The 288,358-nt window shown below is 39.2% G+C and overlaps 3 protein-coding genes, 3 non-coding genes and 1 pseudogene across 14 annotated transcripts; 5 read left to right on the plus strand and 2 right to left on the minus strand.

The window, feature by feature from the left end:
* Positions 1-659: 659 nt before the first annotated feature.
* On the minus strand, positions 660-154,348 carry PAN3 (poly(A) specific ribonuclease subunit PAN3). 8 transcript variants are annotated; one of them, XM_036251006.1, is made up of 21 exons: positions 136,515-136,577; positions 131,787-131,850; positions 127,945-128,066; positions 126,454-126,520; positions 124,048-124,118; positions 107,986-108,147; positions 81,441-81,588; positions 45,642-45,889; positions 44,222-44,278; positions 42,922-43,026; positions 42,030-42,087; positions 34,610-34,768; positions 34,265-34,381; positions 34,076-34,177; positions 23,500-23,665; positions 22,294-22,384; positions 17,272-17,411; positions 14,710-14,839; positions 14,189-14,253; positions 6,900-7,038; positions 660-3,551 (listed from the first exon to the last, which is right to left on the minus strand). In XM_036251006.1, the coding sequence occupies exons 1-21, from the start codon at positions 136,560-136,562 to the stop codon at positions 3,411-3,413; spliced, it is 2,400 nt and encodes a 799-aa protein (XP_036106899.1). In that variant the 5' UTR covers positions 136,563-136,577; the 3' UTR covers positions 660-3,410. The 8 variants fall into 8 exon arrangements, 6 of the variants coding, with proteins under 6 accessions (XP_036106899.1, XP_036106898.1, XP_036106895.1 ...); XM_036251005.1 differs by having other exon boundaries at positions 34,610-34,771; XM_036251002.1 differs by lacking the exons at positions 131,787-131,850; positions 136,515-136,577 and adding an exon at positions 153,771-154,218 and having other exon boundaries at positions 34,610-34,771.
* LOC118624839 lies at positions 25,632-25,741 on the plus strand. The gene has a single exon (XR_004958503.1). It is a non-coding gene; the product is annotated as a U6 spliceosomal RNA (small nuclear RNA).
* Positions 154,349-173,781: 19,433 nt separating the features above from the next.
* LOC118623823 lies at positions 173,782-198,018 on the minus strand (annotated as a pseudogene).
* Positions 198,014-265,451, plus strand: FLT3 (fms related receptor tyrosine kinase 3). Of its 2 annotated transcripts, XM_036253097.1 has the most exons (24): positions 198,014-198,059; positions 212,203-212,324; positions 220,891-221,093; positions 223,536-223,651; positions 227,369-227,498; positions 230,258-230,385; positions 230,687-230,826; positions 230,920-231,073; positions 232,310-232,481; positions 239,274-239,377; positions 240,579-240,687; positions 240,933-241,111; positions 243,163-243,269; positions 243,369-243,501; positions 243,591-243,695; positions 247,578-247,688; positions 248,380-248,533; positions 250,875-250,957; positions 251,787-251,914; positions 257,912-258,034; positions 259,863-259,974; positions 260,269-260,368; positions 260,830-260,935; positions 265,000-265,451. In XM_036253097.1, exons 1-24 carry the CDS (start codon positions 198,017-198,019, stop codon positions 265,120-265,122), a joined length of 2,985 nt encoding a protein of 994 aa, XP_036108990.1. In that variant the 5' UTR covers positions 198,014-198,016; the 3' UTR covers positions 265,123-265,451. The 2 variants fall into 2 exon arrangements, with proteins under 2 accessions (XP_036108990.1, XP_036108991.1); XM_036253098.1 differs by lacking the exons at positions 198,014-198,059; positions 220,891-221,093 and having other exon boundaries at positions 212,252-212,324.
* LOC118624859 lies at positions 217,304-217,408 on the plus strand. Its single transcript, XR_004958523.1, has one exon. It is a non-coding gene; the product is annotated as a small nucleolar RNA SNORA24 (small nucleolar RNA).
* LOC118624858 lies at positions 217,565-217,699 on the plus strand. The gene has a single exon (XR_004958522.1). It is a non-coding gene; the product is annotated as a small nucleolar RNA SNORA24 (small nucleolar RNA).
* Positions 265,452-275,529: 10,078 nt separating the features above from the next.
* On the plus strand, positions 275,530-284,066 carry URAD (ureidoimidazoline (2-oxo-4-hydroxy-4-carboxy-5-) decarboxylase). Its single transcript, XM_036250763.1, has 2 exons — positions 275,530-275,704; positions 283,720-284,066. The coding sequence occupies exons 1-2, from the start codon at positions 275,530-275,532 to the stop codon at positions 284,064-284,066; spliced, it is 522 nt and encodes a 173-aa protein (XP_036106656.1).
* The last annotated feature ends 4,292 nt before the right edge of the window (positions 284,067-288,358 follow it).

Raw genomic sequence — 288,358 nt, forward strand, 5'->3', positions numbered from 1 at the left:
TTAATAAATAAATAAATCTTCTGCACGTATTCTCTCCCTTTTCTGAATTCCTAAAACCAACTCACCAGTTCCTTCAGGTGAAAATAATCCTTCCTTCTTTACTCTAGTTCCCCTTCACCTATGCCTAACGTCCCTTGTCACTTTTTCTGTACGGTTTTTTTTTTCAACTTTTCATTTCAAACGTACCAAACAAACAAAACCCACAATAAACACTCAGATTCAACAAATGTTAACATTTTGCCATGTTTTCTTTATCCACCCTTTTCTTCTGAACAGTGCCTCAGAGGGACCTGGGGAAGGGCACCGTCACCTAAGTAGGTCAGCGAAGCACTGAGAAGTCCAGCTACGTGTCCCTCCATCCATCCACCTAAGCGGGCGTTCTCTCCTGAACTTCGCTGCAAGCCATGTAGTATATAAGCATGTCTGGGTATAACTGTACATTTTGTAAGTAACAAGTACACTTATCTGCATTTTTAGTGCCTAGAACAGATCCAAGTAGACATTTAATGGATACTTGATAAATCAACACATCTGCCACAATTCCATCCAGAGACCAAAAATTCCTCCAAAATAGGCAGGAAATAGGCTTTTAAACTCCTATCATTCAACAAATTATCTTTTTAAATAAACTGGTAAAAACAACAAAAAAGACAAATTTCTCTCTGTAATTCTTTATTAAAAATACTGCTGTACACATAGAGACTGAAAACAGGATTAAAGATGAATAACCCATATTGGGATTGTGACATTAGAACTTAACATACTGGTGCTTTTTAGGGAAGTTGCTGACATCCAAATCACAGAACCAAGGTCAAAAGCAAAATACAAAGGTACCCTCAAAAATATTTACAATGAAGTAAATACACAACAGAATTTAAAACAGGTACAGGAAGTTGGAATGACCAACGTGACATGATTCCAGGGCTGTCCTTTCTGTGCTTCATCTACTGTAACAGGAAGGTGTGGGACGTTTACACCCTTAATTTGACTATTTTCAGATATTAAGATCTTCCTATTAATTTAAAAGACTAACTTTTAGACAACCTCTTAAATGGAATTATACTATGGAAAAGAGGGCTTCCCCAAAAAAACACCTAAGCAGAACTAAGAGTTCTATTGAAAACCATTCCCAGTAAAAACTAAATGAAAAATAAATATAAAACAAAGCTTAAAAAAATATGTATTACCTGACACCAGCTGTTTCCAGGCTGACAATACTTACTCATGAAAACTTATCAGCTGTATACCTTTTATAATTCACACCGAGTCCTGAGGTTGCTCCGGGCTGAAGCAAACTAGCATATAGATGACACAAACACTCTGGGTTTGTGATCTGAACCTGCCTTGCAGAGGGAAGTTTGCTGGTCTATACAGAATGAGAAATTCAAGCCCTATTTTTACCCCTGCCCTTCCTTAGCTTTCGTAAAATATTGGTCCACAAATTAAATTTTCAAAAGTTCCCAGACCCCAAAACTAAAATAGATGATCCCCTTTCATTTTCAAAGAAAACAATATTGGAAAAAATCTCCAGCCCGCTTATAAATTAAGCATTTCATATTTCTTCTAGAATACAAGTAGTTCTTTTTTATACAAAAGAATTACAATATGATTTGTCAAAAAACATATAAAAAGACAGCTGCTCGTCCTCAAATACATGAGCTAATGATAAAAGACTTTTGCATGTTAATGTCTCCAAGTTCTTGTTCCTTTTACATAAAAAGAACATCACGGTGGCAAACGTTAATTATCCTTTGAATATTGAACATTATGTTCTTTTAAAATCCGTCCAGATCAAATGCAATCATTGATTTTCTTTTGAACTGATGCTGCCACATGTGGCCTCAAACACACTCGTCACAACAGGGGACGTGTCTCTCGTCTTCAAAGCTTTCAGGTGAGAGAGGTGCTTGTTCTCGATGCAAATCTCAAGGCAGAGAAAATCATTTTAAAGCTTATAAAAAGTGGACAGAGAAATATTAAAAACTTCTCTGAAAACTACAAATATGTATAATTATTAAAATTGAAGACCACGACATCAGTTGCAAGTGCTGGAGTCTTCCTTGGCCTCGGGTTCCCACCCTTCTCCCGAGCTGCACGGAGCACCCAGTGCCAGGAGGACAGTCAGTGCAGGAAGGAGACAGTCCTTGCGACTGTGAGAGAGAAATTCCTATGTATTTGGCAGTCTTCAGTATCAAAGTGTAATATTTCATTAACAAGAAATTCCATGAATAACCAAGTTTGGCGACAGCTGCACGTCCAAATATTCAGAAAGGTAAGAGGAGGAAAATTCCGCACTGAGACTGACTTGCTCAGGAACACCCCACAGTGAGTAGGAAAAGGACTACAACTTTGGGCTAAGCAGTGACTGCAAAGGCACAGCAGATTGTTTCCCTCCATCTTGGGCTGTAAGACTCTGGAAGCTCTCGATGCCAGACCACTGCTGTGTTTAGTTCATCTTCTGAACAGTGTCTCTGTGTCTGTATCCAGTGTAAAGTACCATAATAAAGCTGTGGTTCAAAGAACAAAACTTTATACAAAAAAAGAAAACTGGAAAGAAGCTAAAGCAAATATACTTCTGAATTTCAGGCCTTCAACACAATTTCTTATTTTTTTTTCTATTTAAAAAAGATTGCATAAATGTAAAAAGTATCTGACTAGCAGGGAAACACCTTTTTTACAAAAGAATCTGGTTGAATTTGGAGCAAAGAGCTCTATGTACTCCTTTAGTTACTGTTTATTCAATCCTTACAGAAAGGATTTCAGTCAAGTAACAGGAGAATTCATATCTAACAATTAACTGATATTTCTCTTTGTGTGTTCTTAAAAACAAAACAAAAAAACCCCAAGTCTCCACTTGAACTAACAGTGTGTGGCATAGAGATGGCCTACAATGCTCTTACAGGAAGGATACACTAGACTGAACTTCTGTGAAATTATTTACCTGGTCCATTACACTATCCAGGGCAACCCATCCCCAAAAGAGCAAATTCTGCAACCCTCAGTGACAAAAATGCTGCCCAGCATTGTTTCCCAAAAATGTCCTTTAAACAGATTCCCTTAATAAGTATACAATGTGGCAGAAGTTCAAAGATCAGAAAAAAGTCTTTAAAAAATTAAAATTAGTGCATATACAAGTGATAAAAACCAAAGCTGGAACATCATTTGCCTAATGGTGCTCCTTAATCTAAAATAAATTCTTCACAGATAATGGCCCCAGTGGCAGCCACAGCTCTAGGATGATTGAAACATTCTTCCTTTCAAGTAACAGTGTACCTGACTGAAAGGCAAGCAGCTTTGCTCATCTTCTGTTAGTTTCCCGGATGTGAAATGAGATGATGAAAACAGTTCAGCTGTAGTGCAATTCTCTACCGGTTCAGTTCCTTAGTCATGTCCTGCTGCTGTTACAAATACTACAACTGACCATTGGCAGCTGCGATCAGTTCCTGGAAAGTGTTTTCAAAGCAGCGCTTTAAGTCACTGTAAGTCACCACAAGTACACTCTTCTCATCTCTGGAAATGAGGCTTATTTTTTCTGGCACACCAGCATCTAACTGAAACAGATACATAAAATACAAAATTTATACCATGCAGAAGATTATCTACTTTATCGATTTTAAGACAACACTTGTAATGATGATATAAAGAATTTAAAGGTTTTGTCACATTCGCTTCTGGACACATAAATATTTCATACATCATTCATCAGCAGGTACACGCTTTCAGCGTAGATGCTATTCACACAAACGCCGCCTATGTTTCTCCCTATCTTTCATGCTTTTCCTAATCACTTGCATTATATACCATAATTTAATTATTCCCCCAATATCTCCCATATTTTTTTATCAAATTACAGTGCAATGAACGTATTCATCTACTTTTTTTTCCTGTAGAATTACTTCCTTAGACTTAAAAAGTACACTGAATCAGAAAGTATAAGAACTTTTACAGCTTATTACATACAGCCAAATTGCTTTCCAAGGATATCAGATACCATTGATTTATAAGTTGTACTAATTTAGCAGCAATGAGAGTCTTGCTGTTTTAATTTACAATGTTATTAACATTACCAAACGCTTTCACACATTCACTTTTGTTATTTCCACCTGTGTGAATGCCCGTTTACTGCCTTTACAAGAATTCAGCAGTAGTATTTCAATGAGCTCTCTATAAAGTATAAATACTAATCCTCAGTCCATCAAATAAGTTATTTTGTTATGGTCTTCCCTTCTTTTTTGTTAGTTTTCAATGTCTACTTTTATTCTCTTTTCATTAATTTTTTAAAATTAATTCTGAAGACTTAAACTTTCAAAATCATTTTACCAGTTAATTTCAGTCATTATTTCCACCCAAAGCTATGTTAAATTTTATTTTTATATCATCAATATGGCCATCCCTCTTTTTAAATGTATTGCTCTCTTTTCCAAATTTAGAAAACTGTCACTTTTAGGTTTGGAATAGATTTTATTTGTGCTAGTTATTTTATGACATGAAATAGAACGCTCTTCAAATTTTCAATTATCCTAATACTCATTTAAAAATCTCTAAATGACACTGTCCCCACCTTATTCCATCAGATCTACGTGTCAGTGTTTATACCAGTTCTACACAGTTCTAGTTACTGGTACTTTGATACTATGGGTACCATTATCTAAAATCTGATAGAATTATTCTCCTCTCATTGCTCAAGAAAAAAGTTTCCCCTTAAGAGAAAAGGGCAAATGATTATATAAATCATATGGGTACATCCAGTTTTGTTTTATCCTAATGTAGGTTATTGACAATACTCTAAAGAATTTTAAGGAAATTCAAACATGACAAAGTAGTGCGTAAAAAAACAAAACATCATGTATTTTCCCTGGAGGGTTAGCAATATACAGTAACAGTTCTCAGTCATGTGACACAGCCAGTATTTTCTCCCCTAGTGCTGTCATTTAGGGACAGTTGAGACCAGGGGACAAGTATTTTCTATAAAGAGCCATTAATAAATGCTTTAAATTTCAGGGCTACATATAGCCTCTGCTACATAACCCTTATTAGTTTTTTGTTTTCTAAAACAATCTTTTAAAAATAGAAAAACTATTCTTAGCTTACAGGCTGTACAAAAGAACAGGCCACTCAATGAATTTGGCCCATGGCCACAGTCTGTTAACCTAGTATAGATAAAAACCTATACAAAGCCCTGGCCGGTTTGGCTCAGCGGTTAGAGCGTCGGCCTGCGGTCCGGAGAGACCCGGGTTCGGTTCCCGCTAAGGGCATGTACCTCGGTTGCAGTTTGTTCCCGGCCCTGGTTGGTCGTGTGGGTGGCAGCCACTCGATGTGTCTCTTCACGTCGATGTTTCTCTCTCTCTCTCCCTTCCTCTCTCTCCCTCCCACTCTATCTGTACAAAAAGTGGAAAAATATCCTCGGGTGAGGATAAAAAAAAACCTATACAAAGCCTAGGATTTACTTCTGGAGACCCATCCTAGGCTCTGTAATTCTAAGTACAGTTGTCCCTCCTTTATCGCGTTAATCCGGTTCAGACTCTAGCGGTTGCACCTGGCGTTGAAGGATTCCTGGGGTGCTTGAATACATAGGCCTACAGTCCGTACGTACAGGAATTTTAATTTTAATACAGGGGTGTATAATTGACTCAGACAACCGAGCGTGTGCTGTATTATTTTCCCTGTCTCAATCAGCATTTTAATTAATATATTTGAAAAAACAGCGATAGAGTGAAGCCGCAAAAGTCGAAGCGCGAAGTGGCGAGGGACGACTGTCATCCATAAGGAAAACGCATTCCTTCATTACTCTGTAAATTGTATCTCTCTCAGCCCTTTCAAAAAACGCAAAGTTCACCTCTCAAGTGAATTTATGACATATCTTTCCCCTAATTTCCCATTTACAACGCTGAGCCTACTGACATTACTAGTACTGTGCTTTTACGAATGTAATACTTGATTAGCATACCTGTAGTTAACAGTAAATTAACTTATAACATGCAGAACCTTCAACATGACTCAGAATGACTTGGAAGAAATTCAACTTTAAAAAAAATACTTAAGCACAGAACTGTTTTTGCTGTTTTCCCACTCATTGTTTTATTTGGTATAACAAAATAACATGTAAATAAAACACAATATAAAGGGGTTGGGGAGGCATTCATTTTGCAACATTTACAATAAAAAGATCCAGAACAATTTAGGTGTTTAAAAAGTCCTATTCTAAAATTTAAGTAGAGCCCTGTCCAGTGTGGCTTAGTTGGTTGGAATGTCATCCCATATACTGAAAGGATGTGGCTTTGATTCCCAGTCAGGGCACGTACCTAGGTTGTGGGTTCAATCCCCAGGGTGGGTACAGGAGGCAACCTACTGATAAATGCTTCTCTCTCACATCGATGTTTTTCTCTCTCGCCCCCACCTCTAAAATCAATAAAAACACATCCTTGAATGAGGATTTTAAAAACATTAAGTAGAGCCCTGGCCGGTTTGGCTCAGCGGTTAGAGCATCGGCCTGCGGTCTGGAGAGACCCGGGTTCGGTTCCCGCTAAGGGCGCGTACCTCGGTTGCAGTTTGTCCCCGGCCCTGGTTGGTTGTGCAGGTGGCGGCCACTCGATGTGTCTCTTTCACGTTGATGTTTCTCTCTCTCTCTCTCTCTCTCTCTCTCTCTCTCTCTCTCTCTCTCTCTCCTTCCCACTCTATCTGTACAAAAAAATGGGAAAATGTCCTCGGGTGAGGAAAAAAAAATAAAAAATAAAAAAAAATTTAAAAACATTAAGTAGAGACATCTAATAATTATTAATAAAATCTCTTGTAGACTACAGTAGAGTATACCTTAATTTCTTGTCTCTTAGTATTTGTAGAAAATGCAACTCTACAAACTGTAGATAACATTATGTCTTAAAAATCCAGACACAAATTACCTTGTTAAGACAAGAAATGATATGACTGAGGTCAATCCAAGGAGCACCTGCTTCTGTCACCTGATGAAAAAGATGATCCCTAAAGAGTTTCAGCAGGTAGCGGTCTCCAGTCTCTGACCAGGTAGGATCCTTCTGAAACCTGGAGAAGGTAATATTTTACCTCAATAACTCATGCTACATGCCACATGGCCACTGTTTATTCTTCAGACTCAAAACTAGTTTAATTTTATTTTCTCCAATAAATAAAGGGGTTTTTGTGTAGATATTTTTGCCTCCAAAAGTTATAGGGAGGCTAAAATTTTTTTTTTTTTTACATTTTATGCTCATATTGCCCAGGTTTATTTAAAAAATAATAATTTCATTTAACATGCAAGTATATGAATACCAGTGTCCAATTTCAAGGCCAATCACGTGACCCTTACACATCCCTATTTTAGAATCACTTCTTTATTTAGGCCCCTGCCATCAGATAAAATGGGGAAGAAAAAAATGGCTTTGGGTATCTTTGGAAATAGGTTAAAGAGATTTTCCTTTCCCCCTCCCACCTTCAGGTAACAGAGCAGAGACATGGTCAGGCATGTATTTACTGGTGAGGACAAAAAGGGGGTAGATTTGGCTTTCCTACTCTTTCATGATGACATAAAAAAGTGCTGTGAAGAACTGAAGATATGACCAGATTACCAGTTCATTTTCAGGAAACTTTGGAACTTATGCTCTAGTAGGGAAAACAGACATTCAAATAACCAAAGAAAGTTCTAATTGCATATTTAAATAATGCTATTAAGAAAGAGATACAGTACAGAACAGAAACATGAATTAATCTGGAAGTTAAGGACAGCTTTCCACAGGAAGTAGTGGATGCCCTTTCTAGAAGAAGGATGCTCGTTGTCAGAGGCATCAGCGTTTGCAAATGACAGAGCACGGATCAGTCAAGAAACATAAGATAGGTCAGTGTGGTTGGCTGTGGCTGGACGAGAAAAGACTAGAGGAAAAGGAGTGCAAAGGGAGGCTGAGAGTGTGAGGGCAAGCAGGAGAGAGAAAAGATAAGGACAGTGAATGACAGAAAGGAGAGAGAGGAGAAAATTAAAGGGAAAAAAGGCAGATCTCAAGCAAGAATAAGAAGAGAGAGGCCAGATTATGCAACCTTAGGTCATTTTAAAACATTAGTCTGCATTCTAAGAACAAGCGGGGAGCCCACATGGTTAAACACAAATACAAATGTGGTTTGCAAAGATCACTCCAGGGAGTTCCAATTAAAATTGATTAAACACATCCATTTATCTGTTCCCTTTCAAACCCCCCATTAAATCAACATTAAACATCTTTAAAAGGGTATAAACACACAAAGACTAAGGAATAAGAAGGAACAGTAACAGACCAAAAAAAAAAAAAAATCACAAAAATTTGGAAGGTAGAAAGCAGACAGGTTAAGTGGTATAACTTAGCAGAACTGAACAAAAATGAATTCTAATGCTACAGGGGACACAAAAAAGGGAGATCACAAGAAGCCAGCCATAACAGTGAGGTTCGGGAGCTGACGTCATTAGGTACCACTAAAGGTGCCAGTGTGAACTGAGGCTGGAAACAGCAGAGTAATAAAAGTTTCCATAAACAGCAAACAGATAACCCATCTCTCAACCAGAAATCTTTCTAGACAGAGTGAACAGGGAACCTCCAGCCTCTAGTATGCAGGGCAAAGCAGGAGCTCAGGAGCTGAGGAGTGGTGGGTGAGACTATTCAACCAACATATTCACCCTCCTTGGCTTCCCAAAGCTTGGCTACGGGGTTTCTACTACACAGAAAAGGTTGGAAGATTCTTTTCTGGAGATGCTGACCTGCCCAACAGAAATACTGACATTTGGAAGTCTACCAAAAACTCACACCTAACAGTATCACACTGCTTTATCACACGTTCTGCTTTCTCACAATTTCTGCCCCCACAAGGAGCTTCCCATTATCTTTTTAGGACCTTATTAAAACATAAGTGTGTGTGTGTGTGTGTGTGTGTGTGTGTGTGTGTACGTGTGTGTTATAATTTGGGGGAGGGGGGAGGAAGGGAGGGAGAGAGAGAGAGAGAGAAAAAAATCAATGGGCTGCCTCCTGTACACTCCCTACCAGGGACTGAGCCCGAAATCTGGGCCTGTGCCCTGACCGGGAATCCAACTGGCATGGGACGAATCCAACTGAGCCACACTGGCCAGGGCAAGGACTTCATTTTTAATAAAAATGGACGCCCAAAAATCACAAATACTTTGGAGAATAAAACAAAACAAAGCAAATTCTTGTTTCTTATGAGATATTACTGAAAACAGAACAAAACTAAAACTAAAAAATCTCTGACAGCCTCAGAGAAACAAAAATTAGATGCTGTATGAGGAAAGCAGAGTACAGAAAGTACTTGAAATTTAAAAATTAAAAATATGATAGCAGAAAATTTTAAATTCAAAGAAAAAGTAGAAAAACCTTTAATTTTAGACAAAGTAAGTTGAGATAATTGCCTAGAAAGTAGAACAAAAATATATTATACAATAAATAGAATTATTGGAAAACCAGCTGCAAAGTCTAACATCTGAACAATAGGAATTCCGGAAAGAAAGAAGAAGTTAGGAAAGAAACAATGACCACAATTTCCCAGGTTTCCAGGCCTCACGTGTTGATTCCACAGAATGAACTGAAACCCATACATACCAGTATGAACTTCTGAACATTAGTAATAAAGAAAAGACCCTAAAAGCATGCGGGGAAAGGAAGGATTTGGAAAGAAAATGGCTTTAAATCTGTCTGGAAGATAAAAAGACAATGGAGCAATGCCTCAAATTTTGAATGAAACAATCATTACTATTACTTGGCTATGTACTACTAGAGATACTAGCCAATACAATCACTCAAGAGGAATTACAAGTATAGAAATTGAAAAGGAGAAAATACAACCAACAATATTTGAATATGTGACTATATACCAGAAAACCCAAGAGAATCTACTGAAAGTTAACGGTACAAAATTTACATAAACCTATAATTTCCATATACATTGGTAACAAGCAGTTCAAAAGACAAAATGGGGAGAAAACTCCCATTTATAATAGCAGTAAGAAAAAATAGCTAAGAATAAACTTGGTGTGCTAGAACTATATAAAGAACAACTTAAACACTGAAGAATACTAAAAGCAGAAGTCAACAAAATACAATGACATGTCATTATCTTGGTTAAGAGAATTCGACATCTAAAAACACAAATGCTCCTTAAATTTATTAATAAACCTAACATGTTATCTTCTCAATAAAGACTATCCAGTTTACTAATTTGTTGTGTTTTTATTTTTTTAACTAAAACAAGATTATAAGATTTATAAGAATATTAAATGGTTTTAGAAAAAAAAAAAAACACAAAATAAATGGACATAAGAACTAAGAATACTAAATTTTAAAATGTCAATTATTAAAACTGAGTGAAAGCCTTGGCAGGTTTGGCTCAGTGGTTAGAGCGCTGGACAGAGGACCAATGTTCGATTCTGGCCAAGGGCAGGTACCTCGGTTGCAGTTCATCCCCAGCCGTGGCTGGGGTCGTGCGGGAGGCAACCAGTCGATGGATCTCTCTCATATAGATGTTTCTCTCTTCCCCTCCCTCCCTCCTACTCTAGCTGAAGGTAAATGGAAAAATATCCTCAGGTGAGGATTAAAAAAATTAAAATAGCCCTGGCTGGTTTGGCTCAGCGGTTAGTGTCGGCCTGTGGTCCAGAGAGACCCGGGTTCGGTTTCCACTAAGGGCACGTACCTCGGTTGCAGTTTGTCCCCAGCCCTGGTTGGGTCGTGCAGGTGGCAACCACTTGATGTGTCCCTTTCACATAGATATTTCATTTTCCCTCCCTCCCACTCTATCTGAACAAAAAATAGAAAAAAATGTCCTCAGGTGAGGATAAAAAAGAATAAAAATTAAACAGTGTGAAAGATGCTGTCTTAAACTAGTAGTTTTTGGACCAGTGAGTAGTCTTCTGGGATTCATACCTTACACATCCTATAGAAATTCCAAATACATAAAAATATTTAATATAAAAAAAGAAATCATAAATATTCTAGAAGAAATCATGAAATGATTTCTTCATAATCTTGCAATAAAAAAAGGCCTTTCTAACTTCCTAATTATGAATCAAAATCTAAAGACATAAAGGAAGTTTCATCAATTACACTACATATATAAAGGTCTGCATGGAAAAGAATTAAACAGAGTTAAAAGAAAAATGGGAAAAAAAAGACAAAGAAGAAAGAAGATCACAAAGGGTAAATCTCTCTAGCTCCTACATATCAAAAAGAAAAACAACCCAACCAAAACTATAAATGAGCAAAGGAAATAAATTGACAGAAAAGGACACAAAAGGATAAAAAACAAACAAACAAAAACAGGCAACATATTCATTAAGAATAAATACAGCTCTGGCCAGTTTAGCTCAATGATTGGGAGTGTGTGCCCCAAACACCGAAGGTTTGCAGGTTAGATTCCCAGTCAAGAGCATGTGCCTGGGTGGCAGGTTCAATCCCTGGCCCCACTCGGGGTGCGTGCAGGAGTCAACCAGTCAATGGGTCTCTCTCACATTGACGTTTTCTCCCCCCTCCTCCCTTTTACTCTCTAAAAATCAATGGAAAAAAATATCCTCGGGTGAGGATTAACCACACATGCACACACAAAAACCAGAATTCATACAAAATAAAACTGCATCTACCAGGCTGACAAAAATCCAAAAATTTGAAAAAAGTACTGTTGGTGAAAGATCCTCATGCATTGTAAACCCTTCTGTAAAACTATCAAATTACAGTGACATTTCCACTGACCTATCAATCACAATTGAGCCTATATTTATGCACACACAAAATTAAGTATTTAAGTCAGTCCCTGCACCATTGTTAATACTAGCAAAAGACTGAAAACAACTCAAATGCTGTCAATAAGAAACTGGAGGGACAGTGCATCCATAGGTGGACTATTAAATGATCATAAACAATGAGGAAGCAGAGCATGTTTGGTTAAGAGCACGGACTCTGGAACCATGCTGCCTGGATTCAAACCTAGCTCAAATACTTACTAATTACGTGATCTTGAACAAGGTGTTTACTATGCATGCCTCAGTTCTCTGTTAAATGGGAATACTAACAAAACCTGCATCATAGGGTTGTTATGAGTATTATTTTAGGTCATATTTGTAAACCACTAACAGTAGTGTTTGAAATACACTAAACATATCTGAACAAAATGATTCCCAAATATATTGTCAGAAGAAAATAAGCAATATACAAAAAAAGCAATTACATGGTTCACAATTTGTATATATTTAAAATCAATGGGGAGTACGGATGGGGGGGTAAGTGTGAATATATAGTCATAGACTGGGAAGTATGTATAACAAACTATAAAGGTTGGTGGGAGAAATTAGGGAGATTGGGTACGTCAGGTATAAGATATTTGATTATTTTATTGCAAAGCCTTTATTACTTTTTAAAAAAATGTGTTCATGTATAATCTATTCAAAAGATTTAATTAACTTTCTGAGGAAAATCTAGAATTTTATACCCAATTATACTATTAATAAAGTATAAAAGTAGAATGAAGATATTTTAAGACTGGCAGAAACTCAAAAAACTGAACCTTTCTCAGGTAGCTACTGGAGGAGGATGTGCTCCATTAAATCAAAAAAGAATAAACCAAGGAAAAAAGCAAAAAATGTGATAACCAACACAAAGGGAGATAAAGGGATAAAAGTATAGGGGAACTCCAGTTCTGAAGTGTATCAGCAGGCTTTAATCTTAACCAGTCCAGAGAGGAACAGGAGGACAGAGGGTCCAAGGGCAATTTCCCTAAGGTGGAGAAAAAAAGAGCTACTAATAATAAGCTACCTATTTTTGACCACATGAAAAGGTGTTTTATAACTCTGGCAGAAGAATTTGGAATAAACTGGTGGTAAATAGTTTTCATTTGTTCAGTGGTTTTTAATATAAGATAATTATTAACCCCATGAAAACAAAAATTAAAAAACAAACTACAAAAGAAAAGAACTAGTCATGATTTACTATGTGGTGCAACTATGAACACTATTTACCTTGCTATAATAATGTCAACACTGAATAAAGACTTAACTCAAAATTTATGTATTAACTGGTTGTGTGTGTGTGTGTGTCTGTGCTTGTGTGTGTGTTTCCAGTTAAGGGAAGGGGTGTAAAATATAAAGCATCTTTCACAGTAAAAAATCATTAATGCAGTTAAATAGTGAACAAAATCAAGAAAAAATACTATAAGCATACATTTAAAAATAAAGAGATAAATGCCAGAAGAAACATAAAAGTTTCTAAAATCTGGTTCAACATATAGTCATGTTCTCTTTGAGAAATTATTAGGAAAAATACTGAGTCTTTTAAGTGGAACTGAATTCTGTGGTCAAAAAAATCCCTCAAGCAATGACATTTATCTATCTCTATGAACAGAGATGACATTCCTGAACTGTAACTTAGACGATAGTCACAGTAGCTGCAATACTGCTCTACCTGTCTTTGACAGTTATGCAGTTCAAACATCAATTCTGCTTCTTTCTTGAACATATGATTAACTTTAACTTACAAATGAGGCAGAACAAAAAGACAAGTAATGTAAGATGGTGATGCCTTTCCAATGTCACTGATATGAAATAGAAGATAAAAGACATGCAACAGCCCAACTGATGTGGCTCAGTGGATTGAGCATCATCCCATGGACTGAGAGGCCCTGGTTCGATTCCCAGTCAGGGCACATGCACAGGTTGTGGGCTTGATCCCCAGTAGGAGGTGTGCAGGAGGCAGCAGAGATATTTCTCTCTCTCAATGTTTGTCTCCCTCTTCCTTCCTCTCTCTCTAAAAAAAAAAATCAATATATTTTTTTAAAAAAAGAAAAAGGCATGCAACAATTAAAGTTCTTAAATCTCTAATCTGACCAGATAAACTAAATTGACAGGCTTCAAAAAAGGACACAGGATAAAGGTAGTATTGATCATCATAAAATGTTTACTCATGTGCAAATCACAATGGAGCTCTATTTTCTGTATATACATTTTCTGTATGTACATATGTGTGTCAGATCCTGAAGGACAACCATGCCTAGGCTGTAGCTAAAAAACAGCACCCTAATCAATGACTAACAACAGGTCACTTCACATGAGAATTTTTCTCTTTTTCCAAATAAAACCAGTAAGGATAAGGTATACTCATTCTTGTTATGCAAAATCATGCCCTTGATTGAAAACATGTTGTAAAATACTGTAAATCCTTACTCCGGCCTCTCATTGATTGTTCCCAATTTTGCTAGAAGCCTAAACAGTCTTCCATTTTGAACCTCCTATAAAACATTTTAAAAAGAGACAGAATATTAATGTTCCACCTAACTCAATATAAAAGCAAAAGTTTACAAAAACTGGTATCCTGCACCAACATTACATTTAAGCAATAAATCCTAATATTCCAACCTTTTGGTTATACTTTTAAATACAATGTGTTCATGTCATTCAATAGTAATACTTAAGATTATATACAGCTGGCCATTTTTAAGAATTGTTAAAGTAATTCACGTGGAAAAAAAAAAAATCCAGATTTTTGTCACATGACTGTAGCAAGGCCATGAACAATAAAACAAACACCACAAAGGAAATTAAAATCCTAAACATTAAGCCTGCACAAAAATATCTGCAATCTTAGCCAACTATGCACTATATTCCCCACAATAATTACTCTGCTTTGTATCTATTTATACACACAGATGCAAGCTTATATACAGGCTCTTAAATGCACTCTTTACCTTTGCAAGGTCCTCCTCTATGACATCATTTCTCATTTGAGCAGCATCCAACTGAGTATAAAATCGAGCACCGATCATGGGCATGATGTCATTGACACTTCGCATCCTGTTTTGATCAGTCAACAGATATCTACCCAACATACAGAAGAATCACTTGAATGCCAAACATGCAATTTGAAAAACAACATAACCCACAAGCACGTAGCTATCATTGCTGCTACCATACAAGTGTGCACAATTTTGAAAACATTTTTTCATGCAAGTCAACTTTTAAAGCTTAATGATTGTACTTCTTTTCTCTGGAAAATCTTAAGAGCCAATGGAGAAAACTGTAAATGTGTCTTTCTCTACATTTTTACGATTATGAAAATGAGAAAGGAAAATTGAATAGAGTTACACTTAACCATTTCCATTCTCAAACCTCCTTTAAAATAGTGGGAGATGAAAAGATTGCTACACACTTTGTTTGGAGAGGTAAAATAGGGGGGTGATTGTAGGTGGAAAATGTTCCAATGCTCCTCAAAAATAATTTCTGAAACTAAAACTGGCTCTTCAATTCTGATAAATCAAATGAACCTCAGCTTTTTAGGAAGCTGTCCTCTGCTCTGTGACTTCATTTACCAGCTGTCATGGCATATTTATTTCTGAGACATCCTCATGCACTAATACACCTCAGAAGAGACCAATGAAACTTTTTTTTATCATTACAGTTATGGCAGAAAAAGGTTACATGTTTCAAAGGGCTACCTTCTAGAACACAATAATTATTAATCACCTATCATTGATCATTCTGACAGATAAGCCATTTCCTAACCATTCTCATTAAAGCAGCCTCCCACTCTTTCACTCTCTGCTTATAATTATCTTATTTTCTTCATAGGACTTATCGTTATCTGCAAACATCTTACTTGTTCACATGTCTATTAACTCCTCCCCATTAGGGTGGAAGCTCCAGAAGATGGGAATTTTGTGCATCAGTTCAAAGCATCTTCAGCATCTGGCATATAGCAGGCATTCTTTCGTTGAACAAACGAATGGTTATGTTCATGTGGATAATTGAGATCTTAGCCATTCATCTGTAATTACTGACACATTTACATCTAACTACTCATACTCACAGTTTTACAAGCTACGTGACTTTGGCAAGTTACTTTACCTCTCTATGCCTCAGTTTTGCCACCTTTAAAATGGAGCTAATTATGGTACCTAATTTCTAGGGTTTGGGGGAGAGTTAAGAGAATTTATATCAATCAGTTCGAAAGTACCTGATACATGGTTTACTGCTCTGTAAATTTTAGTTACTGGTCAGTATTAAAGAATGACGTTTTTGCTGACTCACTTTTATTAAAGAAAATTTCCAACATTTATATGAGAAAATTATATACTGCACCTCCATGTACCCATCACCCAGTTTCAATAATTATTAATGTATAGCCACCTTTGTTACATTTATATCCCTTACTCTCTCTTTTTTAAAAGGTAACTTTGGAGACTGTAACTTGAGATTAGAGATATCCTATGTGTTGTAAACGAAGGCTAGGAATCCCTGTTGTGATAATATATGAAACAAATATTTTCACTTAAAAGAAAAATCATCTTATTTGATTATTAATAGAAACTAGGTATCACTGGCTTCAAGTGCTCTGTCCCAAAAAGGGCACTTATACCAATGTAACAAAGCACAGGCAGGCAGTCCCATCCTCCATCCCTAAATTCCATACCCCAAGCTAGTCCAAAAAGAAATGGGATCATCCAGCGCTACAAGAAAAATCAGAAGAAAAAGCTGGAAGCTAAAGAGAGAATGAAAAGGATCAATAAGCTGTAATTGCTTCTAGAACATTAATAGGATAAATTACAAAAGGATCTTCTTAGCATCTGTTCTGGAGTTTCCTAGTGTTAGAGTATCATGGACAGGGATTATTCCTTCTGTGGTGACAGTAGTCCACAGTGGGTTTTTCTTAAGCCAAATTCATTTCAAACCTGCATACAAGGATGTCTTGGAGTCTGAAGGTACTAGAGTAGAAGCATAGAAACCTATGCTTTCCGGAACGGATGTTCTGGCCATGGAGTATGTAACCTGAGGTTTATTTATGGCAGCTTTCACAAAGATACTGACCACTCTCTAGAGCAGCACTAACAGAACTTTCTGAGATGATGGACAGTCTACACTGTCCAATATTAGCCAGGAGCTAATGTGGCTTTTGAGCTCTTAAGAAATGGCTAGTGAAACTGAAGAACTAAATTTTAAATTTTATTTCATTTCAACTAGTTTAAACTTAAAAGGTCATATGTAGCTAGTAGATACCAATGCAGCCTTAGAGGGTACCCTTTGGCACAATGTTTAAAAAACATCAGTAACTGATTTAAACACACTGGTTTATAAATTTATTCCAAGAAATATATACTTAGCAATAAAAATAAATTACAAGTTGCTTAATTGTGTTTTGCCTGATTTTAAATAGCAGAAACTAAAATAAACATCACTGTTAAAAGGCCCTTAGGAAACCAGCCGTCTTATTTCATATGATCACTATGCATGTTTAATCATATATTAAAACTTACAAAATCAGATTCTTCAGGTCAGAGGAGTAGTTGATTGTCACCAGTTCCATGGCTTTCTGTAAATTCTCTCGCTGAATTCCTGCCAAAGAGTTGCAAGCCAAAGCCAACACAACTTTTCCTAATGATATCAGATCTGCTTGCTGACATGAAAGAATAAATACAACTTTTAATTTTTATTTTATCAGTACAAATTTAATACACTGACACTATTGCCTGCGTGGAAAAAACATTTATACACAGAGCTACAGAGCTCAAATATTGGTGATTATCAGAATCAGATGGCAGTTTATTAAAAACAGTATCTGAGCCTCTCCACCAGAGAGTCTCAATTCAGTAGGTCTAAAAACAGGCCCAACATTTTTAAAGTGCCCTGGTAATTCTGATGAAGGTAGTTCTAGGGCTATACTTTAAGAAACGTTACTCTAGAAAATTCACGTGCCAACTTCACAACTGCTGCCTTAAACTAAAAAAAAAAAAAATTTATTTAAATAGAGTTGATACTCTTACTATTACAAGAAATTTAAGGCTGATTACTATACACTTGCTTTACTATGATCATTACGATTTATGATATGCACGTTCTCATTTTCCATGATGCCTAAAATACAGCAGGCATTTGAAAATTTATCTGAAGAAAACTTATTCCATTATTCCAAATACAACATTAGCCATTATCTGATTTCAAGTATGTTTTCTAGAACACTGAAAAATGCTGCCAACCTAGCCCAACCAGTGTGGCTCAATGGACTGAGTACCATCCCATGGATTAAGAGGTCCCAGGTCAGGGCATGTGCCCGGGTTGCAGGCTGGATCCCCAGTAGGGGGCGTGTCGGAGGCAGCTGATTGATGCTTCTCTCTGACATGGATGTTTTTATCTCTCTCTCCCTTCCTCTCTCTCTAAAAAAAAAAAAAAAAAAAATCAATAAAAATATGTTAAAAAAATGTTGCCAACCCAATGATATTCTATCTGTTGACATTCTAAACAGACCATTGGATTCCCACTGTAAACGATCTTTGAGCTATGTATCCATCTGGTTTCCTACCCTTTTTCTTTTTTTTAAAGATTTACCTTTAAAAAAGATTTACCTGAGGCCTTCCTTCTAAAAAAATTTTCAGCCCAGCCGGTGTAGCTTAGTGATTGAGCACTGACCCATGCACCAAAAGGTCGCTAGTTCGATTCCCAGTCACAGCATATGCCCAGGTTGTGGGCCCAATCCCCAGTGGGGGGCATGCAGGGAGCAGCCAATCAATGTTCTCTCTCATTGATGTTTCTATCTCTCCCTCTCCCTTTCTCTCTCTCTCAAATCAATAAAGAAAAAAATAAAAGAATTTTCAAAGAAAGCTAGGCGAATGGAGGTGAGCTCTCCATTACCTATTTATGTATTTATTTATTTATTTGGTACGTGCCCCTAGCGGGAACCAAACCCAGGACTCTCTGGTCCACAGACCAACGCTCCAACCAATGAGCCAAACTGGCCAGGGCTTCATTACAAATTTATAACTCTAGGAAACGAAATGGTCACCCCAAGTGGCCCTGTTTGGCAGGTAACTATTAATAAGTACATGCCTGGAAGAATGGAACAGCTCAGAGTTAAGTAAAATCATCTAAAGTAATTTCTACAGAAGTTTTTTGTAACTCTCAGAATCTGAGATCTCATCTGAATTACTGGATACATGTTCAGTTACTGAATACTGGTTTCATATGAGGAGTTTCAAACCTACCTATACAATAAAATCATATGAGGAGCTTAAAAAACAAACAAACAAACAAACAAAAAATCACCTAATGCCATCCTCTCATCTCAGTTCTGGTGTTATCAGTCTGGGGTAAGATCTAGGCACTGGTATTTTTCAAAGCTTCCACAAGAGATTTTGATATGCAACCAGGGTTGAAACCTACTGGTTTTATGGAATGTTTATAATGGTATATTTGCGACATCAGGGGCAACCACTAACAACTTTAGCACTATGTAGTTATCCTTGACAACATTCTACCCAATCAATAAAGTATAAGAGGAAGTCAAACTCCATTATGAAACCACATGAAAAAGTTCAAATTAAAAAATTTATCCCAGACTAGCATTTATGAATCCGACACTGAACAAAAGAGCTCGTAATTAGTGGGACAACTGATTAGAAAAACAAGCTACTTTGAATATCAGGACAAGAGATAACCAAGAATTCATGTGAGAGAAACTGTTTAAAACTTCATTAGAGGTACACTTAGGCGCCAGAGACAGACGGGAAGGGGGCATGAGAAAAGTCACTGCTGCCATCCTTTCTTTCTCTGGAGGGCACTTCCATGAACAAACTGAAGAAAGATCCCCCTCAGTCGTTCTCAAGATTAAATAAACATTCCAAGTTACAACATTAAATGAAACAGTAAGTCAGTACATGTAAATGCTAACTGGAAATTTCTCTAAGTGTTGCAATCCATTGTCGTCAGCAAAGCAAACTGAAGGTTATTATTTATCAAGTATATGAGCAGCATGTACCAACACACAGCCTCCCAGCAGAATTTTCAGGTTGGCTCCACCCTGAATTGATGCTGTAACTAAACCTCCCGCTTAGAATAGCCCATTTAGTCCCTGTCACAAGATAGGAAAACAAAAGTCCAGGAGAACTGAAGGATTGATGGATTTAAAGAAAAGCATCTGACTCAAGTACTTCCTACCACCTTTCTAAAGCGGATTCAAGATGCGAGTGTTCACTTTAGAAATAAAATATACATGTCACATAATCCAGATTAAATTATAACTAATTTTTTAAATAAAAGAGGTTAATCAAGTCCTGCTTAATTAAGAGAGTTTAACATCATGAAAACTCAGTTGCTCTCCTTTCCTTATTTCCCAGCTAAATAATTTTCCAGTTGTTATTTTGCTTCTTACCTCCATCTGGTTTTTCCCCCCATTTGTTGAATTCTGGAGGTTTTCCCCCCAACTCATTTTCAGTTTCTTCCTGATTCTTGATTTCTTGATTTTTCTGATTCTATCTATGGCTCTACTTATGTCCATTTTACTGAAAGTCAGTCTCTATTCACGTGTCTGAAACAGACTATGAAAAATAGACTACAAGAAACAATGTACTCCTTTCTCATGTGCCCTCTTCTCTATAAAATCACAAACCCCTGTTTGAAACTATCTTTAATTCTCTCTATTACCTTACTATAAGCTATATGGAAATTATTCCACACATATATACTCACCGCCCAAAAAATAAAGAAAACAAAACCCAAAAACCGATATATCCTTTAGGGTTGAAAAATAAAGGAATGGTGACAACAGGCTGAAAGTTCTGAGTTTGTGAATTAAGGCAGCTGCTAATTTACCAATCAGTTGCTCCAAATGCTTACTTAAAAGCTATTTGTTTAGAACTCTGAGATTACTTTTTCTTATGAAAAATTGTTTTTCAATGTAAACGTCACAACTCATAACTGAAATAATGTACATTTGCAAAGACAAAAATGTCACTGCTGTGACACTCATGGGGGAAAAAAAATCAACCTAGTCTAATTTAAACTAATAAATAAATAAAAAGGAATTCTATTTAGAATAGAGAAAAATAAGGAGATATTGTAATGTAGAAATGTTTTTTAATGTAGAAATAAGGTTTCCAGATATTTGCAATAGAGGCTGGCACTAGTTCTAAATTTCTTTTTACAAGTTTAATATTACTTTCCTGGATATATGAAAATCACTAGTATTTTTTAACAGTCAATAATCAGTCACTTTTAGGAGCACGAAGACTATGAAAAAAAAATTTCAGGGCCAGTTAGTCAATACATATAAGACAGAAGATAAAAAGAAAAGTAGATAAGAAACAACCATCCTAGATATGAAAGAGGGAGCAAATGTCCTTAAGGCAGAAAGCAAGCTGCTGCCACTAGGGGGAAGTAGCCAGATTCTTCCATGTAGTGGCCACTAGATGGTGCGACCAATCAGGACAGCTTAGCTCTACTGAGGTTAGGTGGGCACATGCAGAACAGGACAAGAAAAGTCTGCATACAACTAACTGAATGTGATGAGTGGCTCCACCTCTTTGGGACTCTACTGCCTGTGGTAAAAGAAGTTTATACATGAATTGGAATACTACACACTATTTAGACTCTACTTCTCAGTCCGTTCTTTCTTTTTTGTTCTGAAATTTTGTCTTATGATAAAGTAAACTAAAATCTTCTTTCAAGATTTAAACCAAAAATGTTGAAATGACAAGGTCAATGGGACGGTGAGGTGTTCTTGTTTTTCCATGTAGCACGGAGAAGATATTCTGCCTTACATCAACTTCTGTAAATTAATAAATGTTCAGAAACACAAAAAGTTTGTTACACATGAGAACACTGCCTTAAAATGACAGCTGCATGGCCTCCAAAAAGTGTATTGTAATATAAATGGAATGATCTGAAACCTACTTTAAATAGCTACATCACTTGCACAGAGTAATCAGCTGTACTTAACACTCTTTGCAGAGATAGAGATTCTTATTCTACACCTTAGGATTACTCAAGAAATAAGAAATAAATAGCTTAAGTAATAGTGGGTCCTAAATCCACACTTTTATTATGAAATCAGACTGTAAGCAAATTCTGACAATGTACAAGACATGATGGGCTTTAAGCAAAAGAAGAAAATTACTTAAAAAATGCCAATACAACATTATTGCTTTGAAAATATTTCTAAACTCTTAGTTGTGGGACAACTGTTCTAAAAGTAAAAAAGTGAGCAAGTAAAATTTCATTCAATATATTTCATTCAGCTGACCAATTAATCTGTTTTAATCTCTACTGAGGACAAATTTCCTAATCACATAAACACATTTTCATTTAAATAGCCTGAATCATTCATTCTGTATATTCCAATGTATAAGGGCTCTACACTAAATACATCACAGTGATTAAGAAATATGTGTTCCAAGTTTGCATAAAGACCACCCAGAATAAACTAAAATCTATACTTAAAACCCTGAAGTACTTTAAAATAAACAAAGTTATTAAGTTATTAAGTATTCATGTTAATTCTTACTCACCTGGTATTGAGCCATTAATGCCAATGGGTTATTATTCTGGCTGTTATCAAATGTTAAAACATCAAATACGCCAACACAATTTACTCGCAACCTTTAAAGATCAGAGAATTTAAAGAAAATAATTAAAATGAGATTTTAAAAATTATATAGTAGTGGAAACTTATTACTTCCTATAATATTTGGAAGGATCTCAGGATATCATCTACTCTTAACTTTCTGTCCTACCCCCATATACCTTCCACCAATCACCATTTTAGAGATGAGAAAATTAAGGCTCAAAGATATCAAGTGATAGACCTGAAGTTATAAAAGTCAGTAACTAATAAAGCCAGGACTACAACTCACATCTCTGACTACCAGCCCAGTGGTCTTTCCACTGTATCAAGCTGCTTCATTCATGTAAAGAGAACTAGTTAGCTTCATAACACTTAAAGATGTACTAGGTAACAATGGAAGCATTTTACATGTATTAACTCATACAATCCTCTCAATAATCTTATGAGACAGGAACCTTATAAATGTAGAAAATTCAGAGAACAGTACCTGTCTCATAAGGTTATTGAACACTGAAGTTAAGGAACTTCATCAGGGTCATAAAGACAGTAACTGAGCCAGGACACGAAGCCAGATCACCTGGTACGACATCTTGAGGTCTTCATGATACACTACCCAATACAATTCTCAAAATGACAACAATTCAAATGTAATTCTGCTCAAATCAGGTCTGTGTACTTAACTCTGTCTCAAAGCATGGGACCCAATCAGCAGCAACAGCATCACCGAGGAACTTGGGAATGCAAACTCTCAGGACCCACTCCAGATTTACTGAATGAGAACTCTAGGGTTGGAGTCCAGCAATCTGTGCTCAATAAGCCCCCCAGGCAATTCTGATTCATGCTAAAATTTGAGAACCACATGGTTGTACACAGACAAATTGTACTGATATTACTTATATATCCCCCCAACCCTAACCATACATACCTCCAAACCCTTACAAGATTCTTGGTTAATAACCAGGGTTTTTTGTTTGTTTGTTTTAAGAATTCAACTTTTTTTTTTTTAACTTACAAATGAACTCAAAGTCACAGCAGTTCTTCTGGATGGAATATATGAAAAGGTAAAATTAAAACAAATCATCATGCTTTGTCTAAAAGCTGTCATAGGCTAAATGCTCAATAAAGAAGCCAAAACTCAAAATGCTAGTACCTCGTTTTGCCAGTTATCAGAATCTTTGTTGGGTCCATAACTCGACATGCCAAACCTGCTGTATGAATAGTACGCAATGCAGAACTCAACTGGACAATATATGCCCAAATAAGAGATTCTGGCAATAATCCAGCATGCTGTCTGGGCAATGGTCCATCGTGTTGACCTATAAAGCAAATAACAAAAAGTTATTTAAGTAATGAACTAAAAGACAAAAACATTCAAACCAAAATTAACAGAAAATTCATTTATATTCATAGCATAATTTGTCAATTCATACATGTTTATATGTAAAATTTAAGTTTAGTCTGTAAGAATTTAAAGGACAAACCCCAAATTTCCCATTTTGAGATTATACCTTATATTATTAGCAGCAGCATAGTTCTCACTAAACTGTTCTTTTCTGTGACCATTGCAATCATTGAACAATAAACAAAAATTATTTTAAAAATCTATATTAAGCCCAGCAGGTGTGGCTCCATGGTTGAGCATCAACCTATGCACTAAGAAGTCGCCAGTTCCACTCCCAATGCATATGCCCGGATTGCAGGCTCCATCCCCAGTGTGGGGCAGTGAGAAGGCAGCCGATTGGTGTTTCTCTCTCACTGATGTTTCTATCTCTCCCTCTCCCTTCCTCTCGCTCTAAAAATTAGTAAAAACATTTTAAAAGAAGAATCTATATTTAATTGTGAACCAATACATATAAATTCTGATTAAAAACAGAAATTGTATTTTACTTAAAATGTGGATAACCCTAGCCTATATTATTGTTCTGGCAATGTGAGACCTGTTCATTCTGTGGCTTGGAGGAAATAAAAATCTCTACCATCATTTATGTTGAATGTTTTCTTATTCTCCTTGTACTGCTCAGTCTCTTCTATTACAGCCATGTCAGTTAGATATGATGACATCCAATTCACAAAAACACGATGGTAAAACACTAAATGTCATTTACATGTAAAGATGAAATCCAAAAAATGTGGTCTACCATGAAAAGTCATCGTTTTGATTCTATTAATTCTTTTAAGTACCTCCTGATACTATTTTCTCAGTCACTGTTAAATCCTTAAATCAGTAGAAAAGGAGCCATATAAATTTAATCCAGAATTTGTAATTACAGTAGATCCCCCTTAACTGCAGTTTCATTTTCTGTGATTTCAGTTACCTGAAGTCGACCAGTCAGAAAATATTAAATTGCCCCAACCATCAACATCATCTGCTCCTGACATCCAGCCATCAACATCATCATGGCTCAATAATCCAGGATCTCTCGAAGCAGAGGCTTCTCCTTCTGATGTATCATCAAGGTCAGTAGTTGCCTAATACTACGTCACAAGGCCTATGTCATTCACCTCACTTCATCTCATCACATAGGCATTTTATCATCTCACATCATTACAAGAAGGGGTAAGAACAATAATATATTTTGAGAGAGAAGAGACCACATTCACATAACTTGTATGACAGTATATTGTTATATAATTGTTCTATTTTATTATTGGTTATTGTTGTTAATCTCTTACTGTGCCTAAATTTAAAAATTAAACTATCATATGTATGTATAGGAGAAAACATCATATAACATCACACACACACACAATTTGGTACTACTCCCAGTTTCAGGTATTCAGTGGGGGTCTTAGAATGTATCTATCCCCTGCAGATAAAGGAGGATTACTGTATTTCTTTCTTTTTTAAGAAGGAAAAAATCTTTCTTCTTATTATTGATTTTTAGAGAAAGGCAGAGAGGAACTGAGAGAAAGAGAGAGAGGCAGAGAAACAGCAATGTGAGAGGAAAACAATGATTGGTTACCTCGTTCACGAGCCCCAACCAGGGATCAAACACAAAACTTGGGTGCCCTGACCAGGAATCGAACCAGCTACCTTTGGTGTACGAGACGACACTCCAACCAAACGACACACCGGCCAGGGCAGGGCTAATGTATTTCAGAGAATATAACCTTATAAGTGCAAGTGTTCACATGGTTGTAAACAAACCTTCTGTGAATCAAATCTGAAAACAACAGTTAAATCGTTAATTGTGGAGATGATAAATAGCAAATAGGTACTTATGACTTGTAATAAAATTTCAAGGAAAAAGCAAATATAAAATTCAAAAAATGCTATCCCTCCTGCTCGCTTCTGCAGCACATATACTAAAATTAGAACGATACAGGAAAGATTAGCATGGCCCCTGTATCATAAACTGCTATCCCTCAATTTAGACAGAACTAAAAGTAATAAAATCTAGCCCTGGCTGGTATAGCCCAGTGGTTAGAGTATCGGCCCGAGGACTACAGGGTTGCAGTTTCAATTCCCAGCCAAGGGCAAATACCTGGGTTGCAGGTTTGATCCCCAGCCCCGGTGGGGTTATGTGCAGGAGGCTACCAGCCCCCTCCACTTTCTCTAAAAATCAATGGAAAAAATATCCTCAGATGAGTATTAACGAGAAGAGAAGAGAAGAGAAGAGAAGAGAAGAGAAGAGAAGAGAAGAGAAGAGAAGAGAAGAGAAGAGAAGAGAAGAGAAGAGAAGAGAAGAGAAGAGAAGAGAAGAGAAAGGAGGGGAGGGAGGGAAGGGGAGGAGAGGGGGAAGAAAAAGAAAGAAAGAAAATCTGGAAAACAGTATTAGATGATTCAAAATGTGACTCTAGTGATAAATGCCAAGAAAATGTCCAAGGCAACAATAAAGAATTGAAATAAAACTATTTAATAAATGTGGTAATAAGGAAAAGAAATATTTATAACAAACAAGTGCTTACAGTAGGCCCGATTTTGTCCGGTTACTATACCCACACATTTTCTCATTTTAAACCTCTATCACAACTCCTATATGGTATGGCATTATTATTATTCCCATTTTCTAAATTAGCATATTTCTTATATGATTTTTTGTGCTAAGTTCATAAATTAAATAGTATAAGAAAACAGACTTCCATCTATGTCTCTACGAGTTCATATAAATGATGGCCTTTATTTTCTTTTTTTAATATTTACATTGGGAAAACAAGGTTTCCTTGTAATAGAAGTTACTGTAAATTAAAGTATACATAGTGCGTTTAGGGATGTACCATTTAAATGATATTTTCAAATATTAGAAAAAGGACTGATTCCTGTGAAAATATAAACATAGCAAATAATCAGTCAATACCGAAAACAGAATAATTAAGATTTTTTTTAAAAAGCTGGAAAGAAGTTCAGTGAATCAATGGTTCTCAATGGATCAATTTTGCCCACCCGAGAGAACATTTGGCAACGTCTGGAGATATTTTTGGTGCCACAACTGGAGTAGGGGTTTCTACTAGAATCTAGTGGGTAGAGGCCAGGGCTGCTGCTGACATCCTGCAATGCACAGACGGCTCCTACGAAAATAACTGTCCAGCCCCAAATGTCAACATGGCTCATGTTGAGAAACCCAACTATAAATTATAGCCAACAGTCATTTCACAGGTGGTATTACGAAAATAAACTTGAACGACTATAGCTATGTTCATCTATAGGGAAAGTCATACCACATCCCCTTCAACAAAATTATGTGTCTACAGATGACACGGCAAAAGGAAAAAAAAAAGACCACACCATATGACCAGATTTTTAATGTTAGGCAGCCATGTAACCACAGATTTCTTCTTGTAACTGTCAGAAAGCAAAGTTAAAAGTAAACAGAAGTGACATACTTTTACTCCTATTTAGAGTCTTTAAGGGAGTCACAATGCAGAAGATCCTGTCATGTGACTCAAAATCTTTCTCCCTCCTTACTCTCAGCATGTATTTAAGAAAATCTTTAAAATATTAAAAATCACGGTAAAAAATACAATGTTTTTGTCCTACCCCCAAACCAGAAAATGAATATTTTTCCCTTCCCAAATATATAAATTAACAGACAGCTCAAAATAAATTCACTTTTACTCTGAAACGATTTATCCTTTAATAAACATTTATCAGAATATAATGAAAATATTTTGGTTCTTTGCAATATTATCAGAAAGGGGCAACAAAAGAAAATATTACCAGTCTAAGGAAAAGTTATCTGCAAATTTACATTGAAGACTAGTTCATTAAGTAACATGAAATCCCTAACTTTAAACAAAAGCATTTGTTTACGAAAATAATTTCATAAATGATATATAGTCACATTGGATTCTGAGGGAGTCATTAAATTACACTAAAAAAATATATAAATTAAGGGGAAATAGCCGCCCCCCTTTCAGTTTTTGAACGGGAGAGACGCAGCGACGGGCCCGGTGCGGCCCCCTTGCAGAAAAATGGCAGCAGAGTGAACGGAGCTACACAGACCGTCTCCCAGAACCAAACTGGAATTACAACTATAACACAGACAAATCAACGGGAAAAACCAACAGAAAAGCAGCTTCCGATGACCATACAACGAGGGACACTGACTCCATCCCGGTAGGCTTGCGAAGGCGAGACGGGGGCTGGGAGCCCACAGTCGGCAGCTCAGCAGCGGCCTCAGCTGGGAGCGGCGCCCGCGGGTTACACTCCCAGGCGGCCCCACAGCGCAGAGACGGGACAGAGGCTGAAACAGCCACAGCCACTCACCTTGGGCTCCAGCAAAATGAGGGCAGACTGGACTGGAGCTGTGTCGGGACACTCGGGGTTTGGAGGGCGCTCAGAGCTTTTGCTGAGTGCAGCCACGCAGGATGGTGGGTGGCCATATTGCTCCTTCCCAAGGCCCTGGGGAGAGGCAGCAGCCCCTCCCTCGGAGATCCAGCCCCACCCTGTGGGCCACTGAAGTGCTAATTGAGGCTCATTAACAACCAGCATCTGCCCCACCCTTGTGAAAGCCCCTTGTGCTGAGCACCTGAGGGAGTTTTTCAATCAACTGACAACCCAAAACTCACCAAGTAACCTCAAATGCTAGCCTCCAGGCAAAGAGCTAGAGGATAACAGTACCTTTCCTGGGTTAGCAACTTTAACCAGGAAAGTAAGACTTGACAGTGGTGTTCAACGTGGGTCCTCCCTCGCTCATCTAAACACAGGAGAGGGCGCCACAAACAGCAGAACACCAACACCCACAGGGAGAACTTGACAGGCTCCAAAGCCCACAGTGATAGCCAAAATGGTGAAACACAGAAACAGAAGCCAAATGAAAGAGCAAGAGACCTCCACCGAAGATGAGATCAATGTGGAGCAATTAGGCATGTTAACAGAGCTAGAATTCAGAGCCATGATCTTGAGGAAGCTGAACAGCATGAGTAAGGACATAGAGACACTGAAAATAAGTCAATTGGAAATTAAAAACCATCAAGAAGAGATAAAAAAATGAAATCTCAGAAATGAAAAACACATTGGAAGGTTTAAAAAGCAGAGTAGAGGAAGCTGAGGACCGGATCAGTGAATTAGAAGACAGGGTAGAAAAAATCAACCAATCAGAAAAACAAAAGGAAAAAGCTATTAAAAAACAGGAAGACAGCTTAAGAGAACTGTGGGACAACTGGAAACGGAATAATATTCGCATCATAGGAGTCCCCGAAGAAGAAGAAAATGAGCAAGGGATAGAGAATATATTCAAAAAAATAGTGACAGAAAACTTCCCTAATTTGGTGAAGGAAGAAGGCATTCAAGATCAAGAAGCACAGAGAGTCCCAAGTAAGAAGAACCCAAACAGGCCCACACCAAGACACATAGTAATGAAAATGCCACAAATTAAAGACAAAGAGAGAATCCTAAAAGCAGCAAGAGATAAGCAACAGGTTACCTACAAAGGAAACCCCATAAGGCTCGCAGCTGACTTCTCAACAGAAACACTACAGGCCAGAAGGGAACGGCATAAAGTAATCAAAGTCATGAAAAACAAGAATCTGAATCCAAGACTACTCTACCCAGCAAGGCTATCATTCAAAATAGGTCAAATACAGAGTTTCCCAGACAAAAAAAGGCTAAGGGAATACATTACCACCAAACCAGCACTGCAAGAAATGTTAAAAGGACTGCTGTAATTAGCAGGAGAAATGGGAGGAAAAGTAGAACCACACTAAACAAAAATGTCAATAAATAAGTACATATCAATAATCACCTTAAATGTAAATGGAGTGAATGCGCCAATAAAAAGACAGAGTAGCTGATTGGATAAGAAAGCATGACTCATCTATATGTTTTTTACAAAAGACCCACCTCACAACAAAAGACTCACATAGGTTGAAAGTGAAGGGTAGGAAAAAAATTTTCCAAGCAAATGGAAAGCAAAAAAAAAGCTGGGGTAGCAATTCTCATATCTGATAAAATAGATTTCAAAATGAAGACCGTAACTAGAGACAAAGAAGGCCACTACATAATATTGAAAGGATCTATCCAACAGGAAGATATAACCTTGATAAACATAAATGCACCCAATATAGGAGCACCAAAATATATTAAAAATCTTCTGGAGGACTTCCAAGGAGAAATCAACAACAATACAATCATAGCAGGGGACTTCGACACCCCGTTGACAGCACTGGATAGATCCTCTAGGCAAAAAATTAGTAAGGAAACAGAGACTCTAAATGAAGCACTAGACCAAATGGATTTAATAGATATCTACAGAGAATTACACCCCAAAACTACAGAATACACATTCTTCTCAAGTGCACATGGGACATTCTCAAAGATAGACCACATGATAGGACACAAACTAAATCTCTACAAGTTCAAGAAGATTGAAATCATATTGAGTATCTTCTCAGATCACAATGGCATGAAACTAGAAATCAATTGCAACAAGAACATGCAAAGACATTTCAACACATGGAGGCTAAATAGCATGTTATTAAACAATGAATGGGTCACCGAGGAGATCAAGGAAGAAATTAAAAACTTCCTGGAAACCAATGAAAAGGAACACACTACAACACAAAATCTATTGGATGCAGCGAAAGCAGTTCTGAGAGGGAAGTCCATAGCACTACTGGCCTACCTCCAAAAACAAGAAAAATTTCTAATTGACTGTCTAACCTCACATCTTAAAGAATTAGAAAGCAAACAAAAAGAAAACCCCAGAGCAAGTAGAAGGAAGGAAATAGTAAAGATTAGAGCAGAAATAAATGACATAGAGACCAAAAAATCAATTCAAAGGATCAATGAAACAAAGAGCTGGTTTTTCGAAAAGATAAACAAGATTGATGGACCCTTAGCTAGACTCACCAAGAAACAAAGAGAGAGGACCCAAATACACAAAATCAGAAATGAAAAAGGAGAAGTAACAACCAACACCATGGAAATACAAAAAATTGTTAACAACTACTATGGCAACAAATTCGACAATCTAAGCGAAATGGAGAAATTTCTAGAAACACACAGTCTCCCAAAACTGGACCGGGAAGAGATAGAAAACTTGAACAGACCAATAACAACTAAGGAAATTGAAGAGGTAATCAAGACTCTCCCAGCAAACAAAAGCCCAGATGGCTTCACGGGGTAGATTTACCAAACATTCAAAAAAGAACTAACACCCATTCTCCTCAAACTATTTCAAAAAATTCAAGAAGAAGGAAGGCTTCCAAACATTCTATGAGGCCAGCATAATTCTAATTCCAAAACCAGAAAAAGATACTACGAAGAAAGAAAACTACAGGCCAATATCCCTGATGAACATAGATGCCAAAATCCTGAACAAAATATTAGCAAATCGGATCCAGAAATACATCAAAAAAATTATTCACCATGACCAAGTGGGATTCATTCCAGGGATGCAAGGCTGGTACAATATTCGCAAATCAATAAATGTGATACATCACATAAATAAGATGAAGAATAAAAACCACATGATCATATTAATAGATGCTGAAAAAGCATTCGACAAAATCCAACATCCATTTCTGATAAAAACACTCAGCAATGTGGGAATAGAGGGATCATATTTCGACATAATAAAGGCCATATATGAAAGACCTACAGCCAACATCATACTCAATGGACAAAAACTAAAAACATTTCCATTAAGAACAGGAACAAGACAGGGATGTCCACATTCGCCACTCTTATTTAACATTGTACTGGAAGTCTTAGCCACAGCAATCAGATAGGAAGAAAATATAAAAGGGTCCAAATTGGAAAGGAGGAAGTGAAACTGTCATTATTTGCAGATGACATGATATTATACATAGAAAACCCTAAACACTCCATCAAAAATCTACTAAACTTAATAAATGAATTTGGCAAAGTAGCAGGATACAAAATTAACGTCAAGAAATCGACAGCATTCTTGTACACAATGATGAACTCACAGAAAGAGAAACTGAAAAAATAATCCCATTTACCATCGCACCAAAAAAATTAAGATACTTAGGAATAAACTTAACCAAAGAAGTAAAAGACCTATTTGCAGAAAACTACAGGTCATTGAAAAAAGAAATAGAGGAAGATATAAAAAAGTGGAAGCACATACCCTGTTCATGGATTGGAAAATTAACATTATTAAAATGTCCATACTACCCAAAGCAATCTATAGATTCAATGCAATCCCCATCAAAATACCAATGACATATTTCATAGAACTAGAACAAATACTTCAAAAGTTCATATGGAACCAAAAAAGACCCCGAATAGCCACAGCAATCTTGAAAAAGAAGGACAAAGTAGGTGGGATCACAATACCAGATATCAGGTTATACTACAAAGCGACTGTAACCAAAACAGCCTGGTACTGGCACAAGAACAGGCATACAGACCAGTGGAACAGAACTGAAAACCCAGAAACGGACCCAAGGCAATACGCTCAATTACTATTTGACAAAGGTGGCAAGAGCATACAATGGAGTAAGGACAGCCTCTTTAATAAATGGTGTTGGAAAAATTGAACAGCTACATGCAAAAAAAATGCAACTAGACCATCAACTTACACCATACACAAAAAAAACTCAAAATGGATAAAAGACTTAAATGTGACCCATGAATCCATAAAAATTCTGGAAGAAAATGTAGGCAACAAAATTTCGGACATCATACGGAGCAGAATTTTCACTGATATATCACCTAAGGCAACAGAAACAAAGGAAAAAATGAACACATGGGACTACATCAAACTCAAAAACTTCTGCACAGCAAAAGAAACAATCATCAAAATGGAAAGGCAACCCACTGTATGGGAGAACATCATTGCCAATGATGTATCAGATAAGGGGTGAATTTCCAATATATAGAGAGTGCTAATACAACTCCACAAAAGGAAGACAAAGAACCCAATTAAAAAATGGGCAGAGGAGCTGAATAGACACCTCTCCAAACAGGACACACAAATGGCCAAGAGACATATGAAGAAATGCTCAACATCACTAATCATCAGAGAGATGCAAATTAAAACAACAATGAGGTATCACCTCACACCTGTCAGAATGGCTGCCATCAACAAATCATCAAACAACAAGTGTTGGTGAGGAGTGGAGAAAAGTGGACTCTAGTACACTGCTGGTGGGAATGCAGACTGGTGCAGCCACTATGAAAAACAATATGGTGTTACCTCAAAAAATTAAAAATTGAACTTCCATTTGACCCAGTGATCCCGCTTCTAGGAGTATACCCTAAGAAGCCTGAAACACCAATCAGGAAGAATATATGTACCCCAATGTTCATAGCAGCACTATTTACAATAGCTAAGACCTGGAAACAGCCCAAGTGTCCATCGGTAGATGAATGGATAAAAAAGCTGTGGTACATATACATAATGGAGTACTATGCAGCAGTAAGAAAGAAAGATCTCTTATCCTTTGAGACGACATGGCGGGCCCTGGAAAGTATTATCCTAAGTAAAATAAGCCAAGCAAAAAAAGACAAATACCACATGATCTCACTTATATACGTAATATAATGAACATAACAGTCTGAGGAATACAGTAGACCCAGAAACATGGAAGTAGGGCACAGACTGACATCCCTCAGAAGAGGGGTTGGGGGGAGGGGGGATAAACCACAGAACTTATATGCATGTATGCATGACCAATGGACATGGACAACTAAGTCGGGGACGGGGCGGGAGTGGGGTGGGGAGGGGGGTGCCAATGGGGTAAAAAAGGTGAAATATCTGTAACAAAAAAATAAATAAATAATTTAAAAAAATAAAAAATTCTTGACAAGTAAAAAAAAAAAAAAAACGGGGGGAAATACTTATAATAAATAGAAAATATAATTTGATACAAAATAAAATAAAAACAATGCAAAAGGAAACCAAATAAACCAAAACAAAACACAAAGGCTAGAAAGAAATACATCAAGAGACTGATAATGGTGAAGCTACAGGGATTTTCAATTTACTAAATTTTCCAAATCATCTCTACTCAGAAAGCATTGTATTTTTAAAAGTAAAAAACTGTTAAGAGGATAAAACTTCTATCAATATATTCTCAGTTATTTAAATTTCAGATATTTACGTGACTCTTTCACAACCCATCTTCATCTCAGCCTATACACATAATACATTATTTCCTAACTTGTTACAGATTGACCCCATTTCTTTTAAAAATGTGATAGGGTCCTTAAGTGGAATGACTACAGCGATCAATTTGCATGTATTTTAAAATACAAACTACTCTCCCACAGAGCAAAAGCATTTTCAACATACAGCTTGCTTGCATCTTTCCCTTACCCCATTTTCTCTTTGTGAAATAGGCATCAGCATTGGGGTCATTAAAGTGTCTGCTCATCATAGTTCCTCCTCCAGCATGGAAATCATATGCAAACACAAGAGCTTAAAATAAAACACAAACATTCATTACTCCAATCTGGCTTCGACCAGTGAAGCCCACAAGCAGAAAGACAATTACAAGTTACTCACAAGGCTCTGCAAATGCTTTAGTGGTAAATACCTCACGCAAGGTTACAATATTAGAGTGCTGAATTTTTTTCCACATATCGACCAACACCATGCACTTTGTGTTAACAAGACGAAAACCTGAAACAGAAAAAATTTTCTACTAAACTGTCAATGACATCTCCCCTTATTCCATCAGAAATGTGAGAAAAAAACATTATACATACTAAGAGTTACTAATTATCAAATGAAATCAAACTTATTTATTATTCTTTAAATTCATATATTAAATAAATATATTGAGGAATATTTGAATAATCTTAGCCTCAATAAATACGCTTCTAAAAGAGGATAATTTATCTTTCTTACCATGTATCCTCCGAAGGCAATATGGCAGATCATCTTTGCTATTTACAGCTTTATAACAAGATGTAATGTAGCCAAAATTACTTGATTTCTGTATCCGGTTGGGTGGTGGCAGTGGTTCTAGAGGGAAGAGGCTATGGTAGCTGTCGACTTCTGCAGGGACTGCTAGAGTAAGTCATAGGAAGACAGATGACTTAACTTGCAGACATTCATAAATCTCTCAGAGCAATAAAGAAGAAATAAAACCTACTATAGATAACTGGTATCAAAACATACTTTGTATTCAAGAACAGTGTCAACATTTATAATAATTCTATAAAACAACTGGTTTCATTATCAATACAAACAGACATTATAAAATAACCATAGAACTAAATTTCATACACCCAAAATATTTCTTAACTTTTATAGCACAATACAACAAACATCACTTAGAAATATTAAACATTTCTGATTCTGATGCTGAATAAAAATCAAAATAGATTTTGTTTCTCTAATTTTATTTTGTACTAAATATATTTAGACAATGGTGTTAAGCTATGAGTTCTTGTTTTTAAAGCATAAAGAAATTCAAAACAACATTAAATTGGAGTGTTTATGTAGTATGTCCATGTATGTATATGTATATATAAGAAATTCAAAACAACTAACATTAAATTGGAGAGTGTGTTTATGTACCATGTCTATGTATGTATAAATATGGCAATCTTTTTCAAAATGGAACAGCATAGTTTTAATCTCTCATAAACATAAAAGAAAGAAAACTAAGAACTTTACCACCATGCCTGCCATGTTCCTCAAAGAAAGAAAAAGTACGTTTAAGGATGATATATAATGCATTGGGATTTGCTTGTGATATTGTTAGACATTAAAAACTATTTATCTTAGTCTTGGCTGGTTTGGCTCAGCAGTTAGAGCGTCGGCCTGCGGTCCAGCGACCCGGGTTCGGTTCCCGCTAAGAAGGAACATACCTTGGTTGCAGTTTGTCCCCGGCCCTGGTTGGTTGTGCGGGTGGCAGCCACTCAATGTGTCCCTTTCACGGTGATGTTTCTCTCTCTCTCTCTTCCTCTCTCTCCCTCCCACTCTATCTGAACAAAAAATGAAAAAATGTCCTCGGGTAAGAATTAAAAAAAACAAAACACCATTTATCTCGAATCCCAATTTATTGTTTCTTATAAAGACTAGAAAGTTGAACATGAAAATATACTCAGTGGTTCCTTTCTCTATAGAGTATAAGCCATTTATTTGCCCTCCTTACTACTCCCTATTATCTAGAAGAAATATGTCAGTTTTATAGTCCAAAAAGACAAATACTTTTTAATGCTTCAAATATAATCAATTTATATTTTCTAACTGGACAGCTTCCATTGGTGAAATGTCTTCAATGACTTAGGAATGCACACTGTATCTCAATTGAAAAGCGTATGAGTGAACATGCAAAATATCATAGACAAATATCTAGTAAGGAACACAGCAAAACTTTAATGGTTAACCACTGAGTGAAAGGATTTTCTCCTCCTTTTCAATACTATTCTGTATTTGCAATAAACACATTTAACACTATTTTGAAACATGGCAGTAAATCTCATTTAAAAACCCTCACAAACAAAAACAAAAAAATGTTTCACCTCTGACTGTTAAGAAATCCTATTAAGAAAACTCTAACTCCAGAAAATAGGCTCAAAAGGACCCCTCTGCCTTTGCCAAATACTTGCACTCATTAACTCTTAGTTCTTGAAACAAGTCTATGAGATAGAATTTCCTACTTGGGATTACCCCTCTAGGGAGGGAGGAGGGAGGCAAACCCAGGCCTCTTACCCAGCATTTTGGCAACAGTGCAAAATATGGATTCAATGTAACTTTCAAATCAAGGTCAAGTGGCAAGTTCTACTGAAATAAAGGCAGTATAAAAAAATATATACACACAAGTGAATGTAGCTTTAAGTTTTTGCCCAGTTATTATTTATTTGAATGATCAATGTAATTTCCACAAACAATTGATATTATTTTCTAGCTATTTCATAAGGAAATTAATTTCAAACTAGTAAACATATATTGAGTACCTACTATATATTAGTGAACCCACATTAATGAAATGAGTTCTTATCAAGAGGCTTAAAAATTTATATGAAATATAATACAAGGCAAAATAGGTATTAAAAAGTACAATTCACCATGGCACTGGTTCTTAAACTTTAGCACCCTTCAGAATCTTGTAAAAACAGTTTGCTGGGTCCCATGCCCAGAGTTTTTTACTCAGAAGGTCAAAAATAGGGCCCAAGAAGTTACAATTCTAATGAGTTTCCAGGTGATAATGAAAGGACACTGAGGGTGGTCAAGGGACCACACTTTGAGAACCATTACACATGGAAACACAGAGAGAGAGCCATTCCCAAGAATATTAGTAAATGCCGTACAGCTGATTTGGCATGTTTACTACAAATCAATGAGCTAAAATGAATGGAAGGAGTGCTTTAGGCTGAGGGAGTAAACAGAACAGCAACAACAAGGCATGAATGTGCACAGGTGCCCAGGATGGTGAAATCTCATGTGGTGGGAGAAAGGGGTGCGGTACCACAGAGGAGTTTGCAGAGTGGACATAAACCTGAGCGAGGTATATATGTTGGGATTCGACCCAAGGAAAATTTACATGCTATACTAAGGACCTGAAATTTACCACACCAAGCAGTGGTACTTGCATGAGGGGCACAATGAACTAAAAATCTTATGCTCTTAACTCCTTCATCCCTATGTCTCCTTTCAAGGAAGTCATGCTGAATTCCAAACAGTGAAGAGGAAGAAAATGGTGCTTCAGTGGAAAACTATTCATTATTTAAAGGTTACCTCTCCCTCCAGTGTCTGATTCAGATTCTATGGAAGATATTTTACACCTCTGCAAGCTGTAGATAACTGACAGCACTGTAAAATAATTCTTGTCTACAGACATGTGTATTCTTTTCTGCCTGGTGAAGGTTCAAATGTCTTCCCTCCTCTCCCTTGAAAAAGCCAGTTTGCACACTTGTTTCATTATTCTTGATCTATAATATATCTTATAACATGTGACTGGCTCCCTCATGACTTAAAAAAAATTTTAATACGTGCTCATTTTTAGATCTGTACATCATGACTACATTTTTTCCAGGAAGTCATCTTTTCACACTACATTTCCCAGCCTATCCTGAAATCATCATATGTGGCCTATTATTAATCTTAAAAATGGAATGTTTCCCTAATAGACAGGAATACTCCTTGTAGTTCTCTTTTTCATTTGCAGCTCAATTTAACAAATGCATAAAATTAAGTATGAATAAAGGAAATAGGGATTCTTCCGGTTCTGGTCGAATAGCTCAATTGGTTGGAGCATCCTCCTGTGCACCAATCGGTGCATAAACAAGGTTGCAGGGCGTGTATGGGAGGCAGCCAATTGATGTTACTCTCTCATATCACTGTTTCTTTTTCTCTCTCTCGCTCTCCCAAAATCAATTAAAGCATATTCTTGAGTGAAGATTTAAAAACAAAGATTTATCTTGCCCTGGCCACTTTGGCTTAGTGGTTACAGTGTCAGCCTGCGAACCAAAGAGTTGCGGGTTCGATCACGGTCAAGGGCATGTACCTTTGTTATGGTTCGCCCCTGTCCCTGGTCAGGGTCATGTGAAGAACCAGTTGGTGTGTCCCTCTTAACGTCAATGTTTCCCTTTCTCCCTCTCTCCCTCCCTCCCACTGTACCTGAAGATAAAATAGAAAAATATCCTCAGGTGAAGATTTAAAAAAAAAATTCTTCTGCATTGCTGCATGTCAGCATACTATTTTCATTGTAACTGCTGTATAAAAGTCCATTGTCTGACACTATCACAGTTAATTCATCCCCTGTCCTTCAGATGGATATTTGAATTAATAAAGGTTTCTGCTATTGTGAGCAGCAATGTTGTGGATACTTTATACATTTTCTGGATGAAATTGTGTAGGAGTGTACCTAAGTCTAGGAGGAGAACAGCTGGATCACAGGTAACATAGATATTCAACTTTAATTTCCCAAAGTGGTAATAAGTGTACCAACAACAATGTACTAACGAACCTATAGATCTAAATCCTCACACTTTATATAAGACTTCAAAACGGTATTTTATTTGTATTTACCTATTCATCAGTGATGTTAAATATCTTTTCTTATATGTATTAGTCATGAATTTCCACTGTCTTGAATTGACTATTCCTATCCTTTGGTCATTTTTTTTTTTTTTTTTTTATTGGATTGTTTAGGTTCTTACTGATATGTGTTTTTTACTATTCTTGTTCAGTTTTGTAAATACCTTTTCCCAAGGTTTTACTTTACTACAGGTACGTTTGGATTGTTTTAAATTTTAATTTAGTAAAATTTATCAGTATTTTCTTTTAGTCAACAATATTTGTCTCCTGTATAGAAACTCTTTCCCTACTGAAATGTTAAAATTATTCATTTACATTTTATAGTACGAGTTTAGAGTTTTGTTTTAGACACTTAAGTTCTCAATCTATTTTGAGTTGCCCTTTTGGATGTGGTTTACGGTAATCCAATTTTATATTTTACCATAAAGACAACCATTTTTGTGATGCCTTCTTTTCCCCAATAATATCCCACCTCTATCACAGAATGGGCCTGGGCTCTCCCCAATCTGTTCCATTAATCAATTTGTCTAATCCAGTGCCATTTACCACATCGTTAATTCCTATGGATGCAAACCAAGCCTCCCCTCCCACAATATATCCAGGTTCTTAATCATAATCTTCAAAATGTCTTGGCCCTTTTTTCTCTGATGAATTTTATCATACAGTATAAAAAATTGTTATGCTGTAATATCATTTGAAAAAAAAAAGACCAACTCTGATTAGAAACTTAGAACTCTCAGACCTCTGCTCCCCTCAAAGTCCAAGAAGAAGAGAGGGGGCTGGAGACTGAGTAATCACCAGTAGCCAAAGACTTAATCAACCATTCCCACAAAATGACATTTACATAAAAACGTCTAATCAGCAAGATTCAGAGAGCTTACAAGTTGGTGAACACACTGAGGTGCTGAGAGGGTGGCACACTCAGAGAGGATAAGAAGTTCCCCACTCCAGCCCTGGCCGGTTTGGCTCAGCGGTTAGAGCATTGGCCTGCGGTCCAGAGAGACCCGGGTTCAGGTCCCACTAAGGGTGCGTACCTCGAGTTGCAGTTTGTCCCCGGCCCTGGTTGGTTGTGCAGGTGGCAGCCACTCGATATGTCCCTTTCATGTCGATGTTTCTCTCTCTCTCTCTCTCTCTCTCTCCCTCCCTCCCTCCCACTCTATCTGAACAAAAAAATGGAAAAATGTCCTCGGGTGAAGATTAAAAAATAAAAAGAAGTTCCCCACTCCATCCTCCACCAATACCTTGCCCTATACATTCCTTCTACTTGGCTGTTTCAGAGTTGTATCCTTTATAATAAACCAATACTACTACTTAAAGTGCTTTCCAGAGTTCTTTGAGTCATTTTAAATTACGGAAGTTGAGGGCGGTCGTGAAAACAACTCACATTTGTAGTTGGCCAGACAGAAGTGTGGGTAACCTAGCTGGCATCTGAAGTGGGAATAATCTTGTGGGACTAAGTCCTTAACAATTAAATTGCTAGGATAAAAATTAGACGTCAGAAGTATTTGAGTTTAAAAAGCTCATATGCTTTGATTGGCATTCTATTCAATCTATGGATCACTTTAGAAATATTGACATCTAATGCATTATGTATTCCTAGTCATGAATAAAGTATTTCACTCTATTTATTTATTTACTACATCTTAATAAATCTCTTCCAATGAGAACTTACACATCTTCAGTTGTATTTACACCTAGGTACTGATGTTCTGAAACCACTGCAAATAGCATCTTCTCTTTTAGTTATATTTTAAAGTTATTGGCTACAGGTCTATAGAAATGCAACGGACATGTAGTAATCTTATATGCAGCTATTTCTTAAACTCCATTATAATTTCAAATTATATCTAATGTATCATCATAATATATATGACTTATACAGGACTGGAGCCATAAAGACTGGAATGATAGCCCGGCTAATGTGGCCCACTGGTTGAGCATCAACCCATGCACCAAGAGATCGCTGGTTCGATTCCTGGTCAGGGCTCGTGCCCAGGTTGGGGGCCTGATCCCCAGTGAGGGGTGTGCAGGGGGTGGCCAATCAATGTTCTCTCTCACTGATGTTTCTATCTCTCTCTCCCTTCCTTTCTCTCTAAAATCAATAAAGAAAAAAAAATTTTTTTAAAGACTGGAATGGTAAATAAACCTATTTTTCTTTTTTCCTTCTACCCTCACTAGGGCCTCAAAGGCACTGTCAAAAAATTAAGGAAAATCCCAACCTGAACACTTTAAAGATTATTACAGATAAGTTCTCTGCCCATCTAAAGTGGAAAGATCAGTCTTAAGACATTAACAGCCAGACACACTCTTTTTAATTCTTTAGCAGTCAAGACGACGCATAATAGACAAGTCTGAATCCTTGATAACAACCAGGTATTTTAAGATGATCTCTGTGGCAAATGTATTCCTACTGTACTATTTATAATTTTGTTAAATTATACCATATTTATCTTGCTATAAACAGAATTAGCTAGGGAAAGAGATGTTAATGCTCTCTTAGAAACACTGTGATTCAGTCAAAAATAGATTTAAATCCTGACTCAGCCAGCCAATTACTAGCCACTGGTCTTAAAGGCAAGTTACTAAACATGTCTGTCAACTTCAGTTTTCCTCATATGCAAAATGGAGATGATAGCCCTGGCAGGTGTGATTCAGTTGGTTGGGCGTCATCCCATGCACCAAAAGGTTGCTAGTTCAATTCCTGGTTAGAGCACATGCCCACGTTGCAGGCTGGAACCCCGGTAGGAAACATGCATGAGGCAGCCAATCATTGTTATGCTTTCACATCGATGTTTCTCTCTGTCTCCCTCTCCCTTCTTCTCTCTCTAAAATTCAATAAACAATTTTTTTTAAAAAAATTTTAATGGAGTTGATAATGTAAGTATCTGTTACAGGATTTTTGTAAGAAAGTCATAAAGCATTGAACATCACACTGCCTAGCACAACTGAAGTCTCAAAAATAATAATAATCACCTTTTCCCTCTATTTGAGAACCTATAGTTCATCAAATTTCTTAAGACAATAACATTCTAATGAATAGTGAGGTAAATCACCATGAATTTTAAATCTAATTTTTTAATGAATTAGAATATGGTCACATGTAGAATTAATTTAAATAAACTAGCTGATCTGTGGCATCCTGGACTACTTCTGAAGTAGATTTCAAATAAATATATTCATAAAATAGTAATTAGCTAGTTTAAGACATAAACACATGTAAGACTACATAAAATTATAATATCCTTTAAAAGAAAGAATAAATCAACTCAAATTTTACCTGGCATATCTCCTTGATCAATTTGAGCCATTGTTATTAAATGTCTGTTAATGAGCTCCTAAGAAAAGAAAACAAGTATACTTACATCTAAACATAGCTTCTGAAATCTGGATTTTCTACTGTAACTAAATAGCATAAGTATTAACATTTTGGGCATGTGTACTTTTCAATGTTGATATGCTGAAATAACATTTCTAATAATGGTGTAATGACAAAATTCCACTCCCAGATATACCTGTCCCAAATTACGGTTGGGTAGGTTGGGTTCTAGTAACTATGCTATAACCCAAAGCATATAAGTAACTCTGTGGCTGCAAACTCAAGATCTATGCAAAGTTTGTCAATAACTCCCTCTATGAACATTATACAGGTACAACATACTTCTGTGAAACAAAAATATTTCTGAGAATACAAGTATAAAATGAAAGTCAACATATCAAATAATACCTAAGTATCTAACAAAAAATTATTTTATAAAATCTACTTTATAGAAAGTACTGAACTCTCTTAATGTGAGGTTTATTTCTGCATCAACCTACCTAGTCTGAACCTGTAGATATTAGCAAAACGTTGTATGAAGGTTAGAAACCATTTAAATTATATATACACACTTCAGAGAGACTTTTCAATGCACAGGATATGATGTGCAGAAAGGTGGCCCATTTAAATAGCTATTCTATGTTTTACATCTCAACACATAATTACCTGCAATTTTCTTGAAAAATAGCTTTCCTTAAATGTCACTTCAAACTCATAAATTCCAAATTCTATCTATCTGTTTTAGTATATTTGATTAAATAATGTAATTTGTTTCTGTTGTTGTTTCTTTTAGTTCTTTGCTGAAAGCACTGTAGACACATTAAGCACTCTACTAGGAATTCTGAACACGTACCTGTCGGAGCTCATCGGCCATGAAGAAGGAAGGTGCATTTGCTTTTGGTTGCATATAAGCAACATGAGGTGCGGTTGGAGGATATATATGATAGTTTGGAAATACCTAAAAAGGGAGGGAGGAAGAAAATGTAAAAATCAATTTTTCTCAACTGATAAGCTTTGTTTTGACAAAGTTTTCACCTTTAAATGACAGTGATAAATTGATATTTTTAAATCTTTAAATGATAGTGAATTAAACACCTCAGAGAGTAACTGTTATCAGTATAGTTCTGAATTCATTTTAAAAGTAACCTTATATTTAATAATCAATTAGAAAAATCTAATTGAAAGGAAAGGAAACATTTTTTCATATACAATTAAATCTAAGTTCCAATAAGAGACAAAAGTAGTTCTTTGGATGAAACATTACACAAAATGCAACCGGAAGAAAGGAAGAAAGCAGATATTAAAGGTGTCGGGGCACAGTCAGATAATGAAGTAACAACACTCACTGCCCTGGCCACCAAAGAACTGCCCTCTTGTGGGCTTTTTGTGACCAACCTAAACAAAGTGTTACCTACATACTTGTTGAACAATTCAAACTGCAACAGTAAAGAGGGCCGATTTACTGTGGGTTAATAGCTTAAGTGAACAGAAGGATGCAGCAATGTATTTATGTTCCAAGCAAACTACAACAGAGTTACTAAATCTGCTTTCAGCTTCCAGTCTTTCAATCTTCCAACTGGACTCTCCCCACCACCCTGCTTTCTTCTTCTTCCTCTCTCTCTACTTCCCTTCAATGGCCCATGAATCAAAATCAGAGTACATTCTAAAATATCTTTTCTTTTGCTTTATTCTTTCATTTTAAAAGCTGAAACAAACATTTTTTTCCCTCCTTTAAAAATTAATTCAACCAATCCTCTTAGATAATTATTCTGTTCTGGATCTCAACCAGGAACCAACTTTACAATACTTAAAAGGTTTCCTTTAATATATATCTACAGAGAGAATGATGCCTTTTTTCGTGCCTTGGTTTCCTTACATCAGATAGCATAGTTTGGCTTACCTCAGGTTTACCATGACCATATTTTTAAGCGTATTTGAAAGGTAAAAACATTAAAATGTGCCTTATATAATTTCTACAAAAACAGCTTAGACAGTTTTGTGACAAAAGAACCTCTTTATAAATTAAATTTCTTCTTTCTTCAAATACAAATAAAATATAATAAAAATGTAAATTATAAAATATAATAAACCCCCAAAAGGTAAAACATTGGAATTCTTACTTGAAAGAACCATGGAAAAAGTCTCTACTCTACCTCAATTATTTGACCTTCTGTTCGGCAAGCTGTTCTGTGATAATTTTTGAAAGATCTCTGATCAGAAACAAAACAAAATAAAAAACTATTAGCTACTTCATTATTTCTTAAAAAGCATTTTGCATGATTTACAAGTACGTCTAGAAATGTTTTCACATTTATTTCTCATAAGATGGTTAGGTATTACCCAACATACAACTGGGGAAACAATCTCAGAGGTACTAAGATTCAAGAGTCACAAAACAATGGCAGAACTACGACTCTTAAAAATAAATAACAAAAAAAATCTGTCATTTTTCTACTCAAATTGCCTTTTAGTAAAATATTAAATTTAATCAGAATAAATCATTAACTTAATTTGTGGGATCAAAGTCTTCCTGCTGAGTAAAATCTAACTATACTTTTCATCTAAGCATCTCATCTATGAACATGTCCAATGTTTACAGCTTAGATTAGCTTTCATATTTAATGGCATGTGGCTTTTTTACTCATGAAGCCCTTCCTCTGCTACTTATTTTTCCGTAGTTAAAAAACAATTTTTGAACAGGGACAAAATAATGAAGCTTAAAAGGTACAATTTGCCCTGGCTGGTGTGGCTCAGTTGGTTGAGTGTTGTCCCATGCACCAAGAGGTCCTGGTTCAATTCCAGGTCAAGGCACATGCCCGGGTTGCAGGCCCCATCCCCAGTGGAGGGGTGTGTGTGTGTGTGTAGGCGGCAGCCTATCAATGTTCTCCCCCGCAACTCTCCTCCTCTCAAAAAAGAATCAATAAAAACATATTTTTAAAAATGTATTTGGTCTCATAGTGGAAAAGTGATCCTATTTCCCTTTAAAAATAAACAAAAGATACAATTTATGGAACATGACATTGCTTCCCTTTTCCCCTTTCTCCACCTCCTTCTCCTGACAGTCCCTAAGCCTCCTCTCTCCTTAACAATGAATAATATCAGAGGCTTCCGTTCTCTGTGTCCTCCATTATCCAGAGGTCTAGCTATTAAATTGCTGCCTAACCTAAGGCAAAAGTTCATCATCAGTTTGCTTTCAGTAAGTAATGATTTAAAAAAATCTCCTTTCTCTGACTTCTTACTAGAGGTAAAACTACTTATAAACAAATAAATGTCAGCAAATATCAACTCCAGCTAGTACAAGTACTAGTTAACCCCATAAGCAAAACATGCCATAAAGTACTAAACTAGAGCTTGAATATAATCTAATTTCTAATTAAAACCAGATTTGTCCAAAACTAAAGTTCTTATTAATGCAAAAACAGATTACTTTGAAAAGATTAGAAGTACCATCTAAATTAGAAAATTAAATACTTCTTTAATTTTAATCAAAATTAAAAGACACAAGAGGGGAAAACCTCCTCATGAGTGTCATCAGTTAGAAGGAACTATCACTTCCCTTTAATGCAAACATACCATTCCAGTCAAAGGGGCTGGAGCTGGGTCTGTATAGAAGTACGTCGTCCCACCAACAGTTTCCTTTTGAATCACCTGACCAGAGGACGGAGTCTGAGAAACAGGATTATTAACAGGTGTAGAGGCACTAGAAGGCACCATGTAATTTGCTGGATTTGGAGTGTGACTTCTTCTTCTGGGAGCAGGAGAAGTATGTGGAGTGATCTTGGGGGAATGAAGAGGGGAAGACCCAGCAGACAGTGACATTCCTAAAGAAGACATAAAAACATTTCTTAGGGAACAAAATTGGTTTTAGAAGGGGAAAAAAAAGAAAAAGAAAATGCAAACATTCATTTGGAAGAAACATCATCTTCAGCAAATTCTTTAAGTGCAAAGATAAAAGATGTAATTTAATCTTTTGATTAGAAAAAGCTCTGATTAAAACAAATGTAAAGAAGTTTGTTTTCAAATATAGCCATTTCCAAATAAATTAGCAAATTTATTGCAACAAGTCTCCTCCACATCAAGGTTTACATGAGAAACTTCAACAGTAAGGCTCACCAATAATTTAATAAATTAATTTAATGAAAAATGAGGAATAACTTAAATGCTTCATAAAATTACGCCTTCTATAAAAGCCTTTCTTTTATAGATGGTATAATTCCATTTTTGTTAAAAATAATTTAAAACTATGGAGAGTAACAATAGAAATACCACATCCCCCAAATATATTACAATATTTTTCCTAAAAATCAAGCTATTTAATAAAATTTACTGGATATGTTTTGGCCAAATACAATTAACACAATGATTTGAAAAAACAAAAAATTTAAGTCTTGGTTACAATATTTTTGGGGGCATAACATTTTTTAAATCAAGCAGTATACTGTTTTTATGACTTTTGTCTTTACCTCTAAATAAGCATACACTAGGACAATGGACATTTTCCGCAGATGCATACTTTTTAAAAATCAGACCAACTGATTCAGTATGTTCTAGGGAACACTTTAGCTAAACTCATCTCGTAAGAAAACATTATATGCAGAGCATCTCTATTGCGAATGAATCTGTAGTGAAGACAGGGAAAGGACAATTGTCTTTACCCTTCAGGAGATTCCAAGCTAGCTGAGAAAACAAGACCGGGTCACACGTAAAAGACATAAAATGACTTACAAAAACACTCAAATCTAATATACTGCAAACCACATGCATAAATGCAGATGGATGCAAATTAATTTAAACCAGGTACAGTTCATTAATAAAGGCTTAATGGAAGTGATTAGTTCTGAGCAGAGATTAAAAAGAGTTTCTAGAGCTACATATAGTTACACTTCCTGTAAAAAATTAACTTATCCAGGAACTGTTTTCTGGCTACTTGAGAAATGGACTAAAATCGTTTACCCTTAAAGTAATGTGCATCTCACAATTCAAAAAACAAAAACAGAAAAGTTACCAAAATGCCTCTGGCCACAGAAATAGGATTAAAAGGAATATAAATTTCGATTTCTAAGAATTCCTAAGACACCAACACTGTTTTCTGAAAAGATATAGGTGAACAAAAATAAGGTGAGAACTAAGATAACACTTATCTTTACATAACTGTTTCGTCTGATTTTCTAAGCAACTAAGTGGATAAGTAGGTAAGCTAGATCAGGTTATAAGCACCACAGTACAGATCAGAACAGAGATAAAGGGGGAATATGTGCAAAGTCAACAGCAAAGCGAGGCTTTAAACCCAAGTCTCCACACATCCAATTTAATACTCCTACTACTATAACACAATGTCTCCTGCACTGACATTAAAATAGGCCAGGAATTCTCAAGTGGGTATTAAATATATCTAACAGAAATTGTAACAATCTAAAACCCCCTTAAAAAAACATTTATAAGAAAGCCAAACTACTATATTAAGATATAAGCCTAATTAAAAAAAAAAAAAAAAAAGAATTGTTCCAGAATTCTCGTGTTTTTCTTTTTTTTTTTTTTGTACAGATAGAGTGGGAGGGAGGGAGAGGAAGAGAGAGAGAGAGAGAGACATCGACATGAAAGGGACACATCGAGTGGCTGCCACCCGCACGACCAACCAGGGCCGGGGACAAACTGCAACCGAGGTACGTGCCCTTAGTGGGAACCGAACCCGGGTCTCTCCGGACCGCAGGCCGACGCTCTAACCGCTGAGCCAAACCGGCCAGGGCCTCGTGTTTTTCTAACTCTATATTATACATTTAATTTCAGGTTAATCCATACATCAAAATTTGGGAGGATTATTAAAATATTTTCAAAGAATAAATACCCCCACTTAATACAAAATGCATTTAGATAATTTTCCTAAAACTAGTCTCTAAGCCTTTGTAAGACAAAAGGCCAAGTCACCAAAGATGAATAAATTTATTACATTTAAATTAAATAACAGCAACAAATATAGTTACCAATTCTTTTTTTGATTTTTTTTTCCCTTTATTGATTTTAGAGCGAGAGGAAGGGAGAAGGAAAGAGAGACAGAAACATCAATAAGAGAGAACATCAATTGGCCGCCTCCTGCATGCCCCACACTGGGGATTTGGCCCACAACCTGGGCATGCGTTCTGACCAGTAATCGAACCGGTGACCTCTTGGTGTGTGGGTTGACGCTGAACCACTGAGCCACACCGGCCGGGCTAGTTACCAATTCTTAAGTACATTCCATGTGATTAGTCTACTTAGTCCTCACAACAAACCTGTGAGGTAGGTATATCACGTTCACCTCACAGAGGAAGAAACTAACTTAAAAATATTTTTAAACGTATTGTAAGGAAAAATATAGGTTATTAAACAAAACAATCAAGATTCAAACTCGGGTCTATTTGATTCTAAAACTGCGCTCTTAGCTAATATGCTCTCCAGTTGCCCAATTCCCAGATCTTATACTCAGTGAATGGGACTACCTGAGCTATGTGGGGAGGGCAAAGTGTAAAATGAGGTAAAGAAGAGGTTCTGACATCAAAGTAGGTGTGTGAGATAACAGGAGAACCTCTCTTTACGACTGAATGCATGGAAAAAGTTACCAAAAAAAATCTGAGGTCAGTTAAGAAGGAAATTCATGTATAGTAGAAGGTACAAGTTGTAGGTAACAAGCTTTCACTCAAAATTTTTAAATTTTGAAAAGCAAGGACCTACAAACAAGATTATTCTACCCAGCGAAGCTATTATTTATAATTGAAGGACAGATAAGGAGCTTTCCAGACAAGAAAAAACTAAAGGAGTTCATCACCACCAAACAAGTATTACATAAAATGTTCAAGAGTTTTCTTTAAGAAAAAGAAGACAAAAGATAAAAATGTTAACAATAAAATGCCAATACATACATATCTATCAACAACTGAATCTAAAAATCAACTTATAAGCAGAACAGAACCAGACCCATAGATACAGAGAACATTTTGACAGTTGCCATATGGGGGGGGAGAAATGGGTGAAAAAGGTGAGGAGATTTAGAAGTACAAATTAGTAGTTACAGACTAGGCATGGGAGTGTAAATTACAGCATAAGAAATATAGTCAATATTATTTTAATAACTATGTATGGTGTCATATAGGCATAGATTTCTTGGGACAATGACTTAGTAAGTTTTATCATATCTAATCACTGGGGTGTACATCTGAAATGAATATAATATTGTATGTCAACTATAATTGAAAAATGATTTTAAAAAAATTTAAATTTTGGTCCAGCCAGTGTGGCTTAGTGGTTGAGCGTCGACCCATGAACCAAGAGGTCACCAGTTTGATTTCCAGTCAGGGCAGATGCCCAGGTTGTGGGCCAAACGCCCAGTGGGGAACATGCAGGAGGTGGCCAATTGATGTCCTCTCTTGAAGTTTCTATCTCTCTCCCCTTCTCCCTTCCTCTCTCTCTAAAATCAATAATGAAAAAAATTTTTAATTTTGTGGCTATTCTAATACAAAATTTCAACACTGAAATTTGAGTTCATGTACCTGAGCTGAAGCTGGTTGGAGTTAAATACATTCAAAACAAAATATATAAAATAGTATCACCACCCAAAACAGTAACAGGAAATTTAAACTGTATAGAGAGCTATAAATGAAATTATAACCCTTAAATTAACAGAAAAATAAAATTGTCACAAAAGGCACAGCTTTGTCTCTACAACTTGAGGCTTTAATGCCCATGTGGGCACATGAAGCATGGTCTTCAGCCCATTAAATGTGATGAATGGAACTCAAGTCCCAGTGTAAAGCCAGGCATCGTGAAAAGCTGCACATCAGTGAATGTAGGACAAAAAATTTTCAACCTATCAGCCCACAGAGGCAAAAGATAACCTTATTTGTGAAAGCAGTGGAAGAAAGGAAGAAAGCTGGGGTGTTGTTAAGAGAAATGGAAACCCCATGCCGGTACCATGCAGCGACATTAGAAAATTCCCAGTAGATTCCATGTTGTAGGAATCCCAGTAAGAGATTAACATAAAACTTGAACTGCACTGGCACTGGACACCTAGATGAAGCAAATACCAACTATTTTGATGAAGACTTCTACAACCAGCACATACAGGGTATCACTCCAGAAAATAATCCCACTTAAAAGAATTCCCAAAAAGAGAATCAAGATGCACAATACACTTCAGAATTAGCACCCTGAGAGCCATGAGTTCCAGATAACGGAACCCTGTAAATGATATAAAGTAAGTACAAAATAATTAAGGAAATGAAAGAAGTGACAAATATCACAAAAAAGAAAACATTTGTTCCACTTGAACAGAATAAACTAGGCTCTATAAGATTGAAAAATATAATCATTAAAATTAAAGAGAAAAAACTCAATGGATGAGCTAAAAAGCAGAGTAGACACAAACAGAAAAAAACGAAAAAGAGAAGGATCTGAGCCCTGGCCGGTTTGGCTCAGTGGTTAGAGCGTCGGCCTGCGGTCCTGAGAGACCTGGGTTCGGTTCCCTCTGGGGGCGGTGCCTCGGTTGCAGTTTGTCCCCGGCCCTGGTCGGTTGTGCGAGTGGCAGCCGCTCGATGTGTCCCTTTCACGTCGATGTTTCTCTCTCTCTCTCTCTCTGTTCCTCTCTCTCCCTCCCACTCTACCTGAACAAAAAATGGAAAAATTTCCTCGGGTGAGGATGGAAAAAAAAAAAAGAAAGAAAGAAGGATCTGAGAAAATTAACTAGAATAAAACTTGGAAAATATGAAAGAATGAATAAGACACATAAAAGGTAGAATGAGAAGGAAATTTCCAGGAGAAAAAAAAGAAATAATATTAGAGAAGCTATATTCTAAGGAGAGATTTGTGATTTTCAAGAACTAATTTACCATGTAAATCCTCATTCAAGAAGTCCTGAGCAAGAGTTCTGAACAAATATAAATAAATACCTTTCAATCAATCAGGCGAAAAACTAAGATGCCAAAGATAAAGAGAAAAAAATCTAAAAAGCTACCAGAAAAGAGACAAATTATCTAAAATAAAGAAACAATTACATTAACAGGTGATTGCATCAGCAACCCTAGACAATGAAATAATATATTCAAAGTAAAGCAGAAAATATCATTTAAAGTTTATACAATTTTCAAATAAAGAGAAAAATAAGCCATTTTCAGGGTTTGTCACAAATATCTCCTTCAAACAATTAACAGATCAAATTCTGTAGAGAGAAAACTCCTTCCTCAAAAGGCACAGAATATAAGAATGTTTGGGTAAAACTGAATAAGCATTAACAGTAAAAGAACAACAATTAATCTGAGATAAGTTAAAGTCAAACTATAATTAAAACTCAAGAAAAAACAATACTGAAAAAGGGCAGGAAGGAACAAAGTCATTAAAAACCCTTATTATTAATATCTTCCTTCCTCTTCAACAATTTTATACTTAGTAAGGCATGAATGGTAAAATTCTAGGGGTGTCTACTACATAAAACAGAAACATGAATATATAATATCCCAACTCTACCTCACACCACATACAAAAATTATCTCAAAACAGATCAAAATCTCAATGTAGGAGCTAAACTATAGTACTCTAAGAAGAAAACAAGTATAAACCTTCATAACCTTTAGCCAAGCAGTATTTTCTTAAAATATGACACCTAAAGTGTACATAACAAAAGGAAAAATAAAATAAACATAAAAATGTAAAATTTTTTTGTACTTCACATGGAAACTATCAAGTATGTGAAAAGGCAGCCTACAGAATGGATGTAAATATTTACAAATCATATATTCAATAATGGTCTACTATGCAGAACATATAAAAAACCCCTATGACTCAACAATAAAAATAACCAAATTTAAAAATAGGCAAAAGAATTTGAATAGACATTTTTCCAAAGAAGATATACAAATGGCAGATAAACATATAAAAGAAGTTCAACCTTGTTAGTGATTAGAGACATGCACATCAAAACCACAATACCACTTCATATCCATTATGATGGGTACAATCAAAAGTAAGGGCAAGACCTGGCCAGTTTGTCCCAGTGGTTAGAGAGTCTGTCTGCAGAGCAAAAGGTCTTGGGTTCAATTCCCAGTCAAAAGCACATACTGGGTTGCCAGGTTGATCCCCAGCCACGGTCCGGGTCATGCAGGGCGCAACCAATGGATGTTTCTCTCTCTCCCCCTCCCCCATACCCCCTTCCACTCTGTCTAAAAATGAATGGAAAAATATCCTTGGGTGAGGATTAACAACAACAAAAAAAGCAAGGGCAATTAACACATGTCAGCAAGGAAATAAAGAAATTTAAATCCTCATATACAGCTAGTGGGAATGTAAAATGATGCCCTTTGGAAAACAGTTTGGCAATTCCTCACATTATTAAACATAGAGTTACCATGTGACTTACCAATTCCACTCCTAAGTATGTTACCCTCCAAAATTGAAAATATATGTTCACACAATAACTTATACATGAATGTTCAGCATTATGAATAACAGTCAAAAAGTAGAAACAACCTAAATGTCTATCAACTGATAAACAGGTGAACAAAATGTGATCTATACATAAAATAAAAATATATCCATCAGTAAAAATAAAAATACTGATATATGCTACATAGATGAACCTAGAAAAAAAGTGAAAGAAGCCAAAGGCCAAAAAGCCACATATTATATAATTCTATTTATATGAAATGTCCAAAATAGGCAAATCTACAAGACAGATTAGTGGTTTCCAGGGACTGGGGAGAAGGAACAGTTCAGAGTAACTACTAATACGTATAAAGTTTCTTTTTGGTGTGATAAGTACGTTGTGGAATTAGTGATGATGGTTACACAATCTTGTGAATATACTGAAAACCACTGAATTGCATACTTTAAAAGAATAAATTTTCTGATATGTGAATTATATCTTAACAAAAAAAGAGTTGTTATCTAAATCATTGCTGGGATGAAGGAGAAAGATCAAGAAAACTCCATTAAACCAACAGAAAGGGGAATAGGCAATGAATAAACTGCAAAAATAATCCACTTACATTCTTAGCAATAAAAAGATAAAATACTTAGGCATAAACTTAACTAGAAATGTGCAGGTCTTATATGAAGAAAAGGTTAAACTCTACTGACAGAAACAAAAGATAACTTGAACAAAAGAAAATAAATACTGATATTTATTTGCTATAAAGATGTCAACTGTATCCGTAACTAATATAAAAACATAATGATGTTAGTTCAACAAAAATAACAGAATTTTTTAAATTAGCCAAACGAATTATAATAGCCATGTGGAAAAATAAACATTAAGAAGAGACAAAAAAGGCCCTTGCCGGTTTTGCTCAGTGGTTAGAGCATCGGCCCACAGACCAGGTTTGGTTCCCACTAAGGGCATGTACCTTGGTTGCAGTTTGTCCCCGACCCCAGTTAGGGTCGTGTGGGTGGGGACCAGCCGATGTCTCTCTCACATAGATGTTTCTCTCTCTCTCCCTCCCTTTTTCCCTCCCACTCTATCTAAAGATAAATGCAAAAAAAAACCCACAAAAGTCTTCCAGTGAGGATAAAAAAAAAGAAGAGCCAGAAAAGCCCTGGCCAGTATGGCTCAGCAGCTGGAGTGTCGGCCCACGGACCAGAGAGGCCCGGGTTCGGTTCCCGCCACTAAGGGCACGTACCTCGGTTGCAGTTTGTCCCCGGCCCTGGTTGTCAACCACTCGATGTGTCTCTCTCATATCAATGTCTGTCTGTCTGTCTGTCTCTCTCTCTTCCTCCCACTCTCCCTTCCACTCTGTCTCAAGATAAATGCAAAAAAAAAAAAAGTGTCCTCGGGTGAGGATAAAAAAAAAAGGAGAGCCAGAAAAATTATTAAAGAAAAGCCAGTACACTGAGGAAGAACAAAAGAAGAATTAAAATATAAAAAGGAAGAAAATAGTATCATGTAAGACAACTAGACAATAAAAAGGACTAAAAGCTACAGTAATAGCTATCACTAAATAATGGAACAAATAAAGAAATAAACAGATTTATTTTAGACAAACTAAATAAAAGCCACTCATCCTTTCATTCATTATACTCACATAAATTTCTAATAGATTAAATATTTAAAAGTTAAAACAAAAAGTATCTCAAAAACATTTATAAAAAAATATAGTATTATAAAGACAAAAAATGTAAAGGTCAAAAAGAAAAAAGTCAGTTTGATTTCTTAAAAAACAGATTACAAAATAGGAAGAGTTTTAAAACTGTCATTATGTGCAGGTAACTGTCCAAATATAAGAATCCAGAAAATGTCAGAAATTATAGAATTTATCAAAGTTACCAACTTTTGTAAAGATATGTGATTAACTTAAGATATCTACACACTAGAAACAATTAGAAAAATGTTACTTTTTCAAGACACCAATTGTAATGCCAACAAATACTCAAAATAGATCTCAAAATAGCTAACAAAAGATGTATAAAACATGAGCACAGAAAATTATAAAACTTTATGAAAAGACAGTTAAGAAAAGACAAATGACGAGAAACCCCATGTTCATGGATAGGAAGGCAGTAACTAAAATGATCATTTTCCTCAATTTACGTAAAGATGCCATACAGCTTCCCCGAAGACACCATGCTGCTTCATGTGTCCACAAGTCTCCAATTGTGGCCCACAGGCTTTACTGAATAAACCCCTCTAGTGTGTTCATCAACAACCCTCATTGCCAAATTCTCTAAACCCCCTTCTCACAGAAAATTCCAATTCATCCTTCCGAAAAATCTTCTTACTCTATAAAACTTTTGATGGCCATATTTTAAAATTCTTATCATTCTTTATTTGATCTTTTGCTGCAAATACCACACAACTAAAATTATCTTTTTGTAGGGAAGAACTGTGCCTTAATACTTTCTATGTTCCCAACCTTCCTCAACTACATATGTAATGGCACAGTATCAGTACACAATAACTCTGTTGAAACAAAGAGATAAGAGATGAAGGTCCCTGGTTTGGTACCAACAATCAAGATGCTACGTATACTAATTGCTATGATCAGAAAATGGAGGATGCCATCACCAGAGTTACCTGAGTAACACAAAAAGTTAGGAGAAGAAAAGTAAATGGTCATACTATCGAATGGCATAGATGTCACTTATTACAGTCAAACGCAGGTTTTCAAACATCTACCATCTCTAACAATTCGCTTCTCAACCCAACAACCCTTTCATGCTGACGATACCTATGTGATCAGTCACGTGTCTCTCAGGGGACAAAGGAGAGAGAATACATGAGTATGAGTCAGTTTACAGCTGATAACAGCTCAAGAAATTGTGCTGCGAATATTTTCTTTTCTTCTTTTTGCTTTTGTTGCTGCCTATTATTATTTTTTAATTTTCATTTTTTATTGTACATTTCATTTCCTTTTTGTTTTTAAAATGTTTATTTATAGATTAAAGAGTACATTAGACATGTACTGTGCATAACAAAGGTTAAAATGGAACCATCTGGGTGTGCGGAATGGATTAATCCAATCAACATAGTTTCTAATGGGAAAAAATACTTCCATTTCTAACAGCTGTCAGAACGAATTAAGTTCAAGAACGGAGGTTCTACTGTTTATTTTAAAAGCAATTATGAAATAAGCCATGAGCCACTGTGAAAGAAAGAGGAATTTAAAAGCATTTGGGGTAAATGACACTCTTCTAACAAAGCAATCTGATTATTCTTGTATTACTCTTTCCAGGTCAATGTAGCCCAGGTATATTTAGATTGCACTAATGATTTTAGTAATGTTCCAATAACCAAACTAAATCTCCAATAATAAAATGTCATGTATGACTACATTAAAGAGACTAGTTTAGATTAGAAATTACCAAACTATATCTCACATTGAACAGACGAACCTGAATTGAAGACAAATAGAGGAAGCATAATCTTAACAAAAGGGTCAATAAAAAGTTGGGGCTTCATCCAAGAGAAAAATCGTACTAAGTAATTTATATATGCATATTCAGAAATACAAAAACCCAATTACTACTAAGAATACATTTCTTACCTTTCCATTTTTAACCAAATTCCCCTATCATACTCACCTCCTCCCAAATAAAACAATGCTCTGTTATAGCCCAAAAAACAGACACTAAGTTTATACTGTACTCCTAATTTCTAACAGAGTCTTAAACATATTAAGAATTAATCATGTAATGGTATGAGCATTAATGATGTAAAGGGTGAGTATAAAAGGTCCACCCCAAAGTTCAGTTCAAAACATTTTTCTCTCCCCATTTGCTCTTTCAGTGCTTCAGAAATAGTATTTATTTTTTAGTCCATTTCTATCACTAGCTGTTCTTCAAAGCAGTGAGTTTTTAAAAAGTATTTAATTACAATCATCTTAACAATTAAAGTTTGTATGTCGTGGAGTTATTAGCAATTTGATGCAACCTGTCAAACAAATCTCTAAGATACTCTAGGTAACTGTATGCATACAGATTTCTATTGACTAGAACTTTCTAAAATAAAATGGTAAAACCTATAGAATAACATCAGAAATGCCCTAAACTCGCCACATGATGTTGATGGTTACTGTACAAATAAAACTTTAATATACAACTTAGAGTTTCTCAAATTTAGTAACAAAGATACTTGATGGTGGTCCCCAACCCCACCCCTATGTTCAGAAATTCATGGAACCCAAAGGACTCAGCATAGAGTGGCACTCATGACTAAGATTTATCACAGCAATGTGGTAAGCATTACAGCAGATCTCAAGGCAGAAAAGACACAGGAGTCTAAAGAAATTCATGTGTAAGATTCCTTACACTCTCTTCCTCTCATGGGAAATCACACAGCTCACTTGTCTTCCAGTAACGTACGCTCGGAGCTCATTAGAGACTCACTGCCCAAGATTTTTACAGGGAACGGATCAGATAGGCACCCTATGCCTAGCACAGTTCAGGAGTAGGTGTGCAGCATAAACCACACTGCTGGCACAAAGAGTCTAGGGACAGTAAACCTCCCTATCCAGTTAGTGAACAATGGCAACACCTCCAACTCCAAGTTCCCAGACATTAGCCGAGGGCCAACCTTGCAAGCAGGCTTTTTGGAGAACGGCAGTCTTCAGCCTGCTCTATTAACTTAATTTCTGCATAAATATCTCAAATTGCCTCCACTACAGCTACCACTGTTTCATAATTCTGCTCTATAGCATAGTGAATTTTGTTATAAAGAAATACAAGGGCCCTGGACAATTTTGCTCAGTGGATGAAGTGTCAGCCCGCAGACCAATGAGTCACAGGCTCTATTCTGGTCAAGGGCACGTACCTCAGCTGAGGTTCGTCCCTGGCCCTGGTATTGTGACACAAAAGCAACCAGTCGAGGTGGCTCTATCACATAGATGTTTCTCTCTGTCTGTCTCTCTCTCCCTCCCTCTCTTCCACTCTCCCTCCCTTCCACTCTATCTGATGATACATAGAAAAATATCCTCGGGTGAGGAATTAAAAAAACAAAAAACAAAAAAGACAAGGGCAAATGGTTTATTTTTCTTATATAAACATATATGTGCCTCACACAAGGGGGTGGAGGAAAAAAGTAAGCCTTAAATTAAGGCAGTAGATTTATGTTGATTCCACTACTTTTTGTCCCTACACATTGAGAAAAATGACATATATTAGTAATATACATTCTACGGCTAGGAAATATAACAAAGAAAAATTAAATATAGTCCATATAAAAAGGAGGTGAAACTAGATTTCACCAGTTCGTATCCCTAGTATCTGAACTACCTAAATATATACACTAACTAAATATATATGTTATGGCTTATAATAAGATAGCAGCTACTAACATTAAACAGAAAAGGCTTTGTAAGATCATTAGCTAAGTCATAGTTCAGCTACTACCATACTATAATTATAGAAGCCATTCAAAAGGTTTACTTAAGTATTAGAAATAATATTAAACAAACCTTTCTTCTTAGTAGCAAACTTTTAGATCAATCCCAAAGAGGATCATCTAGGCTATGATTTGGCATATACATCATAAAAATAACTGCTTTCTATTTTGACAGTTTAAAAACTATTCATAGCTTTTGAAAATCTAGTTCTGGAAAGAATTCTAAAGAAATAGTTCTAAATTCTGAAAGATATTTATAGTTAAGGTAACTGTGTATATAGAGAGTGTGAGTGTGAGTGTGTGTGTGTGTGTGTGTGTCTGCTTTTTAAAAGGTAACACAGAGATTCAATTTTTAATAAAGAAATTAAGTTTTAAAAAGCAAAGGAAATATGAAGGTTAAAGAACACACTGTCAATCAACTGAAGTTTATAAAAGTGGTAAGAATGGTTTTAGGGGAAAACAGCTGATTATAAGTGAAGTTCTATGATGTACATTAAATTTCTTCTCATGATACCGTTATTTGATTCAGATAGGAAATACAGAAAAGCTGTATGAATACTAACTTTACCTAAATAAAATCAATTTCCTTTAAGTATACATTTAAATAATCTGAAGCATGAGAAATATTGAAAATATCTTTACTGCCTTATAATAAAAGAATACAGCAGGTCCTTGAAACATAGTTTTGTTCATTATCGTTTCATTACTATTGATGAGATGCTGTAAGAACTTAACCCTGTTTATATCAATTAGCCTATGGTAAAACTAGTTTCATTATATGCATTTTAGATTAAAGTTACAGAACACATCAATGACATTAAGAGAGGACTCACTGTATATAAATTTTAAAACCCTACATTTAGAAATCCTTGGTCAATATTTTTGCTTGATGATTATTATCCCATTGAGTCACCTTTAAATTCTTTTTTTTTTTTTTTTTATCCTCACCTGAGGACATTTTTCCATTTTTTGTTCAGATAGAGCGGGAGGGAGAGAGAGGAAGAGAGAGAGAGACAAACATCAACGTGAAGGGACACATCGAGTGGCTGCCACCCGCACGACCAACCAGGGCCGGGGACAAACTGCAACCAAGTTACGTGCCCTTAGCGGGAACCGAACCCAGGTCTCTCCGGACCGCAGGCCGACGCTCTAACCGCTCTAACCAAACTGGCCAGGACGCCTTTAAACTCTTTTTAAAGATATGTAAGAATCAGCTTATCTATTTAAATTTAGAGATAAATAAGAATCTATTTCAGAAACAATAGTTTTAAAAAATGTATTACAATTTCAAATTTTTAAGCCAGAAGTAAACAACACTTCTCCTCTTTTTATACATTAGACAACTGGGGCTTAACATAGCTCAGTGATTTGTTCAGTCAAATAAACTCAGTGATGAGAGAAAACAAATTAGAATCTAGGTCCCTTGAGTGCTAATACAGTCCACTGTAGCACTGTCATGTTACTGAATTTAACCTAAATTTAAATCTCCAACAGTCATAAAAAATAATGCCTCCAGAAGAAAAAGAGTATAAAAAGAAATGTGATTAAAAGCAGAATTATCAAATTTCAGACATATAAAATGTCAAAAGAGGATTATACAACCAGTTCAAAATATTTATCTGTTCAAGTTTAAGAAATTCTACAATTAGCCTAAAAATTATACTGTCAGTCCTAAAGATTCAGGTACTATGAAAAGAAAGCAGTCCTATGAAGCTATGTACAACTACTATAGATTAGTGTGATTCAGAAGAGCCTTGAATTTAAAGACTGAATTAAAATTTTGTGTTTCTGAAAAATCTCAGCAATATGGATATTTGGACTATTTTTTTATTAAAGTTTGTTTTTAAATTTGTGATTCTAGCAATAATTTTTCTCCCCCAACAAAAGGCTATTATTAAATTGATGGGATGCATTTTATAATAGATGGCGTGATAGAGTCCAAGAGTATGATAAATCTTATGATTTGATCACTTTTTCACTAATAAGAGATCTAATGAAAACTGTTCTTCAAGATCTTGACATCAAGGGGGAAAAGTCAGTATTTTATTAAACTTAACTTGGGAACATTTTACCATCCCTTTTAAGCCACAAACACGTAAGAAGAAACTTTAAAAAGTAGACTCAAAGAAAAACATCACTGAGACAATCATCACATCGACGTGTGTATTTTAAATGTGGACCTAATCCTCAGACTACAAAACAAAACAAACCATCATCCAAAATGCAACAAAATTAGAAAGTAGAAGCTAAGATAAATACTAGCCTTTACTTCTTTGCCCATAATAATTTGATCATTCAATCAAATTCAGCTTTGCAGATAATTATCAAAACCGGCTAAAAATTTTCTTAATCAAAACTAGCACACCTAACACCACAATAATCATGCAATCATGAACCTAAAGTTGAACTATATAAAAGCTGCCTTGTCTAAAGCCCAAATTTTTGAAACTCTGATGTGATCACTAGCCCTTTTAGCCTAAACAAAAGTTATTTAATAGTAAAGGTAAATATTGGCTAGATAAAATTCCCATTATTCCTATGTATTTTAAATAAAACTACCTTTCAGACAATTAAAATAAAATTAATATGTTTAAAAAACACTTTTATACCACAAAGATATATGTGTTACCATATGGATGTACCTACGTCACGCCACACAGTTTTTAAAAGCCTGCAAAAAAGACAACCACAGTATTCCTACACAATTTATTACAGCCTAGACTATTAAGATAAAAGATTTCTTCTTTCTGTTGCTTAAATTCTTCATGTTTCAGATTTTAAAATCCATTTAATCAAACATTATTCTCAAAGATAATTACTAAAAAATACTGTAATTTTTTAAGGTAAAAATTACTAATGATCAAAAGCATGTTATAGTATTAGCCATAAGCCAAAATATAAAGTAAAATATACACTAGTAAAATATACACTAATCAAACTAAGTTCAATTTAACCCTGAAGTTTCAGGCCACAAATCCAAACCCCCTTTGCAAAGATGAAACAACCCAAAAGCCAAAAGGTTCACTTGAGAGAAATGTTTATAACCCCATGTGACAAAGGGGCAACTCAGATTCATTAAGTAGATTGCAAAATTTCTAGGTTGACTTCTCAGGGGCAGACTCCTTCTTGCCGATCACAAACAGTAGCAAAATGTCTATACTTTAAATAACTGTTCCATGAAATGTGGTGAGAAAAGGAAAACGGAGTCAGTAAGAATACTGATGTTAATTGCCAGAACTCATTCCTTCACAAATCCTGTTTTTACAACAGCTACCGCTTATGATTGGAGAGTGAAAAGTTGCTGAACTAAACAATCCCTTCAGTTGAACAAACAGACCCCTCACAGAGCTGTCCAACGCTGCCCAAACTATTCATCCTTTAGTCGAATCAGTCAGTTTTCATGAATTGTAGGATTTATCTTCAAGTCCAGTGCTGACTCAGAGGGTAGCTTGTTCCCTAGAGAAAACAACCAACAAAAATCAGAACAGCTACTGCTCATATGCTCTTTCAACACCCAAGTGGAAAGGACAACTTATTGGGTCCAAAAAAAATAGTTCAACTTCCTTTCAACTACAAAAGTAGCCAATAAATTGAAGGCATCTATATGCCATCACCAGTTTCAAGCTTTCACTGAATTAAAAACAAATGTTAAACAGCTTTAAAAAGCCTACAAGAAAAGCTACCACACAAATCATAGGATATCTCATTCAAGAAATTGCAGAGAATATAATTGGAAAGTATTCCAGGGCTCAAAGCTGTTGTTTTGTATTAATCTCTGAAAAGCAGCTTTCCCAATGTGCATGTGTGTGGGGGATGATTAAATGTTTCCGTCCATAAGAAGTCTATACGTCAACGTGCACAGCCTTTGAGCTTTAAGATATATCACAACAAAACAAGGGCCTTTCCATTTCATGAGTTAAGGCTTTTGTCTACAATAGGTTATTATGGAAATGGAAGGAAAAACTCAACGAGAGGCAACCGAAAAGCTCAAACTAATTTCAGAACAATAAAATACCATTTTGTCCCTTCACATGAATTAAGTTAAAGGGTTTTCATAAAACAAACACGTTACTAAAAATTGCCTCCAGATAGAATCATGAAGGTCACTGATATAACTTTTCATTTTAAAGAATTTATTAATTCTATTATTTATTAAAGTATGGGGAAAAATTCTAATAAAAAATATTTCCAGCCCTGGCCGGGCAGCGGTTGGCTAGAATGTCATCCCAATACAACAAGGTTGTGGGTTCAATTCCCAGTCAGAGCACATACAAGATTCAACTAATTAATGAGTAAATAAGTGGAACAACAAATCAATCCATATCTCTTTTCTCTCTCTCTATCTCTTTCCCTTCCTCTCTCTCTCTAAAATCAATCAACAATTTTTTTTAAAGACCCGAAATCAGTATTTTTAAAAAATAATTTTCCTTGTCATTTCCACGTTGTAATATGGAACATTCTTGATTCTCAACCAAGAATCTCAATGCCTGAGAGCTCAGATTTGTGGAAGACAAAACTAGTAATGACCACATATTGTCTTGAAAATTACACTCATTTGATATAGGTATGTGACACTTTGGTAATTTGTGGGTTTTTTGAATTGGTTGATTTTAAAGCCTTACTGATTTTTCACTTTCCCAACCTTTCTCAGAGAAAGGAGAGTTCAGTCTTAAAAGAGCTAAAACAAAGCAGCCTATTGTATATAATGAATAGTCCCTGTAATATACCATCCTCGGAAAAATTCACAAAATAGTCACTCAAATCATTTTCTGTCTTTTATGGTTCAGATGAGGAATCTCAGCTGAGAAAAGCTGCAACCCTCCCAGCTTCCTTAAGGTGTACCAGAAGTTCCCTCCCTAGGACTTCTGTGCCAGTGGTTTTCACACTGTATTAAGCAGAACTGTAGGCTCCCAAACATGCTTCAATGTTCTGCAAATTCTTGATTTGAATTTCTTTTATCTATTTTTCAGTATTTACTCAACCAATAATAAAATCTAAACCACATTTCCAGTCTTATCTCCTACTAAGTGTTGTCCCCCTACATTCTAACAACCCTTAAAACACAATGTGCCAGTCTCTGAGGTGCTGATGGCAAATAAAACTGGAACAGATTTTGAGAGAGTTACCAGGTACTTTAAATATACCAAAACTTTATCTGTCTCAGTGCCATTTCCCTAAATTCCTGCCCAATTTAACCTTTTCTACTTTCCTAGCAAATTTTAATTTTTGAAATCCTACTCTTCTGATATTTCAGAGGTGGTAGCTCTCCACATATAGAAATAGCAGTCTTCAAAAATATTTCTTTGAAAAGATTAGTGAAAAAGAAACTCCAAGTAACAAAAAGCAGTGACTAAGAGCCTAAGGTAGAAAAACAGAACTATCCATATGAGGTAACTAATGATAGCAATTTAAACTGTCTTGTGGAATCACTGCACGCTGGTACCACACACAGTTTTAAGAAAACAAAAGTACCAGTTGGCTTAAAAACAACAATAAACCTGCCCTGGTCTAGCCCCTCCAAGGGAACTCCATGGACTTCCCCACAATCAGCATTTAAGGTATTGCCTATTTTGTTTTTTAATTCTGACATTTTGATTTTTTTTTTTTCCCTCTAGATGTCAGAATCACCTGAGAAATTTGTAAAAAGACAAAAGTCAACGTTCTGAATGTGGAGTTTCTGATTTATTAGGTCTCAGAGGAGAACTGGAATTTCAAAGCACCACAGGTGATTCTTACCTGTAATTACATAGGAAAACCTACTGGGGCCACAGCAGAGATCAGACACTGAGCACGGTTCCAGGAAGTCAAAAAATAAGATCTAGTCCTCATCTCACAAAGTTCACACACTATCATAAAGCCCACTAAAGTGCTTAAATTTTTTCAATTTTAATATTTACTCTAGGTCTCCATGTGTGATCATAATAATGGATAAAATGATTAAAATGCCTCCAGAAGCATTAACTTTAATGAAAGAAATAAATATGTATAGAACATACAGATGAGCCCTGGCCAGTCTGGCTTAGGGGTTAGAGCAACGGCCTGCAGACCAAAGAGTCATGGGTTCAGTTCCGGTCAAGGGCACATACCTCTGTTGTTGTTCGTCCCCAGCCCTGGTCAGGGTCGTGAGGGAGGCAATCAATCGATGTGTCTCTCTCACATCAATGTTTCTCTCTCTCTCTCTTTCCCTCTCACTCTATCTGAAAATAAAATGAAAAAAATATCCTCGGGTGAGAATTTAAAAAAAAAAACATACAGATGAAAATTTTAAAAACATTATGATACTCAAAACACTACAGAAGCACAGAGATAGGAAATATTAATTCTCAAAAAGGATATGTATTTTATAACAGAGTAGTTCCTCTCTGAGATAAAATAAAAGGGACTAGGCTTATTTAATCAGAAAAGAAAGCTGGTAGTCAAAATAATCTTCAATTATTTTCATTCTAAAAATATTTACTGAGCAACTAGACATGGTTCCTGACATAAGGGAGGTTATATTCCAGTGGCACTGAGGAGGGCCATTCATCCTAATTTAAACAAAACCAAACACACTTCAAATTGTAATACATTCCCAAAGGAAATAAACAGGATAATGTGATGGAAACTAATGGTAGAAAATTTTTTCCTTTACTCAAAGGCCTTTCTTCATAAGTGACATTTCAGCTGACACATAAGAGATGGGAAGGAACCAGCCAAGGAAAGAACGGGTAGAACACCATAGGCAAAGAGCATGAGCCAGAAAGGAGCCTGACATATCTGGGGAAGACCAGTATGGCTATAACAGAATACACAATGGAAAGAGTGAACGGGTGAGAGTGGAAAGGTGTACCAGAGACACAGAGGCTTGGGTTGTGTTCCAATGACAATTAGACAGCCATGATCTTATTTATATTTGATTTCTTTTGCTTTTATATGAAACATGAACTGCAGGCGTAGACCAATTAGACCGTTTAAACAGGACACATAAGAGGCAATGGTGACTTGGTCTAGGATGGAGGCTGCATATCCTAGAGATATAATATGAAGGTTGAATTGACAAGATTACTCAGAGATTGGCTGTGGAGAATGAAGGAAAAGAAGTAGTCTTGTTTCTTGCTCAAACGTCTTTCAGAGGGTGCTGATAGGTTTACTCAACTGCATAAAGTTTAAAGACAAGATGAGAAAAAGCCTTAATTCAGCAAATGGAATGCAGAATTAGAAGAATAATTACTGAATTCTAAAATGAAGTGAAATATCAAGGGAAGTCAGGACATATTCTTCTAAGATAATTAGGATTTTCATATGGCTTAGCTCGCTTAAGAGGGAACTGAAGCTGGAAAAGGAATTCAGCAGTTTAGAATCCTCAATACCTATACCTGTTTAAAAATACATAGAAAGTATATATCCACATGCACACAGACAATAGCTCCATAATAATAAAATACTCCAAAATAGTAAAAATTTTGAGACAATATGTTAACATTTTCTTTTAATTATAAACATATGAAATTGGAAGTATCTGAGACAAGAAAAAATCTTTTTCTAACTCACAAGACTAGTGTTTTTCCACTGCCCCAAACCTCCTAAAGTTCTGGTTCTTAACCAGAAATGGACATCAGTATTACCAGAAAGACTCTCAAAAAATAGACATCTGCAGAAGTGGAGGAAAAAGGAAGAATCTGGGTGAGAAAATAGAATGGCAGGTTTGGGATGGATCCTGGTCAGGAATTTTAAAAGCACCCTAGGAAATGTTGATGCACATCCTTGGCTAATCTTTAGAAGATTAACATTGGCCCTGGCCAGTGTTGTACCATGGTTAGAGCATCGGCCCCAGCATTGAAGGATTGTGGGTTTGTTTCCCGGTGAAGGGCACATACCCCGGCCCTGGGTGGGGAGCACGCAAGAGGCAATCAATCAATATGTCTCTCTCACTTCAACGTTTCTCTCTCTCTGTTTCTCTCTCCCCCATCCCTCCCTCCCATCCTTCCACTCTCTAAAAATCAATGGAAAAAATATCCTAAGGTGAGGCTTAACAAAAATAAATAAATAATAAAAAATAAAAAAAACCATATGGAGATGCATTAATCTTTATTTCACCAAGTCATTTTATTTAATGCAACAAAACTAAAAATTTCTCTAAAAATTATTTTTCATCAGATACAAAATTTTAATTACAAATATATTCTTTTTATACAAATAAAGATGAAAAACTCAGTTCTCTCATCAGGACAATTAGGTAGATGAGAAAGACTATAACCCTGATTTTCGCCAGTGAGATGATGAAAACCAACTACACCTCTACCCTGATGTTATGACATCTTCATATAAACCACTAAATCTTCCTCAAAAAATAAAATATTCACAAACAAAATTAGTTCACAATAAAAAATGCACACAAACCACACAATATACTTTTCCTCCAAAAGAAAAAGGTCACAATTCCAGCCCTGACCAGTTTTGCTCCATGGTTAGAGAATCAGACCACAAACAGAAGAGTCTTGAGTTTGATTCTCAGTCAAGGGCACATACCTTGGTTGCAGGTTCAATCCCTGGCCCCAGTCAGAGTTGTGTGGGAGACAACCAACCAAAGTGTCTCTCTCACATCAATGTTTCTCTTTCTCTCTGTCTTTCTCTGTCTCTGTCTCTTTTCCTCCCTCCCACTCTATCTGAAAAAAAAAATTAATGGTAAAAGTATCCTCGGATGAGGATTTAAAATAAAGAAAGAAAGTCACAACTCCAAAAATTTAATTGTCATAATTTCCAAAATTTTAAGAAACAATGCAATTGAGCAAATCATAAAATCCTTGCTTCTCTATAAAAGAGAATAAAATGCATAAATAGCCCTGGCCAGTTTGGCTCAGCGGTCAGAGCATCGGCCTGCGAACCAGAGTCGACATTTAGATTCCAGTCAAGGGCACGTGCCTCAGTTAGGGCACATGGTTCATCCCTGGCCCTAGTCTGGGTTGTGTGGGGAGGCAACCAATCAATGTGTCTCTCTCACATCAATGATTCTTTCTCGCTCTCTCTCCCTCCCTCCCACTCTGACTGAAATAGATGGAAAAATATCCTCAGGTGAGAATTTTAAAAAAATACAATAAAATGCATAATAATTTTAAAAGACTATGTGAAGATGAATAATAAACTATAATATAAGTAATTAACATGCATGACTCTAGAGAACTGTTAAACAAGAAAAAAACCTCTATTTATAGTGTTTTTTTGTTTGTTTGTTTGTTTTTATTTTTTTGTTACAGATATTTTACCTTTTTTACCCCATTGGCACCCCCCTCCCCACCCTACCCCTGCCCCGTCCCGTCCCCGGCTTAGTTGTCCATGTCCATTGGTCATGCATACATGCATATAAGTTCTGTGGTTTATCTCTTCCCATCCCCCCACCCCCTCTTCTGAGGGATGTCAGTCTGTGCCCTACTTCCATGTTTCTGGGTCTACCCTATTCCTCAGACTGTTATGTTCATTATATTCCGTATATAAGTGAGATCATGTGGTATTTGTCTTTTTCTGCTTGGCGTATTTCACTTAGGATAATACTTTCCAGGTCCCTCCATGTCGTCTCAAAGGATAACATCAGTATTTTTTTTTTTTTACATGCCCTTAGCGGGAACCAAACCCGGGACTCTCTTGTCTGCAGGTCAATGCTCCAACCGCTGAGCCAAACCGGCCAGGGCTATTTATAGTGTTTTTTATTCATAATGTTTTAAGATTTATTTTCATCATTAATAATTTAAGAAAAGGTATATGAAGTTATTAATAGAATTTCTCCCACTGTTTTTATTTTAAAATGACTAAAAGCAATCATCCAATGCTACTATGATTCTTTCAATAATACTAATACACTTGCCTTTATTTGAAATTACTGATATAAAATTCTTTTTCTACTTTAACAATATGCATGCTAGACATCTGTTAATCTACTCAAGAAAAAACAAAGTAAGAAAATAGTATACTAATATGAAAATTCAGGTAAAAAATTTGAACTGGCCTAAACCAAGAATTTATTCTGTAAAAAGAACAGGGAACATGTCCACTCAAGATCATCATTTAACAGAAGCACGATTTCACCACAGATCTTAAATATAAGTTATTTTCCTGTTAACAGATTAAAGCTTTACTGAACATGATAAAAGGTGATTTTTTTAAATTTTGTGGATAAGTTAGTCATACCGGAACTCAAATTAATACAAATATCTTACCTAAATACTTACTTTGAATCTTAATACATATATATCTGAATTTGTGGATATTATTTGTTCTTATGCCTATGAATATTAAATTCTCAATGAAGTATACATTTCATAACTTTTTTGTAGTGGATATTCAGACATGCAGATATTTCCCGTGTACAGAATCCAGTCATCAGCTACCACTGAAACAATGTTTTTTCTAAGATGCTATAGAATAATTTTCTATTCTTGAAGTCTTCAAAATCTAGATTCATGGTAAACTGAACCTTGAATTCAAAATCCCCCCAGTATTTGTGGAATATGCCATTCTACTCTTATTTTGCCATTCAATTTCTACCTTAAAGCTTCTAATGTAGTGGTGAGTAGAAGATATCTGAATCCTGTTTTCAAAGCCTCCATCAAGAAAAAAACTGAACTAAAAATTATACAAATAGGACAATGAAGATATCATAAAGTATTCTTTCTCATTTTTTAAAGAAATATAAAAACCAGTAGTATTGTTTCTTTTATGAAAACATAAAGAAAAAGTATAAAATGCTTAACTACTGAATTAAAGTAACATTTCAGTTATAAATATTGTATTTTATTACACACATTACACAATAAAAATGACAAGTTTCAACATGATCAAAAAAGCTTTATGTATTAACTTTTTTTTTTTTTAAAGATGTAAACAACCTTTAATAGAAGCATGTGGATCTGTCCAGAATAAATGAACTCGGTTTCCATCTATGGTTTTCCCTTCAATATCTAGAGAATTAGAGCAACTGATTTATATAATCATACTTCATTTTGGCTGAATATCTATCTGTAATAAAAGGTATTTGGACTTCCTAGATATTAGAAACACTGTTAGGCATTAATAAAACCATTAAGAATCCTAAAGCTTCTACACAAAATTTAATAGATCTCGTTGACCAAATTTAGGCAAATACTGTGAATTCATATTATGAATGTAACCTGAATTTTATCAACCACATACTCTTACCTAATATTTGATGGGGACCATAGCCTGCACAATCTGCCTTCCATATCTACACACAGTAATCTTCCCTTTGACCTAACTTTAGACATACTCTATCAACAGCTTCATTTCCATATGAGTTTTCATTAAATAATTCAACAAATAATTATTAGAATACTGACCCCTAAAAATGTAAGCAGTCCATATTAAAAACAAAACACAACACTTTTAGGGTTTGAACTACATTTTGTTTTTTAAATCCTCACCTGAGCACATTTTTCCATTTTTTGCTCAGATAGAGTTGGAGGGAGGGAGAAAGGAAGGGGGGTGGGACATCGATGCGAAAGGGACACAAGTGGCTGCCACCCACACAACCCAACCAGGGCCGGGACAAACTGTTGTTCACCGAGGTGAACGACATTTTAAGGGCCCTCTGGCCTGTATAGTAGGTAATTTACTTGGATCACTATAATATTTGAAGAAACAGAACACTGATCTGTTTGCCCTCAAACTTGGCCAAATGATTTGAAATGATAGGATCTTCCCTAACATCTGTAATGCTGGCAATCTTTTAAATCATAACACATAGGTTATTTAAAATTAAAGGTCAAAACAAAATGGGAAGAGGGTAGATGTTAGCTATCCAACTCTTTGGATCAAAAGAACCATTTTTTTCTTCTCAAGTGACAGTGAATATCTATGAGTTAATGATATCCTTCATTCATAGTGATAAATTATGTTGTAATGCTCATAAACCAGAAACTCACTCCAAGACAAGTGTACCTGATAATAAAAAATTATAGATGTTCACCCAGCCAGTGTGAATAGGTTGAGTGTTTGAATAGGTTGAGTGTTTACCTATGCATCAATAGGTCACCCATTGGATTCCCAGTCAGGGCACATGCCCAGGTTGTGGGCTCCAGCCCCAGTAGGGGATGTGGAGGAGGCAGTTGACAGATATTGATATTTCTCTTCATCAATGTTTCTCTCTCTCCCTATCCCTTCCTCTCTCTCTAAAAAAAAAATCAATAAAAACATTAAAAAAGATGGTAGAGCCCTGGCTGGTTTGGCTCAGCGGTTAGAGTATCGGCACTCAGACACAGGGGTCTCGGGTTCAATTCTCGGTCAAGGGCATATACCTTGGTTGCAGGTTCAATCCCTGGCTTAGTAGGGGTCATGCGGGAGGCAACCAATCAATGTGTCTCTCTCACACTGATGTTTTTCCTTCTCTCTCTCTCCTCCTCCCTCCACTCTATCTAAAAATCAATGGAAAAATATCCTCAAGTGAGGATTAACCAAAAAAATAAATAAAAATAAAAAAATAGTAGAGCTAAGGATCTACACCACTTTTAAAAAAGTACAGATATTCACAAAAAAAATAATGTAAGATGAATATAAGTTAACATTAATTTTAACTTTGGGTTTCTACATAAAAATTTTAAAACAAACATACTGAAATGGAATGTGCAAATAAAATATTCATTTTAACTTTGGGTTTCCATATAAAAATTTTAAAACAAACATATTGAAATGGAATGTGAAAATAAAATATTTGATTAGTAGTTCTAGACCCATGGCGTTTTACATTTTAAACACCCAAGGTACTTATGCTATTCATTTTTTATTTATTATTGAAAATTTTATTAGATGTATTTCAATAATTAAATCACATTATTTTTGTCCCATTAATATTACTAAGGTAGAAAAAAATCCATTGCCCAGTTCTATTAAAATTGTATTTGTGATCTTGACCTGAATTTCAATAACTCCTATAACAAACAATTCAGTGGTTACTTGTCTGATATCATCACTTACCCAGAACATAGACAGGAACCAAAAAAAATGAAAAAATCTCAGCCAAAGGATATTTTAAAGCCCATGTACCTTATTTACAGGCAACAATTCAAGAGCTTGACTCAAAGTCTTTTTCTTATATCTATCTTTAAAGGTATTAAAGATGTATTTGTATTCTTGGCCCTAAGCAGCAGATTGGGAGGAGAAGAGTTACAAAAAAATAAAGAGGGGAGAAGACAGCATAAAGCACCTAAATAGAGTAGTGGTTCTCAAAACGGTATCCCAGGAAAAATTATCTCATCAGTATCATTGAACAGATTCAGAGTGCAAGAGAGAAAGGCCTTATCTTCAAGGAATTATAATCTAATATACTGGAGCAGGAGGACAATGGAAAGGGTAAAGAATCTAAGTAATTACAAATTGCTCTATAAACTCTGATATCTAAAGGGTATCAATTGTATTCTGGTTCAAAACTGAGGTACATTAAGTTGAACACAAGTCATTAAAAATAGTTATATTTTGTTTGAAGCAACAGAGTACTGCAAATTTTAGAAATCTTTCTTTGAAAAATAGCTGAAATGTCAGGTTTGGATAAAGCTATAAAGTTTTTGATATCCAAAAGAGTCAGGTATGCTTGAAAGCTTCATTTCGTATAATGCTGGATAAATCAATTACTGCAGCTGCAGATACAAAAAATGCAAGTAAGATAATGCCCAAAAATGTATATACATAATTCAACTGTTAAACTTTTGCATCCAGAAACACCTGGGAAATGCAGCTAAGCTGCTTAAAAAAAGGAAGTTCAGATTTTGGTAGACCATAACTGGAAAAGCTTCCAATTTTCAGACATGTCCATAACAACTTCCCACTCATGTTCCTCCATGCTTTCCCCCTTCCAGATGATGAGAGAGATACTTAGAAGCCACTTGACTGAGGTCCCTAACTATGTAGAGGAGTGCATCCCTGACAATTGAACACCTGTCTGGCCTGATACAAAGCAAGAAATACATTTCTGTCCTGTGAAGCCATTACATATTGGATCTACTTCTTAACATCATAAACAGTGGGCAATAAGATTATGGTCCAGCCCTGGCCGGTAAGGCTCAGTTGGTTGAGTGTTATCCCATTCATCCCATGAACCAAAAGGTTGCCAGTTCCATTCCTGGTCAGGGCACATGCCTGGGTTGCGGGTTCAATCCCCAGTGGCGGAGGGGCTTCAGGAGACAGCCAATCGATGTTTCACTCTCACTTCCCTCTCTTTTTCCCTCTCCCTCTCCCTTCCTCTTTCTTTAAAATCAATTAAAAAAAAGTATTAAAAAAAAGATTACGGTCCATAGAAATTAAGGCTTAGCAGTTTGATTACTATAATTAATATTAATATCCTATTGATCTTACTCTTTCTAAAAAGTACAACCCTACCCCCAACCCAAAGGGACTTTTAGTTACTAGTCATAGTTTATAGGAATATCAATCTAGCCCAGCCATTGTGGCTCAGTGGATTGAGCGTCATCCCATGGACTTAGAAGTCCCGGTTTCCATTCCCAGTCAGGGCACAAGCCCAGGTTTCGGGCTCAATCCCCAGTAGAAGACGTGCAGGAGTCAGCTGATAGATGCTTTTCTCTCACATGGATGCTTCTCCCTCTCTCTCTCTCTCCCCCTCTTTCTTTAAAAAAAAATCAATAAAAACATATTAAAAAACAATTTTTAAAAATTTACAGAAATATCAATCTAAAATCGGGATAAACACATCTAAAATATGGGAAGTGTATAAAATCATAAGAAAACATCTCACTTAAGATATATCAATAGGAATCATCAAAAAGAAAGTGCTGGCGAGGGTGTGGAGAAAAGGGGACTCTAGCACACAGCAGGTGGAAATGCAGACGGGTGCAGCCACTATGGAAAACAATATGGTGTTTCCTCAAAAATTTAAAAATGGAACTGCCATTTGCCCCAGTGATCCCACTTCTAGGAATATATCCTAAGAAGCCTGAAACATCAATCAGAAAGCATATATGTACCCCTATGTTGATAGCAGCACTATTTACAATTGCTAAGAACTGGAAATAGTCCAGTTATCCATCAATAGATGAGTGGATAAAAAAGTTGTGGTACATGTACACAGTGGAACTCTATGCAACTGTAAGAAAGAGAGATCTCTTATTTTTTGAGACAGCATGGAGGGACCTGGAGAGTATTATGCTAAGTGAAATAAGCCAATCAGAAAAAGACAAATACATGATCTCACTTATTTGTGGAATATAATGAATAAAATAAGCTGATAAACAAAATAGACCCAGAGATATAGAAAGGAGTACAGTTCAGACTGACAAACCTCAGAGGAGGGGGGGGGAGGGATAAGATAAATCAAAGAACGTATATGTATGTATGCGTAACCAACAGATATAGACAACAATGCTGGGGGGGAGGAGCAGAATTGGGAGAAGGGTGTCTGGGGGGGAGTAGAAATATCTGTAACAAAAATAAATTAATAAAAATAAAAAATAATAAATAAAAAGATATTTCACAGGTAAGAGATTTGTAACTAAAAAAACCCAGAACTAAACATTATTGCCATATAAACATGTGGTCCACAATTAAATATTCAGGGTAGGTTTTACATGCCGGTGTACACTGGGGTTTTAAAAGGGATACATCTCTTAATTCCTCTCCTTTTACTAAGACCTTTCCCACATTCCCTACTCAGGGTAACTGCACATCTGAAGGTAAAAAGAATAATAAAAAAGATGACTTTCATATATGAATATGACTAGTCAAGCTGAGAAGAATCAGAAAAAAAATCAAGAAACAGAAGAGGCTGCCACCATTGAATTTATTCCTACAGAATTAGAAGACCCCTCCTAACCAGACATGTTATACACAGCACAGTACTTTTATTCACACAAACACGGTCAGTCTCTCCACTGAGTACCTACAAAGCACCAGGTACCTCTGAGCCAAACAGTTAAAGAAAAAATGATACCCAGAGCTCTCAACCTATCCAATTAAAAGGAAAGAAAAAGAGTGACTTCTAACTCTCCATATCAGCTAAGAATCAGTAATGTATTCTCTCTGTCTGTGAGTTCATACAAACCACTACAATACTCTCAGTACCCCAGACTCTAATCTTATACTGTGGAAACAAAACTCCCCTCATCTCCACCTAGGATACAAAGACAGCCTTGGTGGGATTTCCTATTTACACAGGAAGCCCATATGCCTTTGAAAGTCCTTTTAAAATCTAGTACAAAAATCAAACTCTTCTCTCCTTTTTGCTATCTCTCATCACTGCTTCATTTCTGTCTCCTTTCGGTGTATCTATCTCCTATAGATCAACAAGTCACAAAACAACAGAATTTTAGATTAGAAAGACTTTTAAATTCATCTCATATTATATTATAAAAATAAACATGCTAAACATAGGGATCAAAGGGTGTCCCAAATGCCACAGCTACTTTAGTAGAAAAACTGGTACCGTATTTTAAAGTCAATGGAGTCCAATGAAAGTGTCTCAAGATCAGCAAGAGATGTTGCTAAAGGTGTAGACCACTGAACCTATAGTCAAAGAGAGTCCTACCCACCCATCTAGCCCCTACCCTTCAATTAAGGGACAAGTTAGCCAATATATGAGATTTAAACAGGAAGTCCACAACAGGAACTCTCAAACCTAACAGGACACATTAACCAGGGATTCCCCAACCAGTAGAACAATATCTACTGGAAGCTATTTAAGCCTTACCTGACAGGTCTCCAAGCCAGCTGCAGCAGCCACATCCCTCTCTGTGGCATTAACGTCTTGCCTGTTTCTTGAAATTCCCAACTGGGAAAGAAATATAGCGAGCAGGCACTCCCAACCCAGTTATGGCTCTACAGTTCAACTGTTAGTAACCTCCCCTGGGACAATAACATCCGTATCCATATACATGCATACACAGAGCAGCCCCTATCTAGGATAAGCTCAACATTACAGGGTAGTAAAAAGGTCCTCTTCACAAAACCTCAGAGATCCCTGATCTTAACTATATATTTTTATTTTGTTTTTTCCTTTTTTAATGTAGAAAGCAATCCCCAATTAGAAAACCTGGAAAGGTTTGAGTGATTCTGCTGAATATACCTGAAAAACAAAGTAGTTATAAAAAATGGAAAAATGCAATTTAAACATAATATTTACAAATATTTTAACTGGTTTTAAGAATGTTTTAGCACCTCAAAATACAGTGACTCTAGTTCTGATGCAGTTAAACTTTCAAAAGGAATATTTCTGTTCCTCATATGACTATTCATCTATATTCCCTTGAACATTTGCATTTCCAGTTCATCAGAGATGTTTACTGAATAATTAATATTCACTGTACTTAAGAGAAACCCACCAATTAAAAATTACTTCCCAAGACAGAAATGAAGCTTAGTTAAATGAATAAACATCCACTAGGTACCATCGATATGCCTAAATTTGTACAAGAAATGAAAAGATCCCTTCTTCTTAAAGAATTTGTAATATTCTCAGGAAATCTAGACTGATATTTAAAACAATTAGAAGAACATTTTAATGCTAAACTACCTCTATTGCTATTAAGCGTAAAAATAATTCAGAGATATCAGTTGAAACTGAAATATCAAAATAAACTCATGACAGAATTACTTGACAGTCTCACAAAATCCAGTAAACTTTTGAAAAATAATTATAAGGAAAAAACGTTTAAAGTTACATCCTATGAAACATAATAATTAAGAATTACGTAACTATTTTTATAATTTTATTTTCAGTAATTACACCATTTAGTGAAACATAAAACAATCTAAAATAAAGCTGATGAACTGTTTATGCCTTTAGTGATTTTAATGTAGAACCTAAGATACACAGTAAAATTTTAAATATAAACTTAGATATTCACCATCTGCAAGACTGTTAGCCTAGTTTCCTAATGATATGTACACTCCCTAGCTGGATGTCAGAGTTACTTAGTAATACAGAGAGAGAGGCAGATCTATGGATTTAATTTTGTCCACACTAGTGTTCCAGTCATTATAACTTACAACAGTTCATGATTTTGGACCTATACAGTTTGTTAATTTTAGCAATATTTTTCCAGTTTGCCCTCTCTCGTTTTACAAATAGTTCAGTTACATGGACACACACATATACAAGCAACTAACCTAAAAAAACAACAACAAAAAACAAAAAACAAAACTGAAAGGACTATCATGCAGAAAAGATTTTAATTTATTCCATTCAATACAAAGGGAAAGAACTAGGACTAGTGGAAAAGACAAGAGAGTCTAGTTCAGATAAGATACAATTTTCTTTTTTATTCAAACTACATTGGGCTGCCTTGGTTAGCCAATGAATGCCTTATTGCTTCTGTAAGAGACAAAGCTGAAGTTAGATAATCTGTCAGGAATGCCACCTCTAAACTGGCACAAGGTTGAACTATGTAAACCCCAAAAGTTACACCTTGATCAAAGACCAATACCAAATTATCACATAAGTCAACTTACTATGCAACTGAATTGAATTAGGCCTCCATTTTATTCATCTATGATATGAAATGCCATACAGCTAATGAATCACAAAACATTATTTTTTAGCATCGAACTATAAAAGTAAAAGAAATTTCCTAACCCAAACCTTTCAACAGTTTCTCAACAAATAACTTTATTTTAGTGTATCATATATATATAAAAAGTTTAATACTTTAATATTTTTTCTATTTTAATATTATTAATATTTAATATTAATACTTTAATTATAATGAATCAATATAAATTTCCCCTTTTCCCCACACCTTGACTAAGCCAAAAAATACATTAAAGAATACTAGCCAATTATACCCATCAATTTGGTACCCTCAGGAATATATAAGAAATGACTAAATGTTCAAAATCTGGATCTAAAAGCATAATAAATAAACACAATTATTTAATAACAGTAAGTTAGTATAAATGATTTTCCCTATATCAATCTGAGATTTGCCATAATAATTTACAATAAAGTATATCAAATGGTCCAAATATTTGCACCATCCTTATCTTGAAAGAATGAATGTTTGAAAATACTGAAAGTCACTTACAGCTCTCTCATTTATTAATGATGGCATTTTCAAGTCCAAGAACTCCCTTCTAGCCCTCCCAAGTGTCCACACACAATTAAGTGGAACAAGAAGTACTCAATTCCTGAGTCAGAACTGCACATTAATCCACCAGCTGAGCCCTGGCCAATTTGGCTCAGTGGTCAAAGCATCAGCCCTGGATCAAAGGGTCTTGGATTCTATTCCTGTTCAAAGGCATGTATCTTGGTTTCTGATTCTGTACAGGGCCCCCAGTTGGGGTCATGCACGAGGCAACCAATAGATGTGTCTCTTTCACATTGATGTTTCTCTCTGTCTCTCTGTCTCCCTCTGTATCTTTCACATCAATGTTTCTTTCCGTCTTTATCTCTGTCTCTAACTCTCGCTCTCCCTTCCTTCCCAACTCTATCTAAATATCAATGGAAAAATATCCTTGGGTGGGGAATGAATGAATGAATGAATGAATGAATGAAAGAAAGAAAGAAACAAACAAACTACCAGATGATATATCATAACACCATCCAGAACTGTATGCTCCTATTACTACCTCTCTTACACTTTCAAACAGACTGTGGCTAATATTGAGATAATAATTAGACCACATCAAGATTTAGTTTATTAAGTCTACTACCAAATCAAAACACTCTTAAGAAAAATTCTCATTAAGAAATATGTTCAGGCCCTGGCCGGTTTGGCTCAGGGGTTAGAGTGTCAGCCCTCGGACTAAAGGGTCACATGTTCGAGTTCCAGTCAAAGGCATGCACCTAGGTTGTAGGTTCGATCCCTGGCCCTGGTAGAGGTCATGTGGAAAGCAACCAATTGATGTGTCTCTCTCATGTCGATGTTTCTCGCCTCCCCCCCACCCCCCTTCCCTTCCACTCTATCTAAAATTCAATGGAAAAAATATCCTCGGGTAAGGATTAACAAAAAAAGAAAATGTTCAGCAACTGGTTCTCATAATAAAATTATTTTTCATGGCACAAAAATTAAAGCATAAACTATCATTTCATATACTTAGTATAGTCATATTTTCATTCCTAAAGATCTATTCAAAAACTGTTTGCCAAAAGCAAAAACTATTAGAAAAGTGTATTTTACACTCATGCATTACTTGAAAAGTATTCTTACTATAACATGCTCTGGAAAGAAATTAAAATAAATTTTGCTAAGGCTATATTAAACCAGTGATTCTGAACTTTTGAAGGCTGTGAACCTCAGCCTTCAAGCTGTGACCAGAGAAAAGTGCCCAAGTTAAGTGCCATAACCCATACTCATATAACTACCTTCACAGAAGATACTTGAAATTTTGCTATTGTTCTTAGGTTAAATGTGCATAAAACAAGTAAACCTATAAATCCTTGATTTCTTAAACTAAAATAGAATAAAATGGTTGTTTATACAATTTAATGGAAACAACATAGGTTGCATATTTTTAATACTTGTAAATACCTTTTAAACCTAATTAGCTATAAATAAATTCAAATAACTTGTGTATAAAGTATTACTCATTGCATTAAAACTTTTAAAAAAATACAAATCACATTTTAAAAGGGATCAAAATAAGTTTTAAAAAGAAGACTTGATTCACTCAGGATCTACTGTGTGTCCCAGAATTATGCTTCTGTTCTTACAATGAGAGGAAATTCAAAATCTTAATATCTCCTCAACTTTGCATTTTGGTCAAGAGATGTATTTAAGTATATATTTTTTCATATGTAATGAAAATGACATTACTCTAATTTACTTTAAGTGTCAAAAGGTTTCTTTTTTTTTTTTTTTACTTATAAAAACAGTAATTGATATATTTTCAAGGGTAATAATCTGGAATAGAAATTGAAAAAAATAAAATGAAACTTTATAACTAAAAATTATCAATAGCTTATACCTATAGTAGATAAGAAGCATAAATTAAGATAACAATAAATTAAATCATCACCAAAGTAAACTTTATGACTTTTTTTATTCTACAACCTTGAAGTGGAAATTTTATAACCTTTCCTAGGTCTTTGAAAAAACAGCATTTGTGGGTAAGAAGTAATGGAAGACACTGAAAGGGTAAATACTTTTCTGAAAGTAAATCAGATTTAATTTTTCCTTTGTGCATCTCCAGAGAATGTTAAGCCATTAACTAAGAGGACAAAATAAGAAGAAATAATAAATGCAAAATCATTCATCATTCCTGTATTTTTGGAAAATATTTTAGCTTGGTTGATTATCATTTTAATGAAGAAAAATTTTTAAATAACATATATAAAAATTTTAGGAACATATTTAGTATGATATACTGACCTATTTCCAATGGTTCCAGATAGTAATTACTCTCACCAATAGGAAGTAAAAGGACCATTTTAACATTAGAACTATGTAGAAGAGAAAGTAGTTTCTCATTTAATTTAATTTTTAAATTAATTCCATCTCAAATTTAGCTTATAATACCCAATGGCAGCCAATGAAACACCTACCTACACACAAGTTAATACCTACTGAAAAGTTTAAATGCCACAGTATTAATGGATTTCTTAAGTAAACATTTTCAAGATGTAAAATTCCCTTTGACATTTTTTAACTCCTCCAACATTCATAAAGCCCTTTATTTTTTTAAATGGCAAGCTTGAACACGTCTGATCAAAGATGTGAACAAAATATTTATTTTTGAAACAAGGGAAGATGTGTTGTTATGCCAAAATAAATTGGTACTTAATTACAAAAGCCACAGTTTTCTAACTGGTATACAGATACCCTTATTATGGTTGTTTTATAAACACTGCTCAGAAGTCTGGACAAAGTCTAAGAAATTTTAGATGTACAGCTGACATGGAGATTATGCTCATGTACACAATGCGAACACCTCAATGGGAGAAAAATCATAGTAGCATATTACTTACAAGTAAAACTTTTAGGCTACCAGAGATATTCAATTCTGATACTGCTCTCTAGGGAAGAAGGGAAAATGTTTACAAATTTAACTAAACCCGAAAAGAGCCAAAGTAGAAAAGGTAAGACAAGTGCGGGGAAGAGAGCTGAAAGGATGGGGGACATGAGTGGAGAGGAAGAGAGAGAGAGAAAGGTAGGGGAAGGAAACACTGATAAAACTCTTGACAACACAAAGTTATTTAGTCTTTGATACTTTACATGCTAAACCAGATGCTCTGTTTCATAAAGTTACCATTACCTTCTCTCATTCTTCCCCAAAAGGTCCTTGATTCCATATCAGTATCAAAACCAATGATTTCTCTTACTATAGATTAAGCCCTGGAGGCGGTACTAGGTTCCAAGCTGATCTAGATAGATATTTTGGCTTCAGTTAGTGTGCATATATTTCATTTTGTTTCTGTTTTTTTGAAACAGTCAAGACCAAGTGATGATTGTCCAGCACAGGTTCTAGAAACATAATTTGTGTGGGGAGCTCAAACATTTTACAGACACAAAATAATCAGCTCAGCACTTAAGATAAATTCAATATAATTTCACAAACCTTACTTTGCTGATTAAGGTACACAGCAACAGAGATGGGTGATGTTATATCTAAGAAAATTTTCATATTTTTACATTATAATAAATATTTATGTCACAAACTGGAAGAAAAAATTTGAATGAATTTTTAAGATAAAAGAGAGAACTTCAAAAAAATAAAAAAGTGTTCTCAACGGGTCACTTTGAACCAGGACCTCTGGGGTATAAGTACATTTGTTCAAATTATTCCATCATTAAGGGTAAACTTGGAAGGAAATGATTGAGAAACACTGTTTTGCCTACTTCGATGACCCTTAATACTTTCTTTCCTACTATTTCTTTCCCACTATTGTTTGTAATACTTTACCCAATTAAAAATTACTCTTATAGACTTGGCTGGGTGGCTCAGTTGGTTGAAGCACAATCCCATACACCAAAAGGTTGCAGGTTCAATTCCCAGTCAGGGCATATACCCAAGTTGCAGGCATGTACAGGAGGCAACCAACAGATATTTTTGTCTCACATCAATATTTTTTTTATCTGTCTCTCTCAAATAAATTTGTTTAAAAACATATTTTTTGAGTAAGGATTTTTTTTTAAATTACTATTACAGATTTATTGTCAAACATCTGAAAGGTAATAAATACATCTAAACTTACATTTTGAAGGATGCAGAATAAGTTATTCTTTAGAAATTTAGTACAAAAGGACTTTCAAGCATACATCCACACATCAATATTTTATTTCTTATGCTCTTACAGAAGTTTTGAGTGAAATAGCATTGACTTTTTTTTTTTAAAAGGGAAATTAATTAAAGTCCAGATAATTTTTCCTAAATAACCATTTTCTTCTTTAAATTTATTTCTGTGCTTTTAATCTCCCTTATATATACTTTTTGTTCATATTTAAATTTTGCTTTCAGGTTTTCAATTCTGGAACCAAAATCTAGAACATAAAATTCATAGTGTGTTCAATGTGAATCATTCAAGTATACAATTTCAGTTCTGATACACTAACAGAAAATGGTGCTTACAGATTTGGTATCTGGAACTCACTGGAAATAGTTACTCAACTTACCTGGTGCTAATCCAGCAGCAGCAGGACTTCCCATGGATGGGTGAGAGAACACTTGAGAGAAGGCAGACATATTTGACTGGGACACGTTACTCAGCCTGGAGGTTGATCCTCCTTTAGGAATAAACTCGCTTGCAGTAGGATTTGGTGTCTATTTAAAAATCAAATATAGTAAGTTAACACACTTTAAGCCCAAAAAAGACATTGAATCTACTAGGCATTATTCCACAGTGTTTTATTTACTGGGTAAAATAGTTTACTGAAAAAATTTATAGTGTTTTTTAGTTTCCATATTTTGGGATAGTATAAATAAATTTCTTGAGAAAATTTTTAAATCAAATTTGAATGTTAATCATTTTATTTGCAGGGTTTATTTCCAGAAACATGTAAAATTTGCCTTTATTGTCAAATATGCATCATTATCAAACTATCTTAACACATTTTAGAGAACTGGGAGGTTGAGACTACCTCAAAACTGAGCAACAGTTTCAAATTTAATATCTTTAATCACTTCTACCAATATAAAGGTCAAAACTGCCTTTATTCCAAAATCAATCACTTCCTTTTTTGTAAGCACTTAAGACATTTTCTCAATAATATGGTGCCATGTATTTAAGTAACAGAGTAAAGACAAGAAAAACACTTATAAACAAGGCAAACATGGGAAAAAACAAGATAGAAGAAAAACACAGTAGAGGCCCCAATACCCACAGTTTCATATGTACTTTATGTTGTATTAAAAATATTTTACCTTAAGATTACATTAAAAATTTCTTCACCTTGGTAGTATGTCACATTTTATATATTCAAGTGGCATAGTACTTTTGGCTTTAAGAGCTATTAGTACAGCCCTGGCCAGATGGCTCAGTTAGTTGGACCATCGTCCTGTACACCAAAAGGTTGCAGTTCTGATTCTGGATCAGGGTGCATACCAGAGGCATCCAATCCGTGTTTCTCTCTCACATTAGTGTTTCTCTCTCTCTTTCAAAACCAATGAAAATATATCCTTGGGTGAGGATTTTTTAAAAAGAACTACTAGAACATCTGAGATTGTATTTCAAATTCCTAAATGGCCTATATTTTTCTCCATGTGAAACAAACAAATATCCTAAATATTTTTCTGAAATGGTGATAATTTTAAATTCTACATGTGTAAGTGTAATAAAGACCCAATGACCAATTAACATGAATGATACCATTTGAATTCAACTTCCAATAGGGTCAACCAAGGAAATAATTCAGTATGTTCATTCTTCAGCCCACATTTTATGTATACATATAAACTAAGTTAAAAGCACCAAATCATGACACAAAGAATTTAATCATTCAGAAGTATTTTAGAACTAATCATTAGAACTAAGAAGGCAGAAAAATCAGAAAATGGACTGATTACTGTACAACCCAAGAAAACTTCCCTATTTGATATGATTGACACTTTAAACTGTCAAGTTAGACTTCAAAATATTAAATTTGAAAGATAAGTTAACAGGTTAACCTAATTTTAAACTCTAAAACAATATTTTACCAGTTGCATGCCAGGAAAAATTAAACACAGAGTGACAAAATATAGAATGTTAATCCGAGCTTAATTAAAATATACTATATATATGAACCTCTTTTACTACCGCATCTAAGACATGAAATTCAGGGGGGGGATCCGGCCTGTACCAAAATATATTTCTGGTCAAGGGCAATCCCCAGCCCTGGTTGGGGTCATGCAGGAGGCAAGCGATCAATGTGTCTTTCTCGGATTGATGTCTCTGTCTCTGTCTCCCTCCCTCCCTCGTTCTCCCTCCCACTCTGTCTGAAAATCAACGGAAAAATATCCTTGGGTGAGAATTTAAAAAGAAGTATGGTCAACCTGGCTGATTTTGCTCAGTGGTTAGAGCCTCAGCTCAGTTGTTGTTCATCTCCAGCCCTGGTCGGGTCGTGCGGGAGGCAACCAGTTGGTTGATGTGTCTCTCTCACATCAATGTCTCTGTCTCTGTCTCTGTCTCTGTCTCTGTCTCTCTCTCTCCCCTCCCTCCCTCCCTCCCACTCTATCTGAAGATAAACAGAAAAATATCCTCAGGTGAAGATAAAAAACAAAAATAAAAACGAAGTATGGTCAATTCCTTAATTTTTGTAGTAGAAAATAAGCCAACGCATTTTACTAATGTGTTAATCCATAGTTATAGGGAACAAATGGCTACTCACAGGATCACTTTGGAGCTAAATCAGTGTGGACCAGTTAATTCTAAACCTATTTTAGAAGATGGAGTCAAGATAAAAGCGATCAGGCACCTTGGTGAAAGAGTTCAAAATATCTATGAAATGTGGGTACTTAGGATTACAAGATTACTAAGAAACAACAAATTTAGACAAAGAAAATTATATATGCATACAAAACTTTTCAGTAGCATGTTCCTAAGAAATAGGTATTACCCAGTTTCTATTTCACGTATATCCTACATTTACTGTGAATAACAGTCCACCTGATTTCAAAGCAGAGTTTCTCCTAATTAAACATATTTAAATTAATTTGAAAGTCTACTTTTAAGGGAGCCTATAAATGAGAAATAGGAGATGAAAATCTACTCTACCTTTGCCAAACAAATCACCATATAATGTCATTCTAACACAGCAAAAAAAATCTCTAAATTTGTTATAATAAAAGTTATTAAAAATAAAACTGAAAATTTACACACTAAATTGCAACTTCTAGAGATCCAACAATAGCAAATGCAATAAACTTGCCCAAAGGTAATTTTAATTAAGAAGGGAAAAAAAGAACCTAGAATCCTCCCTCCTTTGTTTAAGTCCTGCTTTAAGATGACAAGGCATTTCTTGAGTGGTGGTTTGAAAATGTGTTTTATTCAACTGAGTATTTGAGTAAAAGGATTTACTCAAATAAATTATATAAGATTTAAATACAACACAAAAAAACAAAATCTAGGAATAAGAGAGTAAGAGCTACTATTACTAACATAATATAAATTCTTATAGCCACATTGAGAACTATCAGAAATATTTAATGTAATAATAATTATAATGAATTGTTTTTAATAAAATTAGTGAAAACAATAAAAATACAAACTCTTAAAACTGCTTCAATATTACTGTTTTAAAATATAAAAAAGTGTTTTATAAAGTAAAATAGCATGTGCACACAACATTTAACACGTTAAGAATTTTTTAAAAGGCAAAACTGGTAGCTAAAACTAATCACATTAAAATGAAGTATCTATTCATCAGAAAATAAACAATTTCTCTTAGCTATAGGAAGTGAAGGTTTTATCTAGAAAGAAGACTCAAACTTGGGATATATAAATTATTAGTCTAGCATCTACAAAACTAAAGAGAATTAAATAAGTTGGAAAAGGAAAAATGAAAAAGAAAATCAGTTTTATTTTCTGTTCTATGACTTAGAAGATAATGCCTTCACAACTACCTAAGTATGTTCCTAAATTTGTATTTTTAATACACACATATTTCTACTATAATTTTTATTTCTATTTTAATTTCTATGCATATTTTAAACCCTAATTTTATTTATATAAGTGCATATTTATATAAACAGCTATAAATGCATATTTGAAAAAGAATCAATGTTTATTCAAGCTAAATAACAGACATTCACTTTGTGAGAATTTACCAATGAAAATTGAGCTTTAGGTTCTCATATACTTAAATTAATGCTGCATCTTTCATGCCAAAAGCAACCAAATACTTTTTATATGTCCAAATTGACATCATCCCCCAAACATCTGAATGGCACCTACCTGTCCTCTCTAGACAGAAATATACTAAACCAATAGTCCTGACCTTCAGCTTTAAAAGCACTCTTATAATTTTATCATTACACTTCATATAAAATAATGTTTCAATCCACACATCCTACCTAACCAAAATGATATGGTATTTCCTATCTACAAATGATCAATAAAGGTTTGTTTTTTTTTTTTAAACAAATGAAGACATTTTCTGATGAGGTTTCTAACAAAGGTTTATAACACAAATTTATGATTTTCTACTATCATTTGATTCCATGGAAACTGTTACTTTTAAAGCAACAGTATTTAATACTCTGCTGGATTCCACTACAAACAGAATACTTAAGTTTACAATAAATTATCCCATAAATTAAAAAACTAGTTTAATTAGAGCAACAAAATTTAAAGTGCAGCCATTAAATTTTTTTTTAATTAGATAGAAAGGACAGCAAGAGGTTTATACTAATCGAAAACAGAACACAAAGTATTATATAATATATTATAAATACATCAAAAAGGTATATAAGAAAAAGATTTGTCTTAAGGTAATATGATAAATAATGAGAAACCACTATATTCCTGAGAATTGGTCAGGTTTATTTTTATTCACATAGTAAATGTATAAAACCATAAAATACCTTCCATGGTATAGCTCCTTATAATGAGCTCTACTTGCTTTACCTGTCTTAATGACTTCAGTGGTTATTAGTAATCTTTCTACTTTCTGAATGAAACATGACCTGGTGACTTATTCTTTCAGCTTTATTTAGATATAATTAACGTATAATAAACTGCACATACTTAAACATAGATAACTCTTGACATAGGTAGGCAATCATGAAACTATTACCCAAATCAAGAAAATGAGTATCTCTATTATGCCCAAAAAGTTTCCACAAGCCTCTTTTAAATCCCTCCCTCTCGTTTCTCTCTTCTCCACTACTTTGGTCACCATGCAACCGCTAATAAATTTGGCTTTCCGTCAGTAAAGACTAATGTGCATTTTCTACCATTTAATACAAATGAATCTTACATACATATGTACATGCTGATTTTTTAACTATATGACACATTAAAGAAGAATTTGATAAACTGGACTTCGTGAAAATATAAGACCCTTATATTCTTTTACTTGGCATCATTAATATTCATCCATGTCATTGCCTCTATCAGTATTTCATTGGCTTTTTGTTCTTTTTTTGTTAATCCTTACTCAAGAATATTTTTTCCATTGATTTGGGGGGAGGAGAAACATCCATGTGAGAGAGACACATGGATTGGTTGCCTCCCACAAGTGCCTCAACTGGGGCCAGGGATCAAATTTGCAAACCAGGTTATGTGCCCCTGACTGGGAATCGAACCCTCGACCCTTTGGTGAGTGGGCCAACGCTATAACCACTGCTTGGATCCAGCACTGCTTGCTAAAAACATCATTTGGTCTCCACTGAATAGCCTTTACTACTTCAATGAAAATAAGCTATATATTAGTAGGTTAATTTCTGGGTTCTCTAATCTATCCCATTGATACCAACCAATCTTCATGTCAATAATACTTTATCTTGATTATTGCAGCTGTACAGTATAAGTCTTAAAGTCAGGTTGTGTAAGTCTTGCATCTTTTTCTTTTTCAATTTAGTTCGGTTTGTAGGTTCTCAGCATTTTCATATGAATATTAGACTAAGCGTGTCAATTCCTATTAAACAGCTTATTGAATTTTAATTGAGATTACACTAAATCAATAGATAAATTTGGGGAGGACTGCATCTTATAATTCAGTCTTCAGATCCATAAATGTGATATACATCTCCAATTACTTAGGTCTTTAATTCCTCTTATAAACCCTGGATGGTTTTGTTCAGTGGTAAGAGCATCAGCCCTCAGATCGAAGGGTCATAGGTTCAGTTCCTGGTCAAGGGCATGTACCTGGGTTGCAGTTTCGATCCCCAGTCCTGGTTGGGGCTGTGCGAAAGGCAACTGATCTATGTGTCTCTCTCACATTGATATCTCTCTCTCTCTCTTTCTCTCCCCCTTCCCCCCACTCTTCCATATCTTAAAAAACAAAAAAATCAATGGAAAAATATCCTCAGGTGAGGATTAACAAATAACAATATTAATAATACTTTTCACAAATATTTTAAATTTTTCAATGTATAGGACTTCAGACCTTTTTATCAGATTGATATCTATTTTATATTTCTGATATAAGTTGTATAATTTAAAAAATTTTGCTACTATACATGTATCAGTTTCCTGTAGCTGCTATAACAAATTACCACAAACTTGATGGCTTAAAACAACAGAAATTTATTCTTTCTCAGTTTTTGGAGGCCCAAAGTCCAAAATCAGGGTGCTGGCACTCTTTCCAGAAGGGCTGGAGCAGAAACACTCTATGCTTCTCTCCTAGCTTCGGGTTACTGCCAGCATTCTTTGACATCCACATCACTTCAGTTTCTACCCCTAACCTCAACATCACCTCCTCTGAGTGTATCATCCTCTGCCTCAATCTTACAAGGACACTTGTCATTGAATTCAGGACTCACTTGAATAATTCAGGGTGATCGCACCTCAAGATCTTTAACTTATCACACCTGCAGAGATTCTTTCTAAATGAAGTAAAACTCACAAGATCCAGAAATTAGGACATGAATCTATCTTTTAGGGGCCACCATTCAGCACAATATAATAGAGAAATAAAATTGAGCTGGGTGTGTTGATTCTGCACCATGCAACTTTACAGAACTCATTTATCCTAATAGTTTTTCTTGTAGATTCCATCTTATTAACTATAGGTGTTTATATTTTAACTACAGATGATCATGTCTCTGTAAAAAAGACATTTTTCCTTATTTCTTTCCTGTCTTATACTTCTACTGGCCTTATTATACTAAAACATCCACTAAAAACAGAAGTAATGAAAACAGACATTCGTGCCTTACTTCTGATCTTAAAAGAAACGCATTTAGTTTTTCACCATTAAGTATATTTGCTGGAGTTTTTGCATAGATGCTCCTTTTTTCAGGTGATGGATGTTTCCTTGTATTTCTAGTTTACTGAGAGATTTCATCAGAAATAGATATTGAGCCCTGGCCGGTTTTGCTCAGCGGTTAGAACGTTGGCCTGCGGTCCAGAGAGACCCGGGGGTTCAGTTCCCGCTAAGGGCACGTACCTCGGTTGCAGTTTGTCTCTGGCCCTGGTTGGGTCGTGCAGAAGGCAGCCACTCAATGTGACCCTTTCACATCAATGTTTCTCTCCCTCTCTCTCTTCCTCTCCCTCCCTCCCTCCTACTCTATCTGAACAAAAGATGGAAAAATGTCCTCGGGTGAGGATTTAAAAAAAAAAAAAGAAAGAAATAGATATTGAATTTTGTCAAATGTTTTCTTTACCCTATTTATTGAGATGATCATATGGTTTTAGTATTATGATTAATTACATTGATGGGTTTTGAAATATTAAAGAAACTTTACATTACTGGAACAAGTTCCAATACTTTGTAGTGTATTATCCTTTATATATAACATTAGGATTCAACCTGCTACAATTTGTTAAGAATCTGTACACCTATATACATAAAAGATTGTTTTTCTTTAAGATGTTTTACTGATTTTTAGAGAGGAAGGAAGAGGAAGAGAGAGAAATATCGATGGGGCAGCAAAACATCACTCATCGGCTGCCTCCTGCATGCTCTCTACCAAGGATTGAGCTCGCAACCCAGGCATGTGCCCTGACCAAGAATCAAGCCTGGGAACCTTTCAGTGCACGGACAACACCCAACCAACTGAGCCACACCAGCCAGGGCTTCTTTCTGTACAGTCTTCATCTGATAATGCTCACATCATGGAATGAGTTGGGAAGTATTCCTACCTTTTCAATTTTTTGAAAAAGTTTAAAAAGAATTCATACTATTTTTTCCTTAAATATGTGGTAGAATTCACCAGTGAAGCCATCTGGGCCTTTTTTGTGGGAAGGTTTTTAACTACACAATCAATTTGATTAAAATATTTAGCGTTAGTACTTCTTGAGCAAACCTGGGTAGTCTGTGTCTTTCAGATTTGTCCGTTTCATCCCTTGTCAAATGTATTGCCATAAACTAATTCATAGTATTTCCTTAGTGTCCTTACAGTATCTGTACCTAATGATGTCACCTATTTCATTCCTGATAATGGTAATTTATGTATTTTATCTTTGTTTCTTAATCATTCTGGCTAGCTATTTATCAATTTTATGGATCTTTTCAAAGAATCAACTTTTGGTTTTATTCCTTTTTTCCCATTGTTTTTGTTTTCTATTGATTTCTGCTCTGACCTCAAGTATTTCTTTCCTTATGCTTTCTTTGGGTTTAATTTGTTTTTCTTTTCCTAGTTTCTTCAGGTAGAAGCTGAGAGCACTGATTTGGGAACATCAGTTCTTTTCTAACATAGGCATTTAGTGGTTTAAACAATTCCTCTGATTACTGCATTAGTGGCATTCTATAACTTTTGACGTTTTCATTTTCATTCAGTTCAAAATACTTTCTAATTTCCCTATTTCTTCTCTGACACATGAGTAATTTAGAACTATGTTATTGAGTCTCTAAATACTTGAAGATTTTCCAAAGAGCCTTCTGTTATTGATTTCTAATTTAGTTTCATTGTAGTCAGAGAACATATTTGTATGGCTTGAATCCCTTTAAATTTATTGAGTTTGTTCCACGACCCATAATTGGTCTGTCTTGGTCAATGCCCCATGTGCACTTGAAAAGAACATGCATTCAGCTGTGTAGAGAAATGTTCTAGAAATATAAACTGGTAGAGTTGTTCAAGTCTTCCATTTCCTTACTGATTTTCTGTCTCTTTCTTCTATTAATGAAAGAGGAGTACTGAAATCCCTATCATTGTTTCTCTGTTTCTCCTTGCAATTCTATTAGTCTTTAAATCATATATTTTAACTGTTATTAGGCACATAAACATTTAAAAGTAATATATCCATGTTCCCTTTATCTTTATCAAATGATATTCTTTGTCTGTGGTAATATTCCCTGCTCTGAAATCTACTTTGTCTAATATGAATATAGCTACCCCAGCTTTTTTTTGACTAGTGCATGGTATAACTATTAATCTATTTTCATCTTTATGCTTAAAGTGGTTTTCTTGTCAGCTTCAGATAGTTGGACCTTGTTAATTTAATTTATATCCAATCTGAAAATCTCCTTTTTCTTGGGACATTAATACTACTTACATTTAATATGATTATTATAACAGTTGGGTTTAAATCTATCTGCCATCTTGCTATTTGTTTCATCTGTTCTTTGTTCCCCTTTTCCTTTGTGTCTTTTTTGAAATCAACTGATACTTTTATTTTATCCCCTCTCTCTTATAAGCTGTAACTTTCTGTTGTATTACTGTAGTAGCTGCCTTAGGTTTTATAGTACATGTACTTAATACATCACCAACTATCTTAGTCTGCTGGGGCCATAACAAAATACCACACACACAGTGGCTTAAACAACAGAAACTGAAGGTGAGAGTCCAAGATCAAGGTGCTAGTAGTGTTGGTTTCTTCTGAGGCCTCTCTCCTTGGCTTGCAGACAGCCATTTTCCTGCTGTGTCCTCAAAGCAACAGGTCTTTTTCCAGTGCATGTGTATTCCTGGTATTTGTTGTCTTCTAAGGATACCAATCATATGGGATTAGTGCCCCATTCTTAAGGCCACATTGAACCTTAATTACCTTTTTAAAGGCCTCATTTCCAAATAGAAACGAGTACATTCTAGCAATAAAATGTAGTACAGTAAATACATAAACCAGTAAGAGTTGTTTATTATTATGATCATGTATTATATACTGTACATAATTGTACATGCTACACTTTCATGACTGACAGCACAGGTTTGTTTACTTCAGCAATGCCACAAACATGCACGTAATTTTATCCCCTCTCTCTTATGAGCTTTATGTACATTATGACATAACTAAGTAATAGAAATTATTTTAATTTTTTTCTTTTTAATCCTCACCTAAGGATTCTTTTTCCATTGATTTTTTTTTTTTTTTTTAGGTAGAGTGGTAGGGAGAGAAGGAGAGAGGAGGAAAAGAAGAGAGGCAGAGAGATCAATGTGAGAGAGACACATCGATTGGTTGCCTACCTCACGACCCGAACCAGCGCCAGGAATCTAACCTGCAACCCAGGTACATGCTCTGGATTGAAAATCAAACCCATGACCCTTTGGTCCGTGGGCCAATGCTCTAACTGCTGAGCCAAACTGACCAGGGCAGGTGACTAAAATTTTTCAGCCGAATTATAATCTTATGGGAATACCGTCACATTAATGGCTAGTGCTTAATCATATAAATTTGGGAGAGACAGAATTCAGTCCATAATACCCACTATCATAGTCTTAAACTACTGCAGATATAGTATAACAAGCTCACAATATAATACTTGCATATCTCCCCTCCCAGACTTTGTGCTACTGTCATCATATATTTTATTTCTACATATGTTATAAACCCTACAATACACTTACTATTTTTGTTTTGAAGAGACAATTATCTTTCAAAGAGACTTAAATAATAATAAGGAGTTTCTTATATAGTTACACACCATTCTGGTCAACAAACAACTGCTTATATGATGGTATTCCCATAAGATTATAATTGGGCTGAAAAATTCCTATCACCTAGTTATGTTATAACCATGTTATGTTGTAGCGCAACACACTGCTTATGTACGTGTTTGTGGTAATGCTGGAGTCAACAAACCTACTGTGCTGTCATTCATATAAAAGTGTAGCATGTTTAATTATGTAGAGAATTTAATACATGATAATAAACAACTCTTACTATTTTATGTATTTACTATACTACATTTTTTGCCCAGAGTGTACTCCTTTCTACCTATAAAAAAGTGCGCTGTAAAACAGTTTGCTGTGTTACACCAGCAGCAGTCTCTTACATCTAATGTTTACCATGTCTGTTGACTACAAAATTTTCTCTTGTACTTGACTTAATCTCCTACTGTATTGCACAGCAACACGCTGTACAGATTTGTAGCCTAGGAGCAACAGGCTACACCATATAGCCTACATGTGTGGTAGCTATACCATCTAGGTTTCTGTAAGTACACTCAATGATGTTCATACAACTACAAAATCATCTAACAATTTGTCAGAACATATTCCCATCGTTAAGCAGTGCATGACTATTTACTCATGTAGTTACTATTTCTGATACTCTTCATTTCTTCATATAGATCCACATTTCCATAAGATATTGTTTTCTTTCTGCCTGAAGCACTTCAACATCTACTGAAGTATACTTCTGCTAATGGTGAATACTTCCAACTCTTGTATACATATCCAAACCAGTATTTGTTTTTAAAAAGAATTTTTAAATTTTTTATTTTGAAATAATTTAAGACTCAAAATAAGTGGTACCCTTCACCATCTTTCCCCAAAGATTAACATCTCACATAACCGCAGTATATTTTCAAAACCATATAATTAACATTGGTGCAGTAAAAGTTTAACTAAACTACACTTCTTATCCAAATTTCACCAGACTTTACCTGCACTCATTTGATTTCATTCTTGTAAGATTGTTTTCCCCAAGAACAGAATTCTAAGTTGACATGTTTTTACTCCCGGTATTTTAAAGTTATTGCTCCTTGGTCTTCTGGTTTGCACCGCTTCCAACAAGTAATATACTGCCATTTGTATCTTTGTTCCTCAAAAATGAGCATTTTTCCTCTTGCTCATCCACCATGATTTTTTTGTGCTTATATATATTTTTTTTTTATCCTCACCCGAGGATACTTTTCCATTTTTTGTACAGATAGAGTGGGAGGGAGAGAGAGGAAGGGAGAGAGAGAGGAACATCGACGTGAAGGGACACATCGAGTGGCTGCCACCCGCACGACCAACCAGGGCCGGGGACAAACTGCAACCGAAGTACGTGCCCTTAGCGGGAACCGAACCCGGGTCTCTCCGGACCACAGGCCGACGATCTAACCGCTGAGCCAAACCGGCCAGGGCTGTGCTTATATTTTTTGGCTTCTTGGATTTGTTAGTGTACAGTTTTCATTCAATTTGAAAAATGTTTTCCCATTATTTCTTAAGATAATTTTTCTGCACACCCACACCTCCCCTACCCTGGTTCAGGGACACCAAATACAAGTGTGTTAGAATGCTTCAAGTTCTGCCCTGGCCGGTTTTGCTCAGTAGTTAGAGCGTCAGCCCGCAGTCCAGAGAGACCCAGGTTCGGTTCCCGCTAAGGGCACGTACCTTAGTTGCAGTTTGTCCTCGGCCCTGGCTGGGTCGTGCAGGTGGCAACCATTCGATGTGTCCCTTTCATGTTGATGTTTCTCTCTCTTTCTCTCTCTCCCACTCTACCTGAACAAAAAATGAAAAAATGTCCTCAGGTAAAGATAAAAATAAATAAATAAATAAATAATGCTTCAAGTTATCCCACAGCTCACTTTCTGCTTTTAATTCCATCCAATATATTTTTCATTTCAGATACTGTAGTTTTAAATTTTAGAAGTTTGACTTGGCTTTTAAATATCTTTCATGTCTGTACTGACATGTTTAATCTTTCCTATAGTTACCTGAGCATATGGAAAACCGTTACAATAACTGCTTTGATGTTCTTATATATGATTGGTGTGACATTTCTAGGTCAATTTTGATTGATGACATTTTCTTCTCTTCATGACTACTATTTTCCTACTTCTTTGAATATTTGCTAATTTTTTATTAGATGCCAAATATTGTTATTTTTAGCTTGTTGGATGTTGAATTTTCTTTATTTCTATAAATATTCTTCAGCTTTGTTCTCCATTGTAGTCAAACTGCTTGAAAATTACTCTGATCCTTTCAGGTATTGCTTTTAAGCTTTATTAGAGAGGACTAGTGCAGCATTTATATTAAGCTAAGTTGGCCCCAATATTGAGGCAAAATAATTCCCATAATCTACTTGATGCTTCATGAGTTATGATTCCCATGTTAGCTGGTGAGAATAGGAACTACTCTTGGCATTGTATAAGCTCTGAGAATTATTTCCTATGACCTTTTCATAAAGTTGTTCTTCTAGCTCAAGTACCCTGGTCACTCATATCTTCCAATCAGTACTTAAACACAGACTCAAGGGAAACATGTCCAAAGTTCTCTCTGAGTAACTGCTCTCCCCTCTCCAGTACCTATAATCTCCCTTGTGACCTATAATCACCATGGCTTCTGTGAACTTCCAGTTTGATATCTTCAACTAGAGAGGCTCCACCTGAGTTCCTTCTTTAGATAACAGGCCTGGAAACTCCCTGTAGGGAGGAAGCTAGAGTAATCATAGAGCTCACCTCATTTGTTTCCCACCTGTCAGGGATCAGTATCTGCCACTGCCTAATATCTGATGTCTTGAAAACTGTTTTTTCATATATTCTGTTCAGTTTGTTTACTATTTCTGGAGAGAAGACAAGTCCAATCCCTGTTCTACCATCCTGGCCATAAGACAAATGTAATGGTGATGTTTTCAAAACATAAGGTATTCCTGATTTGATCTTGTTATCAATTTACAAAAATTAGCCAACTCCTAGTTTTGGTTAGATCAGACACCAGTAAAAAGTAAAGAGTTACTTTGCAATTATCATTTCAAACAATTTGAATCAATTACTTTCCTATAAAGCTCTTTCTTCTTTTCAAGTCTTGTTTTACTTTCTATATCATCTTTCCAGAACAGATAAATTATGTTGCAACTAACTATCCTTTTGACAATGCAGATATCTTTACAACATCAAGTCACGGAGTCTATTCTACATCCTAAATATTTCTCAAATTCAACTATTTCTATTTATTTCACTGTCATTGCCATAGTCTAGTCCATCATCTCTACTCAGATTAACTGCAACATCACCTCAAAAGACCAACTTAACTCGTCTTGCTCAACTCCAATCCATCTTTCACTTTTCATCCAGAAGAAAAGAGAGTAAGAAAGAAAACTAGAAAAAGAGAGGAAGAAGAGAAGGAAAAAGAGGAAAGGAAAGGGGAAAAAAGGAAGAGAAGAAAAGTTTTATTTATGACATTACTTCTGAAATCCAATTTGACTGACTAGGTCAAGTCTCCACTGTCCTTGACTGAATTAAGCCAATAAAAAGAATAAAAAACCAGGAGAAAAAATGTTAATATTAACCTTAACCTTATCTTCCTTTTTTCTAAAACCTACAACTCCAATCTCCCATCTTCACTACTGGTCTTCCCTCTTTGGAGTAACACAGAAGCCTACTTGAGACTGACTCAAAAAGTTCATGTTCAAAATAGGAAGGCAGGTGTCATATGGGTGTATGGGTGTGTGTTCTCGCAGGAGGTGGAGGGTGGTCTTGGCAACTGCAAAGAGCTGTGATTTGAGAAGGTAAAAGAGGGGTGACTGACAAGGGAAAAACAGATAAGCATTTTGCCTTGACAAAAGGATCTAAAAAGGTATAAAAAGATGAGACCCATGGGCATAAAGAACAGTCCTATTCAGAGCTATTTTTACTATACTTCAGTGTTCATAAATAACACAGAAGAAAGAGGAACAGGGTGAGATGAAAAGGAGAAGTCAAATGGCTAACCAGAACCTCCAAGTTCACATTTCCACAAGATTTTTAAAAATTTAATGGGTCATTTCCCCATATTTCAATACCCAAATATGGTCAATTTAAAATTTATTATCTAAATATACTCAACTTCTGAGTCATTCAGAAACCGACCTATTTAAGACCCACCAAGGTTCATCTTACAAAAGTTCACATCTAAATATCACTACTATTTTGAAATTAGTCTAGTATCACAATTTACAAATTTCCTGAAGCAAACTGGGTCCTCTGATACACACTCCAATAAAGAAAATATATTATAAATAAATCAGAATCAAATTAATAAAACCAGAGAAAGAGAGTTGATTACAAGTGCTTCCAAGAAATTCACATCAGTGTTATTTTAAATGCAAGTTCTCCTATCTATAATTTGACTATTAAATAGCATGTGTAAGACCAGAACTTACCAAATGAAAATCAATTAGTAATAAATTTTATGTTATGGTAGAATTAAACAGAAAAACTTTCATGAACTCAACATAAAGCAATTCTCGATATATAATAGCTTAAATTTTGGGGCACATAAATTTCCAAAGATACTTATTAGTTCACCCTTTACAAAGTTTGTCAGAAATAAGTAATACTGTGAACACTATTCTTGATAATAGTTTGATAATATGTATCAAAATGAAAAATAAACATGCTCTTTAACCTAGTACTCCTACATCTAGGAATTACAACTAAGAAGAAAATTACCCAAGTTAAAAGGTTTAAGTTTATCACATTTATTTATTTATTTATCGTTTTTTTTAAAAAAGAAGTAACTAAGTAACTAAAATATCTATTAGTAGGAAAACGGTTATGTGGGTCATGGTACATACAAAGGTGTATAGCCATTACGAATCATGTAGACTGACATCAGAGAAATACAAATTAAAACCACAATAAGATATCACCTCACACCTGTCAGAATGGTTATTATCAATAAATCAATAAACAATAAGTATTGGCAAGGATGTGGACAAAAAGGAATCCTTGTGTACTGTTGGTGGGAATGCAGATTGGTGCGGCCCCTCTAGAAAGCAATGTGGAGGGTCCTCAAAAATTAAAACAATATGGAGGGTCCTTATGACCCAGTGATTCCAGTTCTGGGAATATTTCTGAAGAAACCTGAAACATCAATTTGAAGGAATATATGCACACCTATGTTTACTGCAGCATTATTTACAACAGACAAGATATGGAAGCAACCCAAGTGCCCATTAATAAACGAGTGGTAAAAAAAAGTTGTGGTACATATATACAATGCAATATGACTCACCATAAAAAAGAATAAAATCTTACCATTTGCAACAGCATAAATGAACCTAGAGGGTATTATGTTAAATATAATAAGTCAGAGAAAGACAAATACCATATGATTTTACTTATATGTGAAATCTAAAGAACAAAATAAACAAATAAAATTGAAACAGACTCATAGATACAGAGAACAGACAGATGGTTGCCAGAGGGAAGGGAGGTTAGGGAACTGGGTAAAGGGATTAAGAAGTACAAAATGATAGTTACAAAATAGTCAGGGATGTAAAGTGCAGCATAACGAATATAGTCAATAATATTGTAATAACTACTGGTGCCAAGTGGGTATGGGAAATGTCGGGGGTCACACTTTGTAAAGTATATGATTATCTAAGCATTGTGCTGTATACCTGAAACTAAGACAAAATAATATTGAATGTAAACTGTAAATGAAAGTAAATTTTTTAAAAATCATGTGCAATGCAGAGACCCATATCACTAAGTAAAGATAAAATAAAATAAATAAAAATTAGGCCACAACACAGCTATTATACTAAATTGCTATTTCTATAAAATGGTGTGTTTATCATGTCTAAGAGAAAGGAGGGGAGAAGAACATGCATGTGTGCACGTGTGTAAAGGATGCTAACTAGAGATGCTCACTATAGCGCAGGCCAATATGGCTCAGTTGGTTGGGTGACAACCTGTGTAGCAAAAGGTTGCCTGTTCAGTTCCCAGTCAGGGCACATGCCTGGGTTGTGGACTCAGTTCCCAGTGGGGGAGCGCAGGAGGCAGCTGACCAACATTTTGCTCTCACATCCATGTTTTTCTCCTCTCCCCACATTTCCCTTCCCCTCTCTCTTAAAAAAAAAAAAAAGATGCTCACTACAATAATGTTAAGAGAGATGTTATCTCTAGGTGGTGAAGAAACTGGGTACATTTCTGCTTCCTTCTTTGTACTTCTCTGTAGCATCTGATTTTTTCCCAGTAAGGATATTTAATTTTTACAAAAAGATTTTAGGAAAGTTTGTAAAGATTTGTAAAGCATGAAGCCAGTTACACCAATCTCTCCCTTTTTTCCATATTATCATCACTGAATGAATTAGTATTATCATATGAATTTACATAAAATATGCAGTATTTAAATTGACACCAGTAGAACCAATGTATATCAAAAAGCAAAGTCTGTATCTGAAGGATAAATGACATTTTAAAACAAAAACAGATGAACTCCTCTTCTACTTAAAAATTAATTATATATCAAAGTCCTTCAATAACAGTAATCATTAATGCTCATGGAGGCATAACACCTAGTTCATTCTCAATATTACTCTCCCTATTTATAGGTCAATTCTCTCAGTAAAACTAGGAGGAAAATATTACCCTCCCTAAAAAGTGAAAAAAAATATCCATTTAGGACAGATAATAAGTACCCCAGGAGATGAGACCATCACAGCATTCCAGAGAGGCAAGAATTATATTATATAGCTCTAACTATTTTCTGTTCTTATGTATATCTTCTATCCCTAGCAATATAATAGTAAAACCTATTTGTCACATTTAATAGTAAGAAAGATTTACCTAGAGGCATTCTCTTGTTCTCTCCCTTCCTCCCTCTTTCTCTAAAATCAATAAAAAACATACCCTTGGGTGAGGATTAAAATAAATAATTTAAAACTTTAATAAAATGTATAAAATATTAAATTTCAGAACTAGTATTAGGCCAAAGAACTCATCTTGCCAGCTAATCTTTAATCCAGGTACATTCATTCAATTATTTCAATAGCTAACACATAAGACACTGTGCTAGGCACTGCAGAGAAAAATGATACACAAAACATAGCCACTGTGTTCTGTAAGTTCACAGACTGGCATTTCACATGTATAGAATGTGCCGTGAGCCCTGGCCGGTTTGGCTCAGTGGTTAGAGCGTCCACCTGCGGTCCGGAGAGATCCGGGTTCGGTTCCCGCTAAGGGCATGTACCTCGGTTGCAGTTTGTCCCCGGCCCTGGTTGGTCGTGCGGGTGGCAGCCACTCGATGTGTCCCTTTCACATCGATGTTTCCCTCTCTCTCTCTCCCTCCCACACTGTCTGTATAAAAAATGGAAAAATGTCCTCGGATGAGGATTAAAAAAAAAAGAATGTGCCGTGAACCCAACTCTACACCCCAAAGAGCTCAGAACATCCACATATCAAAAAAATAACAATTATTTACAGTGTGCCTTAAACTGTTAGCTGATAAAAGTTGCATATACATTTCTTTAGAGCAATATAAATTCTAGGGGTAAGCTATATTCTTAATGATTAAAGCTGTGTAATTAGATCACAAGACCATATGTTTGAACTAAATCCTAAAAGACAAATTAGCTGAGTCAAAACAGAGAGAAGGGCATACCAAGCAAAGCAAATACTCAAAAGCAGAGGCAGGAAGAGCTCTCCATGCTACTCTTCATGCTAGTGCAAATAGTTCAGTAGGTCTGCAGCAGTAAGCACGAGGGAGGTACCTTACATAGCTTTCGAAAAGGTATGGATTTTGTTCTAACGACAAAGAACAGATGACCAAAACTAGAAACAAATTCAGATAATCACCCTGGTCAATGGATAGTTTGAAAATAAGACCAGTAGCAGAAATCCAGATAATAGTCCAGGTAAAAAATAAAAGTAGGCCTAAATTATTACTCAGTGATATTAAAAGTGAAGACAATTTCAAAGTAGCACAATCAGGAGATCTCAGTGGCTAAAGGGTGTGGCTGATAAGGAAGACAGAAGAGTCAAAGGCTCACAAATTAAACAACTGTGTAATATCAATAACCAAGACAAATAGTGGGCATATACTTGTGAATGAGTGTGTAAATGAAAGAACAGGTATGAAAGAAAACATGTGGTGTTCATGGTACACACGCTGAATTTAAAGTCCTATGCCATACAGATAAAGATGTTCAGGAGAAATTAGTATTCAGAGTAAATATAGTGGACTGGGAGAATAATAAAATATATCTTGGAGTCCAAGATATTAGCTGAAGTAATGAAGACATACGAGATTACCAAGGGTTACTGTGTGGAGTAAAAGAGAAGAGGATCAAGGGCAGAACTTGGGAGAGCTCCCGAGGGCAGGGCAAAGTGGTCAAGAGGTCCCCAAAAGAGACCAAGAACAGTCTAAGAATTAAGAGAACAAAAGTTTCAAGGAGACAGAAATGGTCAACAATGTCAAACTTAGCAGCAGTCAAGTAAGAAATGTTACTTTTGGTAGTTAGGTAACCTTATCAAAAAGAGTTTCAATAAGTGGTCAAAGTAAAAGGCAAATGCTAGAAATCAAGAATAAATGAAAGATGAAAAAGTAGGAACAATAAGTAGGAAGCCTTTCTCAAACTGTATGTTTCCCAAATGCACTGACCACAGAACATTTCCTCATGAAAAACATTCCTTGATTCTGGTGCTTCCAGAACAGGAGAAATTTTAACATAACATGTTTATAAGCTAGGAGGAAGAAACTGATGTCAAGGGAGAGACTGTCTAAAACTGAAAAGTGATAGATAACGGAATAAATTGCTGGAAGGAATAAAGACAGCTTCTGAAGCATATAGTAAGGAAACACCTGTTTGATCAGGAAGAAAAATAGTAAGCAAAGGTACAACTGAAAATGTTGTACAGCCTGACCAGTTTTGTCCAGTGGTTAGAGCACTGGCCTGCAGACCAAAGGGTTGTGGGCTCGATTCCAGATCAAGGGCACATACCTGGATTGCAGGTTTAATCCCTGGCCCTGGTCAGGGAACACACAGCAGACAACCAATCAATGTTTCTCTCTCACATCAATGTTTCTCTTTCTCTCCCTCTCCCTCCTCTCTCTCTAAGTCAATGGAAAAGATATCCTCAGGTGAGGATTAACAAAAACAAACAAAAAGAAATCGTTGTTTATAGATATTGTACATAAGTAGAAAGCTGACACGAGGCAATTCATTCCCAATGACCTTTCCACCCCTTCTGAAGAACACAACTCATTTATTCAAAGGGATGAGGGGGAAGGGCAAGAGCAGGTTTTAGACGGTTAAAGGTTTAGAATAGAATAGCAGCTACAGAGAAGAAGAGAAAAGAAGAGGGTCTGGGATGGGGGTCAGAAAGTAGTACACATATGTTAACACCATTATTTAGCCATACCATACATAGTTCTACAGCTCTTCAAAGTCCCGACAGGCTGAAGCATCACTCTTATATATCCCAATCCATTCTATCTAAAGCCCGAATAATTCCATTTCCTGGAGCCTAGAGGCTACAAATCACCTGAAAAAATACCAAAACTCAGGAGTAATTAAAGATTCAAGTATATTCAGTTAAGTTTACAAAACTCTCTGGGATCTTAAAAGCACCAATAACAAGCAACCAGAATTCACAGGAGAATTTTTGAGCCAAGAGATTTTAATGTGAGCATTCTTATAATTAAATACTTCTTACAAGAAAGGCCATTTAATTGGACCACAAGGGGGGGGCCAAGAATAATACTAATAATTTATTACTTATAACCCCAATGTTTTCAAATATTTGAGACGAAAAATAATTTTATTTAACAGTTCATTACTTTTAAGTAAATCTTAACCTGAAAGACCCTGAAACAGGGTGTTTCCTTACAAAAATCACTCATTTTCTATCCTTTCATTCAAGTTGACACCTAATTTCTATGTGAAAGATGGGAACACAGGTATTCCCTCAAAAAAAAGGCATTTTAAACTAATTTTTTAAAATATTCAAGTGCATCAACATTAAAATGTGAGCCCCTACAAGGCAATTAATGTCACTGCCTCACCCTATGCCACACGTATCTCAATATAACTTACTGACAGCACCCTAAATAAATATAAACGAAGACCAACTTTAAGAGTGATAAGGTAAAACTGGAGGAATAGATATTTATTTAACATCTACGGTGGGCTTGGAAATTTGATTTCTCACAATTCTGAAAGATAGGTGGATAAAATATTTCAAACCTAAACAACAGCATTTGAACTTTAAAGAAATGAAAAATCTTGAACTCATGTACAAATTAATGAAGCAGAGGGATGGGTAAACATCCTAGGCAGAGACTGAGAAAAGATAAAAGTGAATTCGCAATCAGGGGAAATAAAGTATTGCTGATGTGGAGTTCCAGGTGACTTTCCATTTACTATTTCCTTATTGTTTGGGCTGAGATCATGGAAATATACAAAATGGAGAAGGTCTGTCAATTAACAACACTGTCAAGAAATTATTAAGACTACTACCAGGCTCAAAAAATTGAAAAATATCAAGAATACTTGGACAATGTTAAACTGAAGTGTTTTAAAAGAATAAAAGATCCTCCAACATTTCAAAAAAAAAACGTCACATGTCCTAAATTACTTGTGATAATAAAACTAAACAATCTATATGGAGGCTATAAATCCCAGGAAACCTATGATCAATCTTTAAAAATATATAAAAGTCTTACAATAAATTACTACAAACTGAATATATTACTTAATAAAATAAAATAAAACAGCAACATTTAGAGACAAGCAAAATACCTTAAGGGGTCCTGGCTAAGTGGCCAGTTTGGTTGGAGCATCATCCCATACACCAAAAGGCTGTGAGATCAATTCGCATCAGGGAATATACCTAGGTTGCGGGTTTGATACCTTGTCGGGGTGCAAATGGGAGGCAACCAGTCGATGTTTTTCTCTCATATTGATGTTTCCCTCTTTCTCTCTCCCCTTCTCTCTCTAAAAATCAATAAAAACATATCCTCAGGTGAAGATTTAAAAAAATAATCAAATAAACACATGCCTAGTTTCAAATATTTACAATCCAGTGAAAAAAGACAAACAGGTAGCAAACAATGTAAAACACAATTAAGTAACTGTTAAACAACACCAAGTATAGTGGAAACAGTACAAAAAAATAAAAGTATCTGAAATGTTTGAGGAAGTATTCACAGAGAAGGTAGCATTTGAGAGAACTCCTGAAGGGAAAAGGGAGGCTCAGTTAACAATGGGAGAGATCCAAAGGTACAGAGAACTGACTATGTATTTTATATTCCATGAGGTATGAAAGATTCCATGATTAGAATTTAATATGTATGAATGGTTAAAGAGAGATAGCCCTAGAAAGGCAGAAGAGATCCTGAAAGGATCTGATAAAAATTATTTAGAAGATACACTTAACATATAAACTAGTCAGTAGTGTTAAAAAAGGGAGGAAAAAAAAGATATTGCAAATTTTAAAGAATAGGATAAGAGGCAGATGATATAGTAGGAAGATCTTGGGATTTAGAATTAAATAGATCTAGGCTAGAATTCCAGCTTAAGATTTAGTAAAATGTCATTTCCCTATTTGTCAAATGTGAATAATGTCATTATTGCGGTAAAGCCTTAATATGATGGCAAACGTAACCTGTCCGATGTACTGTCATTCAATTTCCTTCTCATAATAAATGATGGAGTGTGAGAGATGACAGGGGAAAAGTAAAGATACATAACCTCAGTGACTGGGAAGATAAAGCCATTAGCTAAGGAAGGAATATAAGAGAAAATGTATAAAGCAGTACATTTGGAGAACAGAAAGCTTACATATCAAATTTGCAGTGATAGTGGGAGAGTATATCTATATGCAAGGTATCAGAAGGCAGGAAAAATTTGGGTCTTGAACTCAAAAGACAGAGATAATAGAAATAAAATTTTAAGAATCTTAGACATACAAAGGAAAGCAAAGAACAAGTAAGCCAAGAACAGCTCATAAGGAGTCAGGATGAAACAACAAATCAAGAATGCAAACAGGAAAGTTTCAAAAATAAAAAGGTAGCCAGACATATTAAGTATTGAGTAAAATTGGATTTGCTAATTAAGGAAATCTCTGACAAACTTTGAGAGCTATTTCAGCAAAATGTTGATGGCAAACTGCAGGCGCTGAAGGAATAAATGGGTGGTAAAGACAACAGGGAAAAGATTGAATCTATTCAAAGGGTCCTCAAGTAGCAAATTCACAAATATAGTAATGGAGACCAGGTGCATATTATCAATATTTCAAACAGCCATAAGAAAACTAAATTTAGTTTCCACCAAGCTACAAAAGATTAAGAGAAATATTAAGTTTCTTTGATTCTCTCTCTTTTTTTTTTTTAATCCTCATCCGAGGACATTTTTTTTTTTTTCCATTTTTTTGTACAGACAGAGTGGGAGGGAGAGAGAGGAAGAGAGAGAGGGAAACATCGATGTGAAAGGGACACATCGAGTGGCTGCCACCCGCACGACCAACCAGGGCCGGGGACAAACTGCAACCGAGGTATGCGCCCTTAGCGGGAACCGAACCCAGGCCTCTCCGGACCGCAGGCGGACACTCTAACCGCTGAGCCAAACCGCCAGGGCTCTTTGATTCTCTTATTAGCATGTTATAGATTTTTAGAACGAAAGCACGTGTCACTATTTTACAAATGTGTGTTTGGTAGACAGGTTCTTTCATATCATGCGATTCTTGGTAGAAAATAAATAAAAAGATTATTAAGCACTAAAAGACTGGGAATCATGGCTCTTGAAAGGAATCCAGCACTAAAGAGAATAAATGCAATTATGAATAATACAGGTAGAAACCTTCAGAGAAAGTTTTCTTACATATTGTTGCCATTTTAAGGTTTTTGTTTGTTGGTTGTTTGGATGTTTTTCTTTTGTTTTCAGCAGTAAAAATAACTTGTAAAGATGTTAGGTCAAGATTAAGAAATCAATATAAAGAAATGTTTAAAGTTCCAGAAAGATAGTTAAAGGTCATTGAGAAAAAGATGCCTCAGAAGGAAAAAACACTTATCTTACAAATACTGCAAAGTCATGCATGAGTGACAAATATCTGGAAAACTATGTATGCATTCTTATCCTCAAAAAAAGTTCAGTTAACCAGTTAGATAATTAAACCAACCCAAGTTCTAGTACAACTACAGCTATATCACATAAAAATGTAGAATTTCGAAGTCTGACAAACATGGGTTCAAATTTCTACTCTTCTACTAACTACTGCTGAGCTTTAATGTTACTTAGCTTCTCTGAAAACACTTCATTTAACAATACCTTTTGTTCCATAAATTATTAGGAAGACCAAAAGAGACAGTTTATGTAAAGAGCTTAGCACAGTGCCTAGCACAAAGTAACTATTTAATAAACATAGCTGTAATTACTAAAGTAAAATATAGACAGATATCTCTCTGACCTTAGGATTGAGAAGACCTCAGTTTGAAATGAAAGGAAAGAAATGAAACAGGAAAGATTAATATAGCTGGCTATACAATCCTTTTAAAATTTATGTGAGCCCTGGCCGGTCTTTCTCAGTGGTTACAGCGTTGGCCCACGGACCAATGAGTCACGGATTTGATTCCGGTCAGGGTCATGTACCTCAGTCGTGGTTCGTCTCCGGCCATGGTCGGGTTCGTGCGGGAGGCAACCAGTTGATGTGTCTCTCCCATGTAGATGTTTCTCTCTCTCTCCCTCTCCCTCCCACTCTATCTGAAGATAAATGGAAAAATATCCTCAGGTGAGGATTAAAAACAAAAAATTATGTGAAAAACATACAATAATGAAACGTAAACATCACACAAAACTAAAAAAATATTGGTAGAGAACTGATTTATATAAATTATTTTTCTTACACAACAAAAAGATAAAAAGCCCAATGGTAAAAACAAAAAAATATGTACTGACAGAATCTTTGCTCTGTATAAACACTACCAGATACCCAACTTAAGAATCCACAAAGAGAGTAACAAAGACCAAAGCAGATGGGTATTTTCAGTACTTCAACATGAGACTCACAGTAAGAGGTATTATTGCCCCTCCAATATTAAAATAATCTAATTAAAGCATTCCTTATGTCCTTAAAGGAAAAGAACTATCTGAAGCATAATAGTAGTACTGGAAATATTAGATTCAGATAACACCAATTCCTTCTTTCTCACTCTGAAAGCAATGTATTAATAGCTGTTTTAATTAAAAATAAAACATAATTCTAGCATATATTCTTACACTAGCCTAATAATTTTTTCAAGCTGTGCTAAAAAGAGGTATCTGAAAACGGCCATTGGGATAAGGGGGTGCAGAGGCAGTTGTGAGAGGTTGAATGGCTATACCTCTGTATTTAACGGTGTTTCACTCTATAACCTACAAGAAATTCCAGTTCCACTTATATCTATTCTTAAATAGTACAGGTCTAATTTATTTTCAAACTTTCTTTTTAAAACTGAAAAATAATTCTAACAATCCATATCAAATCTCTCTCCTTCTGATTTCAGACAAAACTTCAGTGAATAGCACTGCTATTCTTAATGACATATCCAAAACTTGACATTTAAATTTAAGTATATGATTATACAGATCCCCCCACTCACACCAGTTTATCTTTGTATTTACTACCAAAACTTCAGTTGGGCAAATAATGCATTTTGCAATATTCAAAATAACTTCTTTATTTCTTTGTCCAAGTAATACGGGTATTGCTAAGGTATTAATATTAAACAGACAAAAATACTGTGGAACTCCTTCATAATACAAGTTTGGTGACAGAAATAAAACGAAGTTGTTAATTCTGTTTATCTTTTTGGTGTATGGTATGTGTATGTGGTATTACAGGTTTTTGGCTAGCAATATATTAAAAATACCAATTTACTCAGAAAGGAAACATATCCTACTTCCAGCTAAATTGAAATTTTGATTAATAGATCTATATTACATACAATTACCAATTTTTAAAAATAAGATTATAATCATTATAATCCAAATTGATTATTTCGTAGGTACTTCAGAATTCTATACCAAAGCTAGCCTCTGAGTTATAAAAATTCATTTTCATTGTTCAACACTGATAAGGCAGTTAAACACTGAAATGTATTTATAACTCTACAACAACATACTACTGACAGTGGTTTTAGAGCAAACACTTGACAAGTTTGTTCACATACAGTTTTTATTTCCTAGTAAAAATATATCAAATACACACACACAAAGCTTCCTGTTCAAATTTCAAATAAATAAAATTTTCCATAATAAATGTAATAATATGATTTTTCAATGTAGTACCTTGAATAACTTTGTATATTAAAAATAATTAAACTAGCCCTGGCCAGTTTGGCTCAGTGGTTAGAGCATCGGATAATGGACCACAGAGTCCCGGGTTCAGTTCCCACTAAGGGCACATACTTCAGTTGCTGTTTGTCCCCGACCCTGGTTGGGGTCATGTGGGTGGCAACCACTCGATGTGTCTCTCACATTGATGTTTCTCTCTCTCTCTCTTCCTCCCTCTCTCCCTCACACTCTATAAAAATAATAATAATAATAATAATAATAATAATTAAACTTGCCCAGCTGGTGTGGCTCAAGAGGCACCAAGAGGTTACTGGTTTGATTCCCAGATGGGGCACATACCCAGGTTTCAGGCTTGATCCCCAGTAGGGGGGAGTGGGAGGCCACAGATAGATGTTTCTATCTCTCTCGCTCTGCCTTACTCTCTCTCTAAAATTTAAAAAAAAAAAAAAATTTAAACTTCCCTGGCCAGTGTGGCTCAGTTGGTCAGAGAATCATTCCATACACCAAAAGGTGGTGGGTTCAATTCCCGGTATGGGCACATACCCAGGTTACAGGTTCCGTGGGGTGGAAGCACGAGGCAAATTAATGTTCCTCTCTCTCTCTCCCCCTCTCTAAAATCAATTAAAAATAATAATAATTATTAAACTTAACTGTTAACAAGATCCAAAAGAAAATACTAAATTTAATAAAAGGATACGAATATATACAAGCAGAGAAAGCTCAAAGAGCCACCAAAATCATTTAGTTAGTTAATGGGCCACTACCCTCACTTTCATTAAAAAAATACCACCTAAGTATATCATCTAAGCCACCCAATCTCATACCCACCACCCCACAGACACAGAAAGCAGCCAAGATATTCACTTTCAAAAAATGTCTAGTAAAAATATTTTTACCTGTAAATTGTTTTCTGTGACTCTGTTCCACCAAACCATATTGATGGGTACTCCTGATTTACACCTGTCAGCAAGGCAGCCAATAGGGTTCTTTGCTTTTCGTGCCTTTGATCCCATCGGAACTAGCCTCTCCTCCAGCATCCCCAGGCGATACTTCCTTGGCTAGGAAAAAGAAGGAAAGAAACCAGGCCACTCCTAACATCCCCCACACTAATCTAAACTAGTATATCTAACAGAGAAGATATCAGGAATGGTGGAATAGAAAACAAGTAAAATTTATAAGACACTCCCTCTAATGTCCTTATTACCACCCAGCATTTCCCACCCCACCCCCAATACCTCCAAAATAACCCACAGCCCTAAAAGGCTGAACAGCAATATTATATAAAACAACAGATATTTTAGAGAAATACATTATAATCTGAGTTGGTAAGACCTTAATAAATAGAAATTAACTTATCAGCAAAGAAATGCTTTGCAAAAATTTTTCCACTGGCACTTACCTATTCTCATTGCAATATGAAGAACTGGGTTCAAGGGCACAAAATATAGGTAAAAAAATTTCTCCAAACCATACCTTTTCTCTGCTCTCCATCTCACTGCCTTATTTGCTACTAAGGACTATCCCACTTAAAAGAATCCTAAAGAATGGACTTTTTTTTGTAATTTTTAAATTCTGTGCACATTAGACCAGACTATAAGTCATTCAATGTGATGTAAGCATTCAACTTAAGGTACTCAGTGAAAAGAAATAATCTCAGACTTTAAATAAAAATACACAAATATCACTGGTCTTATAAATCTCAGTAATTTGAACAGATTGATACTAAATAAACTGTCTAATAAAAGCATGGATTCACTGGCTAACATTATATATCACAAAGTTAGTATAGTCCAGCTGGTGTGGCTCAGTTGATTCAGAATCGTCCCACGCACCAAGAGGTCACCAGTTCAATTCCCCCATCAGCCCAGGGTTGCAGGGTTTGGGGCTTGATCCCCAGTAGGGGCATGGAGGCAGCCGATCAATGGTTTCTCCTCATTGATGTCTGTATCTCTCTCTCTCTCCCCCTTCCTTTCTAAAATAAATAAAAATATATTTTAAAAAATAAATGAAGTTAGTAAACAACCTTAGTGGTTGGCAGGGTTTTTTATTTTTTAATTTTTTTTTTCTTTATTGGTTTTTAGAGAGGAAGGAAGAGGGAGAAAGAGATAGAAACATCAATGAGAGAGAACACTGACTGGCTGCCTCCCACATGCCCCCCACTGGGGATCGGGCCCACAACCTAGGCATGTGCTCTGACCAGGAATCGAAACGGCGACTTCTTGGTACATGGGTCTACGCTCAACCACTGAGCCACACTGGCCACACGGCAGGGTTTTTTATTATGTGAAAGCTAATGACAGTTTTCACCATCTTACTTCTCTTTAATTGTAGCAAATTTGCACTAAATTGAATCGTAAAGGGAATTTGTATATGTATTTTTGCCTTTTAAGGAATAATGATACATTCTTGAGATGGTATCTAACTGTAAGACCTGAAATTTAAAAAATCTATGTTTACTCATTGTTCTGTCATAAGACTGCTGAAGCAAATAATTAAATTAACTTTCTTCATAAAATGTGTCATAACCAAATATATAAAATATATAAAAAATATTTTCCAGTATAAAAACAACCAAGTTGAAGAAAACACTTGCTTTTCAAATTCAAAATGACCTTGTAAATTATGTCTATGAAAATAATTCTACACAATTTAGATTCTCCACTCCACAAATAGCCCTCCGACTATGCTGTCTTTGGTTTAAGGAGGAGGAAAAAAATTAAACTTGAATAAGAAAGGCAACTAGACTACCTACATACTCAATAATTATAGCGGTGGATAAAGTTTCATGAGGGTAAAATATTTCCACCTCTACGCAATCGTGGACCAATTCAATAATCCTCCACGTCTACATCACAAGCAACTTTCGTAGATGAGAATAAAAACAGCCTTCGGAACCACATTACAAATAAAAAATTTAAAGTAAAGTTATTTCTAATGTCATAGTTCACAACTATAAAGATCTGATATACAGCAAAAATAATATAACCTTAATTAAGCCTTTACTAATCTAAAATTTATATTTTAGAAAACATCTGGGCTAAAGATTATCCTATCAGAAAAGCTCAACATATCAAAGGATATTTATTTAATAAAACCACAACCTGTCAAATAGGACTTATACAAAAACACCTAAATTCCAGTAATATATTTGAAAGCAAGAAAATTATTGCTTTAAATGTCCTTCTGTTATCAAGATCCTTCACAAATTCAGACTTGCTTTTGACCCCAAAATTACAATTTGTGCAATTAAAGCAACTCATTTTCTTATAGTAGGGCATTAGCAACATAGAAATCAGGTTTTAAATAAATCCAATGGGCCATTCTCCTTCTCTAACAGCTCTTGTTATATGGTTTTTGTTTTTCCAAAGAGGAATTCATCACTCCTCTCCCTTTTTCCATCCCCCCCAAAACCTGTTATTAGCCTAAGATTTTTTTCCTCTTAGATAAAAAGAAATCTCCAACATGTACCATTATAGATTTAAGTTTCTTCAATAAATACCCAGCAATTAAAATCTAATCTAATGTGATACTGAATGATATGACCTAAGGTATCAATAGCATTTTAAATACCATTATAAGCAACAGAAGACAAAATGACACCTGAAAAGAGAGAGCAGGCAACAGAAAGTATGATGGTGAGAAGTCTCATTGTATAGAAAGTACATTATAGTAAAATCTCATTTGTAAACTAATTTCTAAATTATTTGAACTACAAATTCCTTGGAGAAAAAAATGTATTTTCAACTAAACATTTAAGAGCTTACTTTGTACTTGGAATACAATGATGAATAAAATAAAGCACTCACCTTTCTCTCAAAAAGAGTACATAATCTAGTAGGTAACAAAGTCATGCAAACAGAACATAGTCACTCTGACACAATAAATGCATATATAATCAAGGCAGAGACAAAGACTTCATAGAGAAAGTGAATGCCTGAGCAGTTTTGAAGGAGTACTAAATGAGCCAGGATGGATGGATGGACGGACGGACGGACGGACGGACAGACGGACAGACGGTCGGACAGATAGATGATTTAGATAGATGATTAGATAGGTAGGTAGATAGATAGGCAGATAGGTAGGTAGGTAAGTAGATGGATAGAGCTGTGTTATAGGCTAGGAAAAAAGTATATGTAGAGACAGATAAACAGACAGATGATAGAGCTGTGTTATAGGCTAGGGAAAACGTGTATGTTGAGGTATAAAGGCACTATGGTGTTAAGGGAAAACTATAATTATTGAGTCTACTATTGGTAGAAGGACAACCTTAAAAGCAAAAGATGAGGCTTGAAAGCAATTAACAAACATGAATTGTTTTATATCCTATGGCAAGGAGTTTGGACTTCATTCCATGGACCCTGAGGAACTCTTGAAAACTTAAGAATGAGAATTAAACTCGAAGCAGGTAGACAAATTACTGTACTCTGGCAGTAATCCAAGTGAGAGTTTCTCAACCTCAGCAATAGATTTTGAATAATTATTTATTGTAGGGGCTGCCCTGTGCATTGCAAGATGTTTAGCAGCATCCCTGACATCTATCCACTATGCCAGTAGTACCACAGCCCCTGTTTTGATAACTAAAAATATCTTCAATGTCCCCTAGAAGAAGGAGATCAAAAACTGTCCCCATTTGAGCCCTGGCTAGTGTGGCTCAGTTGACTGAGTGTTATCCCATGCATCTAAAGGACACAGGTTCGATTCCTGGTCAGGGCACATGCCCAGGTTGCGGGTTTAATACGTGGTTGGGGTGCGTACAATAGGCAACTAATCAATGTTTTTCACATTGATGTTTCTCTCCTCCCCCCACTTTCTCTCTCTCTAAAATCAATAAAAACATTTTTTTTTAATTGCCCCCATTTGAGAACCACTGGACTTGGTAAAGGATATGAACTCAGGAGATCAAAATGGGAATAGAGAGCTAAGGCCTGGCTGAAGAAAGATATGTTAGGTTAAAAACAACTATTGGGGGCTGAGGGAAATGAAGAAGTCAAATGGAAGATAACAAAATTTTATGGGAAATGTTTGTTTACCCCTAAAGTTAATCCTCTAAAGTTTCTGAGTTCAGTAAGATCCAAACCCCTCCTCCAGAACCAATAAAAGCAAACACCCCTCTTCTCTTTCCCTTAACTTGCAGCAGTAATCCTTTTCTAGACCAATCTTGAGAATATGATGGTCAAATAAATTAAGTTGCCTTGTTGATCCTCCCTTCCTCATAGACTTGTCAGTCCCGCCTGCTGGTTATTATGGAGTGAAAGCATTTTAAAATACCATGTCCCATTGGTAGATAACCAGCTTTTCTGTTCCACCTCCTAGTTAAGTCAATATTGTACATCAAAAGCCCCAATCTCTTTCACTCCTGTGGCAAAATATCCAGCAGAGCCTGTAACTAACTGGCGCGCGCGCTCTCTCTCTCTCTCTCTCTCTCTCTCTCTCTCTCTCTCTCTCTCATACATACAAACCTCAAGATTCACTACAAAAGTGACCAATTTTTATTATTCTTCAAAACTCTAAATAAATAGCATAATTAGGTAGTAGTTGAAAATAGTGTAACCCTTTTTATTGGGCATTTAAAAAAATTTAGGGCTTGAACAAAAGCTTTCAAGAATAAGAAAAAGGCTCTGGCCGGTTTGGCTCAGCGGTTAGAGCATCAGCCTGCGGTCCGGAGAGACCCGGGTTCGGTTCCCACTAAGGGCATGTACCTCGGTTGCAGTTTGTCCCCGGCCCTGGTTGGTTGTGCGGGTAGCGACCACTCGATGTGTCCCTTTCACATCGATGTTTCTCTCTCTCTCTTCCTCTCTCTCCTTCCCACTCTACCTGAACAAAAAATGGAAAAATGTCCTCGGGTGAGGATGATAAAAAAAAAAAAAAAAATAAGAAAAAGTTTAATAATGTATTCTAGATGAGCACCTCTCCAACTGTAATGAGCATGTGAATCGTCTATGGATCTTGTTAAAATAAAGGTTCCAATTCAGTAGGCCAACAGTGAAGCCCAAGATTTTGCATTTCTAAAAATGCTCCCGAGACTGCTAGTGATGCTGGTCTGGGGACCACACTTTGAGAAGAAGAGTTCTAGAGAATGTCAAAGAAAAGACCTGGATAAGAAACAACTAGTGGTGCAAACAGCAATTGGGGTCACCTCCTAAGATAAAAAAGACTGGAGGTTCAATAATTCAACAACCCAACTCCTTATAGCTTGACCAAGAAACTTAGAGCCTTCAAGACCATTACTCATAGCCCCAAAGCCCTAGCTCTTCAAAAATCTTTGCCGTAATCCATAAACGTAGATTCCAATGGTCTAGGACTGAGGGAAGTCTACTCTCATCCCTAAAAAACAAAAACTAAGGTAAGTCTCTAGACTATGTCAAAGAACAGTAAAAGTTTATTTTAAAAACTGTTCTAATTTTTTCATTCATTCACTCAACTTTTCAGTATAAGGTTACTTGTCCTTCCTAGAAAAACAGTAAGCTCTATTCTCTTCCTCCAAAACATCACAGTTTAGCAAAAGAAAAGTCTATAAATAACCACTGCTTATTTAGAAATGTAGTTAAAGGTAACAGACCAATTATCAGTGCACAATTCTTTCGGTAAAATTGTAAAACATCCTCATCTCTACAATGCTTCACGCCACCAACCATATTTTACTATATATGATCTAATTGTTAGTAATAAATGAGAGAAATCAAATTGTTATCCTATGACAAAAAGTGTCCAATGTCCTGAGTTTTAAGAACCCCCTTTGAACATCAAAAACACAGTAACTGCTTTCACTATTTATACTCTAAAACAATAAATGATTTAAAGTTGCTATGAATAATACTTTTAAATGATTTGCATTTTATTAACCAGAACATCTTCACATACTAGGAAAACAGTAGTGCTAATATATGAAATATTATCTCCCTTCAGATAATGCTTAATGGATATATTAATTCATTACCTTTTGCAGTAACAACTCATCAATCTACTTCCTGCCATTCCTGAGGGTCCACTAATAGGAACCTCTGGCCTATAATTTACTATATATTTATTTGAAAATAAACCTGCATTTCTTTTACAACCTCTCCTGGTTCAGAGTGGTCTTCCTTAAATTAAGTAAATATCCTGATTATTTTATCATATTTGTAATGATGAAAAGTAAATATAAGATTATAATTCCATTAACCATCAGCGGTCAATGTAAACTCACCAGGAAAAGACCCCAAACTGATTAAATCCATTTGAATTTTTAAAATCAAATAAATTAATTCCCATATAATCATCAACACAGGAACTACCTCTACCTAAGTTATTAGTTAACTAGGTGTGTTAATACACCTGAATTTTAAAGGCTCCTATACCTAATTAATTTAGAATAATAAATCCAGACCTACAAATCACTACAGGTCAAATTCCAATCAATTTTTCCTTGGGCAAAAGACATAAAAATAAAAAATAAAACAAGTCAGTCTCAAAAATTATGTTGTATTTTGTCCTGTCATTCATTATCATTAACTGTGGACCTTTCATGAAAATATTAAGTTGCTTACATTTTCACTGCTTAAATAAAAATAACAGGACTGGATGGGTGCCTAGGTCTACAAAGAGTAGGTCTATAGAAAAACAGACTGTCCCTGTTAAAGATTCATGGATAGGTAAACATCTGGAATTGAAAAGGACCTTTTAATTTATGGAGCTAATACACAAATCACATATAGGATGAAAAAATGAAAAGAGAGGATGCTGCTAAGTAAAACCCGATATAAATTATATCATATATAGCAAACAAGATATACATATTCACACAAACATATTATTAAGCTCTACTTAGAGCCATATCCTAAGAGAGGAGTCCTTCAATATTATCTACATAAATCTAAGAAAGCCTACAAAATAGTCATTATTTCTGTTCTTAAAACTTCAATGTTACACCAAAAACAAGATCAGTTGGAATACCCTTCCTAAATAAGCAAGACTACATTCAATTTCTAAAGAACTGAAACACCAACTGCAAATTATTTTGTTCTTCTGCTTTAGTATAGAATCAGAATACAAGATTTGGTGAAATAAAATACCATGCCAAATTATTAAAATATTTTAAGTGAAAGTGAGTACAAGTGTATTTCTAAGTCACGAAAGTTATTTACACAGCAAACTATCAACTGTAAAAATCATAAAAGTTTTTATATGAATTTCAGTCCCTTATCAAAACCAACCATCATGCTAAAATGCCTAGCCGATAATTAGGAGTAGGTTCCCTTCTGATTTCTTTATGTATATCCTTGCCTTAAATTCAATCTTAAAATAAAATTTAATATCTTCAGAAATCATCTTTAATATAGTTGAACTTAAACTAAGGTAGTGATTAATCAAAATTAATCTTACATTCAGAAACAGATAAACCTGTTTTTAAATTGCACTCATAAGCAATAGAAGTGTAACAACTACCATTTGACAAGCAATTCACAACCATTAATGTATTTAATACTAATAATTCTGTGAGATAGGCACTATTATAATACCAACTTTACGGACAAAAAAAATGATGCTTAGACGAGGTTAAAATAACTTGTCTATAATCTCACAACATAAGATCAGGCTCTAGAGCCTGTACTCTTAACCATGGAATTCTGTCTACTATTCCTCATTCTACAGTATTTCTTAATCTATCACTATCTTAATATTATTCTAGTTAATCCTAAAATGACCTAAAACAAATTCCTAAATGAATTAATCTCTTTGAATCTAACTGACATGGATGGGATAACTGAAAAACAACAGCTACAGAGATTTTATTCAAAGAAATAAACTCAAGCAAGCTCTCTCTCCCCATTGTCAAAATGCAAGGAGAACAAATCTTGGGAATTAAACAGAGTTGGGGAAAATTACACAGTTCTGGTTAAATTGAGCTTAAAACTCAAGCTAGCAAGTTTGTGGATGAGAATTCTAATCTCATCTTTACAAATTCATTCCTGATCCCTATACTTTCTAGGAAAATGGGAAAGAACTACCAGTAATACTAAGATTTTCATATCAGCTACTACACTTTGTAAATACAATGACCAGAGTAGAGTGTAAAGAAGCCAACCAGGTAATAATGCTAGTTTGGTAAGAAATCAAAATCCCCAAAGATAAAATGAGATAATGACTATAGTCAAAAATATCACATATTATATATAAAAGGCATGCTGTTTCACTTCAGGTGTTTAAATATGGTAAAGTGTCAAACACCAAACCACCACACATCTAAAAATTTTTTTAAAAACCTCCAAAGAGCCCGGGCCAGTTTGGCTCAGCGGTTAGAGTGTCGGCCTGCGGTCCGGAGAGACCAGGGTTCAGTTCCCGCTAAGGGCACATAGTACTTCGGTTGCAGTTTGTCCCCGGTCCTGGTTGGTCGTGCGGGTGGCAGCCACTCGATGTGTCCCTTCACGTCGATGTTTCTCACTCTCTCTCCCTTCCTCTCTCTCCCTCCCACTCTATCTGTACAAAAAATGGAAAAATATCCTCGGGGGAGGATTAAAAAAAAAACCTCCAAAGAAGCCCTGGCCAGTTTGGCTCAACAGTTAGAGCGTCAGCCTGCGAACCAGAGTCCAGGGTTTGGTTCCCGCTTAGGGCATGTACCTCCGTTGCAGATTGTCCCCAGCCCCACTTGGGGCGGGGTGGGTGGCAACCAGTCGATGTGTCTCTCTCAAGGCAATGTTTCTTTCTCTCTCTCTCTTCCCCCTCTCTCCCTTCCGCTCTGTCTGAAGATGAATGCAAAAATGTCCTCGGGTGAGGATAAAAACAAAAAACAAAACAAAAGAATTCCAAAGCAAAAGTCGTTCTCTTTTTCAAAATCAACAGAACAAAATCCCTCTTCAATCATAAATTTGGAAGATTCTTTCTTGATTCAACAAAAGCAAGGTCACTGCACAAAAGTGCCAATTAAAATACAGAAAGTACATGGTTGAACTCTTAATTTGTTATAATAAAATTTAATCTCCAATTTCCAAAGCACATCTTTAATCCTCAATATAGTCCTGTTAGTTCAACATGGAGTAATCTTTATTTAGTAGAAAAATAAAATTAACTCAACGTTAAATCCTTTTCTATAGGAACTATCATATTTTTAAATAAGTTTCTAACTACTGTTACTTGCATAGTATTTTAAGAAAAGAATATATTGAGTGGAGGTAAACAACAGGAAGAATGTTACATTAAACTCTGAAAATGAAAATGCAAAAGAGAGAACATATCCATTTGCTAAGGGAAATTGATTACCATACATCATTAGCAATAAAAATGATAGTGGATTCATTTACATTAAAACAATTAAAGTCCTTACAATTTAAAATCACAAACTTATCAGACAAGTATATGTTATTTTAACAAAAAAGGAGCTTAATGTTTTGCTCTTAATAAAAAATAATCAGAATAAGTATGACATTCAAAACTTGACAACATACATTACTTGTGAAATTCAAGACAAAAAACAAAATGGAGGGAGAGATTGAAATATCTGACAGAAGTGGCTTAAATCTAATACACAAAGAGCTTACAATGAATTAAAAAAGGATAGCCCAATAGAAAACGAGCAAAGGACATGAAAGAAATACCAACATAAAACACAAAAGAGAAGTTCAACAGCACGAGTAATCAATTTAAATAAGGGATTTTTGCCTATAAAATGAGGAAGATACGAAAATTTTAACATCTCTATTTTGAAAGCTATAGGAAAACCAGAACCTATGAGTAGGAATATAAATTGGTGCAGCATTTCTGAAAGGTTATCTGGCAATTATAAAAAGTTTAACTATGTATTCTTCCCCTAGAAATTGTTTATGGAAATTTACACTGAGATAAACACACAAATCGAAAAAGAAGTAGGCATAAGGTCAATCAATGTTTTATCCCCTCCTCTGCATATTAGCAGTATCTCTATTACCTCTCCATTTTTTACCTGACAGAAGACTCAGTCATCTTACCCTTCTCATATTGCCCTCGAGAGACTTTTTCCTCTGAAATGTAAATATATACCATCTATATTATTCTAGGTAAATTATTTGATCTCTCAAAACTTCCATTTCCAAATCTGTAAAATGGAAATAATTATCTCTCAAAGAAATGCTGAGATGATAAATGATATAATAAAATATAAAACACTTCATTTATAAAAGAATTAAGTTTACCATATTACCTGAACAGTACAGAAAACCACTGTCAATATAAATAAAATCAAGTTTCTGTCTGTCACTACATCATGAGAAAACCCAAGATGGATTTTCACCAAATTTGAAGGATATGTTTGAAAAGCTAACAGCTACATGGGGAAGAGGCAAAAAATTATTGTTGTGGGAGCAGGGATCTAAACACTTCAAAGAAAAGATGGACATCCTCAGAGCAGCTATTGGAGAACTGTTTTTCCAGTGGACAATCTAATACAACCTCATACAGAATGAATCGCAACAGATGCTTATTTAATAATAGTTAACAATTCCCAATAAGGTTAGAAAGGTTTGGCTACCACATATTACTACCAGTAATAGCTACCATTTATTAAGTACTTCTGTGACCAGAAATGTCATATAGCAACTCTCCATAGTAGGTACTAAGTATTATTATTCTTATTCTGCAAATAAAGGAAGAGAAAGGTTTAAGCTTAAAGACACACACTCGGTGAAGAAATTGAGATTCAATTTAAACTGCCTGGCATCCAACTCTAAACCCTAAAATCTTACCTATTATTTAATACTACTGGGTTATTACTATTCTTACTGTTTGCTCTTTGAGAGAAATCAAAACTTACGAAGAAACTTTGAGCAAACTATAACAGAAACCATAGGTGCTCCCCTGCCTACAAGAACTTAGACTCCAAACTCTACCAATTTCCATAAGGGGCCCGTATGTGTCTCCTAATCTAAAACGCCCCCAACAGCCCTGGCTGGTTTTGCTCAGTGGTTAGAGCGTTGGCCCGCGGACCAGAAACACCAGGTTTGGTTCCCACTAAGGGCATGTACCTCGGTTGCGGATTGTCCCCGGCCCCAGTTGGAGTTGTGGCAACCAGTAGATGTGTCTCTCTCACATTGAGGTTTCTCTCTCTCTCTTCCTCCCTCTCTCCCTCCCGCTCTATCTGAAGATAAATGCAAAAATGTTCTCAGGTGAGAATTTAAAAATAATAAAAATAAAACACCTCCTACATATGGCTAAAGTTGGGATAGTACTTCCCACAGTTTGGCAAATGCAGATGAATAGAACTGGAGGTTATTCTACTAAAAGAAGAATATCTCTGAGTATACTAATTTGGAATTCTGAACACAATATTTTCATAGAAACTTACTTCACAATACCCATGGTAAAAGATACTGATGTGCCTGACCTGGAAATCTAAATACTAAGTGAAATAATATTTGAAAAAATATACTTGGTTAGATGTTCCAAAATAGGCCTAACCATCAGAAGGATTAAGGAAGGATTTACATTCCAGATTGCCTATCACTTTAGCTTTCTCCATAAAAGAACTCTACCATAAGTCCTCTACAGTTTCTTTGCTATTCCATATTTTGTTCTCTAGAGTAGAAATAATATAAAATCATCTTTTGAAGACATTAGAACAGAAATGCTACAAGGAAAATTTTAAATGTCAAATTAATCAGAAAACATACAATACATATCCATCAGTAAATTTTGTAATAGAGATGGCAGAAAGAGGGAGGTGTACTCTTAAGACAGAGAACAGTGGGAAGTAAAAAACTAAGATCAAACAAGAAAGGAAGCAGAGAAAGTCCTGCCAATAGTGAACTTTTCTCTCAAGCAGAATAATCCAAAACTAGGCCTCCACCACCTAAATCTCTTCGCAAATAAGACACCATGAGATAAGTCAGCCCCTTTGACTGCCCTTCCCTTATCCTAACAAAAAGCTTTAAAATCAAGAACAGAAGAAATAAGCATGATACTTCAGATATTTTTGTCCCCTAATCCAAAAGAATTTAGCTTGTTATAAAAAGCTTAAAATTTTACAAAAGTGAACATCTGTTATCCCACTATTAGAAATAAAATGCAAATGCCCAGGTAAAGCTGCATATTGATGGAAATAGCGTCCTAAGGCACAACTAAAACCAGGAAAGTAAATGATAGGCACCAGAGCCCTTTTTGCTTAAATGGGGGGGGGAGGAGAAGCGGAATAAGATAATGAGTAGATGACTGAAAAAAAGGGCAGAGAAGGGCCAAGAAAGACATAGAAGCAGAAGCCAAGAATACCAGACATAATTTTCAAACTCTGCCTAGCATTTGTCTCACTGGGGTTACCCTGCATAAAAATTCACAGCTTAGCAAGAATAGTTAGCAAAATGTCATACTGAATCACTTTATTTAAGAATATTTGTAGGCCCTGGCTGAGTAGCTCAGTTGGTTAGAGCATCATCCTAATATGCCAAGGTTGTGGGTTCGATGCCTGGTATCAGAGCACTTACAAGAATCAACCAATGAATGCATAAATAAGTGGAACAACAAAATGGTCTCTCTCTCAAATCAATCAATTAAAAAACTGTATTTCAACATCTAACTTTGCTATAAAGATTCTTTGTTCCCAAAAGATTTCGTACAAGAAATTTTACTGCTGACTAGATCTATTTGTGATTCACTCTCAAGTCTTTTCCTATCATATCAATTCTCAACCTTATCTATCCTGCTATTACGTTCTCCTCATGTATTGATCTAATATATTAACTCCCATTTTCAACAAAACTCCATCTCCAGTGTGTTGGGTCTTAACTCTCCCCTAGAGTATATGGCCATAATTCAATGTTTTCCACCACCACCCTTGGCCAACATTATATGCCTTTTTAAATAATAGTTACTTGTTCTATCTATAAAATTATGTGTTCCTAATGTGAAAAATAAAGAAAAAAATCACTGCTTCTCAAACATTGTAAAATATCATATTTTTAAAATTTTCCTGTATATCATGGTCCTACACTTTGATAAAATTAAGAAGAATTGCTAAAATAAAAGATGATCACATAACTGAATGTTGCTGTATTATCAAATTGTTATTAGAAGTTCTCCATATACTCTTCTGAACCTAGAGAATTCGCTGTTACTTAGTAATCATCAGATATCTAAATCAGCATTAATTAATATGCTGCTGCTATATAAATGTTCTCTAATAGGTTCATGTACTATCTCTTCAATTAGATTTGAGGAAAGCAGGAAAAATATCAGTCCATTCTTAAATTCTCCACATAGCACATGTAAGGCTGCCTACAGTTAAAATACTTAACTAATCTGATCCCAGTAATTCACATACTGAGAGGGAAAAAAAAAAAGCAATATACCTGGCCAAGGGACTGGTCCATCTGAGACTACTATCTAAAAACAATTTACCTAACTAGCTATGAAATAGTAGTAAGTATGGCCTAAACTACCTGTTCTCTGATAGCATTATGAAATAAAATGTCACTGAGCAATCACGATAGCCTGCTTAGGTCAACACAGAATTATAATTAAATGTTTACATAAATTTGAGTTACTTCCACTAAAATTACATTAAACAGACATTATGAATTACTACAACAAACCAGTCTCCATATGCCTTCGATTCACAATGTGTAGCATGCAATATTCTTATGCCAAGAGTATTTCTAATACAAAGAGATTTAAAACTTCTCAATTCAACCATTAATAATTTAAAAATAGCTCAGCCGGTGTGGCTCAGTGGTTGAGCGTCAACCCATGCATGAAGAGGTCACTGGTTTGATCGCCTGGTCAGAACACATGCCCAGGTTGTGGGCCTGATCCCCAGTGGGGGACATGCAGGAGGTGGCCAAATGATGTTCTCTTTCATCGATGTTTCTATCTCTCCCTCTCTCTTCCACTCTCTAACATCAATATAGAAAAAAAAAATTTTTTTTAATAATTTAAAAATATATGCAACCTATACCCTCATAGATTATTAAGTATACATAGCCCTCTATTGAAAAAAATCTCTATGTCCTTACATACTATTTTAAATGTAAGTGGAAGGAAAATATGGTTCTTCTAAGATATACTCTGTGAACCCTAATTTTCTAAGTAGACTGACACATAGGTCCTTTCAGTTTAAACAGACATTTAATTTTAGAGATGAAAGAAAGCAATTATCCAGGCCATGCTCATCACTTCACAGATGTAAAGATTACAGTCTAGAAAGTTGGCCAAGGTCACAAAGCTAGAGATCCAGGACCTCAAAATCATAGCTATATTAATCTGTTTCCATTAGGATATAGTCTAATCTCTCCAAATATTGAGGTCAAATTTGTAGTAACATTTTCTTTTATTTCTTTACTAAAGTAAAAATGAAAAGGATGGGCACTCTATCTTCCTTTTTTGATTCTCCATTTGATTCCCCATTCTTCCTTTTTTGATTTTTACTATTTTCTCTAAAATAACATCAGTACCTCTAAGTCATATATTTTAACTCTAAGATGTAGTGCACCAAACCCTCATATTTGGAATACTTGTATGTATTTTCCATTCTAATTTAACTTTCTATTCCTACATCAACAAGGCTACTTCACAGTTAACCAACTATTAATTCAAGGATGTAAAAAGGCCACTGGAGGGACACCTAGACCATTTAAGGGCTTTCTATTTTCCCCTATACTAAATAGGTCCAGATAACCTGATTTCTGGCTATTTCTGCTTTTCAGCATTTTACTGTTTCCTTCCACATTGTCTGGCTTTGTCTATTACTTCTTACTACTGACAAAGAGCCTGCCTGTATCCAACTCTATTCCACTTATACCATATGGATTTAGAAACTACATATTTCAACTGATATAAATTATATATAAAGCAAGAGTAAATGTGCTCTTGGTGTGAGCCTATAAGAAAGTCAACAAAATCAAACCAATGCATTTTAGTCTATCAATTCTAGATGTTTAAAAGCATTTTGTAATGAATTACCTCCTTGTTCTCCTCTGTTTCAAAATGGAGATAATACTAAGCACATGAGGTACTGATATAATTCATACTCGACCCCATAAATTTGTCTTGTCAACATCTAGTCTTCTTGAATTTCATTTTATACTGCCCTCTAATCAGATACCTCCTAAAAGCATCTTAAGCTTATATCAATTTTCTAAAATTAATACTCTTTTCTTCTGGGTCTTTCTTTCATTGCTTAGGAAAATGAATTAGTTATAACTTTATAGTAATTTCCACCAATATTTACAACCTCCTCAATATCTTTCACTGCTACTGATCCTAACCAAAACAAACAAAAAAAACCTTATAGATTATTAATATTAACACAAAGATTCTCATTAAGACTCAAAGGCATCAAACTATAATAAGGTTTTCATTTCTACTTGTCACAGAATCAGTCCCTTACAACATACCTCAAAATATATGCAAGGTTTGTCAACCTCAATTCCAAATAAAACTAAATTTCTAATATGAAAAGATTTTAATTTTATTAACCAACATCATCCCAATAAAATCAATAAAATAAAATAAACATGTATAGAAAGAAAAGATTTTAAACTGTTTTAAACAGTTGGGCCAATTATGAAAAGTTAGAGATTTTAAGTTTGCCTTGTAACAAAGAGTTTAAATTAGGGGAGAAATCCTTGAAAAGTGAGACAAAGCAGTCAGAAAATAAAGTTAAAGCACAATCAATATACCTAAAATGATTCACACCTATACTATAGCAACTACAACATTAAATTAGATGTTATCTTAAAAACAGACTACTACTGGACCTTAATACATACCAAAAATGAACAAAATTAAGCAAAAGGACTTCAAGCCTTTACATAAAATGTTTCTAACACATGCACAGAGATGAAATAAAATTCTACATACAGGAGATACATAACAAGAAAAAGGGTAAACAAAAAGCAAGAAAAACACTACAGTCCATAAAAAGTCCTCTCCCTACTTAAGAAAATATTGCATGATGTAGGTAATGACCAATATCACCTCTACATTCCATTTAGCTTCAAGTAAGTTTCAATTTCACCTACCTTTCTTCTCTGAGAGATGCTGAGGGCACCAAAGTCATTAAACAAGGATGAAGCAGGTGAAGTTAGAGGATCTGGAAAGTAAGTTACATAAGTTTCCACACAGACAACTCCAGTAACCCACAAATCTAATTATTAATGTATAACTTGGCAATGCTTACAAAAGTAATGAAAATCACATACTACCCTAATAGTTAAACTCAATGCCTCACATACTGTGGATATTCAAATATTTTCTGAGTGAATGAAACACAAACTGGAGAATACTGCATTCAGCCAATACTTTATTCAAGAAGCTATGCAGATTAGGATGCTTCTGTTTGCTTAAAACAAAAAGAAAAATCAAATAAAAAAAAAAGATGACTCTTAGTCATGTTATTAGGAATGTGTTTATGAAGGAAGTCTGCTTGTAGTAAATGTTTATTTAAAGACCAAATCATGAAAAAAATTAAAAGGGTGGGGTGTGGTGAGGGAAAGGTAGTAACCTATACTCCATGTGATCAGACTTGGTTTTAACACCTCGGCAAGGCCCTAAACCATCTACTCTATAAAATATTCCATATTTTTAAGTTTATCACCAGATATTTTATATTCTTACTAAAAACAGTTAAGTTTTAAAACACAGTCATGAAGTCCAGAGATTTTATAGATTCAGAGTTCTATTACCCTAGGCCAGAAGTTACAAACAAAAATAAAACTCTAAATTGTTTTTCACTGAACAAATCAGAAGAGTTTCTGAAAAGGTGTGCAAACATTAAAATATTTTATCTTCATTTCTGAGCTTTAGGCTAGTCTTATGTTTGTCATTAAATTGTTTGTGAAATCCTAGAAAATATAGTAAATACTCTCATTTAAAGAAACCTTAAATCTTTTCACAATGCGGTACATATAGATTGCTGTTTAATATATCTGGTTTCTTATGTCTGAATTTTCCTAAGGTAGTCTTTAGTTAGCATTAACATTTATTTTATATAACTAGTAATGCAAAGAGAAAGAAGCTAAGAAAATAGCAAGACACAAACATTTCAATGTAACTTACACATTTCAGGCATTTAAAAATAGGTAATATTCATCCCTTATGCTACCTTTATTAGAGTCTAAAATTTGGCAAATAAACTCGAGAATGCTAAAAAATATTATAATGCTACAAACTTGTTTCTAACAATTTTATTCAATATTTAAATGTTGCTATAGTTCTCTACAGCAAAGGAAACAAAGAGTGAAATTTCCAAATAGTGACAAAGATCTGAAACACAAACACAAAATGTCTTTCACAGGAAATAATCCACATGCAAATTCTTATTGTCACCATTATTAATAATTGTTAACATTTTACTGACATATAGTATTAATACTCAATTCTTATGTTTTTTTAATTTTTGTTTTGTTTTGTTAATCCTCACCCAAGGATATTTTTCCATTGATTTTTAGATAGAGTGGAAGGGAAGAAGGGTGAGAGAAATGTCGATGTGAGAAAGACACATCCTTTAGATGCCTCTCGCACAACCCTAACCAGGGCCGGGGATCAAACCTGCAATCCAGGTACATGCCCTTGACCAGAAATCGAACCCAAGACTCTTCAGTCTGTAGGCTGACACTCTAACGGCTGCAACAAACCAGCCAGGGCTTGTTACATTTTTTAAAAATCATCCTTGAACATTTTTTTTTAAAAGGATAAAGAAAGATGTCTGGAATTTCTATATCAAAAGTCTTAAAAATGTCCATAATCTTTGAAACAATAATTCCATATCTAAGAATGTTTCCAGAAGAAATAACCCAAAATATGAATACAAATTTATACACATCATCAAATATTATAGTATAATTAACTGGTTCTTTTTAAAGAATAGAGACAAAAATAGTTCAGAAAACTATGAAAATATACAATAGATTTCCATTTATAATGATTGAGAAATACCCATTAAAAATATATTTAGCCCTGGTTGGTGTTGCTCAGTGGTTAGAGCGTCGGCCTGAGCACTGAAGGGTCTCAGGTTCAATTCCTGATCAAAGGCACATACCTGGGTTGCAAGTTTGGTGCCTGGGTTGCAGGTTCGATCCCTGGCCCTGGGAGGCAACCAATCCATGTGTCTCACATTGATGTTTCTCTCTCGTTTTCTCTCCCCTTTCCCTTCCTTCCACTCTCTATTAAAAAAAAAAAAATGTCCTCGGGTTTGACAAAAAAATATATATACATATATATTTAACATAACCTTGAAATTAAATATTATGTAGGTACTTAAGTATTACTATATATTATGTTTATATGAGGAAGAAAGATCTTAATAGGTCCTGAACATAAAATAATAAATCTTTTTTTATTTTCTTCCTTATACCTCCATAATTTTCAAAATTCCTACAATGGACATTGTATATACATATAACGGAGGAAAAAGGATCAAGTCTTACCATGGCCTGCATATGGCTTGGCACTGTCATTTAGAAGGCTTGGGGAACTGCTACTATTAGTCATTCGCTGAAAAAGAAAATATAGATATATAATATCACTAGAATGAAGAATATTCAACTAAAGACTGACCTCTTTGCTTCTTCCCTTCCTATCCATCTTTCACATTACTAACGCTCTAATCACTGCTGCTTGGATTATAATAATATATGCAAAAACTTCCAAATACTCTCTATAGGTTACAGTTTGTCCCCGGCCCTGGTTGGTCGTGCGGGTGGCAGCCACTCGATGTGTCCCCAAATACTCTCTATAACACATCAAATGAAAATTTTACTCGCTAATCAGGTATTTTGTTGTTGCTAATCCTTATCCGAGGATATTTTTCCACTGATTTTAAAAGAGTGGACGGGGGGGGGGGGGGGGGGGAGACAGAGAAACATTGATGTGAGAGAGAGACATCAATTGGCTGCCTCCCGAAGGTGCCCTGACTGGGCCAGGAATTCAAACCTGCGACCCTTCTGTGTGTGGGCTAACACTCTAACCACTGTGCCACATTGGCCAGGGCTGGTCAGGTATTTAAAATCAAAGGTGCAAACCTATTTTGAATTGCACTTCTGTAACTTATCAGCCTGGGCAAGACATGTATAACTACTAAGTTTCCTTGTCCATAAAATTTAAATTCCAATATCCAACATGTAAAGTGACTGTGTATAAAGTCAAGAAATGCTCTCTATTTTTACTTTTATTTTGTAATCCTTACCCAAAGATATTTTTCCATTGATTCTTAAGAGTGGAAGGAAGGGAGGGCGGGGGAGGGGGGGGGGAGAGAGAGGGAGAGAGAGGGAGAGAGAGAGAGAGAGAGAGAGAGAGAGAGAGAGAGAGAGAAACATTGATATGATAGAGACACATCACCTGGTTGCCTCCTGCACATTCCTGACCAGAGCCAGGGATCAAACCTGCAACCCAGGTGTGTGCCCTTGATCGGGAATTGAACCAGAGGCCCTTTGGTCTGTGGGCTGAAGCTCTAACTTCGGGGCCAAACCAGCCAGGGCAAGAAATGCTCTCTATCTTCTCCTAATGTGTATTATCCTCTGTGTACCTTATAGACTCGACAAAATTAGGCTCTTCGTTGTTCCTTAAACAAGTTCCATGGTTTTCCAATATACTGTATAACCTCTATGGTGTCTCTCCATCCTGAAAGGTCTTCATTCCACAGCAACAAAATATATAGAGTAGTGGAACTAGTCTCTTTCTATCTATCACTATATACTCCAAGGTCATCCCAACCCCAAATCCACCTTGAAAGCTCACCCTGACACCAACCCGACAAGGAGATGAGAAGGCTTAACTATTATCTCACCTACCTCATCATCTAAAATCCCATCTCTTGATAAAAAAAAAAAAAAATTAGGAATAAATGAAGACTCTAGATGCTCCCCACCCCCAGAATAAACTTCACTAGTTAGTGCCATATAAACTCATATTAATGATACCTGCAGCAAGGGATACTTTGTTTCTACAGGGCTTCCAAATCCATTGACTCCAATAAAGCTGGTGCTAAAATAGGAATCTGTGAGACTGGTATCAGTTAAAGCACCTCCATCTATTCCAGGAACTGAAAGAGAAGGAAAATTCAAGTATTTGATTATTTAAAAACATAAACATTGATGTAGTTTCTGTGTTTCTAACTAACTTTTAAAGTGTCAATCTCTGTCATACCTATTTTATTTACCTATTCATAACAAAAGGCGGGACCAAATACAATTGGCTCAACTCTAAAAATTTGTTAAACAATGCTCAAGTTCACTGTTTTTTTCCCCCAAAGAAATAGTAATTTATTTTGTATCAGTCACCTGAGAGCTACCAAGCACAACATAAAAAAACAAACCACACTTGCATTTCCAGTTATCTCTCTTTAACTTTGTAAGAGGCCAGTAGAGAATATAAACCACTGCAATTTCTCCTGGGAATATTCACATGGTAAAGAGAGGCAAGTTTTTCAGACTGTTTCTCATAAACATATTATAGAAAAGATCAGCAAACTCACATTAACTCAAAGATCAGTAAAAACAATTCTGCAGAGGTAGAAAAGGAAGAGTTCAAGAATCACAACCTGTCTGTGGATTTTAGGATAGGATAATACAGAATGACTTTACCTAATAGAACAATCCATCATACACCAAAAAAATCATGGACAATATGTTTTAGATACTACTTCCTGGTTAAGTACTTGGAATATACTGCTATTTTTAAGCTGCTAGTTAATATGAATTTTTATATACCCCCAAAATTCATATATTGAAATCCTAACCCCCAAAGATGATGGCATTAGAGTATGGACTTTTTGGAGGTGCTTATTAGATCATGAGAGTGCAGCCCTCATGCATGACATTAGTGTTCTTATGAAAGAGACCCTACAGAGATCCCTAGACCCTTCTACCACGTGAGGACACAGCAAAAAGGTGCCCATCTATGAACCAGGAAGTGGATCCTCAACCAACCACCACACAAAATTGGCCAGCGCCATGATCTTGGACTTCCTAGCTTCCAGAACTGTAAGAAATCAATTTTGGCTGTTTATAAGCCACCTACTCTGGTGTTTTGTTAGAGCAACACAGACTAGGACACAGAGTCTTTGGAAACAATCTGATATCATTTTATTTTCTATTTTTTAAATATATTTATCAAAATGTCCGCAATTAAAGTGTATTACTTTTATAATTATAAAAAGATGATCTTTAATGGCTCATATCTTTTAAATTAGTGATTATAATTTTAAATGTGGCTTTATAAAATAATCAGAAACACCTTAAGATTTATATGCAAAGATGGTCATTATCTTCCTTTATGTACAAATATTAAAAGTGTTATTTTAATAACAAAAAATTAGAAACAATGTGAAATGCCCAATAGCAGAACGAATAAATTCTGAATACTACAAAATAATTTTAAATTATGATAATTAATTCTGTAATTTATTTAATTCTCTAGAAAAATCAAAACAAAAACTGAGAAGAGGAACAAACAAAATGAGACTGGCAAGCCCTAGCCAGTGTGGCTCAGTTGGCTGGGCATCCTCCCAATCACCAAAAGGTTCCTAGGTTCGATTCCTGGTCAGGGCACATGCCTGGGTTTCAGGCTCAATCCCCAGTAGAAGAGCGTGCAAGGAGGCAGCCAATCAATGTTTCTCTCTCTCCCTCTTCCTTCCTCTCTTAAAAAAAAAAAAATTTTAATTAAAAAATCTTTAAAGACCAGCAGTGTGGCTCACTGGTTGAGCACTGACCCACACACCAAGAGGTCACCGGCTGGATTCTCCATCAGACCACATGCCCAGGTTGTAGGCCAGATCCCCAGTGGGGGACATGCAGGAGGCAGCCAACTGATGTTCTCTCTCATCAATTCTTCTATTTCTCTCTCCCTCTCCCTTCCTCTCTCTCTAAAAATCAATAAAGAAAAAATATTTATTTTAAAAATCTTTTAAAAAATTTTAAATTATTTTCCATAATGAAAGGTTGTAAAGAATACTAATAATAAATATTAAATAATGGTGTTCTAACTATTTACAATGTAAAGTGAAAAGGGAACACATTTTCCTTTTTTTTAATCCTCATGCAAGGATATTTTTACATTTATCTTCAGAAAGAGTGGGAGTGGCCCTAGCCGGTTTGGCTCAGCGGTTAGAGCATTGGCCTGAGGTCCAGAGAGACCCGGGTTCAGTTGCCGCTAAGGGCATGTACCTCGGTTGCAGTTTGTCCCTGGCCCTGGTTGGGTTGTGTGGGTGGCAACCACTTGATGTGTCCCTTTCACGTCGATGTTTCTCTCTCTCTCTCTCCCCCTCCCACTCTATCTGAACAAAATATGGAAAAATGTCCTTGAGTGAGGATAAAAAAAAAAAGAAAGAGTGGGAGTGGGAGGGGGAGGGAGGGACAGAGAGGAGAGAGAGAAACATCAATGTGAGAGAGACACATCGATTGGCTGCCACCCACACAACCCTGACTGGGGCTGGGGACTAACCGCAACTGAGGTACGTGCCCTTGGCCTGAATCGAACCCGGGACTCTTTGATCCTCAGGCCAGACGCTCTAATCGCTGAGCCAAACCAGCCAGGGCAGGGAATACGTTTTTATTTATAGTATGTTAATTGTGTGTATATGCAAACATAGAATACAAGACTGAATAAAATATACCAAAATGTCAATCTTGTGTTATCTGGTTGATTGAATGACAGAGGTTATGTCTTTTCTCCTATAACTTTTTTATAATGTAGTTATTTTTATGATGATGATCATGATGACACAAAAATCCATAAGGGGAGAAGTTCCTCTATTCAACCAAAATCCGTGTCATCTACTCTTTATCTTTTCCTAATAAAATAGAATGATTTTCAAAAACAGAGTACAATACCAGAGTCAAATTATTTTTTAATACAGCATATTTATTTCAAATGATTAAAATTTTATATCCAACTTTCTTTTTTATTGTATCAACTGATATAAAATATAAAGAAAACTATTACCGAACATGCCAGAATTCAAATATCTACAGCCAATGTCTTATCTTACTAGATTTTAAGCAAAATTCATCAGACTGAAAATCAGCACCTAAGCATAACAAAATACTTGTAAAATAAATGAATATTAAATTGCTGTCAGAAGGCACTAAAACAACCTTATAAACATCCTATCCTTTAGTAATTAATTATCATTAAACAGAATTTGGCCTGGCTGGTGTGGCTCAGTGGATTGAGCAGTCCCAGGGACTGTTCAATTCCCAGTCAGGGCACATGCCTGGGTTGTGGGCTCAATACCCAGTAGGGGGCATGCAGGAGACAGCCAATCAATGTTTCTCTCTCAATTGATGTTTTTATCTCTCCTTTCCTCTCTCTAAAAAAAAAAATCAATAAAAACATATTTACAAAAAAAGAAACAGAATTTGTCCTAATACATTATCAATTTTCTGGTAGTGATTTTTACTACATTAAAATTGGTTTATATTCCTTTAGGATGCACAACTTCAAAAGAAGAAAGTTATGCTCCCTAACAGAATATTTTGACTAAGCCTAACAAAAAAATAAAAAGGAGGTGGGAGTGAGGGCTGAGTATGGCCAAATATTCAGGGTTAATTGGTTTTAAATTAAACATTCCACACAAAGACCCAAAACTCTAAAACAACTAGAAAAAAATATAGAGGGAAAGTTCCTTGACATTGGTATTGCCAACAATTTTCTAAATATGACACCAAAAGCACAAGAACAAAAGCAAAAATAAACAAGTGGAACTACATCGAACTAAAAATAAAAAGCACAGCAAAAGAAAACAGCACAACAGAAAGGTAACCTGTGGAAAGGTAGAAAATATTTTCGAGCCCTGGCTGGTTTGGCTTCATGGTTAGAACATTGGCCTGTGGACAAAATGATCAAGGGTTTGATTCTGTTCAAGGGAACGTGCCCGGGTTGCAGGTTTTTCCCGGCCCTGACCAGGTCTGTGCAGGAGGTAACCAACAGATGTGTCTCTCTCAACATTGATGTTTCTTTCCTTCTTTGTCTCTCTCTTTCTACCTCCCTCCCTTCCACTCTCTCCATAACATGAATAAGTTCTGGAGATCTAATTTAGAGCACGGTGACCATAATTAACAATAGTCGTCCCTCGCCACTTCGCGCTTCGACTTTCGCGGCTAGAGAGAAGCCAGGAAAGTCAAAGCGCAAAGTGGTGAGGGACGACTGTATATAAATAAAGAATCCTACTTTGCAGAAATTCATTTATCACAGTAGAATCTGGACCTGATTAGCTGCGATAAACGAGGGCCGACTGTACTGTATCAGAGAATAGATCCTAAAAGCTATCACTAAAAAAAAGAAAAAGAAAAAAGGTAATTATGTGAGATGGGTGGAGGTGTTAACTACCTTTACTGTAGTAATCATTTTGCAATAAATATATGTCAAATCATCATGTTATACACCCTAAACTTACATATGTTAGATGTTAATAATATCTCACTAAAGCTGGGAGTAAAAAATACATTCCATACATATACTTACACTTGAGTTTTCTTATTTTACAAAGTTACAGTTTGGGAAGGAAGGGAATGGGAATTGGTATTTCAAGAGTAGTTAGAAAAATCACTAATGTATAGTATATTACTCCATTCTATATAGATCACAAAAATATTAATTTTCTTAAAAGTTACTAAGAATAGATACATGTCCTACCTACATAATAGGATATTCAAAGAGAAAAGGCATGTAGAGTACTTTTAAGTTTAAACTGCATGAGCATAAGATTTGTTAGATACCTCAATTACCAAGACTAGAGAATCCAGAACTCTTCTTCTACCCCTTATTTTTACAATCTACTTCAAGTAAACTTTACACCATCTCTGTGTAATAATAATTTGCAATCCACTTTAAATAAGGTTTACTATTTCTATGAAAGATCTGTTATAATCTCTATTATCATAACTATTATATCTCTATGGAATAGTAATAAAACAATCACTGTATAGATTGAATCTCACTTAGTCCAAACAACAACTGTGGAAAGGCTGATATTTCTTTTATTTTGCGGTTAAGTGACTGTGATTCAGAGAGATTAAATAGCTTACCCAAAGTCACAAAGTTAGTAAGTGACAGAACTGGGAGAGCAAAGCAACTTCTCTATTGCAATAAACTGCCCTTCAATTTTTGAGAGAGAGAATTAGAAATTAAAAGTTAAAATTTCAAACCTTCAGTTTTTAAATGATCATGAGACACTCCAACTTTAAACCAAAGGATCTTACATACCTAAAGAATTAGAACTTCTACACTGGTCAGCAGTTATGCTGCAACTATTAACATATAAATGTATATGGTAATAATCTACCAAAAAAAAAAAAGTCTATCCCACAGCGTAACTAAATACATATTTCTCCTTCATCATTAGTCTCATACCCTCTGGATGAAATGAATTCAATTTCCCAAAACATCACAATAGATCAATGTTACCCAAAGGAAATCTAAAGTCAAGTAAATCTGGTAAATGCTTGGGCATGGAGGGAGAGGGGTAAACCATTTCTTTACTGAACAACTTTCTCTGAGTCTGCATATACAATGTGGACTGTGACAATCTAAAAAAGAAATAGTATACTTCCCAAATTTACTTGACTCAGAACCCTTTCTACATAGAACATCTTGAGGAACTGGAGTTCCATTAAACACAGTGTACAAAAAGTACCCAGTGGTTTTCCTCTGCCAACAAAGACATCAGAGACAAGATGCTGGTGATGCTTATCCCAAGGGATGAAATCCAAACTTCTTAGTCTGACATTAAAAAGCCCTCATCCTTGCCTAGCCGGTGTGGCTCAATGGTTGAGCACTGACCCATGGACCAAGAGGTCACCAGTTCGATTCCTAGTCAGGGTACATGCCTAGGTTGCGGGCTTGATCCCCAGTGGGGGATATGTAGGACGCAGCCAATCGATGTGTCTCTTTCTCACCGATGTTTCTCTCTCTCCCTCTCTCTTCCTTTCTATCTTAAAAATCAATAGAAACATATTTAAAAAGCCCTCATTTTTTCCGATAACCCAGAGAGGAATGCATAGGGCAGTTCCCATATAACTTAAAGGAAACCTTTCACAACATCTGGAGCCCTTGATATCCTGCTAATGAAGGAGGAGAATGTCCTCAAATTCCTTGCAGCAGGAAACCACTGAGGTGGCACCAACCTTGACTTCCAAATGGAACAGTCCATCTACAAAAGGAAAAGTAATGGCATCAACACATAAATCTGAAGAGAACCTGGGAGAGACATCTGCTGGCAGCTCGTGCCACTGCTGCCACTGAAAACCCTGCTGATATCAGTGTCCTTCCTCCAGGAATACTGGCCATCCAGCTGTGCTGAAGTTAGGTGCTGCCACTGAAGCCACTCCCATTGCTGGCCATCTCACTCTGGCAACTATCGCTAACCAGACCCGGGTAGCCTTCACAGAGCCAAGACTTCTAGTAATTATTGATCACTACTAGCCTCTCACAGAAGCATTTTATGTTAACCTGCTTACCATTACTCTGTGTAACAGAGTCTCCTCTGGGTTATGTGGACACTGCCATCCCTGGCAACAACAAGGGGGCTCACTCGGTGAGTTTGACATGGTGGATGCTGGCATGGGAAGTTCCGTGCATGCACAGCACCATCTCCCATGAATACCCATGGGAGGTCATGTGTGATCTCTACTTCTACAGAGAATCTGAGGAAATTGAAAAGGAAGAGCAGGCCGCTGCTGAAAAGGTTGTGACCAAGAAGAAATTTCAGGGTGAATGAACTGCACCAGCCCCCAAGTCCACTGCTGCTCAACCTGAGAGCACAGACTGATCTGAGGATGTACAGATGTCCCCTGTGCCTATTCAGCAGTTTCTTACTGAAGCCTGGAGAGCTCAGCCTGCCAAGGAAGACTGGTCTGGCCCTGGCCAGTTTGGCTCACCAGTTAGAGCACTGGCTTGCAGACCAATGAGAAGCAGATTCGATTCTGGGCAAGGGCATGTACCTTGGTTGCAATTTGTCCCCGGCCCTGGTTGGGCTCGTGCGGGACACAACCAGACAATGTGTCCCTCTCACATTGGTGTTTCTCTCTGTCTCTCCCTCCCTCCCTCCCCCTCTACCTGAAGATAAATGGAAAAATATCCTCGGATGAGGATAAAAATTTAAAAAAAGACTGGTCTGTAGGCCCCACTGCTCAGGACTCTGAACTGGTAGGAATAACTACTGAGTGGTCTTAGGTGTTTTTCTTTTTAAATAAATAAATAAATACATACATCTTTATTGATTTTTTAGAGAGAGAAGGGAGAGGGAGAGGGAGAGGGAGAGGGAGAGGGAGAGGGAGAGGGAGAGGGAGAGGGAGAGGGAGAGGGAGAGGGAGAGGGAGAGGGGAGAGGGGAGAGGGAGAGGGAGAGGGAGAGGGAGAGGGAGAGGGAGAGGGAGAGGGAGAGGGAGAGGGAGAGATAGAAACACTAATGAGATAGAAACATTGACTGGCTGCCTCCTGCACACCCCTGATGGAGATTGAGCCCACAACCCAAGCATGTACCCTGACTGGGAATCAAACCGGCGATCTCTGGGTCCAAGGGTCACCACTCAACCACTGAGACACACTTGGCTGGGCTTAAGCTGTTTTTCCTAAAACTCTTCAACAGAATTGAAATAAGGTTGATGGAAAATAAAGTTTCTTAGAAAAATAGCCCAGCCGGTATGGCTCAGTGGTTGAGCATCAATCCATGCACCAAAAGGTCGCCAATTCAGTTTCCAGTCAGGGCACAAAGCCCAGGTGAGGGCCAGACCCCCAGTGGAGGGCATGCAGGAAGTGGCCAATCAATGTTCTCTCTCATCGATGTGTCTATTTCTCTTTCCCTCTCCGTTCTTCTCTCTCTCTAAAATCAATAAGGAGAAAATTAAAAACAAACAAACAAACCTCAACAATCTTTTCTTAATCTATCATTCTAATAGTTCCTTAAAGTGCTGGGTTTGAGTCTCAGTTCTCCCACTTAAAAGCCACAAAGTCTTTGGGCAAGATGCTTACAAAATGAAGATTATTCCATCACTTGTAAAATGAGAATCATGCCACCTACCCTGCAAACTGCAATGAAAGTTATGATAAACAATGAAATAATATCTTACAAGTTCTTTCAAAAATCTTGATGGTTGCACAATACAGATTTACTAAAGTAAATTGTATACTTATAATGGGTTAATTTTATAGCATGTAATTTATATTTGTATAAAGCTATTTTTAAATTAGTGGAGAAAAAAATACTTTACACAAATTATTTCCAAAAGATTAAGGAATATAGTGTAAAATAATAAAAAATACACATCTACTATAAAAAAATCTTTATAATAATCATAACATTATTGAATTCTCCATTCAAAATGATACAGTCATTGTATATTTTGAAAGTCTAAACTTTACAATATGGAGTACCATCAATTCCAACACACATACACCAACAGCTCTATGTTCAAGACGCAGATATGATGAAAAATAAATTAAAAAATAATTGGAGTTAAACTTTGAGTTCTAATCACATTTTTGCCACTTACTAGCTGTATGGCCTTGAGCAAATAACCCTTTAAGTTACACTTCTTCATCTGAAAATAAAAGGTAATACCATCTCACTCACAAGTGTTAAGTAACTACTCAAAGTGCCCAGCATTCTGTCTCACAGGTAATTACAAATGTTTCCTCTTCTTCCATCTATAGAGTATATTACCTAATTAACTCAAGCTGTTAAAATCTCTATCTCTTAAGATACTATTTATAAAAAATTTCCTTTCGCCCAGCCAGTGTGGATCATTGGTGAAGCGGTGTGGCTCAGTGGTGGAGCATCGTCAACCCATGCACCAAGAGGTCGCAGGTTCGATTCCTGGTCAGGGGACATGTCCAGGTTTTGGGGGAAATCCCCAGTGGAGGGGCATGCAGGAGGCGGCCATTCGATGTTCTCTCTCACTGATGTTTCTATGTCTCTCTCCCTCTCTTCCTCTCTCTCTAAAATCAATAAAGTAAAAACTTCTTTTAATAATTAAAAAAATTTTCCCTTTAACCTATCTTTTATTGCTATCTTAAACTATTTAAACCTTTACGTTCTTACATGTTTTCATACTATATACCTACCCATCTAAATTATCTATAAACTGAGATTTTGAACTAGTCCTTATACTTTTTGGTATTCCCTAATCTATTAGCACATTTGTATAAACACTTACAATTAAACCCTTTTTCAGAGTAGAAATTTTTTTAAGTTGACAAAATATGCAATAGGTTTTCACATCCAAACTTTATAAAACAACCCATGCAAATGATATTGTTGTCTCCATTTTTCTAATGAGGCAATTGAGAATCAAAGATGCTAGGTGACAATGCCCAAGAAACACGCTCCTCCACGCACTCAGAACTCCCATCCTTTTCTCTGCTGGATCTGTGGGATGAGCACAGACTAAGCCTATGAGGTCTGCTTCAGCCAGCTGCCAGATACTGACCTTCGACAGTATGTGTAATCTAAGTCTCAGATTCCTCCTCTGTAAAATACAGATGATAATGTACTTTCCAGGGTTGTTGTGACAATAATTCAGCATACTGACATGCTTGGATTATATCTGGTGCCTATGCTTACTTTGTGTGGTTATCATTTGTATCCATTTATAAATTTATAAATTTATTTGTAAAAGTTAGCTTGGTCACTCAGATCATTTTGGCTCAGCAGTTACAGCATTGGCCTGCAGACCGGAAAGTCTTGGGTTTGATTCCCAGTCAAAGTCACGTATCTGGGTTGCAGGTTTGATCCCCAGCCCTAGTCATGGTTGTGCAGAAGGCAACCAAATCAATGTGTCTCTCTCACATCAATGTTTCTCCCACTCTTCCCTCCTTCCCTTCCACTCCATTAAAAAAAAAAATCAATGGAAAAATATCCTCAGGTAAGGATTAACAACAACAAAAAAAATTAACTTGCTTTTTCTGATGAAACACCAATGTGTTCTTGTATAGAATGCATTAAGAAAAATTTTTCATGTAGCCTTTTTTTACATTTTAATATATGAAAAGTTAGCTTGGAATATTTAACACATCTCTTACAAAACCCACAGGAGCCCTGGTCGGTTTGGCTCAGCAGTTAGAGCGTCGGTCTGCGGTCCAGAGAGACCCAGGTTCGGTTCCCACTAAGGGCATGTACCTCGGCTGCAGTTTGTCCCCTGGTTGGGTTGTGCGGGTGGCAGCCACTCGATGTGTCCCTTTCACGTCGATGTTTCTCTCTTCCTCTCTCTCCCTCCCACTCTATCTGAACAACAACAAAAACCCACAGGAGTCATCTGGAAGAAAAAATTCAAAAATATTGGTCTGAGGTCAAAAATATTGCTCAGTGGTTGAGCAGTGACCCATGCACCAAAAAAGTCGCTAGTTCAATTCTCAGTCAGGACACATGCCTAGGTTGTGGGGGGGACACATGCCCAGGTTGTGGGCCCAATCCCCAATGGGGGCATGCAGGAGGTGGTCAATCAATGTTTCTATCTCTTTCTCCCTCTCACTTCTTCTCTCTCTAAAATCAATAAAGGAAAAAGAAAAAATTGGTGTGAGGACTAAACTTCTCTCAAAAGCTCACAAACTAAAAGAGGCCAAGGGAGAAAACAGTAATTAATGACTAACACACTATTTCTAGCGTGTGATCAAGTTCTGTACAGAGCCATAAAGAGATCAATTCTACACTTAAAATATCCACCTAAATCCAAAGCATCTTAACAACATTGATGACAACCAGAAGTGAGACCTTACTTAGTAGTACAGAGCACCAATCATAAGTTGATAGCCTGGCCAGTTTGGTTCAGCAGTTAGAGCATCAGCCCATGGACTGAAGAGTCACAAATTCGAGTCTGCTCAAGGACACATACCTCGGTTGCAATTTGGTCCCCAGCCCTGGTCAGGGTCATACAGGAGGCAACCAACTGATATGTCTCTCTCACGTTGATATTTCTCTCTCTCCCTCTCCCTCCTACTCTATCTGAAGATAAATGAAAAAAATGTCGAGTGAGGATTTAAAAAATAATAAGTTAAATGTATTAGGCATTTTATGTGCATTATCTCATTTTTATCTACTCAACAACGGTTATAAATTAAACTGTGTCCGCACTGGCCAGTTTGGCTCAGCAGTTAGAGCGTCGGCGTGCAGTCCAGAGAGACCCGGGTTCGGTTCCCGCTAAGGGCATGTACCTCGGTTGCAGTTTGTCCCCGGCCCTGGTTGGGTCATGCAGGAGGCAGCCACTAGATGTGTCCCTTTCACATCGATGTTTATCTTTGTCTTTTCCTCTCTCCCCCTCCCACTCTATCTGAACAAAAAATGGAAAAATGTCCTCGGGTGAGGATTAAAAAAAAAAAAATTAAACTGTGTCCTTCCAATATTCATATGTGATGTCCCAGTACCTCAGAATGTGACCTTATCTGGGTACAGAGTCATTACAGACATAATTAGTTAAGATGAGATATAATTGACATGAAACACTATTAGTTTTAGGTGTACAACAATATTAATTTGATATATGTATATATTGCAAAATGACTGCTACATTGAATTTAGTTAACATCCATCACCACACAATTTCTTTTCTTATGATGGGAACTTTTAAGATCTATTCTCTTAGAAACTTTCAAATATACAATATAGTATTGTTAACTATAACTACCTTTTGGTACATTATAATTCCAGGACTTATTTATCTTATAACTGGAAGTTAGTGGCTTTTGACCACCTCCACCCATTTCCCCCACCCCTCAATCCCCAACACACACATCCAGCCTCTGGCAACCGCCAATCTGTTATCTGTATCTACCAGTTCAGGGGTTTTTTGTAGATTCCACATGCAAGTGAGATGACATGGTATTTATCTACATAACTTTTTTAATCTATCAAGTTTGAATGAGATCACTGACAATTCTATGTGCTCCTTAACATATATATAATATTTTATATTAAGCTCAAGTATAAATATACATAACACACTAAGATATAATAGTTTAGTACCATCATTTGTAATAGTAAAAGACTATAGACAGCACAGCAGTGTGGCTCAGTGGACTGAGTGTTGTCCCACGGACTGAGAGGTCCCAGTTCGATTCTCGGTCAGGGCACATGCTGGGATTGCAGGCTCAATACCCAGTAGGAGGTGTGCAGGAGGCAGCTGATCAATGTTTCTATCTCTCTCTCCCTTCCTCTCTCTCAAAAAAAATCAATAAAAACACACTTTTTAAAAAAGACTATAAACAATCTTAATATATCCACCAAAAAGGCCCTGGCCAGTTTGAGTCAACAGTTAGAGCATCAGCCCACGGACCAAAGGTTCAATTCCTGGTCAAGGGCACATACTTGGGTTGCATGTTTGATCCCCGGTCCTGGTTGAGGTCGTTCGGGAGGCAACCAGTCAATGTGTCTCTCTCACATTAATATTTCTCTCTCTCTTTCTGTCTCCCTTCCACTCTATCTGAAAATCAATGGTAAATATCCCAGGGTGAGGATAAAAAAATAACAATTTAAAAAAAAATAAAATAAAATCTTTATCGCCCTGGCTGGTTTGGCTCAGAGCTTAGAGCATCAGCCTGCAGACCAAAGAGTCGCAGGTTCAATTCCAGTCAAGGGCACCAAAAAAAAAAAAATCTATAAAAGGTTGAAAATAGGAAGATATTTTGTTTTATTTTGGCAATCATTTTTTTTACAGGATCATTCAAATGAACCTTCATATAAAGAAGTGGTTTACTCATTAACTGAATCGTACCTAGACTTATATTGGTATATCCCTCTTTGAGTCTCATAAAACTTATCAAGACCTAATATAAACTTATGCATGTGTTTGTATACTCTACTAAAAGGTAAACTGCACTAGGGCAGAATTTTATTTCATTCAATGTTTTATTCCCATCACCCAGATCAAAGCCTGCCAGGTTGTAAGCACAATATTAAATGAGTGAAATGTATGGTACTATGAAGTTTATGTGTACTGTCCAATAAAAATATTTAAATCTATAGCAGCTATCCTATCCTAATGGCAAATTTCAGTACTCACTTACCTGTCAGATCATACAAGTTTATGGAAAGAAAAGGGTAATCCTGGTTTAAACAAAAACAGTTCTGCCACACACATTTATACATTCCAAAGTCAGTATAAGAACTTCAGGGTATCCACTGCTCTCTTTCTGTGACTGGACAAACAACCACAGTTCAATAATCTGTAGCAATTTTATTGGTCTGAAAAGTATAGTTGTCGCTCAGTATCACAAGGAACTGGTCTCTGGACCCCTGTGGATACCAAAATCTGAGGATACCCAAGTCCGTTATATAAAATACATATAACCTTGGGGGGGAGGAATGGGGGACATTTGTAATACTTTCAACAATAAAGATTAAAATAATAATAATAAATAAATCAAAATAAGATATATATAACCCATGCCCACGTCCTCCTCTATATTTGGAATTACTTCTAGATTATTTATAATACTTAATACAATGTAAATACTACATAAACAATTGTTATACTATATTGTTTGGGTAATAATGACAAGAAAAATAGTCTGTACATGTTCACTACAGACACAACCACCACAGGCCTAACTACATAGTGCATGTCAGCAACATAACATTTTTTTTCAAATATTTTCCATCCACATTTGGTAGTATCTGTAGATAAGAAATCTATAGCTAAGGAGGAGGGCCAACTGTATGCTCTCAAAAGACTAGTGGTGAGTGGGAGGGTGAGGAGGATGTACAGGTTAATTATAGAGTTACTAATAATAATATTCGGTAACAGCAGCAACTAAGACTGATAAACCTCACTACATGTCAGGCAATGCACTGATTAGTGTCACATGCAATCCCATAAAGTAGGTACTACTATTACCTCCATTTTTTTTTTAATGAAAAAAACGAAAGCTTAAGATTAAAATTTTGCACAAGATCACAAAGTTAGTAAGAGAGCCAGGATTCCACCTCAGATGTGTCTTACACCAAAACTGCACATCCCATAAAGTAGGTACTACTATTACTTCCATTTTTTTTTAATGAAAAAAACGAAAGCTTAAGATTAAAATTTTGCACAAGATCACAAAGTTAGTAAGAGAGCCAGGATTCCACCTCAGATGTGTCTTACACCAAAACTGCACTACTAACTATATTAGTAGAAATGAAAACCATTTATTTTGATTTAAAAAAATCTACTGGGTTTCAAATAAAGTAATGTACATAAAATACAAATTGTGGTATAATAAATACTTTTAGCTGCAAAAAATTGAGTACCTTACCCCTGGCCAGTGTTGCCAAGTTAGAGCACTAGCCCACACACCAAAGGTTCAAAGGTTTGATTCCCAATCAAGGGCACGTACCTGGATTGCAGGTTCAATTCCTGGCCCCAGTCCATATACATGTAGAGGCAACCAATTAATGTGAATCTCTCACACCTCAATGTTTCTCTCTCTCTCTTCCCTCTCCCTCCCCCCACTCTTATTCTCTCTAGAAATCAACGAAAAAATATCCTTGGGTGAGGGTTAAAAAATAATAGTAATAATAAATAAAAATTAAACATCTTAAAAATTAAAATTCTAGCTTGTTGGTAGTATTTACATCATTAAAATATCAAGATTAGCAATTCAATTAAACCCAAATAAATCCACATTTAACCTTAGAAAAGCCTAAGTCCAAAAGAAATATGAATTGTCAAAAACAAAGTAAATGCTTTTCAAAAAAAATTAATAAATTGTTACTTCCCAAACAACAATCTTGCACGCCAGAACAATTCCAGGTCCACAGAAGAGCTGAATAGGGTAAGAAAATATAATACTCTGTATACATAAAAAGTAAGCAACAAATGAAAGTGTGATCACTGTAACTAGTGTACTAAGAAAAAGCCTTTGTGCTTCAGTTTTTCAATGCCTGAAAAACAAAGATAAAATTTTCTCGTGCATTTACCTGTAAAATTTTAACAGAATCTGAAACACAAAACAATTCTTCAAATGTAAAGTACTAAAGCAAGGGTCAAACACTCAAATGCCTAGAGGAGCCAGGTATATCAAAGTCACCCAGTCAGGCCCTGGCCCATTGCCTCAGCTGATTACAGTCGCCCCTCGCCACTTCGCACTTCGATTTCCCAGCTTCACTCAATCGTGGTTTTTTTCAAATATAGTATATAACGTATAGTATTTGAAAAACCATGAAGCTGCGAAAGTCGAAGCTGCGAAAGTTGAAGCGCGAAGTGGCAAGAGACAACTGTGTATAAATAAACAATCCTACTTTGCGGAAATTCATTTATTGCAGTAAAGCCTGGAACTGATTAACCGTGATAAACAAGCGCCAACTGTAGAGTGTCATACCATACACAAAAAGGTGTCAGGTTCGATCCCCAGTGCTAATGCATACAGGAGGCAACAGATCAATGTTCTCTCTCACATCGATCTCCATCCCATCCACCTCTCTCATTCTGTCTCTCTCTCAAATCAGTAAACATGTCCTAGGGTGAGGATTAAAAGAAACCACCCACTCAAGAAGTAAGACACAATGGAGAGGCTTGCCCTATTAACAGGCCTAACTCCAATACAAGAGTTGCCCTTCAAAGAAAACCAAAAATCTGTATTTTGTATTTTTTTAAATGCTGTCAACTAATTAAACTACAATCCACACATACAAATTAAAAACAAAAAATATTATAAATTTTAGTCACCAAAATGGTTAAAATTATAACATGACTAATCCAAGTTTGGGGGAGAATGTGAAGCAAATGGAACTCTTACACATTGCTGGAAGGAATGTAAACATGGTACAATCACTTCAGAAAACTGATCGATGGCATCTATTAAAACTGAACATATATATAGTTACTATACCCTATATATACCCAGCAATTCCACTCCTAGGTGATCCAACAGAAATGCATAGATTTGTTCGCCAAACAACATATTCCAGAATGTTCAAAACAAGTGCTTGTCTTAACAGACAAAAATGAAAAATATTCCACTGCCCACCAACAGTAAAATGAGAAAATAAAATGTGGCATAGTCATATAACACTATACAGGAATGAGACTAGAGGCTATTCCTACATAACACTGATGAATCTCAGTAACGTGCTGAAAGAAAGAGCCCACAAAAACAGTACGACTATATGATTCCATTCCTATAAAGTTAAAAAAAAAAAAGACAAAAAAGTAAAAACATTTCTCTATAGTGTTAGAAAGGAATGTTAGAAATCAGAAGTTACCTTTGGGAAAAGGTAGTGACTGGGAGGGGGGCAAGAGCAAGATTTATGGGGGTACTGATTATGTCTTTTTTTTTCCTGAATGCTAGTGATGTGCTCATCTTGTGAAAATTACAAGAACTTATTATTTGTAAACTTCTCCTAATGTATGTATACTTCAATAAAAACTTTTAAAACACATACACACGCAAAGATTCCCAAACAAATTATTTCTGCAGGCAGATCCAGCTAATCAGAACAGAGCAGTTTATGACCTCTCAGCTAAAGAAATACTGTACAATCATATTTAAAGAATATGAAAGAAAATATAAAAGCAAAATATAATTGTCTCAGCGAGGCTACATAATCAGGTCAACAACTAACATTTAAATTTCTTTTAATAACAATACCTCTTAGAATGTGGCATTTTAATTGCCTCATACCTTTTTTTTTTTTTTTTTTTTGAAACGCAAATCTTTTCTTTTCTTTTCGGTATGTATGTACCTCTTACCCTCCTTCATCTTTTTCATTCACCCACCACCCACGACCTCCCTTCTGGCAACCATCAGCTTGTCCTGTTTCTAGGAGTCTGTTTTTGTTTTTTTGTTTGTTCATTTGTTTTTTTTGGAGTCCACATATAAGTGAAGTCATACGGTATTTGTTTTTCTCTGTTTAACTTATTTCACTTAGCATGATACCCTCCAGGCTGCCACAAATGGCGAGATTCCTTCTTTATTATTGCTGAGTAATATTCCATAGTACCACACTCTTTTCCGATTCATTCATCTACTGATAGATACCTAGGTTGCTTGTAGATCTTGGCTATTGTAAATAATGCTACAACGAACATAGGGATACATATATCTTTTTGAATTCAGTGTTTTCATTTTCTTCATATAAATACTCATAAGTGGAATTTCTGGGTTGTACGGCAGTTCTGTTTTTAATTTATTTAAGAACCTCCGCCCTATTTTCCATAGGGGCTGCGCCATTGTACATTCCCACCAATAGGCTACCAGGATTCCCTTTTCTCCACATCCTTGCCAACAGGTATGAGGTGATAATTCACTGTACCTTTCATTTATATTTCCCTGATGATCAGAGATGTTGAGCATCTTTTCATGTCTTTTTTGAAGAAATGTCTATTCATGGGTTCTGCTCATTTTTTTATGTTGATTTATATGAGGTTTTCATATATTTTGGTTATTAACCCTTATTGGATATATCATTTGCAAATATATTCTCCCATTCAGTTGGCTTTTTGTTTTATGTATGGTTTCTTTCATGGTGTGCAGAAGCGTTTAAGTTTGATGTAGTCCCATTGTTTAGTTTTGCTTTTGTTTCCTGTGCTTGAGGAGACTTATCCAGAAAGATATTGTGAAGACCAATGTCAAGGAGTTTACTACCTATATTTTCTTCTAGGAGTTTTATAGTTTCAGGTCTTACATTTAAGTTTTTAATCTATTTTGAGTTTCTCATGGTGTAAGAGAGTGGTCTACTTTCATCTTTCCATGTATCTCTGCCAGTTTTCCCAAGAACACTTATTAAAGAGACTGTCATTTCTCCTTTTTACAATATTGCTTCGTCAGATTAATTGACCATCCAGGCAAGGTTTACTTTGGGGTTCTCTATTCTGTCCCAATAATCTATACGTGTTTTTTCATCCCTTTACTTTCTGTGTGTGTGTGTGTGTGTGTGTGTGTGTGCGCGCGCGCGCATGCGTATGTGTGTGTGCACGCGCACATGTGTGTTCCCATCTGAAATCAATCTCTTGTAGGCAGCATATAAATGGATTTGTTTGTTTGTTTTTTCCCCCCTCCATTTAGCCATCCTGTATCTTGTTAATCCTCACTCGGGGATATTTTTCCATTGATCTTGAGAGAGTGAAAGGGAGGGAGGAAGGGAAAGAAAGAAAAAGAGAGAGAGACAGAGAGAGAAAGAGAGAGAGACATCGATGTGAGAGATGAAACTCAGGTACATGCCCTTGACTGGAATCAAGCCCATGATCCTTCAGTCAGAGGGCCAATGCTCCAACTATTAAGCCAAACTGGCCAGGGCCATCTGTATCTTTTGACTGCAGCATTTAGTCCATTTATAATTAAAGTAATTATTGATAGAAAAAGAAAAAAATAATAATTATTGATAGATATGTACTTATTGCCATTTTGTTAATTGTTTTCTGGTTGTTTTGTAGTTCTGTGTTCATTTCTTCTTTCTTTCTGTTTGCTTTGTTTCTTTAGTGTTTCGTTTGGGTTCCTCTCTTTTTATTTTTGTGTATATTTTTTGGTAGGTTTTTTATTTGTGGTTAGCATGAGGTTCATATATACCCAACTACAGCTATAGCAGTCTATTCTAAGTTGACAGGCATTTAAATTCAAACATTCTAAAAGCATTACACTTTCAATTCCCCTTTCACACTTTGTCTTTGACATGTTTTAAATCTTTTTGTTTGCAGTAAATTTAATCTTCATACTAACTTTTTAAATAGCTGATTCACAATGTTAAGTACCTGTGAGATATTTTTCTTCCATGTATTTTCTTATTTCTGGTTATGGCCTTTTTTTTTCTACTTAAAGACCCTCTAACATTTCTTGTAAAGCCAGTTTAGTGGTAATGAACTCCTTTAGTTTTTTGTTTGTCTGGGAAACCTCTCTCTCCTTTAATTCTGAATGAAATACTTGCAGGGTAGAATACTCTAGGTTGTAGGGTCCTTTCAGCACTTCAAATATTTCCTGCCACTCCCTTCTAGCCTATAAAGTTTATGCTGAGAAATCACCTATTAGCCTTATGGGGGTTTGGGAGAGGACGGAGTTCCTCTGTATATGGCTTGTTTTCCTCTTTGTGCCTTAAAGTTAATCTCTTTATCTGTAACTTTTGCCATTTTAATTACAAAATGTCTTGGTGTGGGCCTTTTTGGGCTCATCTTGTTTGAAACTGTACTTCCTGGTACTAGATGTCTGTTTCCTTTCCCAGATTAGGGAAGCTTTCAGTCATATTTCTTCAAATATCCTTTCTTCTTTCTCTCTTCTTCTGGGATCCCTACCATGCGAATGTTAGTGCCGTTGATACTGTCCCAGAAATCCCTTAAACTATTCCCCAACCCCACTTTCTTTTTTTCATTCTTTTTTCTTTTTGCTGTTCTGATTGGTTAATTTCTACCATTCTATTTTCCAGGTGGCTAATCTGTTCTTCTGTATTATCCAATCTACTGTTGATTCCTTCAGTGTATTTTTCATTTTTTTTAAACTTTAATTTATTGTTGAAAGTATTACAGATATCTCCCCTTTTTCCCCCCACTGACCCCTCCTCCCTGCTCCTGCCTTCTCCACACTATTGTCTGTGTCCACTGGTTATGCACATATGCATAAAAATTCTTTGGTTTATCGCTTTCCCCCTTCCCCCTTCTCTTTGAGGTTCATCAGTCTAACAACCAATTTGTACTTCTTAATCCCTTCACCTTTTTCACCCATCCTCTCAACCCCCCTCCCATCTGGCAACAAACAAAAAGTTTTCTGTATCTATGAATCTGTTTCTGTTCTGCCTGTTCATTTTGTTTGCAGATTCCATTGTTGATAGCTATGCATTTATTGCCATTCTCTTGTTCATATTTTTTATCTTCTTCTTCAAGAAGACCCTTCAACATTTGATATTAATACTGGTTTGGTGGTGATGAACTCCTTTAGCTTTTTCTTGTCTGGGAAACTATATGTCCATCGAATCTAAAGCAGGATAGAGTAATGTTGGTTGTTAAGTCCATGCTTTTCATCACTTTGAATATTTCTTGTCACTCCCTTCTGGCTTGCAAAGTTTCTTTTGAGAAATCAGCTGAGTTGTGCAAACTCCCCTGTAGGTAACTAACTGCTTTTCTCTTGCTGCTTTTAAGATTCTCTGTATTGAACCTTTTGCATTGTGATGATGTGTCTTGGTGTGGGCCTCTTTGGGTTCATCTTGTTTGAGACTCTGTGCTTCCTGGACTTGTATGTCTACTTCCTTCACCAAGTTAGGGAAGTTTTCTGTCATTATTCTTTTCAAATAAGTTTTCAATTTCTTGCTTTCTCTCTTCTTCTGGCACCCCCATGATGCAAATGTTGGTACGCCTGAAGTTGTCCCAGAGGCTCCTTATGTTATCCTTGTTTCTTTGGTTTCTTTTTTTCTTTATTGATTTTAGAGAGACGAAGAAGGAGAGAGAGATAGAAACATCAATGAGAGAGAACATTGACTGGCCGCCTCCTGCATGCTCCCCACTGGGGATTTAGCCCACAACCTGGGCATGTGCTCTGGCCAGAATCAAAACAGTGACCTCTTAGTGCATGGGTCAATGCTCAACCACTGAGCCACACCAGCGGTTCTGGATTCTTTTTTTATTTTTGCTGTTCTGATTGGATGGTTGGGTTTTGTTGGTTTTTTTTTGCTTCCTTATATTCCAAATCGATGATTTGTGTCTCAGCTTCACTTACACTACTATTGAATCCCTGAAAATTATTCTTTATTTCAGTTAGTGCATCCTTTATTTCTGACTGGTCCTTTTGTACGCTCTTTTTTATCCTCACTAAGTTCACTGAGCATCCTTATAACCAATGTTTTGAACTCTCTTTCTGTTAGATTGCTCATCTCCATTTCATTTAGTTGTTTTCCTAAAGTTTTGTTCTGTTCTTTCATTTGGGACATGTTTCTTTGTCTCCTCGTTTTGGCTGTCCCCGTTTGTTTCTATGTGTTAGGTAGAGCTGCTGCGTCTCCTAGGCTTGGTAGGGTGGCCTATTGTAGTATGTGTCCTGTAGGGCTCAGTGGCACAGCCTCCCAATCACCCCAGCTGGACCCTCAAGGTGTACCCCTCATGTGAACTGTACACCCTTCTGCTGTAATTGCTGTTGGAAGGAATTTACGCAGGCTGATCAGCTGCAAGGACTGGCTGTACCCACTGACCACTGACCTCTGACTATCTTGGAGGATCAGCTGTGCAGAGGCCCACCATACAAAGCAAGACTTACTTCAGCAGGGCTCTGGTACTCACTCAGTCCACTCCTTGAGTGTGTTGCTTCAATGTGGTCTGAAGCTGTCCACTGGGTGTACTAGCTCTGGGGCCTCCCAGGTAGCGCAGGCCAAGGTCAGCCATTGCCTGTTCTACCCAGGGCCACCAGGCATAAGCTACAAAGAGATCTGCAGATGGCTGCTTCTTGTGCTGGGCTTGGAGGTGCCCAGGAAAAGTCAAGCTGTGAACCAAGACTGGCTGCTTCTAGTGCTGTGCCTGGGGCCACTTAGTGAGAGGTATGGGGCTCTCTGAGGCCAGGTGCTGCTTGTTTGAGAGAATTTAGGAAAATCTGAAGCAGGAGCTAAGATAGGCCAATCCTATGGTAAAGCCACTGGAAACAGTTTGGGTGGGCCCAAAACCTGGGTGGGGCAGGGCCTCAGGAAATCACCAGGGTAGAGCAAACAGTGTGAGTCAGGTTGTTGGAGTCCCAAATATGACACCCATCTTTCAACCCCATAGGGGAAAGGCTCACCAAAGGAATAACGGCCTCTGCCAACAGGTCTAGGAGAAAGCTGCGCTACAACTCTCATGCCAATGCCAAACAACTCAGTTCTTCTGAGTTGTCTCTAGTGCCTTTCAAGCTAACTCCCCCACACCGAAGCACAAAGGGAGCTAGTCTGAGGAATTCCATGCATGGGCTCTTTAAGAGGAACTGTCTGGGACTCCAGAAGCCTCAGCCTCCCTCAGCCTCAATCCCCACTGGTTTTCACAGCCAGAAGTTATGGTGAGTTCTCTTCCTGGCGCTGGAACCCTGTGCTGGGGGTCCTGGTCTTACTCCTGGGGAGGACCTTCACAATGAGGTATCCCTCCTGATTTCTATCCGCCACATGTGGGTGTGGGACCAGCCCTTCCACACTTCTGCCCCTCCTACTAAGTCTCAATATACCCGCTTCTTTAATTTCGTAATTGTAGGACTTCAATTCAGCTCGATTTCAGGCTGTTCTGAATGACTGTTGCTGTGCAGTCTAGTTGTAATTTTGATGTGATTGGGGGGGGGAGGCAAGTACCACATTTACCTATGCCACCATCTTGACCAGAAGTCCTGTATTTTTTCATTTCAGTTATTGAATTCTTCAGCTCTAATTGGTTCTTTATTAATTTTTAACTCTTCTTTGTTGAAATTCTGAGTTCCTCTATTCCACACTCAAATTTGATGAGCATGTTATGACTGTTTATACGAATACTTTTTTTTTTAATGTTTTTATTGATTTGAGAGAGAGAGAGGAGGGGAGAGGAAGAGAAACACAGATGTGAGAGAGAAACATCGATTGGTTGCCTCCCATACACAGCCCAGCCAGGGATTGAACCTACAACCTGGGGTATGCACCCTGATGGGGAATCAAACCGGGGACCTTTTGGTGCAACTTTGCTCAACCAACTGAGCCACACCGGCCACGGCTATTTGAATTCTTTATAAGGCAAATTACTTATCTTCATTTCATTAGGATTTTATTCTTGTTCCTTCATTTGTAATATATTCCTGTCTTCTCGTTTTAACTTTCTGTGTTTGTTCCCATGAATTAGATGAAATGATTCTCTCCCAATCTTAAAAGAGTGATCTTATACAGAAGTGGCCTCTCTGTAAACTGTGTGCCAGATGGTTTTAGCAAGCTAGTTGTAGTAGGGGTGGGCACATCTGATGCCTGAGGTGCTGCCTGGCCAGAAGCGGGTTAAGGGTGGAGCAGCCTGGTGTGCATGCACATGTGGTAGCTTCCTGTTGTTCTGGCTGTCGAGAGCCAGAACAGGCTCTAGGCAGAGATGACTGGTGTCCCCATACTTCAGCACCCTGCTGATCTGAGTGAAGCAGCCTGATGCACACATTGCAGTGCCCTGTTTGACCTAATGGATCAAGCTCCAGGGTGGGAGGACCCTATATACACACTCTACAGCACCCTGTTGTTCCTGGTAGAGCTAGCTCCTAGAGTGGCCAGGAAGGCACTACTGCTATCTTGCAGGTTGGCCAGTGCACCTGGGTAGAACTCCTGCTTGCACTATCCAGGTGTTGGGAGAATGTAAACAATGGCACTCACTGGCTTCTCTGATCCTGGAAATTTCCCTCAGATCCCAGAGAGCTCTCGGGCAGTTCTCCAATCTTCTCTATGTGATCTCAATATCTATTTATTTATCTATCTATCTCCCCACTCCCCCATTTGGTGTGCAGAAGCTGCAGAAGCTATTCAACTGGCCCTCAGTTTTCTCTCAGGAAAAACTTTTATATATAGATGTATATTCAGTATGTTCATGGCAGGGGGTGAGCTCAGCATCTTCCTAGGCTGCCACCTTGGACACTCTCCTATTGCCTCAGTTATAGTTACTTAACAAGTCAAGCCTGTCTCAAAAGATACAGTATAATACATTAAAGGTAGAAAGTAAACAAAAAATAATCAATTAATTGCAAAAATTCAAAGCAGCCATTAAATCAATAATACAATCCTCTTTCCTGATTCCTGAGCAACTTTACTTGCCACTCACTGGTATGAAGTGATTTTATCTCATCTATAAGGAGTCACAACCTAGGTACTAATGAGTTACCAAAAAACCTACAGCAGAAAAGAGAAGCCTCAGGCTTCACCCAGTCGAGTTAAAGCAAGCCTACCGAATCCAAACACACAACTCAGCTATTTAATCAAATAACTGTTACATGACTAAATATTAATTTTAAAATGCATTCTTTGCTCTGGCCAGTTTGCCATAGAGGTTAGAACTTCAGCCTGTGGACAGAGGAGTCAAGGTCACGTACCTGGGTTGCAGGTTTGATCTCCAGCCCCAGTAGTATGATGTGGAAGGTAACAAATCCATGTGTCTCTCTCACATCAATGTTTCTCTCTCTTGCCCTCCCTCCCTCCCTTCACTCTTATCTAAAAATCAATGGAAAAATATCCTCAGGTGATAATTAACAACAAAAAAGTCTTCTTAGCATTAAGTGTCTGACCCTATATCCCAGGTAATTATGTTCCTTTTTTGAGATATGAAATGTTCCCCACCTCTGAGCCATTGCTAGTGATTTTCTCCACCTCCCATTTTTACCTAGCTTTCATGTCCCAAATCTACTACTTCTATGTATTAGAAAATCCTAGAAAGATTACAGATTAAATCAAACACTAGCATTTTTAATACCTTTCTGTACCTAACAAAACTGTTCAGTTTCATTGCTTTCTAATTAAACATTACTCTTAAACTAATTTGAGCCACAACTCACACATCCAGCAAAAGTTTATCTTGAAAATGCAAAGTTGCTTCTCAAAAGTGATAAAATTCCACCAATAAAGAAACTATTTCTAACAAAACATTTTAAGTTTCAAAATTAATCTTCTTAGCCTATCAATCTTACCAAACAAATATATCTGCGTTAAAGTCAAGCCCATCCCAGCAAAAGAAACACAACTGTAAAACACAAACACACACACAAATCTCTGGAGAGACACTGAATAATCCTTATATAGCAAATAAGTGCTAATAAATTCATTTGCAGTTTCTCAAAATAGACAAAAACGTTCTGACATCCAAGTTGAATTACTATCAAATTATTTTAAAATCCAAAAACTGTTTAGACTTCCCCAAAAAAAGTAGGACTTTCCCATTTGGTTTAGAAATGCTCGATAATTCAGAAACAAAAACGGAAAATCTGACACCTGCTCTACTTTTTCCTTAAAGGCAGCATTCTATAAAATAGATTACATTTAAACACTTATTATAATTGTAAACTCTATTCACAAACAACTAAAAAGATGTAAGTCAACAGATGATATCAAATGATTGTAAAAAACACAAAGAGCCCTAAAATTTCTGAACTCAAGTGCTAAGTCGCACTCAAATGTTCCCTACACTTGACATGCTTTCAAGGCTCCATGCTGAGAGTTTGCTGGATACAGTTGTAGAAGACACGATCCCCCTATTGACACGCAGCAAACTTATTCCAGCTTTGAAGAAAACTACGTTGAAATGCAAGTCTTTTGAAATTCCTACTCTAAACACTCAACTAACCCTAAACACACCATAAAAGCTGCTGTTCGTTCACTCCTATCCTTAGAAAGCATTTCCTGCCTGGAAAACTGTTCTCCCATAAACTGTAGACAAACTCTTCCGTTCTTTCAACCTACTCCAGGAAGCCTTAAGCCCGCCCTCACCTCCCGCCCCCCTACCCACACACACCCACTAGGAAACCTCAACACTCGGCAGACACCACTCCACACGGACACGCAAAACACATGTGCCTGCAAAACCCAACCCCTTTCCACACCCCCGGAAACGACACCCCCCTTTCTCACACACCGCACACCACAGCCCATCCCCCTTCCTCCCCGCCCCCACTCACCACCCCAGTCCACCCACCCACGTTCCGGGGAACCCAGCCTCCCCTCACTCCCCGGCTCGCCCAAGGCCGCGGGGAGGGGACGCAGGAAAGAGGAAGAGTCAGGTCTGGTCTAGGCCTCTCAGACCGCCTAAGGAAGCGAGGGGGAGAACCGGCGGGCCAGGCTCGTCTGCAGGGCTTCATCCGGCCTCCTCCAGCCCTAGGCCTTCCGTCCGCCGCCGCCCCGAGGCCGCCCTCCCAGCCCGGACCACACTCACTTGCCAGCCGCGGTCCATCGAGTACTCCGCTGCTGCCTCCTCCGCCAGCTGCGGCTCCTGCCCCCGGGACCCCCAGGTCCGGCTTCTTGGGCCCCGGGGGCGGCCCGGCTCCCCCGCCCGGGACCGCTCCCGGCGGAAAGCCGGCCACGGGCGCGCCCGCCAGAGCCAGGGGGACGCTGTTGCTATGGAGGCCGAGGCCCGGGGCAGCTCCGGCGGCCGGGTCCTCATGCAGGAACTGACACTCCTCCCCGTAGAAGCAAGTCTTATCCTTAGCGTAGTAGCGGCAGTACTTCAGCTTTACTCCCGCGGCCGCCCCGCCGGGGCCACCCCCGACCCCCGGCGGGGCCACCACCGCCACTGCAGCCGCCAGCGAGGAGGAGGAGGAGGAGGAGGCGGCGGCCGAGGGGGGCGGGAGGCCGCCGCCACTGTTCATGGCAACGCCGCAGCCTCTTCTTCCGCTGCTGCCCGAGGAGCCGCCGCCACCATAAACTGGGGAGGGAAGAAGGACGCTGCCGGTGCCGGATAAAGCCTGAGCGGGTGGGTCTGTCCCGCTGCGGGAGCCCTAGCCGCCCGGGGAGAGGGGGAGGGGAGAGGGGAGGGAGGACGGGGTAGGAGGGCGCGGAGGGGAGGGGGAGAGTTGGGATTCTCTCACTCACTCTCTCGTTCTCTTTTCTTAAAGGGGCCGTGCGGGACGACGGGGTGAGCGCGCGGGCAGACAGGGACTTCGAGGGCGCGGGCTAGGGGAGGGGGAGCGGCAGCCGCGAACAGGTGGGGAGGGCGGAGGTGCCGGTTTATTTTTAAATTCTGCCTCCACTCGCTCTCTCGCGCTCTGGTTCCTCCGAGTTGTTTATTCCATTTTCCTCTTCCTGAGACGGCCGTCGGCGCTGCGCATGCGCGTCGAGGCGCGGGGCCTTGTGGGTAGCGGGAGCGCGAGGGGAAGCCTCGCCTGGCGTCCTGCCCTAGGGGCATCCGCGAGCCGGCGGCGGTTGGACCGGTGGTCCGTGCTGGCGGTCCCACTCGCCGTTCCGGGCGGTGAAGGTCTCACGAGACGAACTTTTTGTATATCCTCTTATAAAGCCAGGTGTCATTTTTTTGGTGGAAAGGCCAAAATTAACAAAATGCAAATGTTCATTTAGAGGGGCCGCAGCCCAAGCCCTTGCTCAATTTGAATAGTTTCATCCTGCTTGCCACACGTCCTCTCCCTTTTTTTTCACCACCCTTCTTTTTCTCCTCCCCTTGACGGTGATGACAACTACAGGACTAAATTCTGGGCGTTTTATTAAAAAAAAAAAAAAAAAAAACTGAACCAAAAAAGGTTGATTTCGACAAACCCCCTGCTCAGTGCAGCACCGGTTTTCTCTGAATTTATGTTACTGAAAGGTTTCAGTAAAATATGAAAAATAGGATGCCACCTGGGGACAACTGCCTAGGGAGCACTGAAAGTTTTCATTTATAAATATATTAGGTTGGGTGTTTTTTTTTCAGCCTGCCTTGATTTGAAACTCATTTTATACAAGATATTTTTTCCCCTCAGAGATCTGATGTTTTGCTCTGCTATATTAAAAAGTTTAAGGACTTTTAAAGAATTGCTATGAAGGGAAAAGTAATTTTAACACTCATTTTTATTCTCTGTAAAACATTTTCTCAAAAAGCAGTATGGCAGTTATTAAGGCGGGGAGGGTTGTTGGTAATAGTTAAGGAATTGTGGTAATCAAAAGAGGTCACAGAAGAACAGACATAAGCAAGTGTGCCACACTGCAAAAAGGGAAAAGTACATTTCATAGACCATAAACTAGTAAGCCTGGTGATGTCCCTTAGCTAAATTTGAAAATAACAACATTGTATTATGTCTTTGTTTTAAAACATTTTCCCGTATTTATTTATTCACCATGTATTTATTAATGCCCATTACATGTACAAGGAACTGTGCTAGGAGCTGAGGAATTAAAGCAAACAAGATGCAGTCTTGTCTGAGTTAAATGGTTAGTTTATCCTCTGGTTGGGGAGGCAGAGATTACACAGGCAATTATAAACCAGTGTCTTAAGTGCTAACCTTGTCACACTGGCTGTTAGGGGATCTTACAGATGATCTTCTCAGAGAAAATTGATACCTTAATAGAGAGGAGCTAAGAACATCTGCTTTCAGTTCAGAGATCTGAGTTTGTAACCCAGTACCTATACTTAATAGCTCTGTTACTCTGGGTAAGTTGCTTGACTTCTCTGTGCTTTATCTGTAAAGCAAATAAGAATAGTACCTACTTTAGCCCTGGCCTGTTCGGCACAGCAGTTAGAGCGTCAACCTGTGGTCCAGAGAGACCCGGGTTTGGTTCCCGACCAGAGTGCGTACATCGATTGCGGTTTGTCCCCGGCCCTGGTTGGCCCTGTGGGTGGCAGCCACTCGATGTGTCCCTTTCACGTAGATGTTTCTTTCTCTCTCTGTCTCCCCACCCCCACCCCCACTATGTCTGAACAAAAAATGGGGGGAAACACTCGATGTGTCCCTTTCACGTAGATGTTTCTTTCTCTCTCTGTCTCCCCCCCACCACCCCCACTCTGTCTGAACAAAAAATGGGGGGAAAATGTCCTTGGGTGAGGATAAAAAAAAGAATAGTACCTACTTTATAAAGTATAAAGGAATGTATATAAAGTGTCCCATGCTGTATATAAAGTGTCCCATGCTTAGTAATAATTCAATAGGTTGCATCTATTGCTATTGGTAGTATCTTGGTTGGTAGTAGGCAACATATGAGAGTGCAGGAAAGAGCATTCCAGGGCAAAACAAACAGCTAATACAAAAGGCCCTGAGGAGAGAGATTAGAGTGTTAGAAGAGTGATCGTGCAGAATTGAGCAGGGACCATACCACAAGTCTTTATAAGACATGTTAAAGGATTAGACTTTTTCTTGAGGGCAATAGAAACTTATTACAGGGTATCAAAAAGTCAAGTAATGACATCAGATTTCCCTTTAGAAAATAACATTTTGGATTCTAAGAACCCTATGAAGACAGTAAAGAAGGTGGGTTATCACCATTTTGTAGATGAACAAACTAAGACCTGGAGTTATACAAAAGCACCAGCTGTAAATTGCAAAGTCAGGACTTAAACTCAGAACGTCCAATTACAAAACATGTGCTTTTTCCATTCATTACACATTGTGCCATTTCTAAGTGTTTGTATATGCTTAGTGATGGTTTAGAAAGTGCTGTCTTATGGTGATACAACAAAGGTTAATTAATTCAACCTTTATTGAGAATCTGTATACTATTTACCAATCAAGTTCTGTGCTAAACTCTAATATACAAAAATAGAGTTCAAGATATATACTGTCATCAAGAGTTAACTGGGAATGCCCAGCCAGTGTGGCTCAGTGGATTGAGCGTAGTCCCATGAACTGAGAGATCTCTGTTGGATTCCAGGGGTTTCTGGCTCAATCACCAGTAGGGAGTGTTCAGGAGGCAGCCAAGATGTTTCTCTCTCTCTAAAAAATTAATGAACACTTTTTTTTAAAGAGTTACTGGGAACCATGAGGGAAATGCCAAAGATAAGTAAATCATCCTTAAAACCACATTTGACAAAGTTTTTTCTATTAAGTCCTGTGAACAAGATGGGAGAAAGTAGGCTGAGATACTAGAGCTAGATGACTTCAGTACTCTGATTAGTCATAATTCAAGTGTTAATAAAGCTGGCTTTGGAGCTCCTTGAACAATATTCAAAGAGTATTAGTAAATCGGTATATTTCAACATAGTATTTACAGTCCTCCTTTGGACTCTGTCCTTAGCCTACATTTATGGGGGGGGGGGGGGTGTTATCTACGGCTTAGATGAAGAAATATATAGCATATTTAGCATATCTGCAATATGTTGCAAAACCATTGGGGATAGATAATTCAATAAATGAAAGGTTAGGATTGTAAATCTTCATCAGCTAGAAAAATTGACCAATGCTAAAAAACAAAAACTGAATTAAATTAGGAAAACAGAACAAACAGTCACTTTAATACATTGTTGGTGATAGTCTCTTCCCCCATACCAGGCAAGCTAGCAGTGTTTTTTAGTACATGAATGTTTATTAAATTGTTCTCTGTATTATTTTTTTCAAATAAATTTTATGAAGACGATTGGACACTCATTGTTGGCCATTTCTTCAAATTTTCACTAGTCCAATGTTTTTCAAGGTATATTTCATGGAAGACTAGTTCAACTGTATATTAATTGGTATTACACAAAGAAAAAGTTTATATTGTTGAAGTTTGGGAAATGCTGAATTAAACCACTTTATTCAAGTTTTTTTCTGAGCCTTTCATGATGTGGTGTAATTCTCTAAAAGCAGGATATGATATGCAGAATTTACAAAAAATGTTTTGCCACAGGACACTTTTTTCTCTAGTCACCATGTGGAGTTGGTGTTCTTTGAACATATTTTGAGAAACCCTGTCCTAGTCACATGCCTTCTCATTTTCACTATATAACCTATTTTAAAATTTGTCCACATTCTTTTTTTTTATTGATTTTCGAGAGAGAGAGAAAAAACACATTGATTTGTTGTTTCACTTTTTTATGCATTCATTGGTTGATTCTTACATGTGCCCTGAACAAGGATCAAACCTACAATCTTGGCGTATTGGGACAGCATTCTAACCAGCTGAGCTACCCCACCGGGTTGTCCGCATTTCTTTTTTTTTTTTCTTTCTATCCTCACCCGAGGACATTTTTCCACTTTTTGTTCAGGTAGAGTGGGAGGGAGAGAGAGAGAGAGAGAGACATCGATGTGAAAGGGACACATCAAGTGGCTGCCACCTGCACGACCAACCAGGGCCGGGGACAAAATGCAACCGAGGTACGTGCCCTTAGTGGGAACCGAACCCAGGTCTCTCTAGACCACAGGCTGACGCTCTAACCACTGAGCCAAACCGGCCAGGGCTGTCCGCATTTCTTAATCCACCCCCATCACAACCCTTCTACTTTGCTTTCTAGTTCATACATCCACTAAAAACAAAACAAAACACTGTCCTAGCTTATTAGAACAGGAGCAGAACTAATCTTCTCTCTTGCTCTGAACTTCCCCTAACATTTCTTCAGTAATCTAGTCATTCTCCATCTTATCTTTTCTGACTCCTTATAGTATATGTGCTGCTAAAGCAAGCACTCTGGCTCTCCTTTTTTTTTTATCCTCCCCCGAGGGCATTTTATATTTTTTGCATTTATCTTCAGATAGACCAGGAAGTAGAGAGGGAGGAAGAGAGAGAGAGAAACATCGATGTGAGAGAGACACATCGAGTGCTTGCCACCCACACAACCCAGCCGGGGCCGGAGACAAACTGCAACCAAGGTACATGCCCTTAGCGGGAACCGAACCTGGGACTCTCTTGGTCTACTGGCTGATGCTCTAACCGCTGAGCCAAACCAGCCAGGGATCTGGCTCTCCTTTTAATACATGAATATGAAAAGTTTCATACTTAAATAATCTTAAGGTATTCATTCCTTTCTATTGTGAACCTTTTTTTTTTCTTTAATTTTCTTTTCTTTTTTTTTTTTTAAATCTTCACCCAATGATATTTTTTCCATTTATCCTCATAGAGTTGGAGGGAGGGAGAGAGGGAGAGAAACATTGACGTGAGAAAAACACACCGATTGGTTGCCTCCTGCACAACCCTGACCAGGGCTGGGGACTGAACCACAACCAAGGTACGTGCCCTTGGCCGAAATCGAACCCACGACTCTGGTCTGCAAGCCGACACTCTAACCACTGAGCCTAGTTGGCCGGACTAATTTTTTTTCTTTTTGATTTTTAAGGAGAAAGAAAGGGAGAAGGAGAGAGAGAGGCAAACATTGATGAGAGAGAACATTGATTGGCCGCCTCCCGCATGCCCCACACTGGGGATTTGGCCCACAACCTGGGCATATTCTCTGATAGGGAATTGAACCGGTGACCTCTTTGCGCGTAGGTCAGTGTTCAACCACTGAGCTACACCAGCTGAACTAAACCTTTTGTAATCAAAACCAAAAATGTTTTTGTTTTTAAAAATCCCAGGAACAAAACTGCTGATAGGAGTGGTGCAATTGGTAGTATCTATAAAATGTTTAAATATTCATACCCTATTACCCAACAATGCGATTCTTGGTATCCATCCTAGATGAACACTTGTGCTCAAGGAGGCATGTGTAACTATTCATTTGAGACATTGTTGATAATAAGTCAAATTGGAAATAACCTAAATGTTCATAGAGATGGAATTATATGTGCCATTGATTCTCTAAGATCTATTGTTGAATGACAAAGGCATGATGCAGATAAAAATTATCCAAGTGTCTTCTCACACATTTTGTATCTGCCTACCTCTATAGTAGCAGAGTCTCTTGAGGCAGGGTTCATTCTTGAGTGTCTTTAACTAAAAATAATATTTAGTCAATTCTAAGTCATGCTCGTGCTAGTGAAGATTACATCCAAAACTGCAAATAATCCATCAATTATATTTACTTTGGGATATAGTATGAAAATTATTTTTTGTTGAGTGGCCTCCAGCAACATTCCCTCAGCAACAGATTGCTCAATGTTAATGTTAGTATTAATTTGTATTAAGTACCAATAATTGGGGGGAAATTTCACATTTTCTGAATGGTTGGTGATTGTGTTAGTGATGGTAGCCTGAGTTTAAAATTCTTCCCCAAGACAATCAAGAGTGGAAACTACATGTGAGTAAGTGAGGGTTGACCATTTTCTTTTTTAAATATGTTTTTATTGATTTTTTTTTTAGAGAGAGAGGGAGAGAGAGATAGAAACATCAATATGAGAGAGAGAACATCCATGAGCTGCCTCCTGCACGCCCCCTACTGGGGATCAAGCCCACAACCCAGCCAGGTACCCTGACCAGGAATCGAACTGGGACCTCTCAATCCATGGAATGATGTTCAATCCACTGAGCCACACCAGCTGAACAAGGGTTGACTCTTTTCAAGTTCCAGAAATGAAGTTTAAAACTTGTATTCATGTGCCCTGGCTGGTTTGGCTCAGTGGTTGGAGAGTCGACCTGCGGTCCAGAGAGACCCAGGTTCGGTTCCCACTAAGGCCATGTACCTCGGTTGCAGTTTGTCCCCGGCCCTGGTTGGTTGTGTGGGTGGCAGCCACTCGATGTGTCCCTTTCATGTCGATGTTTCTCTCTCTCTCTCTCCCTCTCCCCCCCACTCTACCTGAACAAAAAATGGAAAAATGTCCTCGGGTGAAGATTAAATAAATAAAAATAAAAAAACTTGTATTCATGAAGTTGTATGTCATCTTATGCTCCAAGTTTATGCTCTATAATTCTATGCAAGGTAATTTGCAGCTGTCTAGTGTTAATCTTGTTTTGACAAATTTTGGGTGCACCAAAAACAAAAACCTTCCTATTTGTGGTAGTTATAAATAACTGCTATGTTGAAAGATTTTAGTGTATCTGTGACATTCTGCTAGACAAGATAGTCTTTTATCACTGTTGTACTTGTATACTTGTATATATTGTTCAGTCTTTGTAGTAGGAAAAGCAATGTGCTACCTTAAAGTTTTCAAAGGACTTAAAGACTCTCATTTATTCTATTCCTGTGAGATTGTATGATTTTGATATTAACTGTACTTTGGAAATAACCCTGATAATCAAGTATAGCATTGTTATCCTCCCATACAGCTACCACCAGCCTTAAAGAAGTCCCTTAACTCAGCAAAGCCTACGGCCACCCTTTCTGTTCGTTAAGCATCCTACTCCAGAAAATCACTTTAATATTTCCACCTTGTGTAATATGCTGTAATGTTATATTTAATCATATGAGCCCCTTAAATCTGATAGTTCAATATTAATAATTGATTTTACAATTTCAAAGATCACATATTTGTTTCAGTGCAGATTTTCTAGTTTATACTCTTTGATGAAAAGTTTCAAATCAGAAGACTTGCTGGGGAAAAGATGTATTAAAACAAGAATCTTAATAAGATGTGCTATTAGTAAAATTAAAATGATGCTCCTGGGAGCAAGAAACTTTGTTTTCCAATCTGTTAACCCCCTCACATTACTTAGTATTGAGGAAGGACCTAGGTAATACAGCTTATTTAGGATTTTTAAGTTTGCCTAAATGCAAACAAGAAGAACGTTTACTGCTACTCAATCATGAAGGTATCCTGGTGCCCTCTGTGCCCACTCAGCGGGTCCCTACCGAGGCCTGGAGCACTCAGCCTGCCGCTGGAGACTGGTCTGCAGCTCCCAGTGCTCAGGCCGCTGAATGGGTAGGAACAACCACTGAGTGGTCTGATGCTGTTCAACAGACCCTTAAACAGGAAATGGAAATAAGGATGGTGGAAAATAAATGGTTTCTTTAAAAAAAAAACTTTCAGGTTATTTGCATCAGAGTTCAATCAGAGAAGCACAACACTATGAGTAATGAGGAATAAGGTGTTGTTGTTTTTTTAAGATTAGATTTTCTGCAGGTGGGGGCATCTGTGCAGTTGTAGGTGTCTGCAGCTGGTGCAGAGCTGAAGCCACTATGGCTTGGCCTGTCCAATAATGTGGAAGGAGTGCTGGATGTGAATAATAGGACAAACTGGAGCCTAAAAGGGCAACTGTAACCCTTGAGGATGAACTGGAACTCCCATCTGTTTCTCACTGAGTTCAGTGGTTATTATGGTGTTGCCCATGCCCTTGGCCCATGAATCATAAAAGCTGAAAGAGCCCTGGTTGGTTTGGCTCAGCAGTTAGAGCGTCGGCCTGCAGTTCAGAGAGACCTGGGTTCGGTTCCCGCTAAGGGCACGTATCTCAGTTGCAGTTTGTCCCCGGCCCTGGTTGGGTCCTGCGGGTGGCAGCCACTCCATGTGTACCTTTCACATTGATGTTTCTCTCTCCCTCCCACTCTATCTGAACAAAAAATGAAAAAATGTCCTCAGGTGAGGGTAAAAAAAAGCTAAAACTGAAGGAACTTCAGGCCCTGGTGCTTCCCCACACCAATAAGGGCAGCATGCAGATCAGTGGTCTGGTGCCCTCCACCTTCCAAGTTACACACACCTCCCTCTTGTGCTCAGCATTAATTAAGAACCATACTGGGAAATAAATTCTGCTAAATATAAGTTCCAGTTTAGCTAGTTTGGCATAGCCCCAAGTTACCACAGCCCTTGACTTGTCAACTTGGTATTCGTGCATGCTTTTTCTTTAAATATCTTTAACTTGAAAATAAACATAATAGCAAAGTATGGTTCCACCTAAAATTATCAGTTAACCTTTATAAACTTAAAACAAGCAACCATCACCCCAAAAGGAAGATACAAAGTTTCTTTGTCCATGTTTGGGTGATACTCACTCCTAACTGAATTTCCCACTCTCCTATTGATATCTTTCCTATAACTTACTATTAACACAAATTTTTAAATGGCAGGGAAATCAGAGAGGAGAGGAAAAGGTGGTTTATTATACACAAATACATATATTCAAATCAAAAGAAGAAATCTATTCCAACCCTATTTCTTCAAATTAATCATGTGGTCATGGCTATTTATATTACTACCTTCTTTCCCTGGCCGGTGTGGTTCAGTTGGCTGGAGCGTCGTCTGGTACACCCAAGGGTGATGGGTTCGATTATCAATCAGGGCACCTACCCAGGTGTGTGTGTGTGTGTGTGTGTGTATACATAAAATCTCTACCTTCTTCCACTACCCCTTCCTTATTCCCCCGGCCTCAGCAAGCACCCTGATCTGTTGAGGTGACCCAACCCAAACCTTAATTCCTGAGGGGTCCGGACCTTTAGTAGTCCTGCCAGTATTGGGTAGTTGTAGTTGCCCTTGACTTTAATCACTGGGCAGGGGTGTACTATGAAATGCCCCAGGGTATCTCCTGCATTCCAGTCATAGTCCCTACCTGTTTGTATAGTAGCAATGCAATTTTCCCTTGATCGTTAGGATCAGAACCCGAGCTACCACAATAATTTCCTTTGATTACAAGCGTGAAAAGCTAAATATGGCCAGGTGCAGTCTCAACCCCTAATTCAACAGATCAGTTAACATGTGCCCCATTACCAGTGGAAATGTAATTAATATCATTAAACCTAATCAGAGGAGAGAACTAAATCCAAATACTGTAATCCAGAACAATACATCCATAAGGTTCCATTCCACTTCTGCTTAGCAAACTACACCCAAAACTTAGTGGCTAAAAACCACTGATTTCTCCTCATGAATCCATAATTTTGGTAGTGTTTGTCAGGAATGACTCATCTCTGCCCCACGTTGACAACTGGGACAACTCGTCTAAGAGCTGGGGATCCACTTTCAAAATGTCTCACTCATATGGCTGGCAAGTTGATGCTAGTTGTCATATGGGAAACCACCCAAGACTGTGGGCCAAGTCTCCACTCTGCTCCACCTGATCTTCAATATGGATTGCTTGGGCTTCCTCACAGCCTGGTCACTGGGTTTCCAGAGCATGTGTCTAGTGTGAATCAGGCAGAAACGGCGTGGTCTTTCCTACGTGAGCCTAGGAATTCCCACAGATGACTTCCGCTGCAGCCTAGTCATGGAAACAGATACCCACTCACCCAGATTCAAGGTGCAGGGAATTACTCTACACTTTGATGAGGAGGTGGTCTCTAGAAGAGTATGTGGGATGGGAGATACTGTTGAAGCCATCTTTGGAAAATATAATCTGCTACAATATACTACTTTAAAATCAGGAATCAAAAAATTGCAAGTGAAAGGATGGTGAAATATGTGTAACAACACGGCAAGAAGTACTTCCAGAATTAAAGCAAGATGTTCCATACTGAGAGTTACAGTCACCAAAAAGATTTAATAGTTCCAAATTTCTGTGTATATAATATATACTCAAAATATGTAATGTAAAATTATCCAAACCGAAAGGAGAAAATAGATACACACTCAAAATGGGAAATTTTTGCCCTAGTGGTGGGGCTCAGTTAGTTGGGCGTTGTTCTGTGCACTAGGAGGTTGTGGGTTCGGCTCTGGTCAAGGGCACATGCTAGGGTTGCAGGCTCGATCCCCAGTACAGGGTACACAAGAGGCAGCCAATCCATGATATTAATTTCTCTCTCTCCCTTCCTCTCTCTCTAAAAATCAATAAACTATTTCTAAGAGCGGGGGTTTGGACACATATCTTATTAAGTGATAGACTAGGCAGAAAAAATCCGTAACAATACAGAAAATGCAAACATGACGAACCAACTTGCCCCATTACACACTTCACCTGCCAGAATACATATTCTTCTCAAGTGCATACAGAACATTTATAAAACTGACCATATGCTGGGCCCTAAAGGAGGTTTCACTGAATTTCAAAGGACTGAAATCATATATAGTTTCTAATTACAGTGGAATTAAACTAGAAATCAATCACAACATCTGTAAACTGGTAACCCAAATGTATGCCTTCAGGCTGAGATCTCCATGTGTATGTCATTATTGAATTGTCACAGATATTTCAACTGCACCATGTATAAAACTGCATTCTTACTATTTCCCCAGACTTCTTCCTCCGTCAGCCTTTCCCATCTTAGTAAAGGGCATCTCCAAACACCCAGTTTCTTACGGCAGAAACCTGAGAGTCATCCTGAGTACCCCTTCTCCCTAACTCCCTTCACCCTATCTTCAAAATACATCCACTCTCTTCTCTTCCCCTCCACTGCCATGGCCCTTGTTCATACCACCGTCACCTCTCTCCTGGAGGATTGTGTTAGCCTCCTACTTTATCTTGTGCAATCCACTCTCCAAAGAGCAGCCAATCAACATTTAAAAAATATAAATTGTTGAAGGGTACAAACATACACTTATAAAATGAATCAATTCTGGGGATTTAATATTCAGTGTGGTAACTATAGTTAATAATACTTTGTTACATGTTTGAAGACTGCTAAGAAAGTAGCTCTTGCCCAACCGGTGTGGCTCAGTGGTTGCCATCGACCCATGCACCAAGAGGTCGCCAGTTTGATTCCTGGTCAGGGCACGTGCCCAGGTTGTGGGTCCAATTCCAGTGGGGAGCATGCATGAAGTGGCCAATCGATGTTCTCTCTCATCAGTGTTTTTATCTCTCCCTCTCCCTTCCTCTCTCTCTAAAATCAATAAAGAAAAAAAAAAAAAGGAAGTAGCTCTTAAATGTTCTCACAACACACACACACACAATATAATTATGTGAGGTATATGGATGTGTTAACTAACCTAATTCCGGTAATCATTTTGCAATACTGTATATACATGTATCAAATCATCACATTACATTTACATAACCTTACATGTCAACTATATCTCAATACGGCTGGGGAGAAATAAAAAGTAAAAATTGTAACTGGTGCCCTGGCCAGTGTGACTCGGTTGGAGCATCATCTCCTACACCAAAAGGTGGCAGGTTCGATTCTCAGTCAGTACACATACCTAGATTTCAGGTTCAATCTCCCAGTCGGGGAACCTATGAAAAGCTACAGATCAATGTTTCTCTCTCTGTCTGTCTTCTCCTCTCTCTAAAATCAATGAAAAACATATTCTCAGATGAGGATTTTTTAAAAATTGTAACTGGAAGATCAAATCACACCCCACCCCGCCCCCATTAAAACCTCCTTTCATTTCCCATTGAATTCAATATATATCTAAATTCCTTGGCATGACCTTTAAAGCCCTGAATGATATGATGTATTCTCTAGCTCATTTCCTGTTAGTACAGCCCCACTGGCCTTATTTGAGTTCCTTGGCACACAAAACTCTTTTATACTTCAAGGTCTTTGTACACACCATTTCCTCTGCCTGGAATATAGCCCCCCACCCCAACACACACACTTTGTCTAACTGACCTGTACAAATCCTAGGTCTCAGTTTAAATCTCCTCAGAGAGGCCTCCCTTACCATCCAATTTAAATGAAGTCTCCATTATATAGTCTTTCATTAGCACCCTACACTTCCCTCCTTTTAACATACATCATAATTTATAATCATAAGCTGTTTGTTTAATGTTCATCTATCCTAAAAGCTTCATGAGGGCACGAGGGCAAGGACTGTTTCTATTTAGCTCAGTGCTTGGTGCACAAAAAATTTTCAATAAGTATTTGTCGAATGAATGAGTAAACAGAATAATGCCTAGTTAAAATTAGGCAAGCCTACTAAAATTATGGTGTGGATTAGATGAAAATAATCTCTGCTCCTACTATTATCTTTTGGTATGGTTTTCAGGTCAGTATTGTTTGTGAAGTATCTCAATGCCAAATATTTTGCCTCTTCTCAGCCTAATAATAATTACTATCAGTGGCATTATAGACTTTTTGGAGTTACAAAACATGTTCAGAGCTAAAAGTAGCCTTATGGGTGAAAAAAACAGAAGCTGTGGTCTGCTAAAGTTATACAGTGTGTGAATGACACAGCTTGGACAGGACACCAGGTCTTGTAATAATGGCCATACCAGTGATTTTTTTCACTAGGAGGTAGCAATGAGCTACAGGAAAAGGGAGAGAGCATGAAATGGTAAATACCAAGTCAACAAATAAAAATATTTTAGGACACAATTTTTACCCCTATAACATTTCAAACTATTTTCAAGTCTGTTTAGTAAATAACAACTTTCCAAAGAAAAATCTTTTGGATATTATTCTATTATAATTGAGCATTTTAACCCTGGCTAATTTTGCTCAGTGGTTAGAGCACTGGACCGTGGACGGAGGGGTCACGGGTTTGATTCCTGGTCAACTCATGTAACCCCAAGGGTTTGTATGGGAGGCAACTAATCGATGTGTCTTTCCCACATTGATGTTTTTCTCTCTCTCTCCCTCCCTCTCTCCCTCTCTCCCTTCAACTCTATCTATAATAATAATAATAATAATAATAATAGAGCATTTTAGTATTTTTAAACTACCTCTAGGAATATATAACAACTTTATATATTTTAGAACATTTTTATATTCAAAATGACTACATGGATTGGATTATTATTTTCCATCAAATATAAGGAGCCATTGATTATAACATACACTGTTATTTTATGTACTTATAAGAAAAAAGTCTTATCATTTAAATTTTTTTATACCCATCATAAGAGCTCTTTTATCCTCTTATTTAGACGTGTTTTTCTTTAAATTATATACACTCTTGGCCTACATAAAAAGGAAAATAACAGCAAACCTAGCACCCATTTATGATAAACTCTGAGGAAAGTGGGAAGAGGACTCATACCTCAACATGATAAAGGTCATATGTGACAAACCCACAGCCAACGTCATCCTTAGTGGGCAAAAACTAAAAATATTTCCCCTAAGATCAGGAACAAAACACGGATGTCTGCTTTTACCACTTTTATTCAACATAATACCAGAAGTCCCAGCCACAGCAATTAGGCGAGAAGAAAATTCCGTAAAAGGCATCCAAATTAGAAAGGAAGAAGTAAAGCTGACATTATACTGTATATTGAAAACCCTAAAGATTCAACCAAAAAAACAACTGGAACTGATAAATGAATTCAGTAAACTAGCAGGATACAACGTAATATTCAGAAATTGGTAGCATTTTAATACACCAATAATGAACTATCAGAAAAAGAAACTAAGAAAACAATCCCTGTGGTGGTAAACAAAGAATACAATGCAGATGATGTATTATAGAACTGTATACCTGAAACCTGTGTAATTTTATTAATCAATGTCACCCAATAAATTCAATCTTTAAAAATTTTTAAATGTGTTGAACAAAAAAAAGAAAACAATCCCATTTACAATTGCATTAAAAAATAAGGTAGCCCAGCTGGTGTGGCTCAGTGGATTGAGCATCCCCATGGACTAAGAGTTCCTGGTTCAATTCCTGATCAGGTCATACGCCCAGGTTTTGGGCTCAATCCCCAGTGAGGGGCATGAAGGAAGCAGCTGCTCGATGTTTCTCTCTCACGTCGATATTTCTATCTCTCTCTCCCTTCTTTTCTCTCTAAAAAAATCAATAAAAAAATAAAAATAAAATAAGGTAACTAACCCTGGCCAGGTGACTAAGTTGATTAGAGTGTAGTCTAATACACAAAAATGGTTGTGAGTTCGATTCCCCATCAGGGCACATACCTAAGTTTCAAGTTCAATACCAGGTTGGGGCATGTGTGGGAGGCAACTGATCAATGTTTCTCTTTCACATCTGTTTCTCTGTCTTTCTCTCCCCTCCCTCTCTCTCTAAAAATCAATCAAATATTTATATATATACAAATTTATATATTTTATAATATTTATATTTTTTATAAATATATATACACACACATACCCTTGGTTGAGGAATAAAAAATGAGGTACCTAGGAATAAATTTAACCAAAGAAGTGAAGGACCTGTACTCATGAAATTGTAATGTATTGAAGAAAGAAATTGAAGAAGCTACAAATACGTGGAAGCATATACTGTGTCTATGGATAGGAAGAATTAACACCATTAACATCATTAGAATGTCCATACTACCCAAAGCAATCTATAGATTCAATGCAACTACTATCAAAATACCAGTTCTGTGGCGTATTTCACAGAACTAAAATAAATAATCTACAAATTTATATAAAACCATAAAAGACCCTGAATAGCCTCAGCAATCTTGAGAAAGAAGAAAAAAGTTGACGGTATCATGCTACCTGATATCAAACTATACTACAATGCCATAGTAATCAAAACAATCTGATATTGGCATAAAAACAGACATATAGATCAATGGAACAGAACAGAGTCCCTAGAAATAAACCCACGCTTATACGGTCAATTAGTATTTGACAAAGGAGGCAAGAACATACAATGGAATAAAGACAGTATTCAATAAATGGTGTTAGGAAAATTGGACAGATATGTGCAAAAAATGAAACTAGACCACCAATTTACACTATATAAAAGAATAAACTCAAAATGGATTAAAGACGTAAATGTAAGACTCAAAACCATAAAACTCTTAGGAGAAAACATAGGCAATAAAATCTTGTGCATTTCTTATAGCAATATTCTTTCTGATATATTTCATTGGGCAAGGGAAACAAAAGAAAAAAATAAACCAATGGGACTACATCAAATTAAAAAGTTTTTTTGCACAGAAAGGAAAACATCAACCAATGAGAAGGCAACCTACTGAATGGGAAAACATATTTGCCAATGAAAGATCTGATAAGGGGTTAATATCCAAAATTTATAATAAGCTCAGAAAATCTAACACAAAAAATAATCCAATTAAAAAGTGGGCCAAAAAAAAAAAAAAATGTGGTCCCGAGAAACCCGGGTTCGGTTCCTGCTAAGGGCATTTACCTCGGTTGCAGTTTGTCCCTGGCCCTGGTTGGTCGTGCAGGTGGCAGCCACTCGATGTGTCCCTTCACATCGATGTTTCTCTCTCTCTCTGTTTCTCTCTCTCCCTCCCGCTCCATCTGAACAAAAAATGGAAAAATGTCCTCGAGTGAGGAAAAAAAAAAAAAAAAGTGGGCAAAAGACCTGAATAGACACTTTTCCAAGGAAGACATATAAATGGCCAATAGACTTATGAAAAGTTGCTCAACCTCACTAGTCATCAGAGCAATGCAAATTAAAACCGCAATAAGATACCACCTCACACCTGTCAGAATGACTATAACCGATGAATCAACAAACAAATGTTGGCAAGGAAGTGGAGAAAAGGAAACCCTTGTGCACTGTTGGTGGGAATGCAGACTGGTGCAACCACTATGAAAAACAGTATGGAGGATCCTCAAGAAATTAAAAATGGAACTGCCTTATGAGCCAGAGATTCCACTTCTGGGAATATATCAGAAGAAACCTGAAACACTAATTTGAAACAATATATGCACCCTTATGTTCATTGCAGCATTATTTACAATAGCCCTGATTTGGAAGCAGTCAAGTGCCCATCAATAGATGAGTGGATAAAAAAAAAAAAACTGTGGTACATTTATTTACGCAATGGAATACTACTCTGCCATAAAAAAGAAGGAAATCTTATTTTTTGTGACAGCATGGATGGACCTAGAGAGTATTATGTTCAGTGAAATAAGCCAGTCAGAAAAAGATAAATACCATATTATTTCCCTTGTATGTGGAATCTAGTGAACAAAATAAACAAAATAGAAACAGACTCATAGACACAGAGAACAGACTGATAGCTGTCAGAAGGGAGGGGGTTGGGGAACTGTATGAAAAAGGTGAAGAGATTAAGCAGTACAAATTGGTAGTTGCAGAATAGTCACAGAAATATAGATTACAGCATAGGGAATACAGTCAATAATATCAAGATAAATATGTATGAGGCCAGGTGAGTACTTGATGCAGCAGGAAAACCACTCTGTAAAGTACATCGTTTTCTAATCATTTTGCTATGCATCTGAGACTAATACAGAATAATATTGAATGTAAAGTGTAATTGAAAAATAATAATAATAGTCTGACCTGTGTGGCTCAGTGGTTGAGCGTCAACCCATACACCAAGAAGTCGCTGGTTCGATTCCTGGTCAAGGCACATGCCCAGGTTGTGGAGTAAATTTTCAGTGGGAGGCATGCAGGAGGTGGCCGGTTGATGTTCTCTCTCATGGATGTTTCTATCTCTCCCTCTCCTCTCTCTCTAGAATCAATAAAGGAAAAAAAAATTAAAAAATAATAATAATAAGTAAGAAAAAGAGACTTAAAAAAAGAAAAGAAAAACTATGGTTATTTAAACCTTAGTATGTTGTAAATTTTTTTCTAATGAATAAAAGGAGTCCATCACTGCAAGGAAAACAATTGACAGTATTTGTTACCAAAAATAAAACTCAAGCTTTCAAGCAAAAATTGGAATTTTAGAAAATTTGTATCCACCACCAGGAACTTGACATCTTTTTTTTTTCTTCATTGACTTCAGAGAGAAAGGAAAGGAGAGGGAGAGAGATAGAAACATCAATGAGAGAGATCATCTACTGGCCGCCTCCTGCATGCCCCCACTGGGGATTTGGCCCACAACCTGGGCACGTGCCCTGACCGGGAATCGAACCGAAGACCTCTTGGCACATGGGTCAATGCTCAACCACTGAGCCACACCGGCCAGGCGGAACTTGGCATCTTTTATTTTTATGTTTTTATTGATTTTTTAGAGAGAGAGGAAGGGAGAGATAAAAACATCAATGTGAGAGAGAAACATCAATTAGCTGTCTCCCGCACACCCTCCCCCAGGGCATGTGCCCTGACCAGGAATTGAACCTGGACCTCTCAGTCCATGGGATGACCCTCAATCCACTGAGCCACATCAGCGGGCAAACTTGACAACTTTTAAAGACTTCTGATAAGATCAATGGTAATTTTAATTAGTATGATGTTTTATATTATATAATGAAATGTGTCAATATTTAGAATATCTGTATAAATCAATACTTTCCACATTAAAAAAAATTAAAGCTTTAATCTGCTTGTGATAGTATCTTATTAGAATAATATATTTATGGGAAATTAAATACCTGTAAAACATTAAAAAATTAATTGGCTAATTTTTCTTCAATTTCTTCACATTTAATTAATGTATTTTTTAATCCTTGCCCAAGGATATTTTTCTATTGACTTTTTTATTTTTAGAAAGAGTGGGAGGGAGGGAGAGAGAGAAACCTAGATGTGTCTCAACCACATGTCCCTGACACCCGAAACCAAGGTGGGTGCCCTTGACAGGGAATCAAAGCTGCAACTCTTTGGTCCACGAGCCGACACTCCAACTGCTGAGCCAAACTGGCCAGGGCTTCCCTGCCTTTTAATTTGATCTCCCAACCAACAAATATTTCCTTCAAAAAGTATATAAATTACCTGCTGAAACTAAGAAAATGTATCTGTCGAACTAAACAAAATTTAAAAGTCAAAAATGAAAACTGCATGGTGATCAGGTAAGTGGGGGGGTGGGGGTGGCTGGGAGTTTCTATCACTGAAGGAAAAAGTGTTTGGTGCTTATAATTATACTATGACATGTATGTACCCTCAACTTTCAGGGTCAACTTAGCTTTATTTGTTTTTTTTTGTTTGTTTGTTTGTTTTATCCTCACCCGAGGACACTTTTCCATTTTTTGTTTAGATAGAGTGGGAGGGAGGGGGAGAGAGAGAGAGAGAGAGAGAGAGAGAGAGAGAGAGAGAAACATCAACATGAAAGGGACACATCGAGTGGCTGCCACCCACACAACCCAACCAGGGCCGGGGACAAACTCAACTTAGCTTTAAATAGTTGGTTTTTAATTTAGATAGGAAGAAAAGAAGAGAGAGAGAGAGAGAGAGAGAGAGAGAGAGAGAGAGAGAGAGAGAGAGAAGGAAGGAAGGAAGGAAGGAAGGAAGGAAGGAAGGAAGGAAGGAAGGAAGGAAGGAGGAAGGAAGGAAGGAAGGAAGGAAGGAAGGAAGGAAGGAAGGAAGGAAGGAAGGAAGGAAGGAAGGAAACAAAAGAGCAAAAACCCACTACTTTTTCTTTTTTTTTACTTTGAAATTAAGTTTCATTTTAAAAGCTAAAACTTTATACATCCTTTAAAACATGAAAATTCCATATTAGCCAAGTCAATCACACAAAGCTGTTTGCAGCAGTAACTAAAGTGATAACATTTACCAGTGTAAAATGTCACCTAATTCAAATCAGAACTTGGATCTTCAATGATTTACCCCACACAATAAGGTCTGGTCACGTTTTTTGTTTATTTGATTGTTTTGTTAATCCTCACCTGAGAATATTTTTTCCATTGATTTTTAGAGAAAGTCAAAGGGAGTAAGGGAGGGGAGAGAGAAACATCAACATGAGACAGACACATCCACTTGTTGCCTTCTGCACATTCCCTGACCAGGCCTGGGGATCAGGGATCGAACCTGCAATCCAGGCTTATGCCCTTGACTCTTCTGTGTGCAAGCCACTGAGCCACATGGCCAGGGCAAGGTCTGGTCAGTTTTAAGATGAAATTTTGCCTCTGGATATTCTGTTCTCTGTTAAGTCCTTCTTCATCACCAGGGGGTGATAGGACAGCTGGTTATGGTGCTGACACACGTTGTTCCATTCTTTGACCATCTTCACGTATAGCTATTCATGGCCCAGTCTATACCCTACTTGTTCTTGACAAGCCAATATTTATTGTTATCCAATCTACTCTTTCAGAGTGAAAGCCAACCACCTGAACACCATGATCCAGGTCTTTATAATAGATTCCGTCTTTATAGAATTGGAAGATATCTGGCCTGTATCTATACCAACAGATGGAGTCCACAATTGCCACTGCCTTTATAAGGGACTTCTCCCGCTTACGGGTGTCCACAAAGTCAGTGTCATTGGCAGCAGAATATTGGGGTTCATATTTGCAGGATTCAACCTTTACGTGGTGCTAGGGTTCCTCTTAGTCCAGGAAGAGGAATTCCTCTGGTCCATTATGGAAGGCATAATCCACATAGCCACCCTTGCAGCCTTTGCTGCCTTGAGGCCGAGAGCAGTTTACCAGGTTCTGTTCACTCAGTGGAATAAGTCTGCCAGTTTTCCAGAACATCTGTCCTGCTAGGACACTAGTTGCACTATGAGCCCAACAAAAATCACACAGCCCCCGATTCTTCACGGGAGTTACACAGCCTTTCTCTCCTCCAGACAGCAGGCCAACGTTCTAACCGCTGAGCCAAACTGGCCAGGGCTACACAGCCTTTCTCTCTCCAGTCCACATGAGATCTCTGCAAGGACAGGTCCTCAGAACTCATTCCCCTTGTTGTGCTTCTAGTTTGGAAGGCCATACATCTCCTGCCTAAAATCTTCACTGCCCATGTCACCGAAGGCATTCATTGCCATGGTGAAGCTGGTTGTATTTCTGATTGTGCAATTCAGTCTTTTCCGTATTTCCCACAGTGCTCTCCTCTGTACTTCTTCATTCGCTCCATAATCTTCCCTGTGAGTTGCTATCCACTGGTACTATTATGGGTCTAAACTTCCATGAACTTTTGGAGCAACTGAGGCTACTTGCAAGCAAAGCTCAGTCAGGAAGAGTGAAGGATTCATGTTTCAAAAACTTGCAGTGGGCACAGCTGCACCGGCGCAGTCAGCTGATGTGCGTCGCGGGCTCTCTGAGGTCCACCACTACACTTTTTAAGCCTTAGCCTTCCCCTTAGATTTGGAAACTCAGCCTAAGCATGTTAACATTCTATTAATACTTGTACAATCCCCTTCCCCTATTACCAAATGGCTTTAGCTTCAGAAAGATAATGTAACTGATAACACAAACATTTTCATCCAGAAATGGCGTGTGTTCACTGTCTGTCTTTTGCAGTCTTTCAAGGTGAACACTGTACCCCAATTTAAAATATAAACTTCTGATCTATTTCAGTAAAGCTATGGAAGATTGAAAGTGTGTGTGTGTGTGGGGGGTAATCTATGTGGTTTCAGAAATATCTAAAATCAATGTAATAATGTTTTGGTGTGAAGGTAATATCAGCTGAAATGTTTTTGAAAAGTTACTTGTCATTTCAACTCTCAGAATGATGGGTTTTTTTTTGCCATTCATGATTCATTAGTCATTTTGATGTTCATCCCCATATTTATTTATTTTATTTTATCTTTATTGTTGAAAGTATTAGAGATGTCCCCCCTTTTTCCTCTATTGACCCCCTTCTCCCCACTCCCAACCCCTCCTGCTTTCCCCAAACTATTGCCTGTGTCCACTGGTTATGCATATAAGTTCTTTGGTTTATCTCTTCCCAAACCCCCTACCCTCCTTCCCTCTGAGGTTTGTCAATCTGTTCCCTACTTTCATGTCTCTGGATCTATTTTGATTGTCAGCTTATTTTGTTCATGATAGTCCATAAATAAGTGAGATCATGTGGTACGTTCTTTCTCTGACTTATTTCACTCAGTATAATACTCTCCAGGTCCTTCGTGTTGTCTTAAAGGGTAAGAGATCTCTCTTGTTTACAGCTGCATAGTATTCCATTGTGTAAATGTACCACAGCTTTTTTATCCATTTATCTACTGATGGGAACTTAGGCTGTTTCCAAATCTTAGCTATTGTAAATAGTGCTGCTATAAACATAGGGGTGCATATATTCTTTCTGATTGGTGTTTAAGGCTTCTTAGGATATATTCCTAGAAGTGGAATCACTGGGTCAAATGGCAATCCCATTTTTAATTTTTTGTGGAAAAACCATATTGTTTTCCATAGTGGCTGCACCTGTCTGCATTCCCACCAGCAGTGTAGTAGAGTCCCCTTTTCTCCACACCCTCACCAGCACTTGTTTGAGGATTTGTTGATGGCAGCCATTCTGGCAGGTGTGAGGTGATATCTCATAGTCATTGTAATTTATAGCTCTCTGGTGATTAGTGACATTGAGTATTTTTTCATATGTCTCTTGGCCATTTGTATGTCCTGTTTGGAGAAGTGTTTATTCAGGTCCTCTGCCCATTTTTTAATTGGATTGTTTGTCTTCCTTTTGTTGAGTTGTATGAGTACTCTATGTATTTTTTATATTAACCCTTTATTTGATGTATCATTGACAAATATGTTCTCCCAGAGAGTGGGTTCCCTTTTCATTTTGATGCTGGTTTCTTTTGCCATGCAGAAGCTTTTTAGTTTGATGTACTTCCATTTATTCATTTTTTTCTTTTGTTTCTCTTGCCCTAGGTGCTTTATCAGTGAAAATTTTGTTATGTGTGATATCAGAGATTTTGCTGCCTACATTTTCTTCTAGGATTTTTATGGTTTTATGACTTACATTTAAGTCTTCTATTTATTTAAAAATATTTTTTTTATTGATTTTAGGGAGAAAGAAATAGAAACATTGATGAGAGAACAATGATTGGCCGCCTCCTGCATGCCCCTCACTGGGGATTTGGCCCACAACCTGTGCATGTGCCCTGACCAGAAATTGAACCGGCAACCTCTTGCTGCATGGGTCGACGCTCAACCACTGAGCCACACTGGCCAGGCTATGTCTTTTATTCATTTTGACTTTAATTTTATGTATGATGTAAGTTGGTGGTCTAGTTTCTTTTTTTTTTACATGTACCTGTCCAATTTTCCCAACACAATTTATTGAAGAGACTATTTTTTCTCCACTGTATGTTCTTGCCTCTTTTGTTTAATATTAATTGCGCATAGTGTCTTGGGTCAATTTCTGGATTCTCTGCTCTGTTTCATTGATTCATATGCCTGTTCTTACACCAGTACCAGGCTGTTTTGATTATGATGGTTTGTAATATAACTTGATATCTGGTATTGTGATCCTTCCAACTTTGTTCTTCTTTTTCAAGATTGCAGTGGCTATACAGGGTCTTTTTTGGTTCCATATAAACTTTTGGAGTATTTGTTCTGTGACATACTCTATAAAATACTTGAGAGATGCCATTGGTACTTTAATAAGGATTGCATTGAATCTATGGATTGCTTTGGGTAGTATGGACATTTTGATTCTTCCAATACGTGAACATGGTATATGCTTCCACTTTTTTTATATCTTCCTCTGTTTCTTTTTTCAATATGCTGTAGTTTTCTGAGAACACGTCTCTTACCTCCTTGGTTAAGTTTATTCCTAGGTATCTTATTTTTGTTGTTGTTGTTGCAATGGTAAATGGGATGGTAGTTTTTAAAGAGAGAGAGAAAGAATTGAGAAAGTGAGGCCAGCTATTGTGGCTCAGTTGTTGAGCATCCCATGCACCAAGAGGTCGCCAGTTGGATTCCCAATCAGGGCATATAGCCAGGTTGTGGGCCAAATCCCCAGTGGGGGGCATGCAGAAGGTGGCCAATCGATGTTCTCTCTCATCAATATTTCTCTCTCTCTCTTCCTCTTTCTCTAATATCAATAAAGAAAATAATAAAAATTTTAAAAATATATGTCTTTATTGATTTTTTTTTTTAGAGAGAGAGGAAGGAAGAGAGAGAGATAGAAACATCTTGGAGAGAGAAACATCAATTAGCTGCCTCCAGCATGTGTCCCACCAGAGATTGAGCCTGCAACCTGGGCATGTGCCCTGACCGGGAATTGAACCCGTACCTCCCAGTCCATGGGACAATGCTCAATGCACTAAGCCACACTGGCCAGGCTGGGATTGTTTTTTTAGTTTCCCTTTCTGAGTGTTCATTATCGGTGTATAAGAATGCCTTCGAGCCCTGGCCAGTTTGGCTCAGCAGTTGGAATGTCAGCCTGCGGACCAGAGAAACCCGGGTTTGATTCCCCCTAAGGGCACATACCTCAGTTGCAGTTTGTCCCTGGCCCTGGTTGGGATTGTGTGGGTGGCAACCAGTTGATGTGTCTCTCTGACGTTGATGTTTCTCTTTCTCTCGTCCTCCCTCTCTCCCTCCCTCTCTATCTGAAGATAAATACCCTCTGGTGAGGATAAAAAAAAAAGAATGCCTTCGAGCCCTGGCTGGTTGCTCAGTGGTTAGAGCTTTGGCCCATGGACCAGTGAGTCTCGGGTTCGATTCTGGTCAAGGGTGGTCACCTCGGTTGCAGTTCTTTCCTGGCCGTGACGGGCTCGTGCGGGAGGCAACCAGTCAATGTGACTCTCTCACATCGATGTTTCTCTATCTCCCTCTCTCTCTCTCTCTCTGCCTCCTCCTCCCACTCTATCTGAAGATAAATAGGAAAATATGCTTGGGTGAGGATAAAAAGAAAAAAGAATGCCTTCAATTTCTGGATGTTAATCATTCCCATATTTATTAGTAGACAATTTTAAATCCCAAAATTATCTCAAGTCCAAAGTACAAATAAATGTTCTCAAAGAATTTAAACATTTCAGAGGAAGTCCCTGGTAACCCAGAGTTCAAATTTCACTGTGTGGAGCATGGTGGGTCTTGATATAAGAAAACCACATAATACGGAAAATATTCTGGTTGATACTAACTGATAATTATTACCAATAATTATTTTTCTGGAAGAAATTCCAGGCAGCTTTTTTTCAGTTTAATTCATGGCTAATTTAATTGGTGAAATAATGTTGCGAAATTTATTCACGCAGCAGCCATTTATTGAACGCCCACTGTGTGCAAGAGCTGCGCTACGCAGCACGGCAGCCACCGGCACACTGTGGGCACTTGACAGGCGGCTTAGTGTGACTAAGGAATTCAATTTTTTATTTTACTTAATTTTAATGAATTTAAATTTAAGAACTGATACCGAATTCAGTTACTGGTAAACTTTTAAGTATGTTTGGGACAATTTGGGAGTGCAAATCTACTTTTTTACTCTACATTTTATAAAGTGCAAATACAGTTCAAGTAGTTACAATAAAAATTTAGCATTTTTTTGCCCTGACCAGTTTGGCTCAAGTGGTTAGAGCGTAGGCCCATAGACCAGTGAGTCAGGGGTTCGATTCCAGCCAAGGGCATGTACCTCGGTTGCGGTTGGTCCTCAGCCCTGGTTGGGTCGTGCGGGAGGCAACCAGTTGATGTGGCTCTGTCACATTGATGTTTCTCTTTGTCTCTCTCTCCCTCCCTCCCACTCTATCTGATGATAAATAGAAAAGTATCCTCGGGTGAGGAATTAAAAAAAAAAATAATAATTTAGCATTTAAATTAAGATGGGCTGTAGTTGTAAAATATGCACTAACTTTTGAAGAGTCACCACAAAAATCACCGATATAGCTAATTAATATATTGATTACATACCGAAATGATAATACTTTTTATATTTGAGGTTAAATAAAATATAATATTAAAATTAACTTTGCCTGTTTCTTTTTATCTTTTAAAAATGTGGCTACTCGAAATTTTAAATTGCATATGTGGCTTGCATTATATTTCTACTGGACAGCTCTGTGCTAGAGACCGGAGATAGTAAAAATGGTGTTTATCTATTCCTTGACCTCAGGAAGCCTATGACTTCAGTTTTAATTCACCTGAGCCATTTGTTCTTACCATTTCTTTAGCTATCAGTCACCCCACACACCCCAAACAGTGCACACATGTGTGCCATTGAGCCTAAAGACTTCGTGGATGGATCAACACAAATGTTTATCCTACTAAAAAACGTCAACCCAATGGAAATGTATACTGATGCTAGAATAACAACATATTTTTTTACACATGATCACTAGTAAATTCTCTTTGTTCTTTATTTTCAACACACTCCAACTTTCATCCTTTCATAGAATTTAATGATTTCCTGCTTGACCCAAGTTCCATACATTTCTCAGTTTTTTAAATTAAGATTTGAATATAGTTTAAAGAAAGGGGAGTTTATTAGTTACCTATTGCTTCTTAACAGATTATCCCAAAATTTAGCAGCTTAAAACAAGAACCAGTTATCACAGTTTCTCTGGGTGGGAATCGGGTGTGGCTTAGGTGGGTTCATCTGTCTCAGTTTCCCACAGGCTTCGGTGAAAGCCAGGCCTGCAGGCCTGACTGGGGAGGACCACCCTCTAACTCACACGGCGTGGCTGTTGTTAGGTCTCGTGGCTTCACTGACTTTTGGCCAGAGACATTAGTTTTCTGCCACATGGACCTCTTCACGGGGAAGCTCACAATGTGGTATCAGACTTCCCTCAGAGCAGGTGAATGAGAGGATAGAGGACGAAGAAGATAGATAAAAGCCTCCATGTTTTTGAAGCTAACCTCAGAAATGGCATACTGTCACTTTTGCCATTTTCTGTGTGAGAATTGATTCATTAGGTCTAGCCCATAGAAGGAGAGGTTATTACACAGGAGCATGAATACTAGGAGGTGGGGTCTTTGGGACCATCTTAAAGACTGCCTATCCAGGGAATAAGCTAGTCGTGAACCATTTTAACCTTAACCAAAATCAGTTAATGATCCCTTCAATAATTGAGACCAAAGCAAAGATGATCTTTAGTTAAAATAACTCTTTTAAAAATGGATACCGCCCTGGCCGGTTTGGCTCAGCGGTTAGAGCGTCGGCCTGCGGTCCTGAGAGACCCGGGTTCGGTTCCCGCTAAGGGGACGTACCTCGGTTGCCGTTTGTCCCCGACCCTGGTCGGTTGTGCGGGTGGCAGCCACTCGATGTGTCCCTTTCACATCGATGTTTCTCTCTCTCTCTCTGTTCCTCTCTCTCCCTCCCACTCTACCTGAACAAAAAATGGAAAAATGTCCTCGGGTGAGGATAAAAAAAAAGGATACCAATGCATCTAGAGATGTACTCAAATGTTTTGTTACCTATGTATGTGTGTATTGTAATACTAACTGAAGACATCAGGTTATTGTTTGCTGAAATGCTGGGACTTTTAAGATTATATTCATAATTTTTTTAATCCTCAATTGAGGATATGATTATTGATTTTGGAGAGAGAGGAAGGGGGGAAGAGAGGGGGGGGAGAGAGAGACACAGAGAGAGAGAGAGAGAGAGAGAGAGAAACATCAATATGAGAGAGAAACATCAATTGGTTGCCTTCAATACACCAGGACCAGAGATCAAATCTGAAACCTAGGTATGTGCCCTGACGGGAATCAAACCTTTGGTGTATGGGACAAGGCTCCAACCAACTGAGGTACCCGGCCAGGGCGAGGATTATGTTCATAACTTTTGAGAGAGAAAAAAACAAAACAAAACAAAACCCAAAATGTAGAAAATATGGTTCATCCCTAAAATCATAATTGTGTCATTAACATTCTCTGAAACTTGGGAGGTGGAAGAGAGCAAAGGGGAATAAATGGAGACAGTGAGTCAAAAAGAGACTTTGGACAGTGAGTGCAGGATGCAGTCCAAAGTTGTATACTTAAAACCTGTATGGTTTTATTTATTTATAATATGTTTTCATAGATTTTTTTTAGAGAGGGAGGCAGGGGGAGAGAGAAACATCGATGTGAGAAACATAAATCTACTGCCTCCTGCACGCCCCCTACTGGGGATGGAGCCCACACCCCCAGCATGTGCCTTGACTAGGAATTGAACCAGGACTCTCAGTCTGTGGGATAACGCTAATCCACTGAACCACACTGGCCGGGCACCAGTATGGTTTTATTAACCAATGGTACCCTAATAAATTAAATTTTATAAAAATTAGCTGAGCCTGGCCGGTGTGGCTCAGTGGTTGAATGTCGACCCATGCACCAAGAAGTCGCCAGTTTGATTCCTGGTCAGGGCACATGCCCAGGTTGTGGGCCCGATCCCCAGTGGGGGGCATGCAGGTCGATGTTCTCTCTCATCAATGTTTCTATCTCTCTCTAAAATCAATAAAGAAAAAAAAAATTTTTTTTAATTCTCTGAAACTTGTATTTCAAAATCTATAGCCTGAAGTGCTCAGAAATAGGTTTTGTTTGTAGGCAAGTGGCAGTCATCTTTCAAGACTTTTCCATGTAACTGGCAGGGATTAAGCATTACTGCTGCTTTTCCCTAGCATGAAAACTTGTGCTGTTCTGAGAATGACATTCAATTCCCATTTCAAAAGAAAGCCCTTCTATAAAATCAATGCCCCTCCTTTTGTTAACTAACTCATCCCTCACTCTACCCCAACAGGAGCTTTTGCTATGACCAGACTCCTCCACTGCACTCTTCCTAAAGGACTATCATTTAGAAGTCATCTTGATTGATAATAGAGACTTTACATTTCTCTCTATCAATTAACATTTGACTCTCTCCTTCCTTTAAAAGTCTGCTGAGGCTCACCTTCCAGACTAACCCCAGCGGATTGTCAATCACACAGATCTAATTAGACTTAAATTAAGGTGCAGACCAGAGAGGGGTTGAGAGTTGCTGATAGGTTGGTGTATGAAATTTAAGATTTCATAGATAAAGGATTTTCAAGAAATGAACTGGTAAATTGTGAAAAAACGTTGGCAGTGGCTAAGAGGAATATATAATGTACTGGATTTTAATTTTTCGAAAATGGTTTGAAGAAGTGATCAGCCAAGTAAAGACTCGCCTGTGTGGATTATTCTGGAAGGTGTACCCAGGTTCTCATCTCCTGATGCCAAAATTATAATCTATTATCTTAAATACATGTCACAGTCATCCTGAGCTTCTCTTGGATAAGTAAATTTGCAAGTCTGGGAAAGCGCAAAAATAAGTTGTTAGATGATTTAAAAATTGATGTCAAAGTACAATGTTAATGTTTTTATACAGGTATTGTATATGTATTGTAATCATTGTTATGGTTTGTTTTATTCATCATTTGAGATATTGATATGTAAGAGAACCTTACATATTAAACTTATATTTAAAAATAAGTACTTAGCCATATTTAACTAATTAAATTTATAATCAATGTTTATTTAAGGGAATCTGATAATTAAATCTACAAGTTTTGCCTTATTATGCGTGTAAACACTCCTTAAATGCTGAGGGAGTTTGATTAGACTTGATTAGGTGTTTGAAATGCTATTGAGGAGTATACTTACTGAATGTGTGACTTATAGTCTGAGTCTAAGAGAATTTGGTAAAAGTGTTGAATGTTTAGGGAGATTTAATAATAAATTTAAAATTAATAGTTGAAATGTATAAGTATTAATCAAGTAGAAGTGAAAATGAGGTTTTTAAATTTCAGCACAAACTATACTAGATTTGTCCTGGCTGGTGTGGCTCAGTTGGTTGAGCGTCATCCTGTGTATCAAGAGATTGCTGGTTAGATACCCAGTCAGGGCGCATGGCTGGGTTGTGGGCTCCATCCCCAGTGGGGTGCGGGGGGCATGCAGGATGCAGCTAATCAATGTTTTGCTCTCATGTTGATGTTTCTCTCTCTTTCTCCCCCAGTCTCTCTAAAAATTAACAAAAAAATATTTTTAAAACTATATTAGATTTATAACTGAAATAATATTTGTAAGTTGAGCTCAAAAGCTTCAAAAAACTAAATTCTAAAATTTGCAACTGTAACTGAATATTAACTAAAATAAAAAGAGCAGTAAAATACCTAACAACATGGACTGGTTACATAAATTGTGATTCATCCATATGATGAAATTTTTTAAAAAATTTATCTTTATTGTTGAATGTATTACGGCTGTTCCTCATTTTTCCCCTATTAACCCCCTCCTCCCCACTCCTGCCCCCCTCCTGCCTTTCCCCACACTTGTCTGTGTCCATTGATTATGCATATACACATATAAGCTCTTTGGTTTATCTCTTCTCACCTCCCCACCCCCCCTTCCCTTTAAGGCTTGTCAGTGTAACAACCAATTTGTACTTCTTAATCCCTTCAACTTTCTCACCAATTCCCCCAACCCCCCTCCCATCTGGCAACCAACAAAATGTTCTCTGTATTTATGAGAATGCTTCTGTTCTGCCTGTTCATTTTGTTTGTAGATTCAATTGTTGATAGATATGTATTCATTGCCATTTTGTTTGTTCATACTTTTTATCTTTTTCTTCAAGAAGACTCTTCAACATTTCATATAATAATGGTTTGGTGGTAATGAACTCCTCTAGCTTTTCCTTGTCTGGGAAAGTCTTTATATGGCCATCGATTCTAAATGACAGCTTTGCAGGATAGAGTAATCTTGGTTGTAGGTTCTTGCTTTTCATCACTCTGAATATTTCTTGCCACTCCCTTCTGGCCTGCAAAGTTTCTTTTGAGAAATCAGCTGACAGTCTTATGGGAACTCCCTTGTAGGTAACTAACTGCTTTTCTCTTGCTGCTTTTAAGATTCTCTCTTTGTCTTGAACCTTTTGCATTTTGATAATGATGTGTCTTGGTGTGGGACTCTGGGGGTTCATCTTGTTTGGGACTCTCTGTGCTTCCTGGACTTGTATGTCTGTTTTCTTCACCAAGTTAGGAAAGTTTTCTGCCATTATTGTTTCAAATAGGGTTTTGATTTCTTGTTCTCTCTCTTCTCCTTCTGGCACCCCCAAGATGCGAATATTGGCACACTTGAAGTTGTCCCAGAGGCTCCTTACACTGTCCTCATTTATTTGGACTCTTTTTTCTTTTTGCTGTTCATATTGGGTGTTTTTTGCTTCCTTATATTACAAATCAATGGTTTGCTTCTTGGCTTTACCTACTCTTCTATTGAATCTGTGTAAATTATTCTTTATTTCAGTTAGTGCCTCCTTCATTTCTGACTTCTCCTTTTTTATGCTCTTGAGGCCCTCACTAAGTTTATTAAGGTTCTCACTAAGTTCATCGAGCATCCTTATAAGCAGTGTTTTGAACTCTGCATCTGTTAGGTTGCTTGTCTTCATTTTGCTTAGTTCTTTTCCTGGAGTTTTGTTCTGTTGTTTTATTTGGAACCTGTTTCTTTGTCTACTCATTTTGGCTGCCTCCCTGTGTTTGTTTTTATGTATTACTTAATGAGAAGTATGGGGTTAGCTGAGACCAGATGTTGCTTGTTTGAAAGAATTTATGAAAACCTGAAGCAGGATCCAAAACAGGCCAATCTTATGGCAAAACAACTGGCAATAGCTTGGGTGGGCCTGAAAGTTGGGTGGGGCGGGGCCTCAGGGAATCACCAGGGTGGGACAAACAGTGTGAGCCAGGTTGCTGGAGTCCCAGATATGGCAGCCGCCTGCCACCCCAGGGAAGGGCTCACCTAAGAAAAAAAGGCCTCTGATAGCACGTCTGTCTAGGAGAAAGCCTCCTCTTCAGCTCTCGCTCTTATGCCAAACAAGTCAGTTCTTCCCCATATGTCTCTGGTGTCTCTCAAGCTGCCTCCCCCACGCTGGGGCCTGGAAGGTGCGAGTCCGAGTAAGTCCATGCGTGGGCCCTTTAAGAGGAGCTGCCTGGGGCTCCAGCAGCCTCAGTTCCCGCTGGTTTTTCCAGCCAGAAGGTATGGGGATTCTCTTCCTGGCACTGGAACCCTGAGCTGGGCACCTGGTGTGGGAGGGGACCCCTCAGTCCTCAGGGAGGACCTTCCCAGCCGAGGTGTCCTCCTGAATTTTATCCGCCACATGTGGGTGTGGGACCAGCCCGTCCGCCTCCGCCCCTCCTACCAGTCTTGACGTGGCTGCTGCTTTAATTCCATTCAGCTTGATTTCAGGCGGTTTTGAATGATGGTTGTTCTGTAGTTTAGTTGTAACTTTGATGTGGTTGTGGGAGGACGCAATGCTGCGTTTACCTACCTGCCATCTTGACTGGAAGTCTCGTATGATGAAATTTTTAACCATTAAGAATAACTCTGTCGCCTGACTGGTGTGGCTCAGTGGTTGAGCATTGACCCATGCACCAAGAGGTCACTGGTTTGATTCCTGGTCAGGGCACATGCCCAGGTTGTGAGCCCAATCCCTAGTGGAGGGCATGCAGGAGGTGGCCAGCCAATGTTCTCGCTCATTGATGTTTCTCTCTCCTTCTCCCTCTCCCTTCCTCTCTCTCTAAATATCAATAAAGAAAAAAAACTTAAAAAAAAAAAAAAAGAATAGCTTTGTAGAAAAATCAACATGGTCATTTGATTTTTTGAAAGTTAGCTATAGAAGAACACATATAGCCCAGCTGGTGTGGCTCAGTGGATTGACCAACGTCCCATGGACTGAGAGGTCCCAGTTTGATTCCCAGTCAGGGCACATGCCTGGATTGTGGGCTTGATCCCCAGTAGGGGGTGTGCAGGATGCAGGCAATCCATGTTTCTCTCTCACATTGATATTTCTTTCTCCTCCTTCCTCTCTCTCTAAAATAAATAAAATAAAATAAATAAAATAAAAATAAAAGAGCACGTATAAGATGATCCTATTTTTATTTTAATTTTATATATATATACATATATATATATATATATAGAGAGAGAGAGAGAGAGAGATCTGGATGGACAACAAACTGGAAATAATTACTAGTCGGAACTGACAGGTGTTTGTGCATGATTGTGTACTTTCCATTTTTTTTGTATTAAGTATGTACACTTTTTTTTTTTTTTAAGGAAAAAAAGAGGTAATAATATTCATGGTTGCCAGGGGTTTTAGGGAGGCAGGTGGAAATGAACTGGTCCAGCTCAGAGGATATTATAGGGCTGTGAAACTACTTTGTATGATACTGTAATGGCTGATACATATTATACATTTGTCTAAACCAGTAGAATGTATTAACACCAAGAATAAATCCTAATATAAACTCTGGACTTTGGGTGATAATGATGTGAATGTAGGTGCATCTATTGAAACAAATGTACCCCTCTGGTGGGACATGTTGACTATGGTGGAGTCTCTGTGTGTGTTGGGAGTGAGGGTGGGGCTATATAGGAACTCTACTTTCTACTGAGTTTTGCTGTAAACTTACATCTGCTCTTAAAAAGAAAAAAAATCTGAGATCTGCTCTAAAAAATAAACTCTATTTAAAAAAGAAAAAAGGCAGGGCCTGGCTGGTGTGACTCAGTGGACTGAGCATCGTCCCATGGACTGAGCGGTCCTGGTTCGATTCTCGGTCAGGGCACATGCCTGGGTTGTGGGCTCGATCTCCAGTGGGGGACATGCGGGAGGCGGCTGATCAGTGTTTCTCTCTCACATCGATGTTTCTTTCACTCCCTTCTTTCTCTAAAAAATCAACTAAAAAAATTTAAAAGGGGGGGGGCAGGTAGATACCTTGGCTACTTTCTTCAATTCACAGAGACAGGTACATGGAAAATAAAATACTATCACTCATGTTAAAAAAAAAGTTGACAAGGCCCAGAAAGAATAGTGTTTCAAGAAAGAATAATTTGAGTATCAAAGGATTAAGGGAGGTCTTGGGGAAATTTTGATGAAGGCTTCTAATATTTTGGCCAAAATTATCCCCTATAATTTGTGAAGGTAAAAGGAAAAATGAACATTGCTGTATTATTAAGTTATGCGAGTTTGTTGAAAACAAAATATATGATTAATTAGTTGTTCTAATACTTAGTATGTATATAGATTTGGTCATAACCTAGCTTATTTAACTAATATAAAATTCATTTACATCATTTAAAATTTTATTTTTAAAGATGAACCCCCAATCAAACTCCTTTTCACTAATTGAAACAAAATTTGGTCACTATTTATGTGTCCTTTCCTGTTACTGTCAGGGCAGGACCTCCTGTGTCTATGATTTGCCAGGCGTTATGCCAGGCACAGCATGTTATGTTGCGCTACAGCAGACATGCTCCCTGTTCTCCATTTGCTTAAAATCAGGTGGCACCCTAATAGATGTAAAATCACAATTGTGCTCATTCCATGAAAAGTATAATGGAGCTCTCTCTGATAGCACATAGCAGAGGGAACTTATTTCTCCTAGGGAGATAGAGAGGAAGACTCCCCTGAGAAAGTGAACTTTGAATTGATGTGAAGGATAGATGCAAGTTAGCTAGGTGGAGGAGGAAGCAAAGCTGTTGTAGGCAGAAAGAACAGCATGTGGCTTCCCATATTGAGGGGGAACATGGGAGTTTTTACACACTGACTGGTCAGCATGGCAAAATCACAAAGGGGTGAGGAAGAGTGTGGTAGGGAGTCCTTGTAGGTCAGGTTAAGAATTTTAATATACATTTTTAATATGTTTTTATTGATTTATCTTTTAGAGAGAGGAAAGGGGAGAGAGAGAAAGAGAGAGAGAGAGAGAGAGAGAGAGAGAGAGAAGCATCAATGTGAGAGAGAAACATGGATTGGCTGCCTCCTGCACACCCACTACTGGGGATCAAACCTGCAACCCAGGTGTGTGCCCTGACTGGAATTGAATCGGGACCTCTCACTCCATGAGATGATGCTCTATCCATTGAGCCACACTGGCAGGGCAAGAAGTTTAATCTTTTTAAAATTCTCACCTGAGGCTCTGATTTTAGAGGAAGAGGCAGGGAGAGGGAGAAGGAGAAGGATAGAGAGAGAGAGAGAGAGAGAGAGAGAGAAAGAGAAAGAGGAACATTGGTGTGAGAAAGAAATATCGATCGTTTGCCTCTCATATGCACCCTGACCAGAGATGCAACCCATATCCCAAGTGTATTCCTTGCCTGGGAATCGAACCCAAGACCCTGTGATCTGTGAGCTGATGCTCTAACCATGGAGCCACAGCAGGCAGGGCCCTTCCCCATCTTTTGTGCTAATAAAAGTGAACTCTCTTTTTTTCTTAACTAAAGTAGATTCAGTGTAGGTTCCAATTAATAAGGTTTAGCAATGTTTTCCAAATTTTCATACTTAAAAATAATCTTTCATAGATGTTGGACCTTTATACTAATATGCATAAAATTTGAGTTTTATGAATTTTAAATCTTTAAAATTGAAAAGTATGTTTTTTGGGTCTTTGAATTAGGTTCCTTGTTTTAGTTTTTTTTTTTTTTTTTTTTTTGGTATTTATTTTAAATATTTTTCCTTCCAGGAAAAAAAAAAAGAGGTAATGGTGTGTAAGTAGCAATGAAGAGCTAGAAGGATGCCCACATTCCAGGCTCCACCATCTGTGGGGCTGGGAGATAAGCAGCATTGGAGCGGGGCACAGGGAAGCCAAGCCAGGGCTCGAAGGCCCAGGAACAGAGGGAATGTTTTGTAGAGACTTGACCATCCTGTCCATCGGGACCTGGCACATGTTTCCATCCAAGTCCTCAGAACACTTTGGTTTATTTGTTTATGTTACTGTCAAACCGTAGTAGATTATACACCTCTTTGAATATAGGCATTATCTTTCTCATCTATGTAACTCCAGTGCCTAGCACATAGAAGGCATTTAATAAGTGTTGCTTGAAAGAGAAAATGAAGAATAACTATTTCTTTTATTGCTTCTTCATTTGAAAATGCCAGCTCTGATTTGAAGACACACCCTCCCCCCCAAAAAAACCAACTTGCTCCAAAGTATCTCCTTACCAGCTTGCCACAGTGATCGACTTTCTCCTCACTGAAGCAACCTTTTCAAATTAAAGCACTATCTCCAAATACTCTGCTCTTGAACTCTGTCCATCCCTAGGAAAGGCAAAATGATCACGAGTGATGGAAACAGGTATCATTGTATTATTCCCTCTACTTCTGTGTATGTTTGAAAATTTCTATATTAAAAAGTGGTTTTGGAAACCTGTCAAAAAATTAGCAAGTCATGCAACAAATATGTAATGAATTATGAAAGCATACTCTGTGCTAGTCATTGTGTTAAGGTCTTGGAATACAGTGGGAATCAAAGTTAGGGGTGTGGCTCAGAGTGGGGCAAGCATATGGTGCAATATGCAGACATGAGAAATAAGAGGATTGTTTCTGGTTAAAATGGCAGCATCGGTAAACGGGTACTCAAATCCTTTCACAATCACATCAAAATTACAACTAGCCTTGGCTGGGTGGCTCAATTGAGTGAAGCGTCATCTTGTACACCAAAAGATTGCTGGTTTGATTTCTGGTCAGGGAACATAGCTAGGTTGCAAGTTCAACCCCAGTCAGGGAGAGTACAAGAGACAACCGATTGGTTAGATCATCAGCCCTCGGACCAGAGTTGCAGGTTCTATTCTGGCCAAGGGCACGTACCTCGGTTGCAGTTCGTCCACAGCCCTGGTCGGGGTCGTGCAAGAGGCAGCCAATCGATGTGCTTCTCTCACATCCATGTCTCTCTCCCCCTCCCACTCTAGCTGAGGATAAATGGAAAAATATCCTTGGGTAAAGATTAAAAATATATATATATATATATATCTTTGGGTAAATATTTTTTAAAAATGATTTGTTTAAGAGCTTTGATATAAAACTTCCTATGGAATAAAATACTGATTTATTTTAATTAAATACTCACCAAAACAAGGAAAGTTTCAGAACTTTAAATCATCATGACTTGAACCATTTAGGTGTATTTGATGACTTAGGGGTAGGATTTTTTTTTTTTTTTTAAAGATTCAAAACAAAAAAATTAATACCACAAGTTAGTGAGTATAAATGACAACCATTTGGCAGTTTCATATCTTTAGAAATGTTTTTCTTTTCATGCCTGTGCTACTGGCATTGAACATTAGTGCCTGCATACTTTAAGAGGGAATTCTGGTCTCAACTTAAAAGTTGTCTGAACAGCCCAGCTGGTGTGGATCGAGCATCCTTCCATGGACTGAAAGGTCCCAGTTCAATTTCTGGTCAGAGCATGTTCCCGGGCTGTGGGCTTGATTGCCGGGGTGTGTGTGTGTGTGTGTGTGTGTGTGTGTGTGCAGTAGGCAGCTGATTGATGTTTCTCTCTCACATCAATGTTTTTATCTCTCTCTCTAAAAATCAATAAAAACATATTTTTATTAAAAACATATATTTTTTTAAAAAGTTGTCTGAACTCATTCCCTTTCCCTTATTTTGGTTTTGAGTAAATATTAAGGGTGTCAGTATCAAAACTGTGAAGTGACATGTCAAAACAGTCCTTACTGGTAAGGACATTCGTGGCTTCACTTGAGTTTAAACCAACTCTAGATAGGAAAAAAAATCTAAGTCCTCTCATTTGCTTTTCAGTAGTGTAGCACATCTCATATTTTAGAACAAGTAGGAGTGACTAGTTTAAATAAAAATAGCATTTAATGGCCAGTTTGGCTCAGAGGTAGAACATCATGACCAAAGAGTGACAGGTTCAATTCTGGTCAAGGGCACATACCTCGGTTGTGGTTCATCTCTGGCCCTGGTTGGGTCATGCAGGAGGTGACCAGTAGATGTTTCTCTTTCTTACTCCCTCCCTCTCACTCTATCTGAAGATAAATGGAAAAATATCCTCAGGTGAGAATTTAAAAAAAAAGCATTTAATGTATAAAACTAAACTTCTGTCACATTATGGTAATACCTTCTGCTTTAATATTAAACAGCTTGTTATTTAAATATTAAATCAAAATGGCTGACTTCAAAATGTGGTCATTAATAAATGAATCTTATGTGCATCTGTGTTGGAGAATCAAAGTCCTGTACACTTCCTTTGCCTTGTTCCTGTTCTCAGGATGATGACTGCTATGTAGTTATCAGGAGATGCAATTCTAGTTCTTAAAATCAGATTATCCCAGACTTCTGAGAGGTGATATCTGGAAGAGAGATTATATCTGTCTTCTCTTACTCAATACATAGCCATCTTTGATTATCAGCTAAGATACAAAATCACTGTACTGTCAGTAAATGAAGGATTGGTCCCCCCCCCCCCCCAAAAAAAGCCACGTGGAGACTGGCAGGAGAGACAGAGAAGCAGAAGGGGCTGATCCCACACCCACGGTGGTGGATAAAAATTGAGATTTCTTAGCTGTGGAGGTTCCCCCCAAGGAGTGAGGGGGTTCTAGCCCCACACCAAGCCCCCTAGTCCAGGGTTCCAGTGCCAGGAAGAGAAATCCCCAAAACTTCTGGCTATAAAATGCAGTGGGGATTGTGGCTGAGTGAGACAGAGGGCTTCTGGAGTCCCGGGTGTTTCTCTTAAAGGGCCTGTGCAGGGACTACTCAGACTCACTCGCTTTGCGCTCCAGCGTTCAGGCAGCAGTTCGAAAGGCACCAGGGATATACAGGGAGAGACTGAATTGTCTGGCATCAGGGCGAGAGCTGGAGGGGCAGCTTTCTCCCAGACAGAAGTGCTGGCAGAGGCCATCGGTTCTGTTCTGAGCCCTGCCCCCACAGAGCTGGTAGATGGATGCCATATGTGAATCTCCATCAACCAGGGTCAAACTGTTTGCCCAGTCCCCTAAGACCCTGTCCCATCCAGTTCTTGGGCCCATCAAGTTGTTTTCTAGTAGCTTTTCCATACAAATGACTTGTACTGGGTGATGCTTCAGACTTTCCTAAATTCTCTAAAACAAGCAACATTGTACCCCTTGCTAAGTGGCCCAGGCCTGGCACTAGCGGCAGCTGGCCTTGGTTCACAGCTTGGCCTCTCACAGGCACCTCCAAGCCCAGCACAAGTAACAGCCATCTGCAGATTGCTTTGGAGTTCATGCCAGGTGGCTCTGGGTAGAATACAGGTGGTGGCTGACCTTGGCCTGCACGTCCTGGGATGCCCCAGAACCAGTGCACCCAGTGGACAGCTTCAGACCACATCAAAGTACCACCCAACCACCTCCACAAGTGACACACTCAGGGCCAGACTCAGGAGTCACCAGCGTCCCGCTGAGGTAAGCCCTACTTCATAGAGTAGGGCACTGCACAGCTGGCCCTCCATAGTAGTCCTTACAGCTGATTGGCATGGGGGTAAATCCCTCCCACTGACATGCCAATAGCAATTAAGGCTCAACTACAACAGGAGGGGTACACAGCCCACATGAAGTGGGGAGGTGGGGGAAGAAGGGACAGTGCACCTGAAGTGACCAGCTTTGGTGATGGGGGAGAATATGACAATGGACCCTACAGAACATCTACTTACATAAGGCCACTCTACCAAGCTCGTGAGATGTAGCAGCTCTAACTAATACATAGAAACAAACACAGGGAGCAGCCAAAGTGAGGAGACTAAGAAACACGTCCCAAATGAAAGAAAAGGACAAAACTCTAGAAAAAGAACCAAACAGAATGGAGACAAGCAATCTACTAGATGTAGAGTTCAAAACACTGGTTAAAAGGATGCTCAATGAACTTAGAGGAAGAGTAGATGAACTTAGGGAGAACTTCAACAAAGGGATAGAAAACATAAAAATGAATCAGTCAGAAATGAAGAATACATTAACTGAAATGAAGAATACATGACAGGGAATCAATAGTGAAGTAGATGAAATAGAGGACCATATCAGAGATTTGGAAGACAAAGAAGCAGAAAACTCCCAATCAGAACAGCAAAAAGGAAAAGAACCCCCCCCCCCCACCTCCCAAGTAAAGATAGCATAAGGAGTCTCTGGGACAACTTCAAGTGTATAACTTCAACATTTGCATAATGGAGATGTCAGAGAAGAGAGAGTAAGAAATTGAAAACTTATTTGAAAAAAATGACAGAAAACTTCCTTAACCTGGTGAAGGAAATAGACATATAAGTTCAGGAATCACAGAGTGTCCCAAACAAGATGAACCCAAAGAGGTCCACACCAAGACACATCATCATCAAAATGCCAAAGGTTCAAGACCAAGAGAATCTTAAAAGCAGCAAGAGAAAAGCAGTTAGTTACCTATAAGGGAGACTATCAGTTGATTTCTCAAAAGAAACTTTGCAGGCCAGAAGGGAGTGGCAAGAAATATTTAAAGTGATGAATAGTAAGAACCTACAACCAAGATTACTTTACCCAGCAAGTATCATTTAGAATCAAAGGACATATAAAGAGCTTCCCAAACAATAAAAAGCTAAAGGAGTTCATCACCACCAAACCAGTATTATATAAAAATTTAAAGGGTCTTCTTTAAGAAGAAAAATAAGGATAAAAAAAATGAACAATAAAATGGCAATAAATACATACCTATCAACAATTGAATCGAAAAAAATGAAATGAACAAGCAGAACAGAAACAAGTTCATAGATACAGAGAACATTTTTATGGTTGCCAGATAGGAGGGAGGTAATGAGGATAGGTGAAAAAGGTAAAGGGAATAAGAAGTACAGATTGGTAGTTACTAAATAGTCACAGGGATGTAAAGTGCAGCATAGGAAATATAGTCAATAATACTCTAATAACTATATCTGGTGTTAGATGGGTACTAGATTTATCGGGATGATCACTTAGTAAGTTATATAATGTTTAATCACTGGATTGTACACCCTAAACTAATACAATATTGTATGTCAACTGTAATTTTTTAAAAAAAATTATTTTAAATAAAAGAAATAGGAGGATCTACCTAACTCACACCTAGGGTAGTGTGGGGAGAAAGCTAGAGCAGTCCTGCATGAATCTAGAAGGTGAACAAGAGTTAGACAGACGGAAAGGGGCAGGGGAAATGGTGAGAAGGTGAATGGTCATTCTAAGCAGGAACAACATGGAGTATCAGGAAATGGAAACCAGGCAGAACATAGGAGTTTGGAGTTCTAGTTTACTATCATTCTAACTTTGGGTTATACATGGAGGGATAGTGGGAATAAAAATAGAGTGTAGGCTAAGCTCTTGCTACAGAGAGATCTTAAGATCCAGTGGATTAAATACAATCAAACTTTATTTCTCTCAAATAGCACAAGTAGCAGTCACACATGGTCAGTTTTGATTGCTCCACTCAAGTCCCCAACACCAAGTTGGTTTGAAGAAAATCTCAGACTTTAAATCATTTTTAATAGTTTTATAGAAATCTAATTGACATACCATATAGTTCACCGATTTAGTGTATAATTTAGTGGTTTTTAGTATATTTACAGGGTTGTGCAACCATTACCACAATCTAATTTTAGAACATTTTCATCATCCCAAAAGAAGCCTTGTACTCATTAGTTATAATTTCCTTCTCCCCCCTCAACCTTCTCATTTATGACTTTATCTGTAAATATTTCATATGCACTTCTAGAAACATAAGAACTATTTTAAAAATACATAACAATAATATTATTGTCATACATAAAAATGCTTAACCAATTTAATGTCAAAGATAAAATCAGTGGTCATATTTTAATAATTATATATATTTTTTCTAGTTTGCTTAAATCAGAATCCAAGTAAAATCTTTATTTATTTTCTTTATTGATTTTTAAAGAGAAAGGAAGGGAGAGGGAGAGAGAGATAGAAACATCGATGAGAGAGAATATCGACTGACCACATCGTGCATGCTCTGAACTGGGAACTGGGCCCACAACCAGGGCAGGTGCCCTGACAGGAAATCGAACTGGCAACCTCTTGGTGCATGGGTTGACGCTCAACCACTAAGCCACACTGGCCGGGCTCCAAGTAAAATCTTTAAATTGCACATTGGAATTTTTTGATATATGTGTTAGGTTTCTTTTAGGTTTCTATAGGTTATCCTTCCAACACTTTCTTTTTTTCTTACACATTTTTGGAAGAAACTAGGTTATTTGTTCTATGAAGTTTCCTGGGGTCTGGAATTTTCTGAATCTATTATTGTGTCGTTGTTAACCCTGCTCTACTGTCCCATGTGTTTCCTATAAATTAGTAGTTGGATCTGGGATCTTAATCAGATTCAAATATTGTTTGCCTAGATAAGACTACTTCAGAAGTATCAGTATTATGTCAAGCTTCTGCTTATATTTTCTTTGATTGTGAAATACATCATACTCACAGTAGTATATGAAACTACTATAGTTGTAGACTAATAATAAAATGAATATCCAGCCCCCATCACAGAAGTTAAAAGATAATCAAGTATTGCCAGTGCCTTAGAAATCCCGTTTGCTTTCTCTAAGTCTCCTTCTGTTTCTACCCCATTCTAGAGGTAAGAACTATCCTGAGTTTTGCGATAATTAGTCCTTCACTTTCTTTATGCGTATTATGAATATCTTCCTAAAGAGAATATTGTGTGATTTTGCCTTTACCACTATTATTCTATAATTTGTTTTTTGCCCCTTCCACATTTTGTTTTTGAAATTCATCCATGTTGTTTCAGTTAACTGTAGACCATTCATTTCCACGGTTATATAGGTTTTCATTATATAAATATACTACAGTTTATTATGTTAGTGAGCATTTATTGACCTCGATTTGTTGTTGCTGTTAATTTTCACCTAAGAGTATTTTTCTATTGATATTTAGAAGGAGTGGGAGGGGAAGAAGGAGGGAGAGAAAGAAATGTCGATGTGAAAGAGACACATCAATTGGTTGCCTTCTGCCCAAGAGATTAAACCTGCAACCCAGGTGTATGCCCTTGACCGGGAATCCAACCCAAGACCCTCTAGTGCAAGGGCCGACACTCTAGCCATTTAGCAACACTGGCCAGGGCTAGCAGCTTTTTTATAATAGCCATCATTCATATCATGAGCTCTAGAAACAACTCTCTGTTCCCCCTCTGCTAGCCTCTGGAAATCACTATTCTTCTTTTTGTCGCTATGAATGTGACTATTCTAGGTGCTTCATACAGTTTGGGTGACTGGCTCACTTAGCATGTCCTCAAGGTTCATCCATGTTCTAGCATGTGTCAGATTTCAGAGAGAGAGGAAGGGGGAGAGAGAAACAGAGAGAAACATTGACTGGTTTTCTCCTGTACGAATCCTGACTAGGGATGGAACCCACAACCTGGGTATGTGCCCTGACCGGAACTGAACTGGTGACCTCTCAGTGCAGGGGAGGACACTCCAACCATCTGAGCTATATCTGTCAGGGCAGGATTTTCTCCCTTTTTAAGTCTGAATAATATTCCATTGAATGTATACACTACATTTTGTTTATCCATTCATTCTATTTTGTTTATTCATTTATCTGGGGATGGACATCTGGGTTACTTGCACCTTTTGGCTATTTGAATAATGTTGCTATGAATATGGGTGCACAAAAAGCTCTTCATGACCCTGCTTTTAATTCTTTTGGGTATACACCCATAGTGGAACTGCTGGATCATACGGCAATTTTATTTTTAACTCTTTGAGAAACTACCATACTGTTTTCCACAGTGGCTGCACTGGAGTAGACACTTTTAAAGTTTCTATCATGCCCTGGATGGAGGGATTATTTTACTATAGTTTACAGCCAAGAAAAAGGATCATATGACCAAGAATGAACACTGTCAGTATCATGCTTTGTTAAAAAATTATTAAAAGCATGAAATTCCTAGAATTTGGGGACACATTATAAACCATTTGGCCCACTCCCCTCATTTGAAGGTAAGTAAAACGGGACTCGGAAAAGAAAAATGGCTTGTGAAGGTCAATGGCTTGTGAAGGTCAAAAGGCTAGTTAACTGAGGAGTCAGAACTGGCATCCAGGGGTTTCCCAACTTCAACTTACTGCAAATATAATTATTTTCAACTTGAAATATTATGCAACGAAGAACAAAAAATTATGGAATGGGTAATTCAAAACATCGTCTGGGATGCACTGTCTTGTGTTTTGCTTTTGTTTCTTTGGCTGCTTCTCGGTTCCCGAATTGCCTGGGTTGACATTGAAGCCGAGCCTGTTTTTCTTGCTGCCACTGCTGACTGGGTCCTGGGCATCCTAGACGATGGAGAGGAAGACAAGACCAGTGGGCAGTCAGGATCCCGGAGCGTGGACCGCGACCCTCTGCTGGCCTGAGCGCAGGCCAGGGTTGCAGGTGTAGCGAGATTTAGCTCCCATTCTGGGGCCTCAAAGACCCGCGCGCGAGGAGGGTGCTTTCTGGCTCTCTGATGTCCCCACGCTCCAGTATCCAAACGAAGGTGTTCAGGGACTCTCGGGAGCAAGGCAGCTCTTGCCGTGCCTCCTCCCCAGCCGAGCCGCCGAACCCATGCGACTGGCCCGGCGACGCGGTGCCCAATCCCTACCGCCACCGCCGCGGAGCCCGGAGTGCTGGCTGCGGACACGGCAGGCACGTGGGCTCGGCCGTGGCGCTGCGCCAGGCACCCGCTACCGGCTCGGCCCAACCTCTGCGCGCCCGCCTCGGCCCCTGCCTGTGCGGAGAGAGATCCTCCCCCCTTTCACTTTGCACCAGTCCGAGGGAATTTGCGGTCGGTGACGCGCATCCTAAAGCGAGCAACCTGCAGCGCGGGGCGCGCCGCTCTGGGCGGCATCGCAGGGCTGGGCCGGCGCGGCCTGGGACTCCGGGCTCCGGAGGCCATGCCGGCGTTGGCGCGCCTCGGCGGCCGGCTGCCGCTGCTCGGTAAGGCCCCGCTCGCCCGCTCGCAGCCCCCGCAGCCCCCGGCGCGGCCTCACCCCAGCCCGCACGGTGGCCGGCGCCCGCCTCCCCGTCCCCGCCGCCGCGCTCCTCCGCGCGCCTTCCCTCGCTCTCGCGCCCCTCCCCTCCGCGCGCCCTCCGGACTCGCCGGGACCGGCCGGCGGACCCCGCCCTGCACACCCCACGTCCTCCTGTCTCTTCTCTAAAGTCGCTGTCCACTTCGGGCGGCTTCCCGACCGCCGGCCGGTAGTCCGCGGGCGGGCTCGTCGAGGCTCTGTCCAGGGCCGGGCCGGCCGCCGCTTGCGCTCCCTCCCGCTACCCGCTCGGCCCGCGCACCCTGGTGCTGGGCCCTCCGCCCGCGTCTGCCGCCCCGAGGGTGGCACCAGGTGCCTCCGGTCCTTGCCGGGACCGACCCTGGAGACTGTAGGCTTCTGGGTGGCATCTTTAACTCTTTTGGGGTTTTTATGTATGAAGTGAACTCTGATTGGCAAATGCGCCCGCGTTCTCCCCCAAAGCGAGTCATGACCCCCCACCCCCGCGGAGTTTCGGTCGGATTAACGAATAAATTACTTTGGGAATATTATGAAAACAGGATTTACATATTAAAACACTAGCTGCCCCTGCCTTCTCTACTCAATTTTCATCCTGGCTTTACACCCCAAGGCAGTTCTCAAGGACTCAGCAGATGGTTCCCAAATAATCTGCTGGGTAGCATAGTTGTTACTGAAAGAAAGAAAAAAAAAAATCCTTTCGATGCGCTTCATCTGTTTGGAAAGATGAGAGGGTTGACTCGAGTTTCAGGTGAAGGAGACAAAGTTCCGGGAGCCAGGGACCCTCAGGTCCCACTCCTTGTTCTGCGATCTTGAACCGGCACTCACTGCTCCCAAATTCCAGGATTCTAACATGAAGTCTCTGTGGTGTATACAGGAAAGATTCCCAGCAGAGACGTTCAGGAATGATTTCCAAGAATTGTTGTTACAAATCACTCGGAATTACAGAGTAAGAAACGTAACGTAAGAAGGAAAGGCTTGGAAAAGCAAAGATAGTTGCATGTCAAACATTTTTACTAGTTGGTAAATATGTACACTTCAAATGCATAATACAATATGTTTTTCAGTCTATGAATACAAAAAATTAACTTTCTATTAAGTATGACACAAGTAAGTTTTTTAGTGGCATGTAAAGGCTTTCAAAAAGTAGAAAGATCAGTGTTTGCAACTATATTTAAGCTGTATTGACTTCTTTATTTAAGAAAGATCCCCCAAATTTCTACATCTCTCTAAAGATTTTTGTAAATGAGGTATAATTTGTATACAGCAAATATGCACGAGTCTTAACAGTGCAACTCCATTAGCTTTTGTATATGTGTGTACTCACATAATCATTATTGGGTCAAGATATAGAACAATTCTAGCTCAGCCCTGTCTCAGTCACTACACTGAAAAGGTAGCCACTATTTTGATTTCCAATATCATCAGTTCACTTATTTTTGAACGTCATGTAAGCCAGACCATCATTTTGTGCTCTTTTATGTCCAGCTTCTTTCCCCCAACAATGTGATTATAAGATTCAGCCTTATTCTCAGTAGCAGTGGTCATTTTTTAAAATTGCTGGGTGCTATTCCTTAGTATGAATATACAGTACAATTTGTTTATTTGTTCTATTGTTGAAGAACATGTAGGTTTTCTTCAATTTTGTGTAATATGAATAATACTGCTGTGAACATTTTTTACGTTTTTGGTGTACACAACACTCATTTCTCCTAGGATGATACCCATGAGTATAATTTCTGCATTATAGGGGAAGGTATAGATACTGTCCAACAGTTTTCCATAGTGGTCATACCAATTTACATTCCTACTAGCAGCCTATGGGAGTTTCAGTTCCTCACATCTTTGCCAGCACTCAGTATTACAGATTTTCTTTAATAAACAAGCACAAAGTGAGAAGCTTAAAAATGAGGGCTTTAAAATATTTAAAACTTTAAATTCCTTGAATTATAATATGCAATCCCCATTTCCATTATATTGTAAACTGTACATTTTATGAATAATGATGACTTTTTTTAAGTAGACTGTAAAGAATAGAACCATATCTCAAACAGTGTGGCTCAGTGGTTGAGCATCGATCCATGCATCAAGAGGACGCTGGTTCGATTCCTGGTCAGGGCATATACCGAGGTTGTGGAGAATGCAGGAGGCAGCCAATCGAGGTTCTCTTTCATTGATGCTTCTATCTCTCTCCCTGTCCCTTCCTCTCTCTCTAAAATTTATAAAGAAGAAAAAATTTTAAAAAAGAATGGAACCATACTCACCATGACTTAACTGTATTGTGGTTTGATACTGGATAACGGGGAGAAATTCAATATTTCAATAACTACAATATAATTTCTTTCACTGGTGTGAGAAAAGTCATATTCAGTGCCTTGAATTACACGTTTTAGTTGCCATCCTTTGTCCTTGTTGCTTACCTTTATTTGCCTTCTTGTGAACTGCTAGCCTGAGGGAGGTTTGATTTAGGAGGAGTTAGAGGAAAGAGATGTTAGGCAAAGATTGGTTTGGATTGGATAAGACACCAGAACTGGTGATCTGATATTGAGGTCTCTTCAATTCTAAAAGTTTGGTTTGAATTGTCACCCTCATACAAGTTTAATATATATATATATTTTTTATCCTCACCTGAGGATATTTTTCCATTTTTTATACAGATAGAGTGGGAGGGAGAGAGAGGAAGGGAGAGAGAGAGAGAAACATCGACGTGAAAGGACACATCGAGTGGCTGCCACCCGCATGACCAACCAGGGCCGGGGACAAACTGCAACCGAAGTACGTGCCCTTAGCGGGAACCGAACCCGGGTCTCTCCGGACCGCAGGCCGACGCTCTAACCGCTGAGCCAAACTGGCCAGGGCCACCCTCATATGAGTTTAGATGGCTGTTCATTTCTCCTTAGGTACGTCACATCTGTAGGGAAAGTGATCCTCTTCGGTTTAATTTTTATTTCTTTATTGATTTTAGACAGAGAGGAAGGGAGAGAGAGATAGAAACATCGAGGAGAGATAACATTGATTGGCTGCCTTCTTTATGTCCCCCACTGGGGATTGGGCCTCACAACCTGGGCATGTCCCCTGATCAGGGATTGAACCAGCGACCTCTTTGTGCTGGGTCAACGCTCAACCACCGAGCCACATCAGCTGGGCGATCCTCTTTAGTTTAATTGTGAACTACTTGCTTTCCATTAGAGAAGGGCTCTAATTTTTAAGACACTTTCAGTAGCTATTAGGTATCAGTAAAGATTTTTGTTGGTGTTCTTGAATTCTCCTGTTCAACTGAAAAGCAGCCAGGTACTGCGATATTAAGTGTGCAGGAGGACCACTTCCTTATATTCAAGGGAAGACTTCAGATAAGATTTCAGATAAGGAGGAAGCATGCATGAGAAAGAAATGTTTTCTTTGACAAGTTTTTATTGAATACCTATTCCTGTGCTAGGCACAAGGGGTTCAGAGATGGAAGGAGGAGGATGGGGGAACTTAATAGAAATAATGATTCCATTCTAGTTAAGTAAAGGCGTGGGCATTGCCTTTCCTAGGAAAAGTGTGAGCCCGAAGCTTGCTTTCAGTTAGTTCAACCTTCCAACGCAGTTCTTGGGATCACTCAGCATCCATAGATGAAAATATGCTTCAGTGAAGGAAGCTTCAATAAGGTCAGACTAGGAATCCAGGTTTTTGTCCCCTAAAACTACACATAACATATCCTGTTTCAGTGGAGACCAACTTGATGGTTGTGGGGCAGAAACCGCTCTTCCACTTCTAATGAGACGAATGGACTCTTCCAGAGTTAAGTGTGACCGTCTTTTAGGTTTGGGGAAGATGTTTCTAAATGGTTCTTGGAACACATTTGTTGACTACAATTTAATCCCAGGGGCATGTCTGCTCACTTGAGAAGCCCATAGGATGGCTCAGCCATATCACTTTCAGCACATTTCTTCTTGTTCCTCTTATCTCATCATTCTCTAATGAAACTCCGAAAGCATGTGACAGCCCTGGCCAGGCAGCTCAGCTGGTTAGAGTGCCATCCACACATGCCATGGTTTCTGACTTGATCCCTGGTCAGGGCACATACAAGAATCAACCAATGAATGCATGAATAAGTGGAACAATAATCGATGTTTCTCTCTTTCTCTCTCTACAAAAGTCAGTTAAGATCAACATGTCTCCTTCACATCGATGTTTCTCCCTTCCTCTCTTTCTAAAAAATTCAATAAACATTTTTAAAAAGTCAATAAAAAATATTAAACACATCTGTAAAATTCCTTTAAAAAATAATGAATTTACATATTATTTGTATGATTAATTAAAAAAAAAAAAAAAGAAGGAAAGAAAGCATGCAACAAAGCCCTTACAATCAGTGTTGAAGATTCCAAACTTGCTGACTCCTCAAATACCCAACAGATATTGCCTTAACCTTTGGGTCAAGATTCTGATTTGACAAAAAAGCAAATAATCTAAAAGTATTATATTTTATCATTTTTCTTGATGTTGAAAGGGACTGGGCAAAAAATAGGAGTAAGAGGAGTAAGAAATTGGAGAGGAGAAATAGAGGAGCTTAAAATGAGCTGCGCCTGCTTTATCATTTGCTCGGCCTCTATGCTGTAGCTTTCACTCACTCTGAAATAGCAGGCTCTTGTGACTCCCACAGTAGGTGGTTTGTGTGAGTAGAGCTTTTCCTTTTCATCAGGTGACTTTGTGATCTTGATTATTACCCTGACTTCCCAAGAAGCTTTCACCACTTCTTCGTTAGATAGCCACAGTGTGTGGCCGAAGGTCTCTCTGTCTTTTTGGTGTCTGTAAGTTTTACACGTAGGTAATTTCATTACCTTTGGTTGATACCTTCTAAAGCTATATCATTAGTGGTCCTCCAGGGATGAAAACTTTGGTTGCACTTGCTGATGGTCGTTAATCTGAATCATGCAATTCTTTTCTATGGGTACCAACACATGTGGAGGAAATTTAAAAATAATATAAAGTACACACACACAGTGTTCTTTTGTGGCTAGAGGAATTGCATAAGACCCTAAAAGAGGAACTATTGTTATTTTTTTTTTAGGTTAAACAGTAAAAAAAAATCTTTTTTTTTCACTGCTGTCATTATAAGTCAATTGGTAGCCAAGAATCCTTCATACAATTATTTACAGTCTCCACTACAATAGGATATTGTTATTATTTCTTTAGAAGATTGTATTTTGGTTATAAGGTATCTACTAAATTTCGTTTTCACATGCCTTGCCGTCTGAGTTGAGATTTTCCTAATGCGAAGGACTGTTTTTGGAGGGATGCAGGTAGGACTAACACATGGGAAACATGTCCCTTCCTCTGGCAGGGGATTTCTCTGCACCCAGGTTCCTCATTTGTAAAAAGGAGATAAGCTGTATTTTAGTCCTTCATCAGATAATACCTATAAGGTGCAGCTGTGTTCCTCATCAGGCAAGTGTTTTGCAGAAAGAGAAATGTACAAAGTCTGGAGAAATCATTAGGAATCACAGGATTTTCCTCCTTCCCTTCTTAGACACTTTTTGAGCACCGACCTTGCCCAGGACTTGTGTCAAGTGCCCCATGAGACTGGTTCCTTCCCTCCAAGAACTCACAGTTTAATGGGGATGTTGACGGGAAAGGGTCAGGCATACAAAAGGAAAATGGCAATGTTAAATGTATGCACAGAGCCTAGAGCTTCTATTCCAAAGTAGGAAAATAAGGCAAGGCTCCCAAGAGGAGATGGTAATGCCAGAGCCAGCGCTAGAAAGGTAAGAAAGAGTTAACAGGGGAAAGGAAGGAGAAGGACATTCCAGCCAAATAGGACAGCAAAGAAAAAGATGCAGAGGTAAGAAGGAAACATGGAGCAGATGGAAGACAGTAATTCCCTCCTGGGTTGCTGGGGCATGAGTATAAGGTCTCTAGGAATAGAGTAACTATCATTTACAAAGTCGTAACTCAGAAAATCATCTGAAGATTGTTAGCTTTTTAAAGAATTCCGAGTTGCCAGAGTGTGTCATGTGTATAGAATGTCATAGTGATGTATTGAGGGACTTGGACTTTATCAGGTAGATCTACAGTCTCTGGATGGAATGCAGGGGCTCATTGTATCTCTCTGGGTGTGTGTGTGTGTGTGTGTGTGTGTGTGTGTGTGTGCATGCACGTGCCATGTTATTTTTTTTGGGGGGGGGGGGAAGAGGGTTAATTGCTTTCATCAGATTTTCAAAGGGCTCTGTAACTCAAGAAAGGGTAAGGTCCAGGGCTGTTGGTTGTGCGGTTTTGAGCGGAGGAGTGACACTCTTTGATGGGAGGATGTCAGGCAGACATGACCATGGCAAAAAGACAGCTGGGAAGTTGTTGGCAGTAGTCCAGGCCAGAGACAACGAGGGCTGAATTAGGGCCATGGTGACAGCAAGGTGGGACTGCTTGTAGAAGTGGGAACCATGAAGAGCTAAAATGCCAAGGCCGGGCCACTGCACGGATGATGAAAAGTGAGCGAGAGGGAGGAGTCAAAATGATTTCTGTGTTTCTGGCTTTGGTGACAGTGGATGTGTTGCCGCTAACTGAGAGGAAGAGAAGATGAGGAGGGAGGAGGTTTAAGAAGGAAAAAGGCAAGTTTAATCCAAGTGTAAGGTTCCTGGAGGCCACTCAGATATAAAACTAAACACACAGCAGGTATGAATGAGAAACTCAAGAGCAAGTGGACAGTAGTTAAAACCATGAGAATATACAGAGGATACATGAAGAGGATGAGACCTTAGGGCTACCCAGTTCCAAGGCAAAACAGTCATGTGTCTACTCTCTACACATGTCACTACTGACACTGAACAAACACTCTGACACTCTGACCACCAGTATATGTGGAATTTGCAACACCAGCTGAATATCCTATGATTCAACTCTACTCAGACACTATCTTACTGGAGATAGTGTCAGATCCAACAGGCTAACGGTTCAGGGACCCCCTCCACTTCGGTTGTCGATTGCAAGTCCAAGTGTCACCTTGGCCGGGACAACAGGCTGTAACCAGAGGTTCCATTAACCCACTCCTGGGATTTGATTAATTTGCTAGAGAAGCTCACAGAACTCAGAGAAACATTTTATTTACTAGATTAGTGGTTTATGGTAAATGGATATAACTCAGGAAGGGCCAGATGGAAGAGAAGCAGGGGCCTAGGTATGTGGGAAGGGGTGTGGGCCCTCCACACGCTCTGGTGGCCTGGCGTCTAGCACCTCCACGTGTTCCCCAGCCCAGAAACACATCACATGTTCCGCTTAAGAATCTGTAGCCCCTGCTCCTTTCCTGTGGTCAGTGGTTGGGCTGAAAGCTCTCACTTTCTGATCTCTGTCTTTCTGGTGACCAGCCCCATCTTAAGGCTGTCTAGGGGCCCCACCCTAAGCTACCTCATTAGCATGAACTCCATTGTGCTGAAAGGGGCCTCTTATGAATAACAAAAGACATCCCTAACACTCGGAAATTCCCAGGGCTTCAGGAGCTCGGGGCCAAGAACCGGGACAGACCAAATGTACCTCCCCAGTCTGCTGCTCTCTTACCGAAAGGGGCCCCAAGGAGGTGAAAGGACTTGCTGAAACGGGAAGTTATCAAAACAGATAACCCCCAGGAGAGGGACTTGCGACGAAGGTCTTCCCGTCGTACCCAGTTATCTTTGCCTCACAGATGTGGCTGGGAGGGAGGATCTGTAAATGCGGTGCCCTGACTTTCTGTGATTTGTTTTGTAATGTCGAAATCTCTCACTCTTTTTGGTGGAGTAGATTTTACTTTTACCTGAAATTTTATTTTAAATTCGTGCCAAATAGTTTTTTCCCCCTCCCCCTCCCCCTCCCCCACCCCAGTACGGCCCCTTCATAGTAGAGGACTTAGTCTTTCCCCAGTTCCGCTCTCATCCTCCTTGTTCAGGATGGGTTTAGAACAGACTCTGGGAAGTGCCTCTAGGCTTGGGAATGCATTCTCAGAAAGAATCTTACTGTCGATGGTGGCAAATTCTTCCTTTGGCTTTTTTAAAAGGCAGGTTTATTGAGGTACAGTCTTCATGTAGCAAGTCTCACCCTTCTTGGTGTATGATTGTATTTGTTTAACTAACATATGCAGTCACATACCTACCACCACTAGCAAGATACAGGACATTTCCTTTCTCCCCGAAACTTCTCTATGCCCTTTTCTAGTCAACCCCAATGCTCACCCCCAACTCCTGACAGCCAGTCCCTATCCCTTTTCTTTTTCCAGAATACATGAAATTTTACAATAGGCCTTTTGAGTATGTTTGTTTTTGTTTTTTTACATAGCAGAGTTATTTGAGATTTATCCATGTTGTTATGTATATCAGTATATTTTATGTATATCAATATGTTTTTCCTTTCTATTGCTGAGCAGTATTCCATTGTGTGGATGTTTATCCATCAACCTGCTGATGTTCGTTTGTTTGCATCTGGTTTCTGGCAGTTATGAGTAAGATAGCTGTACATATTTGCATCTTGGTTTTGGTGCAAGCACGGGCTTTAATTTCTCTCGGGTAAATATCCAGGAATGGTATTGTATTGTTGGACTGGATGCTAAGTGAATGTTCAACTGTATGAGGAACGGCCAGTTTTTCAAAGTGATTGTACCATTTTTCATCCCCACAATGTCTGAGTTGCTGTTGCTTGGCATCAATGTCATCACTTAGTGTGGTCAGGTTTTGTTTTTGTGTTTTTAAATTTATTTATTGATTTGACAGAGAGAGGAAGGGGAAGAGAGACTTGTTGTTCCACTTATTTATGCATTCATCCATTGATACTTTTTTCTCTCCAATTTTTATTAATTTATTTTTGTTACAGATGTTTCTCCTTCCCCCCCACCCCCCACGCCCATTCCCCTAGCGTTGTATCGGTTGATTCTTGTATGTGCACTGACCTGGGATTGGACCCACAACCTTGACATATTGGGATAATGCTCTAATCAACTGAGTTACCCGGCCAGGGCTGGTTTTTTAAAATGTTTTTATTGATTTCTTTTTTTTAGAGAGAGGACTGGAGAGGGAGAGAGATAGAAACATCCATCCGCCGCCTCCTGCACGCTCCCTACTGGGGCGTCGAGCCTACAACCTGGACATGTGCCCTGACCGGAAATTGAACCCTCTACCTCTTGGTGCATGGGATGACCTCAATCCACTGAGCCACATGGGCTGGGCTGATTTTGTTTTTTAACCATTCTAAAAGGGGGTCATAATATGTGGTTTTAATTTGCATTTTCCTAATGACTAATGATGTTGACCATCTTTTTTCTTTTAATTTTTTTTTTTTTTTATCCTCATCCAAGGACGTTTTTCCATTTTTTGTTCAGACAGAGTAGGAGGGAGAGAGAGGAAGAGAGAGAGAGAGAGAGAGAGAGAGAGAGAGAGACATCGACGTGAAAGGGACACATCGAGTGGCTGCCACCCGCACAACCAACCAGGCCCGGGGACAAACTGTAACTGAGGTACGTGCCCTTAGCGGGAACCGAACCTGGGTCTCTCTGGTCTGCCGGCTGACGCTCTAACCACTGACCCAAACCGGCCAGGGCTTGACCATCTTTTTGTGTGCTTGCTTAATTGCCATCCTATATGTTGTTTGGTGAAGTGCCTCCTAAAATCTTTTGCTCATTAAAATAATAATAATAATAATAATAATAATAATAAACCCTGGCCATTTTGGCTCAGTGATTTAGAGCATTGGCCTGCGGAACAGAGTCCCGGTTCGGTTCCGCTAAGGGCACTTGCCTCAGTTGCAGTTTGTTCTGGCCCCACTGGTGTTGTGTCCGTGGCAACCAGTTGATGTGTCTCTCATGTCAATGTTTCTCTCTCTCTCTCCCTCCCTCTCTCCCCCTGCTCTATCTGAAGATAAATGCAAAAATGTCCTCGGGTGATGATAAAAAAATAATTAAGTAAAACAAGGTTGTTTGTTTTTTTATTAGTAGGTTTTAGTTGTTCTTTGTATATTCTTCAGGCAAGACCTTTATCAGATATGTATTTTGAAAATATTTTCTTCCAATCTGTGGCTTGTCTTTTCAATTTTTAAACTGTTTTTTGAAGAGCATAAATTATTAACTTTGATAAAGCCCACTAGCGGAAAAAAATTAGCTCTAGACTAAACACTGGTCCCACCTAACCAAGCTTAAAAGTGAGAAACAAAGTGTTTACAATGAACTTAACTGAACCTCAGAAAAAAAGTTCAAGAATATTTAACAGAATATAAAAATGTCTGCCATCAGGTAAAATTCACAATGTAATGTACAACATGGTGACTATAATTATGAATGCTTTATTATATATTTGAAAATTGCTAAGAGTAGCTCTTATAAGTTCTCATCACAAGAAAAAATTGTAACTGTGAGGTGATGGATGTTAATTAAACTTACTGTGTAACCATGTTGCAAATATACAGCTATCAAGTCATTATGTTTTACATACCTTAACTTTATACAATGTTACATGTTGATAATATCTCAATAAAACTGGGAAGGGGACTCTCAGACTCAGTAATAAGAAAATAAACAACTCAATTTAAAAGGACTTGGTTTGGGCAAAAGATGTGAAAAAACACACCACCAAAGCATATGTAAGATGTCATGTGAGCATCTGAAAGGATGCTTAACATCGTTAGTTGAAAAATGCAAATTAGAACCACACTGAGATATAATCTACCTATTAGAATAGCTAAAAATTAAAAATTATCATCATACCAAATGTTGGTGAGTATGTGGCATCACTGGAATTCCCAGAAGCTGCCAATAGAAATAGAAAATCATACAACCCCTTTGAAGAACAGTTTGGTACTTTCTTAGAAAATTACCTTGCATATGAGTTAAGTATTCTACTCCTTAGTATTTACTCAAGAAAAATGAAAGTATATGTCCATACCAAGATTTTTATACAAATGGTCACAGTGGCTTTATTTGTAAAAGCCCCAAAATAGAAACAATTCAAATTCTATCCATGAATGAATTAAAATATTGTATTATATTTGTATAATAATAGACTATTACTCAGCAATTGAAAGGAATGAACTACTGATACTGCAATATGGACCAAGCTAAACAAACAAACAAACAAACAAACAAACAAACAGAGTGAGTGAAAGAAGCCAGAGCCTCCCCCTACGAAAAGGAGCTCATACTATATGATTCTATTTATATGAAATTCTAGAAAATTGAAACTAATCTGTAGTGACAGAAAGGAGATGGGAGGTTGTTTGGGCATGGGTGAGTAGGGTGGGCAGGAGAGAGGGATTACAAAGAGGCATGTGGAAACCTTCTGGGTGATGATGGATAAGTTCATTATTTTGACTGTGGTAATGGTTTTATAGATATATGTGCATGTGTGTGTTTATGTCAAACTTATCAAATTATACACTTTAAATATGTTCAATTCATTGTATGCCAGTTATACTGAATAAAACTTCTTTAAAACTGTAGGGAGAAAATATATTTGGGAATAAGGTAGGAAAGTATCTTAAACTCCCTTTAGTCTTATTTTTCTTCTCCTCCTCCTTCTTTCTTTCTCCCCTTGCTCTTGCAGCTGTGCTGATTTACTGTCCTTTAGAATACTGGAAACTACCTTAAAGGAAATAAAAAGTACATGATGACTAATGACTAATGCTAATGTGGTTATAGTAAAATTATTACTTTCTCACCTTCCATGTGGCAACATAAAATGATATAGCACCTTTGGAAAACAGATGGCAATGCATATCAAGAACCATATAAATATATTTCTATCCTTTGATCCACTAATTCCTCTTCTGGAGATTTATCCTAAGAAAATAACATTTTTAAAGTGAAAGGCTTAGTGAAGTATGTTAAAGGGCAGGGGAAAGTTGTCAATTGTATAATAAGCAAGGGAATGACTGGGTCGTTTTATGTTCACTAAAGGAATGCAAATCAATTATATGTGGCATCATAAAAAATGCTTATATTGTGTTCAAATCAGAATATAAAATGATTTCTACTCTATCAATACAACTAATCAAAAACTATATATACAGTTGGGGAAGGTTCCAGAGAAATGAAAATGGTTTATTTGTTAGGCTGTAAGGATTTAGAGTGGATTTTCACTTCTAGTCGCACTAGTATTGGCTTCTTTAACAAATAATAAAATGATAGAGACAGATTAAAACAAACCAGTGAATGTGTTTTAATATGTAGGTCCCATAGCTGCAATACTGAGATTTTAAAGCAGATTACAAGGTACGCAGCTGGCTGAACACGTACATTTACCTCTTGTCTACAAATAGTACACTCAAATGACAGTAAACAAAAAATTTTAAGACAAAATATAAGGACAAAGATAATGGGGAAGGAGAAAATAAAATTTTGAGAGCTTTAAAGCACATGAAGAAAGCGGAATCGTAAGGTGGGGTTGAGAGAGTTGAGAAGCAACCCAATTTTCACTGCAGGACCCCTGATATGGGCACAGCTCCAGCTCCCACAATATGGGCAGCAGGCAAGAGAGAGAAGAGGCTTCTTTGGGGAATCTGACCAGCCCATGAGAAAACCTACACATAACCATACAGAGAAGATTAGGCGGCAGGTCAAACCATGTGCATGGAGCTTCCGTGATCATTTTGTGCTTCATTCTTATATTAGATATGAGCAAACTATCAAAGATTATCACTCACTTGGGACAAACATCCCATTAATAGGAGAAAGAAAGTGAAAGAGAGAGAAAGAATCAAAGAAATAATTCAAGAATACTTCTCCAAAGAGAAGACTATGAGTTTCTAGATTGAAAAGACCCACTGAGTCCCGGAAGGAGAAGGAAGGGAGCAAAAAATTGAAAACCTATTTGAAAAAATAATGACAGAAAACTTCCCTTATTTAGTAAAAGAAATAGACATATAAGTCCTGGAAGCCCAGAGAGTCCAAAACAAGATGAACCCCAAAAGGCCCACACCAATACACATCATAATTAAAATGCCAAAGGTTAAAGAGCGAGAGAGAATCTTAAAAGCAGTTCATTACCTACAAGGGAGCACCATAAGACTCTCAGCTGATTTCTCAAAAGAAACTTTGCAGGCCAGAAGGGAGTGGCAAGAAATATTCAAAGTGATGAAAAGCAAGGACCTACAGCCAAGATTACTCTATCCAGCAAAGCTGTCACTTAGAATTGAAGATCAAATAAAGAGCTTCCCAGACAAGAAAAAGCTAAAATTGTTCATCACCACCAAACTAGTATTACATGAAATGTTAAAGGGTCTTCTTTAAGAAGAAGAAGAAAAAAAAGATAAAAAATGTGAACAGCAAAATGGCAATAAATACATATCTATCAGTAATTGAATTTAAAAATCAAAACAAACAAGCAGATTAGAAACAGACTCATAGATATAGAGAACATTTTGATGGTAGGTAGTTTGGCGGGGGTTGAGGATGGGTGAAAAGGGTGAAGGGATTTCGAAGTACAAATTAAGTTAATATGTAGTCATAAGGGTGGAAAGTACAGCATAGGGAATATAGTAAATAATATTCTAATAACTATGCTTGGTGTCAAATGGATATGAGATTTTTTAGGATGATCACTTAAGTTTTATAATGTCTAATCGTTAGGGTGTATACCTAAAACTGATATAATATTGTATGTCAGCTAGAATTGAAAAATAAAAAATAGTAAAAAAAAAAAAAAAAGACCCACTGAGTATCTAACACCATGGATGAAAGTAGACTCTCAAAAAAAGCACATACTTTTGAAAGTTTTAGTGCACAAAGAAAAGATTCTACAACCATCCATTAAGAAGAAGAAATGGCCTGTATACAAATAATCAGCTCTGCAGTTGCACTAACCTCATTTCAGGTGCTTAAGAGGCACATATAGCTAATGACTACCATATGGAACAGCACAGGTGGCTATGTCCATCACTGCAGAATGTTCTATTGAACACCAGTGCTCCAAGTACCGCTGCTCCTGATTTAAAGTGGGACTGGCCCTTTATGAAGTTATATTTCCTGTATACTTTCCTGCTAGCCACTTTTTCTTGATTACTTTTTGCTTTGTTGTTTTGTTGCAAGATGAATACCTGCTTTTCTTTTTAAGGTGTGCATGTATCAACGTTATTGTTTTTATTTTGTTTTACAGTTGTTTTTTCAGCAATGATATTTGAGACTATTACAAATCAAGATGTGCCTGTGATCAAGTGTGTTTTAATCAATCATAAGAACAACGATTCATCAGTGGGGATATCTTCATCGTATCCCACGGTAAAGTAATATTAATAGTATAAGTTTAGCTTTTTTCTCTGGAAACTATTGAAACCTACCATGGTTATATGGATCTTCCTTTTTATGGATTTAAGTATATTGTGTATTCATATCTGGTGCATATAAGCGTCTATACGTATTGCTACCTGGCACTCCATTCCCTCAAGAGCCATGCTCTCTTTGGGCTTGGTTTCAGGAAGGACACTGATCCTCAGCATGAACAAGTAGCAGGAATTTCCCTTTCTCCTTAAAGAGAATCCAGACTTCTGTCTCAAGCCTGAGTCCCCACTTTCTAGCTACCTCTGGATATAGATGGAGAAAATTTCCATTTTCTCGTTAACATTCGTCTCCATAATTCTTTCCACTTCTATTTCCTCAAACCTGCTCCCATTCTTGTATTGACTGATTGCTGTTTATGGCTTTCTCTTGTCCCCAGGCTTGAAAGGTCAGCATCATTTGGGAGAACTTACCCTCCTCTGCCTTTACATTCACTGAGTTACCAAGTCTCATCAGTTTCCTTTCTTTACTAATTCTCATATAATCACCTTCGATTCTCTAGTCTCACTGTCATTTCCCTGATTCAAGCCCTCATTAACTCTGTCATAATCACAATAATATCCTCTGTGGCTTCTTCCTTCTGCAGCTCATCTCAGGTGGGCTATCAGACCATTCTCCCTGAAGCCCAGCTCCAACCTGGCTGCCTGCCTTGAGACCTTCTGTGACCTGACATGCAAATTGCTCCATAATCTGGCTCTGGCTCCTTCAGGTTCCAACCTTGATTTTCATTACTCTTCCCCTTCTCGCTATCCATCTAACATAACCTAGGTATTTATGTAAATAAAAGAAGCTTAAATGATAGAGAGCTGAGAATGTTAGAAGTCTATGTACATTGAAAAGCAAACCTAAATTAGCCAATTCCATGGACATTTTCAGTTAGGGATGGATACAGATATATAGCCACTATTTTCTTTTGCATTGATATAACACATAAACACATGACATGATATCCTAAGTGACCCCCCTAAATCAGAAATATTAGAAATAGTCTCAAATCTTAAAATCAACAACATTCTACATGAATGAAAATACCAATTTAATTCATGATTTTTTTTTTTAATCCTCACCTGAAGATATTTTTCCATTTATTTTCAGATAGAGTGGAGGTGGGGGGAACATCAGTGTGAGAGAGACACATTGGCTGGTTGCCTCCCGAAACCGAGGTACGTGCCCTTGACTGGAATTGAACCCGCAACTCTTTAGTCCGTGGGCCAACACTCTAACCCCTGAGCCAAACTGGCCAGGGCAAATGCATGAATTTTTTTATACCATAAGCATGGTTGGTTTGAATTTGTTAATCATTATGGTGTTACAGCACATTGACTTATTAATAGTATTTGCATACATAGTATTTCAGTGCAGACAAAAGAAATGAATACTATTTCTATAATGTTTGAAACTTTTAGTGTATTTTTTTTTTCATTTTTTACATTGATTTGAGAGAGAGAGAGAGAGAAACGTTGATTTGTAGTTCCACTTATTTATGCATTCATTGATTGATTCTTCTCTATGCCCTGACCAGGGATTGAACCTGAAACCTTGGCATATTGGGACAATGCTCTAACCAGCTAAGCTACCCAGCCAGGGCTTAGTGTCTTTTCAACATAAGAAAATAATTGCATACATTTAATTATTTTCTTATAAAACACAATCATAAAAAAATTGATGATTAGCCCAGCTGGTATGGTTCAGTGGTTGAGCATCGACCCATGCACCAAGAGGTAGCTGGTTCAATTCCTGGTCAGGGCACATGCCCAGGTTGTGGGCCCCATCCCCAGTGGGGGGCATGCAGGAGGTAGCCAATCGATGTTCTCTCTCACTGATGTTTCTACCTCTCTCTCCCTCTCCCTTTCTCTCTCTCTCTCTAATATCAATAAAGAAAAAAAAATTTTTTTTAAAAATTGATGATTAGTCTTGGTTTCTAGTATTAAGTCCTGCATTATTTTTTCATGAAGTATAAATTATATTCTTAATCCATATTCAGGATTATGTTAAGACCCAGCAGTTCTTAAATAGCATGAAATAAACAACTGTAGGAATTCTAACTGTGGCAAAGGTGAGCACGCTCATCTCCTTGAAGCTGCCTTTTCCCACTTCAGTGGAAGTGGATTGTTAGGATGTCTGTGGCTTTTTTAAAAAAAGGTTTTGAAAAAGAACAAGATTTTCATTTCTTCCACAGTTCACAGTTCTCAGATGAGATATCTTTCTGGAAATTTTATAGTCCAGGGGTATTTTGAATAACCAAGCACTCTTTAGTAGATACAACGTATCCATGAAGCCCTAATAAATAAGCTTCACCCTGGCTGGTTTGGCTCAGCGGTTGGAGCGATGGCCTGCGGACCAGAGAGTCCCGGGTTCAGCTCCCATTAGGGGTATGTACCAAAATAACTAAATAAATAAATAAATAAATAAGCTTCTACCTTCACTATATTACCAGTATATCCTGGACCCCAAATAAGATGATTTTACTATTCCTGCAATCCACTTAACTGTTGTTTAAAATCTTAATATATCCATCATTTTTCATTTCTGTTTGAAGATTAAGTTGCTGTGTGCTAGGTTTCTCCACTGCAAACTTATTACTTTTCCTTAGTAATTAACAAATATTTTGGAGGAGATGCAAATATTCTTTCTGTCCTCTATCACCTGCTGATTTTAGCTTCCATTAGTGGACTTGGTCTACAATTATTAATGTGATGTTTGCCTGATGGTGATTTTTCCTTTTCCCTCATTCCCTCTACATGTATTCATTGGCATTCTTCTGTGAGGAAGAGCTATCCCTTCTCTCTGTTTTATTTATTTATTTATTATTAATTCTCACCCGAGTATATTTTTCTGTTGATTTTTTTAGATAGAGTGGAAGGGAGGGAGGGAGAGAGAGGGAGAAACATTGGTGTGAGAGAGACACATTGATTGAGTGCCTCCCACGCAACCCCAACCAGGGCCGGGGACGAACTCGCAACCCAGGCATGTGCACTTGCCTGGGGAATCGAACCCGAGACCCTTTGGTCCAAGGGCCATTGCTCTAACCACTGAGCCAAACCAGCCAGGGCTATTTTATTTATTTATTCAATTATTTATATATATATTAGTATAGACTCACAGATATTTATTTTATTCTGTGGGTTCTAACCCCAAACTATCATTTTTATTTTGTTGTACAAATGGTTCCAGCATTGGCCATTGGGAGCTACTTCAGGTTGACTCCTGTGTCCCTTCAACAGGTCCCCATCTTTTTTCAAGCACTTACTTTTGGGCACAACAACATAGTTCAGGCTCATCTTGTGTTTTTCTTGCCTCAGCCCTGGAACTAATCCCTATTCCAAAGAACACTGACTTCTTGGAGAACGTGATTTAGAAACCAAGATCTGAGAGCTGGGTATGCTCATTGCTACTGGGATGCCATTGCCTGTAGGCCCTCTCGGCAGGCAGAGCTAGGAAGTGTATGCATGTGTACTAACCCACCACGCACTGTGTTGCTCTCTATCATCTTTACGTCGTACATCTATCTGTCTGTCATCGGTCTACCACCCTAAGTTCAAGATGACAACTCTGATTTTAATTCGACACCAAAGGATTCATTCTAGCTTTTTGTCTTTCTTTACTAGTATTTCTCTCTCTGACAGCAGGAAACTTGGCTGTCATTATCTATAATGATTTACTGACGCAGTCAATCCTCGTAAATGCATTAAGTAGTTCAGAATTGTTAACCCACACCCCAGTGAGAAAGAAGTGAACTAAGTAGAGTACTGTATTTGTGTTATCATTATTTTTGTCTTTAACCTTATTGTATCCAAAGTATTATTTCTCAAAGTTCTTACTTTTCCACCCCTTCACTATGGTTATGTTATTTATTTGTTAGACATTAAGTTCATTTGGCTTGTGTTCCATTTTAGTGTCCCATATCCCAGTTGGTTTTAATTATTTATTTTTGAGTATATGAAACATGAGTATGGTCCTAAAAACCAAAGCAATATAAAGAGGTATACTTAGCCCTGGCAGGGTAGCTCAATTGGTTAGACTGTCATCCTGATACAACAACGTTTCAGGTTTGATCCCTGGTCAGGGCACATACAAGAAACAACCGATGAATGCATAAATAAATTGAACAACAAATTGATGTTTCTCTCTCTCTCTTTCTTTCTCTATAATCAATCAATAAAAAGTTTTTTCAAAAGGTATACTCAAAGAGGTATCACTTTCTCCTCATCTCTATCATCAAGTCTCTATTCTTTTTCTACTTACCTCCTGTACTTTAGCTTTTCAATACTATTTCTGTATTTCTTGTGCACAAATGAACAGATACATATGTATTTTCTTATATTACCTTCTTTTTTATATGAAGTGTAGCATAAATACTTGAAGGTAGATACTTTTTTCTCATTTAGAGAGAGAGAAAGGGAGAAAGAGAGAGAGAGAAACATCAATGAGAGAGAACATCGATTGGCTGCTTCCAGCATGTCCTCCCACTGGGGATTTGGCCCACAACCTGGGCATGTGCCCTGACTGGGAATCAAACTGGTGACCTCTTGGTGCATGGGTCTGACATTCAACCACTGAGCCACACTGGTCAGGTGAAGGTAGATATTTTTTGCACGTAGTTTTCTTCACCTAACAGTATATCCAGGAAATCACTTTAAGTCAGTGCACAGAGACTTTTCTTTTTCTTCTTTACAGCTGCATAGTACTTTGTTATATGGATATACCATAGTTTATTTTACTGTTCTATGTATGAGTATTTAGGTTGTTTCCAATTACAGATGATACTGTAGTTAATTGTTGGAGGTATATTCCTAGAAGTGGGGTTGCTAGTTCAGTGAGTACACATGTAGTTTTAGTAGGTATTGCCAAATTCCCCTTGAGATTGAGAAGGGTTGTACCAGTTTGCATTCCTCCAGTAATGTATGAAAGTAGCTCTTTCCCTCCATGTGTCTTTGGGACCTGCCGGCTGTGGCAGTCTTCCTTCCTAGCCATGGAAGAGCATTTTCTTTTTTTTTTTTTTTTTTTATCCTCACCCGAGGACATTTTTCCATTTTTTGCTCAGGTAGAGTGGGAGGGAGAGAGAGGAACAGAGAGAGAGAAACATCGACGTGAAAGGAACACATCGAGTGGCTGCCACCCGCACGACCGAACAGGGCCGGGGACAAACTGCAACCGAGGTACGTGCCCTTAGCGGGAACCGAACCCGGGTCTCTCTGGACCGCAGGCCGACGCTCTAACCACTGAGCCAAACCGACCAGGGCGAGCATTTTCTTATTTATTGGCAAATCTGTCACCATTTAATTAGTATCAGATTCCGACTTGCACAAGTAACATTCTTCACTCTTAAAACCCAGGAGGGTACTGGGTTGTTGCGCAAAGGTCGGTTTTTCAAATGTTTATCTGCGAAGTTGGACTCATTGTCCTGATGGGTGATGATGGAAAACTTAAGGGATCAAGAAATGCAGTGACGTGGGTGGAGTCTCCTTTAGCTTCCTGCAGTGCACAGGACAGATATGACTTCAGAGCTCGGCAGCTCCAGGATTGGGTGCAAATGATGTTCTGGACACCATGGAGGCAGTGTTTCCAGTATAGGCCTGAGCGTTGTTTTTTAAGTAGAGAATAGGTGAGCGCTTCCTTATTGTAATCAAGTAAAATGCTTGGTTCATCTGGAAAAAAAAAAAAAAAAGTAGCTCTTTCCTCAGAGCCTCACCAACAAAATGTGTTACCATACTCTAAAATTTGTGCCCGTCTGATAGAAGAGAAGTGACATTTCAGTGTTGTTTTAATTTAGGCTTCTCTAGTTATAAGCAAGGTTGAACATTTTCTTTTATGTTCAAGGGCCACTATATATATATATATATATATATATATATATATATATGTATGTATTTTTGTGTATGAACTGTCTATTTGTTTCATTTCCCCATTATTCTACTGTGTCCCTCAATTTTTAAAACTTATACATTAGGGGTATTAGTCCTTTATTTGTAATATGTATTGCAAATATTTTCAAGTATGTCAGGTTTTTAAAAACTTTATTCTAGCCCAGCCCATGTGGCTCAGTGGTTGAGCATCGGACCCACGCACCAAGAGGTCACCAGTTTGATTCCTGGTCAGGGCACATGCCCAGGTTGTGGGCCTGATTCTTAGTGGGGGACATGCTGGAGGTGGCCAATCAATGTTCTCTCTCATTGATGTTTCTATCTCTCTCTCCCTCTCCCTTCCTCTCTCTCTAATAGTTAATAAAGAAAAAAAAATTTTTAAATAAAAAATAAAACTTGATTCTGTACCCATCTTTTTTTTTTATCCTCACCCAAGGACATTTTTGCATTTATCTTTAGATAGAATGGGAAGAAAAGAGGGAGGAAGAGAGAGAGAGAAACATCGATGTGAGAGACACATCTACTGGTTGCCACCCTCATGACCTTGGGGTCGGGGACGAACCACAACCGAGATATGTGCCCTTAGCGGGAACCGAACCCGGGACTCTTTGGTCCGCAGGTCGATGCTCTAACTGCTGAGCCAAACTGGCCAGGGCAATTCTCTGCCCACCTTTTAAGATCCTGCTCCATTGCTGGACTTCAATGAGACATGCCCACCACCCAGCTTGGAAATTGCCTGTCTCTCCTCTGAGTTTCCAGAGCACTTAAATTTACCTGTCAAAGTAGTTGACACATTTTTATGGGTCACATTCTGTTTCAGTTTTACTTACTTCTTATTACTAGATTCAAAACTCTTTCAGAACAAGATGAGTGTCTTTTCTTTCTGGTGTCATAGTAGCCAGCAGATGGTTGAGTACTTTGCAGATATTGATTAAATGAACTTACCTGATACTAACTGTATAAGTGAACAAGTAAAATCAGAAATATGACTTATGATGAGTAGCAGAAGAGATACTCAGATCTTCACCTAAAGAAGCGTGTGTGTGTGTGTGTGGGCATGTGTGCACGCGTGCATGTGCACATGTGTGTGCATTAACTACACTACATGTTAGAGGGTAGGAGGTGAGGGTTCCAGCAGCAGAATTTGCTACCACACCCTCTTCTCAATATATCTCAATTTTGAAGCAGGCAAAGAGTGTGAGGGTGGCAAGGAGCCTGTGGGAAATATCTTCCCAGAAAATATTTTGGTTTTTATTTTTAAAATATTTTTTTTAATCCTCACCTGAGGATATTTTTTCTATTTCTCATCAGATAGAATGGGGGAAGGGGGAGAGAAGGAGAGAGAGAAACCGACATGAGAGAGACACATCGATTGGTTGCCTCCTGCATGACCCAACCAGGGCCGGGACAAACCACAACCAAGGCACACCCTTGACCAGAATCAAACCCATGATTAATTGGTCCGAGAACCAATGCTCTAACTGCTGAGCCAAACAGACCGGGGCAATATTTTGGTTTTTAAATTCCCTCTAACAGCCCTGGCCGGTTTGGCTCAGAGGTTAGAGTGTCAGCCCACAGACTAAAGGATTGCAGGTTCGATTCTTGGTTAAGGGCACATACCTGGGTTGTAAGTTTGATCCCCGGCCACAGTCTGGGTCATGCCAATCGATGTGTCTCTCTCAGATCTCTCTCTCTCTCTCTCTCTCTCTCCCTCCATCCCACTCTATCTAAAAATAAAATAAAATAAACGGAAAAAATATCCTCAGGTGAGGATTAAAAAGAAAATCCCCTCTAAACACAGATACCCATTTACTATTACTAATAACCACAAAAACATTTACCTATATATTACAGATTTGGGGATTATTATCTGTATATTAATTTGCTAGAGCTGTCGAAGCTAAGTAGCACAGACTGGGTGATGTCAACAACAGAAATCCATTGTTTCACAGTTCTGGAGGCTAGACTCTAAAATCTCAGCAGGGCTGGTTCTTTCTGAGGCTGCGAGGCAAGGAGCTGTCCCAGGCCTCTCCCTGGCTCGTAGGTGACCATGTCCATGTTAACATGGCATTCTCCCTGTACGTGTGTCTTCTCCAAATTCCTTTTCATACACAAGTCATATTGGGTCAGAGACCTCCCTAATGGCCTCATTTTAACTAGAGTACCTCTGTAAAGACTTGTACACAAAATAAGGTCACCTTCGGAGGTACTGGGGGTTAGGACTTCAACATATGAATTTGGGTGGGGGACACAGTTCAGCCCATAACAGCCTGTAAAACATTTTGGAAATGCAGTCTAAAGTTATCTACCTTTTTTAAAAAATTGATTTTTAGAGAGGAAGGGAGAGGGAGAGAGAGAGAGAGAGAAACATCGATGAGAGAGAGCATCAATTGGCCGCCTGGGGATCAGGCCCACAACCTGGGTCGAACTGGAGACCTCCTGGTGCATGGGTCGATGCTCAACCACTGAGCCACACGGCCGGGCTTTTTTTTTCTTAAAGAAGTATAATTATTGGGATTTTCAGTCAGCGATAAGTTCTCAACAGGTGCAGTATGTCAACATGTATGTATTTGGTAAAGCTTCCAGCTGAGATGCCGTATTAAGTGCGCACTTGTAAAGTTCACGTTGTTTGGTCCGTGACACAGGCGTCAGAATCCCCAGAAGACCTGGGCTGCGCGGCGGGGCCCGAGGGCGCCGGCGGGGTCTACCGAGCGGCCGCGGTCCGCGTGGACGAGTCTGCGTCCATCTCCCTGCAGGTGCTGCTCACGGCCCCGGGGAACATTTCCTGTCTCTGGGTCTTTAAACACAGCCCCCTGAACTGCCAGCCACGCTTTGACTTACAAAACAGGTAAGGGAAGAGGGTGCATGTGCACCCATAAGGATTTTTGGAAGAACACTTGTTTTTGCTGTAAAAATACATTTTGCTTCATTTAGAGTTGATTTTCACATTTCTGTACATGTCCATGGACACAGAACATTAGATATTTGTTGAAACTCATAGGATGTACAGAACAAAAAGGAAAGCCTAACGTAAAATATGAACTTTAGTTAATATAAATATTGGTTTGTCAGTTGTAGCAGACGGGGGGTGGGGAGAAGGATGTATGTAGAATTTCTCTTTACTTTCTGCTCATTTTTTTCTGTAAATCTAACATTTGAAATCTATTAATTTCAAAAATTATAAATATATATATAGGTAAAGTTAGGGCCTAAGAAAGCAGCTAAAAATATAAAACAAATAGTGAAAAGACCATATGGGATTTTTAAGGTGCCTTGTTTTTTAATTGTCTTAAAGATACAAAGTTAGAAAGTTTTCATTACATTCCAGTTGAAGTAGCAAGAAGCTTCTTTCTGGGAAATGCTTGGGGAAAGAACATTTGGTTCCATTTATTTTGTTTCATAGTATGATGAGCAGAATTGAAATGTGATATCCACAAAATATTTTAGTAAGAACTTGCTCTGTGTGTGAAGAATAATGGTCTCATGGTCCAGAAAATTATCTTAGCCAGTATTTGTGGATTGACATCCAAGCCTGAATCCAACTCTGTCCTGATTGCTGTCACCGGTTGTCTCTGTCCTCTCGCTGAGACCAGATGGGGATAGAAAGCAAGGGGCACAGACCATTTAAAATGCCCACTTATTAATTCTAAGGCTGCCTTTCTCTCTAATTCCTGGGGGTGTTCTGGTGTCCAGGAGCTGTAGAAGAGGTATTGTCTTTCCAGAACAGAAAGACTAAAAGGCAGCATCCCAATGACCTAATGGGGTATCAGGTCTCTAGACTGAGATATGGGAGAACATCTCTGTGACGGACTTGTACCAAGTATTTCTATTTGTTTCTTTAAGTTCAAACAAACTCTTAAGTAATTTTCAGGACAGTGGCTATAATTCTGAAGTTTGGGTTCTAAATCTTTGGAACACATTCATTTTCTTTTCCTCTTTTGAAACTGTATTATATTCACTTCTGTTTTTCGGTTACCTTTATCTTTGGGTTAAACCAAAACACTGTTGTCTTAAGAATTTTGGCATCAAGAAATGTTCTGCTGATTTTATTAAAATTTAATGCCACAACCATTCTCACTGGATTGAGACCAAAAAGCAAAGTTAAAAAGTAGGGTTCTTTTCACTCCATGAGAGTAACCTTTTTTGCTTTAGAATAAATAGGCAGCCCCGTTTGTCAGCCAAAGTCATAGAGAGGTTTGTGTGAATTAGTTAACTTAGTACCAAAACGGTTTTTAGCAACTCTTTCACAAACCATACAAGCAGAGGGAATAAACAGTTCAGAGAAAGAAGGCGCATCACCAAAATATCTGCAGAAACCTATCAAATGCATATGTAACCCAATAATTTGCTGTCAAAGTGACTGCAAGCACAAATACTCTTGAACTCTGCTGCTTGAGGCTCTGAAGCAGGACTTCTCCAATATAACATGCATTTGGACTGCCCTGGGGGTCTTGTTAAAATGTGGATTTTGGTTCAGTAGGTCTGGGTGGTGCCTGAGATTCTGCACTTCCACCAACTTCCACTTCAGGAAAGACCACACTTTGAGTAGTAAGGGTCTAAATACCAGAAAGTGTGCATTTAAATCCAATATTGCTCAACAGACTGCTAGAGAATATTTTAAGTTTTAATGAGAATGGGTGTCACCAAACACACATCAAAGCTGTTTCTTTGAAGTGCATGCCCCTAGCCAAATTTATCTGTACTAAATATCCAAAAAAATTACAAATGCAAACATTAAGCTCTCTTCTTCCTTACATCTATGTGATATGTCGGTATCAATATTACTTCGTAGGAAAATTTCTTGTGTTAGATTTTGCTTGAATGCTCTCATCTCGAGAGGCACAAACAGATTTTTTTTGGTAATCTCAGTGTATCTTGCTTGTACAGTGATCTGGTTCTGGAAATGAGAATTGAGGCAGGTGGCCAGGTGACTGAGCCCACGTGGCTGTGCAGGGTGCTTTGTGGTTGTCTGCAGGAGCTCACCACTGTGCCTGTGTGCTTTTGGATGGAATGTTTCCCTGCACGGGGCTTGGGCAGCATGAGGTGAAGGTGCTGGAATGGAGGTCTTGCACTCTCAAGGGACTGGTTAAAAGTCAAGGTCAGACTAACAAGGCCCAGGCTGAGTGCTGGGCGTGTGACAGAGGCTGTGTCCTCCACAGAGCAAGCGTGTGTGCCGCGGTCAGGGATGGAATACGGGAGACACCGAGCCGCCTTCTGACTCAGTATGAAATTTTATGGTTTTAGTTTCACACATTTTTCAAAACAATCAGTTCTCTTTCTTGTTTTTCAGAGGAGTTGTGTCCTTGTTCATTTTGAAAATGACAGAAACCCAAGCTGGAGAATACCTACTTTTTATTCAGAGTGAAGTGACCAATTACACCGTATTGTTTACAGTGAGTATAAGAAGTAAGTGCACCTTGCTACCAGGTCTTTACAACAGACCCTGACGTTGCTTAGGACCCGGGAGCTTTTCCCAGCTGCTCTGGACCCAGTGCACAGATTCCCCTCTGCGTGTTGTTGAACTGAGTGAATTCACTTCGGCCATCTGTGTGACCTGTGGAGACTGACCTGACCCGTGGACTATCAGAATTAGCGCTCTGAAAAACCCGGGACACCCTCTATTGAGGCCCCTCCCTTTTTTTTAGTGACAGATGGCTGACAGGGAAGGAATGGAAAACATTTTGATCTTGGAATCTATTCTGGATCTGACCACCTCTGGCAGGTCACTTAATCACTCTGAGTCTCGCTTTTTGTATCTGTAAAACAGGGATACAAACACACACCTCAGGGATTGTCAGATCTCAGCACTAGTCATCGTCTCTGGGACTGTGAAAATGTCTGCTCTTTCCAATGTGGTAGCCACTGGCCACGTGTGGCTGTTGAACACTTGAAATGTAACCCATGTGACTGAGGAACCAAAGTTGTCATTTTTTTAATCCTCACCTGAGGATATTTTTCCATTGATTTTTTTTTTTTTTTTTAGATGAAGTGGGAGGGAGGAAAAGTTTGAGAGAGAGAGAGAGACGTCAATATGAGAGAGCCACATCGATTGGTTGCATCCTGCACGACCCTGCCTGGGCCAGGGATTGAACCTGCAACCCAGGTACATGTCCTGGACCAGGAATCCAACCTGTGACCCTTTGGTCTGAGGGCTGATACTCTACTGAGCCAAACTGGCCAGGCTATATTTAGAATATCTTCTTTTCAATTAAGATTTACAGAATAAAAAATGTTAACAACAATTATTCAAGTAAATTGTAAATTGTTTTTAGCATTCTTCTGGGTGGTGAGTTTCAAAAAAACCAGGTGGGAGAGACTTGGCCAGAGTTGGTGAAAAAGAGAAAACAGTTCAGTGAACCACAAGTTCTGTGTTAACTGACATTATGGCATGGTTGCTAAAAAAGGAAATCTGAACCTTGACAGTGTTCATGACAGTATAATGTTGAGCTTAAGGAAATTAGTAGAAGATTATTATCTTCAGTTCTCTTTTTTTTCCAGATGAATATTGACAAAACAGAACAATCAGGATAGTGAAGAACTTGGAATTCTTAAGTCGGGCACAGTGGAAGGAACTGGGAGTGGTTAGCACGGAGAAGGCAGTGTTTTGAGGAGAGGAGAAGATTGTTGCGGGAGATGCAGAGGACATTCTGCAGGCATCTGAGCCGGGAAACCTGGTCTAACTGGTCAGAGTAACTTGGATAGTAATGATCACCCTTGACCTTGGTTTCCGATTTTTTTCTTTTAGTAGAAAATATTTTTATTGTTTTATTTTTCAATTACAGTTGACATCTAATATTATATTAGCTTCAGATATACAGCATAGTGGTTAAACATTTATATAACTTACAAAGTGATTGGTTTCTGATTTTAAATATATGAAAGATTTTCATGTGAAAGCAAAGCTACATTTAAAAAAAAATTGTTCTAGAGGGTAAAATTGGGACCAATGGTGACAAATTACAGGGAGAGAATGTACAAACCACCAGGAAATGGAATATTTGCAACTCACATAATCAACAAAGGATTAATCATTATAATAGCTAGAGAGCTCCTATAAATCAATAATAAGAATAAAACAGTAGAAAAATGAACAGAAGACATAAGTGGTCATTTCTTTTCAGAATATGGAAACTAAATGGTCAATGAATATGTTAAATTAATAATAAAACATGCAAATTAATACCACAACAGGATATCATTTTATACCCAGAAGACTGTTGAGAATTCAGAGTCCTGGTGAGTATGCAGAGCACGAGGCGATCTCACGTCCTGCTGTGTAAGTGGAAATTAGCACAGCCACGTTGGGGACAGATTGCCGTCATGTGTAGAACTGAACGTGCTCATGCCCTGCGAACCAGGCGTTCTGCTCCTGCGGGATGACTGAGAACGTACACTCTGCCTCAGCAGGAACGCAGAGTATTCGTAGCGCCATTGCTGGTAATACAGAAACACTGGAAACCACCCAAATGTCCACTGCAAGGAAACAGAGTCATAGACTGATATATTCACCCATGGAATACTATGTAGTAGTGAAATGAAAAAGAATCAAGTATAGCTACATGCAGAGCCATGGATGAACTAAAAACATAACTTTGGATTAAAATTCAAGTGCGAGACCACATACTGAATGATACCTTCTGTTGAAACTCAAAAACGAATAAAAGAAACTAATATATTGTGTAGGGCCACATGTCTATGTGGTGAAAACATTAATTTTATTGTTATTATTTTTTTTGAGAAAGAGAGAAATCAATGTGAGAGAGAAACATTGATCTGTTGCCTCCTGTAGGAGCCTGGACTGGGGGTCAGACCTGCAACCGACACCAGGACAGTAGGTATCTGCCCTCACTGGGAATTAAACCCGCATTTTGGTGTACAGGAAGATGTCCCACCCAACCGAGCAGGGTGGTTACAGCATTTTAAAACATACTGGAACAATAAACACAAAATTCAGGATTAAGGTTACCTAGGGTTGAGAGATAAGAAGAGCACAGAAATAGATTCAAAGGTGTTTATTAATATTCTGGTTATTGACCTGGCTGGTGTGGTTTTGTGGTTAGAGCTCAGCCCGAGCAACAAAGGGTCGCATGTTCTATCCCGGGCTCCAGTTGGACAACCAATCAATGTGTCTCTCTCACATTGATGTTTCTCTCTCTCCTCCCTCTCTCTCTCTCTCCCTTCCACTTTCTAAAAATCAGTGGAAAAATATCCTTGGGTGAGAATTAACAAGAAAAAATTTCTCTTATTAAGCTGAGTATGGGTCCATGGGTATTAGTTATTATTATGCCCCAAAATTTAAAATTCAAATATTATTTTGTGTATATATGTACACACACACACACACACACACACACACAGTATTATATAATACTTTAAGGTAAAATTTATTATAGGATGGGAGATTGGAATTTTGCATAGGGAAAATTTCTTTTGAAAAAAGGTTTGTTGAAAAATGTAAGAACCTACTCAGGGAGGCAGTGAACTCTTGTTCTTAAAGACATCTAAGCAGAAGTAGAAAGAAAGCTTATATATTTTGGGCATCGAGGGAGTGGCAGATGGGGGAGGGGGGTGTGATGGTCTGGTGTGAACAGGAGGTTAAACCTAACCTCTCAATTCAGTTCCAGTTCTTTTTTAAACATTTTATTTTTTCAATTACAAGTGACATTTTATTGAGTTCCAGTTCTAACTTCATCCTATCATACTTCTGCATTTTTAAATTTGTGTATTTCTGCCTAGATCTAGATAAAATTATGGGAAGAAGTTTAGGTCTTAAACTATATAAGTATGGGTTTTCAACTTTGTGTTATTTTCAGTTTTTTTTCCCCTATGTGTATCACTATTTGTATTTTCACAATGGCTTCACTCCACTTGTCTTTCTGTGGCTGTGGATTTATGAAATGCCCAAGGAAGCTGGCTAAGAGCATAAATGCTAAAGTTGGTGTCTCTGCCAGAGTTGAATGTTGGTGAGGAGGGGTTATATTTTTATATATATTTGGAGAGGAGCAGAAGACACTGCTATGTTATAAAATGCTAGCTTTTCTTAATGATACAGATTTTTTTTGAGGGGCTGCTAAGACAATTATTTTTAAAATATTAAAATGTTAATGATTTGTGATGCTTTAGATACACTGCTTTACACGTTAAGGAGACCGTACTTTAGAAAAATGGAAAATCAAGACGCCCTGGTCTGCATATCTGAGAGCATTCCAGAACCAACCGTGGAATGGGTGTTTTGTGATTCACAGAGTGAAAGGTACGACGTGTGTACAGAGATAACTGCTATGATTCCTATCTTTATTTTGTCATTTTCTAATACAGTTAACATCATACTGGATATACAGTTGAACTTGTCACCATGTTAACAGGAAACTTGGGCTCTTTCAAGAATGGTTAGCACGAACTTTCAGGGAGCGAGGGGGCGCCCTGTTAGTAAGGAGGCGTTTTGGTGCCCTCCCATGTCGCCTCACTGAGCTGCAGGGTCCTCCCAGGACGGGGTACAACACAGATAAAAGCCTTTAAAGTTACAGGTTTGTTAGCTCCCTGAGCATTTGGTTGGGGAAAAAGAAAGGTGTGGATTTTAGTGTGTCGTTCTCCATAAGTAATTCCCTGCGAATAAATGTGTAATTTGTGATCATTCTGTTTATTTTGGAAGAGCAGTTTAATCTGGTTGTTTAAAGACACAGAATCTCACCTTAGTTTGAACCCTTGTTTGCTTACTACCTGTGTGGCCTTGAGCATGTTACTTAATCTCCTTTGTCATCAGAAGAATGGGGACAGTAACAGTACTTACCTTATAAGATTGCCCTGGTGATTAAATGAATTGAAATGTTTGAAACACAAAAAACTGTGCCTGGCAGACAGTAAGTACCATATCACTGCTTACTTTTGGTTTTTGAATGGGCAATAGCTAAATTTTCACAAAGTAAGAATTTATGCAATGTTAACTAATTAAAATTTAATAAATGACTTTTATTAAAAAATGGGACTAAAGAGGAGAAAAAGAAATGATATACATGTGATCCCAAATTTTAGATGGAAAAGAAAAAGAGATTACCTGTATAGACATAAGTAATGTGGTTTTGTATAGACAACGGAAACAATTAGAAAGCTACACACCAAGATCTGGGTAATTTAAAACTCTTTTTTTTCTTTTCTAAAATCTCCAAAATTCCTACACTGAACCCAAACTATTGTTTATTGTCCCTGGAAAGGGCCTGGGGCCCAGAGCAGATCTGCCTTGGGCTGGCCAGTAGCATGTGGGTTCTTGACAGATTTCACCGCAGGAATCCAGGTGATTTGAGAGTATGTTTATTAAAGCTGGGGCCAGTGAAACAAAGGAAAGGCTTAGTGTAGAAACAACAGGACAGCCTAGGTGGGGCTGCTTTGGCTCTCTAGAAAGGTTATAGGAAAGAAGTGAGCCACATGGGGCTGCGTGGACTCATGAGAAGTACAAGTCACAGTGACATAAGTGGGTCAAGGGTGGGCTGCTTTTAGCTCACTGAAAAGTCAGAAAAAAGCGGCCTTGGAGACAGGTTCAGGGGGATAGTCCCAGATGAGCTGCTGCTGCCCATTGCTCCCCTGGTTGCAAGTCTCATGGGGACCCTTACTGCTTAGGAGAAAGAGCAAAAGTACACGAGGAAAGGAGGGATGTGAGCATACGCCCAGGAGAGCACACACAGGCTTCCTTTATCTTAAGGGTTTTGTAGCTGTTTTCTAAAGGCAGAAATTTTAGGGGAGATCTCAGAGGCGGGTCTCAATAGAATATTCATCAGCTCTCCAGGTGTGTCCTTCAACTTGCTGATTTGTCAAAATGAGTAAATAGAGGGGTCAGGGTCATTCTCTGGTCAGTTTCACCTTCGAAGAATGTCACCGAAGAGGGACGTGACCCAGGCGGGTCTGCCCTTTGGCGCCTGGTCTGGAATGTGTAAACCACTGGCTCCTAAGTATCCTTGGTTGGGAAAGATAAGACCTTGAAATTTATCATCTGGCTGTAAATTGCTTGGCCAGTTTGTTCAGTTTGTTAAGTTTCCCCATTCCACTTGCCAAGGAATTTTCCTAGCTTCTTACTATCCTGTGTCATTATAATAAGAAAAAAAAAAGCCCTCAAGGAATGATGCGTAAGCAAAGAAAAGAACACACCTGACTAAAGTGATAAAGAGGAGAAAAGGGACTTTACAGACTCCAAGAGTGTATCTGCTCTGGGAAGCTCTCAGGAGGACCAAGACCATCCTCCACTGAGGGAGGAGAGGGAAGGGGCTCCGCCCAATCCTCAAGCTGGCTCGTGTCCCCTGGGAGGGGCACCTTGGCTCTCTCCTGATGGCTCTGGGAACTGATGACTTTTGCTACTCTCCCTCTCACTGGTTGGCCCCTACTGGGCTTCAGAGAAAAGAACTACCTTTGTTAAGCTGTATTATAAAGCTTAATCATGCTTTTCTTTTCTCTTTTCCTCCCCCACTTTTGTCTTCTTTTTATTTTTTATTTTTTTTTCTTTATTGATTTTAGAGAGGAATCGAGAGGGAGAGAGAGATAAAAACGATGAGAGAGAACATCAATTGGCCGCCTCTTGTATGCCTCCCACTGGGGATCAGGCCCACAACCTGGGCATGTGCCCTGACCCGGAATTGAACTGGCGACCTCTTGGTGTATGGGTCCACGCTCAACCACTGAGCCACACCAGCTGGGCTCACTTTTATGTTCTGTCTTAATTCTTTCTCTCTCGCTCTCTCGAAACAACTACAAAGAAGTCACCAAACACACAAAAAATGTGAGATTATTTTATTATGTAATCCTCTCTAGTGTTATTGTCATTGTTGAGATAATAGCCAGTTCCCCATGAACTCTGATGTAATCACAAATGTGGGTTTTTGTTTGCCCTTTGACCTGCTCCGTCTTTGCACTCTGAAACAGGCTCTTACAACAGGCTCTAGAACCTGTCACTTTGTTGTTCTTCTGAACATTCATTTGCAATTTTAAAACATGTTTAGTCAAATGACATTTATTTTCTAATTGTAGCTGCAAAGGAGAAAGTCCAGCTGTTGTTACAAAGGAGGAAAGTGTACTTCATGAGTTATTTGGAACGGACATAACATGCTGTGCAAGAAATGAGCTGGGCAGGGAGTGTACTAAGCTTTTCACTATAGGTAAGACCACAATGGTATATATTTCTGTCTTCAGTAACCATTCCTAGGAAACGGTCTGGACTTCAGAAATTCTATGATCCCTTCGGACCACTTTAAATGTAATATTATGGATTCTGTAAGTGCTATAAGATTTAATACAAAATAAAATGTGTTTATTAATTTATTCATTTTTAAAGATGAATGAAATAATGAAAAGTTTGTAACATGTGCGACGGTGTTAAAATCTTTGTTCTTCAGAACGTTCGGCATGTCTTTTGCAATTAATAATCACTTCTTTTCTTGGGATGTTTTCGTCTTCTAGATCTAAATCAGAGGCCTCAGACCACACTGCCACAGTTATTTCTTAAAGTGGGGGAACCCTTGTGGATCAGGTGCAAAGCTATTCACGTGAACCACGGATTCGGGCTCACCCTGAAGTTAGGAACTGAAGCACTGGAGGAGGTACTATGATGCGCTTGCTTCTGAAAATGCAGAACAGCCAACTGACAGTCCAGGCTGAAATCATTAAATCCATTTTGTTTTATTAAAACCTAGGGCAGCTACTTTGAGATGAGTACCTATTCCACAAACAGAACTATGATACGGATTCTGTTTGCTTTTGTATCATCAGTGGGAAGAAACGACACTGGATATTACACTTGTTACTCTTCCAAGCATCCCAGTCAGTCAGCTTTGGTTACCATCGTAGGTAATGCAGGCTGCTTATGCAACCTTTATTCATATTTTTAGTTGCTTTGATGTGAACTCTGAGGTATGTGCTGCGAATTCTGATTTCAATATAATGTCAGTGTCAAAAAGCTGAGAAAGACACAGTCAGAACAGCTTTGCGAACATAAGCTGCTCACTCCCTTTTCCGGTTAAACCAATCCCACTTGAAGGTCACTGTCGTCGTACTTACGCCATTGTAATGTGACTGTCTGCGGAATTTTGTCTTCCAGTAGAAGTTCCTTAAGGATAGGAATAATTCCTTTTATTCTTGTAGTCCCAGAACCTGGAAGAGAGTCTGACACAAAACAGGCAGTTAATAAATGCTTGTTCTAAGGACTGGGAGACCTGGGCAGCACCTAGATGCATTGAAATTCGGGTGGAAGATGGAGGGTTTTTGTTGTTGTTGTTAATCCTCAACCAAGGATAACTTTCCATTGATTTTTAGACAGAGTGAAAGGGAGGGAGAAACACACACACACACACACACACACAGAAAGAGAGAGAGAGAGAGAGCAACATCGATGTGAAAGAGACACACTGATTGGTTGCCTCCCACACATGGGGTCTGGGATTGAAACCTGCAACTCAGGTGTGTGCCCTTGACTGGGAATGGAACTCGAGACCCTTAGGTCCAAAGGCTGACTATCTAACCGCTGAGTCAAACCCGCCAGGGCAATATAGAGGATTTAAAAATAATCATGCTTTTTTAGTAATTTCAGATTAGGTGGCATGTCAGCCTTCAGCCGTAATGAAAATGCTAAGAAATGAGGTGATTCTCTTATCACACTGATAAGGAGGGGTTCCACAGGGGAGCCTTGTGCATATTGCTGGCTAGATTGTCCTTTTCACTTGTGCCCCAGGTTACTCTGTGTGGCATGTGTCACCAAGAGAGCCAGTCCGACTGAGGAGCCTTACTCTGGCATGGTCTGCTGGGCTAGGGGAGCCCTTACAACCTTTTGAAATTGTCTGCAAAAATCTATAGGTTTATTAGTACATTTTGGGGAGGAGGAGAGTCAATTATTTACATTTACTTCTTAGAGGAATCTTGACTTCAGAAGGTGATAAGCTCGGGCTTATAACTGGATAGGCCTCCTGCCTTTCTTAGATGAGCAAATCTGACCCGCGGCATGGGTTTTCTTGCATTAAACTGATGAATAAAAATGTGTTTATCTTCTCAATATGTTTCCATAAATGCTTTTTTTTTTTTTTCCCACAGAAAAGGGGTTTATAAATGCTTCCAAAACAAGTGAAGACTATGTAATTGACCAGTATGAAGAGTTTTGTTTTTCTGTCAGGTTTAAAGCATACCCACAAATCAGCAGATGTACATGGACCTTCTCTCGAAAGTCATTTCCTTGCACACAGAGTGGCCTTGACGACGGGTCCAGGTGAGGCAGCGCAGAGCTCCAGGCTCTGCACCACCTTCCCACACCCCTCAGGAGCAGTCATGTGCGATGAGTTCGGGTGTCACCGAGGTGACACCGAAGACAGCTCATGTGAGGACACAGTGCCAGAGAGCGTTCTGGGCAGTTCAGATGGCATGACCCGCTGCAGGGAAAACGGAGAGAACCGATCTGAGCAAGTTTCCATGGCATTTTCTGAGTCACAGGTCTCTGCTTCCTGTTTCAGAGGACGTGCTGGAGCTGAGTGAACCCACTCTCCCGCTGCACGTTCGCAGAGGACTGAGGAAGTAAAGCCCCTTAAACACAGGAAAACAGCCCTGGCCGGTTTGGCTCAGTGGTTAGAGTGTTGGCCTGCGGTCCTGAGAGACCCGGGTTCGGTTCCCGCTAAGGGCGCGTACCTCGGCTGCAGTTTGTCCCTGGTCCCGGTTGGGGTTGTGTGGGAAGTGGCTACTCCTACTCCATGTGTCCCAATGTCCTCGGTGAGGATTAAACAAAAACAAACAGGAAAACATTACCTGTCACTGTATTGATTTGTTCTCAAAACACAGGTGCAGAAATTGCCCAATAATCGACACTAAAGAAAAAAATTTTGTTTTCCTGGGATTTGCACAGCTGTACTCAGGGTTCTCCTATGGGAGAAATTCCTCCTTCCCTCTTTAGGAAACAAAGAACTTTTCCCCCCTTGTTTTCCTATAACTATGATACCTCTTATCTTTTTTTTTAATCCTCATCCGAGGACATTTTTGCATTCATCTTCACATAGAGCGGGAGGAAGCGAGAGAAAGAAACATGGACGTGAGAGAGACACATTGAGTGGTTGCCACCCACACAACCCCAAGTGGGCCGGGGACAAACCGCAACTGAGGTACGTGCCCTTGGCGGGAACCGAACTCAGGCCTCTTCGGTCCCTGGACCGACGCTCTAACCATTAGGCAAAACCAGCCAGGGCACGCCTCTAATCTCTTAAAAGGAATTCTATGCAAGTTGGTTTCAGGCCAGACTGTGACCCAGAGGCACTTTGTTCTCCCCAGGCCCCTGGCTGATGCTGATGGATAAACAGCCTCTAACTCGGGGTTTCTCAGCAGTAGCGCTCTTGACATCTTGGGCTGGATGACGATTTGTTCTGGGGGCCTCTCCTGTGTACTGTAGGGTGTTTAACAGCATCCCTGCTCTCCACCCACTGGATGTCAATAATACCACCACTCCAATTATGACAGCCAAAATTATCTCCAGACAATGCCACACATACCCTGGTGAGGAAAAAATTGCCTGTTTGAAACACACTGCCTTAGAGGGATCACCCCATTTCTGAATCATCGCAGGAAAGTAGGTCAGCCCCGCTCTTGCTAGTTGAATTGGCCACCACAGGCCTGTGTTCAGAAGGATATCAGGGCTATCACTTTCCCTCCCTTTGTATTGTGACCCAGTGTCAGGGAAGCACTTGGCACTATGGGATTCTCTTTTTAACCCTATTCAAAGAGATAAAAATATCCATTCAGTTTAGTTCAACGAATATTTCCTTAATATCTTCAGATGGGCTTGATGCTGTGTGGGGCTACCAGGGTGAATAAGGTAATGTTTCTCCCCCTCCCCCTCAAATTTACACAGGCACTTTTAAGTGCCATAGGCCACGTGGATCACTGCTACTGTGCTGGATGACACCAGGTACAACCTCTTAAGAGTTTACAGATTCATCGATTAGCGGACCGTGTTTCTGATATATGGGACATGGGCCAATTTAGTAGACTAGTTAATTTGATTTCATTCCATGATCACAGTCTGTATTCCTGATCCCAAGTGGTTAAAACTATCCAGCCAAGTGAATGAATCAGGGCCAGATCCTGATTCCCAAAGTGTTGTGTGCCTCTCATTTCTCGTGACCTGGTGACATAGTTAAGCTCCTTGTGTGTTGAATCTCGCAGCGAATTTATAAAAGCTTCATAAGGATAGGTTCTCCGTCATTTCTTTATCTTTGTATAATGCCTCATTCAGTCAAAGGGTGTTTACTGAATGAAGGAATCGTTGACACTCCTGGAAAGCAACTCAGTGCATCGCCTGGGCCAAAGATGAGTCAGTGCATCCTCTTTGCACAGCAGGGACCACATGCCACTTATGCAGCACCCAGCACTCTGTTCATTTCATTTTAAAAAGTTCTTGAAGAGCTATAGTGTGTGTTGGTGATACTGATGCACCGGGCATGATGGGCTACTTACTACAAATGCAAAGGGAGATGGTGCCTCCTCCTTCACGGAAAGGATGGTCACAATACTGCATAAAAACAAACAACAAAACATGTGACACTAGTGCTCTAAATGTCTTCTGCTGTTCCCACGAGGCTCTGTGTTGAGAAAGGGGATGGCAGACTAAATTAGAATCTGAGTTCTTTTCAACATAAAAATTTTCAAATTTACCAATAAACTGAAAGAATGGCATTGTAAGCATCCCCTTCCCACCACCTGGATTCAACAATGTATCAAACTGGGCTTTGTTTCTGAAGTACAGTATTTGAGTGTTGCGAGAGACGGTGCAAGTTTTTATATGTAACTGAAAGGTCTGTGTCATAACTTTGCTGCTGAAAAAACTGATGTGGTCATGGCGTGTGTGGGCCAGCAGTGCTCAGCTCCCCCACCTTCGCAGCTTCTTCTTCAATTGACTTCCTCAAACACCCCAGGCTGATGAGGGCTTGCCTGGATGTGTTTTCCCTTCACTTCACTGTAACTTTCCGCAGTCCCCGACATCCAGGCCTTGAGAAAAGGTTCTAGGGTATTTCATCTGTTAGTCTGCATAATTTCTTATCTCTACAGACTGAATTACAAACAAATATACCTTCGCTTTTCTGACTTTGATGGGAAAAAAATACCCCAAATTATTAGAATTTTATAATTATTTAGTAATTTCCTGAAAGACTCTGCTGCCACCTCCTCAGAAACTTGGGTCTGAGGAAGATGGGGTCCCCCTTCCTGGTGGGTGCCTTTCAGTGCTGGTGAAGCACCCAGTGTGGTCAGCTCTCCGCTCTCTGGTTTCAGAAGCTCTCGGCGTCCCCAGCACCTCATGTATGCTTCTCTGCATCCTGATTTGACTTCGATAATTTCTTCTTCGAGTAAAGGGTTTTTACTTTATAGTCTAATTACTCCCTGAGCCACTAGAAAGATCCTGCCCTTTCTCAATTCCTCCCTCTAGGCACTAAATGAAAAATAAAGTTGCCTGCATTTTAATTGTACAGAGGACAAAACCCTTTTCATAGTTGTGATGAGAATACATCTTAGTCACCAAGATATTATGTCAGTGTAAATTCCAATCCCCTCATCCCCTGTCTCATGCCAGCTGACCATTTTTAGAAAAACACCAGGGAAAGAGGAAGCTGTGACTCTCTCGGTCACCTAATAGGTTAGTCCCTTTGGAATTTACAGAGGAGGTTCAGTGACGCAGTTGTTTCTATTGCTAGGGTTGACTGTCATAAACAGAGGACAAGCGGTTTAAAATGACCTGGATGTTCACCTTTGTGTACAGGCAGTTTATGTGACTACTTTTCTACCTAGACGAGTGAACATTTGAGATGATATCTGCTTGATACCGTGGCCTGATATTCCATGAAGACAGCAAAAAAGCCTTAGGAGGGAAAGAATTTACAAAACATTTTCCTATGGGCCGCATGACAATCAATAGTTGTATTGGTGATTTCTTTTTCTATCAAATGGATTGTTGCTTTTGGTGTGGTTCCTGGTCGGCTACACAGCTTCCTTTTGATCTCCCCTCTCATTCCTTCTCAGGGTTTTTGGCTACTGTCCAGTGAGAATTACAGTTTCCCTGACAGAGGCTCACATCCCTCTCTTCTTGGACCACTTCAAGTCTGTCTTCCTAAAGTCTGGAAATCACGTATTTACTTTTCCCCCTAGTGTTATAGTTTGGCTTTCCTCCAATCTTTCTACCACTTCTACTTTGCCAGTCATTTCCTCCTTGTTGTCCAGAAGTAGGTCAGGATAAGAAATTCCTATTTTGCTTCTTTTAAAAAAGTTTAAAAATTTTTTTTAAAATTCCAGTCAATATACAATATTATATTAGTTTCAGGTGTACATTAGTGCTTCGACATTTATATGCCTTATGAAGTGATCACCTCAATAAGTCCAAGTACTCATCTGACACCGTACATAGTTATTACATACTATTCATTCTATTCCCTGTGCTGTGCTTTACATCCCTGTGATTTATTTTATAATTGGCAGTTTGTACTTCTCAATCCCGTTCCCCCTTTTCACCTGTGTTCCCACCTTATTTTTTTAACCGAATTTTTTAGAGAGAGAGAAACATCAATTTGTTGTTCCACTTATTTATGCATTAATTGGTTGATTTTTGTATGTGCCCTGCCTGAGGATTGAACCCTCAAGCTTGGCATATCAGGATGACGCTCTAACCAACTGAGCTACCTGGCCAGGGCTACTCCCACCCTCCTTTTACTTCTTCAGCCTCCTTGTTAACAAGGCAGGCAAAAAACTTGTTAAATGCTCACTTGATAGGTCAGAGCAATCAGTTCTCGCATAGCTACACACAGTCAGAATTACCTTTTAGCTTTGGAGTTAAGGATGCAAAACATTGGTATCAGATAACACAGGCTCACAGCTGCTAAGCAGTGGCTTAAATTTTAGGCATCAACTGGTGTTCTAGTCCATGTCATCTCCATATCCAGCTGAGCACCTGCTTCCTCTTTTTTTCCAGTTGCATCTTGGGTTTGCTCTTTCCTCTCCTTTCCTATTTTCCCTGTCTTAGGCTACACTCATCTTTTTATGCTCTGTTCAAATCTGAACTTTTACTTCTTCTCTCCTAGGACTTCCCACATTATACTGTAACTGCTTTTTGACTTGTCTGCCTTCACTTCCAAACTGCAAATTCCGTGAGAACAGAAATCTATTTTTTTCTAACTCACTGTTGTAGTTCTGATTCCTCCCATAAAAAGGCTCTACCAATGATGGTAGCATGAATGAATGAATGAATGAATGAATGAATGAATGAATGAATGAATGAATTCCTGGGTTACAACAACTGCCTCCAGATTTCCCTTCAATAAACTTTTTCTACTGCCATCAGTCTAAATTAAAATACCACTTCTATCATCCTCCCTGCTCAGGAGTCCATGGCATCACCTGCTTTCTCCATCAGGTCTAAATAATTCAGCTGGGTTTTCAAGGTCCTTGATCACTGGCTCTCTCCTACCCATTTAACCCTCTTTTTAACCGCATTCCACCAAGCACTTCTGCTCAGCCCATCGGCCTCCCCAATACTCTCCTTTATGGCCATATGAATTTCCATCTCATGTCTTAAGTCCTGCCTTTGCCTCCTCCTCGGAGCTCTGTGCTTTTGCCCTCTCATTAGAACTAACTCATCTCTGAAACCTAGCTCAAGTCCCACTTCTGTGAAGCCTTTGGAACGTGGCTCACCTATACTGGCTTCTGATCCATTCATCTTCTCTTGGCCTTATTATATTGTTTAATGTTATAACTATTCTGTTTTTGTAGGTTTTGTCCACCTACCTGGATATGATATCTCTGAGGACTGGAGCCATATTTTATATGTTTTTTGCATCCTATATAGATGCTAATTTATGACTGTCCTCCACTCTGGGTCCTCCTGTTTACATCTCTACCTTGCCCATACAAAGTCAGTCTTTCTTTCTTTCTTTCTTTCTTTCTTTCTTTCTTTCTTTCTTTCTTTCTTTCTTTCTTTCTTTCTTTCTTTCTTTCTTTCTTTCAACTTCAAGTAGTCTTTATATAGGAAGCCTAATTAAAAAGTCTTACATTTTTTTAATCTTGAGGGAAACTTTTTTTCTGTGAACAAAACTTAAAAAAAAAAAAAAGATTTTAGAGAGAGAGAAACATCTACTTGTTGTTCCACTTATTTATGCATTCACTGTTGCTTCTTATATGTGCCCTGACTGGAGATTGAACACGCCACCTTTGTGTATCTGGCCAATGCTCTAACCCACTGAGCTACCCAGCCAGGGTCGAAACTTTTTTTATTTCTTCAGTGCATGAAGCCATATTCAACAGGTCTTCACTCCCTACTTCTTCTACATTAACTATCCCACATCCCACTACAATAGCCAGCATCCCATGTACATGGTGGACATGGTGGATAACCCCCAGGATCAAGTTATCCATATCAAAATGTGTTTAGTGGTTGATGGGCACACCAAGTGGATACTAGAACCCACTGAGTCTGTCCAAGATTTTGTGCAAACTCAGTTGACTTGAGTTTATTACTATTACTGTTAATTACTATTTAAGTCAAGGGTTGGTCATAGGTCTTGCTTTGGACCAATGTCAGAGAGCTATTCTTTTAGAAAGCAAGGGAGTTACAGGCTCCTTCACCTACAGAAGTTTTTTCCATATTTCTGGGAAGTTGGGCTAAATCCAGAATGTGTAGAACAGGAGGGTCGGGAAACTTCTTGTCTCTCTGAGGAGGTCTAGCCTAGATCGGTGTGTCTCAATTGTTAATTTGCATATGAACCACAGGGAGATCATCTTAAAATGCAGACTCTGAGTCAGTAGGGTTGGGTCAAGGCCTGAGATTTTGTTTCTAACAAGCTCCCAGAGAACCCCAGGTGCTGATGCTGCCTGTCCACGGCCCCCACTTTGAGTAGCAAGGGCCCAGCATACAGACACCTCCTTGTCCATTGAACCTTAGCGAGTGAGTCTCTCAAGAAAGATTCCTCCCATGCACACCATCTTCACTTCAGCACCTCCTGTAAGAACTGCGCTAAGTCTGTTTTTCTTTTTCAAACAGCGTATCTAAGTTTTGCAACCACAAACACCAGCCAGGAGAATACATATTCCATGCAGAAAATGATGACGCCCAGTTCACAAAAACATTCACGCTGAATATAAGAAGTAAGTTAAATCATCAAGAAATTTAATTTCAGTCTTATAACCTTTTAGCTATCTATTTACTATGACCAGAAAGAGCTAAGTAATTGCCTAGAAGCAATGCTGTAAAACTCTTTACAGTCGTCCCTCGTTTATCGCGTTAATCCGATCCAGACTCTAGTGGTTGCACCTGGCGTTGAAGGATTCCTGGGGCGCTCGAATACATAGGCCTGCAGTCCATATGTACAGGAATTTTTTTTTTTTTTTTATCCTCACCCGAGGACATTTTTCCATTTTTTACTCAGATAGAGCGGGAAGGAGAGAGAGGAAGAGAGAGAAACATCGATGTGAAAGGGACACATCGAGTGGCCGCCACCCACATGACCCAACCAGGGCCGGGGACAAACTGCAGCCAAGGTACACGCCCTTAGTGGGAACCGAACCCGGGTCTCTGTGGACCGCAAGCTGACAATCTAACCGCTGAGCCAAACCGGCCAGGGCTGTACAGGAATTTTAAATGTAATTGTAATACAGGGGTGTATAATTGACTCAGACAATTGAGCGCACGCTGTATCGTTTTCCCTGTCTCGATCAACTTTTTAATAAATGTATTTGAAAAAACCGCGATAGAGTGAAGCGGGGAAAGTCAAAGCGCGAAGTGGCGAGGGACGACTGTATATATCAAAGCGTTTTGAAATTTCACTTTCGTACCTCCTGGCTTTGTTTATACATATTTCTCTTTCTGTGTTCATCTTCTGAAGCTAAGAGACTTATTCCACGTGCTCTGTAAATGTGTTTAATGTTGTGACTGTTGACTTTGGTACTTTGAAAGGTCTTTTTAAAGAATGCCCAAGAACCATTCACTTGTTTTAATACTTTTTGTTTCTCTGATCTACAAAAAGATGGAATTTTTGCAGATGCTTCTGAAACTAAGAATCATTTTGAGGTGTTCAGTTAGATAGAGGGCTCCACCCTAGCTCCCCACGTACCTCCCCACGGAGCCCAGCAGTGAAGGTTCTGCAGATGGGCGGTAGGGCTGCCTGGGCAGAAGGTTGCACGTGGGAACGAAGCAGTGACCCGGGGTCTTGTGTCATCTTGCGTGAGACACCCTCCCCGAAGAACCAATCGCTTGGAGTGAATGGGCAGCCTACGTGAGGCTGACTTTGAAACTATTTCTGGAAAATACAGTACTATGTGAACTTATTTTCCATGTTATTTTCTACAGGGAAACCTCAGGTGCTGGCCGAGCTGTCAGCAAGCCAGGTGACTTGTTCCTCGGATGGATACCCATTGCCGTCTTGGAGCTGGAAGAAATGCGCAGACGAGCCTCCCAAGTAATAACCCAGACTCGGGCGTCGCTTACCTAAGACCGTGAAACGCACTCTCGCTGGCACATTGGCCCTTCCTTAGGATGAAGTGTTTAAAATGCTTACCTTCTGAGCCCCCCGTAACTACGCGGTCATAGATTGTTGCTGATAACTTAGGAGATAGATGAGTCTCTTTTCTCGCTCGCTAGAGAAGCCCGAACTCCGATCTGAGGACAACCCACCTCTCTGACTTCTCTGCCGTTGCTTTTCAGCTGCACGGAGGAAATCACAGAAGGGATCTGGAGTGGGAAGGCTACCAGAAAAGTGTTTGGACAGTGGATATCGAGCAGTACTCTGAACACGAGTGAGGCTGTCAAAGGGTCCCTGGTGAGGTGCTGTGCGTACAATTCCCTGGGCACGTCTTGTGAAACGATCCTGTTAACTGCGCCAGGTACGCAGCAGCGGCTACTGTAGTGGAGTCCCTTCGGGAATTCCCCACTAGAAGTTAGTTCCTGTTGTTCACTTTTATTTGGGGAATTTTGCAAGAATTTATAGGTTCAGGGCGTGATGCAAGAAGGCTTTTTGAGTCCGGCAGTACACTGTTGTGTAGTTCGGGGGCACAATGACTTCTGCATAACGTTGTTATGACTCATGAGGGATGTAGGTAGAACCATAAACTCCCAGAACAGTGAACAACTCCCCAAAGACCCACTGTTAGATTGAGTAATGCACAGTTGCTACCATTTTCCCTTTGGCTTAATCTCTTTATTTGCCGTTAGCTTGTTGTTTAATAATTTTTAGTTTTGTTTTTTTAGAGCCATCCTAAATTAATTCTGAAACCTGGTCGCTTACACTTACCATTCAGAATCATTAGCATCCTTTAACTAACTTCACCCACATTCATACAATATAATATCTTCAATATCTTTTTAAAATCTGGCTTGTTTACCCTGTGGGTTTAAATAGATGTACAGTAAAACCTCCATATAATGGACTAATTCGGTCGAGGGGTGTCTGTTAAAGCCAAAAGTCCTTTATATAATAAAGTAGGTTTTCTAAAGGCGTATGTTAAAAATTTGACAAATTAGTTAGTTTACCTGTTTTTACTTATGTAGACACTTTTGTGCAATTCAAATTAAGTATCTATGAAAAGTCTAATTTCACAAAAAAGTTTTCTATATGTATTACTATAATTTTTTTTTTTTTTGGTTAATCTTCACCTGAGGATATTTTTTTCCATTGATTTTTAGAAAGTGGAGGAAGGGGGAGAGAGACAGGAAGAGAGGAAGAGAAGCATCAATGTGAGAGAGACACATTGATTGGTTGCCTCCTGCACTCTCCCAGACCAGGCCGGGGAATGAACCTGCAACCCAGGTACCTACCTGGACGGTAATCAAACCTGTGACCCTTGGGTGCACGGGCTGACACTCCAACCGCTGAGCCACTTTGGCCAAGGCTATTATTGTAATTTTAATTGATACTGAATAGATCTAGTAAATGTGTGCAGTCACCAGTCACCGAGAGTAAACAAATGCCCACGGCTGGGGCATGGCTTAGCACACATGGGAATATCTTACATTAAAACTGCTGCAGAAAGTCACACCACACAACAGCAGAACCAATTACCTCCAGTGATGCGGTGTGATCACATGCTAATCATTCGTCAAACATTGTATATGAATGGTGACTCTTGGATTTAAATATGTATGCCCTGGCCGGTTTGGCTCATGGTTAAAGCACCAGCCTGCAGACCAGAGAGTCCTGGGTTCAATTCCCTCTAAGAGCACGTACCTCTGTTGTGGTTTGTCCCCGGCCCCGATTGGGGTCGTGTGGGTGGCAACCAATTGATGTGTCTCTCTCACATCGATGTTTCTCTCCCTCCCTCCGGCTCTATCTGAAGATAAATGCAAAAATGTCCTTGGGTGAGGATAAAATATATATATATATATATATATATATATATATATATATATAGAGAGAGAGAGAGAGAGAGAGCGTGAGAGAGAGAGAGACTATAGTTGTAGATATGTAATATTTATTTATGTCAGCAAAATTACTACAGTGTTTTTTTTTCCAACATATGGCCTATTTGCTAAAATTTGTTAAAAATAACAATGAATTCATAACAAAAAAAACCTGTTAATTTAATTATAAGCAAATCTTGGTTAAAAGCATTTTAAAATTAACAGTGTGTTAATATTCACATATGACATACAGACCGAAAATTTTGTCTGTTAAATCCAAAGTCCGTTAAATCGAGGTCCAGAAAATCGAGGGTTTACTGTAATTCTTGCAATCTCTAAGAATGAGTTCAGGATCATTTCAAATTTTCTAGGAAGGAAACTTACTTCACATGGCCATCACCTGATTTTCCGTGGGGAGTGGAATATTTGCAGACAGCTTGTAAGGCCACAGGTCCTGGTGGCTCAAACAGGATGTGAGATCATGAGCACCCGATCATATTGATTGACCAGGAATGCCGTCATTGCTTTCTTGTTGCAGGCCCCTTCCCTTTCTTCCAGGACAACGTCTCATTCTATGCGACCATCGGGCTCTGTCTCCCCTTCATTGCTGTTTTAACCATGCTAATCTGTCACAAGTACAAAAAGGTAAAAAGAAAACAAACACTCAAAGGTAAACATTTATCATGGTTTCCTATTTCTGAAGAGTTGCCTGTTGCTAATGGACTCATTATTTCATCTCTGAAGCAATTAAGGTATGAAAGCCAACTGCAGATGATACAGGTGACCGGTTCCTTGGATAATGAGTACTTCTACATTGATTTCAGAGACTATGAATATGATCTCAAATGGGAGTTTCCAAGAGAAAATTTAGAATTTGGTAAGAATCCCATGTTCCAGATGTTTCTGTAGTGTTTCCTTTCTGTGGGAAAATCTTGAGCCTGCACTCAGTCACCATTTCTCTTGCAGGGAAGGTGCTAGGATCGGGTGCTTTTGGAAAAGTGATGAATGCAACAGCTTATGGAATTAGTAAAACAGAAGTCTCCATCCAGGTTGCTGTCAAAATGCTGAAAGGTACAGTGGAATGATAGCCACAAAGATGGGCGGTGCAGGCTCCCACCTCCCCTTCTCTTTCCCATCATTTTTGTGGGTACTTCTTGCCAGTCTTCAAAGCGGAAAAGGAAGTGAGTTGGGGTTAGTGTCAACCAAATTATGAATATAAAATGCAAGTCATATCCAAAACTCCACCTCTTCTTCCTCTTCTCTGTTTAGTTTTTTGGGGGTGGGGTGGGGCCTCAGTATTTTGGAATACTGTTGCTAAGGCAAGTGTCGTTTCTGCTATTTTGACATTGACTCTGGGTATAAGAGCAAATTGGAGCTCTCTGTATCCTTTCCCACTCTGTGCTCTACCCACTCCCCTCTGGCTCCCACCTCCACCCCTCCCCTTAGCCTTGTTCACTTTGCAAGATCCTCCTTCCCCACCCCTCTGGCTTTTGCTAAGGTGGTCAGTTACCGCCAATGAACTGAAATCTAGCGGGCATTTTTCAGCGATTTGGATTTTTTAAAATGTTTTTATTGATTTTTTAGAGAGAGAGGAAGGGCGTGAGAGATAGAAACATCGATGTGAGAGAGAAACATTGATCAGCTGCCTCCTGCACACCCCCCACTGGGAACAAACCTGCAACACAGGCATGTGCGCTGACCAGGAATCAAACCGGGCCTCTCAGTGCATGGGACGACGCTCAATCCCTGAGCCACACCAGCGGGGCAATGACTTGAATTTTAAAAATTGTGTGTTTTTGTTAATCCTCATGGAGGATATTTTTCCATTGATTTTTAGACGGAGTAGAAGGGAGAGAAGGAGAGAAGGAGAGAGAGAGAGAGAGAGAGAGAGAGAGAGAGAGAGAGAGAGAGAGAGAAACATTGATGTGAGAGTGACACACCAATGGGTTGCCTCTTGCATAACTTCAACCTTCAACTGTGGCCAGGGATCGAATCTGAAACCCAGGTATGTGCCCTTGACTAGGAATTGAACCTGAGATCCTTCGGTCTGAAGGCCAGTGCTGTAACTGCTGAGCCAAACCGACCAGGGTGTGACTTTTTTCTTTTGGTTCCATGTCACCATTTTTTTCTGTTTTTTCTCCTACCTCGCTGACTGCTTCACAGCCATTTGCTGGCTGTCTTCTGCGCAGTTCTTTCTTTTTTTGGTAATCCTCATAATCCTCACTTGAGGATATTTTTTCCATTGATTTTTAGAGAGTGGAAGGTGGGGGAGAGAGAGAGAGAGAGAGAGAGAGAGAGAAACATCAATGCAAGAGAGACACATCGATTGGTTGCCCACTGCACACACCTCCCCGGCAGGAATCAAACCTGTGACCCTTCGCTGCACAAGCTGATGCTCTAACCACTGAGAATACTGGCCAGGACAACAGCCCAGTTCTTTATGTGGAGTTCTGGAAGGCTCGCTCCCAGATCCCCTTCCATTTCACTCCATGTGCTCACCATAGGCCATCTCAGCCGCACCTGGGATTTATCCTGTACACCATTGATTCTCAGATTGCATCTTTCTTCTAAGCTTCAGGATAGTGTGCCCAATGCTTGATTGTCTCAAAAATCCCTTATTCAGCTCATCATCCAAACTGAACTCCTCTAACCCTTTCCACACAATTGGGCAAACCAGAAACCTGGGACTCATCCCGGAAACCATCCCATTGATTCTCTGCTTTGTCCATTCTCTCGTTCCTCTCGTGATTTTCTCTGTTTTCTCCCGATTCTCTCTGCTTAAGTCATTCTCCGGATTCTCTCCATCAGGTTTCTGCTTAGCGTCCTTTAAGTCCACCCTCTCTCTGATTTCTATTACTACCACCCTAGTGCAAGTCCATCCCTTCTGAATAGCTGCCGTAGCCTTCTGAGCAGCTACTGTATATGCACTGCTACTTCCTTTCAGATTCTCTATGCTGAAGCCCAAGTGATGGTTATGAAATGCAAAGCAGATCTTGTTATTTTCCTACCTAACATTTCCAGTTGCTTTCAATTACTCTTGAAATACCCCAGCCCTGCATGGCTTGCCATCTGCCCCGCCCACACCCTCGGCCTCTTTCAGTTCCTCCCAGCACAGTGCTCCCTCCGGCCGGCGCCAGGCGCAGGCTGACCCTGTCTGCTCACCCTTCCCCTTCCACGGGGTTCTCACCTGCCCCTTCAGATTGCAGCGAAACACCACTTCCTCAGGGAAACTTTCTCTCACACCAAAGACCAGAGCAAGTTTCTTGCTAGATGCTGTGTTAGCTCTCTGTAGGATGTTTTTGCACCCACAGATTTTATCACAATATGTAATTATATATTTGTTTAATTACTCAACTACTGTCTTATTTGCCACATTAGTCTGTAAGCCTCATAAGGGCGGGGTCTGTATCTGTTTTGCTATGATCTCTTCTTCCTTGGTCTTTGCCTGTTTTGTTCTTTCAATGTAAAATGTTCTTCTCTGCACCTTCTCACTGTGCATTCACGACTAATTCCTAGTTTTCCTGAAGGCTCAACATAGACACTTGGTGTCCCTTTCCCCATCCCTCCAAAGGCAAGGTCAGCTGTCCCTCTGCTGTGACCCCACAGCACCCTTACACTCATTTGCTGCATTGCATTTATCACACTATATTGTAATTGCTTGCTCACGTGTCTCCCTTTTCCAGGAGACTCTAAGCGCCAGGAAGGCAGGGGCTCTGTCTTTTTCATCATTTATTCCCCTCAGTGCTTGTTTCATATGCAGTAGGCACTCAATAAATACTTGTTCAGTGAATGAATGAAGAGATGAATGATTGTCAAGTAATGGTATATGAAAGTGCTTTGAAAAAGTTAAGCTCGCCATAAAATGTATTATGTTGGTGATGAGGAATGAGACACGGACAGGACCCTATACAACACGAAGCAGCAGAAGACCTGACATGCTAGTGGGTCACAATGCACAAGTGAGAGGGCTCATGCCCAAGCCGAGATGTTGGAAAGAAGATATCCCTGATGGCACCAATACTCATCAAAAGCCACCATAAAGGCTAGGATGTCTGCCAGGACAAAATAAAGACACCTGGAAATATCAAATAAAATCTTCATTGAATGTAAAGAAAAGTTACTACGTTTTTAAGAAATAATAAATTAACAGAGGGATGGGTGCCTGGTGCCTGGGACCTGGCTGGAGAGGGAAAGTCCAAAGACCCTGTCGTTGCCTCTAAGCCTCCAGCACCCACCTGGGCAAGGGTGCCCCTACCAGCTGGCATATTAGCTGATGCAAGACCTTTGAGTTCCTCAGTAATTACCCTCATGCTATGCTTCTAAGCAAGGCTGAATACAATTTGCCAAGCTTTCTAGACTTCTCTCCAGGGAGAGAATGCATAAGCCAGTGCATACATTGTAGCCTATTCATCAGTTATAGTCCTCACTATCAATTAATGAGTCTCTTGAGAACTTGGTTAGGAGAATTGATCGTTTAGACCTTCTCAACATTGGACCCACATAAATTTAAGGTTGTAGACCTGGGGAACAGGCTGAAGCCAGCCACCTTCACTGACATTACTGTTTTGTGTATGAATTCAACAAATTCAGGAGTCAAAAACAAAAACAAAAGTTTTCCCCTTCAGCGTATGTATTAATTTCTGTGGAGAAAAAGCTATTGTTATTATTATTTTTTTGTTTTATTTTGCTTTTTGAGGGTCAATATTAGGGATTTTTATTTTGGTAGAGAAACATCTAATAAACAGGCATGTTATTAGATTCAACTTTTATACTTTTATAATCTTTGAAACTCTGTCTTAAAACACAGACAATTATTCAAACTTCATGTAGTATTTTACATATTGTTAAATTTTCTTTATGCAAATTTGCTCTGAACTGAGGAAAGTTTTAACTTATTAAGTGACCTAACATTCCCATCTTACTTCGGTTTCCATTCATGCTCCTGCACGGCAGAGAAAGCAGACAGCTCGGAAAGGGAAGCGCTCATGTCTGAACTCAAAATGATGACTCACCTGGGGAACCATGAGAATATCGTGAATCTGCTGGGGGCGTGCACACAGTCAGGTAATCATTCCCGACGAAAACTCCTAATCAAACACAGTTTAGCCTGAAGACAAAGAGACACCTGTTCCCAGGTTGCCTCCTCCCGCTGCCATAGTGTGGGTGCTCCAGCCCAGGCGGAGTGAGACGGGAGTGTGCCGTGAGCAGGTGCCCAGTGCCGAGGATGCCTCTCTTTATGGGGGACACGCCCACAATCCCAACCCACTTAAAAACAGTCACCACACTGCAAGTACATTTGGGGGGTTTTTCCTCTACTCTCTCCCCAGCTCCGAAGGGCTGCGGAGCTTGGCTGCTGCCCTAGTGGGCTGCTTCAGAGAGGCTCAGCCAAGACGGGATTTCAAGTGTTATTTTTCTAGAATTCAATGGAACATGCACTCTGATTCTTTCACTTCTGCCTATACCTGAATGATGTGTCCCAGGGTCATTTTTGTGTGTGGGACAGCTGGCCAGGGACGGGGACTAAAAGAAGAACAAAAGAGCAAATGCATCTCAGAGGGGAGTAGGGATGTGCTTCTCCCTCTCCAGGCAAACCACAGAGGAGCATGCACTCACCAAGTGCTCATCATGTAGTTGTAGTCTCCCAAAGTCAGGGGCAGGTGAGCTCTTGTAGAGCGTAGTATGTTCCCTCTATACAGACATCTGAGAAAACTACTTGGTATTCGTCTGCCTGTAATTAAAACTGTCACTATTTCAGGGCCAGTTTACTTGATTTTTGAATATTGTTGCTATGGCGATCTTCTCAACTATCTAAGAAGTAAAAGAGAAAAATTTCACAGGACATGGACGGAGATTTTCAAGGAACACAATTTCAGTTTTTATCCCACTTTCCAGTCACATCCAAATTCCAGGTAAGAGACTATGTCCAGGTTTCGTGACTGTGCGTTCTGGGACACACACCAAGTGTGCTGCTTACACCTCCCACACACTGGCCGGCTGCGAGAGGCTGTCCTCCAACGCCGCGGGGCCCGTGGCCTCGAAGACCCAGAAAAATCACTGATCTTCGCTAGTTTCTCTGTTGACTTGGAACAGTGAGAACTTTCCTACGCTGTAGGCTCTGAGCTGGGCCAGTCTCTGCCCACCCGTGCCTGAGTCACACCCTACACACATATTTACTTTTGGGAAAGGTGAGTTCTTCAATCCTTCAGGCCTGCTGGTTGACATGTAGGTATTGGTAGAAAAATGAACACTTTTTTCAAAGTCCCAGACATGTTCATGGAGGTCTTTGGGAGTATTGTACAAAAAGCTCTAAACTCATAATTTTAAAAAAACAGGGTAGATCCGTTGACATCATGTGACTGGGGACAGAATAAAGTGTGGTAGCATTTGTCCCTGTGATCTGCGTTGCACATTCCTCGGTCCACGGGGAGAGCAACTCGGCCCTGACAGGTCCCTTGTTGTGGTGTGCATGGAGGTGGGCTGGAGAAGTTGGGTGGGATGCTGGTCCTTGTCCTTGGAATTGTCTTGCTAATTACTTGAACACCTTGGCTCTGTAGCACCCTTCTCTGAAGGAATTCATGGGCATGCAGATGGAATCCCTCTGTAATCCAGTGCCTCCCCCGACATTCGGGAAACTCTCCATTATGTATTATGCTAAAGGCACACTTGTCAGAGCTTTGATCTTTTTTTTTTTTATCCGCACGGAGGACACTTTTTGCATTTATCTTCAGATAGAGCGAGAGGGAGAGAAGGAGGGAGAGAGAGAGAGAGAGAGAAAGAAACATCGATATGAGAGAGACACATCGACTGGTCGCCACCCACACGACCCCAACCGGGGCGGGACAAACTGCAACCGAGGTCTGTGCCCTTAGCGGGAACTGAACCCGGGTCTCTCTGGTGCTCCGGCCAACACTCTAACCACTGAGCCAAACCGGCCAGGGCAGAGCTTTGATCTTTACTGGGGGACTTTGGGAGGTGCATTTGAGATCCAGCTTTGTTTTCTTAGCAGATGTTTCAGTGCAGGCCTTTGGCCTTCTGAGGCCTGAGACAGACCCAGCATCTAAAGCGATCCCCACGCACATCTGTGCAGACGCCCTTCGCTGATTTCTGCCTGTCACACAGGTCCTCTCTCTTGTGCTCATTTCTCAGTTCATATGTAGAAGTGAGCTAATTCTAATGTCACCTGCACTCTAGAACAGAGTCTTTTTTAATGAGTCAGACACGTGTGACCAACAGTCCCTGGTTGGTAATAACCAGGCTGGTGGACTCGGCGCCTTTGATGTAGTCAGTCACTGGGCTATGAAATGCACTGAAGCAGTTACTTTTCGAATATTTGTAGCCTGAAAGCTTTCAGTCATTTTCAAAGATATGGAACCATAAGTTGGGTAAACTTGTATGCTGGAATAAATTGAATCACTGGCTGTATATAATACGTAGAAAGTTCCTCCGTGAACAGTTCTATATTAAAGACCACAAAAGAGATTGGCATTATTACTGTTTATTAATTCCACAAGGAAACAAGCTTTGCAAGGGTCACCTGAGCAGAGCAGGACGGTGGACTGTGAATTCCCTGCGGAGGATCTGTATTGTTTGAGCCATTGCAGGCAAAGGGAGCTGGGTTTGGAAACGGAAGGCTGGCTTTCCAGTTTGGCTCAGCAGTAGAGCGTCGGCCTGAGGACCCGAGTACTGGGTTCGTTTGGCGCTAAGGGCACGTACCTCGGTTGCAGTTTATCGCGGGGCTCCAGTTGGGGTCGTGCGGGTGGAAACCAGTTTGGTGTGCCTCTCTCACATCAATATTTCTTTCTCTCTCATCCCTCTTCTCTACCTCCCACTCTATCTGAAGGTAAATGCAAAAATGTCCTGGAGTAAGGATTAAAAAAAAAAAAAAGAAAAGAAATGGGAGGCTGGGGTGCAGTCGCTCTCGACCTGCTCCATGATTTCAGCAAATCATACTCATCTCCCCAAGCCTAAGTCTTCTCTTACAAAATGTGACATGGACACCAGCTCGCAGCCTCGTAAGGCTGGAGTGAACCTGTCTGTGAGCTGTGAGACTCCATGCGGATGCCAGGCCCACTCCTGCCTCGTTAGACTGGCTCAGTTACACAGGTGTTTTTAATTCCACATAAAGTTGATGCTGTGCTTCTAATCTAAAAGCCCAGTTATAATTGGAATTAATTTCTTTGATGAATTGCATTAAAAAAATAAAATGTCTACTCAGAAGACCATAAATAGTGAAATAATTTTTTTTAATAGTACGCTTGGTTCACGAGAAGTTCAAATACACCAGGACTCGGATCACATCTCAGAGTTCAATGGGAATTCATTTCAACCCAAAGGTAATATTTTATTCTAATTAGTAGCACTTAAAAATAGAAACTGATACAGGAGTTCTGTTAGTTATCTTTTTTTTTTTTAATGTGTAAATACAAAAGCATGTTTTACTTTGCTACTGTTATCTATAGACTTGATGAATGCATATTTGCTTTAAAAGTAGTTAAAAACCAACAGTTTATATATTGTGAATCTTATGTCAATGTTTAACTAATAAACACTGAGGGCTATTTTATTTGGTCAGATTATTCTTTTTAACGGCATAAATTCATTAGAGCCATGCCATTACCCGGTAAGTGGAAAAGGTGTTGAGTTCTGGGGTCAGACAGATGTTGGGTTAACCTCTGGCTCCACTTTCTGGCTGGATGACTTTGGATAAATTATTTAACCATCTGTGTCACAATTCTCATTTGTAAAATGGGCCTAATGATACTTCCCTCATCAGACTATTAAAATGATTAAATGGAAGAACATTAAGTGTACAATACGGGTCCCAAAATGTGTATTAGATTGATATGAATTATTTTCCCAATGTGACAAAACTACCTCGTGCCAAAGAAGAGCCTCTGAGAGTCCTGGCTGGTGCAGAGGCCGTCTGTCAGCAACGCAGCCGGAGGACCCACTGAGCCCTCTGACCAAGCAGAGTCTTCGCTGCCTTCACGGGCCACCAGCTCTCAGTGTCTCCAGCCCTCGGCTGCCAGGACAATGACGTGAGGGCCGCGCTGGCACGTCTTGGCACCTCACCTAACGGTGGCTTTAATTACCCCTCATAGAGATTTAATAAGGCAACTTCTTAGAGTTTTGGCCAAAATGAGGACCCGTTCTATCTTGCAGATGAAATTGAATATGAAAACCAAAGCAAGCTGGAGGAAGAAGAGGACCTGAATGTGCTTACATTTGAAGATCTTCTTTGTTTCGCTTATCAAGTGGCCAAAGGAATGGAATTTCTGGAATTTAAGTCGGTAAGCTCCTTAAAGAAGAAACTAACAACAACAACAAAAGATAATTTTGAAAAAGAGAGGTGCTTTTTTTCTTGTTTATTTTAACATATATTTTTTACGTTGTCCATTGTTGGAGTCACCGAGAATGTTACCTGGCTCTTGGCTGATTAGATTATAAAGGCTCAGGAGCCCTTACTGGATGGTTGCTGTAGCTCTTCCAGCTACCCTGGCATGTCCAGACAGGAAGTCCTCAGGAATCCCTCCTTACAACAGCATGACAGTGTCTGTCCTTCCTTACACAGGACGGGCAGGCTGTGCCTTGCGTGTGGGCATCTGACCCAGCGGGTGAGTGAAGGCTCAGACACAGAGTGCCCTGCGTTCCAAGCCAGCCACCCTGGTGCCTTTATCTAGTTCGGACTGTCCTTCGATGGCAGCAGCCCTGGGGGCCTGCCTACTACCTCCTCCGCTGCTAATCCATGATCCTTCAGGGCTGTGATGAGAAGGTCCTGGAGCCTGTCTCCATCCACGGTCTCTGCCTCAGTTTTGCGTTTGTCTATCATTGCCTTTCAGCCCTGCTGTTCTCTGACATCTCAAGTGTCTCCTGCCTATAAGCAGGTTCAAGCTATTCCTTCAGCACCTTGCTGTCTTCCCTTGCTAACCTTCCATCACCTTCTGTTTATTTCCCAAGGGCTTTCTCCTCTTTTTAAATTTGAGTCTTTATTTTCTTCCTCATTCTCTCCTCCACTTCCCTCCCTTTGCTTCCTCTCTCCTCATTCTCTTTGAATTTGGAATCATTTGAACTATTTTTTTCCTTTAAAAAATTAGTCTCAGCATCTATTGATATGATCACATGATTTTTATCTTTCATTGTGTTTATGTGGTGTATCACATTTATTGATTTATGAATATTGTATCAGCCTTGCATCCCTGGGATAAATCCCACTTGGTTGTGGTGTATAATTTTTAAAATATATTGCTGGATTCGATTTTCTAAGATTTTCTTGAGGATTTTGGCATCTGCGTTCACCAGGGATACTGGCCTGTAATTTTCTTTCTTTGTAGTGTCTTTATCTGGTTTTCGGAATAGGATTATGCTGGTCTCATCAGAAGAGCTTCTTTTTGAATTTTTTGGAATAGTTTGAGGAGAATAGGTGATAGTTCTTCTTTGAATGTTTGGTAAAACTCCCCTGTGTAGCCATCCGAACCAGGGCTTTTATTTGCTGGAGTTTTATTGATTACTTCTTCTATTTCCTTAATTGTTATTGGTCTGTTTAGGTCTTCTGACTGTCTCCAGTTGAGTTTTGTAATAGTACATGATTCTAAGAATTTGTGCATTTTGCCGAGGTTGTCCAATTTGTTGGCATATAATTGTTCATAGTATTTTCTTACAGTCTTTTGTATTTCTGTGGTGTCCGTTGTTACTTCACTTCTTTCAGTTCTGATTTTATTAATTTGGGTTCTCTCTGTTACTTGGTGAGTCTGGCTAAAGGTTGATCAATCTTGTTTATCTTTTCAAAGAACCAGCTCTTGGTCTCATTGATCTTTTGTATTGATTTTTTAGTTTCTATGTCATTTATTTCTGGTCTGATTTTTATTAGTTCCTTCCTTCTACTAACTCTGGGTTTTTCTTTTTGTTCTCTGTCTAAATCTTTAAGTTGTTGGGATAGATAGTTTATTAGAAATGTTTCTTCTTTCTTGAGGTAGGCCTGTAGTGCTATGAACTTCCCTCTCAGGACTGCTTTTACTGTGTCCCATAGATTTTGTGTGTTCATTTTCATTAGTTTCCAAGAAGTTTTTTATTTCTTTATTGATCTCCTTGGTAACCCATTCATTGTTTAATAACATGTGTTTGAATGTTTTTGAGTGTTTTTATTGTAATTGATTTCTAGTTTCATGCCATTGTGATCTGAGAAGATGCTTGATATGATTTCAGTCTTCTTGAATTTGTAGAGACTTACTTTGTGTCCTGACATGCAGTCTATCTTTGAGATTACCCTGTGTACACTTGAGAAGAATGTATATTCTGCAGCTTTGGGTGAAATGTGCTGTAAATATCAATTAAGTCCAACTGATCTAGTTTGTCATTTAAGGACTCTGTTTTCTTGTTAATTTTTTGTCTAGAAGATCTATCCAGTGGTGTCAGTGGGGTATTAAAGTCACCCACTATGATTGTATTGTTGTTGATCTCTCCCTTGAAGTTCTCCAGAAGTTTTTAAATGTATTTTGGTGCTCCTATATTTGGTGCATATATGTTTACCAGGGTTGTATCCTCCTGTTGGACTGATCCTTTTAATATTATGTAGTGACCTTCTTTGTCTCTTATTATGACCCTTGCATTGAAGTCTATCTTATCAGATATGAGTATTGCTACACCAGTTTTTTTTTTTCATTTCCATTTGCCTGGAAAATTTTTTTCCATCTCTTCACTTTCATCCTGTGTGAGTCTTTTGTTGTGAGGTGGGTCTCTTGTGGGTTGTGTTTTCTTAACCAATCAGCTACCCTATGTCCTTTGATTGGAGCATGTAAGCCATTTACATTTAAGGTTATTATTGATACTTATTAGTTGCCATTTTTTGTTTGTTTTCTTTATTGATTTTTAGAGAGAGAGGAAGGGAGAGGGAGAAAGAAATAGAAACATTGACGAGAGAGAACAGTGAATGGCTGCCTCCTGCATGCCCCCCACTGGGGATCAGGCCCACAACCTGGGCATGTGCCCTGACCGGGAATCAAACCAGTGACCTCTTGGTGTGTGGGTTGACGCTCAACCACGAAGCCACACTGGCCCAGCAGCCATTTTTATTTTATGCCTGTGTTCCTCTCTATATGTATATTTCCTCTTCTTCCAACAGTCCCTTTAGCATTTCTTGCAGTACTGGTTTAGTGGTAGTAAATTCCTTTAGCTTTTATTTTGTCTGTGAAGCTCTTTATTTATCCTTCGATTTTGAATGATAGCCTTGCTGGATAGAGTAGTCTTGAATTCAGACCCTTGCCTTTCATTACTTTGTATACTTCATGCCACTCCCGTCAAGCCTGCAGTGTTTCTATTGAGAAATCAGCTCTTAGTCTAATGGGAGCTCCCTTGTTGGTAACTTTCTGTCTCTCTCTTGCTGCCTTTAAGATTCTTTCTTTGTCTTTAATGTTTGCCATTTTAATTATGGTGTGTCTAGCTGTGGATCTCTTTGAGTTCATCTTGCTTGGGACTCTGTGTTTCCTGGACTTGTATGACTTTTTCCTTCATCAAATTAGGGAAGTTTTCTGTATACAATGTTACATGTTAGTTACATCTCAATTTTTTTAAAAAAAATTAACATAAAATAAACCAATAGCTTTGAAGACTAGAAAAAATTATATTCATAACAGCAACTAAACCTACAAAACATCTTGAGATGAACATAGCAAGGAACATTCTTATATAAAAGAAACCTATGAAATTTTACTAAAGGGCAAACAACAAACTCCCCATAAAGGAGCTCTGCTATGTTCATAGGAGAGAATTAATGTTTAAAAGAAAAGTCAGCCTGGCCAGTGTGGCTCAGTGGTTGAGCGTCGACCTATGCGGTTCGATTCCTGGTCAGGGCACATACCCAGGTTGTGGGCCCAATCCCCAGTGGGGGGACATGCAAGAGGCGGTCAATCGATGTTCTCTCTCATCGATGTTTCTATCTCTCTCCCCCCCCTCTTTAAAATTAATAAAGAAAAACAAAACTAAAAGTAATAAATAAAAGTTTCCTTTAAAAACATAAAGAAAGAAAGAAAAAAAAAGAAAAGTCACTTTTCTCCAAATTAATGTGTTTACAGGGGTGGGCAAAAGTAGGCTTACAGTTGTTTGCATGGAAGAAGACATGCAGGTTATGATGACTACAGTAGCCTCATTAACTCTCTCCTACTCACAACTGTAAACCTACTTTTGCCCAACCTGTATTTAGCACAGCCTCAATTAGAAGTGCAAGGATTTTTTTCCCTCGGGGATATTAAAAGTGCCTGTTACCTTCTTTGTTTGTCTTTTCCAAAGCTGGGCATCCTTGCTCAATAGTTTTTAAAAATGACTGTCGCATAGTATTTTCCCCCTTCAGCTCTGAGGCACATTCTTGTCTTCCCCTTCTACCTGCCGTGGGATTCCCTTGTCTAGTGTCTTTATCTGCAAAGTTCACCTGCATGTCTACAGTGGTGCCTTCACAGGGATCTTCATAGACATCGGAGCGTTATCCACCTGGATCGTCTGGCCCAGTTGGCTGCCTGTAGTTAAGTAAATACTCAAACTGCTCACAGTTGGAGGTCAAAGAGCACTGCTTTTTCCCCCTCTGGGCTTGTAAGAAGAATTTTTGAAGAATATCCGGTGTCTTAGGCCCGATCCCCTTGCTTTCCCTGGAGGCCTTCTCCTGAATCATGATGGCACCGGCTCCTGCTTTTTCTCCTCTGGTTGCTGTGGGCTCGGCGACTGCCTCAGACATCACTTGAGCTCTGACCAGTGCTAAGCACCATGCTAAGCGCTGAATACAGTCAGAACGCACCATTGTTAAGGGAGAAAGAGATGAGCAGGCAGGCAAAGCAATTGTTATATTGTAGCATGATAAATACCGTGTTCCAGTCAGAGCTGGGAACCCAGGGGAGGCACAGGAACGTCAGACCTGCGGGAGGGGAGGTGGTGCAGAAAAGCCTGTCTCGAGGACATCCAGCAGGGAACATGGGATGGGGTCAGGAATACGAAATAGGAAGGATGTTTGTTGAGAAACATCGTGACTTAAACATGTTGAATGTGAGATTCATTGGGCAACAACGTGGACACTTGGCTCTGCCTATCTGAAGCTCCGTTTGGGTTGGGGACTGGAGATTTGGGTGATGGTAGTTGTATCCCTGGGTTTGGTGGAAATGGTTCAGGGAAGGATGTGGACCCACCAGAGCAGTAGGGAGGAAAGAGGGACAAATGACCTGCAGAACCCTCAGAAGGAAAGACCTGAAGGAAGTGGGCCTGGCAACCGTGCCACGTTCCTCTGAGAGGTCAAATCGAATGTCGCCTGGACTGGTGCTATGCAGGTCATCCCGGGGCTTCGCCAGAGCAGCCCGGGCAGACTCCTGGGAGGCGGGAGGCGGGCTGCGGCGGCCTGGTGGGCAGGCGCACAACACGCCCAGAAAACTGCAGGGAGGAAGGAGAGCTAAAGGAATGTAGGGCTTTATGGTTTTTGCTTTTATTTTTTAAGTACTGAAGACAGACCTTTGGACCTTTGCTACTAGTGCCCTCGTCCTTTAAAAATCTTACTTCTTAGAGTTAATTTTCTTGACAGACCACTTGGATTAATGTCACGTCATGTTTCAATTCAGGGGTTTCTTCTAATTACACTTTAGTCAAACTTCCCAAACTTATTTCTAGTTGTTGTTGTTTTCTGAATATTTTCTTTGAGGTTACTCTATTGTACTGCCAGAGCTATTTTCCAGTTAGAAAGGAGTTTATTTGCTCCTCTCCCTCCATAAGAGTGCTGTAAGACAGTCTCTTAAAATGCCACTGGAGCTCAGCAGAGGGCCCTGTTGTGTCTCTTATTTATTGCAAGATGTGATATCAACTAAGTGTGATCTCCTTCCTTATTTATTTATTTATTTTTCTTTATTGATGTTAAAGGGGGGGAGAGGGAGAGGTAGAAACATCGATGAGAGAGAACATCCATTAGCCCCCTCCTGCAAACCCCCCACTGGGGATCGGGCCCACAACCTGGGCGTGTGCTCTGACCAGGAATCCAGCTGTGACCTCCTTGTGCATGAGTCGACGCCCAACCACTGAGCCACACCGGCCGGGTGTGATCGCCTTTCTAAGAACCCATCTCCCTTTGCTTCTGGGGATGTTCCACAATGTCTGTGGCCACAGCAGCTGGAGAATTGGGCCCTGGGTTCACGGACTGACTGGGTTATACCTCACGGTGACTGCTCATGGCCCAGCAAAGAAAAGACACTATTCGGTCATCTGTAATTTCTGTTGAACGCGAAGCCACCCCGTAACAAACCACTCTCCCATGTCGTCCTCCGCAGTGCGTCCACAGAGACCTGGCAGCCAGGAACGTGCTGGTAACCCGCGGGAAAGTGGTGAAGATCTGCGACTTTGGACTGGCGCGAGACATCATGAGTGATTCGAACTACATTGTCAGGGGCAACGTGAGGCTGCTGTTTCTGACATGTCCCCCTACCGTCCCTCTGTGTTTTGTCATGGTCGGGCGAACACGTACACTCGCGGCAGTGTGTTGATTAATATCCACACACGTCCTCAGCAGTTTGCCTTCTTATGCGTAGCAAGTTTTCCGCAGCTTCAGGGACTACTCCATCTGTAGTGGAAGTTGAGCAAAACAGCACCACGTCAGTCCTTGGGCTAGGCAGAGTAGGTCCGTTAGGGTCCTTTGAGCACAAGCCACACTCAAAAATAAATCTCATTCCTTGCATTTATTTCAGTTCCCTTAACTATAAAGTGACTATTGAGTTATGTTTCCAATGATGGGAATAGCTAACAGTTACAATAAAGTACTTAAAATACAACATGTAAATTAAATACTAAATATAAATTTCTATAACGCACATTTAAATTAAATATTAGTTAATGAATATTTTCCATCCTATTACTATTATACAAAGAAACCTAGAATATAACTAAATCTACTTGTTTAAAAAAAACTGAGGACAGGTGTGTTATTTACAAGAGAACTATTAGAAATACTAGATAACAGTACGTAGTTGAGAGAGTGTGATAAGAATTACGACACCTGGATTCAAGTCCCTATTCTTCTTCTTTGGGGCTCTTCATTTTCAGGGTTTCTAGCTGCTTTTATTGTCCCCACTTACTAAATAACAATAGCAACCAATGCTGTGTTCTAAGTGCTTTACATGTACTTATTCAGTTGGTCCTAAAGTACCTGTTTGTGGCACAGACACGGGACTTGCCCGAGATTACACAGAGCAAGGATTAGAGCGTGAGTGGTCTGAGCTGGAGTCTCTGTGTAACCATGATGATACAGTGTTTCCCAAGAGGATTACACACTGACCTCAGCATCCTTGTGGGAATGAATCGATAAAACCCACATGAAAGCTCCCGTCCAGGGTAAACGTCCAATAAATGTTGAAAATCAAATTCAACTGTGTTCCCAAGAGGCTCACATAATCACCTTAGCTGATTTTAGATCTGGGCCTCCTTGGAGCTGAAGTCACGAAGATGATGGATGCTCATCTGTGGCCACGCAGTTTCTTCCCTAGTAGCCCGTGGTCTCTTACGTGGGAAGTGGAATCACATTTGCAACCTCAATTAATTCCTTCAGTTGATCAGATCAGCCCGACTAGCCTGCTTATTCCTATCAGCTCATTGACTTGTGGAGGATTTAAGACAGGGTTTCTAGCTTAAGCTCTGATTTCACTTGGCAGAATAAATGTGCACTGCAAAGGGTTCCCCAGCCCATGAAAAAGAAACTACTACACAATGCCATCTTGAGTCTAATCTGAGGTCGTGCTCATTCAAAACCCCTGTTCCATGCTAATGGAAATGATTAAAGCCGCAGACACCAGCCTACTATCATTTCTGGAAGTGATGTCATATGCTCCCTTCACCACATTCTGGTGGGGAGCATTTTCACTGACGGTCTTCCAAGAAATGCTGTAACAAAATAGTGCACTAACTCACTAGTATCCACTCACCTCTGGGCAACTCTCTGGCTACTCCTTCATGGGGAGTATCTACTGTTAAACGTCCCAATTGCAAGCACAAGTTTTGGTTCAAGATAAGTTTTAAAGAAATACGTAGTTTGTTGTTGTTGTTGTTTTTAGGCTACCATGTTAAAAATCTTAATTTGAAACGAAGCGTTTCTGCATGAGGAATATGATTTTCTCAATAAGACATTAAGCGTGGCCTTGGGAAGATAGAACTTAGCTCCTAGCTCACAAGAGACAAGAAGTAATGCTTGTCCGTGGAAGCTCACCCGATCTCTTCTTGGGTTTCGAACAGGCCCGCCTGCCTGTGAAGTGGATGGCTCCTGAGAGCTTGTTTGAAGGGGTCTACACAATTAAGAGTGATGTCTGGTCATACGGAATATTACTCTGGGAGATATTCTCGCTCGGTGAGTTGTGCGGTTTGCTACCCTCTCTGGGCCCTGAGCCCCGGGCCTCTCCTCAGCTCCTGCGTCAGAGTGGACGAAATGCCACCTCGAACACGCCCGGGCTCCCGAGTCCTACGTCTGTTTCAGCAGACGCCACTTGAGGTTTTATCGACTGCTGTCAGCAGTTCTGTCTTCAGCCCATCACCCGCTTGACAGCAGGAAGGCAGCTCTGGCCCATGGGGCTCTCCATACATGTTTGTTAAGTGAATGAATGAATGAACGAATCAGTGCTCATACGCCCCAATGTTTCCCTAGGTGTCAATCCTTACCCCGGCATTCCGGTCGACGCGAACTTCTACAAGCTCATTCAGAGTGGGTTTAAAATGGACCAGCCATTTTATGCTACAGAAGAAATGTAAGTTCACTCATAACGAAAGGTGGCTGCGAACAGGAATGCTCAGTCTGTCTAGTTCCCAGTGCACGACAAGAGAAGTACAAGCCCGTTCATGTGATTCCGCTTTAGAAAAGAAAACTCCTCCTGTGTCTCTGGGGGGTGTTTCTGAACAAAACTGAACCTTTCCCGCCCTGTGTCTCACTTCTGGGTTTCAGTTCCTTTGCTTGAGGATCTGTGAGGGTGATAAGACTCCATCTCCTCACGTCTGGTCCACGTCGTATTTTTAAACATGCATTTCTGTTCATCATCGAGTTTGCCCTTTCTGACATGAGTTCAAAATCTAGTGGAGTACTTGCCACCAAACAAACATGCCATGAGTAAGCAGCTCCCTGGCGATCCACGGTGCTCCATTACGGGGACAACGTCCCCTTCTCCTTCGTTCAGATTGCTTCATCCTGCTCCTTGTTCTGTTGCTTTTACAGATACTTTATAATGCAGTCCTGCTGGGCCTTCGACTCCAGGAAACGGCCGTCCTTCCCTAACCTGACTGCGTGTTTGGGGTGTCAGCTGGCGGACGCAGAGGAAGCGGTAGGTGGCGGCGTCTCCTGAGCGGGACCAGAAAGGACTGGGCACTGAGAACACGTCTTGCTGGTTTCCTACGAATCAAAGGCACCAGGTCGCCTTCTTCACCCCAGTTTGTTGTGGTTGCCCTTGAAAACTTGTGTGGGGTGACACACCTTTTAACTAAGATAACACTGTGTGTCAACTGTAATTGAAAACTTTTACAAAAAATTAAATTTAATAAAGAAAAAAGTAGTATGGGTGAGACATACTTATTAAAATGAATTTGGTGGTGAGTGGGGAGCTTTTTCTTGAAGATTTTAGCCAATTGATTAACAAATTAAATGCTTTTGAGTGTTTGGTGCTTTTGAGACAACTAGATAAAACGGAATCCCTGACCTACTTTTCCTAATTCAACATGAAGCTTTGTACAATGCAATCATGTAAGAGTAGGATGGAAAGAACATTGACCTGGGGCTGTGAGTGTCTCATACCAGCTCTACTACTCTACCTAAGAGCTGTGTGAATTATGGCAAGTCATTTTATTTCTCTGGGCCTTAGTTTTCTCACCTGTAGAATGGGCTGCTAAGCTAGATGGTCCTTGAACTTTGGGAATTACTTTGATAATTCTTCCTCTCATTAGAAACATCTGGCTTAGCAAAAGGAGACCTCGTGCCCTGGGTGAAGTGAACAAAAAATGGCACCTTGAACTCCCCTTACCTAGGTTCAAATCATGGCTCCATTGTTTGCTTCTTATATGACTTAGATCACTTAGCCTTTTGTGGGGTCTGTTTCCCTGTCTGAAGTATGGGCTTAACACACCTTACTTCATGGACTTGTAAGGAGTAATTAAGATGACATATATAAAAAGACTTAGCACATAGGCACTTAGTAGTTAATAAATATTAGTTAAATATGAATCTGATTCTGTAAATGGATTTTCCCTGTTTTGGAATTATTAAGAGTCCATTTTCTTTCTTATTTTAAATATGTTTTTATTGATTTTTTTTAGAGAGAGAGAGAAACATTGATGTGAGAGAGAAACATTGATTGGCTGCCTCCTGCACACCCCCTACTAGGGATTAAGCTCAAAACTTGGGCATGTACCCTGACCAGGAATTGAACCAGAACCTCTCAGTCCATGGGACAAGGCTCAATCCACTGAGCCACACCCACTGGGTTTCTCTCTTTCTCTCCTTCCTTCCTTCCTTCCTTCCTTCCTTCCTTCCTTCCTTCCTTCCTTCCTTCCTTCCTTCCTCCTCACCTAGGGACATGCTTAGAGAGAGGGAGAGAGAGAGAGAGATGCTAGAGAAATGTCGATGGGTTGCCTTCTGTACACACTCAGGGTCAAATCCACAACCCAAATGTGTGCCCTGACCAGGAATCCAACTGGCAACCTTTCAGGGTACAGGACAACGCTTAACCAACAAGCCACTCTGGCTGGCCAGGAGTCCATTTTCATTCTGTAGTCTCTAGAGGCCTGTGTAGATGATGAGTGTCCTCTCCTGCTATGATTTTTATTTATTTTTTGTATAGTGACTCTGTACCTTGCCACTTTGCTAAACGGACTATTTGTTGAAGTAGATATATTTTTTTTTATCCTCACCCGAGGACATTTTTCCATTTTCTGTTCAGACAGAGTGGGAGGAAGAGAGAGAGAGAGAAACATCGACGTGAAAGGTACACATTGAGTGGCTGCCACCTGCACGATCCAACTAGGGCTGGGACAAACTGCTACTGAGATACGTGCCCTTAGCGGGAACCGAACCTGGGTCTCTCTGGACTGCAGGCTGATGCTCTAACCGCTGAGCCAAACCGGCCAGGGCTAAATTTTTTTTTATTTGAGATTTTGTGTATGTATATTTTTTTCTTTTATTAATTTTTAGAAAGAGAGGAAGGGAGAGGGAAAGTGAGATAGAAACATTGAATGGCCGTCTCCTGCATGCCCCCCACTGGGGATCGGGCCTACAACCTGGGCATGTGCCCTGACTGGGAATTGAACCGGTGACCTCTTGGTACATCGGTCTATGCTCAACTGGTGAGCCACACCGGCCAGACTCCTGCTATGATTTTTTTAAAATCATATATGAAAACTAAACTATTGTTAGGAAATTAGGTCAAAAGTGTTGGGGGAGATAGAAAACCCGCAGGGGACTATAGGCTGTTGAACAGATGACCTGTAAACAGTTAATGACACCGTGAGAGAAACTGAGAGAAGACTTATAGAGAGAACGAAGAAATGAGCTGTTGGAGTAAAGAAAAAAGGTTGAGTGATTTTTACTTGGTGAGGAGTTAGGTGCAGATTTACAGAGGTGGTCTTTGAGCCACGCTGTGAAGAATGCCTAGTCTTTGGCCTTTGGTGAGTTCCATGCAGGTTGGGTAATAGAAAGGGTCAAAGCTGAGAAATCGGAATGGGAAATAAATGGTTGCGGCTACAGTGTAGGGAGAGTAGGGGGGATGGAGGAAGCAGGACTGTGAAGGTATAACCAGGTGGGAAGGGTGCTCTGCTGCTGAAGAACCCGCGGCTTCGGTCCGGACCCCCTTCGTCTTGGTCGAGGTTCTCCTGTCATGTCCCACACCCCCAGGCTGTCCACACCCCACCCTCTGTTCAGGGAGCCGTGGGGCTGGGATGGCCAGCTCTCCCCGGTGCCGCTTCAGCTGAGGGTGTCCATGCTCCAAGACAGCTCCACCTTGCCCCTGATTTCTGCTCGCTCCATGACCCTCTGTGATGAGGGTTCTTTCCCTCACCAGTATCGGAGCCTCTGGTAGCAAGCCGTAGCTCCTTTAGGTAAGTTAGAAAAGGGCACCCCTCCTGGGCGGGACGAATACACCAAGAAATGTAAAAGGCCACTGAGCCCTGGGTGTGGCTCGGCGTCATGTCACGCATCGAAAGGTCGCCAGTTCAATTCCCAGTAAGGGCGATGGGCTGATGTTTCTCTCTCTCTCCCTTAAAAAAAGAAAAAAAATCAATGAAATGGATTTTTTAAAAAGGCCATTGAATATAGAAAAAGCTGCTTAACTTTGTTTTTTTTTATCCTCACCCGAGGATATTTTTCTATTTTTTGTACAGATAGAGTGGGAGGGAGAGAGAGGAAGGGAGAGAGAGAGAGAAACATCGACGTGAAGGGACACATCGAGTGGCTGCCACCCGCACGACCAACCAGGGCCGGGGACAAACTGCAACCGAAGTACGTGCCCTTAGCGGGAACCGAACCCGGGTCTCTCCGGACCGCAGGCCGACGCTCTAACCGCTGAGCCAAACTGGCCAGGGCTGTGCTTAACTTTGTTTACCATGAAACATGCAGATAGGGAGGGAGATGAAACGTTGTTGGACAAAGGGCCGAGATGTGGAGGATCTTCCCACTGCGGGACAGGCTCTGAAACAGCCTTCCCGACGCTGTGGGTGGGGGACACCAAACCCCTCACGGGCAGCCCGGGGCCAGCGCATCACGATTCAGATGTGCGTCCCCCTCAGCTACTTCCCCTGCTTCTCCCAAAGACAGGAGTCCCGGGTGTACTTTTTCACTTTATATTATATAACAAATCCATAATGAACAGATGTCTTTTTTTGTGTGGCATTTTTCTTTTGTGGTTATTCTGTATCGCTTTAGGATTTCTAGATGAAAGTTTTATATCTAAAAGTAGAAACAATGAGATGAAATATTTGACTATGACTTGATTTCTCCATTAATAAAAGGACCAAAATTTCTTTGTCAATGAATATGTAGAATGGCCTCTAAGGCCTATGGGTAGTAAAAGTAAGTAATAGCCCTGGTCGGTTTGGCTCAGTGGTTAGAGCATTGCACTGCGGTCCAGAGAGACCTGGGTTCTGGTCCCACTAAGGGCATGTACCTTGGTTGCAGTTTCTCCCCAGCCCTGGCTGGGTCGTGCAGGTGGCAGCCACTCAATGTGTCCCTTTCACATTGATGTTTCTCTCCCCCCCGCCCCCCACACACACACTCTATCTGAACAAAAAATAGAAAAATGTCCTCGGGTGAAGACAAAAAAAAAAGTAAGTAATAATTTGCAGTATAGGCACGACATGTAAGTCTTAACCAGGTGATAAGTGTGCTCTCTCTTTCCCGTTTCAGATGTATCAGAACATGGAGGGCCGTGGCTCAAAACGTCCTTCCAGCTACCAGAACAGGGGACCTTACAGCGGAGAGACGGGTGCGGGGCTGGCCCCTCCGCAGGGTCACACTGAAGACTCGTAGAGAGACCTTTCGTCTCCAGGACTCCTTCCCCCGACCCCACTCACCTTCAACAGTTTATTGATTACCAAAATAAGATTAACCTCATCACTAAAAGAAAATGTATTCTCAACTGCTGCTTTGCTGGACTATTCTCTAGAAGCTCTCTCTATTTACTCTTGTTTTCAAAGGAACTTTTGTAAAATTGAATTTGCACAAGGCAGAAAGAGCTGATCTCTCACTTCATTGAAGCATCTACCTACATCCACAGGCCCCAGGCTGGCTTGAGTGAAACTGTGTACCTGAAGTATAGTTTATTCTTGTAAATACAAGAAAGCATTTTGCTGAGGAGAAGCTGATATCATTTTTTAAATCTATGTTTTAAAATAATATGTAACTTTTTCAGCTATTTAGTGATATATTTTATGAATGGAAATAAAATTTCTACTATAGAAATGTTTGTTATTGAGTTATTTACATGGTATCTTTAGGGCAAGACTCACCTGGAGTTCATGAACCTGCTGAAATTGTGTGTGGCCCATTCTTTCTTCAGATTCTTTTCTTTATCCTCACTTGAGGACATTTTTGCATTCATCCTCAGACAGAGCGGGAGGGAGGGAGGGAGGAAGAGAGAGAAACATCGACATGAGAGAGACACATCTGCCACCCACACGACCTCAACCGGGGCTGGGGACGAATCGCAACCGAGGTGCGTGCCCTTAGAGGGAACTGAACCCGGGACTCTCTGGTCTGCTGCCGACGCTCTAACCATTGAGCAAAACTGGTCAGGGCTTTCTTCAGATTCTTGAAAGAAGCCCTGATTCTGGCCTCCGACCTTGGATGTGTGCGGTCTCCTCCGCAGCACTGCCTGCATGATGCAGTCCTCTTTGTCCTTTGGAGCTTAGCACCCTCCACCCCACAGGCTTATCCGCTTGGACCTGTCCTCCTCCTTACGTGCCCAGCGTAGTTCCTGGTGAAGAACAGGAGGTTCGGCCCTTTCTTTCTTCTCGGCCTCCCTCACAGTGCAGTGGTTACGAACAGGAGCTCTCCACCACTTTGCAGGTGTGCGACGGGGGCACGTAACTGAACTTCTTTAGGTCCCAGTTTCCTCTTCGGGAAAATGGGATAATAATGCATCTATCTTACTGGGCTGTTGTAAGAAATGAATGATATATATTGTATATGTATGGTACAAATATATACACGTACTATGTAAACGTATAGGTTACTCACATTGATGTCTGGCCCATAGATCTAATCTAATGTTATTTGTGCTTTCCTTTCTGGTTTTAATCCTTTGCTGTAGTCCAGGCCCCCATAAACTCACTCAGATTACACTAATTTCTTTCTTTCTTTCTTTTTTATTGATTGAGTTTTAGAGAGAGAGGAAGGGGTAGGGGGGAGAGAGAGAGATCGATTTGTTCCACTTATTTTTGCCTTTATTGGTTGCTTTTGTATGTGCCTGACTGGGGACTGAACCCACAACCTTGGTGTATCTGGACGATGCTCCAACCAGCTGAGCTACTCCACCAGGGCTGGATTACACTAATTTCTTCTTTACCTAACTCTGCTCCCCGTCTCTCTACCACCCAGTGTTTCCTCTGAGCCACTGACAGATTTATCTTCTCAAAGTATCAGTCTGCATCTATCACTTCTGGGCTGGAGAGCCTTCCATGGCTCCTGAGTCTGTCTGCTGAAGTCGAATTCCCAGCATTCAGGGCTCTGCAGCTGGTTCTACCGCATTTCTGGTGCTAGACGACACACGCCATCTGGCCAGCCAGAGCCAGCGCCCCTGGTCAGTGGGCGTCTCAGGCATCCTCATCTCTTCTTTTTTCCTTTTCTTCACCCTCCGTCTAGCTGGGATGCCAGCTTCCTTCTCCTCTCCCTGCTTGAACCCTTGCCTCGTGACCAGCCTGGCACTCTGCCCTCCGCTCAGGTCTTCCTCGGCTCTGTCCACCCTTAGTGATGGCTTCCGCCACGGAAATCTTGTATGGGCTTTGTGTCTCCTCTGGTTGGCTCTGAACAGAGTCTACCGACCTATGTGATGATATATTTTCTTAAGTAAACACCTTTTCTTTTTACTTGGATTTTAAATAAGTACGGAAGTGAATACGATTCGTGCCAAATTGTTCAATACCCTTCTGTTTGTCTTTATGGTCAGGACAGAATGTATGCATTCAATTACTTTAACATACTCAAAGCATGGAGTATGCTTGACTTTAAAAACCCAAGTAATTTTATGTTTTTACTTTTGGCAATAAGTGAAATTTCCCCTTTATGCACCCAAATCTCAAAATGCTTCTCTCAAAATGCTTCTTCATGGGTACCACTGTTGAAAGTTCAGGTGTATTTACTCCATCTTTCCATTTAAAGATATTTACATTACTCACATGTGTTTACACACAAACACACATGCAGGGTTCTTTTTTTACATAAATGGAACTACACTAGCCATACTGTCAAATATGCTTTTTGTTTTTCACAAGGTGTCACTATTTTTCCCAATTATGTAGTTTATGTGCCAAGTGTTATACTAAGAATGGCATATGCGTTATCTCACTTAATTTTCATAAATACCTTACAAAGTGTGTACCAAAATTATAGTAACTTTTTTGCTGAGGAAACTGAAACATAGGTTAATAATTTGGGGTCATCAAGCCCCTGTAAAATTACCTTGCAATTTCTCTTGGGTCCTACTAATATTTAATTTACTTATTTATTCATTTACTATTATTTTTAGTTTTGGTTAAAACATACACATATTGCCCTGGCCGGTTTGGCTCAGCGGTTAGAGGGTCGGCCTGCGGTCCAGAGAGACCCGGGTTCGGTTCCCGCTAAGGGCATGCACCTCGGTTGCAATTTGTCCCTGGCCCTGGTTGGTCGTGCGGGTGGCAACCACTCGATGTGTCCCTTTCATGTCGATGTTTCTGTCTCTCTCTCTGTTCCTCTCTCTCCCTCCCACTCTATCTGAACAAAAAAAATGGAAAAATGTCCTCGGGTGAGGACAAAAAAAAAACAACAGAAAAAAAAAAATACACATATTGTAAAACTCACCGCCTCGACCATTTTAAAGTTAAGTACTGTTAAATATATTCACTTTGTTATGAAATGGATCTCCGGAGATTTTTCATCCTATAAAACTGAGACTCCACCCATTGGACAACAACCCTTCTTTCCCGCTCCCCAGCCCCCTGGTAATGACCATTCTACTGTCTGTCTTTGAATTTTAGTACTCTAGGTACCTCATATAAGTGGAATCATACAATATTTGTTTTTTTGTGACAGGCTTATTTCACTCAGCGTAATGTCCTTAAGGTTTATCCATGTTGTAAGAGGATTTCCTTCCTTTTCAAGGCTGAGTAATATTCCATGGTGTGTGTGTGTGTGTGTGTGTGTGTGTGTCACATTTTGTTTATTTATCCATTAATGGACATTTAGTCTGCTTCCACCTCTCGGCTATTGTGAATAATGCTGCTATGAACCTGGGTGTGCAAATCTCTCTTTGAAACCCTGCTTTCAATTTTGTTGTTTCTATACCCAGAAGTAGGGTTGATGAATCATATAGTAATTCTACATTTAATTTATTATTTTTAAAGACCCTGTTGTAGTGATCATATTTCTTTGGCCATCCAGTGTCAATTCCCATTTCTTCTGATAACAGCACGGTGATTTAAGGTGTCGCTTCTCCCTATTGTACTCAGTGCAGTGGGACTTTAGTCAGGGGGCTTTGCCTTCTAACCAAGGGGGACCCTTGACTCAAACTAGGTGAATGAACCTCCTCTCTTGTGGAACTTTTTACTTTGACTGGATTCAGGCAAGAATGAAAACAGGAGTTGGAGATTATCATGCACACAGGACCAGTCTCTGCCTCCAATGACAAGCACTTCTCACTCCTAGATCTCTGGAGCTGCTTGGTCCCTCTTCTTGCCCAAACCTTGGTCCCAGCCTTCCTGTTAGACCAATAAATCCTTTTCTGAGGCAGGGAGCTCACGTCGGCCCCTGTTGCATGCAACCCACGAACCTTGGCGCAAACACCTGCTGGGACTTGGTCCCCTGGGCGGAGCTGAGGGTTTCATCTGCTTCACCTTCTCTAGAAAGTCTCCTCAGTTTGGGCTGGCCAATGGTCTTCTTCATAGCGTCAAGTGCCACGCTGGTTTATCTTCATCATCTTGATAGGACTGGAGGAAGTGGAGTCACAGGCATTTGGTAAGCCCTCTTGAACTGCTTGTCTAAAAATGTTGGTGATTACAGGGAGGAAAGTAAAAGTGAGTTAACATTTATAGGGATGTTCTACTTTTCCTTCTGCCAGAGTGATTTCTGTCGGGACGCACACACGTTCTGAACCCGACTGCCCTGTGGACGCAGCCAATGGACACGTCTGTGCATGGAGTCGCCTACCCAGCATGCCCTTCGTGCTGCAGTGTTAAAGGCTCTAACAAATTTTATTTCCTTGAAAATGCATATTCCCTTGTCCATGACCTTTGTAAAAATGGCATCATACTCTAGGTAGATTTCCACATTCCGCTTTATTAAAAAAATAATAATAAAAAATCAACATAAGTTTCTAAGATTCACTCACGGTGATACATGAACCTAGGGTTCTTTCATTTCACGCACACACAGTCACCACTATATAGTCTTTCTCACACTGATGACATTTGAAGTGTTTTGGATTGCATGGGGTAATGCATTCACAGGTGTTCATGACATCACATTTGTTATACCAAATATGATCTCCAAAAGGCAACATTCTCTGAGGAAGGATGGCGTTTAAAATAAAATAAATTCTATTAAACTCAGCTCTTACAACAGATTGAGTTTTAGTTTAGGTCAAGCTGTGTCCCGGACAACGCTGCGCCATCAGGACACAACTTAAAGCTCTGATCTTGTTCAAGGCCTTCTGCCAGGCCTTTGCAATCATCTCACCAGTAGGTGGCGCCCTAGGACTACCAGTTTGTAATTAATCCCGCCATTGGCTTGTCTTCATTATTACACCCTGGCCCTGGAAAGGCACACTTTAAGCAGAATTAAAGAAAAGGTCAATCAGTTGATTAGAAGAAAACACAACCCTCTATAAAGATAATTTCAACCCTTTGATTCAGCATTCAGCTGTTTCTCGACTGCGGTGACAACTGTGCATTTTATGTGCATTATTTACCACATTCCTGACATTAACTGCACAGTCTAATGTCAGATTCTTTTCTGGGACCTGGTTTTTACCACTTTAGGTGTATTCATCTGCACATGGGATTGACTGTTGAGCCACTTCTCGGAGCACCTTCTACGGTAAGTATTGTCTGAGCCTGGGCTGGCTTCCTATATTGAAATAAGAAGTCTATTTCCTGGTGATTTTTTGGAGTAAGAAAAACACCCAGGGGCGTTTGGCCTGCAGCGGGAAGATGTCCTGGGTGACCTCTTATCGCAGTCCAGCCCTTCAATTATCCACCTTCCTCTTTGGCCCTCCTTCCCCCACCGCTGCCACATACTTGTGTTTTTCCTGATACTTGTGTTTTTCCTTCATGAAGGACTTTCTTGGTAACAGATTTATTTCAACTCCTTGACACTCCCACTATCATTTTTGTCAAAAATAAATGTTTCAGTCAATGCCACAATCACCATCAGCAACACAACAGAAAAGGGGAGGAGAGATTTCACCTAAAAACGATGTCTTTTTAGCTCCTAGGGGCTCAAACAGATATTAAATTTGATTATCTTAATGAGGCAGAAAAGGTTGTGGATGAATTTGTTTTTGTGGTAAAATATACATAAAACAAAACTCTCCATTTTAACCATTTTTAAATGTACAGCTGTGTGGCATCAGGTACATTCATGTTGTTGTGCAACCATCACCACCATCCGTCTCCAGAACTTTCCCATCATCGCAAACTAAAACTCTGTCTCCATGAAACATTAGTCCCCCGCCCCCCCCAGCCCTGGCACCCATCGTTCTACTTTCTGCTTCTATGAAGTAGATGGCTTTAGCTACCTCATATAAGTGGAACATATAGTATTTATATTTTTGTAAATGGCTTATTTCACCTACCATAATGTCTTTAAAGTAGAGTTGGATGCATCCTTTTCTTATTTTAAGCCTCACTTGAAGATAATTTTCCATTTATCTTCAAATAGAGAGGCAGGGAGGGAGACGGGGGGGGGGGGGAGAGAAACATAAAGGTGAGAGAGACACATAGATCGGTTGCCTTCTGCATGATCCTGACCAGGGCAGGGGACCGAACTGGAACAGAGGTACGTGCCCTTGACCAGGATCGAACCTGAGACTCTTGGGTCCATGGGCCAACGCTTTAACCACTGAGGCAAACCGGCCTGGGCTGGATGCATTCTTTGTATTAGCATTTATCGATAACACATGTATCCTAGAGCTGTGCTAAAGGCTTTACATGTTTCGTTTAACAAACTGAAGTAGGGTCTTGTTCTGTGGTCCTTTAACAGACAGTGAAACCAAGGCTGAAGAAGGTTAGATTAAGTGCAGGCCTGGCCTGGAACCCACCCTGCCTGTCTCCTCGCAGCCACACTGGCCTCAGGGCACCTTCCTGAAGCCCATCGCCTTGCTTCGGCTCAGTTGTTTCCGGTGAAAGCAGCCTGGTAACAGCAGGATTACTGGGTTTACTTCCCACTGGCCTCAAGTCAACGCTGCATGTGTAGGAAAGGAGGTTGTCTTTCTGGCATCTTACTGAGAAACTCCTACATAAGCTCCAGTCAAGACAAGTTAACGGCTATAGTTGAAGGGAACAGACACGTGAAATGTTTCAGCTAAGAAGTGAAATAAAAACTGAACGGTGCCTATTTAAGAATTTTCTCTAGCCCTAGCCAGATAGCTCAGCTGGTCAGAGCATCATCCCCACGCACCACGGTTTCGGGTCTGATCCCTGTCGGGGCACATGCAGGAATCAACCAGTGAAAACATAAATGGGTAGAACAGCAAATCGGTGCTTTCCTCTCTCTCTCTCTCTCTAAAAGAATCAGTAAATAAAATATTTAAAAAGGAGTTTTCTCCATGTACTGCTAAAAGTCTCTCAAAAGAAAAATTATAATAAAGTCAACTATCATGTATTCAGTAATCAGAACATAAGAACCATATTGTGTATGATTAAACACAAATTATAAGGCTACATTTATATATAAATTAACTTAAAAAAATAAACAAACTAGTCTTTGAGCTTGGCCAGTGTGGCCCAGTTAGTTGACCTTCGTTTCATGTACCAAGAGGTTACCAGTTCGATTCCCGGTCAGGGCACATGCCTGGGTTTCCGGCTCAACCCCCCAGCAGGGGCCGTGCAGGAGGCAGCCAATGGATGTTTCTCTCTCATCGATTTTTCTCTCTCTCTCTCCCTCTCCCTTCCTCTCTAAAACATAAAAAAAATATATTTTTTAAAACTAGCTTTTGATATATAATTCATATACCATACAATTCACCTATGTCTAGTATACAATTCAATACCTTAGCTTTCTGCTTGGATGAAATACCTTACCTCTGGCCCCTTGCTTTGACTGATTGATGGGGACAGCGACAGGAAGAGGTCAGCCCACACAGCTTCGGAGGCATGGTGGCCGTGGTAGTTCCCTATCAGTATTTGGTTTTTTGTCAGTGTTGTTTCTACATCCATGACCATTCCGTTTCTTAACCTTCGTCTTAAAGACTCATGTGTTGCAGGTTATTTGGAGTTCCAAAGAACTAGATAGCTAGAACAAAGCCAAAAGAGGGGAGGGGCGGGGGTTCGGAGGGCTGGGTGGAAAAGGTGAAGGGATTAAGGAAAAACGAACAAAACCTCATAGACACAGACAACAGTATGGGGGTACCAGAGGAAAGGGGGGGTCGGGGAGGGTAAAGGGGGCATACATAAGTGGTGACGGAAGGAGACTGCCTGTGAGGTGTGAACACAATACAATATACAGATGATGTATTATAGAATTGTACACTTGAGATTTATATAATTTTATTAACTAATGTCACCCCAATAAATTCAATGGAAAATTCAAACGAAAAGAGGTTAGTTTTCCAGGCGCGTCAGAAGCGCAGAGAGAGCAGAAGGCGCGGCCGTCCCCAGGCGCAGCAGCGCTTCCTGGGGCCCAGGCGCGGCCCGCTGCGAACGCAGATGCCTAGCAGATGCCTATCTCCGCTCCAGGTGACGCCTGTGAGGGCGGACCCTCCGGGTGCACAGATAAGAGAAAGACATATTAAGGGGGTCAGGCAAAAGAGGTGGGGGACAAAAGCAGTGGAGCCAGGTCCCCTTTCTTCCTCGCTTCTGCTCCATCTTCTTCCCCGGCACCCAGAGCCTAGGAGTAAGGCCGCGGAGCCCGCGCAGTGGCCTGAGCCCTGGGCCGACCACACCGACCCTTTCCCACGGTACTCCGACTCTGTGGCTGCTGCACAGGCCGGCTCAGGGCTGGGATGGAGGCGGAAGGGGACACCATGAATACTGGGCTTTTAACTGGGTCCGTGGCAAAACCTCAGCGACAAGGAAAAGACTATGTGACTCTGGAGGCAGAGGGGGGGTGGGGGGAAATTTCTGTGATCTGTGCAACAGAGAGGCTGAGATAGGAAATGTATCAGCCAACACCCAGGGGGCGCTATGTAAAGAAGCCGTTTTGGCACGTGGGTATATTAATTGACTTAACATGTGTAAGGTCCTGTGGGGTATCATGATCTTCATTTTACAGACAAAGAAATTGAGGTACAGAAAAATTCAATAACTTGCCAAATGTGAGATGGGAGGAGCAGAGCAGACTCTCCGCACTCACTATGGATCACAGAGCGTGCCCTCTGCAGGGTCCGGTGTGCTCACGTGTGCATGGGGATGTGACATGTCATGGTAATATTACATCGCTTCCTTCCCATGGAAGACAAGATTGATAAAGGCGGTACTTCTGGCACCAGATTTTCCCCTTTGAAAAGCAAATTTTATCAGTCTCTTTTCTTTTTTTTTTTTATCCTCACCCGAGGACATTTTTCCATATTTTTGTTCAGATAGAGTGGGAGGGAGGGAGAGAGAGAGAGAAACATCGACGTGAAAGGGACACATCGAGTGGCTGCCTCCCGCACGACCCAGCCAGGGCCGGGGACAAACTGTAACCGAGGTATGTGCCCTTAGCGGGAACCGAACCTGGGTCTTTCTGGACCGAAGGCCGACGCTCTAACCGCTGAGCAAAATTGGCCAGGGCTCATCAGTTTCTTTTCAACAGATGAGGTCATCCTTCAGTCATGACCTTGGCCCAGGTTGTCAGGATGAGACCTGGGCTGGGACATGTCTACAGAGTTGGGACAAAATCTGTAGCTGCTCACAGATTTTCACGGGTACTGTTGTCACCTGCCTCTCCCAGACCACAGGGACAAATGTGACTGATTTATTAATGTTAACATGATTGTTCTCTTTTTATTTGATTCAGATAGAAGCAAATGTGTAGCTAGGATGACTTTTGGAAACACATTTGCATTTTTGGTTCTAAAGGGAACTTGAAATATCTTTATTTTTATTTTTAAATTTTTAAAAATTATTATTATTATTTTAATCCTCGCCCGAGGATATCTTTTCATTTATCTTCAGACAGAGTGGGAGGGGGGAGAGAGAGAGAGAGAGAGAAACATCAGTGTGAGAGAGACACATTGACTGGTTGCCTCTTGCAGGACCCGACCAGGGCCGGGGACAAACCACAACCGAGGTATGTGCCCTTGGCCAGAATCGAACCTGCAGCTCATTGGTCATGGGCTGATGCTCTACCACTGAGCCAAACTGGCCAGGGCTCTTTTTTTATTTTTAAATTCTGACCCCTCCTTTTCTTTGACTTTCTTACACAGTGTTTTTGTTTTGAGTATCTGTGAAAGATATGAGGGTGAAAAACTAATCTATGTGCCTATTTGGTCAATTAATTCACCCCACGGATATACTGCCAACCCACCGCAGGCACGATTCTAGGTTCCTTGTTTAATGAGATTTACTACATACTTGTTGTGTTAAGCATGTGAGATACAGGGAAAGAGTAAAACATACTTCCTACCCTCCACAGCAGCAGCAATAGGTGGGAACTCAAATTCCAAGTGGGCTGGCTTGTGACCTGTCTTTGAGGTTTTCAGGGAAAACTTCCTTGGGACAATGTTGACATTAAACATTAGTGACACCAAAACTGTATGCGGCTTAAACGCTGACAGTGAAATATGGCCCCTGCTGGCTTTGACGGTGAGAACAGTTTGATTGAAATGCTTGCCACTCAGAGATCTTCACTTCCTGGATTAGAACCCTTAGCCTGTGTTTGCTTATTACTCAAGTCCACTGGGTCTGGTTCTTCCGAGGCATTGAAAACACGCCAACCTGGTGTGGCATGAAAAACAAGCTTGTGTGTTCTGCAAATATAACCTGGGAGCAGAGTTACCGTCACCCACTCGGCGAGAGGAGAGCCGACGTCCTGCTGCAAGCAATGGACATGGAGAAGGTCAACTCCATGGACTTCAGGGAGTTTGTGGATGTGTTTGGGAATGTCATTGAGAGATGTCCTCTGATTGCAGCGGCTGTTTGGTCCCAGCGCCCATTCTCTGACTTGGAAGATCTAGAGCAGCACTTTTCGGCCTTTATCGATGCTCTGCCGCAGGCAGGTAAGGCTTCAGCGTTAGACTCGCCCACTCTCCGCAAAGGGGTTTCAGATACTCTTTTTTTTTTTTTAAATCTTTACTCGAGGATATTTTCCCATTTATTCCAGATAGAGTGGAGGGAGGGAGAGAGAGAAAAACATCGATGTGAGAGCAACACATCAACTAGTTGCCTCCCACAAGATCCTGGCCAGGGCCGGGAGGAACTGCAACCGAGGTACGTGCCCTTCCCCGGAATCGAACCCGAGATTCTTTGGTCCTCGGGTGGGCTCTAACCGCTGAGCCAAACTGGCCAGCGCTCAAATATTCTTATCAAAACATGTTTAGATTGTTCAGTTGGTTATAATTGATATATTTATTTAGTGAATTTTACTGTGAGGGTCACCAAGTTTTCTCAGAATTAGTAAGCGGGAGCCAGGCACTTGCAAGGTGTTAGCCAGAAGTAAGATGAAGGAATGCATGTTGGCCAGGTAGAGGGGCTGTTAAATATTAAAGCTGTGAGGTCATGAGGGAAGAGGCTGGGGCCTCACACGGACTCAGAGGCCAAAGGCCAGGCTGAGGGCCTACGCTCTCTCAGCTGAGGGTGTTCACTTGGGGAATGTCCTGTGTGCAGGACAGAAGACAGGTCGATATCAGAATATCTCAGGAGCCCAGGGGAAAGAGCAAACGGCTGACATTTTTATCAGAAAGGGCCAGTTTGGGCTGGACTGCCGAGGAAAGTAAACTCATTCAGCTCAGCTTCTCCCGCAGGGGCGCGGAGGAGAAAAGACACAAATCTGCAAGAATTCCTCTGGAGAAAGGGAAAGAAATTGTTGATTTCCTCTGGGCAGAGAGAACAGGAGGCCTTTCTGGGTGGGGGTGGAGGGCTAGGCAAGCCCCAGGTGACAGCCTCACAGGGGTCTAGAGGCCAAGGGCGCTGTCCTGATACTCCTGCCAGACGCCGAGAGAGGGTGGGCGGGTGGGGGCCAGCGCTGCCCCCACGGGGACGCTCCCCTCTCTTCCACAATGAGGCCATCACAGTCTTGCCCATCACCCAGGTCTTTAACATCTGGGATGGTTTCCCATTGTCAGATGAACGTCTCCCAAGTAAGAAACTCATTTTATTTCAGTTTGGTCACATGCAGGAAGAGTGGAAGATAGCGTTATAAAATGAAACTGACAGAAACGTTGGGGCCACATTGACACCCATTTCTCAGGGCCCCTCCAAAGCTGAGCTCTCCCCTCCACCACTGGGCTCAGGCCTTCGGGGAGCCTTCTGACTGATGACCCCCAGGAACAGTCAGCCCAAAGCCTGAGAGCAAGCTGGAAACAGCATGAGCCCCTGTTCAAGATGTCCAGCAGGAAAATAGACAAGGCCAGATGCAAGTCTTCTAAACTGGAGGGGAAATGATTTTTAAAGGGTGTGAATGCCGCCCAGTTGGTGTGGTTCAGTGGTTGAGCGTCGACCCATGCACCAAGAGGTCGCCAGCTCGATTCCTGGCCAGTCAGGGCACATGCCCGGGTTGTGGGCCTGATCCCCAGTAGGGACGTGCAGGAGGCAGCCAATCAATGTTCTCTCTCATGGATGTTTCTATCTCTCTCTCCCTCTCCCTTCCTCTCTCTAAAATCAACAAGGAAAAAATAAAGGGTATGAATGTCTTAGGAATGACATTCTTTTTTTTTTCAATCAGGAAAAGAAAAAAAAAAGAAGAAGAAAAATACCATGATCTGTCTCAATACCCAAAGGCGTGGTAGGGCCAGGGAAGGAATATATTAAGAGTATAAATAATCTAAATGTATATTCACTGGTTTATACAGTTTTTCAACATTTCTTTGGGGTTTGCTCTGTACCAGGAGCTTAGATAATGAAATAAAAATTTCTCTATTTCTGTCTTTTTTCCCACCAGCAGTCACCCCATTCAGTTTGACCAGAAGCTAGTTAAGGTTAGTTAAGGTCTAGCTAGGGGATCTCTCTGCTGGTGGAGCCTGCTTCTCAGCCCTGCACTGCTCCGTCCTCGCTTCTCCAGGCAGCTGGGGGCGGAGCCTCAAAGCTGTGGGCTGCTGCGTATCTAATCACCTTAATGACATCAGATAGTTAGCAAAGTGGTAATAGCAACAATAGTTAAAAGGTATTCAGCCCTTCCTATCAGTGTGTTCCAGGCGTTTTCCCAAACACTTAGCCTTTGTTAATTCATTTAAACCTCATACTAATCCTATAAAACAAGTATTATTATTTTCATTCCCATTTTAAAGAGGAGAAAACTGAAGTGCAGAGAGATTAAGTGACTTGCTGAAGGACACACAGCTAGAAAGGGGCAGAACTGGGATTCAAACCCTGATCGTCAACCCAGCAGCCGTTGAAGGATTTTCCAGAAAATCAGAAGCAAAGTCTAGAAACAGTTTCTAGGAGTTTTATTCATTTCTTTACTAATTCATTCAATTAACATAAATGCTTGATGTCACAGATCTTGTTTTGGTTGTTTGAATAATCAAATAAAATGGGACTGACTACGTAGCCTGCTTTTATTCCTTGAATAGTAAACAACAAACTGGGCGTGATAGTCTATATCCTAAAAGGGACTTAGATTATTGTTTTTCTCTCACTTGAGGATATGTATTTTATCGCTTTTAGAGAGAGGAAGGGCGAGAGAGAGAAACATTGATCGCTGCCTACCGCATGCACCCCAACCATGTGCCCTACCGGGGAATCAAACCTGCCACCTTTGGGGCCCAGCACTATGCTCCACCTAATTGAAGCACACTGGCGGGCTAAAAGGGACTTTAAAGATATGTGCAGGCTACGGTAATCTACATGGTTAAACATTTGTTTTAAACGATTTAAGAAAACACTCTACCATTAACAGGACACTGAAAATCCTGTTTCTAGAGTAAAGCAAGGTTGACAGTCCATTAACAATCCATTTAGGTTACGCTATGATGACTATTAGCCAGTAGGTGGCAGTCCAGGATTAATATTTGGCTTGAGCAATAATTGGCAAAGTATCCTTTCAAGCCAACCAACTTGATTTCCAGGAAAGGGGAATGGCAATAGTAAAGGGAAGAAGGTTGAAACACACACACACACACACACACACACGCACGCACGCACACGTGCACACGCACGCGCAGCCAATAATAAAGCAGTTCAGTATTGATTTGTGTTAAAAATCAAGGAGCAATAAAACTGTTATAATAGAGTTAATTGTGCTTCTATTTGACCCATTTCAGAATTGCAATAATGGCATAATTCATTATTTAATACTTAATTCAAAACATAGTTGTTGAATTAATGGAGTTAGATACTAATAAATGCCTTGAATGCAGGCTGTAATGTAGATGAGGCTATTAAAATGTGTTCTGTCAAAAGATATATAAAACTCCTTCCCAAGAGTGATGTGTTAGTCAATTAATACTTATTGAGTGGTCCTGGCAGGGTAGCTCAGTTGGTTAGTCTGTCATCCTTACACGTCAAGGTTGCAGGTTCGATCCCCAGTCAGGGCACATACAAGAATCAACCAATGAATGCATAAATAAGATGAACAACAAATTAATGTTTTTCTCCTTTCCTTTCTTTCTCTCTAAAATCAATAAATGAAATAAGAAAAATACTTATCAAGTGCCCACCATGCCCCAGAAATTGTCCTGGGCACTGGGACCGAGACAAGTCCTTGCCCTCAACGAGTTAACATTCTAGGGAGTCGGGACAGAATTAACATAAATCAATAAGATAATTTCAGATTCTAGAGACTAGTAGAAGAAAATATGCACTAATGTAGAAAATACATAATAAAAGAGGTTTCTCTTAGAAAATGACATTTGAGTTTAAAATCAAAAGATGAGAGGAAGCAGTCAAAAATCTAGGAGAAGGCCACTCTGAGGAAGGGGACCTGAGACTTTTGGCACTTGGGGGGCACAGAAAGACTAAGGTGGCTCTGGCAGGTTTTGCTCAGCGGTTAGAGCACTGGCCCTCGGATGAAGGGTCATGGGTTTGATTCTGGTCAAGGGCACATGCCTGGGTTGCGGGTTGGATCCCTGGCCCTGGTTGGGGTCGTGGGGGATGTGTCTCTCTCATATCAACGTTTCTCTCTTTCTCTTCCCCTCCCTCCCTCTCTTCCACTCTATCTAAAAGGCAATGGAAAAATATCCTCAGGTGAGGATTAAAAAAAAAGAGGACCGAGGTGGTTGGCCAGTGATGAGGAGTGGAGGACTATGAGGAATGAGAGGTCAGGTGGAGGGCCTGCTGTGGTAGCCCGGGTGAGAGGCGATGGTCCTTCGAAGGAGGACTGAAGGAGGGGAGATGAAGAGGTATGGCTGGGTCCTCAACACAGATTTTAGAGTTAGAGCCAACAGGTTTGGGGATTCGTTGGGGGAGGCAGGTCAAAAACGAAGAAAAATTAAGAATAATTCCTAAGTTTTTAGTCTGAGCACCTGGGTGGGTGGTGGCGCTGTTTTCTACAACGAGGAAGACAAGAATCGCGAGGGCAGGCTGGAGAATGGGAGTCTGCTAAGTCTGAGACGCCTGGTAATCACCTGGATGAAAATACAGTGTGTCCAGGCGGACCACAGCAAAGGTACTCAGTGGAAAGCTGAGGGCAGACTAGATCTGGGTGTCATCAAAGACTTGATGGCATTTCAAACCATGGGGCTAGATGAGGACACTTAGGGCATCATTGTAAACACAGAAGGGAGGAGGTGTGAGTCCTGAGTCCTTCAGAGTTAGTATCTGGCAGAGCAAGAACCACTGGGGAAAGCAGGCAAGTGATGGTAATCTTTCAGGAAGGAGAAGGTCTCAACCCTGTGACACAAAGAATTTCAAGGGAAAAGGACAGCACTGGACATGCCCGTCACCTGTGCCCATGCTGCATGCAGACGAGTTGGTGGGTGGTAGAGCGAACCTGGAATGGGAGGTGAAGAAGTGGAGATACTCTGTAGATAGCTCCTTTTAGTTGTCATAAGAAGGAGCAGAGACATGGGGACATCTAGAAGACAACAGGGACTCAAGGGAGGGATTTAATTTTGTTTATGGGACAAGTGATTCTAAAGCATGTTTGTGTGTAGGCGATAAAGTAGCGAGTTGAAGGAAGAGAAATGATGTTGGAAATTGCAGGTTTTGATGGAAAGAGAGGCTGGTTCCAAGGACACCAGTGGAGAGATTGGTCTTCAGCAGAGAGAAGAGATGATCCATTGTACCAGGAGGGAGCACAAACTAGTTGGCACAGATGTAGGGACACAGGTGGATTGGAATGGGGTTCTATGGAATTGTCTGCTCTTCAGTGTCCACTATTGTCTGCCCCGTCTTCTCCTATTGGAACAAAAAGTATCAGCTCTGTTCCAGTAGGAATTCTTCTAGATGCAAAGATTTCATGACTTGTGGCGGCAGCAAACAATAGGTCTCCACACCTACATCTTTACACGTGATGTCACTGGCACAGGCAGTGAGTCTAAGATTTTAGAAAAGACTGAGGAATAGGCAGCATTGAAATGGCCCTGAAAACCCGGGACATTCAAGTGTCCTGATTAGCACTTCCGGCATTCCAGGTGGGAGGCCTGGCATGATTGGAGGCAGGGTGGTGGGAGTACCAGCCCCTCTGGGGTTGAAGGCCAGGGCTAGGAGTGCTTAGGAGAGGTGCAGTGTTGAAAAGGAAAGCGAAGCTTTGCTGCAAGTCTGGGGACTGGATCAAGGCAATCTTGGACAGCAGTCAAGGGCTCAGTGGTTTGGGGCAATAAAGACAGAGGACAGGACTGGACATCAGGTTCTATTTCTTGCAGCTGAGGAGTGTGTGTGTAAGTTCCAGTTTATTTTTTAGTCTCTTTTCTTCTCTTTGCGCTGCCCCTTTTCTTGGCCTCCTTCCTCTCCTGCAAACAGTGAGAGAAAACACATACTCAGTCCTAGGCAAACATTAACCCCAGGCAATGTTTTCAAGAGAGGACACAGACCCAGGGGAATGAGAAGAGGTGCAAAGGCAAGAAGGAAAGAGACTGTGGGGCGTGTGGGACAGGAAGGGAATCCCTTCAGGGGCGTAAGGGGCAGGCCCTGCCCCCACCTGGGGCCTCCCTCTGAAAACTTCGGTCCTGAAGCTTCAGCTGTGCCCCTGGAGAGTAAGAAATAGGGGGAAGGGAAGCTGAGAGACAGGAGTCCTGTGAGAGGACTGGGGGTCAGCCCCCTTGCTTGAAGGCTGCTTTGAAAATCTGAATATGCAAGGAGGGGACACAGGGGCCAGTGCTGCCAGGTGGGGACCTACAGAGCTGGCAGGATTCAAAGTTCCCCACACTCCAGCCCTTCAGGGCTGGGTGGGTGCGCAGTGGACCCAGAGGCCCGGGCACAGCCGGCTCTGACTCAGGGCTGAGGCGTCACCAGGTAGGGAATTTAATATGTACCTTTCTTCGCCACCTGGACGGGCCTGATGCAGGAAGCGGGAAAGAGCCTCCTCCTGTTCACTTGAGAGGGGTTCTAACACTGTAGTGGTACCACTTACCTTTACAGAGGTAGCCAGTGCTCTGAAGATGCCCATGATTTGGAGTCCAGGTGCCTGCAGCTACTGGCTAAGTGACCTTGGGGAGGTCACCTAACCCTTTCTGAGGCTCCATTGAATTCTCTCTTAAATGCAGTTCTCCCCACTACTCAGGACTCTGGTCCATGAGTTAGATGGTACAATCACAATCATCCTTTAACTGGGCAGAAATGATAAAGTTTGAGTAAAGGAATGTTTACACCACAATGAAGAAGGGTTTTATTTTTTAAATTTTTATTTATTGATTTCAGAGAGAGAGAGAGAGAGAGAGATTTGTTGTTGTTGTCCCATTTATTTATGCATTCATTGGTAGATTGTGTATTTGCCCTGACAGGTCTCGGATTAGGGGGATGATGCTCTAACCAGCTGAGCTACTGGGCCAGGGCTGAAGGAGGGTTTTTAATGATCTCCTTTTCCAAAAGAGCCCCCTGCCTATTCCCAGAGCGCGAGTCAGATTCTTCCAGCCGCACTTCAGTCAGTTACACCGAGGTTACTATGATTGAGAAGAGTGGCTGTTGAACATTTGCTGTGCTGTGTTTTAGGTAGATGAGTTGTCTCTAATCCTCACACCTACTCAGCAAATTTGGTGTTATCGTCTTCGTTGTACAGGTCATGGCTTCCTCTCACCGTAGCTGAAAGCCCACCCAGCCCCGAGGATTCCATTTCTCTCTGAGAACTGAGTAGAAAGACTGGCCAGGGCTGGATTGTCATTGGGGGGGGGGGGGGTCCCATGGTAGGTCTAGGGCATTATGAGAAGCTACCCTCCAAGGAAACGTTATACTCTGCGGTCTATTTGGGATCTCCTGATGGGGAAAGAGAATGTTTCAGACAGGGCGGGTGGTGTGTGGGTGCTATTTTCCTAAAAGGAGGAAAGCCACTTTCATTCAAAGGGCTGTGGAATTCTGGTTGGGAAAAAAAATTTTTTTTTCCAGTTAATCAACTGCAGGGCTCTTTGGATGCCTGATTCCAGAAGGGCCACAAAGTCCTGGGCATTAATTTGCCATGCGCCAGGGATGTTACCCCCGGAGACCCTCCCCGTCCTCCTCCTTTGGAAGAGAACGAACCCCACTCCTTGGCCTTTGCAGGAAGTCCTCGGGCCCTCCTCCGGCCCTCTCCGACATCAAAGCCCCCCTGAGAGCAAAGCACTTTGAAAAGATACGAAATGCTCCGGCTCCTTATCGAGCCCCTGCTCCCTCCCGAGCAAGTCGTAAATTCCGAGTCTCGGCGGCCCCCTCCGCTCTTCATGCCCCAAGGTCTTAAAAGACAAATTTGTCACTTCCCGCTCCGCCCCTGGGTCCTGGCCGAGGCCGAAAGAAGCGGGGACCGACGGGCGCAAGGTTCGGGACGTGCTTGAGGGACGAGCGCAATCGGCACCCCTGCTCCTTCAGGACATTCCTTTTGGTCCCGCGGCCTCTCCTGGGGACCTCGGTTCCCTCCCGAAGCCTCTTCGGGGCGGGGCCGCCCGCAGTCCCGTGCGCCCGGACTGCGCTTCGGTAACGCGCCCCGCCGCGTGTCTGTGCTTCCCCGCAGGCCAGGAGGGCATCCTGCGCTGCTACCCGGACCTGGCAGGCCGCGAGCTGCAGCGGGGCACGCTAAGTGCGGAGTCGCAGCGAGAGCACAGCGCCGCGGGCCTCACCAGCCTGCGCGCGGAAGAGCGGCTCCGGCTGGCTGAGCTCAACGCGCAGTACCGCGCGCGCTTCGGCTTCCCCTTCGTGCTGGCCGCGCGCCTCAGCGACCGGGAGGCCGTGGCCCGCGAGCTAGCGCGCCGGCTGCGCTGCCCGCCCGCGCTGGAGCTGCGCACGGCCCTGGGCGAGGTGAAGAAGATCGGCCGCCTGCGGCTCGCTGACCGCCTCGGCGCCGACTCCGCCCGAATGTAGCGGCACCGCCCGGGCCTGGACCGCGCGGGGACCGCGACCCCGCACTGTGCACCCTGGGCGGGAGGCTGACGCCGGCCCCGACCCGCGTCCACACGCGCGCACAAAGGAGGGGAGAATTGAGGCAATCATACGAATAATGAGCTCTTTTGTTCACCACCCCCTCACACACACTCGCACGCTTTGCCAAAACATCTATGTAGTTTCGGGCTTTGCCCCATTTATCCAGATCACTGCTTCAATTCTTCACTCGTTTTGCAGCCCGTTGACACCACCAGCTTTTGTGGTTTCCAAAGCGCTTATCCACCTCTGGCTCCCCATCCTCTCCTGCTAAGCCGGGTTGCCAAGCAAAACGGACGGAAAAGGAATCTTTTATTCCATAGAGGTTTGTCTGTTTTTTCTCCTCTCACCTCATTTGCTGCACGGACATTTATATGTGAGCCGAAGCGACATTCTCATTCCCAGGCACCTACAGAAGCCAGAAGCCGGTGCAAGGAAAGCAAGCGCTGGCCTCGGTCCGTGGCGCCAGCCGCGCCAGGCATGGGGAGGGTGGGCAGGAGGGAGCCCGAGACGGGCCAGCGCTGGGAAGGCGCCCCGTGGGGCAGGCGGAGTGGCTGCTGAAGTCGCTCAGACGAGAGGGTTGGGAGTGGGGCATCTCTAGCAGCATGGGCCTGGAGGCCAGGGGTCTAGGCCTGTTGTCTCTCCTGAAGGTGGCCTCATCAGAACTTCAGACTGCCCAGGAAACACATTAGTCGTTTAAAAAGTTAACAATAAAAATTAATAAGTTAATAACACTCGTTGAGCAGTGCTGGATATTGTGGCCCCCAGGATGAAGATGGAACACCATGGCTGGTAATGGAAGAAAGTCGGTGCCCATAGCAATCTCTTTGGCCGCAGTAGGTTGGCTTGGTAGAGGGTGTCAACCCTGGCTGACTGGGCAGCTCTCTGCACTGGCGGCCAGGGTGTCCACTCCTCCAAAAGGAGCTGCCCCCCCCCATCCCTCCATCCCCCACTCTCACACACTGGAAGGTCTAACAGACCTTCATAGGTTTATGTTGGCAGAGGAGAAACTAACCATGTGTATCCTCTTGATGCGGAGGTAGAAATGAAAGTAGAGTTGGCCCTTTTAAAGACAAGATCCTCCATTAGTGACCAACCCATCTGGGTTAGCAGCAGCACCAGCAGCACCAGCAGCAAGATCTTAATTTTCCGTAAAAACCGGTGTGGTCGCACCTTTGGTTAAGGCTGAATTCAACGGAAAGAATCCATTCTGGTACCACCGGAATATTAATCAAGTAACCTCATTCCCCTTTCCCTCTTACAGGTGTTCCCTGTTAGTGGCAAGGGTGAAGGCGTAGTGGCCGGTACCAGGGAAGTGAGCTGTGGCCACCGGTATCTCTGTAGGCCAGGCCTGCGCCAGATGCCTTCTCCGGGTGTAGGAAGGCCAGGTGCACACTACAAAGAAGACGCAGTGACTCCGTTTCGGTGCTCTAGGACCCAGAGGCAATGTGGAGCCCTTGGGCCTAAGGCTAGACGCCTGATTCTCTCCTGTCCGGGGAACTTGGGGGCTTTCCTGAGGTGCACAAGAAACCTATTGCTTGGCCCATGGTACAAGTGCCACAGGCTGGACCTGATACTCAGAATAATGCACTAGATTCAAGGCACCCTGTCCAACCCTGGCTGAGTCCGGCTCTTAGATAGATGGACCCCTAAATGCGGAGTCTGGGCTCTTTCTGTAAATGTGCTCACCCTAAGATAGGCAGACCTTCCCAGGGCCCAGATTGCCAGCGGTGCTTTTAGAACGAGTGTGGATGTGATCTGGACCTCTCAGGCACGACCTGGTGTCTCCAATTTCAGTTACATTTCAGCGGTTCAAAGCTTGTAAAGGGAATTGTTTATTTCTGCAGGAGGGGATACGCGTGGGGAAAGATGCTGGGCCCGCCCCTTCAAAGGAGCTGGGGGTTTAAGGGAGGGAGAGCTGGCTGTGTGGTGTCTCTTTCAAAGATGCCAGAGGCTTTACAGCGGCAAGGGCGGCCGCGGGGCTGGGCGCGGGGCTAGGAAGGGCCCTATCCACAGCCACTGGCAGCTCCTGCTTTCTTCTTGGGTAGGCGCAGGGGCAGAGGCCATTTCTGGAGCGGCCAGGCCGCCCGTGGCTGCCGAGATCTGGCAGGGCAGTTTTCTCAGACCACAGTTGGGCTCAAACCGCGACACACTCTGAGCTTCTGCCGGCCTGGGCCTGGCGGAGACTTTTTCTTGGTTCCGCGCTCTGGTGCGCAGGATGCGGGAGACAAACCCGACAGCAAGGATCGGGCCCGGACTTGGACCCCTGCATGCGCACCAGCCAGGGCGGTTTGGGTGGCCAGAGCGCGCCCGGCGTGTGTGGGGGCTCAGAAGTGGTGGGTGCAGATGCCAGGGTGAATCACAATACTTTACTTACCAATTCGTCACGAAAGCACCACACCGACGCTTAGAGGTCGAGGAGCTGATTTCAGTTTCCGGACCCCTCGGACCCCTCCATGCACGCGCCCTTCTGAGGAGGGGCTGCTTCGAGGATTTTCACGTCCCCTTAAAATGTGCGCGCCCAGCCCCTGCGCGCCCTGAGTGAAGGCACCGGACAGCCCTCGCCAGGAGTTCGCGGGCCCAACCGAGCTTGTCTTTCACCTGCGAAACCTGGAGCCTGAATGGAGGCTCATTTCAATTTCCCATGAGGGGGCTCTTTGGTCTTGTGTCTAAATGCTGCCCCCGACACTGATGTGGGAAGAAATGAAAGGGGGAAGATACCACAATTTCTTTGCATAACCATTACTTATTTTACATTTGACACATTCTCAGAGAACAGCAACAGGATATCAATTTTCATTTAAAAATGAAATGCTCGCCCTCGCCAGTGTTGCCCAGTGGTTAGAGCATAGACCAGCGCACGGAAGGGTCTCGGGTTCGATCCCTGGTCAAGGGCAGGGACCTTGGTTGCCGGCCGTGGGGGAAGCAACCAATGTGTCTCTCTAATATCGATGTCTCTCTCTCTTCCTCCCTCACTTCCACTTTCTCTAAAAATCAATGGGAAAAAAAATATCCTCAGGTGAGGATTAACAACAACAACAACAACAAAATAAATAAATAAAGACCTCTTTTCAGAAAGAATTGACTGTGGGATAAAAGTGGATACCTTCTTTGGCAATTGGAGAAAACTCTGGGATGGAATTTATGGGAAATTCACCATCCAATAAATGAATAAACTGCAGTTAGCAGATACCTGTGAAAGGGAGAAATAAATAGGACTGGAAAGTCTTGAGAACTGTCCCCAAAGCAGAAACTGATTGTTGGTGCAGTTTGGGGTGGGGTGGGAGTTGGGGTTCCCGGAGTCCTGCTGGTTGGTTTCCTATTGCGGAGGCAGTGTTTCCAGGGTGGCACCCGCAGCCTTAGTAATAATTAACATGTGCACAGAATTACAGAGTGCATTACAGCAGCAATTTTCAACCTTTTTTTGTCTCATGGCACACATAAATTACTAAAATTCTGTGGCACACCAAAAATTACATTATATTTTTTGCCCATCTGACAAAAAATTAGGTATAATTTTGAATCATTCGCACCAGAAGACCAGTGTTGCATTGGCTGTTGTCATTTTTTTATTAGACAGTCTAAGGGGAAAGAAGTCAGTGACCCTGACTAAACAGTCAGGTATTGCATGTCTTAAAAATTCCTGTGGCGCCCCAGCGGGCCCCAGCACACCAGGTGGAATCGCTGCGCCATAGCAGCTCATTTAATTTTAATGGCTGGAAGAGCTAGCTCTGCGATTCTGAGAAAGTCACCTAACCTTTCTGGGCCTCAGATTTCTCCCTTGTGAAATGGAAGGGCTACACAGACACTGAATCCCGGCTCCTCTCCAGGGAGAGTACTTTCCAGTGGGCCCAGTGACTCAAGGAGAGCTGAACCTGCACTTGAGCTCTTTCCTGCAGTCCCATAGAGCCTACTGTGCAGGGCTTCCGAGGAACATATTTTCATATGATAAACAAAGGTCACTTTAAGCACGAGGAACTGGCAAGTGAACAAACGGTGACTGGAGGCCATGTGATCACCTGGAGCTGTTGCTGGCCTCAGGGCCTGATTCCCCCAGCATCAAGTTTTCCTCTGGCTAAGACCCCAAGTCCCTCCCTCTCGGGCTTTAAATCGTTCTCTGTGCCCATCCATCACTCAGAGTTAGAGTGTGTTATACAACACGCACGCAGTGTCCTCAGACTGATTTCAGCATAAAGGGAGAAAATGGGCCACCCCACCATTTACTTACAGAACTT

The sequence above is a fragment of the Molossus molossus genome, unplaced genomic scaffold (assembly GCF_014108415.1).
Source record: "Molossus molossus isolate mMolMol1 unplaced genomic scaffold, mMolMol1.p scaffold_m16_p_10, whole genome shotgun sequence".
Taxonomy (NCBI): Eukaryota; Metazoa; Chordata; class Mammalia; order Chiroptera; family Molossidae; genus Molossus; species Molossus molossus.

Coding starts and splice junctions, on each gene's coding strand:
- FLT3 (XM_036253097.1), top strand. CDS start 198,017: ATGCCGGCGTTGGCGCGCCTCGGCGGCCGGCTGCCGCTGCTCG. Junction 227,499..230,257: donor TGTGATTCACAGAGTGAAAG/GTACGACGTGTG, acceptor TTCTAATTGTAG/CTGCAAAGGAGAAAGTCCAG. Junction 231,074..232,309: donor AGCTTTGGTTACCATCGTAG/GTAATGCAGGCT, acceptor TTTTTCCCACAG/AAAAGGGGTTTATAAATGCT.
- URAD (XM_036250763.1), top strand. CDS start 275,530: ATGGACATGGAGAAGGTCAACTCCATGGACTTCAGGGAGTTTGTGGAT. Junction 275,705..283,719: donor CGATGCTCTGCCGCAGGCAG/GTAAGGCTTCAG, acceptor GCTTCCCCGCAG/GCCAGGAGGGCATCCTGCGC.
- PAN3 (XM_036251002.1), bottom strand. CDS start 154,203: ATGAACAGTGGCGGCGGCCTCCCGCCCCCCTCGGCCGCCGCCTCCTCC. Junction 81,589..107,985: donor TCACAGAAAACAATTTACAG/GTAAAAATATTT, acceptor ATTTTTAAATAG/ACACCAAATCCTACTGCAAG. Junction 44,279..45,641: donor CAGCCCCTTTGACTGGAATG/GTATGTTTGCAT, acceptor GTTTCTGATCAG/AGATCTTTCAAAAATTATCA.